At 42.0% G+C, this 288,358-nt stretch overlaps 2 protein-coding genes across 3 annotated transcripts; one reads left to right on the top strand and one right to left on the bottom strand.

The window, feature by feature from the left end:
* Window positions 1–112,308: 112,308 nt before the first annotated feature.
* On the top strand, window positions 112,309–252,405 carry LOC139696104 (beta-1,4-glucuronyltransferase 1). 2 transcript variants are annotated; one of them, XM_071594707.1, is made up of 5 exons: window positions 112,309–112,422; window positions 222,976–224,762; window positions 229,054–229,570; window positions 243,774–244,019; window positions 249,201–252,405. In XM_071594707.1, exons 2-4 carry the CDS (start codon window positions 223,927–223,929, stop codon window positions 243,969–243,971), a joined length of 1,551 nt encoding a protein of 516 aa, XP_071450808.1. In that variant the 5' UTR covers window positions 112,309–112,422; window positions 222,976–223,926; the 3' UTR covers window positions 243,972–244,019; window positions 249,201–252,405. The 2 variants fall into 2 exon arrangements, with proteins under 2 accessions (XP_071450808.1, XP_071450816.1); XM_071594715.1 differs by lacking the exon at window positions 112,309–112,422 and adding an exon at window positions 218,237–218,355.
* A 9,844-nt stretch (window positions 252,406–262,249) lies between these two features.
* On the bottom strand, window positions 262,250–282,530 carry LOC139696415 (tektin-3-like). The gene is made up of 9 exons (XM_071595207.1): window positions 282,425–282,530; window positions 279,294–279,501; window positions 278,932–279,183; window positions 274,500–274,732; window positions 271,978–272,087; window positions 267,880–268,028; window positions 266,696–266,918; window positions 264,247–264,401; window positions 262,250–262,466 (listed from the first exon to the last, which is right to left on the bottom strand). The coding sequence occupies exons 1-9, from the start codon at window positions 282,528–282,530 to the stop codon at window positions 262,250–262,252; spliced, it is 1,653 nt and encodes a 550-aa protein (XP_071451308.1).
* Window positions 282,531–288,358: the final 5,828 nt, after the last annotated feature.

Below are 288,358 nucleotides of genomic sequence, written 5' to 3'. Positions count from 1 at the left end.
GAAAAGCCGAACAACTTGTTCATTTACACTTGAATACCACGCATGTACCATGTTCGGCCCTCGTTCCTATTTTTTTGCCAAATTTATTCCGTCCTTATCACATCAAACGACGAAAGCGAATAATAAAACAGCTTTCGTATCGAACTGGAATCCTAAACAATAAGAAAATCCGTTTCAGTGCAACAATTTCAGAGTGTAAAAATCATTTGCCACTTAGACTCGGAAATTTGTTAACTTCACTGTCCAACCGACCAGAAGCTGTGGTAATTCTTCATTAGAACGTATTATGTGTGAAGATGAACGTTCTAAAAATGGCTTTTGATATGTTTTCCTCCACATATGTCTCACACTATTTTAGACCTCTCAGGTTTAAGTCAAATCCCATGGTTCCATCACAAAATTTAGGGCTAGGTAGGGATTGGAAAACCTCGGGAACGGGCGGGGAATCTGCGGGAGGGAACCCGACGATGACAAAGATGCGAGTCTCATGACGCTGGGAAGCTTTTGTTTTTGCGTCTGAGACTAACTTATTATAATCTGGACTAATAATAATTCTGGAGTAATTCTTTAAATTAAGACGATAATGCCACATCTGAGGTATCTCAAGACCAGGAACCAAGAGTCAAGAGTCAGACACAAGGAACATATTTTGTTTTACCACTGCCAGCCTGATGAGAATTGCCTGACACAGCACTGAAAATCAACGCAACGCAAAATTCTCCTCCTCCTACGCACTCTACATCGCAAAAGCCCCCTCAGCTCATATTTGTCCCTCTCTCTGGGACGACCAAGTTTCTCGACCATACGAAACCGCCCTCAATATCAGAGCCTTGATCGGTAATTTCTGAGCACCACCTTTCCTTAAGGTCCTCTTTATTACCTCCCTCTTCTTCGTACGAGATAAGATATCTCGTACGAAGATATTACCTGATTTAATTACTCCTTTGATATGCTTATCACTGTACTCAACTTTGTCTCAACACTTCCTAAATATGCCATATCTGTTTTAAGCCACGCCACCTGTGACAAATAAAAGTCAACTAGAAAGAGATCAGGTTGATAAGACTAAAAAAAGCGATCACAATTGCTGGCACAATCACAAATCCATCACAGCACACTTTAAGTTCCTCACTAGGCTTGCTTCTTGAAAGATGGCTAGTGAGAAAGACTTCATTGAGCAGCGAAGATTCTATAAAACATAAGCAGTTCTACTGTTTTACAACAGCAATTTCACTTCAGACACAGTCCTTGCATATGGTCTTGAGACAGCCTCAAAGAGCAAATTAAATTGTTTTTAAGAGCGACTATATTATGTGAGCAGGCCAGAGGTAGACGATCCTCTGGCTCAACACAACTCTATCCCTCGGGCAGCGAATGGGGCGGGAGACTGGGAGTCTGGGTCCTTGGCGTGCCTTCCCACCCCCACCCCATCTCTGGGAAAGCCATTCCTCCGGGCCGATGACGACCGTGGCCCCCCTCATTTGATCTGGGATCTCCCATCCGCCCTCATTACTCCCCCCTCCATACTCCACGCCTCCAATGAAATATCAAAATCAAAGCCTTTAAGCCTGAGCGGTAGCTATTGCGATCTATAGACTTTAATGCGCACGCGACAGCATCATTTTTCCTTGAACTTTTTGGTTGTTCATTTCGATAATCGGACCTTGATGATAAGAAAAATTAAAGGAGATAATATTCGTATAATCATGGGTGTCACAATCACTAATATCATATCTACGTGTACCCATAACGTTCTTTTGAAGGCGAGGGTTTGAGGGTTGTAAATATAAATAGACGATTGAACTATCGATCATCGCGGCGAACTATCCACGTTTAACGTTGCGTTAACCAAACAGAAACACACACTATATATATATATATACATATATATAATTATAAATTAATCTGCCAGTTATGACATAATTATAAACTAATCTGCCAGGTTTTGAATGGACAAAACTACCAAATAAATATTTTGTGACGCCTAACAAAACACAAAATCCAGCATTCTACTCTACATCAGGTGTCCTTTTCTCGTTTACCTAACGTTCTCCCCTCTATTACAGTCTCCAACATCCCACAGCCGATCAACACGCCCCTCTTCCATTATTCCTGCCTCCACAGGATTTCTCCCAACAAACCCCTCTCTTCGCCCACCATACCAAGTACTTCCTCATTTGTTTTCTTCTCTCTCCATTCAACCTTCTCCATTCTTCTCCACACCCACATTTCAAAAGCCTCCAATCTACGTCTATCCTCCTGCTTCAATGACCACGTTTCCGCGCCGTACATAGCTACGCTCCATATCAATGTTTTTACGAGTCATTTCTTAATATCCTTACTCAACGTCCCACTCATCAGCTCCCTCCTCCTTGTGAAAGCCTCTTTGCCAAGCGCAATTCTTCTCCTTACGTCCCGGCTACTTTGACCGAGTTGGTCAAAAACACTTCCGAGATACGTTCCCCACTCGCATCTGCGCAGTCTGACGCATGTACAGGTTGCGGATTAGCCTCCTTTCCCTCCAATCTATTCCTATGTTCTGCAATATACTTATTAGTTTTCCCCAATTGACTCTATCAAACGCTTTTTCGAAAATCTACAAAACAGGCAAATACCTCCTGGTTATGTTCTATATTCCTCTCGATTAATAATCTCATTACTGCAATGGCATCACGCTTACCTATCCCCTTCAGAAACCCAAACTAATCATCCTCTAAGTAATTATTTGCCCTACTCTCTATCCTTTTGTTTGTGATTCTGAGGATAACTTTAGCTGCGTGGGATATCAAACTTATTGTCCTGTAGTCTTCACATGATGTAGCCTTTACCTTTTTCGGAATATGGTCTAAAACTGATCTCACCAAGTTCCGGCCTGAGTCCTTCCTCATACAAAGCAGTCCATATAGCCTCATCTTCCCACATTTTGCTAAACCTTTCAGTGGTTCCGGAGGAATTTTGTTTATCCTTAGGGCCTTATTTGGTTTCATCTCCCTAAATGCTCTTTCTATCTCATCTTTGAGTATCTCTAGGCTTAAGCCATCTTCCTCTACGTCATGTTCCTTTTCTATGTCTAATCTTATTGGCCTAAGTTCTTTAACATATAGTTCTTCTATATTTGCTATATAATGCACCAATTTCATCCTTCCACGCTAACTTTTCATATCCTGGCACTTCCTTTTCCACCATGCTTCTTTTGTTTTATTTGTTGCCCATCTAAATTTTTGTTCAACTTTTTGCACTTCATTTTGCTTAACCCTGTGCTTACTTTGTTCTATTTTCTTCTCCCATACATCTTCATAACTCCTCGTCCATGAACCGTGGTATCCTAGTCCTTTTCGTGTTCACAGTTCCAATAGTGTCTTTTGCGGCTTTAGACAACCCTTCCTTGATACTTTCCCATTTTTTTCGATAGTACTTAGCTCTTTACCATCCTCCATGATATACTCTAACGCCTGTTTGTACTCCTTCCTTTTCAAACCATTTAATGCTTTTACATTCCATTTTCTAACTCGCCGCCCCTGCCTTATCTTTTTGAAACGTACGCTATATTTATTAAAAACTAAATAGTGGTCAGAGTCCGCACCCGCTCCCGGGAAGCTGTGCGAATTTTTCACACTGTTCAAACCTATGTCTAACCAGAATATAATCTAGCTGATACCTTTCTGAGTCACCTGGCATTTTCCATGTATACCTGCATCTTTTGTGGTGTCTAAACCAAGTGTTGGTGATGACTAACCCCTGTCTCCTGCAGAACTCAACTGCTTTCTCCCCGCGGTTATTCCTCGTGCATAATCCGTAGTCCCCCACCTCATCACCATCTCTTCCTTCGCCTACCGTTGCATTCCAATCCCCCATCACTATCAAATGTTTCCCTGCAGAAACCCACGCGATTATATCCTCTGACTGATCGTATATCCTATCGACCTCTTCCTCTGTATGGTTGCTCGGTGGCATGTATACCTGAATAATAACCAAGTTCGTCGGTTCTGCTTTTATCTCTATTAGTAATAATCTATCCGTTACCTGCTCTATGTCGACTACGCTTCTTCCTACCTCTTCATTTAATACTATGTCAACCCCTCGTTGGCTCTCGTCCCCGCCGCAGTATATTATTCTATACGTATCACTCCAGTAATCCCCGCTATCTTTCCATCTCACCTCGCATAGACCTAAAATATCTATATTTACCCTTTCCATCTCTCGCTTAACATTCTCCAATTTCCCTGTCCTCATCATTGTCCTAACATTCCACGTTCCTATTCTAACTAATTTGGTCTTCTTCTTTTGCGTCTTCTGTCCTGCTGCTGCTGGTTTTCCCTTGCAAGGGTTTCGTGGGATGACGACCGCGGAAGCCTTGCCTCCCCAGCTGCCGGGCACGACACACGGCCGATTGGGCCGAGCCCCGTAGTTGCCAGGACTCAAAATCTCTGTATAGTCCATCATGTTAATCTTGGGAATGATAATTGAGGTGGTTTCCCGTTGCCGTCCTCAATAGCGTTTTTAACGTGACACCATCACTTACTGGCCGCCCCACTTGGGTCAGACGGCATTGCAGCCGCCTCACTGAGGAACGGACGGTGCGTGGGCTACCTTTCGTCCGGCTCCTAACCTTCGACCTCTCTGGCATGGGTGACCCTACCAGGAGCAATAATTATTACTCCCGCCAGCACAGCTCTAGGGGTCATCGGAACGCATAAGCCCTTCCACCACGTCAAGGTTGTAGTCCGGGGAGGGATATATATATATATATATATATATATATATATATATATATATATATATATATATATATATATATATATATCCCTCCCCGGACGAGGGATATATATATGTATATATATATATATATATAAATATATATATATATATATATATATATCCCTCCCCGGAGGGAGGGTATATATATATGTATATATATGTATATATCCCTCCCCGGACCTGAGCTCCTGTGTAAGTTATACACAGGAGCTCACTTTGCAGTCGAGTGTTTGGTCTCTCAATGAAAGACGGAAAAGGTGCATGTCCCGACCTCCGGCACAAACTCCTTACGAACTATTTTCAAATTCATGGTTGCGCGAAAAATATATGGGATTAATGCATGAAATGCACGATATATATAGAAAGTAACTAGACTGTATTAATATTTTCAGTTCACCCGAATAGGAAATACTACCGTTCAAGAACAAAATAACGTGTTTATAAAACCTGTATCTTATCAGGTATGAAGAACAAATGCATACTGTATATTTACCCTTTCTTATATGTATTTTAAACTAAGCCTCAAAGACATAAATATTTTTCAAATGGGTATTAGAAAGTTTATTTTAAAAGGCAACCACTTAAAGATTGAACCCATGTCTTATCATCAACTTATACGTTTATTCTATATAGTTAATACATATTGAATTTTATTTTGACAAAATTTGATAAATATACCTTCATTTTAGTAACAGAATGGCAGGAAATGACTCATCAAAGAAGAAATGTAGCCATAATAATGCGGATTATCTTATGTACGGATTTATAGAGCCACCTATAAAAAAGCATATGCCTATGTGCTTACTATGTGAAAGGCTGTTTTCAAATGAGGAATTCCAGATTAATTGAACATTTTACGAGGGCCATCATCCTGGCCAAACAGAAAATGCCTTAATATTTTTTCAGTCCCTTCGTAACAGATTGCAAACGACGCCCAACACTTTCAAGTATGTTGTATAATGCTTCAAAATATATCACTGATGGTATGTGTCCATCATACAATATTTCACAATCAATTGCCAAATCTGGAAAACCACGTACAAATGGTAAAGAACTCATCTTACCAGCGGTAACTGAAGTCCTGAGTACTGTTCTTCATAAGCCACCGAATGATATAATAAAAATTATTCCCTTAAGCAGCACTTCAGTTCAACAGACGAATAGATGAAATTGCTGAAAATGTGGGAGACATATTGAGCAGCATCCTGAGAACAGCTGAATTTGCATTACAGTTGGGCGAGTCAACTTTGCCAGGTAATGAATCTGTACTTCTAGCTTAGGTAAAATTTAGTAAAGATGAAAATCCATCGGAATTTTTGCTGTTTGCAAGGTATTCAGGGGCTGAGACGAAAGGGGAGTCAATATTTTGTATCGTGGAGCACTTCTTCAGGGACAGAAAAATTCCACTTCCTAACAAACTTGATGTGGCGACAGACGAAGCTCCGTCAATGACTGGTCGTCACCATGGTTGTACTTGAGAAAATATGTATGTACCAAATGTTTTTTCTATTCATTTTCATTCAACGACTACATCTAGTGGCTGAAACACTGAGTAATCGCCTTTGCAAGTCCTAAACATTGTAATTACAGCGGTTAAAAGTATCTAAGCCAAAACTCTTAATGATCAACTCTTTCGAGAATTGTATGATGAGAACGACGAAGATTTCTAGCGTTCGCTCCTACACATGGAAGTTCATTGGCTATCAAAGGGCTATTGCATGAGGCCCTTCTGCAACCTTTTTGACACTGTCGTGCAGTTTTTTGAGGAGGAAGACTCTTCTCTCAGCGACAACCTTAGAGACTACGAGAGACAAGAGATTATGAGTGACGTTGCATATTTGTCTGAACTATTTGCAAAGTTCAATGAAATTAATTTACAATTGCAGGGAAATTATACTAACCTTTTACAGGCAAAATCTGTGGCGACTGTGTTTATTTTCAAGTTGTTTTTATTTAAGCGCAACTTAGGTCGCCGCGATCTTTATCAATTTCCTTTTCTGCTTAAGCTAGGAGAGCAAGCTGGTATGGGTGATGACGTGTTTGATAGTCTTTAGTGTTGACCATTTAGCCACCTCGCGTGAAAATATGACGCGGTGATTCGAGGATCTTCTTTTGCAGGAAATTCCAGACTGGATACTGGAATCCGTTTGTTGACATCGAGGAAGTTGGGGTATTAGAGGAAGAATTGATTGGACTGCAAAATGACGCTGAATTGAAACCAACGTTTAAGACAAATTATCGTAAATTATTTATTGCATTGGTTTCAAGAAGGAGTTTCCCGATCGTTATCCTGCATTATGGATGGCGGTAAAAGAACTTCTTCTTGCATTTCCGAATTCATATTTGGTGGAACGTGGTTTTAGTGCAGTCATTCAGCTTATTTCCAAGCAGAGGAACAGACAGACAGGTTTGTGAACGTGATGGTTTTAGACTCCTGCTAGGTGACATCAAACCGGACGCTGGAAAACTGGTGTCAGGTCATCATCAAGCCCATCTATCCCATTAAAATTGCATTTGATGGAAATATATTCAATGGCAATAGAATCTCCTAAAATGACTTCTAGACCATTAAAAAATATTATTAGCAGTCACTTAATTGTTTAAGTAATTTTAACAAAACTTGATTCTATTTTCATAAATTTAAAATGTTCATGTTATATAATTGCTTAATTTAAGTAAAAAAAATGACATGTAAACTTTTAAGAAAAAAACTTTCTTAAAATTATTTTTTTGATAATTTATTTTAATGTAAAAAGTATGTTCTCGCCTAAGTTCCTTTAATTGTGTATTAAGTCTTTTGCATGAATTTAATATGAAAACTATACATCTATTGTATTCTAAATAAACATTTGAATTCGATATAACAATTTCAGAGAATAAAAATCATTCACCTTGACCAGGATTCGAACCTGAAACCCTCGATGTCCAACCGAGTGCTTTAGCCGGTTAAGCTATGATATAATTATTTTATTTGGCTCAGAATGTTACGGAGTTTTTTTGCATCATGCATAATATCCCGTTTTTCCTTTATATAAGTATATCAATATATACATACGTACATTCATTGTTATATATATATATATATATATATATATATATATATATATATATATATATATATATACGCTTGCACATACATAGGTACACGCACACACACATTTAAGCATACTATGCATACAGACGCATATACGTACATTTGACCATTAACACTGTGAAAAGAGAAAGGGAGGCTAAGCCCGCAGGTATTAGGAGGAAGATTTTAACTAGCAATGGAAAATTATGAATTGTGCGATCGATTGGGGACATTGAGTATAGGTTTATGAATCCAAGTGGCTAGAAAAAGTTTGGAAAACACTGCTCTGAACCATTCACTGATAATCTTGCCTCCACCACAGTCACTGGAGGGTGTAAATGACCTAAGTTGTGTGTCGCTCCCCCTAATAACTGCTACTACTGAGAAACCCAATGCTCTGCCAAATTCAAAAAGAGGACAATATCATGCTCCTCTTTTTTGTCGTTAAGTCTGTTCTTTTTCGATGCGTTCCCCACCAAAACAAGGGCTGCGAGCCTTTCTCTAACTTGCTGTGAAAGTGCACTAATCAATCATTTTCGACTCAGCTGGAAAGGAAAACTAATTGCGATACCAATTATTAGTTCGGGAAATTTTTGACCAATTCCTTTTGAATCTCACGCAATTTAAGGAATCCATGAACCTCCTCGCGTTTCTTAAATTACCTCAAAAGAAATTGCAATACCTCAATGAAAAGGAAACCCTCTTGGCCAAAATGCAATTATCGTCTAACTGCACGTACTAGGACCTAAATTTAAACTTTTACTTTTCTTGGGTTTCCTCATTCCGTCACTTTTTCAGCAAAGTGCTTTCTTTCCAATTAAAAGGAATGTTAATTACACCGTAAAAACTGGAAGCTGTTTTGCTGTGGTTGGGCCGTCTCATGACAATGGCACTAGTTAAAGACCTTCTTCGGCAACCAAGTTGGTCTTTGGTCAATTTTGACCCTGATCCCAAAAATGCAGGACTTTAGGATAAATAAGTTTAATATCACATGCAAACATGGTAGTCCTAAGAATTGTCAACATACATGATTTGCATACAAAGTACGGGGAAAAGTTTGGGAAAAATAGATTTATTTCAGATATTGCTACAATGGCTCAAACTTCTTCAAAGTACATCCCTTTTTGAGCGTCAATGCACTTTTGCCAGAGCGGCTTTTTCACTCGACTCGAAGGCTCCCTGGTGGGCGGATTCCGGAAGGTCCTTAGGGGCACGCGACCAAGAGTCTTTGACGGCACTTCGAGGTGGTGTCATTTTAGGGCCAATTTCACTTTTGGGAATAGGAAATAGTGTGCTTGTGCCAAGTCAAGGGGGACTATAAAGGGGGGGTTGGGGAATCGTCGCGATGCCGTTGCTGAAGGTCTTTGCAAATAGACACACTCGACCCTGCTCTTGTTCGTCCATCCACACTCCTTCGGGGCTAGTTTAGTGTAGATATTTCGCATCAACAAAATTTCAGTATTAGCGGTGTGCATTGCCATCTCATCAATGTCAATATACGATCTGCGATCATGCGCTCACTTAAACCACGGTCTGAATTGAACTCTTCACGCACACGTCAGGAAAAAATTGTTACCGGTACTTTTTATACAAATCTGGTAAAATTCGGCATGTTTCACAACTTAAAAGGTTATCATAATTAGCTCATTTTTGCATTTTCTTCGTGCTAAGCCCATCTGTTGGATTTGCCGTGATTATATTCATGGCCCGAATTTCTTTAAATTATAAGTATTGGCCATACTTTCCAATGAATTTGGAAGATTGTAATTTTTTGCAAACCCGCCTTCGAACTTTGATCAAGTACTCCATTAAAGTTTTATTCAATGATCTTTGGGAGATAGTTTTAACAGCTGCAATACAAAATTCCCTTTTTGATTGTGGTGTTTCCTATTTTTTGCTCAACCTAAAATCCTCGGGAAACTCCCTTGTTTTTCTGTCCCTATTTCTATATTCCAATGATGGAACGACTCGAATGCAGGTTTCTTCATTAGATTAGGGAAGTCTTGCATGTTTCTATCAGGTTGTACAAAGGCCTACTTGCTAACGAGGAGAATCAATGTCATCACTTTCTTCATTAAATAATAGTTTGGATGGATCATCAGTTAAAGTCATAATTAATATATTCTTTTAATGAGTATTTAAAAAAGTGTAAAATCTATTGGATTTCGAGGTGAAATAATTCCCCCAACACTCGAAAGGAGATCTATTTAGCCCTTTGTCAACTCTATTGTGATGTTAACGACGTGGTTCATTCTATTAAATGATTTCTCTTGATATCAGTTCCAAATCTCGCTTCCCCCGGTCATGTTCATCATCAGATGGACGCCCCCCCCCTAATGGCCCATTGCGTGTTCCAGGCTGCGACGTGGGGTGAAAGTCGACGCGAGGGAGATGAGCCGTGCCTGTATCGCTCGGGAGACAAGGGGACCACACACTCACATTTATGCGAATGGCATTGAGAAATGCATTCAAAGAGTTTTTTTCCGGGATCCTTTCACTTCATGTTTTATACGTGCTAATTGGAGAATGAAACAATCCCTTGTGTCCATTTCTATCTGCTCGTGGCGTCATCAAGACGGATGTACGTTCAGGTATTTCACATAAACGTTCCTGAATTAGTTACACATTTGTCCTATGTAAAGTAGTCCTAAGCAAAAAATTGCCGTTTTCGGAATAATGCTTGATTAAAAAAAATGAAACATGGTTATTCTCAATTATTTTTGGAATTTATATTTTGTTTTGTCTGTGCGGCGAAAATAATTCCGAGTAATGGTATAATATGCACGTGTTTACATTATTTCAACATGAAGTTTTAAATATATTGGCTCGTATCATTTGTAGCTCCAAATGTCGCCGCAGACATTTTTGTGCTAATTGAGAGTTTCGGCAATATATGAGATTTGCTGTTTATATTTTGATCCTAATAATGAAAATACAGTAATTTAACCTTAAAAATGTCTTTATTATTTGCGAAGTATTCTCCTCGATAATCAATACGCTTTTGCTTGCACTCGAACCAATTTTCGTAACACTTTTTCCACTCCTATTGAGGTACCTCTAAAGCATGTTTTTTTGAATGCATCAACGCCTTCTTCACGGTTCTGAACGGTTTCCGAAAAACGATCGCCAAGTATTTTTTCTTGATAGACGGGAATAAAAAGAAGTCATTTGGTGCTAAATCAGGGCTGTATGGAGGATTACCCATCGATTCGACGTTTTGTCCAGCCAAATAGGTAGTTGTTTCGACCGATCTGTGAGAGCTTGCATTGTTATGATGAAGAATGATACTTTTTTGCCGCTTCTGTATTTCCGTATTTCACGAAACACTTCTAACAAACAAATGCCATTCGTGTACCTTTCAGAATTCACGGTTCTACGTTGCTCAAATGGTATGGTTACCACATGTCCAGTTAATTCCGAAGAAACAGGCGATAATTTGCTTCGAATTGCTTGATGCACGAATCACTTTTCTCAGATTTGGGTCTTCTTGGAAGAATCATAAAATTAAATGCGTTTTTTTCGGACTCAAAAGCTTAGATCCAAGATTCTACAGCTGTGCAGATGTTATACACAGCTTTTCATGCACCGCGATTGTATTTGTTGAGAACTTCTTTGTACCAATTAACACGAGCATCATTTTGAGGTTTTGTCAAATTGTTCGGGATCCAACGCCAACAAATTTTTTTCACAACTAAATGCCCATGCAATATCATATTTATGATCGACATACTAATCCTCAAGGCTGCCTCAATCTCACGATAAGTCAGATGACGAACTTCCTTTACTTGTTCTTGCACAGCATCAATGTGGCACAACAACTGATTTTGGACGACCTTCACGACCTTCGTCGCTGAGCGAACGGCGGCCATGATGAAATTCGTTATACTAGCGTTTCACATTGGGAAAGAATGGGTCTTCATCTCCAAAAGTGGAAGTAAGTTGATCGATGCACGTTTGTCTTGATAATCCACGTCGAAGGTCATAAAAATCATCGCGCGCAAGTGATCAAGAATCAACTCCATTTTCTCGCTGAGACAAAAGTTTCGAGACACTTTAAGCGACACAAGTTATGATCAAACGACAAAATGTTATTGAAGAAAGTTAGCATTAAAAGGGTCAAATATTCAGATTGAATGGTGAGATTGCGCCTAAAGCCCTTAGTGTTCTTGAGGCTCAATATATAAAAAGCAACCCTCGTATTTGATATTATGCTATTGAAAATGCTGCGAAAATCGCAAAATAGTGTTTTTCGCACGATTTTGTTTAAAGCACCGCGTGCCGCTTTGTAATTTAGGACTTAATGAGCCTATTACGGAAGGGTTTCCTCCAGGACCCCTTTCTGACCGAAAGAGGGGTGTTCACAAAATAAAGACAACTACTTTCACTTTAACAACTACTTTTACGTTTAACGCCGTTTCCGTAAGGAAACACGAAAAATAATATCCGTATTTGAGGCGAAACTATTCATGGGTTCTTCACCACCTCGATAACGCAACTGCTCACTCTGGTCACCACTTGCTCATGAAATTTCGTCCAAAAATATCACTGCAGTAACGATGTCCCAGCCTCCACATTTGCGAGACATGGCCTCTTGTCACTTTTTTTGTTCCCAAAAATAAAGCAAGCCTAAAAGGACCAGTGCCGATTTACATGCAGAGATAAGGTCTATTATACATCGCCACGAGAGCTGCTAAAAAGCAATTCCAGAGATCGAGTTCCGACGGTATTTTGAGGAGGAGAAAAAGCGCTGACGTTAGGTGTATAATATATAATGAGGGCTAAAATGTAACAAGTTCAGAGGGTAAAATCATCCACCTTGACCGGGATTCAAACCCAGATCCCTCAATATCCGGTCGAGTGATTTAGCCAGTTAAGCTATCGAGGCATCCTCTTAAACTCTGAAATTAGAGGAGGCTTTAGAGGAACAAGATGTTGTGACGAAATACCATACATAAAATTCCGCAGGCATCCTATTGGGGGCGTCGTGCGCGACGCCCCCAAAATTAAATATAACAAAAAAAAATTATATATTATATAAGCAATATATATATATATACAAAATATATGATATATATGTATATTATATTATTATTATTAGGTAATATAACGGCTAAGGTAGGTTTTTGGATGGACACAGCTACTAAATAAAACATTTTGTGACTCCTAACAAAATACTAAATCCATCATCCTACTCTATATTAGGTCCCTCTTCATCTCTGAGTACTTTCTTCCTCCCTTCATCCCGTCCAACATCCCTATCCTGTTCCTTCCCTTTCCTTGTTTTCTAAGTTCTTACAGTTCTTACAGCGTTCTTACACTCTTCAACATCCCACTGCCGGTCAATACACTCTTTATCCATTTTTCCTGCCTCCATAGGATTTCTACCAACAAACCCCTCTCTTCGCCCACCATACCAAGTACATCCTCATTTGTTTTCTTCTCTGTCCATTTCACCTTCTCCATTCTTCTCCACACCCAAATTTCAAAAGCCTCCAGTCTACGTCTATCCTCCTGCTTCAATGACCACGTTTCCGCGCCGTACATAGCTACGCTCCATACCAAAGTTTTTACGAGTCTTTTCTTAACATCCTTACTCAACGTCCCTGTCATCATCTCCCTCCTCCTTGTGAAAGCCTCTTTGCCTAGCGCTTCCGCTGCCTACTTCTTCTCCTTACGTCCCTACTACTTTGACCGTGTTGATCCAAAACACTACCGAGATACGTTAACTGTTCTACCTGCTCTAGTTTTTGCCCTCCTACTTAAATGTTAATTTTAGCCTTTTCCTTTCTAGAAAATCGCATACCCTTTGTTTTATTAATATTGATTCTCATCCCATACCTGTTGCACTGAATTTCCAATTCACTCAGCAATGCTTGTAACCCCTTGGATGACTGACAAACTAAAGCTTGGTCATCAGCAAACCTAATTGATTTTACGAATTCCCCGCCCACTTTTATTCCTACCTCCAGTTATTCCCATGCCTATTTAATCATTCCTTCCTCATTTACTTTGAACAGCAACAGTGATAATGGACAACCCTGCCTTACACGTCTTCCTAACACTGCCCAACCGAACTCCCCGTTCCCCATTCGCACCTGTGCAGTCTGAGACATATACAGGTTGCGGATTCGCCTCCTTTCCCTCCAATCTATTCCTGTTTTCTTCACTATACTCATTAGTTTTCCCCAATTCACTCTAACAAACGCTTTTTCGAAATCTACGAAACAGGCAAATACCTCTTGGTTGTATTCTATATTCCTCTCGATTAATAAACTCATTACTGCAATGGCATCACGCGTTATTTATCTTTTTCGGAATAGGGGCTAACACTGATCTCATAGTCTTCTGGCCAAATTCCTTCCTCATAGATACTATGAATCAACTCATATCGCCTCTTCTTCCCACATTTTCCTAAACATTTAACTAGCTCCGCAGGAATGTTATCCACCCCCACGGCCTTATTTAGTTTCATCTCCCTTAATGCCCTTTCTATCTCATCGTCTAGTATGCTTGGACCTAAGCTATCTTCATCTACGTCATGTTCCTTTTCCATGTGTAACTTTGTTGGTGTAAGTTCTTTACTATATAGTTCATCTATATATTCCTTCCATCTCTCTTGGAATAATCCTGTGTCAACTATTATTTTACCCGACGTATCTCTAGCTGTTAACATAGATATTCCCTCCGTACGTCTTGGTAGTGTTTCACCTTCTTTCATAGCGCACCGATTTCACCCTTCCTCAGCAAACTTTCTATATCCTCGCACTGTGTCTTCTACGACGCTTATTTTGCTTTTTCTGTTGCCCGCCTCAATTTATGATTTGAATACACCTAATATGGAATCCATCGCAGCTATTCTTCAGGGTAGGTGGGAATGGACTAAAAAAAGAGCTGCTGAAGATATTTTTGTAAAAAATGTTGAAAAACGAGAGCAGATTTATCGACATAATGATATTTTTAGGCGGAAGTGGCAAAAGGGGCTACCGGTCAATCCGTTCGTTTAAGTCTCGTTTTAAATGATATACCCATACAATATTGTTAGCACGAAATTGCTATAATTCGGGAATTTTCCATGAGAATCTATTTGAATGGAAATAATGGAAAAACGAATAGTAACACCTTGCTCTAAAGCCTATCGGAATTTGCTTTAAATATGCAGCTCAGAATTTAAATTCAAAGGAATTAGACGTGAGAAATGATATAGTAATATCTCAGGAAAGTCAATGAAGCAAAAGACTGATTCTACATTTTCAGGTTGCAATTATTTGCTTGCACACTTTGAGTGTGCCCTTGGGCGAAGGCACGCTGCGGTACCCATGACCCATGCGTTGCCACTCCAAACAATTATAACGAAAAACATCAATTCGTGAGTTTCCGCAATATTTTTCAATTGCTTCATGTCATATATGCCCTACCCTGCCAACCATTGTAAAAATTTCCTCGACGGCAATCAGAACTAAAAACTATATGGGGTAATACACCTCAAATTCTGTGTTTAAGTAATGTAAATTTAAAAAAACTAAAATGTAAATATCAGTATAATTTACATAAATAAACACAGGATATTATACGATAAATTATATCCGCCTATAGGCAACATTTCGTATTATGCCAATGATCGGGATTTTGCGGTGGCTAACGGTCTATAGTATCTTCCCATCCCGAGGGCCAAGGTTTAAATCCTTGAGACGGTAGAATTTTCAGTGGTATACCGATCCCTACTTGAGGTGCTTTGTGGAGAGCACTTAAGTGAGTACGCCGTCAGTCGGATGGGACGTTGAACTGCGGACCCCTTGGCGCCTTTCGATAAGGATAGACTGATGCCGACGCGGGGTTTCTCTCCACCCTTCCTCCATTTCCATCCATGCCTAATGGCGCAAATGACCTTAACAATCGGTCGCCTCCCATAAATAGTAATACTACCACTATGCCTATTCCTATCTTGTTCCCCACGTATTGTAGAGTAATAATATTTTAGGCTAGGTCAGTAAATGAAAAGAGGAACAATTTAATGCTAGGTAACTCATTTCAGTTCAATGTGGGGCCACTGTGCGGCGACCTGCGGGAGCCCCTTAAAAAATCCCTCTTCGTTTGAGGTCCATCCCATGGACTACCGGAATTTGGCGCCAACCCTGCAATTCGCCCCTTTCATAGGGTTTATTTCCTCGATTGCGGAAGTGTTTGCACAACAGAGGCATTAATTAAGGCATGAATACTTTAACTGTTCTTTTTTTTTTACTCTGAGTATATTATCTATAACCAACTGTTATACATGTGATACACGCATCTTTAATGGATTTATACAGATGCTTGTACAGAAAAAAATTATTGATTTTTGAGTACATAAAAAATTCAAACAAATTTCCGCACGTTTTTATGCGAATTAAACTTTTAGTTAATTTCCCTTCCTTCAAAGAGCTTTTTTAGAAGAGAGTTTTTAGAAGGGTATACATGTGCTGATGACGTTTTTCGGAACGAGGCAACCATATATTAACAGAAAAACCACAACAATGGTATTTGGAACGAGACAACGGCAAAAATGGACTCCTCCTAGAGCTACCCTGAACCCATGGGGAAAGGCAGCAGTTTCGCCATTAGGTACTGGTGGCGCAGACTGAGTGGGTCGGCCCGGCATCACACCTGCCACAGCTGCGAGCGAGAGCGAAGCTCACGGTATCGGGTGGTAGTAGTAGTATTTAGGGGAGGCGACCGACAGCTGAGGTCATTTGCGCCATAGGGGATGGACAGGAAATGATGAAGGGTGGAGAGAAACCCGGCGTTGGCATTAGCCCTCTCTTTACGAAAGGCGCCAGGGGGTCCGCAGTTTAACGCCCCAGCCGATGGACGGCGTACTCACTCAAAGTGCCCTCCACAAAGCACCTCAAGTAGGGATCGCAGGGATTTGAATCCGGGCCCTCTGGGTGGGAAGCCAGTAGGTTAGCCCCCGCACCATCTCGATCCCCCTACGGTATCGGCCGCAATACCGCAATATGGAAGGCAACGGGAAACCACCACATCAATATGCTCCTTTTAATATGCAGCCTTGTTTTGCCTTACATTCTAATGCAGCACAAAGGAAAGGTCTGTGAAGCAGTAAACCAAACCTAGGATTGAAATTTAAAAAAAAAATTGTGCTCATAAGGGGTTTCATATTTACGCTGCAATTAAATGTCACCATGCTGATAAGAATATACTTTTTACTTCCCTATTGATTTACAGAAAAGGAAATGTTTGCATTTATTAGGAATTCCCGAGCTTTTAGTTCACTTCCGTCACACACAAGGAGGAGATAGGAGTAAATGCATTCTTCAAACTTTGTTAATTCTAGTGGTAGCAACTTAGGCTAGGCGAGGTGACATTACAATAATCATTTGGGGTAACTAAAGTTTAAGTACGAGGGATGTGTATAAAGAAACTGAAGTTTTGAAATAAGATATGAACCTAGTGAAAATATAAAAATGGTGTGTAACAAGAGGGGGAAACGTCTCCCGTCAAATGTTTTGAATTCAAGCAAGAAAGGACCGCGATGGCTAATTTATGACTGATTTTAGTACTGCATGAAAAACATTTTATTGATACATATGTTTCCCTTTTAACAAAATGCCTACATTTGTTAAAAGTGCTAAATTTACGAGGGCTGTGCATAAGGAAACTCACGTTTTTAAATAAGATATGAACTTAGTAATAAGACATAGGTCTATGAAAAATATTTGAAAGGCACATCTTTGAACTATGTTTCTAGATGTTTGCAATTCAAATTGAAGCATAAATAATAACGATACACCAGCTTTTCAATTCCGTCTCTGAATAAATCTACCGCCTTCCATTGTAATCACTTACTCACGCAAGTATTCAATTCTGCGTCACTTACAAGGCGCTGTATTGAAATTCACGTCTACCGAGAGATCTATAATCGCAAATCGGCAATTTTCACGAATTTTTTCGTTGATTTACGCCGTCAGTTCATCTGCCGACCACTCGTGGTCCTCGTCGTGAAAATTGGTGCTGTTGCCATTTTTGAACTGAGAATGCACCAATGCCTCACTCCACCTTCACTTCTCATTATTCCGTCTCCGTACACAGTTCGCAGGGTTGCCGATGATTTATATTAGCTTAGGTTAGGTTTTTTCCTGTGACAATCTAATCACAGGTAGCACTTCACAATTAGCAGGGTTTTCTATGCGCAGCGCACATTTCAAGAGTTCGCAGAGTGAGCAAAGTATAGAAGAACCGAAGTGTGCTCACACTACCACAGCAGGATGCGTATTGAAAGTAGGGACATTTAGACACGAAGATGTGTCCCTTCGACTCGATGAGACTCAAGCCCTAACCATCAACAAGCTTGGCGGAAAAGTAAGTTACTTTCTGGATAGTTCTCGTACATCACAAATACTGCATTTGAGTGATTAGGATGAAAATAAGTAAAATTTTTCACAAAGTTTCTGCAAAAGTTCTGCATTAAAAAATGATATAAAATTCTGTATGATACAAAATTTATAAAAATATCTATGACATAAAATTCTGTACAGGGTCGCACCCAAAAGTGGTAGGACTGATTTTTTTTACAAGAATTTTACAGACGATATACTTACATGGACTTATTAATCTTCAAAGTATGCTCCTAGAGCTGCTACACACTTAGTATAACGTTGCTCCCATTCCCCGTACGCCCGCTGGAAATTTTCTTTGGGGATGCCGTTGATGACCCTCGTCGAAGCCTCTTGAACGGCCTTTATCGAGTCAAAACGTCGTCCCTTGCGCTGTCTTTTCATCAGGGGGAAGAAGAAGTCCGGTGGTGCCAGATCGGGAGAATAGGGCGGGTGCGGCAACGTGGCAACGCCGTATTTGGCCAGGAGCTGTCGGTCGACACTCAGAATTTTCGGCACCATCTTGGCGCACACCTTGCGCATGGCCAACTCCTGTGAAATAATGCGTTGGACGTTGGATGCTGATAGACCCAACTGGTCTGCAATTTCTACAATGGTTAAGCGTCGGTCTGTGTTCAGCTGTGTCCTCACTCTGTCCACATTCGTGTCGGTTCTTACCGTCGACGGCCGTCCGGAGCGATGGTCGTCTTCAACGAGCTCCCTACCCTCTTTAAACAACTTGTGCCACTCAAATACTGTGGAACGGCTTAAGGCAGTGTCCCCATAAGCCTGCTTGATCATATGGAGGGTCTCAGTTGCCGTCTTCCCGAGTTTCGCACAAAACTTCACGGAATAATGTTGCTCTAAATTCAGATTCATTTTGTTTTTCGGCGCGGATAAAAAACTTGCTTCACTAAAAACGGTGTCCTCACTCAACGACAACCCGCAGGCGAATGAGATTGGTGTCGGTCTGTTGTTAAGAGCCCCCTCCACCTTACCCTGCCAGGCAGACCTCCCTCCACCGCTCCGTTCGCGCCAGAGAAAATCAGTCCTACCACTTTTGGGTGCGACCCTGTATAAGCTCGCGATATAATAAGAAATAGTTTTTAAGTGCCACTTATAAAACATATCGATAAGCATAATTTTTACAATATTAGTAGACTAGAGTTAAGGCAAATCAACATGCATCTATTTTGAATTAGAACATTTCTTTAGAGTTTAAATTGTCGATTCCAGCAATCGATTGGAAGTTCGCCGTAAAGGCTTCGAAGGAGTGTAGCCATTTAAAATTTTCATTCCTTTGGAATTTCTTTCGCTTGGATCCATTTCCAACGGCATATCCTATAACATGGATCCACGCGGGAGATATTCCGGAAGATTTGAATCTTTAGTCGCTTCGCAGTTCGAGCAAGTGGTCACAATCTCCCGGAATCTACGCCACGGGCGCGTCTCCCAAAGACAGCACTTCAGGAACCGAAGATTTTGGTGCTGACACCCCTCCCACCCAAATCCTTCCCCGCCTCCATCATCTCCCGCCTCCTGCGTAGCAGCATCCCCTGTACCATTCGCCAACGGCCCATAAAACCGTTTCGCAAGAGCGTGGACTCTCCCCCTCCTCAACTCGTCTCAAGGCAAACGCTGGACGACGACGGGTCTTCTGACCTCCAAGTCTCTCTCCTGCGTTCACGTTTTCATCACACTCACATTGCGATCGCCACTGACAGGTGTAAATTGGACACTTCCGCAAAGCGAACCGATTTGCTTGCTCTCCAGGCTGTGTATGTGCGTAATTTACGCGTAAGAAGTATGACTCTTCGTGCCCAAATCACGTAAGCATGAATAACGCCACATTTCTCTCAAGAGATTTCGTGATTTTCATAACGATTTTCGTGACTTTGTAGGGTAAATTAAATGATTTCAATTTTTGCTTAGGGGCAATATTTTTTCTGAGGGAGAGATAATTGTCGGGACGTGTAAGTCATGCTCTCTGTAAACACCGTTTAGTGTTCATTGACCCTGTCAGGATGAATTGATGCACGTGTGACTGATTTACAAGTCCAAAACATTTGCTGCTGTAGAGGAGAATTGAACAATTTGCACTTGAACAATTTGAACTGTTGATTTTCCTAAATTCAGTTCATCAGTTTTCATTCGGGCAGTTTTTCGACGATCGATAAAGAAAAAGGACCTCCCACGATCAATGTTGTCGTCAACACAGGTGGTTGAAGGCCGTCCCGGTCTTGCATCATCCGTGGCGTCTCGTCGGCCATCATTGAAACGCTTAATGCACTTCAAAACAAATGTTTTCTTTAGATCATTATCACCGTGCCCAGCCGTCAACATTTCAGTAATTTCTTGATAGCTTTTACCACTGCACTTCACTATAAAACTTGATATTTGGATTCGTTGCTCCGTGATTTCGTGAATTTACATTTTCGACAAACAGTAAACACAAGGACAACAGAAACTAACATAACTGGCACCATACGCACAGCTCGACGATCCGCCAAACACAGACGACTCATTGGGTCTCAGGCAACTAGTGCTGCTAGTGGGAGGGGCTATAGTTTGCGTCGTGGCCGCCAGATTGCACCAGTTCGTGTATTTATTGCGCAGACCACGTGTGTACTTAAAATAGAATAATTGCTGAAAAATGGAGAAAGAGAGATGAGGCATTCAGAATGAAACAGTTATCCCGAATTTCGGTTTATATTTATATGTAGACGGAAATCTAGAATTCCATTGAATGACGTACGCTGGTGTTGCCAAGCAAAAAAGCAATGTATCAAAAGTTAAGCAACCGACACTGTGCAGGACACAAGCATCAGCAGCCTGAAAGTCACCGCTGTAAATCGCAATGGACTCGCTGTCATTGGAATTATGAGGGTATTACCGTTAGCTTCCATTCCATACAATTCACTCAGGGTCAGAGATCCTCGGCCCGAAAACAATGTCATAATATTCTGGGGCAAAATGTCCATTTATGTTGATAGTTGGCTATGAAAATGTTAATAAATGGTAATAAGATCACATTGAGTGGAATAAACCCGAAATATGGGTTATTGATGGCAAATTCCTCTGAAATTTAATTCACTACACATATACTGCCCAATATGTTATAATGATAGAGTATTCCAATTGTCATTAAGGAAAACGGAAAAAAAACTCTCGATTGATTGCAATTCCAAATTCCCTCAAATGCAGATGACCAGCAAAGACAATCTTTCCCCTCTTACCTGATGAGAATGTCGCCGGACAGAAATAATACACTTAATTAATAATTAAATTGAAATAATGCACTTTTCATAAACATGTGTTTATTCTTAAAGTGGATGTCTGCATAGGAAATGTTTTCCTTTAATTATTCAAAATCCAATCATCAACTGTTTTCAAAATTACATTCAAAACCAATATTTAAATAGAAATTCATATGAAAATTCAATTGAACTTATTCAGGTTCAGGTCGTCCTGTAATTGAATTGTTTTTCAAGGAAAAAAAAACGGTTTGGTGATGGATTTAGGCTCTGAGTCATTATGGATTCAACAGCGAAGATGGAGTGACTTCGGATATCTTTTTAGGTTATTTTACTCCGTCCAATGCTGTTTCAGTTTGTTGATCCCTTCAAAACAATGCGATCCCTCCAACACTGCAGAAGAAGCATTTGTTTCCGCCACCACTTCCTTGTTTGAATAAAATCTCCATTCCACCAGATATTTCTTCATATTTGGGGAATCGTTTTCCTTGATGGTTTAGCCGATTTCGCCGAGTAGACTTCGTTTAAAATGAACAGAAAATGGAGTGGCATACGTATTTCTTTTGCTTGTACGTTGCCTGCTTTGTAAAGTTGAGCAACATCCGTCCGGCGGGATGATCATGATTAATGACGCCTCGATTAAATCAGTGCTCGCGGATTCCAGTCTCTCCTCTGGCTGGTTGTTCTGGTTGCTCTCGCGGTTTAACACCTGAAAATCAATTATCGCTGCAAAATGCAAGCCTTAACAGTATCGTTGAGGAAATATGAACCTACAGCAGAAAAGAGTAATTATCCCTCGAATTGTGATCGCAAAGGTTGAGCAAAAATATCTGTTTGTGAATATTAAAAATCATATCATTAAAAAAATCATGTAGATCCAACCTTCTCTGTCCGCCATCGTCAATGTTAACGGACTGGTAAAACACTCCAAAGAGCAGTGACAGGCAGAGGAAATTGTCTAAACAGGAGATAAATTATGTCCGAGAGATTAATTTCACTCCATAGTCGATTAGTAATACCACGGTTTTATTGACAGCCACACGCCGGATGTACTTTCTTATCATTAGTGATTACGTAAACTCGTAGATTTTAATTTCAGATTAAGCTAAAGTTTGAAAATTTTATCATATTTTTTAAACCGCTCCATCTTTTTCCACCTCATCGCCTGATGATGAGTTCATAAGATGATACACATAAGTTGATACACTTCTTATGTATATGGAAAATTCGTGGAGGGCTTCCGCGCTTCAGAGAGTAATGCTGATCTCCCTTCCGGCTTGACTCTCTTAAATCTCCCGAGCAGTCTCGGGTGGCAAGGCGTGCGTTGCAGAAAGATCGGAGGTCTGTATCGCTTAATCCTTCCCTTTCTTGTTTTGCGGGATTCAACATGGCTTCCTGCAAGAGACTGGAAAGTTAGGAGCAACCCATCGGTTTTTATTATTCATGAAAAAAGGTTTGTAGCAGGTTCCTTTTGAAGCGATGAAAAACAATCGGAATGCTTAATTGGAACCACCAGCATTTGATACGAGCGTTTGAAATTCTTGGCGCCTCAAGCTGTGCTTAAATTTGTATCAAATCATTACTTTAACAGACCACAGGAAAACTCCCATAGCCGTAATAAGTAAGAACCACTCGTCCCAAAAAGGAAACTGAGTATGTTGTGATGGTTCGTGGGAAAATAAATTCTACCATAGTGACCAACCATAACCTCTCAACCAGAATGCCCCTCTGCAGTACTTTGGGGGGAGCGTTACTTCCTTGCCCGTGACCAACTACGGGCACAAACACTCAAACAAACACCCAATTGGGATTCTTCACGGGGTTCAAGGGACTCCGCTGAGGATAACTGGTGGCAACGGATGGATAGTGCTGTGAAAAGGGGACCAAATCGATGTAGACTTAAGTTTGCAAAATAAAGTTTCTATGGCCTCAGTTCGCGTGTTTATTGGACAAGGTAGTATTAATTGAGGGTCAATGAAAAAAATCACCCCTAAGGTGAAAATTGTGTTCACCCCTATGAAATTACCCCTATGTTGAAAATTACCGTAATATTTCCCTGCCTAATTGCAGATTGCTATATTCAGGTCACAAGTGAACTTTTGAAGTAAGATTAGCTATGAATGCTGAAAAGGATGGGATTTGGCAGATTTGGAACAAACTTAACAAACATGGTCTGTTCGGAAAGTAGGGAGAAATGTGTTGGCCTTAACGGCGTTGAAAAATAAATGTATGATTTTGAAACTTAAAAATTGTACTTTAATGTACTTTGTACCAGATCTTTCTGTTAGTTTTTGTTGGCGCTCTACAAAGCATGTGTTCATTACTTTTCAGCCTACCCACGTACGTGGTCTGTTCAAAAAGTATTACGACTTTTGTGTTTTTCAAAAATTATTTATTTATTCATGAATATCTACTTTGTCCCATTCAAAGTAATCCCCATTACACATTATACACTTGTGCAAACGTTTATTCCAATCCTCGAAGCACTTCAAAAAATCATTTTTTGTGATCTTATTCAGCTTCTCCTTCGATGCAGTCTTTATCTCGTCAATCGTAGCTTAGCGTCGTCCTTTCATGGGCCTCTTCAGTTTCGGGAGCAAGAATAGGTCACTGGGGGGCAGATCTGGGGAATACGGTGGCTGCTGCATCATTATTGTGTTGTTTTTGGCCAAACATTCGTGCACAAGTAACGTGCAATGGTGCAAAAGCCAATTTTTGTTCATTCTACCACAAATCTGGTTATTTGTGGTGGATTGCTTCGCGCAATTTGCGCATTACTTGCAGGTAATATTCCTTATTTACCGTTCTACCCTGTGACAAGAACTAATGATGCACCACCCCCCTGCAATCGAAGAAAACTGTAAGCAGAACTTATACATTCAACCAAACTTGGCGTGCTTTTTTCGGTCTTGGCTCGTGCTGCAGCTTCCATTGAGATGAATGAGCTTCAGTTTCCACGCCATTACCATAAGCCCATAATTCGTAACCAGCTATGAGCAAATTTGGGTCGTCGGGGACAGAGTCCAACACTTCATTAGCAATGTTAATGCGTTGCTGTTTTTGGTCGAAATTGAGAAATTTTGGTACGAATTTCGCGGCGACCCGTTTCATGCCCAAATCATTGGTTGAAATCGAATGGCACGAGCCAATCGATATGTTTAGGTCCTCAGCAACTTCTCTTACGGTGATTAGACGATTGGCCAATACTGTTTTCTTCACTTGGAGAAATAAGTGCCAACTTAACGCCATAAAAAAAATCACAAATCAAATATACGCAACCCGCGAAAAATTTTAAATTCGCGATACTTTTTGGACAGGCATACCATCATTGACATAGAATCGCTTTCAAGGGAGCATGATGGTTTAGTGGGCAGAACGTTTGACTGCTAACCGGGGGACCCGGGTTAGAATCCAGGTGATGCATCTGGGCACCTAGATTTACGCCAGCTTTGTGATTTTTCGGGTACCAGGACTTCCTGTGAAACCATTGTTGGCACAAAGTGAGGAATTATTGTCCCCCCACACCTCTCCCCTAACCTGCGAATTTCACACCCACCTTTGGGATTAGTTCAAGGTGAGCCTTACCCTCATACATGAAACCGACCTTCGAGTTTATAACTTTGGTTATGGTACAAAAACTAATTAATTTAATTAGCAGTCACATGTTAGTTTGAGGAATGGCTTTTTTTCGCAACATTGAAAATGTAATTTGAAATTGTAACTCACTGTCCATCGGGAATACTTTTCAGTTGATAAACATATTAGCGGATTTTCTACTTTAGGCTTTGGATTCAACCAACGTTTCCTTATCTTCTGCTGGAGAAATCGTCAGGCGACCACAAAGAAGTCTAACGCAGGAGAGAAGAAACGTTTGCGAAATCCTGAAATCGACCGATCAATACACGAAAAATGATTTTTCCAACGATGCACCGTGATATATCAACTGCCCAAAGTTGTTGAATGGATTTGAATTTAAGTTTTAAGTTGATTTTTCGATCAAATTACTGCATGGACCGTCCTTAAATAATGAAGCATGACTTTTTTAACCTTTGGACCTGATGAATCGTGTGCGTGTAACATAGCGGGGGGTGAGGAGGAATGGTCCATTCACACCTTCCTCACCTCGTCTTCCTTCTCTCCCCCTCCACCTCTAGACCTTCGGAAAATCTAACGTCCGTGCGATTTTTCACTTCGGAAAGAATTAAAATTCCTCGCCCCAATGTACGCAGAAGGGCATACACGAAATGGCGCGAAATGACCAAGGATCACGTCCCTCCCGTTAAGGAGGGGCGAAAGCTTAATGGCCAGCCCGATCGTGCAAATGCCAACGACCTTGGCCTCTCGTCGCGAGAAATCCCTCCCGCATACAAGCATGCTAGCACGCGGGGCTCACCCGAAAGGCCCCGGGGGCCCACTTTACGGAGAGGGCCATGTTACAAATCGTCTCGTCATCCGTCTTACTTATCCCATTCATGCGTGCACGAGATTAGGGGCAAGGCCTGGGGGCCGCGCGACTTACGATCTTTCCTCCGAGATACTGCCGCTCCCCCCCCCCCACCAACCCCGGAGGCGTCCTCGGCCGGCGAGAGGGAGGGAGTGTTTCGGTGCTTCAAGGAGACCGAAGGAGGAGTCGACGAGGAAGGGCAGGCATTTCAGGTCGAACCTGCCCATAAAAATGCCGAGGATTCACCGAGGGTCAACGAGAATTTCGCTCCGAGGGATGCCTGCTAGGCTTGGCCCGCCTTCCATAGGCCCATCGTGTTCGTCCGGAAGACTATGAAAGGTGGCTCTTGATTTGAGGAAATCTAATTAAAAATTTTAACGTGAAGGAGCCTTATTTTTGCAAAAAGTTAAGTAATATTAAATGTACAAACCTGGATTGCTTGAAGAGTGTGATTGGTCGATTGGAAAGTAGTGTTCAGATGATTAAGTTTTCGTAGGATAACTCCCATTAATTATGGTGGAGTTAATTCTTTTCAAAAGCTTTTTGTCTAATAAGACTCATTTCACGTCTGGCAAAAAATACACTATCGCAATAACAGTATTTGGATTAGTGGTACTAATGCTAAGAGGACTATTAGAAATCGCTTTAATTAGCAGAAAGTCTTTGCATGCATTTTAAATAGCTACTAATGAATATCGTTTTCACAACAAACCCTAGAAATTTACATGCCCTATCGGCCAAGCAGTTGGTTGACATATATATATGTATATATATATATATATATATATATATATATATATATATATATATATATATATATATATAATAAATTGGGCAGCAACAAACAACATATAAACACATAAAAAGAACACTCACACGTTATATCTTGATCATTTCGACGGAATGTTGCTCCGTCTTCATCGGAAGATAGAGAAGTATATATATATATATATAAGCGACACTCCGGAAATGACCAAATGTTATCGATGATGATGAATGTATTCGAAGATTGAGTGTCGGTATCATTCCAAAGAAACTGCGGGAGATACCGCAACAGTAACTTTTTAACGGAGTCATCCGCTAATGTGCATTTCAATGCAACAATTTCAGAGTGTAAAAATCAATCGCCTTGACTGGGATTCGAACCCAGATCCCTCAATATCCGGTCGAGTGCTTTAGCCACTTAAATTTTCAGAGTTTAAGAGGACGCCTCGGTAGCTTAAGTGGCTAAAGCACTCGGCCGGATATTGAGGGATCTGGGTTCGAATCCCAGTCAAGGCGATTGATTTTTACACTCTGAAATTATTGCGTCGGTATCATTGCCTACGGTTTTTAAAAACATTTGAATTATGCATAATAACGCACGACAGCAGACAATGTAAATAAATTAGCCAATGGCAAGCCTTGTTTCTAACTATTTATTCAGTGATGGCAGCGATAGAAGAAGATTAAATTGACGCATTGAACTTTTAGTCTCGGTGTGAGGATCAATGACATGGCCATCACCGTATTTCTATTCATGGACTATAGATCGTATAGATTTCCAGGTTTGTGTAATGAAGATATATACAGGGTGCGTTTCGAAACTAATGCAATTATTTTGTTTAGCAATTTATTGAACAGATTTGCATAAACACCTAAAATACTTCAAAATACTGCGCTTAGACCTCGACACATTTTTCCCTGCGACTCTGCCATGACCGGTACGAGCCCTGGAAGGCGTCTTCGGGGACCTCTCGCAGGGTCTTCATCTTTCCATGGACGAAAAACGGATTGCTTTCAGGGATGCCCTAATCCGAGAGAAAGAACAAAAAGAAGTCTGCTGGGGCGACGTTAGAACTACAAGGGGGGGTGGGGCAGCGTTGGCACCTGGGGTTTGGCCAGGAACTCTTAGTTCCTGGCCAATCATATACTTGCAGCATATTATAAATGTGGCCTAAACAGTGAAAAATAACATTTCTCTTCGACCTTTTTATCGCATATACCCATTTTTTGTCATTGCAACCATTTTCCTTTCACGGTTCGTCTTCATTGCAACATTTTCATCATTAAAAGTCTTTTTTTAGCTATTAATATCGACCTTATCCCATAGCATTATACTTTCGGCAAAACATGCCATGTATTTAAGATTTATATAAAATTCTTCACCAGTTTTATAGAAATTTAATCAAAAAAATTAATTCAATTAAAGCTTAGCAGGTGCCTCTCATACTTTTTATTTATGTAAAATATTTTTGTTGATAAGTTTTCAAAAGTGAAAGTATTTGGCTGCTACCGTGGCAAAAGTGAACAAAAGCACGTGAAAAACGGAGAAAATGGCGCAAAGATCGTTTTCTTCATCCCGAACGGTAAAAACTACCAGCTTTGTGTTTGTCATCATTTATTTACAAAGAGCAAAATTTGCAGGTAGCAAATAGTACCATTAATATTAAGCTTTGCAAGTTTATTTGTTTGTAAAATGCTCGGAAACAGATTTTAATATCGGGGTCAAAAAAAAAATTAGATATACTATGCGTAAATGAGAAATAACATAAAAATATTTGTCAAAAATTTTGATATTTTTCTTCAAACAAAATAAAATTTGAAAAAAAAGGAAAATCACCCCGATGGTCCATGCATACGTATTGGTATTCGCCGTTGGTGGTTCGTCACATACTATTAAGGTAATTGTTGGGTGCGCGATCCTCCCAGGTCCCTCTGTCGGATTCAAATCGAGGGAGCCGCGGTTGGGATGTAGAAATATGTTACTGCGGGAACTCTAGCTGCTAAATGCCGCTGAAATATGTAATCAAATTTTATTTTAGAAATTTCTCCTGATCTGGAGTAAAATTCATCGTGTTTTGTGATAATGGCTATACAGGGTTCGTCCGGAAAATAAGTGTACTGAGCTCAGGAAAAAAATTTTATTACACTTTTACATATCTTAAGCTAATATTCCTCAAAATAGGACCCTTGTGAGTCGATACACTTGTTCTAGCGGCGTTCCCATTCCTGGAACGCTCCCGCGAAGGCATCATCGGGAACCTCTCGAAGACACGTCGTCACGGCCTCTTTGACGGCGTCCAAAGTCCCGTATCGCGTTCCTTTCAAACTCCTCTTTATCTTCGGGAACAGAACAGTTCTCTAAAAAATGTGGATCATTTTTGCAGTGATCCGCAAGTTGTGTCGCGATTTCCAAACGATTGAGTCTTTGATCATCACTGAGCACTTTCGGCACCAACTTTGCACAAATTTTTCGCATCTGTAATTGGTGCCTCATAATCTCGTGCACTATTGTTTTTGGCACATTACACTGCTCTGCTATCATCCGAACACTAAGACGACGATCAGAGTTCAGTACATCGCGAACTTTTCGCACATTTTCATCGGTGAGTGTCGTTGATGGGCGTCCAGGCCGTGGTTCGTCGTCGACCTCTTCTCTGCCCTCCACGAACATCTTGTGCCACCGAAAGATCATGTTTCTGGACATGGCTGACTCCCCGTAAGCCTGGTTAATCATACCGACAGTTTCGGTAGACGATTTCCCAAGCTTTACCGCAAATTTGATGGAATAACGCTGCTCCAAAAACTTTGGCATCGCGTTCCGTGACGTGGGTCGAGCGTGGAGGTTCGCGTTAACAGAGCTCCTCACGACACCACAGCTCAGAGCCGACTGCCTTTTTCAGCGTCGCTTGCCAACATACCCCCCTCCAATCGCAGCCCGTCAGAGCGGTGCTGGGCGCGCCTGGAGCGGCTGTAAATAATCAATACACTTATTTTCCGGACGAACCCTGTAATTCCGAAACATCGCGCGAATGTCAATTTTCGTCGCCCACAGTGTTAGCCATTGCTTTGATGAGTGGCCTACAGTTGGCAGCACGATACCAGAACACAACAATAGACTAAACATGGCCTCTCCACTTTCAACGTGCTCCATAGGGAAACAGCGGTCTCTCATTCGTTCATTCAGTATTTAAGGAGGGGCGAAACATACGTATTTAAATTCAACGACGATTGAAAGTTCAGAATGGTGTCGCACATGCAATGGTGGTTAGCAATGACCTGCCCGGACTAGGAGTCCTTAAAAGAAGTATCATTTCCGTATCATCGGCTCCCCTCGACCAGGTCAGGCACTCACAGAAGCGTGCTGTGACGGCGGAGGCTTTCAGATCAGTTAAAGCTACATTTATGGTTTTTCTAGAGCTATCAGTGAACTTTTTAAGCGCTGAAATACGTCTACTGTACGCCAAGGGGACTACGTATGAAAATTTTAAGAGTGAGAACCTTTAGTATCCAATAAATTAAGAAATTAAAAAATATTTGACCTTAAAGGGTTTCATTTGACTCACCCTAGTAAGCTACATTTCCTTGGAATGAAAATGTGGCAGCAACCTCTTTTTTCGGGTGCACTAAATAATAACTTAACGACTCAATATTCATTCAAGGAGACATGAACAATTGAAGACATCATTGCAAGATTTATATGTGCACATGAAATTCTTAGCATTGAAAATTTTCAAATACACCTTCTCAATTAAAAGATACCTGTTTTTATTCAGTCAAAATAGATGCCATTTTAATTCCCAAGATCAGTTCAGTGCATAGGAATTTTTCTTAAAAATACAATCCGTTTGTCATAATTCATAAGTTAATTGAGTAAATGTGCTCATTTTTTATCTAAATTCTGATAAATGTATCTTATGTTAAAAAGCAGGAACACACAAACATTATTATACTAAAATTAAATATAAATCACTTCGTAACTTTGACTTCTTTGTCTGGGAATTATTCTTATGCTTAAACGTAATTATTATGTACACGAGAGTAAGTGGCAGGCCATTTTTGAAGCTCGATCAGTTAATTATGCAATTTAAGGTAAATCTCGTTAAAGGAATGGACATTATCTGCTAGAACTTAAGAACAACGTAGCTCTTGGCCTTGCCTAACCTTTGGAGTAGTGGGTTTCATGAATATGAATGAAAAGATATGTATGGGACAGGAAAGCTGGGAATGCCACTGCAAACCAATTTACGTCTCCCACCTGAATCCACCAATGAAGTGATCCTTATTATTACCGGCAGCCCAACACTTCCGGAAGCTAACCTGAGTGTCTTCCATTCAGACCATCACTCTCTCTGTGTGTGGACCGACCCGCAGCCTCCCCCCCCCCTCACACTCACTTTCTCCTCCCGCCAATCTCGGATTCCTCAGTCAACACTTCCTCCATTTGGTCTGGACACTTGCTGAATATTGAAAATTGAAATGAATTACGGAAAATAACACTCCGCCTCTATAATACTTTAGATGAACCAGCAATTCGTCAAATGAAACCGATTTTATTTGAGGCAAACCCTCATATTCTTCTGAATCCAGCGGCTCAAAACTTTGTGTGTAATAATGACTACAAAGTAGTTGGCACGTACCGAGACAATTAATCATATCTCGTCCCTTATTGGTGCGCTGACGTTTCACTGTTTCTCTTCCCCGAGAGTTTATAAAATATTTCCTCATTATTGCTAAAAGTCTAATTATCATTTGATTTGATTCTGGTCTTCATTCTTTAAACTAGCGCGAAACATCAATTGGAATATCCGAAAACAGTCATACTTTCAATAATTTTCGTGGTCAATTCGGAACCAACGCGTAATCTTTAGGCAGGTGTCTCAAGAAGTGACGCAACTATTCAAATCATTGTAAATCATGTGCGCATCTCTGGGATGGAGGGATAGGGACGAATTAAGCGGACGTATTTGGAAAAAGGGCTGTCAATTAATTACGCCAAAAGTTAGGTTCTTGTTCTTTTCCCACCGAGCCTCCCTGTCCCACATCATCACCGTCGTCATAAGTATTTCAGTCCGAGGATTGGTTAGATGCAGGCCTCCATTCTCCCTGCCTCCAATGTCAACTCCCTTGTACGCCCTCTCAACTCTTATACCTGACGTTCTCATGTCACATGGCATTCGTAATTGCCCCTTCGGTCTCCCCTTCAGTTATTATCCTAAACGGCTTCATTGCATTCATAGCCCTTTTATTTTCTCTCATTTTACGCTCTACTTCACAGTGGCATAATTCCCCCCCCCCCTCAAATAGTAGATCAAACGCATTTTCGACCTCTGTTGGTGACCTCTTTCTGAGGCTGGCTTCCCCCATCGGACCTCGAGGGCTAAGAATCTTCGTTTGTCCTTGTTACTAACTCTGCGTGGATTCGCGCAGTCCCGTGAATGCCTACATACAAGAACTGTCCTAAAAGTAGTAGGAATGAGTCGATTTAAAAAGAGTGTAACCAGAATTGTCATTAAATTCACTCAATAGCCTTCGAATTCGCACCCTTTTGCGTCCACACGCGGCTGCCAGCGGCTTTTCCACACCTCTTAAGCCTTCTGGAAGGCTATTTCCGGAATACTGCTAAGCTCCCTCGTCATGGCTTGTTGTAACGCTTCCACCGATCCGTGTTTACGTTCTTTCTGGACGGATTTGAGAAGAGAAAAGAAGATGAAGTCTGGTGGGACATTGTCTAAAAAATTCGGACCCTCACTCATATGGTTGAATAGGGTCGTTGCAGATCCGCGTGCGAGTTTCATTTTTTTCGTCCGAAAGGAATCGCGACACAAACTTTGCACTTTCCTTTCTCATGCGCAATTTTTCGGATACAAGTCGATGTACATCACATTTAGGGATGACAAGTTCATCAGAAATCATGCAAACACGTACTCTGCGATCCCCGACTGATTAAGACTCCTTTTTTGCAAGAATTTCGTCACTTTTTGAGGTCGAAGGGCGTCCTGAATGTTCGGTGCCTTCAACATCTTCTCAACCCTCCCGAAATAACTTGTGCTCCTCCAAAAAATCCAGTCTACCCACGGCGTTATCACAGTAAGCAGCCTCGAGAATATTGCGAGTCTCTTTCTTGGTTTTGTCCAGTTTCACGCAAAATGTTATGACGTAGCGCTGTTGCAATAACCGATTTATTATGATACGTGACGAGGTCACGTTAAAGAGGTTTCGCAAACGAACGATTTGCACTCCGCAATGCCTGGGAGCCAACTGCCACCGACCTCCAGCCTTTCCTTAGACTCCCTTCCCTCGAACCCAGCCAGAGAAACCGCTGCTCGTCCGCCCGGGAAAAAAAAGACTCATAATACTTTTGGGACACCTTGCATTTCAAAGTTAAATGGAAAAGACTAGGGCTAATGATGAAATCAAACACGCTATTGTTATTTATTTCCCATTATATTGTTATTAGGAAGATAATCGAGAATCAAGGAAACCCAAGCTGCCAATCCCAACCTATGAGAAAATGATGCTGTGAGCATTTTATCACGTAATGAAGTACGTCATTGGGTTAAACTTGGCCGGCATTGTTACTGCAATGTTTTCATTAGTTCTTCCGTTCTCAAAGGGGTCATTATATCTATATATCATATATAGCATGAGTATTGGATGGAGGGAGTTTTGCATGAGTGTGTGCGCTGCTGGGGTGTAATTTTCCGTGTTGTTTTTTGCATGTGGTATTTTTCGTTTTTACGGTTGGTGACCTAACACCCCCCGCCACACGCCCTTGCGGCGGCTTGCGGGGTATTATGTAGATGTAGATGTAGATATGTATAATGTTTCTATTTAATCACACAATTGACTCTATTCATAAGAAACACTTTCAGAAGCATTAGCAATATATATATATATATATATATATATATATATATATATATATATATATATATATATATATATAACCATAAACACACTAATTAACCCGAAGTTCGGTTTGGTAGGTGATGGTAGAGCTCACCCAGTACTAAGCCCGACGGCGTGTAAAATTCACACATCAGGGTAGGGGGGCCAGTTCCTTTCCCTGTGCCGGTTATGGTTTCCCAGGAAGATCTGGTACCCGAAAAATCATATAGGTTGGGTGGAACTGCAGGTGCTTCTTACGATAAAACGCAAAGCGCCACTGAAATGCTCCTGGAGTTGGGGTGGGAATCATTAGAAGAGAGACGATTCAATGCAAGATTGGAATTATTAAATACACTCAGACCCGCATGTTTCAGCACCGAGGTCTCGCATATTATTCGTACTCCTACATACATTGGTCGCTTGGATCATGCATATAAATTCGGGAAATAGATTCCAGAACTAGCCGCCTCAAGGACTCCTTCTTCCCACGGACAATACGGGATAGCAACTGCAGGGTTATAGATCGCAAAAATTCCACTTGCCACCCTCAGCGTCTAGGGAATAATTAGTTCTATTTAAATGCATGCTCTTCCACTAACCTTATGTGTTTTGTTACAATAACCCATTCTTTCCGAATGACCTCATTCGTGTTCTGTTCATCTGTTTTTAAGTTTCCCTTTCAATCCCTCGTCCCTCTCCGCGGGGGCAAATTCCTGCTACCTGCAACGTTGGATCGCATTTCCTGTCTTTTAGTGTCTCCTCGAGGGGGAGAGTGTTTAATGGTGCATTTTCATGCGGTAGTGGTATTTCACATTCTTGCTTGTTGTGTCCAGGCCTGCGTGTTGTAGGATGGCTTTCGTACTGCATCCTGGGGTGCAGTTTTTGTTGTTTTGCGGTATATGTGTTTGCATGAGTGTTGGATGAAGGGATTGTTGCATGAGTGTTCGCGCTGCTGTAGGTGTAATTTTCCACGTTGTTGTTTTGCATGCAGTATTATTCGTTTTTACGGTCGGTGACCTAACACCCCCCGCCACACGCCCTCGCGGCGGCTTGCGGGGTATTATGTAGATGTAGATATGCCCAGAGACTTGCACGAGAATCGAACCCGGGACCCTCCGGCCAGTAGTTCAACGCTCTACCCACTGGACTACCGCGACAGATATATATATATATATATATATATATATATATATATATGATTCGCCCCTCAGCTTCATTATATATATATATATATATATATATATATATATATATATATATATATATATATCCCTCCCCGGACTACAAACTTGACGTAGTGGAAGGGCTTGTGCGTTCCGATGACCCATAGAGATTTGCTGGCGGGAGTAATAATAATTGCTCCTGGTAGGGTCATCAAGCCATTGCAGATAGGTCGAAGGTTAGGAGCCAGACGAAAGGTAGTTAACGCAGTGTCTGTTCCTCAGTGAGGCGGCTGCAATGGCGTCTGACCCCTGTGGGGAGGCCAGTAAGTGGTGTCACGTTAAAAACACTATTGAGGAAGGCAACGGGAAACCACATCAATTATCACTCCCAAGATTTAAATGATGGACAAAACAGAGATTTTGAGTCCTGGCAACTACGGGGCTCGGCCCAATCGGCCGTGTGTCGTGCCCGGAAGCGGGGGAGGCAAGGCTTCCGCGGTCGTCATCCCAGGGGAAAACCAGCAGCAGCAGGACAGAAGACGCAGGAGAAGAAGACCAAATTAGTTAGAATAGGAATGTGGAATGTTAGGATATAACCGCGAGTGTTCCGTCAGGGAAACATTTGATAGTGATGGGGGATTGGAATGCGACGGTAGGCGAATGAAGAGATGGTGACGAGGTCGGGGACTACGGTTTAGGCACGAGGAATGACCGCGGGGAGAAAGCAGTTGAGTTCTGCAGGAGACAATGGCTAGTCATCACCAACACTTGGTTTAGACACTTCAAAAGACGCAGGTATACATGGAAAATGCCAGGTGACTCAGGAAGATATCAGCTAGATTATATCCTGGTTAGACACAGGCTTAGGAACAGTGTGATAAATTCGCATAGCTTCCCGGGAGCGGATGCGGACTCCGACCACAATTTAGTTGTTATGAAATGTAGCGTCCGTTTCAAAAAGATGTGGGCGAAGAGAGGGGTTTGTTGGGAGATATCCTATGGAGGCAGGAAAAGTGGATGAAGGGGGTATTGACCGGCAGTGGCATGTTGAAGACTGTAATTGAGGGGAGAATGTTAGGAAAACGAGGAAAGGGAAGGAATAGGATAGGGATGTTGGACGGGATGAAGGGAGGAAGAAAGTACTCTGAGCTGGAGAGGGACCTGATGTAAAGTAGGATATTGTGTTTTGCTAGGGGTCACAAATTATTTAATCAGTACTTATGCCCATCCAAAAACCTACCTTAACCGGTAGATTACCTAATTATATATATATATATATATATATATATATATATATATATATATACATATATGTGTGTATTATACGATCAAATGGTTATTAACCCAGAAAATAACAAGATAATATATCATGCAAAACAATGTTAGAAATCGCTAACGATTCTATATATTTGTATTGAGAATGAAAACTGACTATCTTCCCTGGGTATTCAAAATTTGACGACACCTTTGGCTTGTATGAATGGCCGTTGAATTTGTGATTTCCGTTGCTTTACTTCTTTGCGGCATTAATTCGAGCATTTGATAGACAAGCAGGAATCTATCTTCGGCAATGCCATGCAATGCCGAGGGTGGCGGCCTTAAGCACCACGAGACGGCGGTTGCGGAGACGCGACGAGGGCGACATTTCGTTCCTCCCAGTCACACGCCGATTCCCGGTCGTCGACATCGTCACGTCGAGGAGGATTCCGTGCGTATTTGTCGGTTCGTCGTGCACTGCTGCTCATACCCCAATTTACGCTCCCCCTCCCCCGCGGAGACCCTCTCTCTCTCTCTCTCTTCCATTCCCCCCTTCCGATGGTCACGAGTGGGCTTTCATTCCATGAAGACCCACTCACTTCACGTATCAATAACGAGGGATCTATTGTTTTCAAGAAAGATGAAAGTGATGGCAGAATCTTCTTCGTTCCGATTCACACGGAAACACCGCCCTTGGCAGCTCCACTTCAGCAAGATTGCTAGCATGATTCGTACGAGAATAACTAATTTCAGTTGAGCATTAATTGAAATGTAGAAGCGAGAGAGACCTTTTCCTCGAATATGGACGCCTATAGCCTTAGCGTACCCCAAACTAGGACGTGTCTTGGGGCTGCTTTCTCAGCTCCTATGCCCCTGTACTTTTTTATCAAATATAAAAGACAGGGACGGATGAATTCTAAAATACGGGACCCAAGTATAATTTTCTAATCCTCTTAAAGATTTATATTTATATATGAATTGAATTCCGAGTGATTAAAACAATGATGTTCATAATTACAAGCGCTTTTATTTCTTACTTCCGAATATTCGAGTTTACTACGCTTCATAAAATCACTCATCAGTAGTGGACATCGCGGCGTAAGAGGTCTTCACGCCTCCCGACGGTCGAGGTCACTTCACCCCACGGCTCATCCTCAAGTTTCGGAAAGCACAACCCACCCACGAGGAAACAGAGAAAGCATTCTGAGAGGCAATGTAGTATCAGCTAGAAGGATAAGAGGTTGGAGGCATAGAGGTTGGATTGTAGAACTCTGGGATGATGTCTAAAATACGAGATAAGGTGAAAAATTAAAAGAAACCTAACTGCAATTCACGAGAAAAATATCCTAGAAAGAACGGAGTTCAGGTGTGAAATTAATATTGAAAACGCGTAATGGCGGGCTCCGTTACCAATATTCCAACGTTTATGTTGTCATACTCCTCTCATTAACTTTAAGCAATGAACGAGGGCTGTTCGATGGGTAGTGCTATAAAAACTGCACTGAAATAGATGAGCAAAATTCATTATTTTCATTTCAAAACTACACATCACTATTGTTTTTTAGATATTCTCCAAGCATTTAAACATTAATCATATCTCTGAACCAGTTTTCTTAATTCCTTCAGTATTGAATTCTGCCGCCTGAGATCGCAGCCAATCGATGACGACATCTCTTGAAGTTCCTCGTCGAGGCGACCGAAAAGCATTCAAAAGTCTAACTTTTCAGTCGTGTTTCCATCATCAACACAGTCGTAGAAATCTATGTAAAATTTTCCCAAGATTTCAGATATAGTAAAACGTCGGTTTTCACGAACTTTTTCGTCAATTTTCCGGCGCAGTTCATCATTCACCACAGACGGGCGGTCACTTCTGTCGTCATCATCATATTGAACATTTGTGGTCACTCTTAAACGAACGACGACACTGCGGCGCAACTCTTTGCCACTCATCATATTTGGTCCATGGAGAGCACTATGATTCCCGATGATGAAAGTCAGAAGCTTTGATGTTTTTTTATCGGAAAAAACCTTATTACTTAACAGACTTCACATTGTACTGTAATTTCAATTGCATTGTTCATTTTGACTCGCTATTTTAAACAAACGACAACCGGCGCGACCTTCCAATCACTGCAGTTCGAGGCGTACTGACCTATACTGTGTGCGTCAATGCAGCGACCATTCATCCCTCTCTCCACTAATTCTCACGCTACTACGCGAAAACGGAGGTCGGAGGGCCTTTATTTTCGTTAAACCTTCATTCCTTACCTTTCCCAAACATATAGGTAGAATGATCGGGGGATAACTTCATTGCAGATCAGAGTAAAAATTACTAAAACTCTTAAGAACAGCAGCCTTTCGCATCAACACACCGATGTCAGCGCCTCTGCCACGCTTCTGATAAGCTTCCAGGAAGGCGTCGACGGGAATCTCGTTCAGGGACACGGCCTCTTTGACACAATCCAGTGGCCCAAAATGTTACCCGACGGGGTTGTACTTGGATCGTACACAAAGACCCATGTCCTATCCTAATATATTCGGGTCATTTTCACCATGGTCCAAGGCAAGATAGTCACACAAGCAGTCTTCTTTGCGCACCTTGGGGACCACCTAGGCACAACTTTCTCATTGGATAAACCTTCTGTGAGAATGAAATGCACCGTGCTCTTTGGGATATTGCACTGTTCTGCTAGCTCCTATGCTTCATCGCCAACCTCCGCGTTACCCTCCCCGTGCATCCCGCACAAGCAGATACCATCACTTGGGACAGTTCTCAATCTCCATAAGCATCCTTAACGGTGGTTATAGTTTCCGAATCCGATTTCCTGAGCTTAACACAAAATCTTATGGCATATCATTGCTCCAAGGAAAGTGACATCGTGAATTTGTGACGTGACGCTCGAATAGGAGTCCAGTCGAGCAGCGAATCGCAGACTGTAACGGCCCGCAGACAAATGACGCGGGTCGCGTTGCTTTCCCCAAGACCTCTCACCGCCACAAATCGTTCTACTTCAGTCGTCTGCTTTGCCAGGAAAAATTGTTTACATTACTTTTTGATACAGATCCTATTTGTATGATTCGCATTCCTGCATTTCATTTTGCATTTTTCCTGTCCATATAAGAGGTCTGTTTAAAAAGTATCGCGAATTTTGAATTTTTCGCGGGTTGCGTAAATTTTATTTGTGATTTTTTTATGGCGTTAAGTTGGCACTTATTTCTCGCCCCTATGCCGAGAAGCTCGGCCATTTTGAATATTCCGTTAATTTTTGACAACTGTTTTACTGGGACGTGTTTTGGCTTGCCTTCGATTTTTGCCTGTTCTAAAAAATGGATCAAAGAATCTGTATCGAATTTTGTTTGAAAAACGAAATTAAGTGCGCGGACGCATTCCGACCTTTGACTGTGGCATATGGAGAAGCTACCTTGGACCGAAGCGACGGTTATCGGTGGTACAAAATGTTCCCAGAGGGCGATGCGAGCGACGAAGAGCGTGCCGGACGCCCGAGCACGTCAACGACAGACGAAAACATTGATCAAGTGAAGAAAACAGTATTGGCCAATCGTCGAATCACCGTAAGAGAAGCTGCTGAGGACCCAAACATATCGATTGGCTCGTGCCATTCGATTTTTACCAATGATTTGGGAATGACATGGGTCGCCGCGAAATTCGTACCAAAATTTCTCAATTTCGACCAAAAACAGCAACGCATTAACATTGCTAATGAAGTGTTGGACTCTGTCCCCAACGACCCAAATTTGCTCATAGCTGGTTACGAATTATGGGCTTATGGTAATGGCGTGGAAACTGAAGCTCATTCATCTCAATGGAAGCTGCAGCACGAGCCAAGACCGAAAAAAGCACGCCAAGTTTGGTTGAATGTATAAGTTCTGCTTACAGTTTTCTTCGATTGCAGGGGGGTGGTGCATCATTAGTTCTTGTCACAGGGTAGAACGGTAAATAAGGAATATTACCTGCAAGTAATGCGCAATTTGCGCGAAGCAATCCACCACAAATAACCAGATTTGTGGTAGAATGAACAAAAATTGGCTTTTGCACCATTGCACGTTACTTGTGCACGAATGTTTGGCCAAAAACAACACAATAATGATGCAGCAGCCACCGTATTCCCCAGATCTGCCCCCCAGTGACCTATTCTTGCTCCCGAAACTGAAGAGGCCCATGAAAGGACGACGCTAAGCTACGATTGACGAGATAAAGACTGCATCGAAGGAGAAGCTGAATAAGATCACAAAAAATGATTTTTTGAAGTGCTTCGAGGATTGGAATAAACGTTTGCACAAGTGTATAATGTGTAATGGGGATTACTTTGAATGGGACAAAGTAGATATTCATGAATAAATAAATAATTTTTGAAAAACACAAAAGTCGTAATACTTTTTGAACAGACCACGTACGTGGGTAGGCTGAAAAGTAATGAACACATGCTTTGTAGAGCGCCAACAAAAACTAACAGAAAGATCTGGTACAAAGTACATGAAAGTACAATTCTTAAGTTTTAATATCATATGTTAATTTTTCAACATAGTCACCGTTAAGGGTAACACATTTCTCCGAACGTGCAACAGGTTTTTTCATTTCGTCACTGAAAAACTCTTCCGATTTTTCTCGAATCCAGGACTTTGACAGCTCCCTTCACTTCATCGTCCGAGGTGCAATGATTACCCTTGAGGTGTCTCTTGAGCTGAGGAAAAAAATTAAAATCGCAACTCACAAGGACGGAGGATGTGGAATCGGTTCAGATTTCAGGTTTCGCAGAGCCTCTCCAGTTGCGCGCGGGGTGTGTGGACGAGCGTAGTCATGTTGCAAGATTATTGGCGCCAGGCTGCCTTTAACACGACAAACTTCTTCCTTGGGTATTCGAATAAATATGGTTTGCGATACGCTTTTGAGTGATTCGCGGGTCATTTTGGATCAAATCTTAGACGAGTTTGCTATGTTTAACGGTCTGTAGCAGTAATCGGACGTCCGCCGCGTGTTTCATCAACAATTATGGCTTTTCCAGGCTCGCAACCACGGAATTTTACCACCCATCGATTTACAGTAGACCTATCAACAGCATCGTCTCCATAAACAACCTTTGAATCTCAGTAGGAGTCACTTTTTAAGTCACCCTGTTTAAATCGCGTTGACATAGCACTGGAACACGTCTCCATACTTCCACTTCTCGAAATACACTGGATGAATGAAACGACCACAAACTTGCGCATGCGTGCTGATGGGAAGTGTTACTTCCACATGCCACCAGGAGTTCTACTAAGTTCATTTTGTTTGTGGTCTCTAAGCAGGTGTGCGTTAGTTTTCAGCATACCCTCATGTACAAACAGTTTTATTAATGAATTGGTATTCCGTCAGCAGACTGCAGGTTAGGTTTTAGATCCTCCGTTTTATCCATTGATACTCTTTTTGGAAGCAACGGCTTTGACGTCTCCCATCTCATCTCATTCATGAAAGATTTCCCGTTTTCATTCCAAGTGCGCTCCTAACAAATCCATCATGCTTAAAGGCCCAATAAATCCTGTTCCCTTTCTTGCACATTATTACACTTCGTATGACCTCATTTTCTTCCGCTTATCTATGTAATTCTTTATTTCCTGTTACCTCCCTTGTTAAATTTATAATCCGCCGTCTGTACCTGGTTCAGATGGCTTTTAGTATAATACTCTCTTTCTAGTATTACCACATTCCAAACAATGTTTTTTTTTCCTGCATGCCTACATGAATGAATGGCTCTGCCTTCTTTGAGTATGCTGGATAGTTTGATGCCTCTTCATCATTAATGCTGGCAACGCGTTCAAGAATATTCAAGTTAATTCTTTATGATTCTCTGAATAAATTACGATATCATCTGCGAGACGGTTCGTGTTGATTCTCCAAAGATACATCCGCCCCCCAAGAGCTATAAGAATGTTTTTTTGTATTCACTTATATTGGCTTTTTGCTTTTCATTTTCAAAGCTCGACGTAGTTCTTTGAGTTCTCCATAATATTCCTTTTTCATGGTATCCTATCAAAAGTTATTCCAGTAGCCTTAATAATTTTTAAATATTTTCTACCATATATTTTCCCACAATTCATGAATGCCAATTTAAATGAGATTTTGATGCATCATATATTATTTAACTGAATTTTATAATCATGACAATTCTTACATAAACCTTTATTTTCGCGGTGAATTTAGACGAGGAGTCAGGGTGACAAATAAAATGCTTCAATATTAATGAAGTATACAGGATTTACTTTTTTAATTTACTGGATTTATTATTGTAAACTAACCAATCGCTAATCCTTAGGTTGATCACTGATGATGCCAAACACATAACATCCAGGGTGGGATTCGACCACGTATTCTGCTGGCTGTGCACCGCCTGGTCTCGTTTTATCGCCGTTACACGATCTTACTCTCCATGGAGTATCTGTTGCTGAGTTGGATCACTACGCTCCTCGTTTCACGTGGCCGAAATAAGTTAAGCTTTGCTTTATTCCTTTTTTAAACAATAATTAATATGATTTCCAAAATATCTTGTCTAGAAAGTCGCAATTTAAGCCTCAATTTACTGTCCATTTCAACCTCATGCAAGACTTTTTTTTATAAAGTATCGGGAAATGTTTAGGCTCGCCTGTCTGAGGGAAGGTCCTTGAGGGCACGTGTGCAAGCTGCTTCGACGGCACTTAGGATACCATAGTGGTGTCCTTTGAGGAAGTATTTCACTTTTGGGAATAAAAAGTGGTCAGCTGGTGCCAAGGCGGGACTATTAGAAGGTTGGGGAATCGTCGCGATGACATTATTCGTCAGGTTGTCGCTTACATTGAAGCAGGCCTTCGGGACGAGTTTAAAGCAGTTCTTTCACATCTTTCCAAATTCTCAGTGATAATGGTGTGGGCACTGTCATCTCATCAATGCCAATACGATGTATCTGCAACCATTCGCTCATTTAACTGACGATGGCCTGAATTCAGCACTTCACGCACACGTTCCCTTCGTCGGTTGCTGTCGTCGACGACCGTCCAGCGAGGGGCTTCTTGTCCTCCACACCCTCTCGGCCATCTTTGGAGAGCTTGTGTCACTTAGAAACTACAGTTTGTGACTTGCTTTCATCCTATAACATTTGGCGAATCATACCCAACGTCTCCGTACCCAAATTACTCAGTCCAACGAAAAATATGATGGCGTACCGCTGTTCAATCGTTCGCTGCGTTTTGCGCATCCACCGAGTCACTCGAGATGGATCCACGAAAAAAACATGATCTAGCCCGTACGAACTTTCGCAGGCGATTGGCGCTTGATGCGCGTTGAAGGTCAGACCCCCCAACACGGGGCCTGCGCGCTGTCACTTAGTACAGTCACACTAGGAAAAAACTGTTCCCGATACTTTTTATACAGACTCAAAGCATACATTTTTGTATGAACTTATGCTTTGAGTTTGAAGCATACATGCTGTTTCATTTATGTTCCAAGGTTCGTGGCGCCTGGCATAATAATATCATAAAATGGTGTGCAAAATCTGGTGTTTGGCAATAATAATCAACCGAACCATGTCAATACTCGTATTTCTAGTTTACACCTCTGCTAACACCTCAGTTCGCATGGCTGGCGGTGGGTGTCAATGCCAATATCATTGCACCCACATTGGCATTTCTTAATTTTTTAACATCCGCATATTTCATTCAATGGATAAGTATCAAGAAAGGGTTATCGAAAGCTGCAAAAGACACTATTGGAACCGTTAATGCGAAGAGGACCAGGAAACCATGGATCACGGATGAGATGATTACAAAGATGTATGAGCGGCGAAAATGGAAGAATGTAAATAAAGAATTAAGCAAAATGAAGTACAAATAATTTAACAATAAATTGAAGCGGGCAACAAATAAAGCAAAAGAAGCATGGTGGAAGACGCAGTGCGAGGATATGGAAAGTTTGCAGAGGAAGGGTGAAATCGGTGCGCTGTACAGCAAAGTTAAATCTTTATCGAGAAGTAAGAAAGGGAGATCTATGCTAAAAATTAGAGATAAGGCGGGTAAGGTAAAATAGAGGGGGGGGGGTTGAATTTGACACAGGAAAGATCCAAGAGAGATGGAAAGAGTATATAGAAGAACTGTATAGTAAAGAACTTAGACCAACAAAGTTAGACATAGAAAAGGAACATGACGTAGAGGAAGATAGCTTAGGTCCGGGCCTTAAGGCCGTGGGGGTGGATAACATTCCCGCGGAACTATTGAAATGTTTAGGAAAATGTGGGAGGAAGAGGCTATATGGGCTGATCCGTAGTATTTATGAGGACGGAATCTGGCCGGAAGTATTTGTGAGATCAGTTTTAATTTCTATTCCGAAAAAGGTAAAGGCTACGTCATGTGAAGACTACAAGACAATAAGTTTAATATCCCACGCAGCTAAAGTTGTTCTCAGGATCATAAACAAAAGTATAGAGAGTAGGGCAAATGATTACTTAGGGGATGATCAGTTTGGGTTCAGGAAGGGGAGAGGTGCCAACGCAGTAATGAGTTTATTAATCGAGAGGAATATAAAATACAACCAGGAGTTATTTGCCTGTTTCGTAGATTTCGGGAAAGCGTATGATAGAGTGAATTGGGAAGAACTAATGAGTATATTGCAGAAAATAGAAATAGATTGGAGGGAAAGGAGGCTAATCCGCAACCTGTACATGTCTCAGACTGCGCAGATGCGAGTGGGGAACGGGGAGTCAGGTTGGGCAGTGTTAGGAAGGGATGTAAGGCAGGGTTGCCCATTATAACCGTTGCTGTTCAACCTGTATGCAGAGGAAATGATTAAAGAGACATGGGAAGAACTGGAGGTAGGAATGGAAGTCGTAAAGGAATCCGTAAAATCAGTTAGGTTTGCTGATGACCAAGCTTTAGTTTGTCAGTCAGCCAAGGGGTTGCAAGCATTGCTGAGTGAATTGGAAATTCAGTGCGACAGGTATGGGATGAGAATCAATATTAATAAAAGAAAGGTCATGCGATTTTCTAGAAAGAAAAAGGCTAAGCTTAACATTAAAATAGGAGGGCAAAAACTAGAGCAGGTAGAACAGTTTACGTATCTCGGAAGTGTTTTAGACCAACATGGTCAAAGTAGTAGGGACGTAAGGAGAAGAATTGCGCTAGGCAAAGAGGCTTTCACAAGGAGGAGGGAGTTGATGACAGGGACTTTGAGTAAGGATGTTAAGAAAAGACTCGTAAAAACTTTGGTATGGAGCGTAGCTATGTACGGTGCGGAAACGTGGTCATTGAAGCAGGAGGATAGACGTAGGCTGGAGGCTTTTGAAATGTGGGTGTGGAGAAGAATGGAGAAGGTGAAATGGACAGAGAAGAAAACAAATGAGGAAGTACTTGGTATGGTGGGTGAAGAGAGGGGTTTGTTGGGAGAAATCCTATGGAGGCAGGAAAAGTGGATGAAGGGGGTGTTGACCGGCAGTGGCATGTTGAAGACTGTAATAGAGGGGAGAATGTTAGGCAAACGAGGAAAGGGAAGGAACAGGATAGGGATGTTGGACGGAATGAAGGGAGGAAGAAACTACTCAGAGATGAAGAGGTACCTGCTGTAGAGTATGATGCTTGATGTTGTGTTTTGCTAGGAGTCTCAAAATATTTATTTTGGAGCTGTGTCCATCCAAAAACTTACCTTAACCGGTAGATTACCTTAAAAAAATAATAATTATATTTCATTCTAGATCGCCATCTTTTCCTTTTTTCCTTCAATTCACCCCTCAATCAAATTGATATGGCAAACTTTATCAGGTGGCCTGCCTCTTCCATTCTGCATTACTTCCCTCATACTTTCCCTCGTTCTCTCCAGCAGATTTTAAGCCTTACTTTTGCCAACAAGAACACGTATTTTCAACGTGCAACACAAGCACCTTAACTATGTAGAATGTTTCCCCGTGTTTTTTTCGCGGAACCCAACAATCTCATCCGTACTTTGACAAATTCCGTGCATACGCATTTTTTTACGAAACTTTGTTTTACACCTGTACTGAATCCTTTGCGTGTTAGCATCTTGCTTTTCACATGAAACGTTCCTTTGACTTGAACCACTTCGGTCCTGAGCTCATACAAACCTATTTCACATCGTTAATTTTCCAAGGCCGCAAAACGTTGGAAAACCGAAATTAATTTTTCTTAATCCAGCCTGACATCATCCTTTCCGTAGACTTAGTTGGGCATGTCTATAACTTGCTAATTTATTCGAAAAGTAGGTTTTCATTTGTAGATCATTTTGTGATAATAGCGTTGAGAAACAGATGCCAGTGTAATTTGATTTCACAGTCCTCCTGAATAACATTGAGATGACTCACAAATACTTTTTCTTTTCATTTCATGATTCGATGCCTCTCTTATATTTCTACTAAAATAAGTGTTTTAAATATTCAAATTGACTACTCGAATACAGTGAAAAGCTTAGGAGTATATCTAAGCAGCACCTTAACCTGGCGCGAGCAAGTAAATGCCATTTCTAATAAAGTTCACAAAACTCTTTACACAATGAAACATTTCAGACACCTAAGTCCGATACCATTACGCCAGAAGCTTGTTCAAACGTTAGTATTACCACATCTCGACTATTGCTCACTTATCTATGCTGATGTGAACAAGGAGCTAAGTACAAAATCACAAAGGCTCCAAAATTCTTGTCTACGATTCATCTTTAATATGCGTTTTAATGAACGTGTAACGCCTTACTATAAAATGTTGAATTAGCTAAAACTCGAACAGAGGAGAATACTTCAAAAGGCCTCACAATTATTTAAAGTTCTGAATTCTAAAACCCCTTCATATTTATAAGAAAATTTTATATTCAATTCACTTACGACAAAGAGATCAACCCGCATTACAAAAACATTCCATCTTCCCAAATACCGCACGGCTATATATGAAAAGTCATTCAGTATTTCATCCTGTAAACTATGGAACTGTTTGCCTAATAAAGTAAAATTATACAGGAACACATCTCAATTCAACAGGAACATGTTTGAATATCTGTCTACCACACTACCAAAATTACCTTATTACTGTTCTATCAGGCTAAATATTTAACTATTGTTCTTTGTATTTGTATGTATGTATTGTACTATATGTTTCGTTCAACTGATGTTAAATTATGTCTTGTTTCACTAGTTTAGAACCAGTTTCACTCCATAGGTTTCAAAACCTAATGTAACCTGTATTCTGCTCCAAGGGACTTTGCTCCCAGAGCAATAAAAATTGTTTATATATATATATATATATATATATATATATATATATATATATATATATATATATATATATATATTTCAGAAAGTATAACTTTTGGCACTCAGGAAGAGTATTTTTTTCCATTAGTTTATTAATTTCAAATCAACGTCTTAGAAATTGGGACTTCTCGGCACGTTCTTGATGCACGACGGTATTGCCCCGTGAATTCGCAAAATTTCGCAATCTCTCATGAGACTTGAAGGTAAGGGTGGAAGGCAGGAAATCGTCTTTAGATTATCAATTCGACGGGAAAGAATTTCACGCCAGGATACGAGGTATGTCCAATAAATACGCAAACTTAGGCCATGAAAACTTTATTTTGCAAAATTTAGTCTACGTCGATTTTGTCCCCTGTTCAAAGTACTCTCCATTCGTATGGCTATGTCTTCTTATTCCATCTTCTTCTTTTCATGCACTGTTTAAGGCACCCTTGGAAGTCCTCTGCAAATAAGGCTTTTTAGTTTTCTCGTCGTTTCTTGCTTTATTGTGGCCAAACCTTTTTTTGATCACATTTTTGGATTTTGGGTATAGAAAATAAGTCTTAGGGGGCGAGATCTATAAGGATAAGGAGGATGATCAAGGATAAAGGGGATTGAATTTCTTGACAGGCACTGGTGAAAAATCAGAGAATGAATGAGAGATATGACTCCCAGTGTTTAACTTGGAGGAGGAAAGTCAGATATGCCCATAGACTATGTCGCATTCTTGGTTTCCGAGAAAACTTATGAGAATGTTCATGCGTTTGAATATAATTCTAAATAATGTAGCAAAAGAAAACAAAGTGCTCTGAAAAGTTTAAAAATTGATGCAGATTTTATATAGAGGGAGTAGGTGGCAGCGATCAGATACGATCAAAATATAAAGTTATCTAAAATAAGAACGGTTTGAGGCAGCTGGAGCCCTTAGTCTTACGTAAATGCGAGCAATAAATCAAGGGCGGAGATGCCGGAATAGATAAAAAGCGAAGGGATATACTATTGAGATGGAATCGACATGCAGCGGGTGAGAGATGCACAGCTGAGGGGAGGAGGCAGCCTGGCGAGGTCACGAGCCTATCTGGAGGATGGGATGGAAGGGTAAGATCAAACTAAAATGGGAAAAATTAGGTAAACGTCTTCATTCGAATTGAGAAATAAATTTGAATGAAAGGCGCTTTTGAACAACTCATAAAGAGTTTTATTATTTAGATGGAAAGATCGTCGACAATGGAAGATGAAAGGGGGAGGTTACATGCATAATAATATGTCATAAAGAACTACTGATAACGGCAATTACGAGGGTAATCCCAGAAGTACCCGACCCAACAAAGAAAACACAAAAATTTTGGAAAAAAAATGTTTTTATTTTTCAACATATTCTCCTTTCAGCTCTATAAACTTTTCCCAGCGGTTTTCAATTAGTTCGATACCCTTTGTACAATAAACTAAATACTAAAAAACGTAGCGTCTTCAAACTTAAAACATATGCTTTAGAGATTGCGTGCTTTCTAATTCAATGATATTTTTCAAACAACTACTGCCATCTCTAGGCCAGGCCGGGTACTTCTGGCACCACTCTCGGATTATTAACCTAAACAATACGAAGATATTCTTTCAAACTTTTTTTGCTATGAGTTTATTATACTACGGTTATGAGGCATGGAGGATAGAAGCAAATCTCTCTAGTTTCTCTAAGTATTGCTTTAGGACGATCCGTAACGGTTACTTACGTTCTACGTAATTATGGCGGAAACTTTCATTTGTTTCCCCGGCAGTCTTTTTTAAATTTCCTTCGTGGTAACTTCTGCCTGCGTTCATCCTGTCTCAGTATCCTATTCTCTCCCTTACTCTATTCAACTTTCAAAACATTCTACCTTCTATCGCGGACTCCAACATTCCACCGTCTTTCAGAATTTCCTTCGTCACCATTCTCTGTCTTTTTCAAAATTTCCCCGCCAACGTCTCCTCTTATCGCGCTCTATTTAAAACTTAAGCCTTTGTCTCATCCTGTTTATTTCTATGCCACACCCACATGGCAGAAGTCTCCAATCTGCCCTCACCCTCTTGCACTAATGCCCTGGCTTCATATCCACATCAATTATCTTCACTTATCTTTTCTCCACGTCTGAACTTGGTGTCCCCGTCCTCAATTCTCTTCCCCTTATAAACATACCTCTGTTTTTAACGTAAAATTCCTCTCCCAATGCCCCCTCCCACCACTTATAATGTCCCCTGTTCTTCTAAAATACTGCCCAAATGCATCGACCGCTCTAATCTATTCCTTCACACTATTCCCTACTTCTTGAAAATCTAATTGATTGTGTTTTCTTGTGGTCGATCCTAATCTCATATGGCTCGCATTTTCCATTTGCAGAACTCAATAATAACTACAATTCATTTGCTATCTTTTACCCACTACTGCTTGTTAATATACCAACTAAACTCAAGAATTGGTTATTTTGCATCCTGCTTTTCTTCTCGAATAAAGCCCTTCCCATGCCATGCTTAACATATTATATTAACGAAATAAATATGTTACAAAGATTTCTCGAAAACAGTTTGTTAAAGGAGTTATATATTCCTTATACTTATCTCGCATATAAAGCTATGAAGTAAATAAAATAATTGTTTAATGTCATAGAACTTTATCGTCTAATAGGTGAAATAGATGCATTAAAATATTTTTAAAATCAAGCTGCGATTAAAACAGTTTAGTAAATGAATTACGAATTCAATTGCAAAATAAGTGGAGTGATTCGATATACTTACGAGTATATATGTTGGCTCGTCTCTGTCGGAAAAGATATTATGGCCTTCCTAACTCAACAATCATTAATCATTTAGTGCGATCATTTTTTGCTCGCGGCCCGTCATTATTTAAAATCCATTGCTAATGCGGTTGCCCATTATTATTTCATCCCTATTTGGCAACAGTATTTGGTCCAAGGGATTCCTCTAGGGACGCACGCATAGATGCAATCACATTTTGTCAGCATCTCCTCGCGGTCTCAATTCTTTTCTAGAACTTCTATTTCCAACCAAACATTGTTCAACCATATCTGCGTAGTAGTTTGACGGCAATTACAGGGTAGGAGAACAATTGAATTAGCGTATTCATAAAGCAATTCACGCAGACGTGGCTTTATGAAATAGCATGTGCGCATAGGAAAAGGACTTTTCATGACTTCTCTGAATTATTATTTGGTATTCAACCGGTTGAGGTAGGTTGGGTGTATAGAGGCTACAGCATTCCATTTTCTTAATCATCTCAATGCCCATCAAAATGCTCTGCATCCATCTTTCCTGCCTTTGGATTTCTCCCAGAAATCTCCTCTCCTCTCACACTTTAACTAGCACTTCACTTTGTCCGTTTTCCTCTACATCCGTTTCGCCTTCTCCATCCTTCTCCACATTTCAAAACCCTCCAATCCAAGCCAATCATCTTGCCTCAATGACCTTGTTTCCTTCCCGTACAAAACGGCGCATCACATCAAAGATTTGACGAACCTTTTCTTGACGTCTTTACCCCAGGTCCCTTTCATCAATTCCTTCCTCCTTGTGAAAGATTCTTCTTTTTATGTCTCTGCAACTTTTACCATTTTGGTCTAGAACACTTCCGTGATGGGTAAACAGTTCCACTTGCTCTAGTATATGGATTACCATTTTATTATTTAACTTAACCTTCATCGTTCTCAAAAATTTCACAACCTTTACTTAGTTTACATACATATCTTCTCACCTCATAACTATCGCACCGGCTTTCCATTGTTATTAACAATGCTTGCAGCATCTCGGCTTACTGGCTACCTAGAGCTTGATCACCCGCAAACCTGACTTTCTGAACTTTCATTCTAATCTCCATATTCACTATTCACTGACTTTCATTCCTATCTCCATATTTTCCCATGCCTCTTTAACCATTCCTTCCACGTATACGTTGAAAAGCACAAGGGATGGTAGACACCTTTGTTTTACATCTCTTCCTTACACTGTCCATTCGGACTCTTCGTCCCCCACTCGCTCCTGAGCAGTCTGAGACATGTACAGATTGCGGATTAGCCTCCTGTCCCTCCAATTTATTCCTGTTTTTTGCAATAAATGCATTTATTTTACCCAATAAATACTGTATTATTGTATCGAACACCTTCTCGAAATCTCCGAAACAAGCAAATACATCCTCATCGTATTTCATGTTCCACTTTTTTGGTGATCTCATTACTGCTGTGATATCACTTGTGTCTATCCTTTTCCTGAACCCAAACTGATCGTCCCCTAAGTAAGCATTTGCCCTGACCTCCATCCTCAAATTAATGATACTGAGAATCACTACTGATGTATGTTAAATCAAACTTATTGTTCTGTACTCCTCAAATAAGGCTGACTTTCCCTTCATTGAGATGGAAACTAATGCGCACTTATCTGATGAAATCTTCACGCCGAATGCCTTCATTATAAATTTTACGAATTTTTTCATGAAGTAACCTTCCTCCCACGTTTTCCTAAAATATCATTATGAAATACGGTATATTTTCAGGAAATAGATGAAGAAAGTTCATGGTTATGATTTTCACCATCGAGATTTTCCACTTCAGTTACAGGAAATATTTTCAAATTTCATTCCAAATATGTGCAGCATTTTCGACTCTTCCTAGCCAGGATGAATATCAGATAGCATTTTGAACATTGATATGATCCATAATGAAAGCAGTATTATTAGGAATAAGGCTTGGGAGCTATTGGCTGTGAATGTGGAGTTTGATAAATTCCTATAGCCAACAATAAGAAAATTAGAATTTTAAAACTTCCTAATCATAGGGAAAATTTAATATAACAGAAATCCGCTGATGAGGTCTTTCAATTCAAAAATTCGTGGCTGCTGCATCTTACTGTTTGTCATCTCTATTCAATTTTCTAACTCACTCAGATCTTGAAAATTTCCCTCACTCACATCGTTTTCTATTTTTCGTACAAATTAACACGCTGACATTTCTCGTGGGACCAGCTCTTTCTCTCTCTTCAATGTCCCAGAGACATCCTGAGTCTCTAGAGACGCGTATTAAAGTAATAATAATAACATCTGAATAATATAATCGCAATCTCGTGGGTCTATATAGAATTTTCGCTATGCCTAATTGTTTTTTCAACCGCTAATTTATTGTTTGGTTTCTCACACGTTCCCTCCTATAGTACACCTATAGTATTAGCCGACCCCGGTGGCGGCGGGGTAACGTCCTCGTCTGCCATTCCAAGGTTCGCGGGTTCGATTCCCGCCTGGGTGAGTTTCCCTCCATCTAGGGCTTGGGTGTTTGTAAATGTGACCATTGTTATCGTTGTTAATAGTTCGATGTAAAGGCCAAAATGTGCTGTTTTCGGACTGATACTGAATAAATAAATAAATACATCTGCCTTTATTTCCCCTTTTTCCTGACCTAACCTTCTCCTATCACGTCCTTCAACAGGCCGCTACGACTCCCTACACCTTTCACATTGCTTTTCCACCATAAGGAATATCGCCATCAGTTTTCTTTCATTCCCTGGTCTATCAAACCATCACTCCCTCACTTTCCTTGTCAACGTACTGTATCCATCATTATCCGTTACCACATCTTAAAAACATATCACCTATTCTCGAACTCTTTCCCTAAAGACCAAGGAACCATGTATTCCCTGCGCTCCGTTCAACATTTGTGCTTATTTTCTTTTTCAATTCTTTCCCTAAGAGATATTTAAATTATTTACCCCATTTCCAAAACGCTTCTAGCCTTACTGGAAATCACACCTTTTATACACCTTTATTCAAACTATGGGCCTTACTTTTGCCCAAAATGCTTAAGTCAAGTCAAAATGCCAAGTCTTTTCGTGAGGCTATAGATGACTTCATTTTACCTTTGATATTAATCTCACTTACGCATTCATCTGGAAGTTTACACTTTGATGCATTCAATGAGCCACTTAATGTTTTTTATTGTAATTATAACCGTATTACACATCTGCCCGACCACTTTATTTCCTACCTCAACGCTCTTTCAATGCCCATTCTATCATTTTCCCAGCGTGCGCGCCATATATTCCAACTGGATGACTTGCATCACTCCACTTTGCCAAGCATCTAAAAATCTACATAGCAAAAAATACATCTACAATATGTTTTATCTTCCGTATTGAAAAATAGAGGCGTATGACAGGATTTCGGTGAATTTGAAGCTCGGAAAACCTTCTTGATTTTTTTATTCTTCAAAATAAAATACGAGATACTAAATCCATGATTTTAATGATATTCTTAAGTCCAATGAAATCTGGTATGCAATCAATATGCCTTCGCTAGACTGGGTCTTCGTCCGTGAATAAAGTAGGGTCTGGAAAAGTGTTTTTCAAGAAGCAATTCGCGTTAATTTATCCAGCCAGTGCAAACCACTCTTGAATTTGAGAGCCTAAAATTTACGGTTCATTCTTTCAGATTTAGCAACCCTCCTCAATGAATCACGGTTATTCTATTCGTAAAAAGAGCTCGATCCTGCTTTCTGGTGGTAGTATGGACTCGTCTCGAAAATACTTGCATGCTATGCGTCTATAGGCCTAATCCTTTAGGTACACCCATGCAAAATGAGAATACGAGGATGCGTAGACTTCTTTAAAGGCTAAGATTTAGTTCACGAATGAATCAAGAGCGCAAGTGTTAATCCATTTAATTATACGGGGATGCGTCATCGAAGTAGTGCAATTTAATTTCCCGCGCCGCTCCTATTGGTCGGAGTGGAATGGAACTACTTGGCGCATTGAATTCATATGAAAGTTTCTAACGTAAGATAACCGACCAATAAAAAGGCATGACGTAATAATAACTCCCTGTTCATCATATCCTAACAATGATTTAACTTATAATTAAACAAACCTTGCTATATTAGGCAGCCAAAGACTGTTTATTGACCTATTATATAATTGGTTGTAATAACATGGATCCTGGACACGATGGATGCTGCAAAGAAATAAACATAATAAGAGCCGGCACCTTCAGATGATATTGGTATGCACTTGCACTGATGAGCCTTAACCTTTTAAGCCTTAAACTTAAGCAGTTCAAGCATCAATCAATCTCATGGGAAAATATTTGAATGAGAAAAAACACGTCGGTTATATTACTTTCACCTTTTTCAATAAATTTCGAGTCAAATATGTATTGACTAATGTACTAAAACCATTTGAATCCCCGGAATACTCCTTTATAGAAATAGTTACATGAAACACCTTGCATCAAATGCTGTCTAACCATTTACTCAAGACCAACCTATAACTTTTTGTTGTTGGGAATTAGTTAGTTGAAATTACACTAAGCATTGCACAAGAGATATGCTGGTGGGAACTAGTTTCATTTGCCAAATGGTGGACAGCCAAATATTGAGCACTTGATTGACCAGCAAACACCAATCATGGAAGTTTAGATAAAGTAGTTAATGATTGCGAAAGCAGCCTAAATCTTTTAACTTCTAAAATCATGATTTTGATGAGTTTGAGGGCAAAACGATTGATTTGTCCATTTGCAATTATTCAACACAGACAACTTCAATTGCAATTAGTAGAAATTTGTGATTGAAGTGATTGCCTCACACCCCACTATTTATATCTTAGATTATTATTAATAAGGTAATCTACCAGTTCCCACACTGCCTATCAATACACTCTTTATCCATTTTTCCTGCCTCCTAAGGATTTCTCCCAACAATCCCCTCTCTTCGCCCACCATACCAGGTAATTCCTCATTTGTTTTCTCCTCTGTCCATTTCACCTTCTCCATTCTTCTCCACACCCGCATTTCAAAAGCCTCCAGTCTACGTTTATCCTCCTGCTTCAATGACCACGTCTCCGCGCCGTACATAGCTACGCCGCATATCAAAGTTTTTACAAGTCTTTTCTTAATATCCTTACTCAACGTCCCTGTCATCAACTCCCTCCTCCTTGTGAAAGCCTCTTTGCCTAGCGCAATTCTTCTCCTTACGTCCTTACTACAATGACTGTGTCAGTCCAAAACATTTCCGAGATACGTAAACTGTTCTACCTGCTCTAGTTTTTGCCCTCCTATTTTAATGTTTAGCTTAGCCTTTTTCTTTCTAGAAAATCGCATGACCTTTGTTTTATTAATATTGATTCTCATCCCATACCTGTTCCACTGAATTTCCAATGCACTCTGCAATGCTTGCAACCCCTAGGCTAACTGACAAACTAAAGCTTGGTCATCAGCAAACCTAACTGATTTTACGAATTCCCCTCCAACTTTCATTCCTACCTCCAGTTTTCCCATGCCTCTTTGATCATTTCCTCTGCATACAGGTTGAACAGCAACGGTGATAATGGGCAACCCTGCCTTACACCTCTTCCTAAAACTGCCCATCCCCGTTCCCCACTCACACCTGAGCAGTCTGAGACATGTACAGGTTGCGGATTAGCCTCCTGTCCAATCTATTCCTATTTTCTTCAATATACTGATTAGTTATTCCCAATGCACTCTATCGAATGCACTTCTGAAATCTACAAAAAAGGTAAATACATCCTGATTGTATTCTATGTTCCTCTCCATTGGTGACCTCATTGCTACAATAGCATCACGTGAACCTCTCCCCTTTCTAAACCCAAACTGATCATTCCCTAAGTAATCATTTGCCCTAATATCTTAGGTATGTTTTCTAATTTCAAGAGTAGGAAATGATGAATCTTAGTTTTAATTTGGCATTGCTTTATTTATGAAATAAAAATTTTCACCTTCTTAACATTTTTTAGTATATTTCACGATATTGCTTATGATGATTTGATTTCATTTTAACCAGTACTTCATACGAATCATCCTTAATTAACAAATTGCCAATTTCAACATTATTTTAGAGCTCTCCTCGCCTTTGGTAAGCATCCTTAAGAATCCACTCCTCCCCAGATCTAATATAATTTGTTAATACTATACATCAAGCAAGTCCCTTTTTCTAAAAAAGGAAAGAATTTTGTATAGATTTGTCATAATGGATGGATGGATATTAATGTTAGCAAATGCAAATCCATCACTTTTAGTAACAAGGTAAATGGAAACAATAGGGAATATAAATTCTCAGAAAATGTCATTCCTAGAAGTGATACTTGCAAATACTTAGGTGTATATTTAACTAAGGATTTAGGGTGGGGGCTTAATGCAGAGTACATTTTTAAGAAAGCTTTCAAAACTCTTCATTGGGTGATGAGAAACCTCAAAGGGAGCATTAGAGCAACTAAGGAGAAGGCGTATCAGACCCTAGTAAGACCAATTTTAGAGTACGCATCTTTAGTATGGGACCCTCATGAAGAAGGACAAATCAAAAAACTGGAAAGGTGCAAAGAAAGGCTGCCCGATATGTACTGGGGAAGCATAAGAGGATGGAGATTGTGTCTGACATTCTAGAAACGCTGGGCTGGGAACCTCTACAAACTAGAAGGAAAGTAAGCAGACTTTGTGGAATGTTCCGCATTCTGAAGGGAGAGACGCTTGAGCAGATCTTAGGAAAGAGGCGGGAAACCCAAATCTCATAGGGAGAAATGACCACAAATTCAAGGTAAAATGGCGGGCACAAAGAACGGATAAAAAAAATTTTCTTTTCTAAATAGAACAATCGTTGATTGGAACACCTTACCTGCAAAAATATTCGAGCCCTTTCCTAACAGAGTGTATACTTTTAAGAAAAGATTTAAGGCATATATGTAATAATTTGATTGATGTGTGGTGTATTGTATTATATGTAACAGCTTAATTTTTTAAAATTTAATCTTAATTTTTTTTTCTTGCTGATTGATTGATGTAAATGAGATGGGGAATTTCTTATTTTGTAAAAGAGATTTGTGTTTGGAAGTTTCCTTTAAGTGTACCTTTGTTTTAAAGACTGATTTTATCTATTATCTTTCGTGATTACTTGGGACTTGTGTGCCACCTGACACTGTCTATCAGCTCATATGTATTTTTAATAATAATAATAATAATAAGCATTTTTCATTGCCATTACCTGCAGTTCATCCAATTATCTGTTTTTATTGAATAAAGCACACCACTATGAATAATGAATTAGTTTTATTTATTTTAATGGTGCAAGATTTCTTTAGCACAGTGAAATTATACAAACTGTTCCTAACTATGAGCACAATTAGTTACTGTGTCTTGTAAATGGTATAAATAACTGTTAAGGCATTTTTGATGCTAACAAATAATCTGGAGCTAGTTTCAATAACGAGTACATGCACATTAGAAATTATTGGTGATAAAGAATTCAAAGTTTTCTGCGAAAACAGTGGTAAAATTAATACACTAATAAAGCTAAGATGGGATTCTTCTTAGATCTCCCCTCCCTTGCATAAGGAAACGTAATGAAATATCACCACCATTCTCACCCCACATAGCCTTGCGTGATTAAATGGCAACCCTATATTACCCTTTGTTGTATGCTGTTCATATGAATTTCTCCTGTTTTGAAAAATTATTTGATTTTATTAGTATTTAATTTTTATCATGTTTTCAAACCCATTGTACCAGCCAACAATTTGATAGTTATAGCTCAAAGGACGCAATTTCTAGAGGTTAATCACTTGAAATTTCTTTGTGAATAAATGTTAATTGAGAATGTAGATTACTTATATTATTTCTCGCCTTTTCAGATGATATGGCTAGTATTTGCATTAACAGTTCAGCCAATCACTGATTTCATTTGTATTTAGATATAAAGTTGCAAGCTTAGCTTACTCTCCTACCGCTAATTGTTATCATAAATAAAAATTCACGTGCAGATAGAGAGTGTCAGGTGGTACTACATTCCTAAACATCTCAAACTTGAAACAATAATATGAATATAAATCTAAAAAAAATATCAATAAAAAAATCAAAACTAAGCTGATAATAATGAAAGCAAATAGGAAGCCAATACTATCACTCACGGCCCAGCATCACACCAATACAAGCAATGCATTGTCCATCATCACACAGCATCCAAAATCATTCACCGCCAAGTATCAGAAACGCTCACAGTCCAACTTAGATCTGTTCACATCACTTTCAACTCATTATCTCTCACATTGATTGTAAAGTTTATTACCCAAACCTTTGTCTAGTGACTCTATTACTCATATTCTTCAGCCGCCTGAACTTTAATTCTTAATGATTTCATATCTGCCAGCCTTTTATTGCACTTTATCTAACTTCATACAGGTAGCATACTTTGGACAAGCATTCCAGGATATGTTGAACCAGGAGCTCTTTCATTTGTGGCTGCACTGCTTCCTATTAATTTACTAATTACCCAATGAAGTACTCTAAATGTCTTATGTGTCAAACTATTCGCTTAAACACCCCATACAAGTTCCCTGGTTAAGTAAATGCCTGAATGTTTGCAGTTACTGCCACTTGAAATTCTATCTCCAAAAGAATGTAAATATTCTGTTGTACATTTTTTTTTATTTGAAAAAATATACACATGCTCTTACTTACTTTAATGCCCATATTTAGTGTTCAAATTAAACTGAATTTAATTAGATCACTAAATATAAGGAACCATTTATTGGAGATTGAGATTTAATGTAACTTTTTAAAACTGGACTTTATACATGCTGTTGGTGTGTGTTTCGGGTGGGAGGCAAGGAGGAAGAGAATGAGGGGGGTTGTTGGGGATTAAAGGATTCCAGTTGACTGACTATGGCAAAAGTTTCATATTGTCACTCGAGTATCCAAATAGTTTCATGCAAGATCCCACTTTAAGGGATCATACATTGTTTCCCATAACTGTTGAAGAGGTCGCAAAACTGATATCTCGGTCTTAAATTTTGTTTTCCCTATATACATGTCATATGAATGAAACTCATGTATCAAATATTGGTGGTTTTAGGGAAACTTTGTCACTCACTTATTTTAGAAAAGGCATTTCATATGAGTGCATTGTTTTTCATTTTTATGAAAATCACTTTATCGTCATAGTATTGAATTGTCAATTTACATTTTGGATGAAAGAATCTTATCTTGATGGTCCTCTATGCCAATTGGTATACTAACTACTATTTTTTAGGTTTTCCTTCTCAACTTCTTCTAATTAGCCCTAATTCCGATGGCATCAGTTGACAAGCTATTATGTTGCATCTGCTGAATGGATTGCTTATATAGACTCCTCTGCTTTGACCTTACCATTTGCCATTTGACTCTTCTTATCTTCTCTATTTATTTTCATTTTAGCTCATAGATTTTATTCTTGTCATTCACTTCTTTTCACATAGCCATTTTTATTTTTACTGTAGAATGTGTTTGTGCTGGAATAGGCTGATCTAAACTATTACCAAACTGTTAATGCCTTCAAATACTCGCCTGTAATATGCGAGGGATATCTTAAGAATGACTTGAGTGGGTAATTCATTCTGTTCAGTCTGATGCACTTTTGGTTCAAATGAACTGAATCCCGTTCAGGAACCCTATCACAAAGGGAAACTGTTTTTAAAGATTCTCCACCAATTGTGCTCCAACTGGTATGAATGGATTGAAATTGTAATAGTTACATATTTGGAGATTAAAAAAATATTAATTAGCATATCAGTCATTGATTCCCTTTTTGTGAATACAAATTTCAAAAAAAGAATTGTTCTCCAAATGCTCTTAACTCTAAATACAGACACCTATTTTCCCACCAAATTCTGTATTAATACCAGAAAGGCTCTGATATATTCTTTCCTACCTCAATATGTATAAAATACTCTCCAACAAGCATTTCAGTTGAGATGTATCTATTAATGCCCTTTCCCTTCCCTCTTTTCTCTCAAATGCCCTGCTCCTGCCTCAAACTTTATTTTTCTCTTCTAATTAGGCAAAATTGTTTGTTATATGAGTTTCCGCTCCTAGCAATCCCTTCCAAATTTACATTCTCCTCATTCTATTCACATCAGTTGCAAGGGGTTCTCCCGGATACTGATATTCCTTCATCCATTCTCTCCTTTTTATCCCTTTCTCACCCTTCCTCTCCACTCCTCCCTTCTTTCCTTTTAATCCTTAGAATTCATTTAATGGATATAGTTCCCTCCATTTGTAGTCACTTGCCTTAATTAGCCATTTGGAATTGCTACTTCTACCCTAACCTTATCTCATCATTGAACTTTCTGGAAAGTCTCGGGGTAACTATTTGTTCCCACTTGGTGAGTTTAGTTCAAGTAGCTCTAGTTTGCTTTACATTATGACATTGTAAACACACGTAATTGGAAAATATATCAAGCATAGATTCATGTCTAAGAGATTAATGCAATGAATGACACCTAATCATACTGTGGTGGCACTCACTGGTGGTCAATGTATAAGCCTGTGTTTACGTGTAAAATTGTGACCGATCATAAATCACCGAAATAATAGATCAACATACAGCATCAAAGTTACTTCTAAAACATTAAAACTGCTAAAAATACTAAGACATTTCCTTGATTCCAAGGTGTTTTCTTGGTTATGAGTAGGCATAGGGTCCGGTCCAGGGCCTGACCCACCTTAAATTTGCCACCCTCCCTCTCCCTTGTACATGGCCAACCTTCCCCCTCTCCTCTGCCCAAAGAGTATATATTCAACAGTTGTAGGCGTGACTTAAACCTGATGATGCTGTTGGTGAAATGTGTTTTACCTTAAAATAAAAGTCTGTGGAATATTACAAACTCATTTAATGTGGACATGAAACAATTCCTCATTGTAAAGCCTGAAAGTTTAATGTATATCTAAGATGATATTTGATGTTATTAGTACAAAATTGTCGAATGTTGCCATTAATCCTATTGATTCTTATTATTTCTAATCTTTTTAATACTGCTCATAAGCATATAATTGCGCACATATGTTTCCATCATTGTTTTTAATGTTTTATCACATTGTTTTGCACATACTTATATATTGATTGTGTGTGTATACCGTGGCTTCAAAGACTATTAATCTTTATTCTCCAATGATGTGCATAAACCACACTAACTTATCTGGATGGAAAGAACATCTCATTCACCATTCACCAAACTGTCATTGTGGCACATGGCCCTGTTGTGCGTAGTTGCATTGAACCAAAATGACTTAAATCACTCTTTTCATTCAATCACTCTGGAATATTTTGTTATGCTGAATAGTAATGGATACCTATTTTTATGTTGGACATTGTATTGACCAAAAGAACACAGCTTTTAATAACATCTAATTACTCAACTTCCTAAAATTCTCCCCTCTATAACAGTCTTCAACATCCCACTGCCAGTCAGTACCCCCTTCATCCAATTTTCCTGCCTCCATAAGATTTCTCCCAACAAACCCCTCTCTTCGCCCACCATACTAAGTACATCCTCATTTATTTTCTTCTCTGTCCATTTCACCTTCATGATGATCTTTTATAGTGTTTCATGCAATCGTAGTTAGCATCTAGCAACGTTGATTTGTTCTTTCTTCTGGAAGTAGATCAACATTTGAAAATTTTCCATGCCTCGCTTTCTCTCAAATCTCAAACTACCATTTTTAAAATCTTTCTTATGGGTTCTCTATTAATTGATACCCATAACAGGGGCATGGCCGAAATGACTTCGAAATGTAAAGCTACTATCTAAATGGCATCATAATTTCTATCTAAATTCTACTCTCTTACCCTCTAAGTCACCACTGTTTTGTGAAACAAGAGATCTTTAGTCAGCAGCAGGTCAGGTGATTTACTCGTACATTTGGAAGGATCGTTTTCACACGTTATGTTTCTTACTGCTATGATCTCAAAGAGTGTGGGGGAACAAGGATTGTTCATAATGAATGGGTCTGCAGTCAATTTCTCATATTTCAAACAATTATATAGTTAGTTCTGCAATGCAGAACTAACTATATAATTGTTGCTCTGCAACTGCAGTTCTGCAAACAGCTACATAGATCAAAGCATGAAAGCATAAATTGTATGTATTTCAACGAGGAACAGCTAACATATTTAGTTATTTTAAAAAAAGGTGCTTTTCTGGATTGGAAAAAAGTTTTAACAATAGAGCCGTCATTTTCTCTTTCATTGTAAGGGACGTGGAGAGAAAAGGAATTTAGTGCCATAACAATATGGACCTATAGATATAAGAACACGTACCTAGTCTGTGCAATAAATGCGCGAACTGGCACAATCTGGCCATGACGCGGACTATAGCCACACCCATTAGCAGCGCTAGTTGCCTGACACCCAATGAGCCCTCTGTGCTTGGCGGATCGTCAAACTGTGCGTATGGTGTACACTATAATATTCAGGGTCTTTACGCAACCAAGTGCCCCAATTCTTTGGCCAAGTAATGGCATCAGCGGGCTGTTTCACCCACCAATTTTTGCGCTTGCGATCTGCTCTTCCCCAGCTCTCCTATGTTCTTCCTTTTTTCATGTTCCTATCCTTTTTCATCATATCTATTTCCATGTGAATGAATATATGTTCGCCATATGGCGAGTTTTTATGTTTGTCTATGAATTTGGCCAATGTGGCTCGTCTCTTCTTCTGGCTACGCGTGTCGCGAAAGATGCTCTTCTTATCCTCTATGATGTAGTATGACGGTTTGCCTATTGTCCTCTCCTCTTGCATGTTGTCTATTTCTCCCTTGGCATATGGGCCATTTTGAGGGCATGATTGTTAACTAGATACCTATGGATGCAGGGAACGTTGATCCCAAACTCCTGTGGAACTATGATATGGCGGGAAATTCAAATTGAAATTTGTCTGGATTTAAGTGTCCCTGTATACATATGTGTACATGAGTGTATGATGTATATATGTACATTTATATATATATATATATATATATATATATATATATATATATATATATATATATATATATATATATATATATATATATATATATATATATATATATATACAGAAACAGATATAAGGAAAAGGGATAGGAACACAAGACAGGTCCCGGTCAAGGAAATATTTTTACTCTTGTGATCCGTTCGATTCCGCCTTCCCCACCTCTATTGTGTTCGTCCTTTATGTGTGTTCCTATCCCTTTTCCTTATATCTGTTTCTGTATATATGAGTATTTATTTGCCGTTTGGCGGGATTTCGTGTTTGAATGTATATATATATATATATATATATATATATATATATATATATATATATATATATATATATATACACACATATATATATGTACATGTATATATATACATATTTATATATGTATGTATGTATATATTATATACATAGGATGTATTTGCCTGTATTGTAGATTTTGAAAGAGCGTTTGATGGAGTACATTGGGAAGAACTAATGAGTTTATTGAAGAATATAGGAATAGATTAGAGGGAAAGGAGGCTAGTCCACAACCTATACTTGTCTCAGACTGCTCAGGTGCAAGTGGAGAACGGGGAGTCAGGATGGGCAGTGGTAAGAAGAGGTGTAATGGCAGGGTTGCACCATATCACTGTTTTTGTTCAACATACATGTGGAGGAAATGATTAAAGAGGCATTATGGGAAGAACTGGAGGTAGGAATGAAAGAGGGTGGGGAATTCATAAAATCAGCTAGGTTTGCTGATGATCACGCTTTAGTTTGTTAGTCAGCCAAGGGGTTGCAAGCATTGCTGAGTAAATTGGAATTTCAATGCGACACATATGGGATGAGAATCAATATTAATAAAACAAAGGTCATGCGATTTTCTAGAAAGAAAAAGGCTAAGCTAAACATTAAAATAGGAGGGCAAAAACTAGAGCAGGTAGAACAGTTTACGTATCTGGGAAGTGTTTGGGACCAACACGGTCAAAGTAGTAGAGACGTAAGGAGAAGAATTGCGCAAGGCAAAGAGGCTTTCACAAGGAGGAGGGAGTTGGTGACAAGGACATTGAGTAAGGATATTAAGAAATGACTCGTAAAAACTTCGATATGGAGTGTAGCTATGTACGGCACGGAAACGTGGTCTTTGAAGCAGGAGGATAGATGTAGACTTGAGTCTTTTGAAATGTGGGTGAGGAGAAGAATGGAAAAGGTGAAATGGACAGAGAAGAAAACAAATGAGGAAGAACTTGGTATGGTGGGTGAAGAGAGGGGTTTGTTGGGAGAAATCCTATGGAGGCAGGAAAAGTGGTTGAAGGAGGTATTGAATGGTAGTGGGATGTTGAAGACTGTAATAGAGGGGAGAATGTTAGGCAAACGAGAAAAGGGAAGGAGCAGGATAGGGATGTTGGACAAGATGAAGGGAGGAAGAAAGTACTCAGAGATGAAGAGGGACCTGATGTAAAGTAGAATGCTGGATTTTGTGTTTTGTTAGGAGTCACAAAATATTTATTTAGTAGCTGTGTTAATCCAAAAACCTACCTTAACCGGTAGGTTACCTAATTATATATATATATATATATATATATATATATATATATATATATATATATATATATATGTATATATATATATACTTTTATATATATATATATATATATATATATATATATATATATATATATATATATATATATATATATATAAGTATATATATAATATAAATATATATATATATATATTTCATACTTAAAAAGACACTCACAATGTAAATTGTTTGAGCTATCGGCCTTCTTCTAGGCTTTCTTCAAGTAAGACCGAAAATTTGCTTGAGAGTGGTTAGGGGCTGGGCGGGGGAGGGGAGGTGTGGAGGGAATGCTGGGAGGGAAATTAAAGATGGCGGTTAAGGGTGGGAATTTTGGAAGATCGGGAAGCTAATATGTAGGCGGATTCACGAGTTCTCACCTCTATATTGGTGGCTGAATCGAGTAGGGATTCTAGGATACTAAGGGCAAAACGCTGGTCGAATGAAAGGTTGTGGGAATTGGCGTGTGAAGGGATAGGAAGAGAGAAGAGTGAGGCAGAATTGCAGGAGTACCGTTGATCGCTCATTCGAATGGATAAGGGTTTCTTCTGGATATGCCTAACTCAGTGTCTACATTCTTCCATCTTCACAATCATCTCATCCGTGATCCATGGTTTCCTAGTCCTTTTAGCGTCAACGGTTCCAACAGTGTCTTTTGCGGCTTTAGACATCCCTTTCTTTATACATTCCCATTTTTCTTCGATAGTAGTTTGCTCTTTACCATCCTCCATGATTTCCTCTACCGCCTGTTTGTATTCCTTTCTTTTCAAACCATTTAATGCTTCTACATTCCATTTTCTAACTCGCCTGCCTTATCTTTTTGAAACGGACGCTATAATTCATAACAACTAAATTGTGGTCATAGTCCGCATCCACTCCCGGGAAGCTGTGGGTATTAATTATACTGTTCTTAAACCTGTGTCCAACCGGAATATAATCTAGCTGATACCTTTTTGAGTCACCTGGCATTTTCCAAGTATACCTGCGTCTTTTGTGGCGTCTAAACCAAGTGTTGGTGATGATCGTATATCCTATCGACCTCTTCTTCCTTATGGTTGCTCGGTGGCATGTATACCTGAATAATAACTAAGTTCGTCGGTTCTGCTTTTATCTCCACTAGTAGTATTCTATCCGTTACCTGCTCTATGTTGACTACGCTTCTCCCTACCTCTTCATTTAATACTATGGCAACCCCTCGTTGGCTCTCGTCCCTACCGCTGTATATTATTCTATACTGATCATTCCAGTAATCCCCGCTATCCTTCCATCTCACCTCGCATATACCTAAAATATCTATATTTCCCCTTTCCATCTCTCGCTTAACATTCTCCAGTTTCCCTGTCCTCATCATTGTCATAATATTCAACATTCCTATTCTAACTAATGTGGTCTTCTTCTCCTGCGTCTTCTGTCCTGCTGCTTCCGGTTTTCCCTTCCAAGGGTTTTTTGGGATGACGACCGCGGAAACCTTGCCTCCCCCGCTGCCGGGCACGACACACGGCCGATTGGGCCGAGAACCGTAGTTGCCAGGACTCAAAATCTGTTTTGTCCATCATGTAAATCTTGGGAATGATAATTGAGGTGGTTTCCCATTGCCTTCCTCATTAGTGTTTTTAACGTGACACCATCACTTATTGGCCGCCCCTCTGGGGTCAGACGCCATTGCAGCCGCCTCACTGAGGAACAGACGCTGCGTGGACTGCCTTTCGTCTGGCTCCTCACCTTCGACCTATCTGGCATGGGTGACCCTACCGGGAGCAATTATTATTACTCCCGCCAGCACAGCTCTAGGGGTCATCGGAACGCACAAGCCCTTCCACTACGTCAAGGTTGTAGTCCGGGGAGGGATATAGTATGGTAACTGAAATAGGCCGGAGGTGATAAATACGAGGGTAGGCTGAAAACTTATTCAATCATGCTTGTAGACCACAAACAAAATGACTTTCATAAGCACTCCTGGTGGCATGTGTAGGTAGCATTCCCCCTCGACACGCATGCGCAGGTCGTTTGATTCTTCCAGTGTATTTCGAGAAGTGGAAGTATGGAGACGTGATTTAGTGCTGTATCAACGCGAGCTGAACAGCGTGATCTAAAAAGTGACCCACACTGAGATTCTTCGTCATTTGAAGGCTGATTATGGTGACGATGCTATTGATAGGTCCACTGTAAATCAATGGGTAGTAAAATTTCGTGGTTGCGAGCCTGGAAAAGTCATAATTGTTGATGAAATTGAGCAATTCACCGTGCGAATCGCTCAAAAGCTAATCGCAAACCATATTGGAATATCTAAGGAACATGTTGGCTTCATCATTGAACAATTGGGATACCGTGAAATCTGCGCACGATGGCCGTCTAACAAACGAGAACAAGCAGCGTCGATTGGAATGCCGCGAGCAACTTTTGCAGCCCTACCGGGAAGAAGGAGACGACTTTCTTTTGAATTTGGTGACGACGGACGAGACGTGGGTCCACCGATACGACCCGACAGCGAAAAGACATAGCGCTGAATATCGACAACCGTCTTCTTCTCAGGCGAAAAAGTTTACAACTATCCGAAAAAAAACTTCTTTTGACTGTGTTTTGGGATGCTCACCGAGTTTATGCGACCGACTTTCTGAGACAAGGGGCAAAGATAAATTCTTCCAGTACATACAGACTCTGAAACACCTCCAATGTCGAGCTTATCGTGTTAAAGGTAGCCTGGCGCCAATAATCTTGAAACGTGACTACGCTCGTCCACACACCTCGCGCGCAACTGGAGAGGCTCTGCGAAACCTGAAATTCGAACTGATTCCACACCTTCCTTATTCCCCCGATCCTGCGCCTTGCGATTTTTTTCCTCAACTCCTCAAGAGACACCTCAAGGGTAATCATTACACCTCGGACGATGAGGTGAAGGCAGCTGTCAAGTGCTGGATTCGAGAAAATGTCGGAAGAGTTTTTCAGTGACGGAATGAAAAAACTTGTTGCACGTTGGGAGAAATGTGTATTAGCCTTAACAACGGTAACCATGTTGAAAAATAAATACTATATGATTCTGAAATTCAAGTATTGTACTTTAATGTACTTTCTGCTATTCGATCATGCTATTAGTTTTTGTTCGCGCTCCGCAAGCATGGGTGCGCGTAACTTTTCAGCCTACTCTCGTATAAATTACATTGTTAAGCGTTTTGGTATTTCTTCGATCACGTTAGTATTTTGTTTTCGCCCAATTCTACGTGAAATACTCTGCTGAAAAAATTTTTAATATTTTTGTCCCTTGAAGTACACATTTTAATTTTGTCGTTCCCGATATTCGATGCGTAATTCATACCGGATCAAGAACTCGCTGAACCAGCGCTATCCTTAGCAATGGCTTGCTAATCTCCAGCGTCCGTGTTCCCTCCATTCCAGCACGCTATTAATAGATACAGTAGACGTAGAACTCCCGGAAAATGCGTACTTTCATTTCGCGAACCTCATGAGGAGGAGAGCGATCCAGGAAACGCCCATAAATTCCTCTCTTGCAAGCTTGGAGATGCGATCCTTCCTTCGGCCCGTCTTTGGAAAACGCCCCGACACGACCATTAGCATTCACCGCTTGGGCCATCTGGCGGATTTGGCTTGCACTACTAGTATGATTAATTTTGGCGAAGTCGTTCGAGCGAGTGCAATGCCTCGGGTTTAGCAAAAATCTATTATGCTTTCTCATATGAATAATGCGAGCGAATCGTATAATCTCACTTGGATCATTAATGTTTCACTTACCCACAAATAACTCCTGGGTGGAACACTTGCGGGGAATATGCGGACGAGCTAACAAAAAACAGAAGTTATTAGAGCAGCACTAGGTAAACGTGATGAAAAGGTCAAAGAGTGATGCTTATATTCGCTATTTAGGCGTAATTTAGAATAGGCTGCTAGTACACTCACGGAGCGAAGGTTAAATTACAGATCAAATCTCTCCCATGAAATTGAAAGGGCGTCTCTTTAGCACTGAAGTTGAAAATGTATCATTTCCTCCTTCGTACTACGGTAGGAGATATCATGTCAATAAAATTAGAGAATTTAAGCGCAGAGCAGATAGATTTAAGGTGTCATTTTTGCCAAGCACGATAGGGGATCAGAAAATTGTTGTCCTGCCGTGTTAGGGATACAAATATTGGGGTCAAAATTAGTCTGGTGTGTAATCGGCCCCTGCCACGCACCCCATCAGTGGCTTGCAGGGTACTATGTAATGTAGACCGACTCAACAAACTGGTTATATAGCAACGGAAGAGTAGAAGCAACGTATTGATGCGCCCTTAATATTAGTTGGTATTAACACTCCTTGCAATTCGATTTTTTCACCGAAACAGAAATCAGAGTTAAGTGTGATTCCGAAGCTTATTGGTTGATAAACTATTATTACTAAGAGTTAATTGTTTGTGTCACAAGGGCTAGTTTTATGACTCATTTTCAACGTCGTCGTTAAGCTCAACCGACATCAGCCCTCATATATCACGCTATTTCGCCATCAGCATTCATGAGGCAAAAAATGCACTTGTGTGATTGATTTTGAATTACGGCAGTACTTGACATGACTTTGTACGAGTCAAAAACTAGGTCGTGCATAATAAAAAATACGTGGAAGACAAAGTACGAGTCGTATTTTATTTTCCGATATGACGGTGATTTCGTGGGTACATAAGCGTCTTCAGGGTCTAAAAGCGAACACCAAGACAAAACACTTAATGATTAAAGTTAAGAGTTTACACACCAATTTAATATTTTTTGACTTTTATTAATGATCGATTCAACACGATGTAGAAGTATTAGAAGAAAATAAGATATATTTAGAAATGGACCTCGACCTTGTCGGGGGGGCGGAGTGGCTATTCCTGGATGTCCACAAACAGTGTCTCGGAACGCCAAAGCGGACGTCAATGAATTTTCACTAAGATTAAAAATTTATTTTTTTAAATCTTGGGGAGAAGTCTTGCGTGCGGAATATTATGTGTTTGGAAGGCGGTGACCGCGGGGTCAGCGGAGTCAATCGATAGTTTGATCGCGAAATCGTACCCCAGATGTCAAGTGGGCGGGACGGATTACTTTGGCGTCTGAAGCGAAGCTCAATGAAAAATATCGATCTCACGCGGGCCTCTTACGTTGAGTCTTAGTTGAACAAGAAGTGGCAAAGAAAGCCCTTGTCAGTTTGGTGCGAGTCAGCGCCGCCATTGCTCTCGAGTTTCCTCAGAAGAAGTGTCTGCGAGAGCTTCAGGGGCGGTAGTCTCGTACACGCAATCACGCAGACTCCGACGTGAAGTCTGCTCTAACCTGGCAGGAGGTTCACCGGGCAAAAAATCTACAGGAATGACTGGGGTAGGAACCGGGATTTCCGAATAGAGAACAGGTACTTTCTCTCGCGTTGTAACCGAGTTAGCGTCAACATAGACCAAGGGGCAAAATATGGAAGGGAGACTATGCTGCATCATGAAAATTAGGGTAATAGTAATGAGTGAAATCATAAAAGCTCACGGCAACCTTTCCTTACAATCGTTTGCCTCTATTTGACGACTAAATATAGGGTGCGTACCAAAAGTAATCCCGCCGCTCCTATTGATCAGAGTGGGATCAAACTACTCGGAATAGGTGGTAAATACGCTAAACTTTGCCACTAAACCAGTCTCAGTGCTCTCCAAGCTGTGAAAGTGGCAGGACGTCAGTTATTGTAAACCTCTGCGCGCCGACCGTGTCACGAAAAAAATGGAATCCACGATCGAGCAACGTTAAGCGATTACTAAGTTCCGTACTAAACTCAAAAATATCTCTTGAAGATGAAAATGATTCGTGTGGTTTATGGAGACTCTGCTTTGTCCTACTCATAAGTTTCAAGAAGGTTAACGGCCTTTAAGGAGTGCCGGGAAGAGGTTCACGACGAACAACGGTCTGGGCGGCCGTCAACCGGCAAAACCGACAACAATGTGGCTCGTGTTCGTCAATTGTTGGACTCTGATCGTCGATTGAGTATCAAAATGGTTGTCGAAGAACTCAACTTGGGGACTACTATTGTGTTTCGCATTGTTACTTAAGATTTTGCGATGAGGAAAGTGTGCGCCAAGCTCGTGCCCAAGTTATTTGCCTCAAAGCACTACGAGCCCGCGAGTTCCTGGCCAAACACCAGGTGCCAAAACTGCCCCACCCCCCTTATAGTTCTAACGTCGCCCCAGCAGACTTCTTTTGTTCCCTTGGATTAAGACAACCCTGAAAGGATTCCGTTATTCTTTCATAGAAGAGATCCAATCAGCCGTGACGAAGATCTTACGAGAGGTCCCCGAAGACGCCTTCCAGGGCCCGTATCGGAGAGTATCCCCCCGTATCGTATCGGTCATCGCAGAGTCGCTGGAAAAATGTGTAGAGGCCCAAGGAAAGAGTACTTTGAAGAATTTTAACTGTTTGTGCAAATCTGTTCAATAAATGACTAATGAAAAGTAATTGCATTACTTTTGGGACGTAACCTGTAGTTGCTACAAGATGGCAAGCTGTACCTTTCTTGCTTTAGAATGATCATTATGAAAGGTGAATGGTAGGTTTAGGACAGTTCCTGATCATTTTTACCAACAATTGAGATCTTCTGAGAACTAACTCTGAGACTACTCATGTTTCTCCAAAGTAAATTACTTCTCCTCCTCGGAGTTTCCTCCACCTGCCTCCATTCCATCCGACTTTTTTCCAACATTTCCCCCTCCCTCCCCCCCCCCTCTCACCGCTGGCTCAACATTCATTCCCCTCCTCCCCCTTCGCGTCCCCCTACAGCAGCCCCCCAACTATTTTCCCTCGTTCACCTTTTCTGTTTCCTTCCAATTTCAACTAGCGCTTTTCTCTCTCCCTACCTCTGACGCGTTTAAAACTTCGTTTGTCGTTTGTAATACCAATTTTCCAAAAGCTATAGCACCACGCTACATATTAAAAACCTGAATTAGCCTGCCTGTAATTAGTTTCTGTGTCTTAAGAAGCTTATTTTTATTGAGCTACAATGAGCTCTGTGAAATTTGTTCGAATTTTTTTTATCCCTACGGATTTGTCCGCTCTGCAATGCGGGAAATGAGGAACCTAATTATTTATCAAACGTGCGTTAGTTCGACTGAGCTTACATTTACTTTCCTTGGAATTTTATCAATAAGTTCCTTATATATTTTTTTATTATTTATGCTTGAATTGTTTTTAATTTTTTTAAGGTTTTTTTAGTCCGCGTTCGGTAAAGTAAAAAGGTTCATGAGCGAATAAACATTTTCAACTTTCCTCTTAAAGTTCTCAATATTATAAACCACATGCGTTCATACGTTTTTCCTTTTTTTATCACAACTTTAATGAAGAGAGATTTTGCAGAAGGCAGTCCGACAACGCGTGGGAAATGTAACAGCAGAGCTTTATTTTGATTAAGCACAGTTACGAGGTCTCACAAATTTGAGTTAAATGTCAAATAACCTTGATTTTGCAAAGTAGGTACACCCAATGGACGGATGAATTAAATTGTATTCATTTTTCATGCTCCTATGGTTAATTTTTTTGAAAAGATGAGCACTGTTTTCCATTCAAGTGATTGGTATATATTTATCGCAAGGTCATTTAACTTATGCGTGCAATTTCAATGAAATCTTATAGGTGCACTGCCCATGTTTAATGCTTAATATAGCTGCGAATATATTCCTATGAAGATTCCACCCTCAAAGACTATGTGTTATGTACCCATAGAAATATACAAAGTATTAGAAAATTGCATTAAACAATACAGTTCAATCACGTAATTTTAAAATTTGTTTAAAATCAATCATAATAATCAATTTTTATACTACATCTTCAGCAAAAAAATATAGGAATATAACAGGGCGGTATGTCCTAGAATAGATGTATTCGATTTCCAATCTTTTTTTCCCCAGCAAAATCTCGATTTAAATTCACGTTTTCTCATGTTTCAATTTAAATATTCAGTGACTGAATCAATAGGACCCTCACAAATCTAGACTGGCTTCGGAACCGATTACGTCCAAGAGAAAACTCCGACTTCGTCATTGCGACTGCCTCGGTGTCCCGAAAAAAACGATATTAAAAATTGCCGCAAGATGGAAACGTCATGGCGCTTGGGATGAGTATGGAGCGGACAGTGCATGGAGTACACGCATAAATGTATCTGGGCACGGAGTGATGTGTTCATGAAATGCGAGAGTAATTAATCCTTGGCTGTCCCTGAATTACCCCGAGTCGGGACGGGGAAAGGTCATCTGTTTCGCATAGAACTCGCAAATCGGAGTCCCAGTCGCATAAAAGACGAAATTTTCGGGTTCAAGCTTAACAGTTTTTTATTAGCTATTTCATTTTCTTTTTTATTTTTTAAATTGAGCGAATATCACTGCTACTATTTTGTAAAAATAAAATAGTTAATCATTCTAATTTTTTGTTTTCTCTCGTAATTGCATGATTATTGAAAATTTAAATAAGATTTTATGGAAGAAAACTAAAAGCCAAAATAAAAAAAGGAATAAGATAAAGATGCAACATCTAGCCAGATATATTCAATGTATACCTGGAATAGTCAATAAAAGAAGCACAAGAATTGGGTAACAAAGGAGTCAAGGTGAATGGAGAAGAAATCAACATGCTCCGGTTTGCAGATGGCATCGATGTCCGGAAAATAAGTGTACTGAGCTGAGGAAAAAAAAATTATTACACTTTTACATATCTTAAGCTAATATTCCTCAAAATAGGACCCTTGTGAGTCGATACACTTGTTCCAGCGGCGTTCCCATTCCTGGAACGCTCCCGCGAAGGCATCATCGGGAACCTCTCGAAGATTCGTCGTCGACCTCTTCTCTGCCCTCCACGAACATCTTGTGCCACCGAAAGATCATGTTTCTGGACATGGCTGACTCCCCGTAAGCCTGGTTAATCATACCGACAGTTTCGGTAGACGATTTCCCAAGCTTTACCGCAAATTTGATGGAATAACGCTGCTTCGGCATCGCGGTCCGTGACGTGGGTCGAGCGTGGAGGTTTGCGTTAACAGAGCTCCTCACTACACCACAGCTCAGAGCCGACTGCCTTTTTCAGCGTCGCTTGCCAACATACCCCCCTCCAATCGCAGCCCGCCAGAGCGGTGCTGGGCGCGCCTGGAGCGGCGCGCCCAGCCCAGGAGTCAGTACACTTATTTTCCGGACGCCAGTGTATTTGCGGGAACGCCAGAGGATCTGCAAGCAACTCTAAGTGCTATGGGTCAGGTACTGAAGGAATATTATATGAACATCAACAAGAACATTAAAATCCTTGTGAGTGCGGAAGAGAGAAGCTGACTGCAGATATCACAATTCGAGGAGTGAAACTAGAACAAGTGGAATCCTTCATCTATTTGGGCAGCGGCATAACATGGGATGGAAGAACTTGGACCGACATCAATAGCCCAAGCTAAGAACGCATTCATGAAGGAGAGGCAATTACAGTGTGTTCAAAGAACCTAAGGCTGGAAACAAGGAAGCAATTCGTCAAGACTTTCGTGTGGAGCATGGTGCTCTATGGCTCCGAGACTTGGAACATTGGAAAAGTGGAAAAACGAAGAATAGAAGCATTTGAAACATGGTGCTGATTAGGAGAATGGTGAAGATTAAATGGACAGACAAAGTAACGAACGAGGACGTATATAGAAGAACAGAAGAGGATAGGACCATATGGAGAACTCTACGGCAAAGGAGAAACAGATGGAATGGACCCACATTGAGAAGGATAAATGGAAGGGAAGATCCCACGAGGAAGACCATGAGATATGTGCATAGGACAAATTAAGAAGGACGTAAAACAGAGAAGGTATCAATGATTGAGAGAATTGATACAAAATAGAGTAGAATGGAGGGATGCAGTAAACCAATCCTAGGATTGAAATACTGATGGGGATGATTGAAAATTTATCAATTTTACACTGCGTATAGGGTGGTGACTGGCAAACTAAATTTTTCATCCTTAGCGTTGTCTTTGCGGGCTTTTTTAATAAGTGGGACAAGATCGCATGGGGCGCTCCCTCGTCTGGCATTGAGAAGTCGAAGGGCGCGCGTCATCACGTGCGTAATCACGAACGGACAAACCACAAAAACGTAATCGTTGACTCACGCGTGAACGATTTGGCTTGGTGTGATTTTCAATGGAGGTGACCCCATGGTAATTTCAATGGAGGAGGAAAGGTGAGGGGTGGTTGGGGGGGTGGGGGAGGAAGGGAAGAGGAGAGGCGTACAAAGAAAGGACGCCACTTTTGCGTACTTATTGAAGATGAAGTTGCTGGAAGTGGAGCATCTGGAATCTCTGCATGTTCACGATGAAATGGGTTTCCTTCGAGATAAGAGGGCACTGCGGCACGTTATGCGGGTCAAGGGGCGAGATCGAAAGGAGGAGAACGAGGGATGAAGCGCGTAAGGAGGAATGAACAAGAGAAGGAGAGGATTGGCGGGGCAGGAAACGGAAAAGGGTTTTCGGGAAAAGAAGAAGAATTGAAGCTCCAGTCATTTCGATGGCGATGGTTTCTTATTCTGGCGCGCGTTTTCTTGTGGCGGACATACGCGATCGAGAAATTAGAAGGGTGGGGGGGGGTGGTATGGGTGGGGGTGGGTGGGAGGAGGGAGGCGGGGAGAATAAGAAGTCATGTGGAGGGAGGAATGTGGGGTTGGGAATGGATTTAAAGAAAGAAAGGGGGGGTCTATTGCTTTATCGAGTGGGGTTTCGTGTGGTTAGATTAAAGAGGGAGGAATCAATATAACCTAAAACTTCACAATGAGATTTTTATATTTCTGTAGGTGGATTTTCTTATGAGGAAATACAGGGCACTTTCGGCACGAGCTCGCCGAGCACTTTCCTCATCGCTAAATCTTTAGTAACAATGCGAAACACAACAGTATACGACAATTTCAGTTCATTGTCAACCATATTGATACTCAATCGACGGTCAGAGTCCAACAATTGTCGAACACGAGCCACATTGTTGTCGGTTTTGCTTGTTGACGGCCGCCCAGAGCGTCGTTCGTCGTGAACCTCTTTCCGGCCCTCCTATGAAGGCATTTAAATACCTCGATTATTGAGAGTAGGGCAGAGCAGAGCCCCCGTAAGCCTCACGAATCATTTTGTTAGTCTCCTCAAGAGATTTTTTCAGTTTAGCACAAAACTTAGTAATCTCGTAACCTTGTCTGATCGTCGATTCCATTTCTTTCTTGACACGGTCGGCGCGCAGAAGTTTACAATAATTGAGTTCCTGCCACTTATACAGCTTAAAGAGCACTGGGACCGGTTTTGCGGCCAAGTTTAACGTCCTTACCACCTAATCCAAAATGTTTTCGCCCACTCTGATCAATAGGAGCGGCGCGGGAAATTGAATTGCATTACTTTCGGAACGCAAGAACACAAGTCAAACACAGTATACATATAACTCTGGAGGGAGGGGAAGAGGAGGGAGGGAGGAAAGCAAGGATTTGTTTTGGTAGGAAGAGGGGGCGGAGGAGGAGGAGGAATGGTAGCATTGATAAATAAGCAGGCTGGGAGAGGGATTTAATACAATGCTAAAAAACGTTTTGCTTGGCGTCGATTAGTTGGCAGAGGAGTGGGGGCATGAATAATGCCAACAGCACTGGGTAATTAGCCACGTGATTAAGTAGCAGGCTAGGATGAGGGGTTACTACATTGTGGAAAAAGTTTTGCTTGGTGTCAGTTTAGTCAGCGGATGGTCGAGGAAAATACAATAATGGGGAATGTGAAGGGTAAAGAAATTCGTTGGTCAAAACCTCTCCTCCGTAATCCATGTGGTGAAGTATTTCTAATTGCTCCAGTGCATCGAGGTGGTGACCTTTCTTCTCAATGTACAGGATTTCAGGGATGAAATCACAGTCTCTCAGGTGTTTGGCAGAGAGTGACGTGGAGATGTTGTTTCTAAAGCATGCTCGGTGCTCCTTTACTCTCGTCTCAAATCTCCTTCCCGTCTGGCCTATGTAGGTATCCAATTGCAGTCTTCGCAGAGGAGTTTGTACACCCCACTCTTGTGTATGGGTTTAACTTGGTCCTTCGTGTGGCATAACATGTTGATTAATTTTGTTTTATTGTCGAAAGCTGGTCGCACCTTTTCTTTAGGGAGGACTCTTTGTACTTTTAATGACGAGTGGCCAAGAAAAGGGAATCTCCACCACTGTGGCTTCTTTTCTGCAGATGTGGGAGAACTATACAAGGCTAACTTGGCTAAACGGGATAGTTTCTTGTTGTAAAGTTTATGAATTAACACTTCTCTCCGCCCCCTCTTCCTAACTCATCCAATCCTTGCTTTCCTCCCTCCCTCCTCTTCCCCTCCCTCCAGAGCTATATGTATACTGTGTTTGACTTGTATTTTTACCCGATGATGTTATACCATAACGAAACCTAGGTCGCAAATAAAAATTCTCTCTTTGTGGAAAAGCCAAGTGGTTTAATTTTAAGTTCAATATGAAGAATTTCCACCAAGTGACGCCGGAAACTTTTATTCATGTGTCATTTATTAGTGTTTACTTCTTACAAATTTCTCCGAGGTAAATTCAGCGTCGTGCATGGTGTGTCCCATAAAAATCGAGAATGATTTTTTTAACCGACGTTGACAGCTGAAGCGGGGTGATTTGTGGCGGGGCAGGTGGTGGAAGGTCTTGGGAAAGCAAGCCGACCCGCGCCAGTCAGTCTGTGGGCCGTGACAGATCGCTGATCACCACAAAACCGGGCCCCCGTTCGAGGGTCGCGTCACGAATTTACGACTCCACGTTCCATGGAGCAACGAAACGCGATAACATTTAGGGTTAATCTTGGAAAATCGGGTTCGTGAGAAGCACCAATATCCAAAGTGAGGTTTTTCCTGCTTCTGCACAGGATGTCCCGGGAGAGTGAGAGAGGAGGTTGACGATGAGAAATAATGCCCTGGACATCCATCAACAACACTGGTGAGTTGAAAATGTGCAAAACGTGAGATACGCGCTCAATTCTGATTGACCTCCAAGTATCAGGATATTGGCAGAAGAGTACAATATTCAGAAAACCATAGTGCATTGCATTCTAACAGAAGATTCAGCCATCAAAATAGTGTTCCAAGATGGTTCCCTAGGTGCTGTCGGAAGACTGCAGCTTGTGTGGTAATCTTGCCTTGGACCTCTTGGACCACGGTGAAAGTGACCCGAATTTTTTAGAATGGATGGGTACTGGTGTGGAGACATGGGTCTTTGAGTACAGCCCAAGTAGAACCCCTTTGAGTACCATTTTGGACCACGAGAACATGTCAAAGAGGCCATGACGAGGTGCCTGAGGGAGGGTCCTGTTGATACCACACCAGGAAGCGTACCACAACTGGCGGAGGCAATGGCATTGGTTGGTCCATACATAAGGGTGCTCTAAACGAAGAATTTTAGCAATTTGTACTTTGTTCTACAGTAATGTGTTCCCCCAGATTTATTCTAATTATTTTTGGGATGGACCTTGTAGGTTATTCACTCGTTACAAGTAGCGTTCGGACTGCCCATGCTACATATCACCTACATATTTTCGTGAATTTTCCCCATCCTAAACTTTGTCCTACATTATTATCTTCTCCAGGCCTTCCTACGTTCTACTTATCTACAGGGGGGGGGGAGCTCAAAAAGGCCCGTCCTCTTCCCCCTTTCTCCTTTCACGGCCTTCAGAATCCCGCTCTACCTCTCAATATTTCCTCCACCCACTTTTTCTGCCTTTTTCGGATTTCACCGCCGGCTACTTCGCTCCCCAGCGCCACGTCCCCAGATGAGGCCGACTCTCGTGGTTGTCTTCGCCCACTGCGAATGTCGACGCTAGTCTCCTTCTCCGATCGAATTATTCTCTCCATTCTCTTGTGAACACATTTCTAAAAAACCTCCATTCCTTATTTATCACCTCGGTTTGAAGACCAGGTTTCCGATCCATACAGGAATGCACTCGTGATATTATCGCGAATCGGTTGTATTCATCTTCATTCAAATGCAAATAACTGCGAGAGAGGCCGCGACATAACCTTTAAACGGATTCAACCGCTAAATCCGCATTTAAATGCAGAAATTTCAAATCATGAAAACCATCGCCATGGCAGGGATCCTTGACCATGATCTCGGTAATAATTAATTATTTTTACACTCTGAAATAGCAGCACTTTATCCAAATCTTGATTCGAAGTGGTCTGAAATGTATTCTGATATTCAATCAACAATTTTTGCACGTTTTTGCCATTATTTTTATCCAAACATCGAATTAAAACTGTTAAAATGAAATTTCCACGCTCGAAAATAATGTTTATTTCAACCCTCGAGTGGTAACCTCGATGGAACTGAAGGGAATACGAATACCCTCTGTTTCGATGCCTGCTTAAGGGATAATGTTGGTTGCTAGGTTACCGGCGCACTCTGCACACCCCTCTTTCCCTCCGTTCCCCGGTGGGGAGGAGGGGTGGACCCCAATTACCCCCTTCCCCCATTGTGCTCTGTTTCCGCCGAAGAAGAAAGAGAAGCCCGTTCGATTGCCCCCGCGTTGCCTTGGCAGCCATCCCTCCCACCGGCACCGGCACGCGTCCAGCAATTGTCCCCCTCGTCATTTGTATCGAAATTTCGCACCTGCGGCCCACTTTGGCTCCCCTCCCGCACACCTTTGCCCTTCCACCGAAGGAGGGGTGACCGGGTGTGGCGGGGGGGGGGAGGGGATGGGGTCGGGAGGCACCCGGCCTCCCCTTTCGATGTCTGCCGCGGAGCGCCCGGACTTCCCCCCGATTGACCCTCATCAGCGGTTCCCTCGACTGCGCTCGCATCGAAGGGAGACCACTTGCAGAGTCGCGTTGGTCCGGGCGAAGCATTCCCGGGGTTGGGCGTCCTGCGCATGGGAATGAATTAGTAAGATGGGTCAAGGGCAAAGGTGACCACTGGAAACTACTGTTCGATGTTTTCAGCATTAACTTAGTAGAAATCCACTATCGCTGGGGTTAAAAAAACAATGTTTTTGTCTGTTTTTGTAAAACTTTGTACCTGATGTTGACGCCGGTACGTTGAAACTAATCATACCCGATGAAAAATGTACTGGAAAGATACTTTTTTTAACTTCAGTGATTTGCAAACTAGTTCAAAATGTGGACAATGGTGCGATCATCATGGGAAGAATGAACTAGCCCCAGCCGTACTCTTACATGTAAGGGTACGGATGGGGTTGATTCTTCCCATTTTTATTCATAGGGCCGTTCCTACGATTATCCTAAAGAACGGAGACATTTTTAGGCAATGGTTCTTATCCAAATTACAAATCGCAAAATTAGTCATTCGACGATGTAACCATAGCGTTCTGTCAACAAAAGATAAATCAGAACGTTTTTTGTTTTGCACTTTTCCTTAGGAAGTTTTTCTAACTTAATTTCACCCCCTGCCACACACCCTAGCGGTGGCTTGCAGGGTAATAAAAAAAGCAAAAATGTCCCCATTTTTTATCTTAATCTAATTCCCCAATACGTCAGCATTGCTGGATTGAAGTACTTGTTAAAACTCAGCAGCGAACAACCTCCGAACCCCAAGAGAGGAAGTTTAGCAACTTTTTTTCTGGCCAAGCAGGTGTGGAAGTAGATAAAAACGTTCCCATGGACTGCATTCTCGAGGGACGAACCGTCTCCTGATATTTTGGAGGATGTACAATGGGTTTGAAATTCGGAAGCACTTTTGGTATGGATGCGATCGGCGTAGTTCTCACTCGGTTTGAAATGTCTGATTCGTAATCTCAGTGCGTATCGTAAAATCTACCCTTCGGAAACAAATTGCGACCGTCCGATAACAAATCTAATAATGACCGCAAAATGAAATATTTGATCAGTCTCGCTGTGGAAATTCAAATCCAAAGCTGATGGCACTTTAAGCATTTGACGTTTCTATTTCAAGGAATGAAGTTGTCGCATCCCTTCAGCAAAGAGAGAGAGATAGATGATAAAAAAACTCGAGTGAGACCCGAAGAGAGCATTCATCCCGAGTTTTACTGAACATCGGGCATATATGACCGAGGGAAGAGCGGCGTGGTTGCGGGTCGTTTTTCTTCCGTGCATCGCTTCCGTGGAGTCACGAGAAACCGGCGGTGGTCATCGCACACTCAGGTCGTGCCATAATCCGCACCACATTTGTGGTCACGAGGAATGCCCCGACCAGTAGCGGAAGGTAACGGGAAACGGAGGAGAGACGCGGGAATAAATGTTGCTGTGATTACGGCGCGGCGCTAGGATCATTGGCCGCAGCCGCAGCGTTGGGGAGGGGGGAGGGGGGAGGGGTGGTTGGTGGAGGGTGGCGGACTGAAGGCCGGTCGGTGGCTTGAGTCAAGGGAGGAGCCACCTGCACACTCCTAAATGGGAATCTGTGCCACGTGCCACGACTATCGACTACCTACCTCCAAGACATGTATTTCTGCTGACATCAAAATGTCTAATATTTTTAATTTTAAAAAAATACTTATTTCCAATAAAACAAATGGCCTTTCTATATTCACTTGCTACTTCGTATTTAAAATTTGAATACGTAATTTTAATGGAGTACTTCGAAGGAAGGTTTTCTTTCATAATTAGATTTGGATACAAAGAAGGGCACCTTGGTTTTTTAGTATTATGAAGCTGAGATGAAGTCGGTAACGTTGATAGTTTTTTCAAATGTGAATTGGATGGATATTGTTCACTGGGTGGTGGTTACAATTAGTTTAATCTCTTTTAGATCTTACATTTAAGGCAAATATCTTGTTCAGAGAGGGTTAACGCGAAGTATTATTAGTCCTATCGTATGGATAGGTTGGTTCATAAAATAAAAAAACTCAATTCATGGCACAAGGACGTGTTTAAAATGGCTCTTTTCCTAATAGCCAGTCGTATTTGAGGTCACCAAGGGTAATTTGTCAGGAAAGCTCAGTCTAATTATTTTTGCGTAAGGCTATATTTGTATTATAATAATTTATTGCATCTTGTCACACATGATTAATGCGTGTATGTAAAGTAATATGCCAATATTCGATGGAAGGCTAAAAACGTATACTCACATGATTGTAGAAGACAAAAACAATGACCTCCAGAAGCACTCCTGGTAGCATGTGGAAGTAACATTCCCATCAACAAGCATGCGCAGGTTTGAGGTCGTTACATTAATCCAGTGTATTTTGAAAAGCGGAAGTATGGAGACGTGTTCTAGTGCTGATGTTCTAGTGACGATGCTGTTGATAGGTCTACTTCAAATCGAGGGGTAGTATAATTTCGTGGTTGCGAGCTTGCAAAAGCCATAATTGTTGATGAAACACGCAGCGGACGTCCGATCACTGCCACGGTCAATGAACATCGCAAACTCGTCGAAGATATGATTTCAAATGACCGGCGAATCACGCAAAAGCGTATCATACACCGTATTGGAATATCCAAGGAAGACGTTTGTCGTTTTAAAGGCAGCCTGGCGCCAATAATCTTGCAACATGACAACGATCGTCCAAACATCTCGCGCGCAACTGGAGAGACTCGGCGAAACCTGAAATTCGAACCGATTCCACACCCTCCTTATTCTCCCGATCTTGTGCCTTGCGATTTTATTTTTTCCCTCAACTCAAGAGACACCTCAAGGGTAATCCTTACACCTCAGACAGTGAACCTCGTACAATATACTTGTAAAAGTGTATCAGTTACTTTCATCTTAGATATGATTCCCTGATAATCTGTAACGTACAGTTCTACGTAATGTAGGCCGTGCCTAGCAACTGGAGGTACTGAGGTAGTACGTATGTGTTCATAAGAACTAATTCACATCCTCCGTTCACGTCTAAAAACACTGCTGGAGGAGTATCAAGAATATGAGTGATGAGAGGCAATCAAGAGGAACGCTATGAGAGAGGTGTTCCCGGAAGTTAAGAATGGTTTCCACACAATTATGTGCTTGTAACAAAGAGAAGTCAACATTTGGTGCGTATGACGTGAATGAGTGCATATTTTGGTGCGCAGTGACCCCTCGACCTCTCCTACCTCCCGCGCCCTCTCAGCCCCTCCTGCCTGGTCAGTTTGCCCGCTTAGCGAGAGTTCCTCTGCGTGCCCGTTGGAATACTATCTTGTCGGAGGTGGTCGATGCCAGAGAGCGCTTTAAGTCTACAGAAACAGATATCCGAATTGTCAAGTTGGGTCCCGAAATTTGGCCAATGCGAATAATGTACATGTATGGGGACCGGGATGCTGCGGTGGCTAACGTAAAGGTTTCCCTCCGAGAGGTCCCAGGTTCAAATCCTGGACACATCAAATATTTTTCAGTGGTATCCCGATCCTTACTTGAGGTGCTTTGTTGAGGGTACTTTGAATGATAACGACGTCCGTCGGATGGCACGTTAAACTGTTTGACCCCTAGGCGCCCTTCGTTTATGGTTGGCAAATCCCGACGTCGGGTTTCTCTCCACCCTTCCTTTCCCATCCATCCCTATTGGCGTAAATGACCTTAGCAGTCGGTCCCCTCCAATAAAAACTACTACTTCTGTAGATGTATGCCTGCATCCGATGGGCCTCCGATTTACCATCTTCCTTCGGGTTAGCAAGGGGCGCTTGTCTTAGGGGTTGCATGCTTGACCTCAGCATTGCTTTCACTAAGCTTGGCTACACCTTCTGAGCCAGGGGCGGTCGTCGGCAAATACCAACTCTACTCCATTCAAGACTAGTCAAGTCACAAAATCATTAGCGGTCGCACAACGTTATTCTCTTCCCTTATTGTTCGTGGTTCCAAATGACAAATTATCTGTTCTACACTTTATCTCTCTAAGTTTTTTGACATGATCCTGCCTACCGTATCCTTCCAATTTATTCAAGAGATTTAATCTGAAATTGAACCTTCGCACTGTGAGTGATTCCCAGCCTAGCTGCTCTAATATTTTGGATACGCTACTAAGTTTATGATAACAACGTTTTACAAATATAGCTCCTATCTACTCTGCTGTACGCGTTCCTATTCGGCAATCAATCCAACTTAATGAGGATCCGATACACTTGCAGCACACATGGTCGCACCCAAAAGTGGTAGGACTGATTTTTTTACAAGAATTTTATTGACGATTTACTTACATCGACTTAATAATCTTCAAAGTATGCTCCTTGAGCCGTTACACACTTAGTATAACGTTGCTCCCATTCCCCGTACGCCCGCTGGAAATTTTCTTTGGGGATGCCGTTGATGACCCTCGTCGAAGCCTCTTGAGCGGCCTTTATTGAGTCAAAACGTCGTCCCTTGAGCTGTCAGGGGGAAGAAGAAGAAGTCCGGTGGTGCCAGATCGGGAGAATAGGGCGGGTGCGGCAACGTGGCAACGCCGTATTTGGCCGGGAGCTGTCTGACGACGAGTGCGTCATGGCACGATTTTCGGCACCATCTTGGCGCACACCTTGCGCATGGCCAAATCCTGTGAAATAATGCGTTGGACGTTGGATGAAGACAGACACAACTGGTCTGCAATTTCTTCACTGGTTAAGCGTCGGTCTGTGTTCAGCAGTGTCCTCACTCTGTCCACATTCGTGTCGGTCCTTGCCGTCGACGGCCGTCCGGAGCGATGGTCGTCTAACTTCACGGAATAATGTTGCTCTAAATTCAGATTCATTTTGTTTTTCGACGCGGGCAAAAAACTTGCTTCACTAAAAACGGTGTCCTCACTCAACGACAGCCCGCAGGCGACCGAGGTTGGTGTTGGCTGTTGTTAAGAGCCCCCTCCACCTTACCCTGCCAGGCAGACTCCCCTCCACCGCTCCGTTCGCGCGAGAGAAAATCAGTTCTACCACTTTTGGGTGCGACCCTGTATTCTGAATGAGGCCTAACTAGCGAAAGATAACATTTCTCTTTGACGATTCCATCACATTTACACCCAGTACTCTCAGTCTGATAAATCCTAATTTTTTGTGAGTTTGTCCTCATATTCCCCAAGATTGTGTTTCACCCAGGAAAGGTCGTGAGTGATGGTAACGCCCTCGTGTTTAATCGAGTCTAAACATTCCATTTCGGTGTATTTATGCGTCACCATGTCTTTGGGAATAACGGCATTACAGTATGGGCCGTCAATACTTTATTTTCACGAATTCTCGTCCCTTTGTTTTCTCAACAAGTTCAGCTTTTTCAAAAACCGGAAATAAATAAAAATGCTTGACAAATATATTCTTTAAAACCTTCTTGATACACTACATCCACTCGGAGTGAATTGCTGCCGACGTGTTCTCCATTTAATCAAAATATTTTAGAACAAAGAATAATGTACAGTGAATTCTGGTATCAATATTCTTTTGCTAGGTTATCATTCAGAGTAATAGACTAAGAGTTAAACTACGACTTTGTGCATCAATACTAAACAATATTAAACTACGACTTTGTGTATCATTACACAAAAAGAACGCATTCGCGTCAAACTATCCTCACCGGTTGAACTCCAGTCCCAAGACCTCTTGGCTGGCTTGGGTGAACTGGTCAGCTGTTAACCTAAATGCCAAAGACGCGGGAGGATTTCAATGCAGCCCAGAGCGGTCTTCTACGGAAGTCGGCGGCCGGGGAAGGCCTCTGTGGGCACTGGCTTATTTGGCTGGGTCTAACCCCCGCCCCCGGGGGGTGGGGGGGGAGACCCTCCCGCCGCTTCTCTGGTGGGGACGGCGCGTGCCCTCGGACGCGGCAAGGAGAAGGCTCCCCCGTAGAAGGCGCGAGCGGATGGACGCACGGGAGTACGTGGTACTCCCGCGGAGTGACGTCAGTCTGGAAATGAAATGTAAGGGGAGGGGAGATCGGAAGATGAGGCCGATTGCAATGATTTGACAACCCACGGACCCAGAAGTGAATATCCTGACCATCTACGGTGTGTCCGAAAACTATCCGACCTACGTTCATATCCCCGCATTAGTGCTATTCTATCATGGTCATCTAGGCCTCAGAATCCTTCGGAGTAGCCCCCATTTGATTGATCCACACGCTCCCGGCGTTGGTGCTTCCACATCTTAAAGCAGTCCTCGTACGCAGATTTCGGAATGGCCTTCAGCTCGCGCGTCGCATTACTCTACATATGTCGTCGAACCGCTTTTCTTTGAGAGCCTTTTTCAATTTTGGAAACATCCCCAAAAGTCGCAGGGAGCTATTGTCGGGACTGTACGGAGATTGGCGAAGCTGCTGTACAATCTCCTGTGTTTCGTCAAAAAATGCTGCAAAAGGTTCGATGAATGCGCTGGCGCGTTATCGTGATGAAGAAGCCAGTCACCGCTTGACCAGAGACGCGGTCGTTTTCTTCTCACGGCATCACGCAATATTTTCAGAACTTCAGCGTAATATTCTTTGTTGATCGTCTGACTTTTTTGAACAAATTGGTAGTGTAAAACACCCTCACGATATCAAAAAAATACCCAAGTCGGACACTTTTCGGGCACACCTCGTACGCACTCGCAGATGCTCAGGGCATGAAGGGATCACTTTTTTATGGCGATTGCCAACTCTTGTGTTCTGACATAAGAATCTGTTTTGTTCTCATATTATTTCTAATTGATATTAGCAATCCATGCGAGTCTGTTGCCAAAAATATTGTAAACGTTTTATTTTGCATCGTCTACTTTAGTCATGAAGACATGAGCAAGGAAGAGACGCAAAATAATAAGCATTTAGATAAAGATGCATTTCTGTGGTATAAACATGTGCAATGATACGTAAATTCATTTGAATTATTCTCATCCCAGGAGTGCCTCTGAGTTTCCTGCGATATTTAATTCTTACGGGTGTTGCAATAGAATGCGTGTAATGGGCGTTGCCCCTATTAGAATCGTGGCTGAATGTTGAACAGAATAAAACAATTACGAACGACTATCCGAATCAAATTACCTTAACAAGAGATGCATTAAGATATCTAATGATTATGTCGTATTGCTTTAATCTTGTTAGTTCACCGCGTACGTAAGGTAGGTTACGGATGGACACAGGCTGACCATCGCCACACTTTCCAGCTCCGCCCAAAAAGGCACCAACTGACTCCCCACGCAACATTAAACCTCCCTTAATCAATTCCGAATACTTTCTGTCGGTCCAAAATTTCCATCCTTTTCCTCTCCATATCTCGCTTTCCGTCAGAGATATGGGTTGATAATCAATATTAATAAAACAAAGGTGGTAGAACGGATAGATTTAAAATGTGGTTTTTTCCTCGAAAAATTAGAAATCAAAATAGATAAGACAGTAATGGCGTAGGAGGTAATCAGGATTTGCAGTGTATATATTTTGCCCCTATGGTTAAAGTTCTTTCCTGCGTATAATTTTTTTATGAAATAGACCCATTTCTCTCACAGTTCTACAGTATGGTTTAGAATATACGTACATATTATGTACGAACGTGTATTATGTACGAACATACGTATATAGGGTTCATCCGGAAAATAAGTGTACTGACTACTGATTTTTTCCCGCCGCTCCAGGCGCGCCCAGCACCGCTCTGGCGGGCTGCGATTGGAGGGGGGTATGTTGGCAAGCGACGCTGAAAAAGGCAGTCGGCTCTGAGCTGTGGTGTAGTGAGGAGCTCTGTTAACGCAAACCTCCACGCTCGACCCACGTCACGGACCGCGATGCCGAAGTTTTTGGAGCAGCGTTATTCCATCAAATTTGCGGTAAAGCTTGGGAAATCGTCTACCGAAACTGTCGGTATGATTAACCAGGCTTACGGGGAGTCAGCCATGTCCAGAAACATGATCTTTCGGTGGCACAAGATGTTCGTGGAGGGCAGAGAAGAGGTCGACGACGTGTCTTCGAGAGGTTCCCGATGATGCCTTCGCGGGAGCGTTCCAGGAATGGGAACGCCGCTGGAACAAGTGTATCGACTCACAAGGGTCCTATTTTGAGGAATATTAGCTTAAGATATGTAAAAGTGTAATAAATTTTTTTTCCGGACGAACCCTGTATCCTTTTATTGAATAGTGTTGCCTGAGGAGTACTTTCTTTCTTGTGGTAAACATTTTTCGAGTGCATGATCAAACTAATTGGGATAGTGCATGCATGGTTGATGACCAAACACCCCCCGCCACACGCCCTTGCGGCGGCTTGCGGAGTATTGAGTGGATGTAGATAAAGTCTAAGGGATCGTCAGGATGAGATGGAACTTGGTAATTAAGGAGGAGAGAAAAAGAGAGGAAAGCTGCATTGCGTGGAAAGCGTTAAAGCAAGAAGGAAGGCAAGGTAGGTGGGGCGTATCATGAGGAGGGAGAGGGTCACGTGGGAGAAAGGGAAGGGGGAAAGAAACTTGACATGTGCTGGCCGAGAGAAGTCGAGAGAGATGTTCGTCTTTCGAGAAATAAATAAATGGGCACGAGATTTAGGAGACAGATACATCGGTACCTGTCCGAAGACACATGCACCAATGGTCAAGAAAGATGAATGGAATATGTACCATCACATAAGCATCGCCAAGTGTGCGTCTTCGCTAATGATGCTTCCGTTTTCCTCTGCAGACTTGGTTAAGTCCCGCAACTTCTTTTTCCACCCCGCCGCTCCTTTAATCGTCTTCCAGAGGAACAGGCGTCACCGCATTCAAGGGTGGTAAAGACCAAAATTATTGTTTATCCATAGATTACTCCTTTGAGACATTATCTCCATTAAATAAGATGAAATGGCGTGAGTTATACTGAAAATAGTTGCATGAATTACGGCACAACTCCAGAAAGCAAACACAATGCCCTTTGATCGGAATGGCACTGTCCGCTCTTAATTTAACACACAGGGTGTTACCTCTCAATTTTCGTGGACAATGTTCACCATTTTTCAGTGATAATGCCCGTGAGGAAGGAGTGAAGTGCAGATAAATATATAGTGAATGCTTTACAACGTTGATGTGACACTTGGCAATCAGAATTTAACTCAAACTAGTGCGTGGTGATGAATTTTTGGAATAAGAGCAATTCCCACCCGAACGCCTACTGCATTTGGAACACCGAAATGGAATGTGCAGACTCAATTAAATACTTAGGTGTTACCCTCACTCGCGATCTCTCATGGGGGGTGAAACATATACGGTGAACATGTGGACAAGCTAACAAAAAAAATTAGGATCCATTAAAAGAGTACTTGGTGAATGTGATGTAAAGATCAAAGAGACATGTTATCTTTCGTTGGTCAGGCCTCATTCAGAATATGCTGCCAGTATGAATGGGATCCTCATGAAGTTGGATTGATTGTAGAATTGGATCGCGTGCAGCGTAGAGGAGCCAGATTTGAAAAACATTGTTATGATAAACTTAATAGCGTATCCGAAGTCTTAAAGCAGCTAGGCTGGGAATCAATTAATGGAGCGAAGGTTAAAGTACAGATTACATCTCTTGCATTCGAATTGGAAGGATGTCTCTTTAGCAGTGATGTCGAAAATGTGTTATTACCCTCATCGTACTACCGTAGGTTGTAAATTAAATTAGAGAGATTGTTAAGTATAGAACATATTGATTTAAGATGTCATTTTTTACACGAACGATAAGGTATCAGAATAACATTGTCCGACCACAGTAGGTTCGGACATACACCCCCTGCTACGCACCCTGGAGCAATATGGCCGTTCGTTTAATGCGTCAGGTGATGTTGAAAATGTATTATTACCCTTATTACTATGGTAGGTAAGATCATTTCAATAAAATCATTGAGATTAACTGTAGAAGAAATAGATTTAAGATGTCATTTTTTCAACGCACGATAGGGGATCGTAATAGCATTGTCCGAGGGGTGAAAAGTATTTTGAGTCAAAATTACTCTGATGTGCAGAGATATTCTGCTAGATACCCTATCAGTGGCTTGCAAGGTATGATGTAGAATTAATAAAATAATAATAGATGCCGGCTGAGTTCCTTGGATGGGATTCCGAACGCCGTCACACCCGCCATCACCACGGAGGAATGGATATGTCCTCATCATCACTTACCCGTCCCTCCGAAGTGGCGGCGGAAAGTTCAGGACTTCTACTTTCCTTGTCTCGCGAAATCCATTGGGCGGACATCGTAAATAATTCGATTCGAGGTACTTCCTGGGATCGGGTCGACTTCCTTCATTAATGCACGCAGGCCCAGGGGAGATAGTGCCCGGCGCAGCGCCGGCGTAGCAGCCGAAGGAGGCCGGTGCTCCCAGTCGTTGACCTTGAGATGCCCGCGTGGTGCTCCCGAGGTGGGGCAACAGCGCGGCGGTGCACGGGCTCACCTCGCGGGAGGGCGTTCCCCTTGCCGTCAAAAGGCGGCGGCCAGAGGGCATCCCATGCGCCGAGGAAGGGCAGATGAGTTGAATCTCTCGAGCGAACGATGAGAAATGCACTCGCTCGCTGCGATGCATTGCCCATTCGGCGGGTGCACGAGGCGACCTTTACAATGCAAGCAGTGATGAGCTCCAATTCCAAGACATCTTCCTCGTATTGACGCACTCTGCAGAGGACACTTGGTTGGAACACCTCCCTAACGCGATCGAAATGTGATCACGTGTATCCTATTCTTGGCCAAGGATTAGGCAATTTCGCAAACGGTGGAGAAGTGACACGTCATGACTTGTCTATAATTCATTCACTCTTCTCAATTTGAAATAAATATTCGCTTGGATATGACAACGGTAGTTCGTCGGAATACGGTCCGTCGGGAACTTAGTGAGTTATGGAGGGGCTAATCCGATGGTTTGGCCTGGGGGCGATATAAAGTGCGGAGGGATGATGCTGTTTACAATAAGCCGCAGATTCTTTCTTCATGTTTCCGTGAGTATTATCCCTGCGTTCCCTGTCACAATTCGGTTCGCTGAGTGCTGTGCTTACGCCGGGGCTTAGATTTGTACACGAAAATTTAATTATAGGATGAAGTTAGTCTTAATTAAATTATGAGTGTGAATAATTTTTAAACTTTCCGTCTTATACGAGATGCGAAAACACTCCAAACATGGACTCGACTTCCCATACTGAAATTCAAGCGAATGGAATAATTTCATAATGGTCTTTCAAATTTCGGAATGTAAGAGGACTTCTCGGTAGCTAAATCAAATAAGTACTTGGCCGGACATAGAAGGATCCGGGTTCAAATACCGGTGAAGACGAATGATATCTACAATTTGAATAATATTTACAATATTTTTCATTTTGGCATGGCATAGCATTTGACGTCGCAACGACTTTCTAGCATCCGCTTTTTACGTATCACTTAGGTTCCGTGTTATAAATTTACCGGAAATGAACTCGTTGACTGCTGAGCACGTCATCTCAAGGACGCCTAATTTCACCCCAATCAAGTATCCACGGGAATATTAACCACAGAGTTACGGTCGCGGTAGTCCAGGGGTAGGGCGCTGGACTTCTTACAGGAGGGCGTGGGTTCGATTCTCGGGCCTCTCTGAGCACCCAAGCTATGTGATTTTTCGGGTACCAGATCTTCCTGGTAAACCATAACCGGCACAGGGAAAGGAACTTGCCCCCTACCCTGCTAATGCGTGAATTCCAAATACCGTCCTGTTTAGTACTGAGTGAACGCTACCATCGCATACCAAACCGACCTTCGGGTTGATTACTGTTTTTATGATTTATATTTACGGTAATTCTCAATGGGATCCTCACGAGGTAGGTTTAATCTTGGAACGAGATCGAGTGCAACGTAGAGCAGCTAGATTTGTGATAGTTGTTATGAACAACGTAGCAGTTTCACGAAACTATTAAATGAATTAGGAAGGGAGCCGCATATTACATGCCCCAACTTACTCTGGTAGTTCAGATCACGTACGTAAAACCATGTAGATAGTAGAATGGGGAGATTTAAAATGTATTTTTTCCTCTAACGATTGAAGATCAAAATAGATGTACTTATGATCGAAGGCGCGAAGAGAGTAATTAGTATTGGTAGTGTATATCTTTTGTTGTCGATATCCTGCGTGAATTTTGAACAGGCCCATCTTTATAACGATTGCTCCGCATGATATGAATCTATCCTGTTATTGAGTGTTCTTGCATTTAAATACCATCTTTCGAGCGATGAGCTTCGTTCGAGTGCATGATAGACTTGATATTTGTGTAGAGTTGTCATTATTGTGATTGCGCATGCATGACTGGTGACATAACACCCTCCGCCACACGCCCTTGCGGCGGCTCGCGGGGTATTATGTAGTTGTAGATGAAGTTGTAGATGAAGTGATTCCACGTATCCTCAATATTTCGGTGATTATTATCTTTCTTAAAACTAGCAAATTGATTCTATAGCACGCACTTCAAGTCATTGTAGTCCCCTTCGTTAAAAAAGTAAATTTTCCTTTCAGACATCTTATCCGATCAGGACAATATTGGATAGAGATATCAACAAAAAATGAAGTGGGAACGGAGGGAACGACGGAAAGAAAGGGCATGTAACTCATATATTGTAAATAATTACTGTAATGGGATTGGGGGGTTAATAATAAGGTACCCCAAAAGTTTGAACAATAAATTGCCCGATTCTAATCGAATCGGGCAAATCAATTAATTATTGATACGATAGGTGGTTATAATATCATGTAATCATTGCCACTTGTCAGTGATGCACCATACTGTAGGGAACCTATCAAAATTGGACTAAACCTGGTGCTAGCGTCTGTAGCAATATCCCAAACGAATTCATTGATGCGTGTCCTCGTGGGAGAGGTCCACAAGTCACATGTGCAAAATTAACAGATGAAATCCGTAAATGATTACTATATTTATAACATTACCGTGATTTTCATTTGTTCAAATTATTTCAATTTTTTCATTCAGGTCATTTCACACGAATTTTGAATAGGTAGAAATTGTGGAATCGGCATAGTGGGAAGATATTGGAAAAACTCTCTTTCATCTGCAAATCTTTCCCCTAGATCGGTGCTTCCCAAACTTTTTCGAGCCACCTTTTCCAAGTCTATACTCGATGCCCCTTAATCGGTAGCTTCAAAATAATAATCAATCTAATGAAACAAAATAACCAAATGAGGAACATTGAAATCATTAAATTGAAAACAATGACAAGTCAAATGTTTATTTAGAATCCAATAGATGCATAGTTTTCATATTACATTTATGCAAAAGGCTTAATACACAATAAAAGGAACTTAGGCGAGAACATACTTTTTACATTAAAATAAATTATCAAAAAAATATAATTTTAAGAAAGTTTTTTTCTTAAAAGTTTACATGTCATTTTTTTTACTTAAATTAAGCAATTATATAACATGAACATTTTAAATTTATGAAAATAGAATCAAGTTTTGTTAAAATTACTTAAACAATTAAGTGACTGGTAATAATATTTTTTAATGGTCTAGGAGTCATTTTGGGAGATTCTATTGCCATTGAACATATTTCCATCAAATGCAATTTTAATGGGATATATGGGCTTGATGATGACCTGACACCAGTTTTCCAGCGTCCGGTTTGATGTCACCTAGCAGGAGTCTAAAACCATCACGTTCACAAACCTGTCTGTCTGTTCCTCTGCTTGGAAATAAGCTGAATGACTGCACTAAAACCACGTTCCACCAAATATGAATTCGGAAATGCAAGAAGAAGTTCTTTTACCGCCATCCATAATGCAGGATAACGATCGGGAAACTCCTTCTTGAAACCAATGCAATAAATAATTTACGATAATTTGTCTTAAACGTTGGTTTCAATTCAGCGTCATTTTGCAGTCCAATCAATTCTTCCTCTAATACCCCAACTTCCTCGATGTCAACAAACGGATTCCAGTATCCAGTCTGGAATTTCCTGCAAAAGAAGATCCTCGAATCACCGCGTCATATTTTCACGCGAGGTGGCTAAATGGTCAACACTAAAGACTATCAAACACGTCATCACCCATACCAGCTTGCTCTCCTAGCTTAAGCAGAAAAGGAAATTGATAAAGATCGCGGCGACCTAAGTTGCGCTTAAATAAAAACAACTTGAAAATAAACACAGTCGCCACAGATTTTGCCTGTAAAAGGTTAGTATAATTTCCCTGCAATTGTAAATTAATTTCATTGAACTTTGCAAATAGTTCAGACAAATATGCAACGTCACTCATAATCTCTTGTCTCTCGTAGTCTCTAAGGTTGTCGCTGAGAGAAGAGTCTTCCTCCTCAAAAAACTGCACGACAGTGTCAAAAAGGTTGCAGAAGGGCCTTATGCAATAGCCCTTTGATAGCCAATGAACTTCCGTGTGTAGGAGCGAACGCTAGAAATCTTCGTCGTTCTCATCATACAACTCTCGAAAGAGTTGACCATTAAGAGCATGGGCTTTGATTTTGTTAACCGCTGTTCGAGGGACGAATTCACTGTGCCACGTGCAACTCTACGCGATGGTATTTTTTGTTGAGCTCGGGAAATCGGGTTTGGAGACGCGTGCTCTCGTAGAGAATGTCCCAAGGAATAGTTTTCCGCTGGCTTTAGATGTTTCTGATGGGTATAGAGGAGTTTGACGACGAGGAACACCCTGGGCGTCCATCGGCGACACAGTGCTACGGAATATTGCAAAAGGTGAAAGACATGCTTAATTCCGATCGATTTCGAAGCATCGAGAAGCTAGCAAAAGAGTGCAATATTCCGAAAACTGCGGTGCATTGAATTTGCAAAGAAGATTTGGCCACGAGCAACATGTGTGCAGCTAAGATGGTCTCCAAGGTGCAGAATGAAGTTCAGAAGATTGCTCGGGTGACATTCTCGCGTGTTCTCATGGATCGATGTGAAAGTGACCAGAATATTTTTGATAACGTCGCCGAAATTTTTTAGCTCCAAAGAAAATGAAAAGAAAGCATTTTGGAACGCTAGATGATGTCAAGAATTGTAGTAATTTGTACTTTCATTTGCAAAAACTCTTTTTTGAGATAAACCCTGTATCCCAGGCCCACATATTAGTGAGGCCCGAAAATAAGAATTTGTCTACAGAATAATTTCTTGGATATAGGTATCAATGAAAACATCAATCAATTCTTGCGGAATTATTTGATTCTCATCCCTTTCCACGCTCATCAGCGTATGTTTACAAATGTTTTTTTCTAACCAGAGGGGTTGCACAGAATGAGCATATCCATCAAGTTAAAAATGCTAAGTTTCTTTGGTTATGGATGACGAAACGGCTGATTTGTCTAATAATGTGCACCTTATAATTGTCTTTCGGTAACTCAATTTTATATATTGGACGTCATATTTTTTTGCATGTCTAATCAAGATACCATCTTCCCCTCTGAAGCCTCCACATGCTCAATATAAATATCTCGAAGTATTTGGAAATGTTTTCGTGAGATGACCGCAAACGCCTTTCATATTCCTCTCCCGGGCACGCCCCAGTGGGCCGAGTCCCCTAGTTACCAGGACTCCTTATAATAATTTTGTCCATTATATTTTTTGCAGATGTCATTATCTGTTTTGCGTTTTCGCAGATATAAGAATGCAATGTTTTGTCATTCCCACGGCAGCAGCACATGCTGTCTGAGCCCCGGTACCTGATATATTTCAATAGGCGGGATCAGAGTGCATATCCCTCATCCTATGAATATTGCCATTTATATCAGAGCGAACAAAGTTTAACTCTCACATTTTCCTGTACTTCTAATAAAAGAGTATTGACATGTTTCCATCGCTATATTGAAATTATCGAGACAAATAAATGGGAAAGCATGAAGTGACTTATAAGATATCTAGGGCGAATGCCTAGAATGAATTTTGGGAAGCGTTAAGTGAATTCAAAAGGAAAATATTAGCAGAAAATTTGAAAGAGAATCCAAAAGCGTTTAGGCCATACGTCAGAGAGGTTCAGGGAAATAAGTCAACTGTTAATTCGATCAAAAATGATAAAGGCGAAAGAGTAACCAGCAGTTTGGAAATGGCTAACTCATTAAATTCCTTCTTTCAAAGCGTCTTCACCAATGCCCCACGGAATACCCCCGATAGCTTACCAAATCATGCCGGTCAACCGATGCCCAACATTGAAATCTCATATAATGGAATATGAAAAACGTTTGCCGAATAATATTAAGCCTAATAAGTCCTCCGGGCTCGATGAAATACCCGCGCGCATATTTAATGATATAGCTTCGGCATTAGCGCCGTATCGAGATATAATATTTTAGAAGCATCTGGTTGATTACAAGGTTCCCAGAGATTGGAAAACGGTTAACGTAACACCAATATTTAAAAACGGAGACAAGTAGGAACCAGGTAATTAGAGACCTATTTCCTATCACCACATCTATTTCGTGCAAGGTTATGGGACATATAGTCGCCAGTTTGATCGTGGGAAATCTGGATAATCAGAAGTTATTAATGAAAATTCAGCACGGTTTCCGAAAAGAGAGATCTTGCGAGAATCAACTTGCGCTTTTTGTTAATTATATTCTTATTTCGGGAGAGAGCAATGTTCTAGTGGACGCGGTTCTCCTTGGTTTTAAGAAAGTCTTCGACAAAGTACCTCACAGTAAACTACTCGCAAGGCTAGAAGCATATTGCATAGATAAAAATATCCTGGGGTGGATTTAAGACTTGTTGAATGTTCGGGTACAAAAGGTAGCGATAGATGGAGTTAGCGCAAATGCAGTAAAAGTCACTTCAGGTGTTCCCCAGGGAAGAGTTATCGGAACTCTTATATTTTACGTTAAGGAACTTGACTCCGTCGACACTAGTAACATACGTTTATTTGCCGGCGATGTATTGTTTTACCGTGATATCCGTGATCCTGAGGACATAGAAGATTAATCAAACGATCTTAATGCTATAAAACGCTGCTGCGGCAATTGGCTATCACAATTAAACTTTAAAAAGTGCATAGTGATTAATTTTTGGAAAAAGACCAATTCCCTTCAGAATGCTTACTGAAATGGGAACACCAAAATGGAATGTATAGACTCGATTAAATACCAAGGCGTTACTCTTACTCACGACCTCTCAAGGTTGAAACACACGCGGGGAATATGTGGACAAGCTAACAAAAAATTAGGATTAATTAGAAGAGTACTTGGTAAATGTGATGAAAAGGTCAAAGAGAAATGTTATCTGTCGTTGTTTAGGCCACATTTATAATATGCTGCAAGTACATATATGGGATCCTCACGGAGTTGAATTGATTACCGAAATGAATCGCGTGCAGCGTGGAGGAGCCAGATTTGTGGAATGTTGTTATGATAAACTTAGTAGCGTGTCCGAGATATTAGAGAAGCTAGGCTGGGAATCACTCAATAGAACGAAGGTTAAATTACAGATTGCAGATCTCTTGCATATGAATTGGAAGGGTGTCTCTTTGGCAGTGATGTTGAAAATGCATTACTACCCCCCATCGTACTACGGTAGGAGAGATCATGTTAGAAAAATTAGAGAGATTAAGTGTAGAACAGGTAGATTCAAGTTGTCTTTTTTTCCAAGGACGATAGGGGATCAGAACAACCTTGTCCGACCAGAGCAGGGATATATTTGGGTAAAAATTATTCTGGTGTGTCCCCTACAGTATACTTATTATGCAGTGTACCCCCTGCCACACGCCCTAGAGGTGGCTTCCATGGTATATATAAATAAATTAAAATAAAACGTGGGAATAGGAATCTTGAGAGGCCTCTCTCGTGAGAATACAAGCTCTGTTCCAAAAATAAGTTGAATACGTCTGGAGGAAAAATTATTTCCAAGTACAAATTGCTAAAATTCTTCAAAACAGCACCATTTTGCAACAGCACACAACTCGCCTCGCAAGCGCATCTCCACTGGAGCACAAAGCGTAAGTTGTCTCTCGCAAATTCTCCCTTTTCGAAAACCGTGCTGATTTTTCATTATTGACTTTTGATTATTGAGGTGTCTCACGATTAGGACCCTCGTTCAGGCACCTCGTCACGGCCTATTTGGCATAATCCAGTGGTCTAAAATAGTCTTCAAAGGGGTTGTACCTGGGTCGTACTCAAAGGCCCATGTCTCGTCACCAGTAACCACCTGTTCTAAACAATTCGGGTCACTTTCACCGTGGTCCAATACGTCCAAGTCTTCCGACAGCACCTTGGGGACCATCTTGGCACGCCTTTCCCATTGGCTCAATCCATCTGTAAGATTGCAATGCACTGTGGCTTTCTGACAAACTATGTCCGCGTCTAGATTTCGGAATATGTGATCATCTTCGGCTCTTCTGTTTTTTATGCTACGACAGTTTAGTAATAGAACGTTGATCCGTTTGTCGACATGTACTTCATTTATTTTTGGTTTAATTCGTTCACCAAGTGTGTTATATGTCGTTTTATGGAAATTATTTATTTGTTCTGTTATTTTTGGAATCTGAGAATCATAGCCTGATCTGAAGTGACAAAAAGCCATGGATCTTTCTTTAGTTTTTCCAATACATGACGTGTGCTCCTGTCGACAATCTATACCAAGCCCTCTCAACGTGTTCGTGTATCCTACGCACTACAAACTCCGATGCCTCAGCAGTATAATAAACCCCGAAGCAATTAAGGGGTACCCGACACGATGAGAAGGTCGACAAAGTCCGCTCCAATTTCTCGACAACATCCCAACAATCTTTGATTGACCCCGTCAACTCGAACCTTCCGCGGTAAATGCGCGGCACAGTGCTACAAACTAAATGAATAATAAAAGAATTGCGGTAGTGTAGATGCTTCGCACCCATTCTTAAGATGTCCCAAGTGTCTTGGCTTTCCCACTTACCGTCACTCGCCTAATATCGCCCAACGCGATATCGTGCACTTCTTCGATGGTTTCCAGTTACGATTAAAATCAGATAAATTTTCAGAAGTTCAGTTCCTTTTTATTCGAATTAACTATTTGTAATTAATATTATTAAAATTTATACATTTAAAGAGATACGGCACATAGAAATTATTAAATCATGCATGTTTCAAAGAATATTTTTATCAACGGTGGGTTTTTCAAAAAAATCATTATTACAATTTATTGTAAATTTTACTTTTTGAACATTAAAACTGATACTATAGTAATGGATATACAAATTATAAAAAAACAATTTTGGATACCAAAAAGACGGCTCCAAGCAGATTCTTTTCCTTTGGGTAAAAATTAACTAACTAGCTTTGATTTTAAATGTTCATGAAGATCCATTTTATATTGCACTTTGCATCAAGGACTCCACTCGCTTTAAGGTACTTTGAGTCGATTCAGGAAATTCAAGATGCCATGAGTTCCAGCAACAGTTTGAATCCATCGCTACAGGAACCATATTTCCTAACTTGACGTCAATGTTCTCCCACGTGAATGTTGTTTAGTCACTGATCTCTTTCGCTGCAATTCCTCAGCAGTATCTCCACGAAACACCAACTACCTGACATTCACGCGGTCTCGATGTTCTTGTTCTCCTGCGCTATACATAAATTTCCACAATACACAGGTTTGTGGAGGAATGTCCCTGGGTATCCTTAAACGACCACCGGATTCCTATCTTCCCAATGTGAAGAATATGAATGGCCAATTTTCCTCCCCCCCCCCCACCGAGGAGGAGTCTTCTGGTTTGGGGTGGGTATCGTTATTGTATACCGCACGATTTCGCCCCCGCTTCGGGGCCGTAAACATCGCTCTAAAAGGTCGGACCTCAAGCGAAGAGAAGAGCGGACCTGAAGCGAAGGTCTTCCATGGCCGATCGAATTGCATTCCCCGGCTTACTTTAAAGGGAACGCCCAAATTTCCCCGTCACGGTGTTTTAACGGGTAGGGGAGGTTTGTCCACTCCGGACGGATATTTAATTGAACCCGTAAACCTCCCCCCCCCCTCCTTTACCCACGCTGGATTTTTCTGACCTCTTTAGCCCCTAAACTGGGTAGTGCTGAAGCCTCCACACATCACTGAGGGTTGCTCCATTTTTCGGATGCTGCGGAGATTCCGCCGAGGGTCTTCACCCCCCCCCCCGCAGAAGGAGGAGGCTTTTCATTCCAGAGTTTCCCTCCGCTCCCAACTCGCTCCTCGGGAAGCAGGTGATATCCAGTGGGCAGAATGGGTGTCCAAAGATGGCATCGGAGATGATACACGCCGGAAAACTTAATTATTGAGCTGATTATTTATTTATTGGGATCAACTAACGTGTTCTTCTGTTTCTTCTCGGTTCTATAGTTCGAATATTAATTTTCAGTTGCACCGAATCCAGATGCCTGTTGTATCTTCGGCCTCGCCTATTCGTATGAGCTATAAAGAAGATATTATATTATTTGCTGTGCATTTGTCAGTTCATGCCAAGATATTTGGGGGAATAAATTATATATAATTATGCACATTCACATAGACCAATATATACGCACGTATGTGTGAATGTACACAACCCTGTATAAATTTTATTTATGTATGCATATATGTATACAGGTACACATATATACATATTTACATGCATATGTGTACATATATATATACATATATATATATATATATATATATATATATATATATATATATATACATATATTTTTTATACACACACACACACACATATATATATATATATATATATATATATATATATATATATATATATATATATAATACACAGTAACACACAATATAGAAACACAAAAAAAGAGGACACTCACACGTATTTTCTTGATATTTCGACGGAACAATCCGTCTTCCTCTGAAGATATAGAAGTAATGATTACTTCTATATCTTCAGAGGAAGACGGATTGTTTCCGTCGAAATATCAAGAAAATACGTGTGAGTGTTCTCTTTTTTTGTGTTTCTATATTGTGTGTTACTGTGTATTGTACTATTCGGCACTTCCGTGTTACATCTACGAAAGCATATATATATATATATATATATATATATATATATATATATATATATATATATATATATATATATATATATATATATAATGGGCTGACACAATATAACACAAATAGAATAGAATAGCAACATTTAAAAGGACACTCACACGGATAATTGTTCGAGCTTTCGGCCCTCTCAGAGGCCTTCTTCAAGAGAGACTGAAAATATAGTATGCTATTGCTGAGGAGAGGGGAAAGAGCTATGGGCGTGGAGGGGAGGTGTGGAGGGAAATTAAATATGGCGGTTTAGGGTGGGAATTTTAAAGGAACGGAAGGATAGTATGTAGGCGGATTCACGAGTTCTCACCTCTATGTTGGTGGCTGAATCAGGTAGGGATTCTAGGATGCTTAGAGCAAAACACTGGTCGAATGAAAGGTTGTGGGAATTGGCGTGTGAAGGCATAGGAAGAGAAGAGAGTGAGGCAGAATTGCAGGAGTACCGGTGGTTATTCATTCGAATGGATAAGGGGGTAATGCATTCACCTATGTAAAAGGAGAGTGCAATGTTTGCATGATAAAAGATAAATAATATTTTTTTTGAGAGGCAATTAGCGTGGGAACGAGGTGAGGGGGCAATGAGGGGATGTAGGGAGAGGGGAGTAGGCATAATAAGAGAACAGGTTTTACATCGGGGGTGGTTGCAAGTTGGGGAAATATTGGGAAATTTGTCACGGGGGGCGCCAAAGGGTTGGTGGATCTCAGAAGGTTTTTGAGATTGGCGGGTCGTCTGTATGCGATAGACGGGCATTGGGGTAGTAAGGATGAGGTCGCGTCATTGTCATGTAAAATTGGAAACAGTTCTTTAAGGAGGGTTTTCAGTCTGTGTGATCCGGGGAAATAGGTGGTGCAAAGGTTGAGTCCTGCGTCAGATGTGGGCTTGTTATTGTGTGGTGTGTGTGGTCGGGTGGAACGGTGGATTTTATTATGTAGTAACTTTTCTGGGTAACCGCGTTTGAGAAGTGCAAGGTGTAGATTGTCAAGGTATTTGTTGAGAGTGGCTGTGGTGTTGCAAATTCGGTGTCCGCGGATAGAGAGAGAGTTAGGAATCGAGTGTTTCGTGTGTTGAGGATGACAGCTAGTGTGGTGTAGGTATTGCTGATGGTTAGTGGCTTTGATGTGTACTGAAATAGTGAATTTGTTGTTTTGAAGTGAGATGTCTGTGTCAAGAAAGGTGATGGTGGAGTCTGAAATGGAAGAGGTGAATTTAACACTGAAAGATGAATTTAAGGCGGATAAGAAATTGTTGAGAGAATCATAGCCATGTGTCCAGAGAATAAAAATATCGTCTATGTAGCGGACCCAGAAAAGAGGGTGAAGGGGTTGCTGTGACAGGAAAGTATCTTCGAGATGGCCCATGAAGAGATTGGCGTATGATGGTGCCATCCTCGTTCCCATCGCTGTGCCTTTTGTCTGTAGGTAAAAACAATTTTGGAAAGCGAATGCATTTTTAGTTAGGACGAAAGTGGCAAGATTGAGGAGAAATTCCGTCGAGGGGCGCTGGGGTAGGGGGCGTAGAGAAAGATAATGCCGGAGGGAGGATAAACCTTCTGCATGGGGAATAGAAGTGTAGAGTGAGGTAACGTCGATGGTGGCCATAAGTAGGTTGGGTGTGGAGGGAATAGAGACGGAATTTAGACGGTTGAGGAAGTGGTATGTGTCTTTCGTGAAGGAGGGCAAGGAGAGTACAAGTGGTTGTAGGTGGTGGTCAAGGAATGCGGAGATTCTTTCGGTGGGAGAATTGTAACTGGAAACTATAGGACGACAGGGGATGTTGGGTTTGTGTATTTTTGGGAGGAGATAAAACTGGGGTGTTCTGGGGTTTGGGGGTGAAAGTAGGGATATGTCTTGGGAGGTGAGGCCTTCTTCTGGTCCGGAGTGGAGGAGAAAAGACTGAATTTCGGTTTGGAAAGTTTGTGTTGGGTTTTTGGTTAGAGTGGTATAGGTGGATGTATCGTTCAGGTGAGCGAGGGCTTTGGAAACATAATCATTGGTGTTTAGAATTACAACAGAGGAGCCTTTATCGGCGGAGGTAACAACGATGTTGGGATTGGACTGTAGGGTTTTTAGGGCATGACGTTCGTTCATGGAGAGGTTATTTTTCGGTCTGAGATGTTTTCTGAAGGATTGATTGGAAACTTTTTCGATAAGGAGACGTATAAAAATTTCGACAGGATGGCTACTAGGAAGGGGTTTTGGCTCATGAGTTGAAGCCGGGCAGAATTTATCAAGTGCGGGATTGGTTTTTAAGTTACTGAAAGGTTTACTTTGTGATTTCCAGAAGGCGCGCCATCGAAGGTTTCGGCAGAAATTGAGGGTATCAGTGAGTATGTTTATGTGGTTTATTTTTGGTGTAGGGGAGAAGGATAGGCCTTTACCAAGAACGGATATTTCATTGTCTGAAAGGCTGGTGTTTGAAAGGTTTACAATGTCATGGGCATTGTCGGAGGAAGGGGGGGTGTAGGGATTGTTCGGTGGTGGCTGGCGTTTTGGAAAAACCGGAGGGCCTTTGGGAGGAGGGGGAAGGTTGTAAATGCTGCGGAGGTCGGGCTTATATTGAAAGAGTTGGGGGTGGTTGAGGAGGAGGTGGCGGGAAAGGGTGAGAGTGTGGAATTTTAAGACCAACTCGGAAGTAGGAAATACACAAGTTGGACAGCTTTTTAAGGAGCGTTTGACGTTTTTGTTGGAGGGAACGTAGGGCAGACGAAATTATGGCGTTGAGTTGTGGAATTAGTTGAGCAGAAGCCAAAAAGATTATTTTAAAGAGGGAAAAAAGGTTTGATTTGTGTTGTTCGCGGATACATTGGTATTGCATAAGGATAAGGTGAGTGTATTCTAAAGATATTTGGTAAGAAAATGCATTAAGTTTGGGGTGGATATCGGGAAGAGTCGCAGATAGTGGTAGGTAATCAGCAGATAGTAGTAATCATCAAAGGTTTTGTTCTTTTGGGACAGAAATGAACTGTAAGGTTTGCGCGGAAGTCCTCGAAAGGATGCGGAAAAGAGAAAAACACGTAGAGAATGAGATCTTGGTAAACTGGAAGCTGCAATAATAATGGAACTCTCGGTCCTGCAACGACTTCCTTGTGACCAAGTATCTGGCCGAGCAAGTTAGTCGCAGTAGAGCCACCGTGAGCCACCGCCTGAATTATTTTTGTTCCCAAAGAAATAGAAACTTGACAGACAAAACATTTTGGAGCCCTGGAATGGGTCCAGGAGGCCACCATCATTTCCACGGCAGTAAGGTTTCAATTCCCATATGCAAACAATATAAATACCAAATGCAAAGTGATGCAAACATAAGCTGTTTAGGTAAATATTAGGCAATATATCAGGCAGGGGACAGAGTATCTATAGGACGTAAAGGGGCAGATATTTTGCCGGCTTTCTCTTCTCCACCAGAGGGGACATGTATGTTTAGATCCGCCAGATTGTGTTTTAAATTCAGCCTGCCTTGGGTGGAACAAGCATTTATAAAAAAAATGATGAAAATGTTATATTTGCCTAGATATATTAACTTTTAGACGATTAATAATTAATTTCCCGGTGTAAGTATGATGCGTATATTTAAAATTGTGAAACTGCTATCATTTTTTCATGTGATTAATTTAACAACATTTTTTTACTTCAGAAGGGGGGTTTTCATAAAAGGGAGCAAGATTGGTGCTTGTGAAATACTCTGGTGATAGGAAAATGAGAATGTGAGAATGTAAGCTTTCTAGGAACTCATATTAATATACTTCCCAAGTAAAAGAGTAATTCGTCAATTGAAAACCGTGGACCCCTTCTAATAGAGTCAGTATCACTCCATTATTACAAATTATCTATCTAGGAAAGGAATGTATACAGATAGATGCATGTTTTATGTCTCAATCTGATGATTGATCAAGGAAGTCTATGAGGAGTAAAAAGAGACGTTTCAGGCGTGATATGGTGGAATATCATGATTAATTAAAAATAGATGGATTTCCACAAAGAAAAATTTTTGTGGAAAATTGCTATTTTTAATTAGTCTATGAGGAGATTCAATGATTGCTCAATGGTGGCTCAAAGGGCAACCATATTTTGAACTTGGTGATTTTATAAATATATATTTTCATTGACGTCAGATGTTCATTTAAGAAAAGAGGAAGATTTTATATGAGAGGGCTCACCTTAATTAAATCGTATCACGTCTTCTATGAGGGGACCTTCCGCGGTCCTTCGACCTCTGGGAAACGCCCTCCCAAAACTCACGGAAGAAATCATCAGGGTCTTCAAAACCGTCCCCGCCACTATTAACTGTGGTCATTGACCAGAAAAACTCTTCACTCGATTCATCCTTCGAATCTTGTTGAAATCCTTCGGCAATAATTGGTCCATCACCAATGGCATTATCCCACATCAGTACGCTGTCTCCGTCACTAATGCTACCTTCTTGTCCAACGTTGACAATTTCCTCCGCAACGGTCTCTCCACCCTCCTGTAAAACCTGGCCATCCATATCAACTCCACCCTTCTTTAACGTTTCACCACCTCTATCGATGTCAACATCACTCCCCTCCTCCTCTTTAGATTTGCAATAGCCTGCGAATTGAGGATTCCATTAATGAAATTGCTACTGCTATTTAATTTCTGCTGTTTGCCAGAAATTTCATTATACTTCTTGCGTTAAAAATCGCTTGATCAAATGCGATTTCCATTTCTCACTGTTTACAATTCATTTTCGACGTTCTTAAATGGCACGGCTTCTCGTCGTCATCTTGACTGCCGTATCACTACAGTTAAAGGCTTATGTTACATTTAAATGATTTACGCTTATTTCTTTTAGCGCTGCAAACTATAATAGCTCTCGAGTATGCTGCAAGTATATTATGGGATCCTTACGAAGTTGGATCGATTGCCGAATCGGATCGCGTAGAGGAGCCAGATTTGTTGAAAGTTGTCATGACAAACTGAGTAGCGCGTCCAAAATATTAGAGGAACTAGGCTGGGAATCACTCACGGAGGAGCGAAGGTTAAATTACAGATAGACGTAAGGAAATGTGGCATGTAGTGGCCATTTGCTTTTTAATTTACCGTTTGCGTAGAGCATCGAGACACATGGGAAAACATAAAAATCACCAAAGCTATTTATTTCCAAATGATTCCACAAATTATTTGTGAATGATAATATTAATTAATTAAAATAAGACTTGATTGTATCATTCATTATAAAATATTACTAAATAAGATATGAAGCATTACTCACACAGACATGCACCCATTTTTGAAGTGATCAAATCAATGTCAACATGTCTCCATAACAACGGTGTCGTCGGATACGACTAACAGGAATGTCTCTTTGACCATTGTTGTTGCGCATTGCGTTAGCATACACTAATATTAATCACCTAAGGACCCGTACACAGGTGCTCATACAGGGTTCGTCCGGAAAATAAGTGTACTGAGCTCAGGAAAAAAAATTAATTACACTTTTACATATCTTAAGCTAATATTCCTCAAAATAGGACCCTTGTGAGTCGATACACTTGTTCCAGCGGCGTTCCCATTCCTGGAACGCTCCCGCGAAGGCATCATCGGGAACCTCTCGAAGACTCGTCGTCGACCTCTTCTCTGCCCTCCACGAACATCTTGTGCCACCGAAAGATCATGTTTCTGGACATGGCTGACTCCCCGTAAGCCTGGTTAATCATACCGACAGTTTCGGTAGACGATTTCCCAAGCTTTACCGCAAATTTGATGGAATAACGCTGCTTCGGCATCGCGTTCCGTGACGTGGGTCGAGCGTGGAGGTTCGCGTTAACAGAGCTCCTCACTACACCACAGCTCAGAGCCGACAGCCTTTTTCAGCGTCGCTTGCCAACATACCCCCCTCCAATCGCAGCCCGTCAGAGCGGTGCTGGTCGCGCCTGGAGCGGCGCGCCCAGCCCGGGAGTCAGTACAGTTATTTTCCGGACGAACCCTGTATGAGTATCGAGTAATTCCATTCCATTCTTTTATCCATTTTTTCCTCAATGCCTTCATTCCATTTTTTCATAAATCATTTTAAACCGCGGAAAAGAATAAATTCGCTTGTTTGGTATTCTGAAAATTGAATTATAATCCTTCGCCACTTAAATATACACTGCGACCGTTTTCATTAGACGAATAATTATTATCTTCTTCGCTACATTTGAGACGTTAGGTTGAGGAATAAACCTAAAAAAGCACCTTACAAATAAGATTTTATTATTACACAAGCGCTGCATTTGCGTGTCCAAAATAATAGATGTGATATGCTATCACGGAGCGAAGGGTAATTTATATATTGACAATCTTGTATTCGAATTGGAAGGTCTCTTTAGTAATTATAATGCTGAAAATGTATTATTATCCCCATCGTACTACGGTCATTGAAATCAAATAAAATTAGAGAGATTAAGTGTAGACTTCATTGAGTTACCGTGTCAATTTTCTCACGAGCTACGAGCTCGTATAAAGATTCAATATAAAATTGTCCGACCGCGATAGGGTCATGTTGTCCTAAAAATTAGTATAGTTTGCATTCATCCCATGCCACAAACCCTCGCGGTGGCTGGCAGGATACTTAAATAAATGAGTAAAAAGTACCTTGTTGGTTAGGCCTCATTTAGAATACTGTATGCTCCAAGTATATTGGATCCTCACGAAGTTAGGTTTATTGCCGAATCGGATGGCGTGCAGCGTAGAGGAGCTATATTTTTAAAACTCTGTTATGATAAACTTAGTAGCGTGTCCGAGATATTAGAGAAGCTAGGCTGGGAATCACTCAATAGAACGAAGGTTAAATTACAGATTGCTGATCTCTTGCATATGAATTGGAAGGACGTCCCTTCAGCAGTGATGATGTTGAAATTTGTATTATTACCCCCATCGTAGTACGGTAGGCGAGATCATACTAAGTCATTTAGAGAAATTATTTGTAGAACAGACAGATTGAAGATGTCATTTTTACAACCAACGATAGGGGATCATAATGAAATTGCTCGACTGCGACAGGGTAATTTTCGAGTATAAATTAGTCTGGGGTGTATTCACCCCCTGCCACCTACCCAAGCTCACCAAATATCTCACTATTGCACTCTTCTGCTAACATTCTGACACTCTAGGAGTCAATCGGAATTGAGCCTCACTTTTTGCACGTTTTCATTACACTTTGATGGATGGGGCATTATTCCTCATCGTCAACCTCCTCTCTACCCTCCCGGGACATCCTGTGCAGAAGCAGAAAACCATCACTTGGGACATTTCTCCATCTCCATAAGCATCCTTAACCATGGTTCTAGTCTCCTAACCCGATTTCCTGAGCTTAACGCAAAATTTTATCGCATATCATTGCTCCATGGAAAATGGTGTCGTGAATTATATTGTCCTTGAACTGAGAAAGACGACCTCATTTTTAGACTCGCGAATGTCGAGTGAAGTGAATCGAATGGGACATCGTGGATGGGCCTTCATCTCCCTGAATGACGTTTCTTGAAAAAATAATACGGAACGATCATTGAGCAAGGTGCCTCTCAACCAGTGTAAGGGTCTGCATCAAGGCCTTCCTCATCACGATCTTCGTGTCGGTGTTGTATTCATTTGTCAATGAGAAATATTCATTAGTCATTTTTGTCTAGTGTTTCATTTTGCATTGGCTATGCTGAAGTTCTTTGGAACGAATCACTCCTCACCGGCGTGGACGTTGCGTTACCAAGCAGTGCATCCGAACTAGTGATGCGATATCCAGTCCAGATCCAATTTCTGCCACAGTTGCATCTACATCTACATCAATACCCTGCAAGCCACCAAAAAGGTGTGTGGCAGGGGGTTACTTTTGTTTTTAAAATAGATTGGTTTGAGGCGTCACTTTGTGGAAGCGATTCATTTCGGAAAAGAAATACTTTGATCTTCCACACATATATTGTATCATGCACGACCTTGGTTTCGACTTACAAAATCATCATCACCTGACGATGAATTTTCTGATATGTTTTTCAGATGTTGAAATAACGCCATAATATTGTACCTGTAATTTATTTATCTGTAAATTATTATGTATTCTTTTTACTATGAAACTATTATGTAATTTAACCATAATGCAATGATTTATATCATTCATAGTTATCATGGTTATTTTTAATTTGATTTTCTTGGAACAGGACATGTCTTCAGTCATGACACTTCTCACCTGCATCTACATGATACCCCGCAAGGGCGTGTGGCGGGGGGTGTTAGGTCACACTCCCGTAAAAAGGAACAAGACCACATGTAAAATCAACACATGCATGCAAAACTACATTTACCCACAGTGGCGTATATATTCATGCAGAAATACTTTCATTCAACACGCATGCAAATACATATACTATCATCTAACATATAATTGCACCTCAGGACGCAGTAAGAAATTTATCCAATAACACGCAAGCTAGAATTTGATTAGTAAGAAGGCGAAATACTGCTACGACATGGACATGCAACATACGCACAGCGGTCTCCACCCCAAACTTGCATTGCGTACAACATTGAATATCGACTCACGATTATAATTAATTCTTTATATTATTTAAGTTGGAGTCTTTGCAATCATTCGTCACGCCTCTCGAAAACGATCGGGTCTTTTAGTCCTTCGACGACCTCGAATCGAGAAATTTCAAATCTTTTCGTGCTGCGTTCAAAAAAGAAATAAGTGATGCAAGCTCCACAGAGTAAGCGTACTGCCGATTCATGCAGAAGTAATTAGCACGCTCTCTATTGCAACTGGTGTCGAGTGACCCTAGCAGTGAGTGGGCACCAGTCTCGTCAAGTGTACCATAAATATTTGATGAGAAAATCGTTTATTTACTTTTGAGGACGAAAGTTGACTGACGGTTGCGCACGAATATTAATGTCCACGGGTGTAAGCCGAAGGGGTCCATCCCTTGCCTTCCACTCACCCCCCTTCACCCCTTCCAAACACCCAGCTGAAACCGCCATCGCAAGTTTTCGAAAGTCCGATATGCTATCCATCCTTTTTCCTCGCATTTTTTGTCTGACCTGCCTCTTTATTTTAACAGCTCCAACTATGGACTGCTTGTCTCCATTTAAGCCAAGCATACATGAAGCACGATAAATTGCTCGAGGGTCGAACTAAAACCTTTTGAAGTCATTCTGGAGCAGCAAATTTATACTAGCATGACACCCGGAGTAAACTTGAAAAGAGGGGTCTTGAGGGAAGCAGTTTTTAATTTGTTTAAAATTCTGTATGATTTAAATGGCCTTAGCTTCGACCCCGTGAGTCCCAGGAGAGCCAAGAGGTTGGTCTCCGTGTCAAAGTATGCATACTATATGCCTCATGATGGTAAGCAGTGATTTGCTTTCGAAAAAGAAACTTATTATTTCTTGTCAGCCTTAGAATGGGATGATTCGTATTCATCCAAATTCGCAACCGCATGTGCTCCAGTGTCTTCCAGGCGAGTGTCTCCGATAACAATGTGTCACTATCTGCACGGTCATATTATAAGGAGAAATTCTCATTATATATATATATATATATATATATATATATATATATATATATATATATATATATATGAAAGTAAGTTACAAAAGGAAAGGAAGGTTTTTTTAATTTTCTCTTCATCTACTCTCTTGCTCAGTCTACGGACCCGCGATACGAGATGTACTAAAACAATAATGGGAATTTTTAAATTCCGCAGGTTTGGAGAGAGTGTTGGTCAACATTTTTTGATTTATTTTGGTATAAATGCTCCTTAAGTACGATTAAATTTTCATTGTTTATACTTTGTCTGTGGCGGCAGCCGCCGCTAAGGGAAGACGTGATCTTATGAGCTCGTGGATTTTCGTTCTTTAAAAAAAATTGATTAAAGAAATTGTAACAAATTTTGCGTAAAAAATGAAATACAGGGTAACAAAGTGTGTGAACTGCGAACACAGTCCTACTGAGGTGAGTCTGCTGTGAGTAAAACAACAGTTTATGAGTGGTTTAAGGGTTTCCAAGATGTCCGAGAAGACGCTGGAGATGACGAACGCCCCGGCCAACGCCAACAACCGATTGGAACGTGGAAAAATTGGGAGAAATAGTTGTGAATGATCGCCGAATCAAAATCAGACAAGGCGATTTTGAAGAAGAAGATGATTTTGTTGCATACATTGGCTCATGCTATATGAAATATTTTCGAATGTTTTGGGTATGAAACGCGTGAAACAGCAAAATTTGCTCCAAAATTGTTGAATTTTGAACAAAAAGAGCGTCGAACGAAAGTTAATTAGGAGTCAGTAAATGAATTCAACGAAAATCTAGAACTACTGAAACGTGTACTACGAAAGTCGCCGATCTCATAAAAACACGTCTACCCTTAGCGGCGGCTGCCGTCACAGACAAAGTAAACAATGAATACTGCTGAAAATGTCATAATACTTCAGAGGAATTTATATCAAAATAATTTTAAAAAATTTTGACAATCGGACTCTCCAAACCCGGGAAATTTAAATATTCCCGTTATTTTGTGAATACACCTCGTATGTGTGTGTCAGTTAACCTTCTGTGCTTAAAAGACATTAATAAATAGTACCAAAAAAGTGGTAAGAATCACTTGTTCCTCGATTTCACACAAAGTATAAAAGAGCCGAACAAATTCCTTCACTTCTCTTTGTCTGGTGAAAGGAAAATGTGACAGGAGTTGCCTTGCCTAGTGTAAACTGGAAGTGTCTGATCGAAATATCGGTCAACCGATCAAAATTAACGATGAAAATGTATTGGTTTTGAATATGATAATGAAGCAGTGTCATTTACTCGTTATATAACCTTGTGTATCCCTATTTAAAGAGATATAGGCACCTTTTCCTTCACGAAGCAAAGTAACCGAGATAAGAAAAACGCGTAAAAACCGTGCAATTAAACTCTGATTTGAGATTAATTATCTCTGTGCAGGAATCATTTTTTTTTTAATTCTTCTCCGAATATTTTCCAAATATTACATACGCAATTAGTAGGCACACAGGCGATCACTTGGCGTAAACTGTTCAGGGTCGGATAGGGAAATAATTACAACCCTAATAATTCTACTGAGCAGATGGATGATCGCTATTTTGTTTTCAATTCTTTAGTATGCAGGTGCTCAAAGCTACGTCGTGAGAATGAAAATCTTCAGTGAAATTACAAATATTCCCCTCCTCTGCCTATCCAAAGGTATTGTGATAGAATATGCAGGGCCCTTCTTAATCTACATTGCAACGGAAGAACACTATGAACAAATAAGAATGAATGATTAATTAATAGCATTTAATGCACAAATGCTAGATTTTCCTGTAAATATTACCATTTCATTTGACATGACATATTTGAACCCTGGACCTTCGGGAATGGATGCATTTTCCTGGCTTTGTTTGCCGGGTAATCCACCAAGTGTGGCTTCTTCTAGCTGCTAGTCAGTTCCGATAGGCTAAGTAAACTCCACGTGGTTACTGGGTAATCCGTTTCAAATCCGCTGTCAAGTTAAATAATTTTTTCATGACTAATAATTGTAAGCTACGTCGCGGATACAAAGCACGACACCTTTCAGCTAAATGTTTTAGTTAAAAATAAAATATACCCCAATTAATTTTAATAATAATGATTGGAACACTGAAATCGATAAAATGCGTAGATTATTTCCTTCCGTGTTCTTCTTGAAATGACCGCGTGGCTAATCTCAAGACGGCCAACGAAAGAGCACACTTCCAGGGGCTTTTCCTCGCGGGTTTCCCGGCACTCGCAATCAGTGTGCTCGGAGGCCTCTTATTCCAACGCCTTACGTCCCATCCCTGTGTGCGTGTTGTCGGTTATGACCCGTGGAGGCGCTGTTGTGAGCGACCGCAGCGAGTGGCCTACTAGGGAGGAGGAGGGGACCGCCGGCAGAGGGCTCGCTTGACGGAGGGGAGGCAGCCGGGGCGGGGGGGCGGCGTGGAGGGGGCGACAGCGTGCTCGCCAGCGCTCTGGTCGGCAGTTGCTCCGTGTCTGCGCGAGGAAGAAGTGGCGGTTGCCTCTGGTGGTTTGTGCGCGGAGATTGCGACGTTGTGACTTCTACGAATGTGCCTCCCTGGCTCGCCATGATCACTGGATGAAACTTCCGGTGAGTTTTATTTTCGCACGGATTACTCGGAAATAATCCGGTGTAATTTCCCTCCGTACCTACTTGTGTCCACTTGTCTGGAATTGTGTCTCGCCAAACACTTGTCCTTTGCTGTCTGACCGTCCATGAGATTGTGGGTTTAGGAATTCCTTTCCTTGTTATGGTTGTCTGTGCTCTCCCAAGCATTAATGGTGTTCGGCGAAGTGTTGTTCCAAGTACTCCCTCCCTCGCTGAGCATCTAATTAGCATGCCAGCCCTCTCTTCCCTTCTTCCCCTGCCAGTATACATGTGTGTGTTTCGTGTGGGGGGATGAAGTGAGACTTTCGCTGGGGTTTTTCTTGTGTCATTCTGGCCTTAAAGAGTTCTGTTCCCTTAAATCATTCCATTCACAGAGCTCCCACTATTTCCCCATAGGTCGATATCTTGGTTGACTGGATAGGTGTCGTCGGGTGGCTACCTCATCAAACTCTTGTACTTGCCGTATGTGGCTCACCGCCTTCACACTAAACCCTCATTTCGTGCCAAATATATTCTCGTATTCTCTATCTAAAGTTATGTTTCACTTCTCTCATTTGAGTACGAATTGTGTTAACCTTTCGTATCTGTCATATTATGGTATTCTTCCGCAATTACGATACAGCACATATTTGGTTCAAATGTATATTTGCTTGAATAGTGAACTGCATGTCATGTCGACCCTTGTAAATAATAAGCCTTGCTCGCATGTTCTTGCGTTAGTGTTGATTTCTTTCGCGATGGCGACGCATTTGTTTTCAGCGCATGCGGCCTTTGTCGTTCGGCGTTTTAAGCTTGCGCAGCGGGAAAGCTTCGCTGGTATGAAATTTGCGAGCTTGGTATTTACATTTTTGCCTGTTACATGATTTTAGTGATTATTGGGTCTGGTATGGATGCGCAATTGATCGCCCTAAACGTCCATGTTTGATTCACTTTATTATGTTCAAACAAAGTAATGAATGTTACTTGTTAGTAAATTACTGATGTTGTTAAGACGACTATCGACATGCCGCCGAGGATAGGTTTTTGAGAATACGAGTTTTATAAACTCTGACTGTATGTATTTGCATTTTAAATCGCAATTGAGTAATCATCAGCGGATATCAAGTGCTGTTTATGCAGATAACCTTGCTCTTACCTTTTGATGACGAGAAAGTGATGGTTTGCCCGAGTAATGTAGTCGAAAATGAAAGTAATTTTTGCTTTAAAAGTTCATTTTTTATAAATATATTTAGTATGTTATGAGGGACTTTATTTTAATTGAATCTTGATTATATGTTTCATTTCTTCTATTAAATGACGCACAACATATGTAGGTACGTGGGGAGATGTTTAAAGTTTCGCAAGGTCCGGTGCGTTGATACGCATTTGGCAGGGTAATGTGTGTTTTGTGTAAAATAAGAAAATTTCAATATATATTTCAGTAAGTTTAATTTAGAGTATACTTTTCCTCTAAGTAACATTCCGTTTAATTCCGCTAATTAAATCACGTTATTTTAAATTCTCATATTTTCACGAACTAAACCGTATTAAAAATGAGTATCATTTCACTAAATTATGAATGGTGTCTGAAGGGTTTCTCTCATTTTAAATATTAGCTTGTAAATGAGTTGATGACATGTTTGCCCATGGTTTACAAGTGCGGGAAATTTGCATGGGATCGCAAGGATGACTCTTTCGCTCCAGGCCTCTTGCCTGCTTGATAGCAGTCGTCTCGATCGGCGGTCCAGAAACCAACTTTCACATTATTCCCTCGTAATTTACGTAAAGACGCGTCTTGTTCGGCAATATTCAGCAGGTGTAAAATGTTTTGTTGAACGTTTGTTGAGAGAGGTTTGCTATTCCCTTTATATTTGGGAAATTATTTTCGTATACCCATCGCTAATATAGCGTGTGTGACGGATACTTTAAGATGCCATTTCGTGTTTTTTAGTGCTTGATGACAAGAGTGACGAAGCGTGATAATATGCGTTGTGAAAGAATCGAAGTGGTCCTTTTTACCACCCGAGGACAGGTGGCTAATCGGGGCTCTGGAAATTGGTGGTAGAGATCTTAAGGGCCAGATTCGCCACCGGCCTATTGTCGTTGTTGACGCCTGGGTTGGCAGTGGAAACAAGAAAGTTTGAAAGAGGATAGTAAAAGGTCGATAGTGATGGTCATCGATGGTGAGGAATTCGATATTGTAGCATAAATATTGGCTATAGTTCATGAATCGTTTTTCCCACACAATCCTTTCTATCGCCCATTTAAAATTCAACGGTTAAAGTGAAACTTAGGAAAAATATTATGATTTTATAATTTTTGCATTTTTGTTATACATTTAGTTGGGTCCAAATGAAATTCTCGCTTAGTTTTCCAGTGATCTTTTATCCCTTGTAAGCCTGTGATAGAGATGAGAATGATGAGTTAGCGACGTGTGGGAAGGGAAATATTGGGCACATTGGACCGAACAAAGATTAGCGAAAGTGGACAGAGTTAAAAAATGGCTTATGTGGTTTTTAATGGTGTGCATTTAGTGTCTTATTGGAGTGATTTGTGTCTCTTGAGTTCACAAAAAGCCCGCATTGCCCGGTGTTAAGATGATGCCCTTCTCGGTTGCTATGGTGAGCTACTGCTACCTTTCTATGATTGCTCATTGGTATGTTTTCGACTTATCCAAAATAGAAAAATCTGGGAAACTTACCTAAAAAGGTTGTTATGGTGAGCAGTAGGTTATCGTAACGACCATGTAAGAAAAGCATGGCTATCTTTGGACTCTAATGTTCCGCTGCTAAAATTGTAACTGTCGCCAGAAATCTAACCACGGTGTGGGAGGTCCGCACCAGTTCCCAGTAATAATTTACTGACGCACGAAACGGCCAATTGAATCGCGGCAGTGCACTGATATTAAGTCCTCGAGGAGAAAAAATGACCGCCGAAATCGTTTCTGCTAAACAACTGCTCAGCATAGCGCGAAAGCCACTGAAGTGCGTCTCCCGTGCCCTTCGGTCCTTTCGACCTTTGAAAGACGAAATCCTCAATATTGGGCGAGGCTTGGGTCGGACATGCAGCCGACTTGTGACCAAAACTTCGGGCGAAACGTTCCTTCACTCCAAGATTCGTCTCGGAATGAGATTCACGGGGTAGCTCCTGAATGAATATCGCAATCGTCGTGGGTGAAGGGTAAGGATTAGTTATTGCGATTCGGGCACATTTTTGCAGAAACATTTCAAGCCAGTCCGGGGGGGGGATAGGGATGGTGCATGCTGGAATGAATGAGGTGCGGGTGGGGGGGGGAGGATATCAATCGTCCACCCCCGCAGATTCCCCCGATCCGCGCGTTGGCAGGCACAGGGGGGAGGGGGTCTTTCGTCCTCGCACGCAGCGGTGTGATTGCCGCAGATCCCCTTGCCAGTCATTTCCTTTGAAGACAGCTTCCCGTGTCCCCGTGTGCACCTCGGGTCGTTTCCATTTGTTCATTAATTCGACACCCGTCACCTTGAGGTGCCCTGCTCTCTTGCGCTGCCTTCATTTAGGCGTGCGCAAGCCGATGCTCTGCTTTTCGGCCAGTGGATCTGTACACGTTTCTCGGAGGTGCTGTTGTCGGCCCCGTTCCCTTCATTCCTGTGGCCGCGGCCAGGGTCCAGGAAAAACGCGAGAACAGAAGATCTCTGTAAATATAAAAAAGAAATGGTCGTGAAGCAACGAAAGCGAGATGGCCGAGACCGTAAACTTGATTGGCACCAGGTTTGTTTGAAGGGGGGGGGGGAGGAAAATCAAAGTCACAAGATCGGGGAAGAATAGGGAGCACACACACCAGATCACTTGGGTGTGTTTGGTCATCAATCGTGACTCACGCACATCTCAATTACACGCGAAAAGGCTAAATTAATAATAATAACAATTAAAACAAACTCACAACCTTTCGACCACAAGGGTATTTTAAGGAATAGCAGTCACTCTCGCGAGTCGCATTCTCACACACACACATATTCAGGGTTTGCAAGGATATCTCCCATGCCGGAGACCCGTTGTACTCACACAGGAATAAAAAACAATAAAAATTACAAAAAATGAGTAAATAATGAAAACTTCGTTGCAATTTTCCACAGTTAAAACTTTATTGCCGACCATGGTTTCGATACACTGTATCATCATCAGGTGAGGAAAAGTACAAGGAGAAGGGATATATGTACCAAGCTACAAGAAGGGGTGGCAGGGGAGGAAAGAGCGGGGGGAAGGGGGGTTTGTCATGAAGAGAAAGGCAGAAACCTCACCTGATGATGATACAGTGTATCGAAACCATGGTCGGCAATAAAGTTTTAACTGTGGAAAATTGCAACGAAGTTTTCATTATGTCTCGATTCCACAACATCACGCCTGACTCTTCACTTTTCGTAAGAAAAATGAGGCCCAAGTTCCCGTTTGCAATCACTTGAGTGTGTTCGACCTTCGTGAATCGCACTCGCTCAGGGTTTACAAGGATTCCTCCCGTGCCAGGGACCCGTCGATCAACAGATGAATGCAAAATAATAAAACGGATGTAAGGAAACAGAGAGAACTTACGTAAACACGAAATAACTCACCTGACACCAGGTGTTTCGCCTCACTTCTCAAGAGATAACTTCTCACCTACGCTGAGTGAATCGTACAACCAGCGCGATGAGCACCTCCCGGTTGTGGGCAGAGTGGTGGACCTCTTTAAGGGTTGAAACTCACACCCGGATATTGTAACGAAGGCTGTGTTCTTCTTCGTCTAAACGTTGCAAACCCTCCAACGTCGCAAACACTACTTGTACGGTGGATTTGGAATTGGTAAGGGAATCGAAGGTGTGGTGTACTCTAATTCGCGTTATATGCCCATGAAAAAATCAAACAAGGGCCTGTAATTGAGAGTTGTTTTAATGCAACTGACTCAAAGTGGTGAGTGCAGCAAAAAGTGTAAACTGTACTGCGGCATGCGGACACTCGGTGCTTGTTTCCTGCATGTACGAGTATTTCTTATCAAGCACTAAGATCATGTACAAAAATGGCAAGAAATTGGGTTGCCCATGTGAACAAATTATCTTCCAGGACGCATCAATGTCAGCGAAACAACGGATCTCTCTCTCTCTCCAGACGTGCCTTGCGACGCGACAGCGCTTTGACCGGCGCACAGAATTGCATGCTGATTCAAACAAGTGGTCGAAAGGTTGCTAGGCGACAGAATTATTCGGAGGCGAAATTGAAAACCATTTGTATCGTTATGATAAATGCCTCGATTTGAATGGCGACTATGTAGAAAAATAGTTTGATAATGTGCCTTTCAAATGCATATAATGAAACTTGGTCTTGTCAATAGGTTCACATTTCATTTGAAAACAGAAAGCTCCTTTCTGGACAGTACTCGTGTATTTGTACAAATACAACTGCCGGAGGCTGAACCCAAACTCCTCATTTGAAGGTTTGAAGACTATTGCGTTCAAATGTCATGCTAAAATACGTTTGAAACGACCCGGTTTCGTGCTGAGGTTTGTGGAATGTTCCCTTTGCAAGATTCATGCCATATATGTACATACATGTAAGGGGAACGCCCGTAGCTATGTACATATATAGTGTAATTCAACGAATTAAGGTTTCATATTTGGACGTCAGCGCCCCGGAGACCCCCCCCCCCCCACTACCCCGCGGGCACTTCTCCAGGATGGCCCCTGAAGGCGGAGACCAACGTGACGCGATCTATGGAGCAACCGCTACGAGGGTTGCTATTTATATTTTGTGCATAATAATGAAAAGTTTTTTATTGTAGAAAATGGTTTTGTTGTTTTTCGAAGTATTCTCCTCGATAATCAATACACTTTTGCTCGCGCTCGAACTAATTTTCGTAACACTTTTTCCACTCCGATTGAGGTTCCTCCAAAGTATGGTTTTGGAATGCATCGGCGGCTTCTTTTTGGCGCCGAAAAACGTTGGCCACGCAATTTTTTCTTGATAAAAACGGGAATAAAAAGAAGTCATCATTTGGTGCTAAGTCAGGGCTGAACGGAGGGAGGATGACCCATCAATTCGGCGTTTTGGCCAGTCAGATAGGTATGAGTTGTTTCAGCCGATCTGTGAGAGCTTGCCCGTTGTCATGATGAAGAATGATGATCCTTCGTTGCCTCGTATTTATTGGCGATTGGTCAAAAGGCCAACGATCTCCAACTATTTGTGAGGTAAAAACCGCGTTGTATTTGCGACGACGAACTATCAAGCGTCCGTCCATCCCCTTGTCCGTCGCGGTCCACCCGAGGCCCTCCTCATTCGACCCCCCCCCCCCCCGGGACCCACTCTCCGAGGTGTTATCAACAATTTCCCGCAAATGTAATGTGCAGCTCGAGAATTAATTCACGTTTAAAATTAATTCTTCCTGCATAATCCTCAAATATATAAGGAGAACTACTGTGCTTTTACTGCGGTCTCATCACTAATGACCCGTTTTGACGTCGTTATGAAATCATAAAACTCTCTCGAACGCTCCAAGCGTTTTAGTCGTCAATCGACCTGGTCGATTGTCGATCACATCGAGTAGAATATTAGTGTCGACTCAGTTTCAAGTTTCGCCTGGATTACGGACACGGGAACTAATATCGCAGCGTGGAATAGTTTTATTCAAGACGGTCGGAATACAAAAAGTTCATTCATAACTCCTTAACGGCTTAGAATTGGATTTTTATAGCTTTAAAACTTCAATTAAAGGTCCATCCATGCCTTGCGAGAGTGGCTTCAAATTGTAAATCCGTGATAGTAAATAAATATTTTGGTGCGCGTGAAGAAGGTTTTCTTCGTAGTCCGTTAGGGGGGACTTGGAAGGATTAATTACTTACGAGGATGTTTTGAGTTGTCCAAGTGCAAAAGGGGAATATGCATAAAGGGGTCTTGAAGAAATATGTACTTGCCTAATATGCTTGAGGATGGTCGAGGCGGTTCTTCAGCCGTCGCCGCTTCTCAACTCCCAGCTTTTGTCGATCTTGCCTCTCCGCTCTTATTTTAGTCCTCTTTCTCAGTGACCTCCTCAATTCCTTACTTCCAACTTTTCCTCCTCAAGGGAAGTCCTCTCCTGACACAGAGAGGACTTCACTTCTAAACCTTCGTCGACCACATCCGAGCGTCCATTCTCCTCCAATGGCGGTGCTCGGCGATTTCCGTGATTGCATCCTTTTTGGGCTATTCGAATTAGTTTAATTTTCAAAGTTATCCCGGGCATTTAAATGTCCAGTTAGTTTCAGAGAAAGAGTTCTTGCACTAGCGCAAACCTCTCATCGCGCAAAATGCCAACATTAATTGGAGAAACTCTTTTAATCAGTTCCAAAGAAACTGCGGGAGATGCCGCAACAGTAACTTTTAACGGAGTCATCCGCTAATGTGCATTTCAATGCAACAATTTCAGAGTGTAAAAATCATTCGCCTTGACTGGGATTCGAACCCAGATCCCTCAATATCCGGTCGAGTGCTTTAGCCACTTAAGCTACCGAGGCGTCCTCTTAAACTCTGAAATTTTGGGGCTTTTAAAGGAACTAGATGTTGTGTCGAAATACCGTATATACAATGTCACATGCATTCGTAGTCTTGCGCGACGCGCCATAGTCCACGAGGATAAAGCCAACTTTAAACACTTATGGTGTTTATACTTTGACAAATTCCAAAGAAACTGCGGGAGATGCCGCAACAGTAACTTTTAACGGAGTCATCCGCTAAAATGCATTTCAATGCAACAATTTCAGAGTGTAAAAATCACATTTCGTCACAACATCTAGTTCCTTTAAAAGCCCCAAAATTTCAGAGTTTAAGAGGACGCCGTGCTAACTTAAGTGGCTAAAGCACTCGACCGGATATTGAGGGATCTGGGTTCGAATCCCAGTCAAGGCGAATGATTTTTACACTCTGAAATAGTTGCATCTTTTAATCAGTGTTAAAAACGTCGACACACATTGCTAAATTAAAGTGCCCACATCGAAATGTTGGCAGCCCCTCTTTAATAATCACTCCCCTTTTCCTTGCATAAAATTTCCTACTTATAGGCATATCCTTTTAAACTAATTGCGGTCACCATTCCGACGCATTAGGTTTTAATTCAAAATTTTCACATTACCTGCTCCATGTGGAACGTAGAATATCTGGTTTCGTGTTCGCCCAGGGATTAGTACTCTTCGTGATGTATTTTTATTTCTTAATGTACAAGCAGTTCATCTGACTATTTCTTTCTTTTTAGTCTAAGAAGCTTTCACGAGGAGGAGGGAGTTGATGAGAGGGACGTTGAGTAAGGATATTAAGAAAAGACTCGTAAACACTTTGATATGGAGCGTAGCTATGTACGGTGCGGAAACGTGGTCATTAAAGCAGGAGGATAGACGTAGACTAAAGGCTTTTGAAATGTGGGTTTGGAGAAGAACTGAGAAGGTGAAATGGACAGAGAAGAAAACAAATGAGGAAGTACTTGGTATGGTGGGCGAAGAGAGGGGTTTGTTAGGAGAAATCCTATGGAGGCAGGAAAAATGGATGAAGGGCGTGTTGATCGGCGTGGGAGACTCGTAAACACTTTGATATGGAGCGTAGCTATGTACGGTGCGGAAACGTGGTCATTAAAGCAGGAGGATAGACGTAGACTAAAGGCTTTTGAAATGTGGGTTTGGAGAAGAACTGAGAAGGTGAAATGGACAGAGAAGAAAACAAATGAGGAAGTACTTGGTATGGTGGGCGAAGAGAGGGGTTTGTTAGGAGAAATCCTATGGAGGCAGGAAAAATGGATGAAGGGCGTGTTGATCGGCGTGGGATGTTGAAGACTGTAATTAAGGGGAGAATGTTAGGCAAACGGGGAAAGGGAAGGAACAGGATAGGGATGTTGGACGGGATGAAGGGAGGAAGAAAGTACTCAGAGATGAAGAGGGACCTGATGTAGAGTAGGATGCTGGATTTTGTGTTTTGTTAGGAGTCAAAAAATATTTATTTGGCAGTTGTACCCATCCAAAATCTTAACTGGTAGATTACCTATAATAATCCTTGAAACATTTGCTATAGTGTTTCCACGTCTTATGGGAGGGGTTTTGAGCCACGGTGGCGATTCGGCGATGCATATATTAAGCGATCCTCGGCACTCGCCGCGTGCTCGTTGTCCCACCCCCCTGGTCTGACCCCCTCCCCCCATTTCCTCCCCTCCCCGTGTGCCCACGAGCGACAGTTGGGGCGTGGAGGAGTGAAGCCCGCCGCTGGGCCAAGTGCCTCCGATTTCGTTTTCATTCTGTAGTGTCATCTTAGGATTCGTAGTATGTAGATAGCGTTTCGAATCATCCCCTCCTCTGCCGCTCTTCCACTGCGCCCACATCGGCCCGTGATTCTTCCTTCGCCTTACATGGTGCCATCCGCAATGGTCTCCGGCCAAATTTCGCCACTCCAGTTTCTCACCCGTCGGCTTGTTCAATAGCTAGTTTGCAAGAAATCTCTCTTGATGCGAAATCTCTCGCTCTCTCTAGGGTTTTGACATTCTCCATTGGTTTCCCGTCCAAATTTGACCGGACCACAGTTGTATTTCTTCCGTCCGGGGTTGAAGAGGGTCAGGGGCGGTGTGTCCCCCGGCGCGCCCCTGATTTGCGAGGATGCCACGCCGCGGGTTGGCCGAGTATCAATCCGGGCCACGTGCTCAGCCTCGCTTCGACCGCCCACTCTCTCCGGAAGGGCGCCGATCTCGAAGGCGGCCGTCGCCTAGGGCAGACTGGGTTCCCCTTCCTCGCCCCTTCGGAAAGTCGTTGTCCGCTCCTTACTTTCGGGAACGTGTACGCTCGTGTAAAAAGAGGTCCGGGAGGATCAAGTATTATGGCTCCACAGCTGCTAGTGTACTGAATTGAAAACTTGATGTAATTGGATTGGTGGCGTGTATCAATTAGCCTGTTGGACAATACGTCCGGCTCATGAGAACTGCAGATACATGCACTTCGGTTTCTAAAAAGGTTACATCTCTCTACATGTACGAAATGAGCTGTGGGTAATGAGGAGGAAAATAACTAAATCTAGATTAGGTAAATACATCAGGATAATATGAATGAAAAAATGGAAATACTTTTCCCCATCCTAAGCCTTACATCTTCAATCAATCGGTTCTTCACTCAATCCGTCAAAATTTACTTACATGATATCTCCTACTCTAATTGTAATGACATTAAAATACGTATGATAAAAATGAGATATGACCACGTTTAATGCTAGCATTATTAAGATTGAGGAACTTAGAAATTGAACGAGGAAATTTGTGAATTTTCGATTTAACATGGAAGTTATAAAGGCAGACTTATAAATACTTTACTATCCAAGAATATTGATTACCACCATATTCAGCGTATTTTTATTCTTCGCCCGTGATATAACTGCTCACGTTATGGGATCGTGGATTTTCGCGGCGTTCAGATGAAAGACTCTCCATTCTCGGGATGTCACCGCGTAGGTTGTTTCTCTGACAACGGTTTCGCCCGTGTTTCAACGAGCGTCTTCAGGTCTAAGTGCTCACGTATAGTATCACATCTTGGTTTGTTCATGGAAAAGCAAGAAAGGCTGAGAGCTTTTCGTATCTGCGGTGGGACGGTTGCGATGCGAACGGGAGCGTATCTGCAAGGCCATATTTAACAACTATTACCATAAAACCATCGTGGAGACTGTTTATCAACCATGTGTACTCTCGCTTCTCTGTTTGAATTAGTGTTAACATAAGATAACGTCGGACTTCTGGAACTGTGGGTGTTCATGTTCCCAGGTTTATGGAGAACTAGGGCGGACGGAATGATTTTGAGAAGACGGTGGGTGAGACGAATTTAAAGTAAAAATGTTAATTCCTCGTCTTCATGTTGCATTTGAACGTCAAAACTCTGTGATAATATGTTTACTCAATTAAGTTTACGAAAAAATCTTCGTCATTTAAATGTTATATTGTGACTTTCTGGCAATATGAACGTAAAATTAGCATATACTTGTGTGTTTCTGTGCATAATATATAATGAGATGGTATATGAATACATACACACACACACATAAGGTAAGACCTGCGACTGAAACCTTTCCACAAATTGATTATTATTTTTTCAATCATTGTGGAATGTTTATTTTGTGTAAAAAACTGGTGAACCGTTTAACCGCTGCTATAAACTATGTTTATAGACGTCTTTTTACTGCTGTCAACTATATTTCTCGCTCAATCAATAAGTCTTAGGCTCTCTTTCTTTTATCCAATACGAAAAGGTTAAGGTCGTTTGAAGTATTTGAGCGTCGTAGACAGTCGAGGTTGAAGTTCTGATGGCTGAAGCTGAAGTTCCTGGGCAATTTCCTTCAGGAGAAGTGAAGTGATCGGCGGGAGATGGTCCTCGAGCAGCCGAACGTCATTTGGTTGACCTTCGGTGTCTCTTCTATTTTCCACATTTTGGATGCACTCTGTGCGATAGTTGGTCGGGGGATGACGTGGCTAAGAGATGGTGGTCATTGGCATGTACGTCTGGTCAGATGCTAAGGAACGAGAAGCGAATGAAAGTGGAAACTTGCCACCCGTGTACCGAGAGGATATTAGGTCACACCCAACCGGTTGACAAACCGGTCGCGTATGATGTAATTCTCGCTGTTTAATTCTCATAAAGTCCACTACATATTGAATATGTCCATTTGCACAAAAAAACGTGAACTTTTTTCGCACTGTTCACACGTGCCTTTGTATTTGATATTTAAGTATCCTGCAAGCCACCGCTAGAGTGTGTGGCAGGGGGTGAATACACGCCAGACTTATTTTGCCCCTAATATGACTACCGCGGAGGGACATTGTTATTCCGATCCCTTACATTCCTGGAGAAAATGAAATCATACATCTATCTCATCCTCATCTCGTGGATTAGGATGGACCTCATCTCGTCTGCCGTAGTACGATAGGGGTGATCATTAATTTTCAACATCACTGCTTAAGAGATGTCCTTCCAATTTATGCAATATTATTTTGCTATAACTCTATTACTACAGTACTATATTGCGGTAACTTCCTGCGTATGATTTAGGTACACCAAACTTGGGTAAATTTAATTCTAGAATGTAATATTTTATCCCAAATGCTATAGTTTCAATGTCCAAATCGCAGGATTTTTTTCCCTTCCGGCGTGTGCGAATACCTTTCGTCAATAAGTCCCCGCGGTGTTTCACTCTTCTTCACTCGACCTTCGAAGGTGGGCATGACATGATTTTTTCAAACTTTTTTACGGCATTTCTTATCTATCATTTCCATTTATCGCTTTCTCACTCCCAGAGAATGGAACCAAAATACCTTTGATAAATCGAATGGCGTAAACATTGATTTATTGCTACGAATAAGTTTCATTAGTGTCGGATGAATTCGACGGATGCTTTTATCGTCTGGCCCACTGATACTCTCTGCTTGTTGATTGTTATTACGTATTCCGTTGCGCAGTTCGCATCTTTCGCAATAATTATTAAACGTCATGATATTCATTATAATTACATAGCTGCCCTGCAAGCCACCGCTGGGTGATTACTTAATTTGGCATTTCAAAATAGATCACTATTGGCCGAAAAACTGGCACTGATCCTTACAAGTATTCGTTTGTTCAAAATGCCATTGCAATGCTAATTTTCATTGAATATATCAGCGGATGTGAAGTCGAGAGGGTCATTTGAGGTCACCGGGTAATCTCAAATGCGTGATGTGAACCGCGTAAGCTGTGCTCAGGATGTCACACACTTTATGAAATCATGTGTCAAAGGAATTGTTTTTTCTAGGTTTTCCGGTTTCACTTGCCTCGGTCGGGATTTGCAATTTTCCACATTATACCCTCACTTGCTCTCAGGGGGGGGGGGGAATTGGAGCCCGCGGTTCGCTGGATGGCCGGCGCAACACCTCGACTAACGGGGTCGCCTCTTTGCGCTGGTTCTCTTCTGAAATTGGTGCACGCCGCAGAGATAGCGAGAGGGAATGCGGGCGGCCAGCACACACACGACCCAATCAGCAGTCGGTCGCGTATGAAGCCATCTCAACTCGGGGTCTTATTTCTGCTTTCCATGTCCTTGGAATTCACAATTTATGAAGTCGTATCGAGGTAGCGGTTGGTTTACGGCGAAAGTTTTCGGTCGTATGAATTACCAGCTGCTTTACGGGTTACCTCCGCATCCTGGCGTTGTAAATGGTGAAGTTTCGACTGTCTAACACTGCTGAAAACGTCCCGTCGGGTCAGGCTGAAAGCGCCACGTCAGCCTGACCCGACAGGTCATCTTCAGCAGTGTAGGCAAGTGAAACGTGTCACCATTTACAACATCAGAATGCCAACGCGGAGGTAATTTCGTGTTCAGTATTTTCTTAGTACTTTGCATTCCCCCGCTAGGATGAGTGGCAGGGGTTGAATACAAACCAGACTAATTTTGACCCGAATATTTTTACCCCAACCGCGGTCGGACAATGTTGTTCTGGTCCCTTAACGTTCGTGGAAAAAATGACATCTTGAATCAATCTGATCTACTCTTAATAATTTCTTTAGTTTTATTAAAATGATCTCGCCCACTGCAGTACGATGGTTAACCACCATTGACCAAATAATGTGTTTTCGAAATAATCGCTAGAGAGAAATCCCTTAAACTTATAGTATGCAGGAGATTTAATCTTAAATTTACTTTCCTTCTCTCCTCGGTGAGTGATTCCCAGCTTAGTTGCCCTAATATTTCGCTTGCGCTGCTAGGTTTATCATAACAGCATTTTAAAACTCTGTGTTGTAATGGACCCATTATGGTGACCCGTAACCCATCCTAGTCGCTGATTAATTCCATTGCACGACGCTGCATGACACTTTTTTGAGAGATATTGTGACATCTCTTAAGACGTTTCAGGCGCGCGAAAATATTGTTCACGCCTGCCAATGAGCATTTAAATAAATCGTTTGGAGATACAGACTAGTTGTTGACTTCGGATCAAACTTAGCAGTAGTAGTATTTAGGGGAGGCGACCGACAGCTGAGGTCATCTGCGCCATTAGGAATGGATGGGAAAGGATGAAGGGTGGAGGGAAACCCGGCGTCAGCATTAGCCTAATCTTGATAACGAAAGCTGCCAAGGGGTCCGAAGTTTAACGTCCCATCCGACGGACGTCGTACTCACTCAAAGTGCTCTCCACAAAGCACCAACTCAAGGAGGGATCGGGGTACCGCTCTGAAAAATATTTGTTGTCTCCAGGATTTGAACCCGGGGCCTCTCGGTGGGAAGCCTGTACGCTGGCCACCGCACCATCCCTATTCCCCCGAATCAACCTTAGAACTGGCGTCGGTTGAATGTGAGTGGGTTCTCCGTGGTGTGGTTGCGAGGGCAATCGTTATTTTATCTCTTACGTTAATGTATTGGGTGGAATGGATGGATACTCGAAAGGGGACTGACTGGTTGAAGGAGAGAGTTTAGAAAGCGAGCGATTGATTCTGCTGTGCCGTGGGGGTGTCGGAGGAGAGTTCATGGGGTGGGCGCTGATCTTATGACCGTGGCGAGGAGACAAGCTAGTTCTTTTAAAGAAATATCCAATCATAGTTTCTTGAAATAAAATGTTCATATGGAGTTGTATCATGCATTGTCGTGATTTTGCATGGAACTTTTTTTTATTTTTCAATGCATGTTGAGATTGCTTAGAAATTTCTTTTTATGATTTTATTTTTTTCCACATTTTGTCCCTCTCAATTGCCTAAACCAAATCGTGTGCAATAAAGTGGAGAGATTAAGTGTAGAACTGATAGATTTGACTTTTCACGTTTTCCACGGACGAAGAAGTGATTAGAATAATATTGTCCGACCGCGGTAGGGGTAAATATATTCGGGTCAAACTTAGTCTAGTGTGAATTCACCCCCTGCCACACACCCTAGTGGTGTGCCTTGTAGAGTACTAAAAATATCAAAAATATCCCCCCTCGCCCCCACCTCCCGCCACGGACGGAATCTCCTTGGGGAATGGGAGGGGAGGAACACGTCACCTTAAGTCACCATCATCTCTCAATAGGTATAATCTCAAAGTGCGTCCGGAAGTGTCGATCTCTTACTCTGCCCTCAAACATATGTGCTTCCATCATTCTCCATTACAGTTGGTGTTATCTTGGGAATATTTTGGTGAATTCTCACTTTATTTCATGTTTCATTCAACGTGATTTCAAAATGTCCATCGATCCTTTGTTATGTATAAAAAAAATCACTTTCGATTAAAGAAATTAATATGAACATTCCCATTTGTCTCTATTTTTTTATCACGGAATGCCTTGGAGAACGCGAAAGGAATTCGCCTCTTTACGGGTGACTCCGCAGCAAAAGAGAATACACATGAATGATGTTTGTGGAATTCAGTGAAAATCAGAAAAGGCAACATGGAGACCTTCGCCCCCGCATTTTATTCTTCGGAAACCCCATGAGAATTGTTCTCATCGCTCCATAAAAAATTCTCACCATTGTTCTCCTGTATCTTCTCCAGTTCCAAGAAGTTCCTTTTCCTTTCCAGAAGCTTTCACTGTTGGCGTTTGGTTTTTCTGGAGATACACGCAAAAACTATGTTATTTGAGACGAGTCCACGTTGAGTTGAACTGACTGCGAAATCGAACTCAGGAAACTTGGAGTAGTTGCGGCTGAGGAAATATTTCCGTTCTTTTCGCTCCGTTGTTCGGCGAAGGGAAGATGGGAAGTTTCTTAGGCTCGCTGCAATTGGCGCGTGTGTGTGTTAAATGAAAACTACCCGCTAAGTATCCACTCGCTTTAAGTACTCCTGTACGCGCAATAATTGAAATAAAGGGATCAGAATAACATTGTCCGACCACGTTAGGGGTCATATTCGGATCGAAATTAGTCTGGTTTGTATTCACCCCCTGCCACACACCCTAATGGTGGCTTACATATTCCTAAAATATCAACATATAAAAAAATACGGAATTCGTCCTCTCAGATCTACCAAAATTCAAATGCAAGTACGTGTAGATGTATAGATGCAGTGGTGTGTATGAAAATGCTTCCGATCCCTTGCATACATTGGAAGGACGTCTCTTTAGCGATGATGATGTTGCAGATGTGTTATTTTACCCATAATGTTCTACGATAGGAGAGGTCATGGGAATAACATCAGAGAGATTACGTGTACAGCAGATAGATTTTAAATGTTATTTTTCCACGAACGATAGAATGACATTGTCCGACCACGGTAGTGGTCATATTCGGGTCTCAATTAGTCTGATGTGTATTCACCCCCTGCCACACGCCCTAGCGGTGGCTTTGCAGGGTACTAAAATATCTAAATATCTTTTATATATTTTCTTTTAGGTGTAAAATATCTTAAAGTTTTATTTTTAGATATCCAGCGATCCTTCCCTTGACATAGAACATGTCGTGAGAAATGTTGCCCGCCAAAACATCATTTTTTGCATCAAACTAGGAGCTCAGTAATCCTTTTCTACGATAAAATTGTTTCCGGCTCTATTATCAAATAGATCCAAAAAAACAGTCCATCTCCTTCTTTGATTAAGAGTGGGGTTTGTATATAATGTGTTCAAATACGCAACGTGTAGGTAAATTGTTGATTGCATTCTCGATCAGCAAGGTTTATTTTATATTTTTTTAATTGCGCCAGAATTAAGTCGTTCGTGTCCTTCCCTGAATTTCAACATTATATTAATAATTGCCGACTATTAGACGACTCTAACCCGTGATCTTAGAATTACGCGGCTGTGTAAGAGGTGCCCCCCCCCCCCCCCGCCCACACTATGTACATATATAATACGCGGGGGAAAATGTAGTGCGAAGGGAATTAAGCAGATGTCAAGATGAATTCCAGTCACACAAACCATTCTGACTCGACTAGCAAGCGGAGGAAGAATCATATCTGAGGAAATTATGTGATATGAACGAGGGAATTCCTCCGCACGCGGCGGGCATACGTTGCTGCACGCCGTCAGGCCGGAGAGGAGTTCACCTGAGGCTAAGGGTTGCCTGCGGTTCGACAGATCCGTAAAATACGTCCCTTCGAGGTCCTGCCTGAAGAGGGCAGGGCAGCTTTGTTTTGGTGTGCAGTTTAGCTGATCTCGGAGAAGTAAGAGGGCCGGCTGAAAAGTAATGCACACATGCTTGCAGACCGCAAACAAAAGCAAATAGCATGATCGGGTGAAAAGTGCATTAAAGTACAATTTTTAAGTTTCGAAATCATGTATTTATTTTTCAGCATAGTTACCGTTAAGGCTGACACATTTCTCCCTACGTGTGACCTGTTATTTCATTCCGTCACTGAAACACTCTTCCCACTTTTCTCGAATCCAGGACTTGACAGCTGCCTTTACCTCATCGTTCGAGTTGTAATGATTACCCTTGAGGTTTCTCTTGAGTTGAGGAAAAAAATAAAAATCGCAAGGCGCAAGAGCGGGGGAATAAGGAGGGTGTGGAATCGGTTTAAATTTCAGGTTTCGCAGAGCCTCTCCAGTTGCGCGCGAGGTTTGCGGACGAGCATTGTCATGTTGCAAGATTATTGGCGCCAGGCTGCCTTTAACACGACAAACGTCTTCCTTGGATATTCCAATATGGTTTTCGATACGCTTTTGAGTGATTCGCGGGTGATTTTGGATCAAATCTTAGACGAGTCTGTGATGTTAATCGTCTGTGGCAGTGATCGGACGTCCGCCGCGTGTTTCATCAACAATCATGGCTTTTCAATGCTCGCAACCACGAAATTTTACTACCCATCGATTTACAGTAGACCTATCAAAAGCATCGTCACCATAAACAGCCTTTGAACGACGATGAATCTCAGCAGGAGTCACTTTTTCAGCAGTTAAAAATTCGATGACAGCACGCTGTTTAACTCGCGTTGACATAGCACTAGAACACGTCTCCATACTTGCGCATCTCGAAATACTCTGAATGAATGAAACGACCTCAAACCTGCGCATGGATATTGAGGGGGAATGTTACTTCCACGTGTCATCAAGATTGCTTCTGAAGGTTCTGTTGTTAGTAGTCTACAGGCATGGGTGCATTAGTTTTCAGCCTACTCTCGTACCTGGCATCTCATTCGGATGACGACTGAAGTTGGACGTATTTGAAACTGAACAGCTGAGTGCTCCCGATGACACACGCCAACAATAAGAATCTTGTGTTACGTAAATAGATGGAGGTCCAGTGGACTCTGCTTAACAGGTGCTGGATTATCCAGATCGGGATCTGGCGTCAGGTGCTCCTTGGAGCACCACGAGGCAATGCATCGGACACATCCGTCGTGCTGCCCCTCTGGTCTGGAGGCAAGTGTCACGCCAATTTGGTGTTTCCGACACACTCGGCCGCCCTCCCGCCGGCGACCAAGTGCTTCCCTCGCCGCCACCCGCCCGCCTCGGCCCCTGCCCGGAGGGGGCACTTGTCTCCGGACGAGCCCGTCCTGTTGATGAATGCGCGCGCGTCCCGGAGGGTCTGTCCGTTGGGCTGTGGAAATTGCGGCGGTTGTGTTTCGTGATTCGGGTTGCGCCGTCTCTTTGGCTCCTCGTGATTGCCTCAGTCGACCGATCGGGTGTCGAAATCTTTCGCCCGACTCGTGTCCCCCGCCTCACAGTAGTAAATTCCCCGAGTCACACTTGGTGTTCCGGCAGGGGAGAGTGTCGGCCCCTCCTGGTCTCAAGGCCGTGGCGGACACAGTCTGACGCCGTGGGTAGGAAAGGACGGTTGCATTGCGCCGTCTCCATCCCCCCATCATCAACCCCCCCATTATCAACACCCCCATCCACCCGAAAACAACGCCGCGTGAGGTGGGTGGGTACTGAACCAGAAAAAGGCCGGTTTGTTTTGAATGTAACAGCGTAGGGGTTCAGAAGCGTAACTGAATTTGGTGCTTTGGGTATAGCGTGGGAACAGGACTGCTCATATCACACCTCGAGTACTTAGCATAATGCGAAAGATAAGAGACCTATAGACATGTTTCAAGTGGTCGAGTTGTCCGAGTGACGAGCGGGAAGGCTCTCTCCAGTTCTTCGATAGCTCGTGGTTCGCACTCCAGTGCCGATAGTGACCTCGCAATCAATGTTAACCGAAGAGAACCGACGACAGGAGAGACGGGCATTCATTAAACACTCGAATGCCATTTTGAGAGGACGGAGAGTGGCATCATTTCACATGTCCACGTGGGGTACGCAAGAAAACTTCGAGCAGTGCACGGGAGTGCACGGGGTGTTCCTATTGGTCAGCGTAACGACCGAAGAGCTCTCACTGATTGGTTGTACTTGGCTGATAAAAGTCATTGTGAACTATAAGATAATTGGCCAGATAAAGATTCTTTTACTCTTGCATTGAATTTGAACCGGTCTGAGCCGCCTCTTTGGATTCGTTTCTGAAAACGATTTATTTATGTTAAAACTGAACCACATACAGCAGTATCTTGCCAATTTAGAGTGGGGCATGTAACGACATACGAACGAGGACGCATGAGCGCAACAAAATCAACAAATATAAACAATTAGTAGCAATCGCGCATTAATTAGTGGGCGGGCACGAGCGCCGTCGTGAGCGTGTTCAATTCTAAGTCCGTGCCCCGAAATAAAAGTATAATATGGTGTTTTGAAATCCATTCATTGCCAAGTTGACCCTAAGGCACTCATTCCCTCTCATCTTGTGGCGCCGTGGAATGCATTGTTGCGATAGCGGGGCGTTTTTTGGATCTCCCAGAAGATCTCGCCTCTGCGAAGAAAACGCGAGACGACAGGAGTTTTCCATTTCATTCTCTCGCGAATCACGTAACACGCAATAACAAGACTCGCAATCCTTCCCCCCTCCCGCCCACCCGTGCGCCTTCCTTGGGCGTCGAGAGGACGTATGGGAGGGGGTGGGGGGCGAAGGGACGGGAGTCGTCTGCGGCGTTTTACTTCCGTTCACCTTGCGACGCGCGGCAATTACCTTTCGGGGAGGGGTGGGGGAAGCAATTGGGCTTAATAAATAGATAAAGAACGTACTACGGCCGAGTGCATGGAAAGAAAGTAAAACCCAAAGCCGTACACTTAAGGGCACTTATAGGTGGAATATAGAAGGGGGTGGGAAAGTTATTGTTTGGCGGGAAGCCAGAGGCCAGTGACCCGTCACTCAAACAAATGAAATTTAAAATAAATAGTTCTACCAATTACTCCCTTGATCAGGTATTTGCACACCAAATTGACCTTCACAAGTCGCAACCACACACACACGCAGGGTTTACGGGGCGGGAAGCCCGACGCCAGTGACCCGTCACTCAAACAAATGTAAAATAAAATAAAATAAATAGTTCAAACAATTACTCCCTTGATCAGGTATTTGCACACCAAATTGACCTTCACAAGTCGTCACACAAATTGGGCTTATTTGGAGTACCTATTTATGTGACGTCAGTGACATTACTATGTACATTTCGGCTATTGCCAACGCAATGGCCGAATATTCCATCACCCACGACCTCTCCTGGGTGAAACATTCGGAGAATATGTGTACAAGCTGACAAAACATTAGGATTTACTAGAAGAGCACTTGGTAAATGTGATGGAAAGGTAAAAGTTGGTTAGGTCTCATTTTGAGTATGCTACTAGCATATGGGATCCTCACGGAGTTGAATGGATTGCTGTATTGGATCGCGTGCAGCTTAGAGCAATATTAGATTTGTAAAACGTTGCTGTTATGATAAACTTAGTAGCATATCCAAAATATTAGGGAAGCTAGGCTGGGAATCACTCACGGAGCGAAGGTTAAATTACAGTCTCTTTAGCAGTGATGTTGAAAATGTATTATTATCCCCATCGTACTACGGTAGGCGAGGTCATGTCAATAAGGTTAGAAATATTAAGTGTAAAAGATATTTATTAAAGATGTCATTTTCCCAACGAACGATAAGGGATGAGATTAACATTGCCCGACCGCGGTAGGGTCATATTAGGGTCTGAATGGCTCTGCTGTGTAATCACCCCATCCCACACACCCTAGCGGTGGCTTGCAAGGTACTAAAATATCTGCATTTTACGTATAGGTATGGTGAAAAAAACCACTCGCCCGAGTCGCATTGTCCGATTCGGATGCGTGCGTGAATGCAGAAGCGGTGTGGGGGAATGGAGGTGGCAGTCGCGGGCGCTGGGGTGCGTGTGACTGCTGTCCTCGTGCACGTGGTGGGTTGGGATTGGGGTCACTGTTAGGTTTTCGCGGCCATCTCCTGCCCACTCCGCCCCCTCGGCCTCTCGCAATTGGGTGCGGGGGGAGGATGCGACGCGCAATATCCAAGAAGAGCGCCCGCTCCCCCACCACGAACCCATCCCCCCTTACCACTTCCATCAACATTACCCCCACGGGAATGCCTCCGAAGGCTCGACACATGCGTACTCTCCCCACCAATATTCCTACCTTTAACGACATTCACTCCCTAGTCACCAGTAAGATACGTTTATTTGCCGACGATGCGGTGGTTTACCGTGATATGCGTGAACCTGAGAACACAGAAATTTTTTCAGGTCATCTAAACTCTACAGGGTTCGTCCGGAAAATAAGTGTACTGAGCTCAGGAAAAAAAATTTATTACACATTTACATATCTTAAGCTAATATTCCTCAAAATAGGACCCTTGTGAGTCGATACACTTGTTCCAGCGGCGTTCCCATTCCTGGAACGCTCCCGCGAAGGCATCATCGGGAACCTCTCGAAGACACGTCGTCACGGCCTCTTTGACGGCGTCCAAAGTCCCGTATCGCGTTCCTTTCAAACTCCTCTTTATCTTCGGGAACAGAAAGAAGTCCGGTGGTGCCAAGTCCGGGCTGTAGGGCGGGTGCGGCAGCGTTGCCACGCCGTGCTTGGCCAAGAAGTCCGACACGACAAGCGCCTGTATATAACGCTAGTGCGACACTTGACAATTAGAATTTAACTTAAGAAAGTGCGCAGTCATATTTTTTTTGGAAAAGCAGCAATTCCCTCCTTAACGGTTACTGCATCGGTGAGACCGAAATGGAATGCGTTGACTGAATTAAATACCTAAGCATTACCCTCCATCACGACCTCTCCTGGGTGAAACGCATATGGGGAATATGTGGAAAGGTTAACAAAAGATTCAGTTTTATTAGGAGAGTATTGGGTAAGTTTCATAAAAAGGTCGAAGAGAAATGTTGTCCATCGTTGGTTAGGCCTCATCTAGAATATGCTTTAGAATGTATGGGATCCTCACGAAGTTGGATTGATTGCCGAATCGTATCGCGTGCAGCGCAGAGGAGCAAGATTTGTAAAACGTTAATATTACGTTAAACTTAAAGTACCGTATCCAAAATATTAGAGCAGCTAGCCTGGGAATCAATTAATGGAGCGAAGGATAAATTATAGATGGAAGCTCTTTGGTACATTGGAAGGAGGTTTCTATAGCAGTGATGTTGAAAATGTGTTATTACCCCCATCATGCCAAGGTACGCGAAACCATGTCTATAAAATTAGAGAGATTAAGTGTAAAATAAAATAGATTTAAGATGCAATTTGATCCACCAACGACAAAGGATCAATAAAGCGTTGTCCGACAGCGGAATGGGGTAAAAATATTCGGGTCACAATTAGTCCGGTGTGTATTAACCCTCTGCCACACACCCTAACGGTGGAGTTCAGGATTCTAAAAAAAATACTAAATTTAAAATCGCATGCAATATCCAAAATTTGGCTCCAAAAAAAGGGACACTATTATCTTATCACTTTTCCCTTTTCAATGAATTCTAATTTCCTGATGGCTTTCTCTCATATGTGCCGTATTTTGCTCCAGCCCGGTGTACGTAATGAGTTAGGGTTTACACCTTGATGAATGTAGAGTGCTGTCCAAGTTTGAAGTCAGATTGATTTGTTTTTCAAACGAATGGGGGGGGGGGATCATCCCACGTGCAACCGAGGAAGACGGGAGAGGTCCGAGGATCGCCATCGCTGGCGTTATCGATGCAAAAGTGGCGCCGATGTCCGCTCACCCTTCTCCACCCCCCCCCCCCTAGCGACGGGCGGGGATTGATCCGAGCCGGCCATCGGGCACACCAACGAAAGAGTGACCGCCGCGCGGAGAGGATTAATGCACTCTGTGCCGACACCAAGGGTCACGGTGGTTCGTCCGCCGGCGATCGCGCTGTGCCACGGCAGAGCGCCACTAGGTGTGCCGGTTGCTTGACGAAGAGTTAGGGCGCCTCCTCCGGCATAAAAGGCCAGTTTCTCAATTTGACAAGGGAAGTCGCCCTTTGTCTTTCCTCTTCGTGTTGTAGAGAGCTGGCAACTGTGATGCTGCATTCGTAAATAAAGATCTCGTATTTACACATAGGTTCTTTGGGCGTTTCTGTGCGTGTACTTGGCCTGGTTCCCGTTGAGGTCGCGGATTGTGCGATGGGAGAAAGGGCAGAATATTGGAATAATGAGCCCCTTCATTTGTACGTATTTTGATAATCGTGATGATTTTATTTTATCGGTGTGATGTGGGAAAACAAAATTATACGAAAAAATTGTTAGACGCACGCTGGTTCGTGAGAAATGATAACATTAGGAAATACCACAAAATGAAACCAATTCTTCAGATCCTCGCCGAAGTGACACACAAAATGGGCCGAAAATTTACCAAAAACACAAAAACAACGCACTCTGCATTGAAATCCACACGTTTAACATACCAAAGATAATTACCAACAACCACCTCAGTACGAAATCAGTCGTAGGAAACCGTTGGGTTTGGAACGACTCATACAAACCTCCCCGAGATAAATTGTCGGTCGGTCCTAATAATGCCTTGTTCTCTGACACCTCAAGTAAACTCAAAAGTTTTCTGTTTTTATTCAAATCTCTATCCTCGCTGGCTTCCGGTTTTTGCCTTACCAATTTAGGAGTTGTTAATCATGTTGGAGTTGTGTTTGAACTCCGTATCCGTGAAACAAGACTTCTGTTTAGGCGATTAAGAAATCCCAAATTGTTACTTTCGACACTGTTCTCCGTGCCATACAACTTGGCACATATTTATCGACGCCTTCAGCGGACTTGGCAATTAAGGATTGTGAGCCGTAAAAAATATCAGTAAGCGTATTTTTAGCCCGATAAATGGCCATTAATGGTCACATTTTATTCTCCCTTTTTCCTCAACTTCGCCGGGGAAATGAGGCTTACTTTGAATGCAGCGGAGACCTCAGTTGCTACAAATGCACTTGATGATCCCTGACGTAGAATTGCCTTTCCATTTATAATGCGAGTGAATAGTTTGTGCAGCTAAAGAATAGAAGTGGCGTGATGGGTGAATAAAAACAACAACATGGTCTGAATCAATATTCACGGAATATATATTCGTGTATTACTTGTTCTAAAAACATGTCGTGGTCGTATTAAAGTGTTCTTTGAGTCTTATGAAGAAATGTTTGTCGTACAATCTATTTTCCTATCTTTATGGGTGTGACATTACGTGTACTGAGACGCAGATTGCAGGTGTAACTTTATTGCGGAAATGGAAGGTATTAACTATTCGAATGCGCCGTCAATGGTGGCGTGTTCAAAGAACAGGAAAAACATTAAGAAAGTCGGAAACCGAGCGTTCTAAATTATTGAGTGACTAGTTTATTCCGTCGTACGGTCCGCCACAAGAATAGAAATAGGATCATGCAACCTATTTTTATCGCTAGGGTTTTCAAACATTCAAACTGTTTTGAATACCAACTTGAAACCATAGGTTACTCTTTGATACATGTTACCCTCCTCTCTAATCAATCGTTGAACGCCTGTGTCAGATTTCAGGGAATTTGAGGTCGGGAACAGCTCTCTAAACGGTTTGCCACTGTAAAAAAATCGCAATGTGGGCACCACACACAACGACTCCCGATTGAGCACACACTGCGACGACGACCTCTTTGATCCTCGCCGGCTGGCTCACCAGTGGTCAGTGTCCATTGAAATTCAGGAAGTGCCTTAACGAAATATACGAGGGTAGGCTGGAAGCTAATGCACGCATGCTTTTGCTTATAGACCACAACAAAAAAACAAATAGCAAGATCTAAGTATATCAAAGGACAATTATTAAGTTTCAAAATCTTATATTTATTTTTCAACATACCTGTAGCCATTGTTAAGGCTAACACATTTCTCCCCACGTGTGACTAGTTATCTCATTCCGTCGCTGAAAAACTCTTCCGACTTTTCTCGACACAGTCAAAAGAAGTTTCATCAACAATCATGGCTTTTCAATGCTCGCAACCACGAAATTTTACTACCCATTGATTTACAGTAGACCATTCAACAGCATCGTCACCATAAACAGCCTTTAAACGACGATGAATCTCAGTAGGAGGCACTTTTTCAGCAGTTAAAAATTCGATAACAGCATAGTGTTTGACTCGTGTTGATATAGCACTAGAACACGTCTCCATACTTGCGCTTCTCGAAATACTCTGAATGAATGAAACGAGCGTGCATGTTGAGGGGGAATGTTGCTTCCACATGCCACCAGGAGTTCTACTAAAGGTCATTTTGTTTGTGGTCTACAGGCATGTGTGCATTAGTTTTCAGCCTATCCTCGTAAAAAATACCCGATAGTGCGCCTGTATTATCCTCCAGCAAAATTTTTAACTGAATCAGAAAAGTAAATGACGCCCTGAAACTTTTTTTTTATATTTACGTCCCTGATTGCCTCAGCGCCACATACGTCATCATGTTGCACATTCGTCGCCCTCACGTCAGTGAGCATCCGAGAGTAATCTTTGCCTTTTCTTTCATCTTAAGCTGTGAATTGATTTCGCCGAGTGGCGCTGGAGACAACGGATTTCTCGCGAGGTAGTGGACGATGGCCTTCATCTGTCGCTCCACCACTGCTAGTCCCCCCGTTGGTGTTCCAAGTGACCCAAGGCACTTCCGGTCTCAATATCCGGCCACTCCTTATCGAGCCTTCTCCCTCCGCCCCCCATCATCCCCCCCCTCCTCCCATCCATTCAAATCCTCGCCGGCGAATCCAACCCCTTCTGCAGAGGTTGGATTCGCCGGCGGCGGCCCTCCCCCTCCTCCGACTCGGGGTCAGGAGTGAGACTCCTTCTCGACGGATACCACCGTTTGCAAGACGAACCTGTGTGCTTTCACAACATTTTCTGAAAATACTATAATCTATTGTAGGCTTAGATATCACCGTGATCTTAAAAGGGTTGAAATTTGGGTGAAAGATAACGCAGACCTTTCAGTGAGAATTATCCAAACGTTAAACATGTAAGTTTGAGCATACTATAATTTAGCAAATTAATTCCGTCTCTTCCTTCGTGAAAGGCAAAAAAAAACCCTTCGATAGACCCCTCGAAGGGAAGGAAGACGATGGGAGGGAAGAGCGATGCCCCCACGCTTGGATCCGCATGAGGATACGACGCCGGAATAATTGCTGTGTGGATTGAGGATCCAAGAGACCGCTTAAAACGCCCTCGGGCGAACGATAAGCGAACTGAAATAATCCCAGGAAATCTGGAAACAATTAAAAGTCTTAAATATTATTCCTGACTCACCGGAATGTCAAGAAAATTATTAAAAAGCCGCAAAAATGTAGATACTTTTAAATCAAATTGTGCAAAATCAATTATTCTATTCTTTAAACAAGTAATAATCGCATGTATGTCCATATTTTCGTAATCTAAAAGTATTACGGAGACGTAATCACCGCCGCATAGTTCTCTAAAATCTACGCTTTTTTCGCGTTACTACAAGTATAGTTCGTGCTTGATTTTAAATTAAGGTAATTAAGGAGTCGGTTTCTAACCCAATGAAGTTGTCCACTTTGGAATTTCGGTCCCGAAAAATTTTAAAATTAAAAGTGTGGCAGCCATCTTAAGTTTCATGGGTATTATAAACCAAACATGTGTCGCAACACCATTGGGTCAGTTGACAACTTCATGTCGGCGAGAGCGGTCGTATTCTTCGCTACCCGAGGTCTTCTCATCGTCTGGAGAGAATTACCCCGACAGTGTAATGAGGACACGTAAAAAGAAGGGGGTACTTGCCGTTGAGTTTTCGTGATAGTCCGCTTATTTCGGACGCAGGGAAAGTTTTGAGAGTGTTTACTTTTTATGAATTTTGAGAGTCGTCTCCTTGCGAGATTCGGGGGATGGTGTTGGCGAAGGGAGCCCTCCACCAGCACCAGTCACCACCCTCTCCCTCCGGCCTTGCCCGATCTCTCAACCTCCAAACCGCAGACGAGATGAGTAGGCGTATCTTCTTCGCAATCGGCGGGCCGCGTCCTTTGGATCCACCGCTCCCAACGCGAAGAAAACCACCCCCTCCCCCCGCCTCTCCCTCTCTGTGGGTGGATTTCTCGGATCCCGACCCGGTACCGGGTTCAAATCCGGGTGGCGTCTCTGAGCAACCCTAAAATGACCCAACTTAGTCCGGGCAGAACAGAAGTCATCTCCGCCCGGCGCCGTGTTTAATGAATGGACTTCACTCGAGTCGTTGAAGTTGATTTGCGGGGGTCGAGCCCAGACCTATCAAACCTCGAGTTCGTGAATTGGAACTCTGGGAAGAGCCCCGTGAATATTTATTGCTGGTGACTTGAAGGATAATTGCAAATCGATTTTGACCCCGCCAATGGAAGAATTTTAGATTTAAAATGCTTGATAGGCATTATTTCATTTCCGTTGCTGAATGTTAAAGGCTTATGAAATGTAGCGTCCGTTTCAAAAAGATAAGGCAGGGACGGCAGGTTAGAAAATGGAACGTAGAAGCATTAAATGGTTTGAATGGGAAGGAGTACCTACAGGCTGTAGAGGAGATTATGGAGGATGGTAAAGGGCTAAGTACTATTGAAGAAAAATGGGAAATTATCAAGAAAGGGCTATCTAAAGCCACAAAAGATACTATTGCAACCGTTAACGCCAAAAGGACTAGGAAACCATGGATCACGGATGAGATGATTACAAAGATGGATGAGAGGAGAAAATGGAAGAATGTAAACCCAGAGGTAGGCAAAATGAAGTACAAAAAGTTAAACAATAAATTGAGGCGGGCAACAAATAGGGCAAGGGAAGCATGGTAGAAGACGCAGTGCGAGGATATGGAAAGTTTGCAGAGGAAGGGAGAAATCGGTGCACTGTACAGCAAAGTTAAACCTTAATCGGGAAGTAAGAATGGAAGATATATGCTAACAGCTAGAGATAAGGCGGGCGAAGATAATAGTTGACACAGGAAAGATCCAGGAGAGATGGAAGGAATATATAGGAGTATATATAGGAGAATAACTATATAGTAAAGAACTAAGACCAACAAATTTAGACATAAAAAAGGAACATGATGTAGAGAAAGATAGCTTAGGTCCAGGCATACTCGACGATGAGATAGAAAGGGCATTAAGGGAGATAGAGCTAAATAAAAACGTGGGGGTGGATAAAAATCTTGCGGAACTACTTAAATGTGTAGGCAAATATGGGAGGAAGAGGCTATATGGGCTGCTTCGTAGTATTTATGAGGAAGGAATCTGGCCGGAAGACTTTGTGATATCAGTTTTAGTTCCTATTCCGAAAAAAGGTAAAGGCTACATCATGTGAGGACTACAGGACGATAAGTTCGATATCCCACGCAGCTAAAGTGGTTCACAGGATCATAAACAAAAGGATAGATAGTAGGGCAAATGATTACTTAGGGAATGATCAGTTTGGGATTAGGAAGGGGAGAGGTACGCGTGATGCCATTGCAGTAATGAGATTATTAATCGAGAGGAATATGAAGTACAACCAGGAGGTATTTGCTTGTTTCGTAGATTTCGAAAAAGCGTTTGATAGAGTGAATTGGGAACAACTAATGAGTATATTGCAGGAAATAGGAATAGGTTGGAGGGATAGGAGACTAATCCGCAATCTGTACATGTCTCAGACTGCTCAGGTGCGAGTGGGGAACGGGGAGTCCGGATGGAGGGGCTGTGCTAGGAAGAGGTGTAAGGCAGGGTTGCCCATTATCACCGTTGTTGTTCAACCTGTACGCAGAGGAAATGATTAAAGAGTCATGGGAAGAACTGGAGGTAGGAATGAAGGTGGGCGGGGAATTCGTAAAATCATTTATGTATGCCGACGACCAAGCTTTAGTTTGTCAGTCAGCCTAGGGGTTGCAAGCATTGCTGAGTGAATTGAAAATTCATTGTGACAGGTATGGGATGAGAATCAATATTAATAAAGCAAAGGTTATGCAATTTTCTAGAAAGAAACAGGCTAAGCTAAACATTAAAATAGGAGGTAAAAAACTAGAGCAGGTAGAACAGTTTACGTATCTCGGAAGTATTTTGGACCAACACGGTCAAAGTAGTAAGGACGTAAGGAGAAGAATTGCGTTAGGTAAAGAGGCTTTCACAAGGAGGAGGGAGTTGATGAGAGGGACGTTGAGTAAGGATATTAAGAAATGACTCGTAAAAACTTTGATATGGAGCGTAGCTATGTACGGTGCGGAAACGTGGTCATTGAAGCAGGAGGATAGACGTAGACTGGAGGCTTTTGAAATGTGGGTGTGGAGAAGACTGGAGAAGGTGGAATGGACAGGGAAGAAAACAAATGAGGAAGTATTAGGTATGGTGGGCGAAGAGAGGGGTTTGTTGGGAGCAATCCTATGGAGGCAGGAAAAGTGGATGAAGGGGGGATTGACCGGCAGTGGGATGTTGAAGACTGTAATTGAGGGGAGGATGTTAGGCAAACGAGGAAAGGGAAGGAACAGGATAGGGATGTTGGACGGGATGAAGGGAGGAAGAAAGTACTCAGAGCTGAAGAGGGACCCGATGTAGAGTAGGATGCTGAATTTTGTGTTTTTTTAGAAGTCACAAAATGTTTTTTAGTGGCTGTGTCCATCCAAAACCTACCTTTACCGGTAGATTACCTAATAATAATTAAATTCTCCGATTGTTATGATACTATTATAATATTATTGCCTCCCTCCCGCCAACAGCCACACCAATGAATTAAGGACTCGAAGAGTTCGCTTGTATCTATCTTTTTAAATCCTCCATTCCTTAATGCCACACCTTCGAAATAAATTGTAACCATTAGCTGACATATTCCTCTCAACAACCAATCTCTGATTACATACTATATACCCTTATATTTAACCCGCCCGCCCGCGTTGTTTCTTCGCATCCTTACTCTTTCCCGTCGGTGACTTCTCAAATCCTTTTGAAGGTGGGATGGGCCACCGAAATATGGAAGTGAGTTATGTTTACGTTTGTGTTATCCTAATTTTGTTTACTGTTATTAACTACTAATATGCATCAATTATAAATAAACGTCGTTAAGGTGCTGTCTATACTGAATATATATATATATATATATATATATATATATATATATATATATATATATATATATATATATATATATATATATATATATATATATATATATATATATACGTATGTATGTATATATATATGTATATATGTCCGTGAGACTCTCAAAAAAGGGTTATTTAATATATATATATATATATATATATATATATATATTCACTATTTTGAAAGTTTCACGGACGTGAATAATAATATTTCAAATTTAGCACTAGTGGATACAGATAAAAATACAGAAACACCCAAAAAAGAAAAGAGACTCACAAATTTCGAATTTCCGGTGGTCGCAGCCACCTTACTCAAGAAAGAGCGGGATGGAACTGCAGGGAATACCAGGGCTGGAACGATGGATGGAAGGGGAAGGTGGGGGAGGAAAGGGTTTGGAGGGGCAGCGGTAGAAGGGTGGGGAAAAAGTAGATGGTGATGGGGGTGGAGGGGTGTTGGAAATATATTTGGAGCAGGGTAATTAATGCCTAATATTGATTCCTGGCCAATTTCAGGACTCCAAGAGCCAGATGAAGGATTGCTCTAATGTTTTGAGTTTCTGTGGAGGATCAGAGGTTGGGAGGGATGCTAAGATGGATACACCATAGCATTTATCAAAGGGAGTGTTATGTTCGGAGGTGAGTTTGGGGATTGGGAGCATACCAATCAGGCAAGAATTCTTGCATGAGGCCCGGTGGTTATTGGTTCTAATGTACAGAGGAGGGGTACACTGTCCAATATAAAAGGCTGGGCAAAGTTCGCACTTCAGCAGGTAAACTACATTGCTAGATGCGCAAGTAGAATAGGGAAAGGTGGGAGAGAGTGAAAAAGCGAGTGGGAGACGGATGGGATTTTGGTTTTGAAAATAGGGCATGTTTCGCATCTAGGTTTATTGCATGGTGTGGGAGTGGTTTTGGGACGGGGCGGGGATTTAAGGAGTGGATTGGTTGATTTGAGGAGACCGGATAGTTTGGCAGGGCGTTTGAAAGTAACAGAGGGATATTTGGGGAAAATGTTGGCGGTGGCATTATGATTTTTGAGGATTGGGTAGAGATCTTTTAGGATTAATCGCAGAGACTCTAAGCCCGGGAATTATGTGGTGCAAATTGAGAGAGAGTGGGTTTCCGCGGCGGAGGAAGGTTTGGGAGTGTAGGCATTTCTTCGGATCCTTTTGTTCGGGAGAGAATCGGGATAACCTCATTTGAGGAGGGAACAATGTAGATTTGAAAGGAAATATCAAGGGAATCGGGATTATGGACAGGGAATAAGGAATGGAGCGTTTGGTGTGATATGGGTGGCAACTATCATGGTGTAAGTATTGTTGTTTATTGGTGGGTTTTATATGTACAGAATTGTGAAGTTTTTGGTCTATTAATGTCACGTTGCGGCGTTTAAAATATAGATTAAACGTATTAAAAACATTTAAAGATGGGTCCTTTTCCGTTGACATCAATAACATAATACGAAGCCCAACGTATTATGGGCGGAGGGATCACGAATATAAGATGAGAGAGATTGACTGCAAGACTGACAGGTTTAAATGGTCATTTTTTCCAAGAACAATAAGACACCAGATTGCTTGTAATCGAAATCGAAACTAGTCGGCTCGACATAATAAGTATTAACCTACAAGGTAGCGACTGCGCATGGTTATACTAGTATATATTTGTATATATTTTTTGCAGGTTCCCCTCACCTTTGCCCATCCATTTGTAAAACCCTAACCCCATCATCCCTTACCCTTTCCTCCTGGTGCTGCACCCCCTGCCACACACCTTTTTGGTGGCTCGCAGGGTATTGATGTAGATGTACGTTTACATCCAGGAAGGTGATTTGGGAGGAGGAAACCGTAGAATTGAAGGAGTAGTCAGGGCCATTGTGCGTCTGTGCACGGTGCTTAGTGTGAATTCTCTCTATAGAAAGCAATTTATCAGTCGGCAGTGGTGTGGTTTGGTGTTGAGAGTGTGAGCGACCTCTCGCTCGCCGCGGGTGTTCTGGTCGAGAGCAATGGGCGTTCGATGGCGATTCGTCGACCGTCGGCTGGGGGTCCTTCCAGGGTGGTCATCATCACTGGAAGTGGTCCCCCTTCCCCCCTTTGCTTTTCCCAGTGTTTGTCCTCCCCTTTGCCGCCCACTGGGCCACGGCCGGTCGCCGGGATCCCCCGCTCCCCCTTGCACCACCGCATCTCCCATTGTCCGCGCAAGGCCACGGCCCGCTCGTGACCTGTTGCTATCGCCGTCGGCGTCATCTGCTGATGGCATCTCCCTCCCCCCCCCCCTTCCGACCGCACCGGACCTTGGGGAGGGCGCCCGTCATCTCGTCTTCTCCTCGAGTGAGTTCGGCGCTGCGCCGGTCGAAGGGAGCCTTCGGAGTGTTTGCTTGCTCACCGGGTTGAGTCAACGGGAGGGCGGCGTGAGGTGTGTGCGCCCGCGAATTCCACGAGTAAAGATGCGAGCTTTCTCTTTTATCCTCGTTCATTTCGAGAGGCAAGGTCGGGAATCGTCCACGTGGTCACTGCGGTGCTCTATCGTGGCGCGATGAAACCGGTCATCCGCGTCTGACGTCATGCCCGGCGAACTTGCGGAGGATTTTGGTGAGTAATGGCGAAAGGAATGGCAATTACTAATGTCCTTCAATCAGATTAATTGGGGAATGACGTAGGCTTTGTAGCTCCCGTGAGTGGCGGAGGTACGGACGAACCGAACGAAACCATTCGGTATTCGCGCACTTTACTTGGCAATTACTCCCGTCTTTTCGATGCGATAGTTTTCCAGTTCTGCGTGCCGTTGTCGTGTTGGCGATAAGATGACTTTTTCCTTCTTTGTAATCTGTGAGTTGAGGAGGTAATGAAATATTGCCGACCTCGGATACGAGCACACTTGCGCGGTTTACGAGTCGCTCGTAAATGAAGTCGATTATTGAATTTCTTCCTAAATTTAAATATATCGGGGATCGAGAAGGTGCGGGGGCTAACGTACTGGCTTCCCACCCAGAGGGCCCGGGTTCAAATCCCGGCGGTGTTGAATATTTTCAGTGGTATCTCGATCCCTACTTGAGGAGCTTTGTGGAGGGCACTTTGAGTGAGTACGCTGTCCGTCGGATGGGACGTTAAGCTGCGGACCCCTTGGCGCCTTTCGTAAAGAGTAGGCAAATGCCGACGCCAGGTTCTCTCCACCCATCATCCTTTCCTGTCCTTCCCCAATGGCGCAAATGACCTCAGATGTCGGTCGCCTCCCCTAAATACTCCTACTACTTAAATTTATCACTTCGGTTAAGTAATTGAAGTAAAATAATGCCAAATTCCGAAGAAACTGCGGGAGATTCCGCAACAGTAACTTTTAACGGAGTCATCCGCTAATGTGCATTTCAATGCAACAATATCAGAGTGTAAAAATCATTCGCCTTGACTGGGATTCGAACCCAGATCCCTCAATATCCGGTCGGGTGCTTTAGCCAGTTAAGCTACCGAGGCGTCCTCTTAAACTCTGAAATTTTGGGGCTTTTAAAGGAACTAGATGTTGTGACGAAATGCCGTACATAAAATGTCACAGGCATTCGTATTCGTGCGCGACGCGCCATAGTCCACGAGGTTAAAGCCAACTTAGAACGCTTATGGTGTTTATACTTTGACAAATTCCAAAGAAACTGCGGGAGATGCCGCAACAGTAACTTTTAACGGAGTCGGAACTTTTCAAGGGTAGCTTAAGTGGCTAAAGCACTCGACGGGATAATAATGCCTTTGGCAGAAGTAAAAAACAGTCGAAAGAGCAAGGAAATACATTTCATTGCAACAATTTCAGAGTGTAAAAATCATTGCGGAACCGCTGTTGCAGCATCTGCCGCAGTTTCTTTGGAATTTCTCAAGATATAAACAGCCTAAGTGTTTAAAAGTTGGCTTTAACCTCGTGGACTGTGGCGTGTCGCGCACGACTACGAATGCCTGTGACATTCATTGCATGTACAGTATTTCGTCACAACATTTTGTTCCTTTAAAAGCCCTCAAATTTCAGAGTTGAAGAGGAGGTAGCTTAACTGGCTAAATCACTCGGCCGGACATCGAGGGATCCGGGTTCGAATCCTGGTCAAGACAAATATTTTTTATACTCTGAAGTTGCATTGAAATGCATAGTAGCGAATGACTCCGTTAAGAGTTACTGATGCGGCATCTCTCGCAGTTTCTTGGAACTTGGAAATAACTGAGAGATTTTAAATCATCTCTGAAAAGGGTCAATATTTAGAAATGTATCGTTTGTTAAAATACTATTATCTCCCCTATTCTTTCCTCATGCTTTCTGTCGTTTCGCCGGTGAATATTTGCTAACATTTTCGTCGAAGTCCTGCGACTTGACTTGTTCGTGAATCTACCGTCGGAATCGCCCGACTTCGCTCTTTTAGCTTTCTTTCGCTTTTTCCGCCTTCTCTCTTTTCTACCTCCCAATAGAACTAATCGGCTTTGGGAGACCAATCCCAGGCTAGGTGAATAATGTGGCCGCGACTAAAAAACTCATCCTGACGATGCTGTTTCTGAAGGTGGCCCAGAAATATCGCGATGCGTTGGCAAACGGTCTTTTCGGCCGTGTTTGCCGACGTACTGATGTCGCCGCGGCTTCCGTCGGCTCCAGCCAACCGATCTCTCTCTTTGTTTGAGAACAGGGATTTCCAGGGACACGAATTTCCAGGCGCTCATGCTTCCTTCCAGGAGTACATCTATCCATTCACAGGCATTTTCACATTTAACAACAATCAAAATATGGCACCGCGTGATTCCCGCAAAACTGTTTATTTTCCTGGGGAGATAATCAGTGCATGCAATATCTCTCTCCTCTAGCACTCTTTTTAACTCCTGGTCAAAAATGTGAAATTTATTGAAATAGTCAATTTTAATATTTTACAATCTGATAATTCTGATGCCGATTAGAAATCATTTCCCATTTTTGTCCGTATGCATATAACCATATGACACTACCATCTGGCCTAAGTCAAACAGAAATTCTCCCTGTGAATACTTAATTATTTTATTTACCTGTACTCTCTCGTTTGGTTTCAATGTTTTCCCTCGGTCGGTGTGTCGTTTGTTTAATTTAGTTTCTCCGTTGTCGTGGAAATATATTTTTTCCCAGGGGAACCAACAACATCCGTGCTTTTAGTTCATGTCATTTGCTGTCATAGTAACTGTTAGTCGCCAAATCGGTAATTTTTTTCAATCTGTAAAAAACGTTTTCGAGTTGACGATATAATTAAAATGCCTCGTAAAAAAATTGGCTGCCGTCTTTGAATGATCTACAGATTAATCGTCAGCATTAAATACTTAACGGTCCAAGCAGATGAACCCGTTTAGCGAGTATAATCCCGCTAACATGTAGCTTAATGTAATAGTTATCATCTGTTTAAAATAATATGGTGTGATGCAATATGCAATCTTTTGTGCTGTACAAGAATTAAATAATTCCAGTCATGTTGTGTTGAAGACTGGTGGTGCTGGGGTTTTTCTTTTATTGCAGTCTTGTCCATCGAGTTTTGCGACAGCCGTCCTGGAAAAGTCATATTTTTTTGTATCCCTTGTTTTACTCCTTTGAAGCCTCTGTGTCCTTCACTTTGGGAATGAAACGGACGGGGACGCGGGCGAAACGTTTTTTTTTTTTTGGCGGAGCATTCCAAGGTAAATGTTTCGCGAGTGCGTCCTTGTCGCCGCGAGATGCGTGCATTATTTCGAGGGATCAGGGAATCCATTCCCGCGATTACCTTCCCTTGCTTAGCGGTCGCTATCGATACATCCGCCTTTCATTTCCTCCCTTCGACTTCAAAAAGGGGCGTACATCTTGCAAGAGAGAAGGCTTCGTTGGACAGGGATCGTAGATTAAGCATTCGCATGGTTTCTGATGAACTTGGCATTCCGGTGATAAATGATGTCCATCGACTCAGTCCTGTTGCTTTTTGTGCACGTGTCATTTCAATGAAATGTCCTCTTTCTACGCGACTCTAGTCCACTCTTATCAAGTATCGATGATACGTTTTTTTAAATATTCTCATGGCAGGAGAGTACTATCACCAGGAGAATTAAGGATTGATGATGCAGAGATGCGTTTCGTTCTCTTGAATGCATTGTCATCGTGTGTGCAATTATATTAGGTTGTCATGGTGTTACGATAAAGACACTTATCCAACTTTTTTTGGAACGATATGAATTGATTTTTGGGAGAAGACATCCAAAATCGCATAGTTTCGAAAATCGGTGCGTCAGATCTAGTCCGAATCGAGTTTTAAAAGTGAACGTACAAGAAATTGATACGAGCCTCTTAAGAATGCTTGAAATAAAAGACATTCGCATAATATCTGAGCAAGAAATACAGTTCGAACGGGTGAAACATTAATTACATCACGCGTCATTAATAATTAAACCAAGATGTGTCATCGACTCGTCGTCAGTCCCACCTATTTAATTGAAATTATTTGATGTACATAATAAATATAGGTCTTGACTATCCGCCCAACTAATCTTACCTCGATTTGGCCAGACACCGAGGTCACACATTTCCAATGCTGTGAATGGGTGTCCGGTTGTTATTTAACCCCAACTTGTAAGAATGGAATCAAAATGGGTAGTCGAGCCTTTGGATTTATCTGTGGCCCGCCTGTCTAAATGATAACTTACCACCCTTGTGTATGCGTATGTAATATATGTGTGTGGGCTCTTGTTATTTGGTGACTTATTTCTGTCGCCGTTTCTGAGTAATGATGCGTAGTACATACAAGTTGACCCCTTGGTTGATTTGAGGATCGATTGAGGATTTTCCAGTTTAATCGAAGCCGTCTGACACTATAACCCCATAACTCCCTCTCCCTCCGCCCGCCCTCCTGTCTGACGAGGTTGGGGTCCCCGATTCGCGGGGGAGGGGTTACCGGAACGCAGACCTTGAAAAATTATTTGAATCCTAGGAAAAAATAATCTTTGGCGGTCGCAGGCGTTTGGTCGTCGAGTCGCCCCCTTGATTTCCGTCGCGCGTCCCCCCCCCCACTTTCCGCTGGGCCAATCACGTCGCCGTTCGCGGGCTCCCTTCGCTTCTATTTCCGTGCGCATGTGGTAGGGCGAAGGCTCGAACCCTCCCGCCCCTTCGAACATTTTTCGAGACTCTTAATGCATCACTTCGATCGCTAAAATCGATGATGCAATGACGTCGCAAAAACTTTTATAGGTATCGTAATTCTGTGGTGTTAATGGCAGGGTGAATTGTTAAAAGAAATCTCTTGCGGTCGTGGGAGTGGCATGCACCGGACCGCGTCTGTGTCTATAATTTGCGGAATGTCCTGGAGTCACAGATATCCAATGGAAGCGATAGACGAGGCTGGAGGTCACAAATTCCTCCTCTCCTTCGAAGTACGAATTTAGACAAAAAATCTTTTCACCGCCAAGACCCTTGTTTTCTCTTGTAAAATTTCTTATAGCGCTCATTTGAATATTCATCGTCCATTTTTGACATCAACGTGAAGGTACATGTAGGAAAATAGCAGTCTAAAACTATCTGCAATAAAAAAATCAAATCAACACCATCCGAGGGTTTTAAAAAGTCTTTGATTCTGTCACCAATCCCCTCTGATGTCAAAAATGTGCTTTTCCTTGGACAACCCAACTTTTGTAGCGGTGGGTGCATTATTGCTCTGCTTCGATGGTTAAGTGGTTTGCATGCGTTGCACGCGGCGTCGAACAGGTTAAGACACGTACCGCTGCTGCTGCGTAACGAGTCGACGTAAACAAACGCAACACCTCTCGTTTTAGTCGTCAGATTATTGAATTTTGCTCCATCCGTCCGGTAAACGAATGCCCAGGAATTGAAATGAGTTTGCCTTTGGAGCAGAACTGCCAGATGGCAAGGCATGTTGCTATGGGTGCTAACCTAGCACGGTAAAATGCAACCTTGAGGTATCTGTAAACGAAGTGAAAATAGAAACAGGTGGTGCAATGCAATTGCAGTGACCTTCACATGTGTAGCTCATATGCCGTTGTGGCATATTGTTCCCTCTCGTTCATCGCGCCAAACGGCGTCCATCCCGCCTTCTCTTCTTCCGTCTGGGACTCGTCGGAACTTATTTTGTGAACAACACAAAAGTTTGTGACATTTAAAAACAATTGTTCATATCAGTGAGTTTCGGTTTAAAATGTTGGGAGAAAAATGCAGTAGGCGTTAAGGAGGGAATCACTCTTAAAGCAAGAAGATGGCATGAAAGACTCTGCGTTTCCAAAGGAAAGAATTTTTTATCGTCGGCTAGTTGCGCTACACGGTACGGAGTGGATTCATGGCTCAACCATCTCTCAAATGGATTTACTCTTAGTATTCCAAAAATTCATCCCTGCGCCCTTTTTACAATTTAATCCCTACTGAGAAGTGTCGCACCAACGTTTTATAGTATTAGGGTTTCCTGCCTAAGTTATTTTATCCGTAAATCACTGCATCGTCGGGAAATGAACGTATCTTACTATTGGCCGCAGAGATAATGTCGTTAACGGAAAGAAGGAATGAAGGAGGTCCGATAACTCTTCCCTGGTGGACACCTGGGGTGACGTCTCTTGCATTGGCGCCTACACCGCCCGTGACTTCCCTCGCCCCCTCCTCCCCAATGCTGCCCCTTCTCCTCACCCTCTTTCTCCCGGCCCTTGGTGGTGGTCTCTCACCCCACGGCTCCCCTTTCGATGATCCATTCCTGCCTCGCTCCATCCGCTCTATTTCTGTTTTCTCGGTGCATTCCAATGCTTCCGCCTCACGTGTCAATATGCTATCTGCGACTTGTAATGTGTGTTGTTTTTTCGTCTTCGTTGGGACCACACAGTTTTATTTCCGCTCACCTTCCCATATTCATTCCATGCATTATTTCCCTCTCCCTGTCTTCCTCCCTTCACATTAACATCCCCGGCTATTTAAAGTTCTCAAGGTATTTAATGAAGTCTCCATCGTATGTTTGGGTTCCTTCCAGTTTCTCCAGCGAACAAGATATTTTTTCACGCCAAAATTTATTTTCAGACCACACTTTCCGAAGGCCTTCATCAGTTTTTAGGTCATATATTTCATGTCGGTTCATTCGTTTTCAAATATTACCCGGTGTCAGCAAAAGCGTGCTGCCATAAGTTATATAATCATATTTTAATGAGTATTGGCGGCAAATGGCCACTCTCTTTTCATCTCGGGTTCACGTAATAGAGAGCACTTCATTTGTTTCCGATTTTTATTCTACTCATTGCTTTCTATACTACTCTGTGGAATAAATACGCGAACTGATGTCATAAAAACTTAAGTTTACAGGCTTGGCTATCTCGTTTTCTTTGATTAACGACCGTGGGTTCGTTCATTTTATATTTACATAAAAACTCATTTAAAAATTAGTCTACGTCGATTTTGTCCCCTTCTAAGTTCTCTCCATTCGTAGGCTATGCACTTATTCCATCCATCTTCTTTTCGTGCGCTGTTTAAAGCACCCTTTAGAAGACCTAGGCAGTTAGGCTTTTTAGTTTTCTCGTCGTTTCTTGCTGTATTGTGTGTTCCGCATCTTCCCAGTGATGTCCCCTTATCAAATTTTTGCAATTTGAGAATAGGAAAAAGTTGCAGAGGGCGAGATAAGGAGGGTGATCAAGGATGATAATTGAATCTTTTGCCAAAAAATGGCGAACAATCAATACTGAATGTGCAGGTGCATTGTCATGGTGAAGTCCATCCATCCTCTTGAGTTAAATTTGGTTAAAATAGTGAACATTGTTGATTTTCTTGAATTCAGTTAATCAGCTATCATTCGGACAGTTTTTCGACGATCGGCAAGGACAAGGGACCTCCCACGATCAATGCTGTCGTCAACACAGGTGGTTGAAGGTCGTCCCGGTCTTGCGTCATCCGTGGTGTCTCGTCGGCCATCTTTGAAACGCTTCATCCACTTGAAAATTGATGTTTTCTTCGGAGCATTATCACCGTAAATAGCTGTCAATATTTCAGTACTTTCTTGATAACTTTTACCGCACTTCACCATAAAACCTGATATGTTGATTCGTTGCTCCGTGATTTCGTCAACTTCCATTTTGGACAAACAGTAAAAACAAAGACAACAGAAACTAACATAACTGGCACCATACGCACAGCTCGACGATCCGCCAAGCACAGTCGGCTCATTGGGTCTCAGGCAACTATCGCCGCTAGTGGATGGGGCTATAGTCCGCGTCATGGCCGCCAGATTGCACTAGTTCGCGCATTAATTGCACATACCACGTGCTATTTGGCTATCTCTGAACGTGTCCCATATTTTTTTATGGATTGGGCTCTTTCATTCCACTTCAGAGAGCTTCTCAGTGGCCGCTGTATCGGAAGCGTTTCCCTGCTCTATGGTAATCATGCGTGTTTTTGTTTATATCCTTTCTTTTGCGTGTGTACGCTATGGATTTCGGAGTAACTGTATTATCTATGCACGAGTTCCCGCTTGTGAATCCACTTTTCTGCTTTCTCGTCTCCTCTCCTGTTCTTCTGCAATTTCTGGACTTTACACATTTCCCATTTCTTTACTGACGTTCTGTATATGGCTGTTCAATGGATTTATTTCGTTGGTTATGTCTGTCCCTGTGCATCCCCGCTCTCGGAGCAGTCGTCAAAGTTGAGGTAAAGTTGGTCAGTGTTATTCCTCAGCAAATACGCCAATTACATACTTCTTCTCTGGAGGAGGACATTGCCAAGGCATAGACTGACTGGCGCCAAAATAACACCCTTGGGTTTCGCGTTTCGTGCGAGAAAGGCGTCGTCATTATTGCTGAGACCAAGTGGCCTTCGAATCATCATCATCACCTCACGTGAGATTATGAAGGAGTAAATACGCCGACGCATCGATGTCCCGGTTGAAAATCAGCCGTGCTCAATTATGTCTCTTCGGGTCGGTGGCCACGAGTTTTCCCGATGCAGTCAGCGACAAATCCGGTGACTGCTCACTGCATCGGGGAAATAAATGCGCGAGGGAATGAATGTTTTTCTCCCTCTTCAAGCTGCATTCACGCGGTTATAATTATCGAACGGCATTCTCAAAATTAAGAAATTTCGAGGAGTGACGAGGCGTGCGCGTGAGAGACAAGTCTTATTAGATTGCCCAACACTATTGTGGAGCTACCGATGAACAAGATGGGCTGTTTCAGAAAATGTGTTTCCTATGCAATTATAATTTATTATCAAGTGCTGTGAAATTAAATTTGAAAAAACTTACCCAAAAATTCGGTTTCATTGTTTCCTTTACGATATGAGAGATGTTTTTCCATTGATACAATCTTTTCCATTGATTAAATTCTTCTTGGTTATAATTATTATTTTTATAGATAATCTACCGGTTAAGGTAGGTTTTGGATGGACAAAATCATCCAATAAATATCTTGTCTCTCTTCACCCAACATCCTACTCTGCGACTAAGGCCCTCTGCATCTCCCCATAATTCCTTCCTCCCTTCATCTCACCTCCAACACCCCCATCCTGTTCCTGCCCTTTCCTCGTTTGCCTAACATTCTCCCCTCTATCACAGTCTTCGGCCGCAAGGAGTGGTAGCCTCTGCCTCGAAGGCCCTTGTGTCCCTTTCGTTCCCCGGAGTCCCTCCCCTTCATCATCGGTGTTTAAATCCGAGGATCGGCTCCATCGTGTGCTCTCCCATCCGTCCCTCCCCACTCCCATCTGGCTCTTCCTTGAGTCACTCTGCCCCAAGGCATAGTCCGCTTGATCTTCGGCGTCCTCCTCCTGAATGAGGTTTAGAAAACTTCTATCTATCCTCATGATACCCTGCAAGCCACCGTTAGGATATGTGGCAGTGGGTGAGTACATACCAAACCAAACTTACAGAGAACAAAGAAATACTTTAAAGGCTGAAATATTGTGTATATTTATTTATTTATAGTTCACCTCTGTAATTATATCGAATATAATGCGAAAGCTATCATACACTTCAAGGTATTGCGTTGTTACGAGACTAGCGGAGATAATATCGTAAACTTAATGTCAAGTTGGCTTACCACATTTCTCCATTGATCCATTTCCCTGTTCCATTGTGTGCCTTTCTCTCCGTTCGTATGCTTACATGCAATATATATATATATATATATATATATATATATATATATATATATATATATATATATATATATATATATATATATATATATATATATATATATATATATATATATATATATATATATATATATATATATATATATATATATATATATATATATATATATATATATATATATATATATATATATATATATATATATATATATATATATATATATATATATATATATATATATATATATATATATATATATATATATATATATATATATATATATATATATATATATATATATATATATATATATATATATATATATATATATATATATTAAGGCGGAATAAAAAAATGCGTATATATTTATATATATATATATATATATATATATATATATATATATATATATATATATATATATATATATATATATATATATATGTATACTCATTCACATAGAAATAGAGACAATGAAAAGGGATAGGTCCCTTTTCCTCATATCTATTTCTATGTGAATGAGTATTTGTTCGCCGTTTGGTGGGATTTCGTGTTTGAATGTGTGTGTGTGTATATATATATATATAAATATATATATATATATATATGCATTTTTTTATTCCACCTCTAGCTTTGGTGTTTTTAATCGATCTCTCTGGTTGCGGCACCTGGGTACTTCGTGGCTTTTTCCTCAGTGCCAACCTGACCAGAATCGTAATGGCTTCGCTCAGTAATCTTGGCTTTTCTGGGTACACAATCCAAGCCACGTCCATTGAAGGAATGAGTGTCGCCTGCCTGCAATCGGGAAGTGTTCGCCCGTTTGCCGGGTGTGGGCTGCGGTGGTGAGGCCGGGACGTTTTCGGAGGCGGCAGACGTTAACGAGAAACCGGGCAATTAAGAGGCGCTGCTTCTGCCTTTGGGGGGGGGGGAATTCATTTATTCAGGAACGCAGGGGGTGCAAGATAAGGGACGGACGGAATATGGAACCAGGGTTCTCCGTATCATTGTCAGCCCTTGCGGGCGCACATTAAACCGTACCGGTGGGCGATACCCACCTTTACCGGTCATTTTACATAAATAAAACCCTTGGCATTGCAAAAACCTGACAATAGTATGCGTGTATGTTTGTGGGAAACGAGAAACGTAATACTAAGTGTAACAGGACTGTTAGAATTACGCCAAACTTTATATTCTGGGAAAAACATGGAATCGTGACCACACGTAAGACGTAGTACAGCATTCATTTAAAGTAATGGAGATGAAGGCACTCGTCAGTTCAAAAAGCGATGTAGAAGCTCAATTATGTTGGAAACTTACAAACATAAATGAAGAACGAAAGCCAGTTGCGTTATGCTCCAATGACAATGATTGCTTTGAAATGATTGTTAGTCGTACTACTCTGCTGCCCTGCATCTTTGAGCAGCAAGCCTTGGAAACCGAATACGATTGAAGCTTTGAATTAGAAGACTTGATTTGAACGGTGGAACCCAATCGATGACTGATGGAGCTTCGGAATTTGGGTAATATTTCCAGTGTAAAAAGTGAGTATAGATACACACACACACACAAACGAGTATGTGTGTGTAGTATATATACATATATATATATATATATATATATATCAGGGAAAGGAATTTCACACGCCGTCGGGCTTAGTACTGGGGGCACCATCACCTACTAAACCGACCTTCGGGTTGATTACTGTGTTTATGGTTATATATATATATATATATATATATATATATATATATATATATATATATATATATATATATATATATATATATATATATATATATATATATAAGCCGCTGCGAGTGTTCCGCAGGGCTTTATTTTAAGCCCGTTTTTATTCAATTTATTCGTAAAGATATGCCGTCCACGCCTTACACGTCCCTTTACACGTACGCAGACGACACCGCCATTGCATCGGGACGCACGACGAACATTCGGCGCATCAACACACTCCTACAAAAAATTCACAAGTGGACGTCAACATGGAAAATTAAAATAAACGCCGACAAAAGTACACACTTCCACTTCGCCCGACGACGCCCACGCACTCCGCACATCTCTATCACGCTTCATAAACATATAATTCCTAGAACTACCTCGCGCCGCTTCCTTGGCGTCATTCTTGACGACAAGTTAACTTTCCGATCTCACCTGGTCTTTTGCCGAACGACAGCGATTGTCGGAAGAAATCAGCTCCGCTGCCTCACTTCGACGACATCCTCACTTAGCCATCAGGACCGAATGCGCCTTTACGAGGCGATTATTCGGCCCAAATTCTTGTACGCACGCCCTGTTTTCGCCAATCGGAAAACAATATGGCGCCACCTAGAAAATATTCAGATTAACGCTATCCGGGGCTTATTGAACATAAGCCGCAGGACGCGAATGGCAGAGCCGCCCACGATCTCTCCCGTCTGTCGCGGATTTCATTCGCAAGCAAGCCGCTCAATTCCATTCGCGCCTGAAACCATCTGGAAATTCTCTCCTCGCGGATATCTAAGAATACGATCTAAACAGAAAACACATCTATACCCTGCCTAAAGATCTTACTCGCCTATGAGTCTTTCCTATGTCTTTTAATTATAAGTGTATCGGCACTCTCTTCGCTCCATTTTAATTTGTGTTCGAGGTCTCATTCGGCCGCTTCTGTTGCCCGTGTCCACCTGTATGGACTCATTTTGTACATAATAAGGGCCGCCATCGACATCGTTTTGCGGCAATCGCAATGACGCGTCAAGTGCTCTATCATCTGCTGCTTTTTACTCTTAAATCGCTCCTCATGTCCCCTATTATTATTCAAGTTCGTAGATTTACCTTCATTATTTCTGCGGACCTCCTACCTTGTAAATTATTTCCCCTAGTTTATAATAACCTAGTTATAGACGAGCAGTTACCTGTCGGCTCTTTTCCTCCTTCACAATTGTTAATCTAAGGGTGTAAATCTCTCAATTTTACTAGCTGCTAGATTCTTAGTATCTATTAATTCCTACGATTTTCATGTGTTTCCCGCCGTAAACCGTAATGTCTATTGAAATGCCAAGGGATTTAATTGTGTAAAAAGACTGGTAAAGGTGGGTTTCGCCCCCCGGGATGGCGTAATATGTGCCCGTGTAGGGCCGTCAATGACGTCGACCACACACACATACACACAAATACACACACACACACACACACACACACACACATACATATATATATATATATATATAATATATATATATATATATATATATATATAATATATATATATATATATATATATAATATATATATATAATATATATATATAATATATATATATATATAATATATATATATATATATATATATATATATATATATACCATAAACACAGTAATCAACCCGAAGGTCGGTTTGGTAGGTGATGGCAGAGTTCACCCAGTACTAAGCCCGACGGCGTGTGAAATTCACACATCAGGGTAGGGGGGCCAGTTCCTTTCCCTGTGCGGGTTATGGTTTCCCAGGAAGATCTGGTACCCGAAAAATCACATAGCTTGGGTGGAGCTGCAGGTGCCCAGAGACTTGCCCCGGAATCGAACCCGGGACCCTCCGGTCAGTAGTCCAACGCTCTACCCCATGGACTACCGCGACGCACATATATATTATTATTATGAGGTAATCTACCTGTTAAGGTAGGTATTTGGATGGCCGTAGCTACTGAATAAATGTTTTGTGACTCCTAACAAAACACAAAATCCAGCATCCTACTCTACATCAGGTCGCTCTTCATCTCTGAATAATTTCTTCCTCCCTTCATCCTGTCCAACATTCCTATCCTTATATATATATATATATATATATATATATATATATATATATATATATATATATATATATGGAGAATGTGTCCCTTTTGCCCGCTGTGCAAACCGGATTGTCTAGGGGGCGATATTTCTTGGGTTCTTTGTCAAGCGACGGTCGGACTTCTTTTAAATGTCCCGTCCAGGGGCGCCCATAACACCATCACTCGAAGAACGATGAATTTCGACGGGTGTCAGACCACACGAGGGAATAACAAGTGCTCATGTTATTCTTGTTCTCTAAATGACGCCATATTCAGTGTTGAAAACGCTTCTCTTCGTGGCTGCGAAACGTGCACACACTTTTGTGTACCATGAGACAGCCAGCGTCTTGTGAGTGCAACCGTAGCCCTCCTTCTCCCACTCTTAAGGACTTCGAAGACAATAATTGAGGGACCTTAGGTCTGACATGCTCCTCCTTAAGCATATATGAAGATATTTTCGTGTACATAGGTCAAGTATTATTAGTTTATATTGCTTTTTTATATTTTTCGAATCACTTAAAATCGTTTTTACTGATTTTTTTATCGTTGCCATTATCATTCCTGAGTATTATTTTTAAATATGACAATTTGCGTGTATGATACGTATTTCTTCAGCTCGAGTTACAGATGCAATATGAAATACGAGCCCCTCAGCATTTAATAACATTCGCGTTTGCAATTTCGTGTTGTGTTGGCATTTGCGATGGACATTTCGGTGCAATTTGTGCTGGATTCCCTTGACTCCGGCAAAGCTGTCTGAAAACGACGTGGTGAAATAGAAATTTCTGGCGTGGAAGGGCATTGAGTCGTCGCGGAATTTTTCCCGGATAATCGGAAAACGTCATCCAAAGGGGTGCAGTGGTGCCCGGATAAATGAAGGTAATTTATTCCTCCTTGTGGTCCGCTTCGCCCCGGAGTCATCATATCTTGCGCCGTCTAAGTCACGCCAGAGAAGTTCTCCGTCGACCTCCTTACGAAGTGTCGAGTTCGCCTCTCTGCTTCCGAGGAGAGCAGCCACTAATTAAGACGCGCTCCCGTGTCATTCTCTCCCACCCCCCGCCCCTCCCCTCTCTCTTCGTTCACATCTCTCTTCGAGGGTTGCGTAACTAGGAATCCTGAAAGTATCGCGGCTTCGCCCCATTCGGGAAAGCGTGCGTCCGATGCGGCTGAACTACATAGGATATGGCGACAAGTGTGCATTTGCCTCGCTCTCGACTTCCACCTGGTCTCTCATTTCCCACATCTCTCATCTCTTTGCATCGCTAGGTAAGCATTTTGTTTTGGTTTTTTTTCGTTTGCTTTGTGTTCGATCGAAAAGAAAAATTGCGGTTTCGCCAAAAGATTTACGCCGACCGCCGTCGAAAATTTTAAATTTGATCAATTTAAAGTAAAATGTAATTGTTTAAATTTTAAAGTGAGTTTTGGTGAAAAAATTACTGCATTTCAATAAGATATCTTCGAGGGCAGGTCTCGAAAGTAATTTAATATTTGTAAAACGGGAGTTGAAACATTTTAATGATTAATATCGTAGTCGGTCCGTTTATCGGTGGATGGCTTTCAGAAGGGCCGTGGGAATGTTACTGCAGGATGCTGACCTCAAAACGTAAGTACGGGATTAAAGCCTTTCTGCCGGGAAGTCTTTTCTTACCCTCCTCATCCCCTGAACTCCAAGGAATACGTGCCTTCATTCCTATCCTTTCTTTCCTTCATTATGTGACGTGGGACCCTCCTCTCAATACTTCCTCCAGCCGCTTGTCCCGCTTTCCTGGAATCCCCTCCATCGACTTCCTCTCTTCCAGGACCGCAACTAACTCAATTTAATATTTCCAATTTGAATCGTTCACCCCTCCTCCAAGCCTCAAAGAGCCTCCACTCTCATCCACTTTCCTCAAAGAATAAATCACACTGCTTGGAGTAGATGTAAGCATATCCGTAGAATGCCACCAAGTGAAAGCGATCGATGTTTTTTTCGTTTCGATGAATTATTTGGTCAAATTTAAACTCTTTAATTTATATTTCTGCTCTGTGGAACCCACTCGAGTCCCCATCAGTCTTCCACTCCCTCTCATATCATTCCTCGAGGCTTGTTCCTCACAAATCCATTCTTCTTAACTGCGAAAATTTTCTGTTTTTATTCCTTGTAGGAGAAAATGTATTCCATCTTAGTTATCAAGTCCTCGAAATCGTAAAAATCTCGCTTTAATATGCTAATTCCTCTCATGCAGTTGTTCGCTAAGCCATTTATAGCTAGCTGGTCATTATAATTGCATCATCCATGATGGTTAAATGTATTTTTATTTTCAGTGCAAAATAATATGGTTAAAAAATTATATCATTGCCCTTTTAAAATATATGTAGACATTCATAAAAGGGTATCCCAGTTCATGTGATTAAATATTGATTTTGAGCAATAATGTGTTCCAAAATGTTTTTAAATAAGCTACATATTAAATCACACCCTTTGAAAAACTTCCGGCGAAACTGAACATATTTCAAACTGCAAAGACTGCCGCTGACGCAGTACGAGTTAAATGAATGAAACTTATAACGCATAAAACTAATGATACAATAAAAATTAATATTTAGCACAATAAATAATGTGAATATCAGTTAGAGCCACGTGCCAAGTGATTTTTAAACGGGGAAGGCGACCGAGTATTTATTTTACGAGGGTAGGCTGAAATCTAATGCACACTTGCTTGTAGACCACAATCAAAACGACCTTCAGAATCACACCTGGTATCATGTGGAAGTAACATTCCCCCTCAACACGCATGCGCAGGTTTGAGGTCGTTACATCCATCCAGTGCATTTCGAGAAGTGGAAGTATGGCGACGTGTTCTAGTGCTATGTCAACGCGAGTCAAACAGCGTGCTGTTATCGAATTTTCAACAATTGAAATGGTTACTCCTACTGAGATTACCCTTGAGGTGCCTCTTTAGTTGAGGTAAAAAATAACAATCGCAAGGCGCGAGATCGGGGGAATAAGGAGGGTGTAGAATCGGTTCGAATTTCAGGTTTCGCAGAGCCTCTCCAGTTGCGCGCGAGGTGTGTGGGCGAGCGTTGTCATGTTGCAAGATTATTGGCGCCAGGTTGGTGCCTTGAACACGACAAATGTCTTCCTTGGATGTTCCAATATGGTTTACGATACGCTTTTGAGTGATTCGCGGGTCATTTTGGATCAAATCTTAGACGAGTCTGCGATGTTAATGGGAAATGCGTATTGTGCGGAATGTTACTTCCATATGCCACCAGGAGGGCCTCTGAAGGTCATTTTGTTTGTGGTCTAAAAGAATTTATGCATTAGTTTTCAGCCTACCGTCGTATATTATGTTTAGGGTTTGATTTGGGAGCGGATGGGTTTTATCGACTCCAGCCAGACTGCCCTTAACTCCTTACCTCTTATCTTAACCTCAATCGGAACGACTCCATTCTCTCGCCGACCCACACATCCCGAGATGTGAACTTGATGTCCCCATGGCCACAAGTTGAAATCGCTTGGACTGAAAATCCATGACAACCTGGTTTTGATCCCGCGACCTCGTCATGGAAAGCCAATACTATGACCGCTGCCGGGTCAATCGCGTATTCCCCCCTCAATAGCACCGCCTTTTATCCCCCTACCTGGAGTTCAGGGTTTTAGTTCACATTTTTTTTAAACCGATTTAGTATAAAATTAATTCACTTTTAATGTATAATTACTGAAATTTGTATAAAAAATATTGCGAGGCTCTCGGTTATGTAAAACGTATAACTTTGTACGGGTTTAAATAAACGTGGCGTCATTTACCATGGCTAAAGTTGGCGCCGTGGGGCATGTGACTATACATACTACCTTGATCAAAAATTTCCCGGAATTTATTCAGAAAATTAAAAATACAAGTTTATTCATCTAAATCTATATTGTCCCCTTCAAAGTAATCCCCATCGACTGCAACACACTTATGCCAGCGCTTGATCCAATCCTCGAAACATTTTTTATATTCGGTTTTCGGTATGTCCATCAGTGCTTCCTGCGATTTTTCCATTACTTCCTCTCGGCTGCTAAAACGCGTTCCCCGTAATGGTTTTTTAACTCGATTGAACAGAAAGAAGTCACAGGGAGCCAAATCAGGTGAATTCGGTGGCTGTTGGATGGTATTTGTTGCATTTTTCGTCAAAAAATTACGAATAATGATAGCACTGTGCGACGGTGCGTTATCATGGTGCAAAATCCACGAGTTTTCTGCCCACATTTCTGGTCTCTTTCGGCGAATTGCTTCACGCAAACGTCTCATAACGCCCAAATAATACTCTTTGTTTACTGTCTGGCCTTCTGGCAAAAATTCATGATGCACTACACCGTTGTAATCCATGAAAACCGTCAGCATTGCCTTCTTTTTTGACTGAAAACGACGTGGTTTTTTTGGTCTCGGCTCATTTGGTGAACGCCATTCACTTGCCTGATGTCTGGATTGCGTGTCGTACTCATAAACCCACGTCTCGTCTCCAGTAATGATCCTTTTGATGAATGTGGGATCGGATTCAGCCTCGCAAATCATGTCTTTTGCGACGTCAACACGGTCTCTTTTTTGCATGAAATTGAGGTCTTTTGGCACCAACTTTGCTGCTACACGACGGAAACCCAAATCATTAACCACAATGTCTTGGGCGGATCCATAGGCAATGTTCAAGTCCTCCGCTATTTCTCTGATGGTTAATTTGCGGTTATTGACCAACATTTCTTTTACTTTATCAATTTTTTCACCGACTTTCGATGTCGATGGTCTGCCACTGCGTTCATCATCTTCGATTGACTCACGACCACTTCTGAACCGCTCGTGCCACTGGTAAACAACCGTTTTTTTTAGAGAATCGTTGCCGAAACACTTTTCCAACATTTCCAACGTCCGTGCGCCACTAAATCCGTTTTTTACGCAAAATTTAATACAAGTTCGTTGTTGCAAATTTAAATCCATTTCTGCAATTGTAAAAAATCGCCAACACACACAGAGATAGATGTACTCTTGGCTACGTAACTTTTGCAAATGTCAAGTTATGACACTAAGATTTAAAGGGAATATCAACAACAGATGTACCAATTTAACAAAAAAACAGAACTCAAATCGGAACGATGGGAGCGGCACACGGTGGTTATTCCGGGAACTTTTTGATCAAGGTAGTATATGTAATTTCCCTCGGCCTTTTATCGTATCAGTCGCAGTAAGGTATTTAATTCCAAAGAAAGTTTCCCCCCTCTGCCTCAGAAATAGGAAAATCCACTGAGATTCAATGGGCATTCCCCAAAATTTAAGCCAAGTGCTCCCAATGTGACTTGGAGGTCGCGTGAAATATCAATCCATTGCTGATTGGATCGATCAGGTTTATTATTAGTAGCTAAGGAAACGTTTCATTTCCATGGGTACCTGGAGATTTAGGGGTTGAATCTTATCAGATTCACTTAGTGCTATTTCAACGCCAATGTTTGTGGGGCCTGGCTTAACTTCTATTCTTTCTAGATAGATCCTGAACTATGTCGGAAATTGTTTTTTTTTATTTTTTTTATTCCAGGAACACAAAAAAGTGTCTTATTTCGAAATTGGTGGGAAAATAACTTCTCCTATGATATCTTTGTCATTATGAAATGAAGAGTGCGTGCGGAAGAGACGCTTTTGTCTAAGGTCTGTAATAATACGTCACTCCGCCGTAATTTGCCGCCTAGTTTATCTATGCGGAGTCCCCAAGCGACGTGAGCAATTTTCCGGTGAGTATCCCGAAGAAGTGGGAAGAAGAGGTGCGGAAATGTGGCTTTCGCTCGCGGGCGAGGGACGCGTGGGTTGATCGGGGCGCGATCGGGGCGCCGAGGCCCTCCCCCACCACCCCCAACCCTCACCCCTTTCTCCCCCGTTTGTCCACCCTCTTTTCCCCTCCTCCCCTGGCGAGGCCCAACTGCGGTCGTCCCCCCTCCTTCCGCAGCCCTTTGTTTCTTTTTCGCGAGGGGTTTTGTGTTGGTGGGGGGAGGGAGGGAGGGGGGGGGTTTAAGAGCCCGCCACTCTTTCAATTCCTATCGCATTACTCGAATCCCTCGCGGCGAGGGAACGCCTCTCTCTCGAGGCGTAGTCGAGAGGGAGAGTCTCACATTTGGCAACATTGCACCTGTGGAAGATCGATTCTCCTCCCTCTCGCCCGCTATTTCTTCCCACACCCCCACATCCCTCTCCCCACCCCACCCCCGTCCTATGACGCCCGAATCGCCGCCGCCAGCGGAGAGGCGGACGAGTCGAGTGGAGCCCGATGCGATACGCCGGACAGTATCGGCTCCCGATGCGATACGCCGGCCGGCGGGATGCACCAGATGGGGGATGTGGTTGCCTTGGCGCCCTCCCCCCCCCGCTCCCGATCTCGTCCCAATGATCAAGAGCGCGATTGCGGTAGACTTGATCGATGGTCATTGTTTCGATGAAGAGTGGGGGCATGAGGGGAAACCATTCGAGTGAATCTTGACCCGGGCGCGAATTCCGACGTCTTTTGACAGGCCATCGTGTACGATAAACCATTATGCGCGATGCATCTGACATGATGACAGCTTAGCATAATTAGAAACAACCAGTAGCAGCGATTGAAATCACACTCTCTCTCTCAACGATTTGAAAATGCCAGCTAACCTGCATTTGTTGCATCAACGAAAGGCGTAATTATTTATCACTTTCAAAACCTTCTCTCTCGATCGGTGAGGACGTCCGATCAGATGGGATGAGATTACCGACGCGACTGTATTAATAATGAATGGTCCAATAAATATTGTGAATGTGAAATTTCCAGAAACAAACATCGCCGACCCGAATGATGCAAATGAATCCATAAGTCCCTTCGTTCGCTGTGCCGTAAACATTCGTACCATTATGATGATGCATGATGGGATGGATGTTTTATTTATTTCCCAGTTGTTGCGCTGGCGTGAATATCTTTCGGAGCGACCTTGGCCTAAAAATGATATTCCGTCACCTGTGGTCATGCATGACGAAGCCAAAGTCCTCTGGGGTACCTTCCCGCTCTCTACTTTGTTCCTTCTCCTTTCACTGGTTCCGGCAATTAACCAACCCGTGTTACTTTTAAAATACTCGCCTTCCAGCAAATGTCGGAATGTTCTGACTTCGTCGTTTTCCAGCGATTGCACGCATAGTGTACAAAGGGAGCATCCCGGCGGTGTTGAATATTTTTCAGAGGTATCTCGATCCCTACTTGAGGTGCTTTGTGGAGGGCACTTTGAGTGAGTTTGCCGTCCGTCGGATGGGACGTTAAGCTGCGGACCCCTTGGCGCCTTTCGTAAAGAGCAGGCTAATGCCGACGCCGGGTTTCTCTCCTCCCTTAATTCTTTCCTTTCCATCCCCTATGGCGCAAATGACCTTAGCTGTCGGTCGCCTCCCCTAAAAACTACTACTACTACAAAGGAAGCATTTCATTCCGATCTTAAAGTAAGACGGGGATCAAGATGGTGCGGTGGCCAACGTACAGGCTTCTCCCCGGGAGGGCCAGGGTTCGAATCCTGGAGACGGTGGATATTTTTAAGCGGTATCCCGATCCCTACTTGAGGTGCCTTATGGAGAACACTTTGATTGAGTACGACGTCCGTCGGATTATGACGTTACGACGCTCCTTGGCGCCTTTTGCTAAGGGTAAGCTAATGGGTTTCTCTCTCCACCCTTCATCCTTTCCCATCCATCCCTGATCGCGCTAAAAGACCTTAGCTGTCGGTCGCCTCACGTAAAAACTACTGCTACTGCTACTCAAAGTAAGACTTTTTTTCCCTGTCAATATTTGGATTTCACGTGGTGTCGTGTCAGCGGTAACTCGGATTATTTCGTTTCCACTGCAGCCCGTCGTTTAAATGCCGGTCTAAATGTGACGTGGTTCCGAGCGAGGTCCGATAGTGCCGGCGACATAGACAACTGGAAGCCTCGACGCACGTGGACAATGCGCTCTCGTCATGAAGAGTTGAGATCGCTGTTGTCGATTTCGAACGTCGTTTGTCATCTCGAGCGGTTGAAGAGTTGCATTTCGATGGGAGGTTATTTCCTCTTTTTCTTCAATACTTATTTCATCCATTCGTGTGTGTTAAGAAAAAAAACTGTTGCCATGAAAAAACCGAATGTTATATTTACGGAAATCGTATTTTGTCAGCAAACCATCGTTCTGTCCAAATTATGAGCGTGTGTCGCTGTGCCCGTGGCTAGGTTTTCCATTGGGTCGATATCTCAATGAGCTGCTCATCTGAGCCGTAGAAAAATGTTATCCTCAGCACCATTACTGAAAGTGAATGAAATGTCGCCTTTGGCTCAAATATTCCCCACCGGAAGTGAACGTTGCGGCCGTAAAAGACTATAAAAAGTGGTTAATTTGAGATCTGTATTAATAATATTGAGATCTGAGAAACTGATATGAGTTCCTGCGAGGCATCGTTTTATTTTTCTCCTTGAAATATATGACATAACTGAGTTATTACTGTGAGAGTTCAACCGTTATAATGATTAATAAATTGCATTGTCTTAATCTGCTTAACATTTATGGTTTATAGGGCGGAACATTTATTTAGTCATTCATAGGCAAGTGTTTATGTTTCGTGCCTTTGGAATGTGCTCGCCGTATACACCCCTGCTGTTTCGGCCCTGGCGTCGAAACAGCAGGGGTGTATACGGTGTAGTTTCGGCACAGGCAGACACTCGACTTTGCCCTTTTGGTCGTCCGTCCAAAGACCTTCGGGACCAGTTAAGTGCAGATTTTTCGCATTGCCAAATTTATAGTGATTATGGTGTGTGCACTTTCACACAATTATCAATGCTGACTCACGATCTCCAATCATGAGCACACTTAACCCACGGTCTGAATTGAACACTTCATTCACACGCCAGGAAAACATAGATACCTATACTTTTTGTACAATCATATATAGTCTCAATCTCGCCACAATAAAGTCGTTAAATAAATGAATAAATTGATGCCGTTTCTTTTCTCATTCACAGATGTCTTATAAACTAATAATTCAAGAATAAACTGTAGCAGGCAATCGCTTTGAGACTATTCCTTTATTTTGCCTTCCCAAGGCACGAATAAAAATTTTGGCTAGACCTCTATTGAATGCAGTATGTAACAGTCAGTTATTAGACGCTGTCAGTGTCTTTAGTTTCAAAAAGGAAAACCGTATGGAGGAAGTACTGGCCACAGCCGAGTGTTTGACTTTCAATTACGTCTGGGACTCGGCCCTTCGTCTTCAGTCGAGAGGGGGTGTTCCCGGTGTTCGGATGAAGGCCGCCTCGCCGAGTGTACCCTCGGGGTGCCGGGGGTGGAGCGGGGTGGGGTGGGTGGGATTGCCCGCGATGCAGGGCCCTCCTTGAGTGAGGGCACGCGAGGGAGGAAGAGAGCGAGCGTGGGACGAGATGGAATGAATCCGTTTCCCGATCGGAGGAGTTCAAGTGTATCTCCAAGGGGATCTCACTCGCCCGCTAGAGCTTATGGACACCGCAATGAAGATACTCCTCCTGATCGTCGATGGTATGGAAATGTCGTAGGCAAGCAGTCCATTTTCGATTGTGACATCATCGTCGCAAGAAAGAGCTCCAGCTCAGGAGTTGATTCATGTTGGAGTGTGAGTGTTCGCCGTTGATCGGGTTCGATATTTCGAGATGGAGCCGCTATCCCAGCTGACATCCTCCGAGTGAGGTCGAATATTTCGACCAAAGCGTTAGCATTTAAGTTCTATGTTGCTCAAAGAGCACACTTTTACTTTTACCGTTTGCTTTTAGGATTAAATAGGTATGTATTTGTTTATTAACAGTTAATTAAGTGACTAAAGATTATTTTTGTCATCTGTTATCATCACCTTTTGGCTTCTGATGCAGCTTTCTTTGCAAATATTAGGCCATAAGTGATAGTATTGATGAATAATTAATAATGTCTTGAGTGTTCGATTTCAAAGGCGATCTTTTTCGCCCTGTGATCGGGTTAATCTAATGGGTCATTGCTCTTCTCCTATGCCTGCGGGTTATCAACCTTCATATAGCATAGCGGAAATGATCTTATTAAAAAAAGCAGACATTTTTTATATGCACGAAAAAAATGCGTGCATTCGTGCGGCTATTGCATGAGTGCGGATTTGTGGTGAGTGAGAAAGGATATCAAAGTTTCACGAAAACATAAGTGGGTTCACTCGCAAATCATCATCGTCCTTTTTCAGATACCTGTGTAAATGGCAATGTTTTTAATTATTCGATGCCTATTTTGAAAACTATCGACGATTACGTCACGGGGGGGGGTCTTCGCATGTGCTTAAACGCCTGCCTTCCCCTTCGGAAGCCACTGCTGCATCCTGCAATTTCTCCTCTCTTTCACTCTCTCCCTCCCCCCTCAACCCCGTCCTCCCCACCCCTACCGCTGTTCTCCCCCTGTAGGGATATTAAGTGGGTTCTCCAGGAAGTTGGTGGGAGTGACGCCTGGGTAATGCGCCACTCCGTGGATCGCCCCCCTCCCCAACCAACCCCTCCAACCCCTCCTCCCTTCGCGGCCCCTAGCCACCCGACGCCCACTCAATTACTATATTGCCAATAAACCGAACTAATTTAATGAAAATTTGACTTTAAGTTTTCAAAATATTGTGAGAGTTATGTGGAATGTATCCATGCAACTCAATAAGAGCCGTATATTTTGACCCGCCCATCGCGAGGGCTTTGGCCAATGGGGAGGATGTCTCTGTGACGAGGAGGGCAGGCCTGTCTGACAAAACCGCGTGTGATTGCAATAGGTGTGTCTCAAATAAATAAACTATGTGCCAAGTTGCATTCATCATCTACTCTTGTTTAAGAATAAGGAATTATTTACTTCGTGTGCATTCTGACGTTATTCGCAATGCTTAGAGAAGAAGGCCTTGCCCCTTCCACAACTAATATCTTGTTCAGGGTTTCTTTCCTGCTCCGCCCTTTCACTTTCTAATTAAAAAGAGAATTAACGGATTATTATGAGCATTTTGGGTGCATGAGAAAGACAATTGACTTCAACGAGTGTGTGTATATACTACCTTGATCAAAAAGTTCCCGGAATAACCACCGTGTGCCGCTCCCATCGTTCCGATTTGAGTTCTGTTTTTTTGTTAAATTGGTACATCTGTTGTTGATATTCCCTTTAAATCTTAGTGTCATAACTTGACATTTACAAAAGTTACGTAGCCAAGAGTACATCTATCTCTGTGTGTGTTGGCGATTTTTTACAATTGCAGAAATGGATTTAAATTTGCAACAACGAACTTGTATTAAATTTTGCGTAAAAAACGGATTTAGTGGCGCACGGACGTTGGAAATGTTGGAAAAGTGTTTCGGCAACGATTCTCTAAAAAAAACGGTCGTTTACCAGTGGCACGAGCGGTTCAGAAGTGGTCGTGAGTCAATCGAAGATGATGAACGCAGTGGCAGACCATCGACATCGAAAGTCGGTGAAAAAATTGATAAAGTAAAAGAAATGTTGGTCAATAACCGCAAATTAACCATCAGAGAAATAGCGGAGGACTTGAACATTGCCTATGGATCCGCCCAAGACATTGTGGTTAATGATTTGGGTTTCCGTCGTGTAGCAGCAAAGTTGGTGCCAAAAGACCTCAATTTCATGCAAAAAAGAGACCGTGTTGACGTCGCAAAAGACATGATTTGCGAGGCTGAATCCGATCCCACATTCATCAAAAGGATCATTACTGGAGACGAGACGTGGGTTTATGAGTACGACACGCAATCCAGACATCAGGCAAGTGAATGGCGTTCACCAAATGAGCCGAGACCAAAAAAACCACGTCGTTTTCAGTCAAAAAAGAAGGCAATGCTGACGGTTTTCATGGATTACAACGGTGTAGTGCATCATGAATTTTTGCCAGAAGGCCAGACAGTAAACAAAGAGTATTATTTGGGCGTTATGAGACGTTTGCGTGAAGCAATTCGCCGAAAGAGACCAGAAATGTGGGCAGAAAACTCGTGGATTTTGCACCATGATAACGCACCGTCGCACAGTGCTATCATTATTCGTAATTTTTTGACGAAAAATGCAACAAATACCATCCAACAGCCACCGAATTCACCTGATTTGGCTCCCTGTGACTTCTTTCTGTTCAATCGAGTTAAAAAACCATTACGGGGAACGCGTTTTAGCAGCCGAGAGGAAGTAATGGAAAAATCGCAGGAAGCACTGATGGACATACCGAAAACCGAATATAAAAAATGTTTCGAGGATTGGATCAAGCGCTGGCATAAGTGTGTTGCAGTCGATGGGGATTACTTTGAAGGGGACAATATAGATTTAGATGAATAAACTTGTATTTTTAATTTTCTGAATAAATTCCGGGAAATTTTTGATCAAGGTAGTATGTAAAACTCTAAAACAGTAATCAACCCGAAGGTCAGTTTAGTAGGTGATGCCGTAGATAACCTAGTACTATGCTGCGAGTGAAATTCACACATTAGCAAGGAAAGGGGGGGCAGTAATTTTCCCTGCGCCGGTTATGGTTTCCCAGGAAGATCTGGTACCAGAAAAATCACAAAGCTTGCAATTAATTGATGACCATCGACTAAATCCTATCCAATCAATCTCATTCCATTTTGCTATATCTTCACTTGAGTTGTTAACCACTATTTGTGTCTTCGTGAAATATTCAATTCTGCTCTTTTTTTATCCGTACAGTTCGTTGCGCAATCAATTAACTCCAGTGGTACTCGTGTAAGGTATTTGACGGCCGCTTTCGGAGGGAGGGAGGGAGTGGCGGCATTGGTGCCGACGGCACACTCGAGAGAGCCCTGACTGCCACACAAGGGAGAGACCCCTCGCCCTTGACCCCCGCCCCCACGGGTGTGTCTCCCCACCGTCTGGTTCCATCCCTGGACCCCCCTCCCGTCAGCCCCGCTCCAGGTGGGAGAGTTTACACGAACCCCTCCGCTCTCCCTCCCACACATCATCGCACCCTCGATGGGAAATTCGCCGCAGGGGATCGAATGCCCACCGCCTCTGCACTGCGCGACCCACTGACGGGACCCGCATCTCCGCAGGGTCTTCTCCTAAATACCACCCTCCCCCCCTCCTTCCCTCCCCGGAGGCTCTATCCTCAATCGGAGATTTTTAATCAATGTCCACGTGTGGCTCCGGCCTTGGCGGTGCACCTCCCGACCCTAACGAACGCAATTCTCTTCGTCTCTCTGCGAATCCCGCCTCCTCCCAGTCCACCGGCGCACTCGTGTCTCACTCGTCCTCCCATCCGTTCGTCTGGTCTCTTGCACCGCCGAAAATTACAGGAGCCGGAAGAAACGGGAGAATGGCGACAATGCGTACTTTTAAAAAGAAACGTTTCTCCCAAGCCTATGTGTGTCAGCTTCGTTTTGGAATCGTGAAATCTGGAAATATTTTGGGATATTCATTGGAGCGAGGTCCTTCGAGAGTTTGCTAAGACTACCCACGAAATTAAAATAATAATGTTCATTAGATATTTAATTGCAATGCCGGATAATTCATTTGTAGACGATGGGAATCCAAGTTGTGGAAACGGTTGACGAAGACTGATATGGAAGTGTACAGCGATTTGCGGTTCCTTGACCAGGTCTTTTAGGCAGGAGCCTGGGCGTGTATCGGAGGTTTTTATTTGGCATAAGGAGGGGATAAAACGCAGAGTAAATGAGGAAGATTTAGACGCGGTAGGATTAGGAACGAAGATTACAGGAAGAGGTCCTATAAAGGTAGTAGTATTTAGGGGAGGCGACCGATAGCCGAAGTCATCGGCGCCATTGGGGATGGACAGGAAAGGATGAAGGGTGGAGAGAAACCCGGCGTCCGTACTAGCCTACTCTTTACGAAAGGCGCCAAGGGGTCTGCAGTTTGAATACCCATCCGAAGGACGACGTACTCACTCATCCGAAGGACGACGTACGCCCTACACAAAGCCCCTCAAGTAGGGATCGAGATGCCATTGAAAAATATTCGATATCGCCGGGATTCGACATGTTGTGATAATACTGGGCGAGTGCGGGAAAGGGTGGAAAGTAATTGGGAAGCAAGAGGTTTGGGAGAGTTATGAGGAGCTGAAGAGGGAATTTGTGTGATGCAAAATATATTCATGTGGTGTGCTGCTTTAGAAATGCCCAGCGGCTGTAACAGTCCACAGGAGGATGTACGTGCCGGGGGCAGCAGTCTGTGTTCTTCTTCGGGGTCAATGCTGTACCAACCTATGATCCAATGACTACCTATGGTGATAATGTTAATAGTTAAAGTCAGATGTTGCAGGAACTAAATTACTTTTTTTCCAAAACGTGACATTAAACGTTATTTGCAGTGCTGACTTGGCGGAGTCTACACGAAACAATGAGCCTTGCTAGAGAGAAGTTGCATCGCTTCAATCCTTCATAGCTTCGATTTATATCGATCTAGAGTTTCCCTATACTTTGTAGGACACTTATACTTTGGAAGAAACAATATTCCTTTCATTTTAATTTTGAATAGCATTCGTAATAGTGATGTGTCGACACCATTGACAGAGAGTCTCTTAATTTCTCATCTTAAGAGGACATATTTCTTGAGGAGTTTCCGAGGACCGCCCAAAAAATCCTTTCTCTCCCGGAACAATAAACCCCTTTCCTCCCTCCCCCTTGACCTGCTCCTCCGAGTAATTAGTGCGCCGGAGAAGCCACTCCTCCCCTCTTCCCCCGAGGGATGCTCCCAGATTGAGGATCTCCGTCGCCATCCAGCTCTGCCCCCGTGACCCCCCTGATCCCCCCAATCTCTCTCCCCCTCCCTCCCTCCCTCTCTCTCTCTGATTCGTCTCCCGCTTTCGGAAAAACGACGGGGACATTGGAGTTCGCTCAAGTTGTGCGGTAATCCATTTCCGATATCGGCACTCTCTATAAAGATCCCAAATGACAATATATTGGTGCGGTCATAAACATCGGATATCTCAAGGATTACATAGACGCTAAATTCACATCTGTCAGTGTTAATATCATAAATCGGTGGGTGCGCTTATCAGCTTATAAATCCTTCCTTATCTTCTTATTGGATTCCAAGTTAGGAGTGCGTTAAAGTTGTTGAACGTTTCTCAACCGAGGAATGTGACACGCAGTCATTTCATTCGACAGCTAGTGGGCGAAACGGCGACTCCAAGGACCGAATATAACTTTCGGACTTCGACATATCAGTTCCATTCATCAGTACGATATCGGTAAGTGTGTCTGTATTTATGGAGTGTGTGTGTATATATATATATATATATATATATATATATATATATATATTGTTTGAATGTATATATATATATATATATATATATATATATATATATATTGTTTTATATATATATATATATATATATATATATATATATATATATATAAACGCAGTAATCAACCCGAAGGTCGGTTTGGTAGGTGATGGTAGAGTACATCCAGTACTAAGCCCGACAGCATGTGAAATTCACACATCAGGGTAGGGGGGCCAGTTCCTTTCCCTGTGCCGGTTATGGTTTCCCAGGGAGATCTGGTACCCGAAAAATCACATAGCTTGGGTAGAGCTGCAGGTGCCCAGAGAGGATTGCCTGAGAATCGAACCCAGGACCTTCCGGTCAGTAGTCCAATGCTCTACCCCCTGCTACCGCGACCTACATATATAAAAGCACACACACACACATGTATATATATATATGTGTGTGTGTATACATACATTCAAACACGAAATCCCGCCATATGGCCAATAAATATTCATTCACATGGAAATAGATTTGACGAAAAGGGATAGGAACACATAGAACATATATATATATATATATGAGTATATAGATAATGTCCGTGTTCATGTATAAAGATACAGACATATAGACGTATGATAACGTTTAACTTTATTTGTTGCGAGTTTTGCCATGAATAGTTAGCTATTGTGTTTTTATGGCACAAAAAGAGTACCAATACTATTATATATCTGTCGTGTATTTTACGTGCATGACCTTTTTCCAGACAATACCCTTTTCAATGTATTAGGCATTGAAATAGACATTTAAATGTCAAAATACTATCCTTAATTGTATTTATTATTAACATTTGCTAGCTCATTTTGAATTGCTGTAATATTTAAATCAGATGGACGTGTCTTAATCATCATATTAATTCAGAGTTTGAAATACCATAAACATAGCATCGTATATGTTTAATAGTTGAAGGAAGGAATAATTGCCGTCAGTGTGTCAAATCGTCAAGATGAATTGCGGGAAAGAAGTGCACTCTTCACAAAGGAACTCACGTTCTGGAATATTTCGCAAACACGTAACGGTTCAAAAGCGATATAAGTCCTCTCCTGCAGCGCGTCTCGTCCTCAGTTTATCTCGGGCGGCCGTCTGATTACCCTGCCGCGCCCCCCCCCCTCCATCCCACATTCGTGCTCCTCTGCTCCCTCGCCCTGCCCTCAATGCTCTCTCGTCAATCGCGTGTTCCATTGCGTTTGGCTCATCGTACGCTCGCGTGCCCTTCACGCCCTTCCTCCGACTCGGGAGTTCCGGAAAAAGTCTTTAGGATTTGGCGATGGAATTACTCAATCCCTTTTCATAATTCCTTCCACCTTTTACTCCACATTTGCATACTTCTTGTGCCTCCACCTCGTTCGTAAATCGTTTTCTCCAGTGACATATAATGTTCCTTTGACTTGAGAGGCTTTTTTCGATGTTACCTTTTAGGCATGTCCTCGTCCGTCGAAGTCTTCCTCTGCGGGTGAGGCGTCTCCCATCTCCGAGCACCGCCCCTTAATCTCTTCTCCTCTTTGTCAATCCTCTCTGCCGGTTTCACGATTCGACATTCCCTACAGCCGACCGAGTGCCACCACGTACCTTCTCCGTACTTTTCGTCGGTGCATCCAATCCGCAACCCTTCGTGAGCCACTCATCCATCGCCACATCTCACCTTATATTTTCACTGCAAATACTCTTCAAGTACCCCATGCCAACCTCATGTATCCTACATTCATACTCATATGGGACCCTCTAAATTTCACTCCGCCGGCATATTGAGGCTGCTAGCATGAATGGGATCCTCACGAAGTTGGATTGATTACCGAATTGGATCGCGTGCAGCGTAGAGGAGCTTGATTCGTTCAACGTTGCTATGATACACTTAGTGGCGTATTCAAAATATTGGAGGAACTAGGCTAGGAATCACTCAATGGAGCAAAGGGTAAAGCACATAAATTAAATCTCTTGCATGTCTTGGAAGGATGTCTCTTTAGCAGTGATGTTGAGAATGTATTATTACCCCCATCGTACTACGGTAGGAGAGATCATGTCGATCAAATTCGAAAGATTAAGTGTAGAACAGTTAGATTTAAGATGTTATATTTCCCATGAAAGTTGAGGGAAGAGAATACTCGTAACATGGTCCAACTGCGGTAGGGTCATGTTCCGGTAAAATTATTCTAATGTGTATTTTTACCCCCTGCCACACACCCTGGAGGTGGCTGGGAGGGTACTAAATAATACTAAATAGAATACCACAATTATCCTGTCTTACCCAAGTCTCGAAACCCTTCCAAAATAATTTTGGAAGGGTTTCGTGCACTTCAGCCTGTCTACTACTACCCTGCCATTCTTGCTTCCTTCGACGAGGCCGTGCCTTAAACCCGTTGCGGTGGGCGTTGAGCGAGGGGCGAATGTGCATTACTCCGAGTCCACCAACACGTCACTTCCGCGGTTGCGTTCACGCACGTTTGGTCACATCGGAGGTCTATCGCCCGCAGAGACGCAGCGGGGTGGCTGCTGCTGCTCACGTTTCCTGCTGTGAAAACATACGTGTATTTGTGTATGTAGTATTGGGGGACTTACGCGTAAGCAGGAACCCCCGCACCATATATGGTAACACCAATTTGTTTATGTATATGTTGTTGTAATGGTGGAGGTAAGGAGTGTCTGGGGTAACCCATTCATCTCATTTACTGATCGTCATCATTATTATTATATATTCGAGAATAGTCTCGTCGGTTTCATCGTTTGAATGAACCGGTCATCGTCCGGAGGTCGCCATGGACCCACGGCTCGCGCCCTCGTAGTCCACCCCAGGGTGCCGACACTCACCCCCCTCCAAAATCCTCCTCTCCTTCCCATTTCCTCCCCCACGGCCATTCCAACCACAATCCCGCGGCGCGTGTCTCTGGGGGCGCCGCGGGATTGTAGCTGACGTCGTCCGCGCTCACAGGTGCGCGTGGATGGGCGGGGGAAAGGGGAATATTGAGAGCAGCTGCACCCAATTGGCTTGTCTCCGACCCCGCGATGGGTTTTCCTCCTCCTAGGGGGGGGGGGGAGGCGACAGGTGTGCGAGACGAGACGCCCTGCCAGGGGGGGGACCCCTCCCTCCCCACAATGCTTTGGTCCCGCGCCATTCGTCGCGAGAGAGAGCACGGCGGAGGGCGCAGTGGAGACAGAGAGACTATCCCCACGTGTTGGCAGGAAGGGAATAGGGTGGGCGGGGAATTGGGGCAATTGGTGCATCGATCACAGTGTAAGGCGAAGCGTCCGAGTGAAATTAAACAAGATAGGAGAGCAATGAGATAAGAAGATGGAGAAACGTTGTGAGAAAATAGAGAAATGAGATTAAAAAATCGATTGAAAAATATGTTTCTGAGCAAATATTCTTTCCTCTCTCCATCCTTCTCCCTCTAGCCTCGGATTCCTGAGGAGCGGGTGCTATTTACTTAAGAGTGAATTTATTTTCTCGCGAGGAAAAGTCTTATTAATATTAAATAGTATAATTTTCATGAAATTACTCGTGTATGTATAAGAATCTAAAAAAATAATTTTCCCCGTAGCTGTTAATCTTGCATTTATGTTGGATCGTATGTGATCTTAAGTACAGCGGAGAAACGATAAAGCGCTTGTGGCAAAACACAGATAAACCACGTACAAATGAAACTCAGACGTGTTCAGAATTTTTGGTGGCCAAACCTCCTTACTCTAGGGAGGGAAGGGGATTTCGTTCCTGACAGAACAGACATAACAGAGCCAAATTTATTTTCCGAGGGGAAGGTGGTTTGGCCACCGAAAATTCTAAATGCGTTTGAGTTTCATTTTTGTGTCCTCTTGTGTTTTTATCGCCAGCTCTATTTCGCTTCTCCGTTTAAATTATTATTCACATCTGTGAGACTTTCCTTCAAAATATAAACATATAACAGTTAAAACATATTAACCCGTCGTCCACGAAAATAGTGAAGCTATATCGGAGATTATGCTAATATAATAGATGTATGAAATGTGCTCTTTATTTCCTAGATGAAATAAATTTACCTACAAGAAACATTCGCAAGTACTGGCCAATTGCGGACCTCAAAATATCGTGTCGTAAGCCCTTTTCAATATCGATATTGGAGTGGATTCAACGCGTAGATGCTTTCGCTCAACGAGTCAAGTATCGTATCGTATAATATGTCTTCATTTGCATCGCGTTAAGTTGAAGTTGTATTTGGTGCGTTGTATTATCGATTGCCCCGACGATAATCAAGACTCGCATGTACGTCGTATGAAGTTTGTTTGCGGTAGTAGGGAATATGTTTTCGTATCGACGACTTGGATAAGTATTTTGTGAGATGTTAAATTCGTCCATTTTAACACGATCATTCGAGGTATAATTCCGTCCGCACGCAACGCGTTCCTTTGGAAGCGCGGAATTCCTCGGCTCCCTCCAGAGTATGTTCCTCGTGTGAGCAGGTGACCAGGTGACCAAGGGACGCCGGAATGCAGATAAGCTCCCTTTTTAAGTGTGGGCGGCGGCGGGGTCAAGTCAGCCCAAAGTTAAACTCGATTACAAGTCGTATTTCCTTGATGCCGAGATTTCGTTCCATCGTTACGCTAATGTTCCTTATTAGGAACTGGAATAGGGCAAGGCGTTCGATTCTCGCGATATTTTGCATTCTGGTTGACAAGATTTGATCGCATGCACAGATGAGGATGCACGTAGCATGTGCTTTGCTCACGTTTCTCGCGTGAATATTTCATCGCGTGTTTCATATTCATATGTTTGCTAGCCAAAGAGAGCAGTTTCGTTTTTAATTAACCTTAGTGCTTCCGACTGAAGCATCGGACCATGCGTCCCCTGTCCGCATTCTAAAGTGGGCTAGGGATCGTCCAGGGGGACGGGCTTTGGGGTTTGAGGGTGGAAATGGGGGGGGGGGGCGTTTTCCTTTGCTTTTTATGCCAATGTCACGAATAATGCCAATAGTCCCCATGCCCTTTAGAGGACGTAGCCTTTCGGATTCAGTTCGTCACTCGTAAAAAGTTCAGGGTTGGGAAATCTTTGAAAAGTGTCAATCCCTTATCGCATTATAGGAATGCCGTTTGGAAGCCTACAAATATCACAAAAAATCAATAATTTAGGGTTTTGTGAGCCAAGTCCCTGGTGGATATTGGCCACGTGAGAGGGTGAGACAAGCAACAGTCGTATGAGAATGTTACGTGTCTGCAGAGGTGGACGGGGGGTGGGAATGCGCTGAGGGGATGGATTGCGGGCATTAGCGTTCCGTGGGGGAGAAGACAAAGCTCGGAAAAAGAGGGAAGGCGTAGTTCCAGCTTCCGTAAGGGGACGGTGACGCAACTGAAGGAGAGGTTTTGGGGCCCGCGAAAAAAGGTGACCCGTTTTGGAATCGATCCAGGAGTACCCGCGAGGAATGAAGAAGGGAGTCGGTTCCCTGCCGCATATCGTTTGCGGGTTGAATAAGCATATGGTTTAATTCCTCATACAATCTCCATAAACGTAGATAATTAGTCTAGTAATCTGTGTTTGTCCTTGATACTCAGATCAGACTCAGCGAAATAAAAAGGATACAGTCGATGTTTTTAGGCTTAAAATTTGTGGAAATCCATTATCACTGTAGTAAATAAAACAGTGTATCATTCCAACAAATGTTTAATTAGACACGTTTAGTTTCAACGCATCGGCTTCATCCTCAGGTGAAATAAAAGAAATCCAATATAACTTTGCGGTGAAATTTTGTGAAATATAAAAAAATGCGTATTGTTGTCCTATTTTTCTAATCGTAGGCGAATCTGTGTGTTTATTCTTCTTTTCCCTCATCCTTTTTCGCATCTTTACAGCAAGGAAGCGATCTCTTCGCTGATGACCTTTCAAAAGCTATTTCCATAGGGAAATATCTTGAATTCTTCTCTCCATTATTTTCGAACCTTGCAGAATAATTCCACGGAAGAATGCCACAAAGGTCAGTCATGTTTATGTGAGAAAACTAATGTAATTCATCACATACGTCACGTATATTACAGTCCAGTGCCCGGTGGAATTGTGGACCTAAGCAAATACATATGTTAGTAATTTGGGCAAATAAATTACCTTTCTACGCAACAACATTATATACCAAGCTTAAAGGTCCCGAGGACTTTTGGAAAGGTGTGTGCGGCTTCCTAAACCCATAATGGTATGAATGCGCTATCCTGTTTTTAAAGAATATTTTCCTTCGTCTTTAATCCCTAACGTCTCGCCGTTGATATTTTTGTGTGCTGACAAGATGAGACGAATACTTTCGAGCAACATTCGCGTTGCGCGCGGCAGAGGTGGATTACGAGAAATGTATTTATTATCAATGGTCATTCATTTTGATGGCTTACAAACATTTCTAAGTGTAATAGAAAATCAGTATATTAGGTATGAGATGTCGGTCAATTTTAACGAAACAAAGGTTTCAAGCTTAACGAGGAGGAGGGAGCGTTAAGCTAACCATTAAAATAGGGGGGCAAAAACTAGAGGTGGTGGAACTGTTTACGTATCTCGGAAGTGTATTCGACCAAAATGGTCAAAATAGTAGTGACGTAAGGAGAAGAATTGCGCTAGGCCAAGAGGCTTTCACAAGGAGGAGCGAGTTAATGATGGGGACGTTGAGTAAGGATGTTAAGAAAAGACTCGTAAAAACTTTGATATGGAACGTAGTTATGTGCGGCGCGGAAACGTGGTCATTGAAGCTGGAGGATAGACGTAGACTGGAGGCTTTTGAAATGTGGGTCTGGAGAAGAATGGAGAAGGTGAAATGGACCGAGAAGGAAACAAATGAGGAAGTACTGGGTATGGTGGGAGGGGAGAGGGTTTTGTTGGTAGAAATCATGGAGGAGGCAGAAAAAATGGATGAAAAGCATATTGATTGGAAATGGGATGTTGAAGACCGTAATAGAGGGGAGAATATTGGGAAAACGAGGAAAGAGTAGGAGTAGAATAGGTATGTTGGGCGGAATGAAGGGAGGAAGGAAATATGCGGTGATGGAGAACAGTTTAATGTAGTTTGGAGTCAAGTCATGGGCCAGGTTAGTTACTTAAAGGCCAAGTTGGAAAATTAGGTGTGTTAAGTTAGTGTCCATCCAAAACCTACCGTAAACGCACGGGTGTCAAATACTAGTAATTAATTGTTAAAGTTCTTTTCGCGTGACACTGTTCTAACTATTTTTTCAAAATTAATCCGCGATGTTAGTCTAAATATTTATGGAATTAATTATATGCCGACAGACGTCAGGCGACCTGAAGCATAAATGCGGATGAGGCCAGATGAGTGCTGTCCGCTCGCATTCCTTGCCCGCTGCCCTTCAATCCGGTCGAATGCGGACGAGTCGTATCGCTGCGGAATCGATGCTCGTGCGATTCCGTCGCACGCTCAGTTGGCGATATTCAAATCGGGCGCCTCGATGCTCTCGTCGCCCGGGGGTTATGAAACAAAAGTCGATCGGCTGCGACTGTTGAGGGGGGAAGGGGAAAGGATGGGGAGGAGGGATATGGTCGAATTTTGTAAAAGTATTGATTTCGATGAAATGTGGCCAATATTCCCTTTGTGATGGAAAAGTGAGCATAATTACTTATTCACATTTTACTTAGACAGTAAACAGTTTTCACTGTTGTTCACTTAATTTTTCATTATTACGAGATTCCTTTAAAACTCAATAAGTGTAATCGTATATCCCATATTCTAACGTGACGCTTTTTCTTTGCATAAATTCTTTGTGTTTAGATTTATATTGATAGTTTAATTAGATACTTCATGTTAATTAGATACTACATTATACGATTATTTTGTTGATGTGCACTGATATGATTGATTACATTTAATTTGATTCCCTTAATCGATTGATCGGAAACGCGACCGTATTTATCTTTTGATAATGTTCTATTCGCTTCGTTCTAGGTTTGATGCTATACGTCATTAGTCAATTAAAATGAAAAACAAAGTGTTTACTTAAAAATAAAATGATACTTTGAAACTATTGGCTATGAAAATTAAGCGAATAGCTGCAAGCGTGTTCCTTTTCATGGAAGAATAGTGCCACCACAGAATTCACAGAGTTCACAAGTATCTGTTCCGACACTCCCCCTTCCACTCGGGCGGTTTCCTCCACCTGAGGACTCTGAATTACATTACTATTCGTGTAAGTGTTTCAGGAGAAAAATGTCTGCGATCCACGAAAGTAATGGAAGAGTGAGTGTTCGTTACCAAAATATCGATTGCTTATTTTTTAATTGAACTACGAAGGAATTACCTACTCAGACATCCAGGCATCCATGTTCATAGCGGCGCGTCTTGGGCCTAGATTCGACTGTGAAGCGATCAAGTTTACGTTTGTGTTACCCTTCACAAATAAAAGTCGCACGGAGCCAAGACGTGACTGTGAGGGAAGTAAGCTGCTCCGCGCCAAAAAGTCGGTAACGATGAAGGACGTGTGGCTGAACATCTATCGCGCCCTGTTACAAAGTCGAAAAACACCCTTCACGCGGAGGCATTAATTTCCGCTCAGACTGCTGGCGACAGGCTTCGTTGGAAGGGCAGACCCCCCACCACATTTCCCGACTGCTTTTACCGCGCGTTCGTGCCCTCTGTCGGTAGATCGCCTTCGGTTAACCAGTTACCGACATCTCCTCATCTCCACAGACACCCCGTACCAAGTCGCTCCTCTTCCACCAGTATTAACACCTTTCTAGTTTTCCTCCGATGCTCGAACCTTGTTTACGTGTTAGTTATATTTTTAGCACATGTAAAACAGCACGCCTGTAGTACTCGTCAGGCGTTTAATATTTATGTTCGCGAAGGAAAGGCAATTCGTCAGAAACAGTTATTTAAACTATTTCTCCAGAGAACCGTATATTTTTAAACATTAATTTATAGACATGGAAATTATAAATTGAGCGTCTTACGGCCTATTTTTTGGACTTACTATATTAAATAATAATTCCTTAAGTTGTAAAGGGTTTTTCACACCACCGTAAAAGTAAAAAAGGGAGGGTAATATAATATTCCCTTTAAGACTTAAGAAATATTATTTAATATAGTCAATCTATTACTGTATAGGAGGAATAATAAAAAAACTACTTCCGTATCTAATCTTGAGTCTTCCTAATTAATTCTAGTTATTCGATTCCAAAATGGATTTCACTTTCTGAAATTTTCTCTGATCCTTGGTCTGCGTTTCTATAAATGTCTGTTTAATCTAATATTAGTCTCGGAAAGTGATTTTGCATCAAAATTCAGCTTTAGCCTCAGCTTTACCCGAGCAATGTGATATTTCGGGTACCAGATCTTCGTGGGAAACCATGGCCGGCACGGGAAGAGAAAATGGGCCCCCTTAATTCCTTGATGTGCGAATTTCACTCGGGCGTAACACTGCGTGAATTCTACCATTTCATACCAAACCGACATTTGGGTTAATTAATGTGTTTATGGTTTTTTATGGCATAATGTATGGATGGATACACGCACGTTATTTAGATAAATAAATGTCCGCCGACTTGGGTTTTCCATTCTTCCGGAGAACTCGGGAAATCTGGCGGAGGTTCTGGAAAAATCGGTCCTTTGCGCATTTCACGTGCGAAAGTTTTCCACCTGTCATCTTGAGATGAGTTCGAGAGAGACTTCATCTCAATCACGGAGGGAGGGGGATGGAGGGAGAGGCGACGTATTGAGATCGAAAGAATCGAGGCAGTGATTCGCGATGCACATGAAAAATAAATTCCAATTTATTCCGTCCGTGTCGCATGTTCATTTACACTGCGACATCCGTATATTTGCGAATGCTTTTGCAAATGGAGGAAATTTTGCCTTTTATTTTCGCCAAAGTAGTCGTGAAGAATTGATTTTTCAGGCTTCCTGACGATCGATAAAATTATTAATTTTCGATGCGTCGGAAATCCTACTGGCCTCGTCACTATTGGCGCTTCTTGTTTAAGTGTACCGTTGTAGTGAAACAATCAAAATGTGGACATTGGAGTCGTTTCTTCCTTTTTTTTCAATTAAAAAAACAAGTATGTGTTCCAGGGAATCGGTCCAAACGCCGTTGAATCTGCGGCGAATCACTAAATTTTCAGATCGTTGGTTTTGTTTTCGCGGAAATACATGCTCGCCCGAGGGAGATTCTACTGTCAATGATCATCATCAGTTACCAATGGATACTTGAGCAGGATGGTTTATTTGGTACCCTTTTAGCGGATTCAGTAGTACTTTCGACGTACGGGAGGTTATTAAGCCACCCGCGCGTTCCTACAAAGAGACTGATAATAGGAAAGGGCGTAAGGCATTGGATAATTGACCTGAACGTCCATGTTTCGATTCCCTTTAAAATAATTGTTTTATTTTGTTTTTTAGTGTATACCTTATAATTCCCGAAACCTGCAGTCAATAATTATCACCACGTGGCCAATAGATACCTACTAGGCTATTAATGCACCTGTTATTTGGACGTGGAAACGCCCTTGGTCCAATAAAATGCTCGACAGTTGTTTGGCGGGCACCATTGCGGTCCCATCGGCACGATTGTTGAAATTCGTGAGGAGGAAGCAGGACATCCGGCGGCTCCCGCCCGCGCTATCTTGCGGCCGATAAAGGCCTCTCTCTCTCCCTCCCCCGGGCGGCCGAGAGCCTCCGATGAACCCCGCCGACCTACTCCCCTCGTCTCGACTTGATTCGCTGGCGCAGCTGCGCATGTCCGGCGTTAGCGATGGTAATTAGTTTGACGACAGCCTCCCTCCATCCAACCCTTTGCATCGTCAATTACGTGCGCTACAACTACAATGATAAAATTCTGAAAGGGCCAAATGCGAGATCACGTTGGCTCCGAGGTCTTATGGGAGCCACAGATTAGCCTTCATTGGAACTGACTTGAACGAAGTCCGAAGGGGTTGTCTCAACGTGAGGAGGAAGCTTTGTCGTCAAGGTATGGGGCGCCGGGGGTTTTCGCAGTCGCAATTAAGATGCGGATGCCATCAAACTTTTCCATTTTGCGGCATGCGGTTCAAACGTCGTAAGTCTCACTCGAATTCAAAATACATGAAGAGTCAAATCGAAAATCAAAATACCCTCGGTCGGTGTGTACTTTAACGCTTGATCCCAGAAAACTTGATACATCTTTATTCTATAATATAATTGGAAGTAAAGCATCTTAACGTCACCGAAATTTTTTTGCCCTTTCTGTCTCTGTCGACTTGATTAATTCATTTCAGTCGAAAGCAAACCTTGGAGAATTTCTACTAGAGTCCTTATATATCACTATAAGTTGTATATATGCTTGTTTGTGTATGTATGTGACATGTAAGTGAATATATATTATTTAAGGTAGCCTACCGGTTAAGGTAGGTTTTGGATAGATGCAACTACCAAATAAATGTCTTGTCTCTCTTCATCTTACACAATCCAGCGCACTACTTTACATCAAGTCCCTCTTCATCACTGTGTAATTCCTTCCTCCCTTTATCCCGTCCAACATCCCCATCCTGTTCCTTCCCCTTCCTCGTTTGCCTAACATTCTCCCCTCTATTACAGTCTTCAACATCCCACTGCCGGTCAATACCCCCTTCATCCACGTTTCCTGCCTCCATAGGATTTCTCCCAACAAACCCCTCTCTTCGCCCACCATACCAAGTACTTCCTCATTTGTTTTCTTCCCTTTCCATTTCACCTTCTCCATTCTTCTCCACGCCCGCATTTCAAAAGCCTCCAGTCTACGTCTATCCTCCTGCTTCAATGACCACGTTTCCGCGCCGTACATAGCTACGCTCCATATCCAAGTTATTACTAGTCTTTTCTTAACATCCTTACTCAAAGTCCCTGTCTTCAACTCCCTCCTCCTTGTAAAAGCCTCTTTGCCTAGCGCAATTCTTCTCCTTGTGTCCCTAATACTTTGACCGTGCTGGTCCAAAACACTTCCGAGATACGTGAACTGTTCTAGTTTTTTCCCTCCTATTTTAATGTTAAGCTTAGCCTTTTTCTTTCTAGAAAATCGCATAACCTTTGTTTCATTAGTATTGATTCTCATCCCATATCTGTCGCACTGAATTTCCAATTCACTCAGCAATGCTTGCAACCCAATGGCTGACTGATAAACTAAAGCTTGGTCATCAGCAAACCTACAGGTTGAACAGCAGCGATGATAATGGGCAACCCTGCCTTACACCTCTTCCTAACACTGCCCAACCGGACTCCCCGTTTCCCACCCGCACCTGAGCATCTTAGACATGTACAGGTTGCGGATTAGCCTCCTTTCCCTCCAATCTATTCCTATTTTCTGCAATATACTCATTAATTTTTCCCAATTCACTCTATCAAACGCTTTCCCGAAATCTACGAAACAGGCAAATAACTCCTGGTTGTATTCTGTGGCAAGGACATGGGTCCGACGTGCAACATCCTGCCTGCGGGGACCACGAGACCCTGACCCTCATTTCACCCCAGCAGGGCAATGGTTAATGCTTGGCCCGCCTCGTCGTCACTCCTTAAGGATGACTAACGGGTCCCGTACCATGCTTAAGGGGAGGCCAGTGTTGTGTCTTGCCTCGTTGGTTAGGGCATGCTACCAGTGCGACCAGCCGATGACTGTGAAGGGGTTCGTTAGCTAGGGCGTGCTACCAGTGCGACCAGCCGGCGACCGTCAAGACCGCGCACGGGTTACCGATCGGCTGCGCCCCCGATTTATCCCGTGAGTGTCCGCTGGGTTGTTATACGTCATGCAAGGGGTTACTGTTCTTGTTGTATGTCGTGTGGGTCTCTAAACAATGATGTATTTAAAGTAAGGTGGCCTTCATGTACTATCGACCCGAACTTCCCCACCTATGCCCCTCACGACAATTCTTTATTCCTCTCGATTAATAATCTCATTACTGCAATGGCATCACGCGTACCTCTCCCCTTCCTAAACCCAAACTGATCATTCCCTAAGTAATCATTTGCCCTACTCTCTATCCTTTTGTTTATGATCCTGAGAACAACTTTAGCTGCGTGGGATATCAAACTTATCGTCCTGTAGTCCTCACATGATGTAGCCTTTACCTTTTTCGGAATAGGAACTAAAACTGATCTCACAAAGTCTTCCGGCCAGATTCCTTCCTCATAAATACTACGGATCAGCCCATATAGCCTCTTCCTCCCATATTTTCCTAAACATTTCAATAGTTCCGCGGGAATGTTATCCACCCCCACGGGCTTATTTAGCTTCATCTCCCTCAAAGCCCTTTGTATCTCATTGTCGCGTATCTACATCTACATCTACTGATGCCCCCCGCCGCCGCAAGGGCGTGTGGCGGGGGGTGTTAGGACACCACCCGTAATTTAGAAAAGAAAAAGAAAAAAAACCGCATGCAATAACCACAAAATCATATATCCACAAAAAAAACATGGCATACATTCATGCATGAACACTTACACCCCACACACATGCAAACAATCAATCTACATCTTGCATACACATGCACCTGAAAGTATACCTAACAGCTTTGCAGTGTTTAACTTTGCTCCGACTTGTAAATTCAATGTTTTCAATATTTCTAAAGTGACTTCGGTTTCTTACTATTATGATTTCTGATTGTTCGGGGAAAGAATGAGTATTTGTACCTATCTGTCCTGGAATCTATCTCCCTTAGTTTATCTTTGTGGTCTGATCTACCTAAGTAGTGTGGGGCCATTATAATTCCTTCAGTGTCATAGTTAAACTCGTTTGTTCTGAACCTTTCTAAAAGTCTAAGCCTCGCTTGTTCTCTCCGCACTTCAAGTGGTTCCCAGCCTAAATCCCCTAAGAGACCTGTCACACTTGTGCTCTTATCATAACAATTTTTAACGAATCTAGCGGATTTTCTCTGGACTTTATCTAATTCTTTTTGCCAAATTTTCTCCCACGGATCCCAAATACTTGCGGCATATTCCAAATGAGGTCTAACTAGAGCAAAATAACACCTCTCTTTAACTTTTTCATTACATTTCCCCACCACCCGTTTAATGAAGCCAAGTTTCTTTAAAGCTGATCCGCATATTGTCCTGATATGTGCTCCCCAGGAAAGGTGTGGTGTTAGAACAACCCCCAAATATTTAACTTGATTTGCCGTAGTCAATACTGAACCCTCTAATTTGTAGTTTATATCCTGTTCCTCGCTTCCTTTATTCCAAAATTTCAAAACCGCGCATTTATCTATATTAAGTGTTAATCCCCATTTATTGCACCATTCCGAGATATTGTCTAAGTCTCTAGAGAGTAGCTCGCGATCTAGTTGGCTCCTTATATCCCTGTACACCACCAAGTCGTCAGCAAATAACCTCAGATTGCTACCAACGTGTGTGCTTAAGTCACTAATGTATATTAAGAACAGAAGAGGCTCTAATACACTTCCTTGGGGGACGCCCGAAGTTACATCTCTCTCCGTTGAGCACAACCCATCTATGACTACTACTCGTATTTGTTTGCGGTTTGACAAGAAGTCTCTAATCCAATTAATTATTTTCTCATTGATCCCATAGTATTTACGTTTATGTATCAATTTATTGTGTGGGACTTTGTCGAAGGCTTTTTTGAAATCCAGGAATACTGCATCGACTTGTGTGTTGTTTTCTCCCGATCTAAGTATATCGTGAATGAAGAGACCAAGTTGTGTTTCGCAAGATCTGCTTTTCCTAAATCCGTGCTGGTTATGGATTAGTATTTTCCTACTATCAAGAAATCTCAGAATGTTAGTGACAATAATGTGTTCCAATATTTTACAAGATATCGATGTTAAAGAAATGGGTCGGTAATTGGTTTGTTTATCCCTTTCGCCGCCTTTATAGATGGGAGTTATATGGGCTAGCTTCCAGTCGCGAGGCACTGAGCCTTCTTCTATCGATTTTAGAAAAACAGTATGTAAAAATGGGGCAATGTCTTCAGCTAATTCCTTTAATATTCTAGCAGGTATTTCTTCCGGACCAGGTGCCTTGTGTGCTTTGATACTACGGAGCAGATGTACTATTCCCTGCTTGGTCAGTGTAAGATCGCTCATGTGTTCCCCGGGTGGGTGTGGAGGATCGTTTGGTGCGTTTGTGTTTTTATTGTAGACGCTCTGGAAAAATGGTTTAACATATTTTCCTTTTTCACGCTATCTGTAATGATTTCTCCATTTTCCGTCTTCAAAGAATGAACAGTTGGACGTTTACCCTGTATTTACCTAACATAGGACTTGAATGACTTTGGATTTTCCACAAGATATTCGCTTAGCATTTTAGATTTAAAAGAGTGTAGTGCTGTGCGCATAATACTTTTCGTCTTACTACGACATTCTTTTAGTTGCTGTTTGGATGCATTCATATAAACTATATCGTCACTTTTTAAACTTTTTAAAATTTGACTGTAGCTTTCTTTGCCTTCTTAATGCCGATCTGACTTCCCCGTTGTACCATCTAGGTTCCTTACTGTCGCATTTGAGTTTGGACGGGATGTACGTCTTCATTCCTTCGCGTAAAATATTTAAGAAATAATTCCGAGTGTTCTCTGTATTGGTTGTCAGTGTTTTTGTCTTGTATTCTGGTAATTTTATCTTTAAATATTCTCTTATTTCATTTTGCCTATCTCTGTATTTACGAAAAGTGAAGAGTCAGGCGTGATGTTTTGGAATCGAGACATAATAAAAACTTTGTTGCAATTTTCCACAATTTAAACCTTATTTCGACCATGGTTTCGATACACTGTAACATCATCACCTGATCGAAACCATGGTCGAAATAAAGTTTTAATTGTGGAAAATTGTAACAAAGATTTTACTCTGTATTTACATTCTTCCATTTTCTCCTCTTATCCATCGTTGTAATCATCTCATTCGTGATCCCTAGTTTCCTAGTCCTTTTCGCATTAACGGTTCCAATAGTGTCTTTTGCGGCTTTCGATTACCCTTTCTTGATACTTTCCCATTTTTCTTCGAAAATACTGACCTCTTTTCCATTGTCCATGATTTCCTCTACCGCCTGTTTGTATTCCTTAGTTTTCAAACCATTTAATGCTTCTAAAATTCCATTTTCCTGCCAGCCGCCTCTGCCTTATCTTTTTGAAACGGACGCTACATTTCATAACAACTAAATTGTGGTCAGAGTCCGCATCCGCTCCCGGGAAGCTGTGCGACTTTATCACACTGTTCCTAAACCTGTGTCTAACCAGGATATAATCTAGCTGATACCTTTCTGAGTCACCTGGCATTTTCCATGTATACCTGCGTCTTTTCTGGTATTTAAACCAAGTGTTGGTGATGACTAACCCCTGTCTCCTGCAGAACTCAACTGCTTTCTCCCCGCGGTTATTCCTCGTGCCTAAACCGTAGTCCCCGGCCTCGTCACCATTTCTTCCTTCGGGTACCGTCGCATTCCAATCCCCCATCACTATCAAATATTTCCCTGCAGGAACACCCGCGATTATGTCCTCTAACTGATCGTATATCCTATCGACCTCCTCCTCCGTACGGTTGCTCGGTGGTATGTATACCTGAATAATAGCCAAGTATGTCTAAACGTTTTTTTCTAACTAATGTGGTCTTCTTCTTCTGCGTCTTCTGTCCTGCTGCTGCCGGTTTTCCCTTGCAAGGGTTTCGTGGGATGACGACCGCGGAAGCCTTGCCTCCCCCGCTGCCGGGCACGACACACGGCCGATTGGGCCGAGCCCCGTGGTTGCCAGGACTCAAAATATCTCTATCGTCCATCATATTTTTCTTGGGAGTAATAATTGAGGTGGTTTCCCGTTGCCTTCCTCAATAGTGTTTTTAACGTGACACCATCACTTTTTGGCCGCCCCACTGGGGTCAGACGCCATTGCAGCCGCCTCACTGAGTGAGGAACAGACGGTGCGTGGACTACCTTTCGTCTGGCTCCTAACCTTCGACCTATCTGGCATGGGTGACCCTATCAGGAGCAAAAATTATTACTCCCGCCAGCACAGCTCAAGGGGTCATCGGAACGCACAAGCCCTTCCACCACGTCAAGGTTGTAGTCCGGGGAGGGGATATCTATATATCTATATATCTATATGCATATGGATGATTTCGTCGGAGTAACACGGAAGTGTTGAATAACACACTTGGAGAGCAGCAAACAATATAAGAACACACCAAAAGGTCACTCACACGTCATTTCTTGATAATTTCGACGGAATTCAGCTCCGTCTTCATCGGAGGAAAAGATGGAGCTGAATTTCGTCGAAATAATTATGAAATAACGTGTGAGTGATCTTTATATGTGTTCTTATAGTGTTTGTTGCGGTCCATGTTATATATATATATATATATATATATATATATATATATATATAAACACAGTAATCAACCCGAAGGTCGGTTTGGTAGGTGATGGTAGAGTTCACCTACTACTAAGCCCGACGGCGTGTGAAATTCGCATATCAGGGTAGGGGGGGCAGCAATTCCTTTCCCTTTGCCAGTTATTTTTTCGAATGTTGATCTGGTACCCGAAAAATTGGATAGTAGCTTGGGTGGAGGTGCAGGTGCCTAGAGAGGCTTGCCTGGGAATCGAACCTGGGACCTCCTATCCCACTACACTGGTTGTACACAAATGTAGGGAGGCGTAAATAAGCTCAGATAGAGCACCTTTTTGTATTAGACGCAAGTAATCAAAATAATAAGAGCAATGTATAGCGGTGTGTCGTATCTTGATTGAGTGATTGTATCACTGTCCCAAAACGATTACCCCCCTCGTAATGGATGGTTCTTTCAGTGAATCATTTCGTTTTAGGCTTACGATAGCAGGAATTTTTTCCCACAGCAAACACTTAATTTCTCTATCAGATTTTAGTCGCTACTGAAAATGCATAGAAATGTTCAAAATGAAACTGGGAGCAAGAGGGAAGCAAAACATGGGCAAAACTGGCTGAATTGAATGAAAGAAAAAATCATTCAGACTTCAAAATCCTAGTATTGTTTTATTTACCTCATTTAGTGCAAAACGTTGACGTGAAATTTATTCTTCAGCACAGTTTCGACATTTATTGTGCCCTCGAGATTTAATGTATCGAAGTGCAAGGGGACAGTATGAGGAGGAAGCATACAGGGTTCGTCCGGAAAATAAGTGTACTGATTTTTTCCCGCCGCTCCAGGCGCGCCCAGCACCGCTCTGACGGGCTGCGATTGGAGGGGGGTATGTTGGCAAGCGACGCTCAAAAACGCAGTCGGCTCTGAGCTGTGGTGTAGTGAGGAGCTCTGTTAACGCGAACCTCCACGCTCGACCCACGTCACGGAACGCGATGCCGAAGTTTTTGGAGCAGCGTTATTCCATCAAATTTGCGGTAAAGCTTGGGAAATCGTCTACCGAACTGTCGGTATGATTAACCAGGCTTACGGGGAGTCAGCATGGCCAGAAACATGATCTTTCGGTGGCACAAGATGTTCGTGGAGGGCAGAGAAGAGGTCGACGACGAACCACGGCCTGGACGCCCATCAACGACACTCACCGACGAAAATGTGCGAAAAGTTCGCGATGTACTGAACTCTGATCGTCGTCTTAGTGTTCGGATCATAGCAGAGCAGTGTAATGTGCCAAAAACAATAGTGCACGAGATTATTAGGCACCAATTACAGATGCGAAAAATTTGTGCAAAGTTGGTGCCGAAAGTGCTCAGTGATGATCAAAGACTCAATCGTTTGGAAATCGCCACACAACTTGCGGATCACTGCAAAAATGATCCGCATTTTTTAGAGAACGTTGTTTCGGGTGACGAGACGTGGATCTTTGAGTACGACCCGGAGTCGAAGAGACAAAGTGCGGAGTGGCACACCCCATCATCACCCCGTCAAAAGAAAGCTCGCATGAGCAAATCTCGGATCAAGGCGATGCTCATTGTCTTTTTTGACAAAAGGGGAGTCGTCCACTACGAATTTGTACCTGAAAGACAAACTGTAAATGCTGCATTTTACGTCCAAGTGCTCGACAGGCTTCGAAAACGAGTCGCCCGCGTCCGGCCAGCGATCAAAAACATCTGGCGGCTGCATCACGACAATGCGCCGTCTCACACCGCGCTTGTCGTGTCGGACTTCTTGGCCAAGCACGGCGTGGCAACGCTGCCGCACCCGCCCTACAGCCCGGACTTGGCACCACCGGACTTCTTTCTGTTCCCGAAGATAAAGAGGAGTTTGAAAGGAACGCGATACGGGACTTTGGACGCCGTCAAAGAGGCCGTGACGACGTGTCTTCGAGAGGTTCCCGATGATGCCTTCGCGGGAGCGTTCCAGGAATGGGAACGCCGCTGGAACAAGTGTATCGACTCACAAGGGTCCTATTTTGAGGAATATTAGCTTAAGATATGTAAAAGTGTAATAAATTTTTTTTCCTGAGCTCAGTACACTTATTTTCCGGACGAACCCTGTATGCTCGTTTTTTCCAATGCCACATTGTCAAGTATTTCTTATATTTTTTAAAATTATATTTGGTGCAATTGAAAATGATTGTCAAGATTAATGAGATGATCTCCTAATTCATTCTTATTGTTGTCAATCTATTTTTTTAATTTTCCCGAAATAACAGTTTTTGGAAAACGCCTCTTAAAGTAATATGAGTGGCCAGTGATACAATAACTTCTGGCGATTACTGAGGACACTCCATGATCCTTCACCTCTTCCTCCCCGTTGCCCACGCTGCGATGGCGGTCTGCGCGATAGTCCGCCCATAAGTTCACGTTCAGAGGGGAAGGGGAGGAATTCCAGTGAAGGGGATCTCTCACATAGTCTGGGGAAGGAAATTTTCCTCCTGGCTGCCAGAAAAAGATCCTCCATTCTCGATTACGAATGAACACACGCTACCTTGCAACTAAAACCTCCGGAGTAATATCGCACACGAGTTAGTTTGCCAAACCAAGACACTGATACCACTCTTCTCTTGGTGCCGAGTTTCTTTACTTGTCCTAGATAAGCGCGGGACAATCGCTGTCGTAGACGTACACACATGCCGTCCTTCCAATTGGCCGGGTGAGCATATACATAGTACATGGGGGGTGTCGCACGGAAGGGGTTTATCTATATCCCGGGCATTTCTCGGTGAGAGGGGACCTTCTCTCTGGATGTCGCCGGTTTGGTTTCCCCGCCTGGCATTGCAAACTGACTCATCTATCTTCAACTAGTTCTCAGCCCTCCGCTAAGTATAAGTTACGATCGTCCCCTGGTGGATTTATTCGGGAACAATTCCCACTCTCCTCTCCACGACTGAGTGACTTCCTCTTTAAGCACGTGGATGTTGTTGACTTAAAGATTCCTATGGGAAAGATAAAGAGTAACTTAGTTTTTCCTTATAAAATGTATTTAACGGGGTAGACCAGAGGTAGCTTGTCTGCCAGCGGAATCGAGAAGGTCGTTGGTTCAATCCTCAATCCAATTAAAGTAGAGTTGCAGTAAACCAATCCTAGGATTGAAACACTAATGATTATGAAAATGATTGTATTTAACCCAGTGCTACTTAGTTTTAATAGAAGATCTGCATCATTCGGTGCCTGATGATGAAAATCTTCTACTAAATCTAGATCGTGTTGTATTGAGTAGAATTTGCCACAAATGTTCAACGAATACAGTTAAGCTTAGTAAAAGTGCCTGCGATTACGTGTTACAATTCCAGTCCCATAAAACATTCCCTTCCTCCTCCAGCTCCAGTTCTCGAAGTCTTCCTTCCTTCTTTTTCAAATGTTCCATGTCTCGGATTCATTGAGTTCCTCACCTCACGCAAATGTTTTCACGTAATGATTCCTTGTCTGCAAACGTGTTTTCTTGGAACCTCAAAGATGGTGAACTTAGCGATCAGTGTCTATTTTTTAAATTAAGTGCTACTAAAAACATTCATGAGACGAATTTGTGGCCAGTGTCAAAACATTCCCCTGGCAGTTTTACGTAATCTTTGAAGGGACGATCTCGAATCGCGACCCCATCCAACAGGTTTTGTGTTTGTGGATACGCACCTCCCGTGTGTGTACCATTCACGCTTACTCTGGAGAGTTTCTGCCGCCGACGTCAGCTGGCTGGCCCCGCGTCTCCCCCCGTCCCGACACCGGCGCCCCATCCGGGGGTTGGGTGGGGGGGGGAGGAAGGGTCGCGCTGGAGACCGATGGAAATAATTACCGACGGCGCAACCAAAGGAGAGAGAGGGAACAATTGCGAGCGGATGGAGACCTCGTTGGGCGTCCGACGCGGACCTTACCCCTACCTACGCCCTGACGTCGTTCCCCTCTCAGCCAATGGGAATCGTTTCCATCGGATTTGAACGCGACACCCCTCCCCTCCGCCCGCTTCGGCCGTTGACGCTTGGCGCCCTGGACGGCGGCTATAGGTGGGGGGAAGATATGTCCCTCGGTTTCCGCCGTTTCGCATAATGCCGCGTTCCCGCGCGCATTCCCTCCCTTGGCTCGTCTTATCCGCTCGCCGCGACTCCTGGCGTCCCGAAGGGGCGGTCCGCCGGGCGTGGGATGCGAGAGATCATCTCGCGCGCAATCGTCCGTCTTGCTCTCTATAAATAGCCCGATGAGAAACAGCCGAGGACGAGGGGGCACTCGGCATGGGCGATGGAGGGGTGCGCACGAGGGAGGGTTCCGTCTCGACCTTTTGCCCCCCCTGCCAATTGCTGGGGATTCCGGGAGACTTCTTGGCAGTTTGAGCGCGTGGACGAAGCAGTTGACGCCAAGAGGAGACGGGGGTCGGGGAAGTTCGCGTTCGAATCAGACGGAAATAATTCGCTAAATATGGTGGTAAACTTAGTTTATATTTTCACGGTAAACTTTTTTTTGAGAAATATTATTGAGTAAATTTAAGTTAAAAAAAATACAAAGTTTACTTATTCAGTGATCATGAATTTTCAACAAAGTAGAATCTGAAACCATTGAATTCATAAATAATTCGTATTTGTTAGAGAGTTTAGGCTTTTTCTGTTTTGCTGATTTCTTTTATGATGATCATTCCGTCGATTTTTTTTCTTTTTTTAAACATAGTTGTGACAAAAACACGAAGTTGGATATTTTGACGTGTTTTAAAGTTATGGCGCGTGCAAATTATTTTCATACAATGTTGCAGATGGCATCTCTGCCGTGAGACACACCACTCCCTTTTATACCGTCCCCGGCCCTCATCCCTGCCCTCACTTCCGGCCCCCTTCGGTCCTCTCAACCGCCATGCGTGAACCCTAAGTTTGATCTGTACCCCAACCCCGGTCGGTCAAGGTACTCTGATCCCTTTAACGTTCGTGAGAATAATGACATCTTAAATATATCTATTCTACACTGAATCTCTCTAATTTAACTGACATGATCTCGCTTACCGTAGTACATACGATGACCCCAGGTAGTCTTAATTTATGACAAAAATAGTAACTGTTACAGAATCCAAGATAAACGAGATGGCGCGTTGCAGAAAAGGCATTTTGTGTATGTGCGTACATAAATTATCGAGGGATATGATATTAAGCGTATGAACACTTCCGAAAAATTCTGTTTTTTTTTGTTACTTTTATGGAATAAAAGCTGTTTATCCATCCATAAAATCTTCTGCTTTACTTGTTTGTTATTGCTCCCAGTTATATGTCCATGGCAACAGCGTCAATAAATATTTTTTAATCGACTCAGTCCTACTTATTTTGGGACATACCTTGTGGTGAGGAAAAACTTGTATTAAATCAAGGCAACAGTTTAAAAGAGTGAAAATCATTCTCCGTGACTTGAATGATTTTTACTCATTGAAAATCGCTGAATTGTAACGCGCATTAGCAAGCGGTTGACTCCCCTAAAAGTAACAGTCAATCTGTTATTTCCCACAGTCTCTATGAATCGGTAAAAAATCAATTTTCCTGTGCCATTGTATTCCATTTGTATCCCAACCTCTGGGGAATTCGGCTGTTGCGGATTTCATCGCGAGCGATTCCTCAGTATTTTCTTTTGGCCACATTTCTTTTTCGTATACACATTACCTGGCCTTGCAGCATTCGCCGTTTGTTTTTTTTAACAAATTTGGCCTATAATTGCGGGAGGAATTACATAAATATTCCGTTTCCGCTGATTAAAATCAGAGCGGCGTATCAGATGCCACCATGACTGGTTAAATGAATGAAACTCTGGTGACCTTGGGCGCGAATTCCGAATGGTTGACCGTGCTTAACAACCCACGAGTGTTTTCGACTCCCTCCGCTCTTTCGGTAGGGAGCCATCCGCCTCGGAAGTCGGATGAGATGACCCATTTCGATGCACGAAGTTTGTGATACTTATCTTTAGTGTTTCAATTAATGTTTCTAATTGAATCGCGTTTGTCGTGACTGTTAGCGTGACTCCGCAGATTTCCAAAAATGCAGAACTGTTGATCATCAACTATGACGATCAAAAATTGTAAATTAATAAGAATAATCGTCTGTTTTGTAACGAAAAATAAGTATTAAAAAAACCTTTAGCATCGCTGTAATTCGGTAGTGACCACAATTACGTCTAGTGAGGTATCACTTGAAAGATAAGCACATCCCATAAGCGCGCCTATATACGTATATAAATTAAATAGTTATTATTATGGGTAATCTAGGGTCGCGGTAGTCCAGGGGTAGAGCGTTTGACTACGGAGGGTCTGGTTTCGATTCCCGGGCAAGCCTCTCTCCCGGGCACTCTCCGTTCCACCCAGGCTAAGTGATTTTTCGGGTACCAGATCTTCCTTGGAACCCATAACCGGCAAAGGGAAAGGAACTGACCCCCATTATTACCCTGAGATGTGAATTTCACACGCCGTGGGGCTTAGTACTGGGTGAATTCTACCATCAACTAACAAACCGACCTTCGGGTTGATTACTGTGTTTTTTCGATAGGTAGATAAGGTAGGTTTTTGATGGACACAAGTTATCAGCGGTAAAGTGACAATTACCTAGTCTCTCGTTAAAAAAAACTCGACATTCTACTCTACATCAAGTCCCTTTTCATCTCTATATACTTCCTTCCCGCCTTCATCCCGTCCAACATCACTATCCTATTCCTGCCCTTTACTCGTTCGCATAACATTCATCCGTCTATATAACAGTCTTAAACATCCCCCTTCCGATCAATAGTATGCTTATCATCCATTTGTCCTGCCTCCTTATGATTTCTCCTAACAATCCCCTCTCATGCCCCACCATCCCCAGCACTTCCTCATTTGTTTTCCTTTCGGTCCATCGCACCTTCTCCATCCTCCACAACCCCATTCCAAAAGCCTCCAACCTTCGCCTATCATCCTGCTTCACTGACCATTTTTTCTCAAATCAAATGGTAAAGCACTCAATAGATATCATGCGTTATATTGGCTTTCAAATGAACAAATGGTAGTTTCAACATCCCCAGCAATAACTTACAAAAATACTGTGCGCCTTGTCCGTGTTAACAGTAAGTGCGCGGATTGGCTGATGGCTAACGACGGTGTCCGAAAGCCTAAAAACGTCATCCGGTGGATCCGAAGCGGTTTTGAAACTCGGATTGAGGCATTGCACTCTCCCATGGCCCAACACCCAGCCCCCGTCTGCGGGTCTTCCTACCTCTCGCCCTTTGAGTAATGTACAGACATCCGCTCTCATTGGCTCTCTTTATCTTCATCGGCTATTCAACATTTTTATGATTAGATAGCGGATGATTTTGCTTGGGATTAGGGTGTGATTCCTTCCCTATTTTCCACGATCAGTACTACGTTCTTGGCAAGAAGGTTTTAATTCATTCATCGAGGCACCGGCGGCAAACAGTCTTCACCATTCGCTCTGCGGCGAGCCCAGTGGAAGAGGCGACCGCGTTGGTTCCTTCCCTGGTCACGACGAATCCCTCGTGCCGCGCTCTGGTTGGTGCAAGCGCCGCCCTTTGTGGTTCTCGAAGGGGTCCACTGACGTGAATGTTAACTACGCGCGCGTCCTTTACTTTTCGAGGGCGTCGCCAACTCTTACCGTTTCTCTTTCTTCGATCGAGATAGCGTATTTGGTTCCTTGGGCCGCTTTCAGAACAAGTTGTGAAACGTGAATAGCGTGTGGTATTCCCTTTTTTCAGTGCCAGCAATTCCCGATTATTTAAGCGCAGAGCGTACGAAAAATATCCCTATGCGTTCAAAAATTGTGCTTGGGAAGCGAAGGCCATTTCGTATGGATGTGTAAGTGTATATGCGTATCCTTGCGTAATCCCGTTACGCCCGTCCGACAAATGGTATGCCAGCGACATCTATAAGTTAAGAACATGGCAAAGGACGTTTAGAGGGCTTTCTTGATTATGTTTTTGGGCTTAAAAAAATTGCGATATAATTTTGCCAAATCGACCATTTTTACGTGGCATTTCATTTTTTTACTATCACTTATTTCCCGAGCCAATCTTAGGATTGAAATACTGATGATTATTAACGAGAAGAAAACGAAAATCCTTGTTAGTGTGGAAGAGAGAAGCTGACTGCAGATATCACAATTCAAGGAGTGAAACTAGAGCAAGTGGAATCCTTCATCTACCTTGGCAGCAGCATAACCTGGGATGAAATAACTTCGACCGACATCAATAGCCCTAGCTAAGAACGCATTCATGAAGGAGAGGCAATTACAGGGTGTTCAAAGAACATAGGATTGCAAACAAGGAAGCATTTCGTCAAAACTTTCATCTGGAGCATGGCACTCTACGGATCGGAGACATGGAATATTGGAAAAGTGAACCAAGGAATAATTGTAGCCTTCGAAACATAGTGCCGGAGGAGAATGCTGAAGATTAAATGTCCAGACAAAGTAATGAACGAGGAAGCACATAGAAGAACAGGAGAGAAAAGGACCACATGGAGAGCTCTACGAAAAAGAATAACTAGATGAATTGGAAATTCCTTGGGGCACAATGGGAAGTTACAAACATAATAAAAGGAAAAATTGAAGGAAAGATCCCGCGAGGAAAGCCAAGAGACAAGTACGTAGAGGGCAAATTAAGAAGGACGTAAAACAGGGAATCTATCAGAGGGTGAGGGAATTGACACTAAATAGGGAAGAATGGAGGGTTGCAGTAAACTAATCTCAGGATTAAATACTGATGATGAAGATTATTTTCCGAGATAAAAATCTCTCCCTTTCTCAATTATTTTCCCGTTCCTTTCAGTAATTTAGCGATCTCGATCCAAACGGAAGAAATATTTTGCACCACAAAGATAATTGATTCTACTTCAGATTTGAGTCAACCCAGTGTAAATAAACATTGCAAATGATTCCAACATGATTATTTAATATTTTTTGCAGGGAAAATTCTTAGCCTTGACCTACGTGAATTGCGGTTGAGGTTTACTCTTTTGCAGCTTGACAAGTTTTCAGCGAATCGTGCTGCCCTACATCGAGTATTCTTTGATGTCACAAATGACATTTTGGTTTACCAGATCGTGGCGCGCATTCTAAGGGGGCAGAGGGCGCTGGCAAGGAAATTATTCCCATTTATTCCCTCCTCTTTACTATACGTGTCTCAAAATCCATCGTTCCGATAGCTTGCCTGCATGCATCACGAATGTGCGAGTCTCAAGATACGACATATATGAACGGAAATCAACATGAGAAACTTGCGTTTTTTTCAATGGAAAAAGAAAGGCCCAGTGAAATCAAATTATTAGGATATCATTTTAAATTAAATTTATTGATTTTTATCTTTCCGATGAGAAACTTACAACCGCAAACGACTCCTGGAGTTGTTATGCCTAGCGATTCCGTGAACGTGGGTCATGGACGTGGGTTTTGGCCACGTAGGTCATCAACTGCTGGCGATGTCAGTTTCGTGGCGTTTTACGATCGTCGCCTGAATTCATAATTCATTGTTACGAGTAAGTTAACGGCACTTGGCGTTAATATTCCAATATTGGCCCTGTTGGCCAGGTTGAGACCTTCTTCCCTTCCTCCCCAATCCCTTTTGCCCCGAATGGTTTCCATAACCCTTTGAGTCGTGGAACTTCATGGATTCCTCTGCGATATCCAGCCTCGACTCTTAAACATCTGATCATTTTATCTTATTTGCCGATTTCAAAGAAAAAAATCGTCTTTTAGGGAAGAGAAATCTAATCCGAGCGATAGTTATACTTAATTTGGATTTATCAGCGTTTTAAGTAACTCGGTATGCTTTTCGTTATGCCCTTCTGAAGCAGTACAGTTAGCAATCTTTCATTAATTGAAGTGAGCGTATTATCTTGTGAAAAATGCCTATCGAAACAGCTATTAATGCTTCTTTCGTAGCATCCGTGCAAAAAGAAATATTATCCTCTCCTTCAACTGGCGAATCGCCTTCCTAATTCCTTCCGCAATGTTTTCTTATATTTTGCTTTGGTCTCTAGGAAGGAATACCCATTTTTGTATTTCTTGAAAAGTTTTGGAGAAGGTCTTCCACCATCATCGATCGCGTTTTAAAGTGAATTATTAAATTACATCCAATCGTGAGTTTTTATTTTTAATCTTTCTCTTTCTTCATCGCCCATTTGAAGGTATTTGTTTAAAATCCCACCACGCTGAAATTAAACGTCTTCAATATATTTCGTGTGCGTCGTTTTTTATGAGGCACACATTCTTAACCTTAAATGTTTAAAAGGTGTATATCATTAAAAAAATTTTATTGCATCGTAAAATTCGTAGTTTAATCATTTGATTCATCAAATGAGAACAGTAAGTAAGGTGGAGAATGATTTTGTCAAGTCCAAATGAGTTTTGCTTTTAAATGGAAACAAGTAATGCAACAAACTCAGAGTGTAAAAATTATTCTCCTCGTCCGGGATTCAAACCCGGATTTCTCGGTGTCCGGCAGAGTGCTTTAGCCAGTTAAGCTATCGAGGCTAATCCTCTTTCATTCCGACATTTTGGAGGCTTTGAAGGAAGAAGATGTTGTGACGAAATACCGTACATCCTTATGTCACGGGCATTCGTAGTCGTGCGCGACGCGCCACAGTCCACGAGGCTCAAGCCAACACTTCGGGTGTTTTACCTTTGACAGATACCAAGAAACTGCGGGAGATGCCGTGACAGTAACTTTTTGACGGGGTCATCACCGGTGATGGCGAATGATTTTTACACTCTGAAATTGTTGCATTGCAATGCACATTAGCGGATGACTCCGTCAAAAGGTTACAGTCGCGGCATCTCCCGCAGTTACTGTGGAATTTGGTTGTAGTAAATGAAATATCTCGTAACGCTCAAGTTATTGGGTATTGAACTCCCGTGTCAACATTTACCAATCGCGTGGGTAATCCCACCGAAATCTCCGCGCAAGCCGTGAATGGACGTGCGTGTTCATCTCTGTCGAGTTTCTACAAGTAGAGAGTATGGATAGTGAAATCCGAGACAACGTAGATCCGGGAAGAACTTCAAAAGGCCCACTTCGCACGACGAAATGGGAATTCGGCGTGGATCTTTAGACGTCTCGGATGTAGTTTGGTTATCACGAGGGATCCAAATTTAAGAGAGAATCGATGAGGACGCATTTGAATCGATATATTCGCACGGAGAAAGAATCTTCGAAATGAGCGCTTATCTTTTCGAACGCCGCGTTTTGTTTATTGCTGAGGTCTAGGAACACGATCGAGACGAAGACGACTCGCATCGATGGGCATTCGACAAAATCGGAGAACATATTCCTATCCCGGCACTTTGTTTCCGCTCTCTAGCCGAAAGGCAAGCTTGCGTCGCCGTGCATATTGCAGACAATTGCTGTTGCATCGGTGAATCCAGCTCTGGAGCCAAATTGTAGACGGAAAAAAGGCAGAGAAAGTAGATAAGGGACATATTTGGGTGCGGACGGGGTCTGAAGGAAGCAGTTTCCATAGAATGGAAAACGTCGCGGACACAATATAACACATCATTCAATAAATCCCGAGACTTATTGAACGGAATATTATTTTGGTATGTGCAAGGTATAATTCACAGCGACTACATGGAAAAGGAAGAAATTTATGAATCGCGACTATTGCATTGAGTTATTGTTGCTTTTGAAGGGCGAAATCGCAAAAGAAAACGACCGTACATGAAGGAGACAAAAAATCATCTTTTATCAGGACAATAATGCACCACAGTGCCACAAGTCAATGGGAACAATGTCGAAAATTGAACGAGTTATGGCTTCAATCTGCTTCCCTTCAATATGTACTCTCTAGATATAGCCCTCAACGACTACTACTGGCAGTTTGCTGAACTTATAAAAGATTATCCAGGGAAAAAGGTTTCGCTCGAATGAGGAAGTCATAATCGCTGCGACTGGAGCTTATTCTGAGAGGACAGGTATACAGATCGTTTTACAAGCATGGAATCGAAAAGTTAGAAAAGCGTCGGAATGATTGTATCATAGCTCTTGAAGGTAATTATGTTGATGAATAAAAATGAATTTTACAAAAGAAATGTTGTTTTCTTAGTTAGTCCCGGGACTTATTGAACGATGAGCTAGTAGACATGGGTCGAAGGTAGCTACGAAGTGGAAAGAAATGACGGAGGGAATAAGAATGGGCAAGTGATTATGGGAAGCTCCCTCGAAGCGTGGTATAGTATTACGATGTTTGCTGGAGACTATCTAAGAGAGAGATACCTTCTGAAAAGATCTTCTTGGGCGGTCCTGCAGAATCAGCCTTTGATGATGATGATGGGGCAATTTTCGAACTGAATTCATAACTGATGGTAGCATAACCGAATACCATGTCTTGGACGCTAAAAGTTTTTTGTGAAAAATTTTCCGGACGAAGTTCTGCGAGACCTCTGACGGTACCGGAAGGGACTTGAGGCTTAATGGAAGCGACAGGAGTTCCGTGAAGGGGGGAAGGTCCTCCGGGGAGTCGGGGACCTTCCGACTTCACGTCCCGTGGGGGGGGGGACCGGAGGAGGATGAGAATGTGTTGTCGCCGGGGGGGGTGGGACTCAGGGAAGGACACCCTCACCACTTCTAGAGGTGTGCGTGGGGGGGAGGTAATGGAAGCTCGCGCGCTTGCTCGACAGTCGTCGTGCGATCTGTCCTCTTTCGCGGCCTCCCCCGCCCTCTCCGCAGAGGGAGGAGAGCCCCCAACCCCTTCACCCCTCCCCTCAATAGGAGAGGAAAGGTTTAAGGAAGTTATGCAGGGCAAACGGAGAGAGGGCGAGGGAAATACGTGCGATCGACGTCGAACCAAAGGCCGGTCGGGATGACGTCTTCGGGAAGTCGGTGCCCGCGGCTCTGCTGATGAATCTGTTGACGGAAGCCTCCCTTGCCAATCTCCCCGCTCCCCGCCTGCCCCCCTCCCCCTCCCTCGCGGCGGTTACTCTCCTTAAAGCCTTGCCGCTGGGGGCAACGCTTGCTCGGCCCAAACTCTTTACGGAGCGAAGGTTAAATCACAGATTGCGGATCTGTTGCGAATGAATTGGAAGGACACCTCTTTAGCAGAGATGTTGAAAATGTATTATTACCCCCATCGTACTACGATAGGGCAGATCATGTCAATAATATTAGAGAGATGAAGTGTACAACAGATAGATTTACTTAGCACTTTCCCTTGGAAATTATAATTAAACTTAAAAAAGTGCGTAGTGATGAATTTTTGGAATAACAGCAATTTCCCCTCGAACGCCTACTGCATCGTGAACACCGAAATGGAATGTGTAGGCTCGATTAAATACCTGGGCATCACCCTCACTCACGACCACTCCTGGGTGAAACACACACGGGGAATATGTGGACAAGCTAACAAAAAATTAGGATTTATTGTAAGGGTACTGGGTAAATGTGATGAAAAGGTCAAAGCGAAATGTTATCTGCCATTGGTTAGACCTCATTTAGAATATGGTGCTAGCATATGGGATCCTCACGAAGTTAGATTTATTACCGAATTGGATCTCGTGCAGCGTAGAAGAGCTAGGTTTGTAGAACGTTTTTATGATAACATTAGTAGCGTATCCAAAACATTAGAGCAGCTAAGAAAGTAATCACCTGCGGAGCGAAGGTTAAATTACAGATTGAAGCTCTTGCATGAATTGGAAGGACGTCTCTGTAGCAGTAATGTTAAAAATGTACAATTACCTCGATCGTACTAGTCTCGGTAGGAGAAATCATGCCAATAAAATAAGTGAGATTAAGTGTAGAATAGATAGATATAAGATGTCATTTTTTCCACGAACGATAAGGGTTCAGAATAGCATTGTCCGACCGTGATAGGGTCAAATTTGGGTAGAAATTAGTCTAGTATGTATTCACCCCCTGCCACGCACCCTAGCGACAGCTTGCAGGGCACTAAAAATTATCAAAAAACTCTAACGAAGCACAGGCTCCGTACCAGCCACAGGGTCAACCCTATCTCTGCCCTCGTGGTCCGACACTGTCTGAACCCTGCTGAAATAGAACAGGCGGAATCAGGGGTGACTCCGTGGAAATTATGTCTATTAATAATTAAAATCAGGCCCAAAGAAAGATCAAAAAGATTTTTGCGTCTCAACGGTGAGGAATTTATTACTGTTGCCTAGTTTCCCTGCACTGTAGCATCGTGTGTTGATGTGATGCCATAGTGTAGCGAAACTAGTCAACATTAATAAATTAAAATAGTTGTTATAACTCTCGGGTGCGTGGATGGCCTCAAAATGACCTCCTTAGGCGGGGATGGGAGTATTGCAGTCCCCTGATGCTGACGGCACACTCGACGATGAACGTGCAGCGCCATTCAAAGTACCGCGGGAGACAGGAGACCTAAACGGAGTCGTCATCCTCTGATGAGCATCGAGGAATGCAGAAATTTCATATTGTAAAAATCCTGGTCAAGGTGAATGAGTTATGTAGGTGATGTGACCTTCCTGCATTTCGAAACGTCTCATTCGTCTCACGCCGATACGTGGCTGATGCAGATAAAAATCAACCCTCGAGAGCTCAAAATCATTGTTGAAATTTGAAAATGTAAGCGGTGAGGTGTTAGGACGAGGTTGCACGTACGGGTAAAGCCAGGCGCGACGTGATGTTTATGCTTTCATTTTGAAAATCTGAAAGAAATAATGGAATTAGGTGCGATAAGTGGCTCATGACGCAACGGGGAGGCATGACGTAATGTGAGGATGGACAGCCAGGGGTATGAGCAGAATGAACGCTTCGATTTTATGAAGAAGCAATTTTATTTTTAACATTTTGTGAATTTGTTGTGCTGTAGAGGAGTGACTAAAACTTGCTATTCAGGGGAGTCAGAATTACGAAAAGAGAAGTTAAGCGATTTTGCTGGTCGTACTCTCTTTTAAGTAGGAATGTACGAAATATAAAATCCCAGCATTGATCGTTAATTTGAAAGAATTAAGCGGTGGGGATATATATCGAAATAGCGACTATTATCTGATGCATCGAGTCTATCGAGCAGCATCGCCCATACTTCTATTCAGTACCGCCCATATCTCGTATCGACTGTGTTGTCCTAACCGTCTGTCGACTTCTATATGTATCCGCGAATCATATTCAAAAAGGATGAACCGATTCCTTATTTTTATTTAATGGCCGGTCAAAACAAATTTGTACGCATGAAGCGCCATCTGTTGAGTGTTTTAGTAACCACTGAAGTTAATATTTTGATTCAGTAGTTCTTTGTCCGTCGGTGAGTGCATATAACATTGTCCTCGAAAATAGTTACTTCCGCCATTTGGGAAATGCGTGTACTGCGATTGTTGTGTATGCAAAAGGAACATCAATTGCCCAGATTCATCTCGGGAGTTCTGCCCAGTTTATGGACCTACAGTAATGAGTGAAGGAAAGTTTAGGAAATGGCGTCGAGACTTAAGCAATGTGCTCGATGAAGAGCAGAGTGTCAGCCCCTGTCTCCAGACCGATGAAGTCGGTCAACTATTAGACCGATATCTGCTTTCTGATCGACAATTGACAATTTTTTCTCTGGCTGTCTTAATATCTTTTTGTTGGACGCGCCATTATACAGGGTTCGTCCGGAAAATAAGTGTACTGAGCTCAGGAAAAAAAATTTATTACACTTTTACATATCTTAAGCTAATATTCCTCAAAATAGGACCCTTGTGAGTCGATACACTTGTTCCAGCGGCGTTCCCATTCCTGGAACGCTCCCGCGAAGGCATTATGGGAACCTTTCGAAGACTCGTCGTCACGACCTCTTCTCTGCCCTCCACGAACATCTTGTGCCACCGAAAGATCATGTTTCTGGACATGGCTGACTCCCCGTAAGCCTGGTTAATCATACCGACAGTTTCGGTAGACGATTTCCCAAGATTTACCGCAAATTTGATGGAATAACGCTGCTCCAAAAACTTCGGCATCGCGTTCCGTGACGTGGGTCGAGCGTGGAGGTTCGCGTTAACAGAGCTCCTCACTACACCACAGCTCAGAGCCGACTGCCTTTTTCAGCGTCGCTTGCCAACATACCCCCCTCCAATCGCAGCCCGTCAGAGCGGTGCTGGGCGCGCCTGGAGCGGCGGGAAAAAATCAGTAGTCAGTACACTTATTTTCCGGTTTGTACACGCGATTGTTACGGAAAGGCTCGGATATATATCAACCTGTTCGTACTAGGTAGGTACAGAATATGCTTACCGATTAACACAACCAAGAGTAAAGAATGTTGGGAGGACGAGCGTTTTTGGACCGCTATCGACAAGGCGGAGATGACTTGACCTTGCACCTAGCGACTGTTTCTTCTTCTTGCAATTGAACCGGTGACTTGGTGGACAAGGGTTGGAAGACGACGAGGACCACAAGGCTGACTGCTGCCGTCACCAGCCGTTTTAACTCCCAGTCGGCGAACTTCTCTGCTGTTATGGGTTGAAGAAGGTGTGGCAGCGTTACGAAAAGTGTCCAGGAGCGAACGGCGACTATGTAGAAAACTGAAGTGCGCTTGTAGGGAACTAAACCCGTCGATAAATACTTTTTCTGACGGATAGATTTCTATCGACCAAACAGTCCTTACTTTTCGAATATGCCTCGTATATGTATCTACGAGTGCATGCATAATATCACCGACTTGTCTAAGTAATTCACATCGATATTCTCACTGTTACCAGTGATTTTCCTCGCCAACGTCCTTATGCCTACGATTATCGAACCTTGATGTATCACTTCCTTAAAATTACCCGTTACGAACTGTTCAAACGTTGTGTATTCACCCCGTGCCACACACCCTAGCGGTGGCTTTCATGGTACTAAAATATCGATAAAAATACCAAATATCTATGCCGTCCTATGCCAAAACTCTGAGCGGCGTATTCTAAAGGTGGCACGTTATCCATTTGGCTCCTGCGCCGATGTCGCCCGAAGAATTCTCCTTTATGACCGCTATGCCATCTCCAAAACTGAAATTATCAGTCGCTAGCCTCCTTATTATCGGATAACACAAACAAAGGACTGTGCTGTGTTTGACGACCTCATCCTATTCGAGGATTATAATCCTATGTAAAGGCTTGAAGCATACGTTAAAGGGACAAAAATGAGTCCAAGAACTTAATCCAGGGGTTTGGAACTTATTGAATTAAAGGCTAGGAAGTTAAATAATACAACTGAATGGCGTTTGTGGGAATTTATTCCATTTCTGTGAAATACCTGTAACAGAATGAGGGAAAAGTATTAATGTAATGAATCCTTAAGCAGTAATTACTTATATCTGCCTGAAAGACTGAAATGGCATAAGCATCAAAACACAAGTCTTAATTTTCCTGATTAATTGCAAGTCTAATCTGAAAAGATACCTGTATTGTGCAACTAATAATTTGGCCCGGGAGTGCAAATTCTCACTTAAATAAGCCATCCTCACTTTTAGTTCTTATCTAGAAGAATTGAATTTTTCGTAAATTTGTGTTAAACATATATTGAGATCCATATCTTGCGTGATCCTCTCTCCCCCCCCCCCTCCCCAGTGTAAAAATACCCTTCATGCCGCTCTCCTCTCGGGGGTAAGCAGTGTCACGAATGCTTACTTTTTGTTAAGGTCAAATGTCACTCGTCTCGCGAGTGTCTTCCTCTTTTTTTCTCCATTTTTGGCGGAATGTGAAAACCATCCACAATCTTCTCGCTTTTGGGGGATATTGTTTCACTCGAAGTCAAAGAGATCTGCTTCTGTTTGTATTTGCGATACGATTTCTTGTTTTCTCGGGCGAAAAGACGTCAGGCTTGCTCTCGATGAAGCCGCCAGCGTGCCAGGCGGCGACCGACCCGAGCAACCTTTGATCCTTCAAATCATTAAGCCCTACCCATTTGTCCGATATGGTGAATTTATGCATTTCATTGCAGGGCATGCTGAATTGTACCAATAATGGATTACCTTAACACGGAATTCCACATATCAACCGAAAACCTAGTATTTCTAGAAACGGAGCTAGCGAGTTATGCTTAGAATAATACAATACGCGAACTGGTGCAATCTGGCGGCCATGGCGTGAACTATAGCCCCGCCCACTAGCGGCGTTAGTTGTCCTTGGGGCCCAAAGAGCCAGCCGTCTGTGCTTGGCGGATCGTCGAGCTGTGCGTATGGTTCCAGTTATGTTAGTTTCTGTTGTCCTTGTTTTTGCTCTTTTTCGAAAGTGGAAATTGGCGAAATCGCGGCGCAAAGAATCAACATCACGTTTTTAGGTGAAGTACGGTAAAAGTTATCAAGAAGTTACTGATGTGTTGACAGCTGTTTACGGTGATAATGCTCGGAAGAAAACATCCGTTTTCAAGTGGATCAAGCGTTTTAAAGATGTGTGACAAGACGCCACGGGTGATGGAAGGCCGGGATGTCATTCAACCCCCTGTGTTGACGACAAAATTGATCGTGTGAGGTCCCATGTCATTACCGATCTTTGAAAAACTGTCCGAATGATAGCTGATGAACTGAATTTAGGAAAATCAACGGTGCACACTATTTTAACCGAACGTGATGGATGGTTCGTTCACCATGACAATGCACCTGCACATTCAACATTGATTGTTCGCAATTTTCTGTTAAATAATTCAATCACCACCCCTGATCATCCTCTTTATTCGCCAGATCTCGCCCCCTGCCCCCCTCTTTCTATTCTCAAAATGCACAAATGTGATGAGGGGGCATATCACTAGAAAGATGTGGAAGACACAATAAAGCAAGAAACGACGAGAAAACTAAAAAGCCTAACTGCTTTGAAGACTTCCATGGGTGCTTGAAACAGTGCATGAAAAGAAGACGTAATAAGTGCTTAGCCAACGAATTGAGAGTATTTTGAAGGGGACAAAATCGATGCTGACTAAATTTTGCAAAATAAAGTTTTTCATGATCTCAGTTTGCGTATATATTGGACATGTTAGAATGTATTTTCATCGTCACAGTAGAGTGCATGGAATTTAACAGTAGAGTGCGTGGAAGAAATCAGCTTTTAATGTTTAATTTTCACGGGGGAGTCAGGAGGGCGTTGCTAATTCTTGGAGAGACGTCCGTGTTGCGTGATTCGACCGAGGGAGGGCCCCAAAGGGCGGACGACCCACCACCCAACATGGCATCCGCTTTGGGTCGAGCGAAAAATGTTGATGGCCTTCAAATCTGTTTGCTCTCAGTGTTGCGAGTTTATCTAATATCTAATTTAAACAGTAAATTCTTTAAGAAACGGGAACTGACAGGTATTTTGAAAAGGGTTCCTGGTCAATATCTGAACATACCCCAGCCCCGCCCTCCGTTCGGGTGAATGTTATCCTCCTATTTGCCAGTGCGACCATTCCACTCCATCCTTGGAAAGTTCATGGGGTCACCCACCCCTGCACATGAGTCGAAATTGCTGGCATTTCGACGTACTTACCTTAACGGTACGCATACATGCAGGATACGGACGGTCACAGGATGTGTCTCGCCCGCCAGGGAAATAGTCCATGAATCGACATCGCACTAGCATAAGGAATTTTTAATGAAGGTCGAATTGGTACAATTGTGGGGGTAGTTTAAGGTATTTGTCAATCCTATATTGGCCAATGTTGATTTTTAAGAACTCTATGTATACCTATATATCGGTCAACTTACTTCGGTGACCACCAACGGGGATGACGATAGTAACGAAGTAACTGAATTTGTTCATTCCGGTCATCTAGGTGACCATCGGGTGAAATATTTGTGTAGAGTTCCTAAAAATAAACATTGGCTTTTGGATTGACTCCTTGCAAACTCACAGTCAATAATTCACACCTTCTTCGTTTCAATTGGAGGTAGGTTTTACGTAGTAGTCCCTAGAAATCATCGCTTATCATACGTAAGCACTTGTGCACCTCACGTAAGATTTTGCAGCACCGTGTTTCCTTCTCCAGATCCTCTCACTCCCATTCTGCCTTCTCGCCACGTGCACCTTCTTAATTCCTCTCTTCGTTGCTCCGCAACATTCATCCTTTCTCCCCGATCACAGATTGCCAGAGATCCCGCCACACTCCGTCCACTTCAATTGCCCGCCAGTTTGCCCTTTCTAATAGTATATTTCCACATCCACTCACAGAAAAATTAACTCGACACTGCCTTTAACTTACATCTCAATATCTAAAGTCTAAGTTCCCATCCTCGCCCATTTTTCTCAAAGCAATGTGGAATGAAATTATAAACAGTGAATGTAAAAAGGAATAAATTTACATTTCGATCACTGTGGTAATGATGACGACGACGACGGTGTTCTCTCCGTTCATTCACGGCGCTTGCGCCCTTCCAACTACTTCTCCTTCGACTCTCCTTACTTTCAATCCTAATTCCCACCACCCCGTCCTAACTCCGGATTCATTTCCTTCCTCTTCCCCATTTACCCGAAAACATTCCTCAAACCTTATCATTTTCTTTACTTCTTCACTCATTCCCTTCCCGTTTTTTAAAATCCTCTTTTTTTAGCTATTTCATTTCTTTTTTCTGCCGTTCCTGTCCAATTACGTCCAAAATTACTCAAACGAACCGATTGTTCTTCCTACCCTAAATTACATCCATCTTTGGGTTGGCCGCAGCCTCCACCAACGCGATGAAGACCAGTTGGGGGTCGGGTGGACAAGAAAAGCATAGAAGAGAGCGAGGATAAGAATGAGCCATATTTAAAAAAAACGTATTTCTAGAATCATTAACAGAATCTCCCGAATAAAAAAATGTTTTCATTTGATTGCCGACAGTCCGCGTGATATCACAGAAAAACTAAAAAAAAACAATGAGCTTAAGGAACAACCCAGAACTTGAAGTGTGAAACGATTATTTATTTTTATTTGTACGAACAAAACAGAATTTCGTGTGCAAAGCCATGATTTCCTTTTAAAAATGAGAATGTGGTTTTGGAAAAACTTTTGCAAGTCCCTGAAAGATTTCTATTAATTTTTAACACAAGTACGTCCTAGGACTTCGTGTTCGAGAGACAGAATATTCAGGATGCAACAAACTCGTGCCCTGCGGGGAAAACTGGGTCAGTTAACCCGAGTGATTTCTTATTAATTCGTCGTCGATCCGGGAACAGCAGTTATTTGGCCTCTTACGATTTTTCACGTTTGAAAATAGCAATGAGGACGATTTCAATACCCCAGTCAGCCTTAGATAAAGAAAAGTCCTACCAGGCGGGAATCTAACTATCGACTCTGGGTTGGCAGGTGAAGAAGGTGCCTTCAATGTTTGTTTGTTATGTATATATATATATATATATATATATATATATATATATATATATATATATATATATATATATAATATGGGATCGTAGATTTTCGCGGCGTTCAGATGAAAGACTCCATTCTCGGGATGTCACCGCGTAGGTTGTTTTTCTGACAACAGTTTCGCCCGTGTTTCAACGAGCGTCTTCAGGTCGAAGTGCGTCCACTTCGACCTGAAGACGCTCGAGACCTGAGTCTTTCACAAATATATATATATATATATATATATATATATATATATATATATATATATATATATATATATATATATATATATATTGGGCTGCACTGATTCTTTTTAGTTCACCATCTTATGTCCTAGAAACCGCCTCCCCACACTAGCAAATTCATGCATGATGTTCCGTCGTCATCAAAGCCCTTCCAAGTGGACCCGCGTACTGGAAATTCGGGACAAGTATATATACTTTGGGGGTTGAGGACGTACTTTCGCAAACGATGCTAGCCCATTTTTAAGTACAGTGAAGCGAATTCTGGTAAAAAGGTTGAATATGAGCACCTTAGACTATGAAATAATTTTTTAAAAATAGTTTTGGCATGGTAAGTCATTTCTCCCCCTTCCCCAAGTGTGTAAGGAAAACCTAGGGAGACTATTTTTTCAGGATGTTTGCTTGCTATGTTCGATCCAATCCAGTCGCTTGCGCTATTTTCAAGGTCCGTAGTTAAATAATTCTTTCTCCAATAGAAAGAATTGAAGAATCGCCATTCTCCTTGGAATCAATAAGACTGGTATTTTTCGCGATTAATGTTTTCATGTTCGTTCTTATCTCTTTTTAGAGACCGACGACATTGAAACTTAGCATGGATGCCTGCATAGAGTCTTTTTTGCAATGAATCAAGATGGAATCTAGCTTCGCTTACGACACTCGTGAGTGACACAAATGCTGGTTACGCCGCGCAAGTCCCAGCGCGATCCATCTCGCGCCATCCATCGCCGGCCGACGGTGTGCTTCGACGGCGTCTCTTTCTAGGCCACGGACGGGCCTCCGTTTTTCTCCTCACCCGCATTTTCTGCTTGGTTATTCGGGCGAATGTTTGGGTCGCGATAGAGTTGAGCTCTAAATTCTAAGAAACCGCGGGAGATACCGCAACAGTAACTTTTAACGGAGTTATGACAATGCAAGAAATTTCAAAATGTAAAAATCGGTGTGTAAGAGGACGCCGCGGTAGCTCAACTGGCTAAAGCACTCGGCCGGACATGTAGGGATCCGGGTTAGAATCCCGGTCAAGGCGAATGATTTGAAATTGTGGCATTATAGAGTTGAGGGTGGAGATGGCAAACTACTTTTCATTTGAAGTAAATTTGCAGGGTTATGTACACCGGGTGGGCGTCGAAAATCACCGTAATTCAATGTTCAAAAATAATTTATTTTGAGTTTTAAATGAACGAGGGGGTATCGTAAAATTGTAATCGTTACAAAAAAATAACCAAGATAGAAACTTAATTTTTACCTGATATTCTTAAGACTTCTCCATGTAGTTACCATCCAAAGATATATACATTTCTCCCGGCGTTTCTTGACCTTTCGAAGGTCGTCATTGTAGAACTCAGTAGTTTGCATCGGAAACCATTGCACCACTCCTTGAATGACGTCATTTGGGTTGTCAAATCTCTCATCCCGTAATGGTTTTTTGAGTTTTGGGAATTAGAAAAAGGTCTCTTTGGGCGAGATCGAGAGAATAGGACGAATGTGGCACAATTTCAAAGTCACATCGTTTCGATTGCCGGTCGCGCCGTGTTTGCTTCTTAAAAGGAATGAGTAGTCGTGGAACCCAGCATGCTGACACCTTTAATATGTTCAGTTCTACGTGCATTGTAACTTTCCACACACTGCCTTAAGTAAGATCATCATTTTCATGCATGATCATTTGGATGGTTGATGTTCGGTCTAATGAGTAGGGTAAAGTCCTCCTCCACTTTCTTCTTCGCTGTGAGGTAGCATCGTCCGTGGGTGATGGCCTTCCACTTCTTGGATCGCCTGTGAGGGACATGTGATCAGTTTCCTTTTCCACCTCACAATCGTGTCATATAACGGGCTATAATTTCCATTAAATCAGCCATCATTTCATTGTGGATTTGCCAGTCACTGTAACCTTTCAAATGAAGGAACTTAATCACACTGCGAAACTCTTTATCTTCTCCATACAGCGAGTTACTTTAATCTATGCAAATCATGTTTAGCAAATCATCATTATTAGCTGAAATTGATGAAATTGTATAAGCAAGGATCAGTTTGTATGCAGATTAAATTTTTACCAGATATCACGGTTATTTCTTAGTGATAATTACTTAAAAACTATACCTACACGCATATATCACCAGGAATAATTATTTTTCCTGTTTATGTTCCTCAATGGTTCATGTGAGACAATTCACAAAAGTTGGAAAAAAGTAAAGAGATGACTGGGTACTACGGCTTAGTTCCGCCACCCTTATCCCGTAGCATGAGACATTTTGGACCAAATGATGACGCAAGTTGACATCGGGAAGTGGTTCTTCCCGCATTTGATTGCGTGAAGTACGGTTATATACTGGACAGCCCTACTCCGATAAACCTCAGAGCGATGTGGTATTCGTAGTGGGTAAAGTGCCTGGTGACTTCCTGGAAGGTCCGGGTTCAAATCCCAAGTGAGGATTCAAGACACCCTCCTCTTACACGTGCTTTACGCGGTTACGTTGAGTGACGGGTCGTCGTGGAGAATCGCTGCCGTTACGGGGAAGGGAACGTCCTCCCTGCCCAGTTAAATGCCTAGATTCCATGTGCACATGGGACTTTCTTTATCGGCGAGCTCAAACCGACCTTCGAGGTGATTGCTCTTGTCCGTAATGGTTGTCAATCGCTTCCTTTTCCAGATATATAAGACATCATTCCGTTAAAATAACTCTTTCTTTTAAACGTTTCAGTGGAAATGGTTACCGAATTATATTCACCCAATATTCATTTAATCCAATAATTGGCGGTCTTGTCTGTTGACCTAATTGATTGGATAACTATTTCAACGAGGAGCATTTTATGTCTTGTGAAAAATTAGTTTTATATCTTAACGTTAACATTCGCTTAAACCTCTTTAGAGCGTGATATTGTTGACCGAGGAGGGATGAAAAACTTATCATAAAAAGAAATATCGACTTTTTTTTCTTCTTGAGGTTTTTCACGTTATTCTTAAATGTGGCAGCCGTTAAATTGAATTTGGAGTACGCAGACAAAACTATGAGACTCCTTTAGCGCCGTTTACTACTCCTCTCTTTCTCAGGAATGGCATTCCATTTTATTCCATTGCTGCCAAACCTTTCCAGTGTTTCAGCTTCTTCGTCGCTTCTTAATCTGAGGATGTGACATTTTCAGTGTCTACGACGGCCTTTGACAGACCCGCGAGTGATATATCGCCACTACGTGGCGAGTCGAGAAGAGTCGTCTCCTGGAAAATCTCGAAAGCATTTGAAGTGAACCGCTCCCCAACCCTCGCATCATTTACACGTTCCATAAGTGACAATTGCTCTTACTTAGTTTCGTTAGTTAATCACCTCCACGTTTAAAACTTTTAAAGTGGCAACGTGAATGAACTCGCCACGTGTCGTCAATCCGCCCTGCCCGGTGGCGCCAAGTCAGCAGCTTCGTGAAGGGGCGTGCATAACTCATCGCTATTTTGGCGCCTCTCCGATTCCCACCGTACTCCAGATTTTCCTCGGCGTGCTTCCCTTGAGCTCTCCGGTATATATTTGAGGAATTCCACGGTGGAATGACCCCTCTTTCTCTCTCTCTCCCCCACCCCGCCCACCCTCAAGTCCCTGTGGCATTCGCCGTGGTATATCCGAACTTGGATTCGGGCTCCGGAGGGCTTCGGCGAACTTTCGTGCGGTAACTTGTGCCAGAATCATGGCACAATCTCACACCGAACTCCAATAATCTCTAAGGGCAGTGTGCATCCATCAAAAAAATGCAAAGATTTGTTTTTCCTTCATTAATTCTGGCCTAGTAACCTTTGCAGGAAAAAACGGATGCAGCGTTATGTCTGTTTGATAAAGAAGGTTAGAGATGGTGCTCTTCCGTCACGAAAGGGCCTGGAAGGGTAAATATTTCCTCTCTAGAATAGGGTACATACTACCTTGATCAAAAATTTCCCGGAATTTATTCAGAAAATTAAAAATACAAGTTTATTCATCTAAATCTATATTGTCCCCTTCAAAGTAATCCCCATCGACTGCAACACACTTATGCCAGCGCTTGATCCAATCCTCGAAACATTTTTTATATTCGGTTTTCGGTATGTCCATCAGTGCTTCCTGCGATTTTTCCATTACTTCCTCTCGGCTGCTAAAACGCGTTCCCCGTAATGGTTTTTTAACTCGATTGAACAGAAAGAAGTCACAGGGAGCCAAATCAGGTGAATTCGGTGGCTGTTGGATGGTATTTGTTGCATTTTTCGTCAAAAAATTACGAATAATGATAGCACTGTGCGACGGTGCGTTATCATGGTGCAAAATCCACGAGTTTTCTGCCCACATTTCTGGTCTCTTTCGGCGAATTGCTTCACGCAAACGTCTCATAACGCCCAAATAATACTCTTTGTTTACTGTCTGGCCTTCTGGCAAAAATTCATGATGCACTACACCGTTGTAATCCATGAAAACCGTCAGCATTGCCTTCTTTTTTGACTGAAAACGACGTGGTTTTTTTGGTCTCGGCTCATTTGGTGAACGCCATTCACTTGCCTGATGTCTGGATTGCGTGTCGTACTCATAAACCCACGTCTCGTCTCCAGTAATGATCCTTTTGATGAATGTGGGATCGGATTCAGCCTCGCAAATCATGTCTTTTGCGACGTCAACACGGTCTCTTTTTTGCATGAAATTGAGGTCTTTTGGCGCACCAACTTTGCTGCTACACGACGGAAACCCAAATCATTAACCACAATGTCTTGGGCGGATCCATAGGCAATGTTCAAGTCCTCCGCTATTTCTCTGATGGTTAATTTGCGGTTATTGACCAACATTTCTTTTACTTTATCAATTTTTTCACCGACTTTCGATGTCGATGGTCTGCCACTGCGTTCATCATCTTCGATTGACTCACGACCACTTCTGAACCGCTCGTGCCACTGGTAAACGACCGTTTTTTTTTAGAGAATCGTTGCCGAAACACTTTTCCAACATTTCCAACGTCCGTGCGCCACTAAATCCGTTTTTTACGCAAAATTTAATACAAGTTCGTTGTTGCAAATTTAAATCCATTTCTGAAATTGTAAAAAATCGCCAACACACACAGAGATAGATGTACTCTTGGCTACGTAACTTTTGCAAATGTCAAGTTATGACACTAAGATTTAAAGGGAATATCAACAACAGATGTACCAATTTAACAAAAAAAACAGAACTCAAATCGGAACGATGGGAGCGCCACACGGTGGTTATTCCGGGAACTTTTTGATCAAGGTAGTATTCTCTCATTTACCTTTCCTCTATAGGGAAAAACCAATTTGGTGATAGCCAAGTGAAACTCTGCATTATTGAGAGCAATACCTAATAAAATTTTGGTCGGTAAATTATCGTGCCTGCACATAAAATATGTAGAGAAGAGATTTCCCAGTAAGTGATGGGGCTATTATAATTGATTTATTCAATAGGTTATCATAATTTGTTGGCCTAATGGTTTGTTGATTTTGAAAAATGATTTTTATTACGCGTGGAAAGGAATTCCAAGCATTTGTAGTGGCAACAATCTGTGAATAGCTAATATATTTAATAATTATTGATATTTAATTGATATTTCAGTACCCTGCAAGCATCCACTAGGGTGTGTGGCGGGGGCTGAATACACACCAGACTAATTTTGACCCGATTGTGACCTTACTGCGGTCGGACAATGTTATACTGATCCCATATCCACAGCAGATACATGGACTAATTAGAGGAATTGAAGACCTTGGGGCTTAAACATGGTAAACCATTACAGTAGCAACTAAGACAAAAGTAAACATTTATAAAATTTTACCGATGAATAAAGTATGTATTAGTCGCAATATAGTATGTAGAAGTAGCCGCAAAAGGCACTATTGGAACCGTTAATGCGAAAAGGACTAGGAAACCATGGATCACGGATAAGATGATTGCAAAGATGGATGAGCGTATAAAATGGAAGAATGTACACACTGAGTTAGACAAAATAATGTACAAAGAGTTAAACAATAAATTAAGGTGGGAAACAAATATAGCAAAAGAAGCATGGTGGAAGACGCAGTGTAAGGATGTGGAACGTTTGCAGAGGAAGGTGAAATTGGTGCGCTGTACAGGAAAGTTAGATCTTAATCGGGAAGTAAGAAAGGGAGATCTATGCTAACCGTTAGAGATAAGGCGGGTAAGGTAATAGTTGACGCAGGAAAGATCCAAGAGAGATGGAAGGAATATATAGAAGAACTATATAGTAAAGAACTTAGACCAACAAAGTTAGACATTGAAAAAGAATATGACGTAGAGGAAGATAGCTTAGGTCCAGGCATACTAGACGATGAGATAGAACGGGCATTAAGGGAGATGAAAATAAATAAGGCCGTGGGGGTGGATAACATTCCCGCGGAACTATTGAAATGTGTAGGAAAATATGGGAGGAAGAGGCTATATGGGCTCATTCGTAGTATTTATGAGGAATCTGGCCGGAAGACTTTGTGAGATCAGTTTTAGTTCCTATTCTGAAAAAGGTAAAAGGCTACATCATGTGAGCACTATAAGACAAGAAGTTTGATATCCCACGCAGCTAAGGTGGTTCACAGGATTATAAACAAAAGGATAGAGAGTAGGGCAAATGATTACTTGGGGGATGATCAGTTTGGGTTTAGGAAGGGGAAAGTTACGCGTGATGCCATTGCAGTAATGAGATTATTAATCGAGAGGAATATAGAACACAACCAGGAGGTATTTGCCTGTTTCGTAGATTTCGAAAAAGCGTTTGTAGAGTAAATTGGGAAAAACTGATGAGTGTATTGAAGAAAATAGGAATAAATTGAAAGGAAAGGGGGCTAATCCGCAACCTGTACATGTCTCAGACTGTACAGGCGCGAGTGGGGAACTGAGAGTCCGGTTGGGCAGTGTTAGGAAGAGGTGTAAGGCAGGGTGCTTTGCTGTTCAACCAAATGATTAAAGAAGCATGGGAAGAACTGGAGGTAGGAATGAAAGTGGGCGGGGAATTCGTAAAATCAGTTGGGTATGCCGATGACCAAGCTTTAGTTTGTCAGTCAGCCAAGTGGTTGCAAGCATTGCTGAGTGAATCGATAATTCAGTGCGACAGGTATGGGATGAGAATCAATATTAATAAAACAAAGGTTATACGATTCTCCAGAAAGAAAAAGGCCAAGCTAAACATTAAAATAGCAGGGCAAAAACTAGAACAGTTATAACAGTTTACCTATCTCGGAAGTGTTCTGAACCAACAGGGTCAAAGTAGTAGGGACGTAAGGAGAAGAATTGCGCTAGGCGAAGAGGCTTTCACAAGGAGGAGGGAGTTGATGAGAGGGACGTTGAGTAAGGATATTAAGAAAAGACTTGTAAAAACTTTGATATGGAACGTAGTTATGTGCGGCGCGGAAACGCGGCCATTGAAGCAGGAGGATAGACGTAGACTGGAGGCTTTTGAAATGTGGGTGTGGAGAAGAATGGAGAAGGTGAAATGGACCGAGAAGGAAACAAACGAGGAAGTACTGGGTATGGTGGGTGAGGACAGGGGTTTATTGGGAGAAATCCTATGAAGGCAGGAAAAGTCGATGAAGGGGGTATGGATCGGCAGTGGGATGTTGAAGACTGTAATAGAGGGGATAATGTTAGGCAAACGAGGAAAGGGAAGGAACAGGATAGGGATGTTGGACGGGATGAAGGGAGGTAGAGAGTACTCAGTGATGAAGAGGGACCTGATGTAGAGTAGGAAACTGGATTTTTTGTTTTGTTAGGAGTTACAAAATATTTATTTTATAGTTGTGTCCATCCAAATGCCTACCGTAACCGCTAGATTACCTAATAATAATAATATAAGGAGTTTATATGAACGGAAATCACTGTTCAACTCATCCGTCAGCGCATTCTAAGTTTTACGGAGGCAAAGGAAAGAGGCGTCGATCATTAAATTTTCTTAACACGTTCGCATAAAGACTGTCAGGAGCGTTTCGTAATTTCCCTATAAGATCATCAACTCATGAATCCATCTTAACGGGCGTTGGCCGCTGCTCTGACGTTGTCCGACCACGCTGGGGGAAGGAGTATTTTCAGTGAAAAGTAGTCTCGTGTGTGTGATCACTTCCTGCCACACCCTAGTGGTGGCATGCAGAGTGATATGTTATGTTATGTAAAATTTCATAATTCTAACTCAAGGGCAGACTTCTCTTTAGCAGTGTATTCCTAGGTCGTGAGTTAGCTCGTCCCAAATGACACCCCCTGCCACACGTCCCTGCGGTGACAAGCGGGGTGTCGGTTGGACGTAGATGTGTTTGGCGCACTCCTCCTTTGTAAGAAAAAAATTCATTTGCGGCGAAGAGTGCGCGGCTGCTTAACTTTCTTGTCTCTCTCCAGCTGAAAATCGCGTTCATTTCTTTCGCGAACTTTCATTTTTAATACTCACACCCTTTTTATTTCACAATAAAAAATCACCAAATTGCCATGATCGTGCCTGTGCGAGAGGATCTGCGCGTCCAAGCCATTACCGTCACACGTTTTGCGCGGTACGTAGAAACGAGATTGGCATGCTCGTATTTCTTCACGTACGGAGTCCTGGGTTGCGACCTTTCGAGAGTAATCTTGAAACGACTGAATTCATGTCGTCCGTTTGAAGAATTACGTCATCGGTTAGGGATCTTATCTTAAGAGTAAGTTGGTTAGCGCCTAGAGAAAGGAATACGGAATATTATTCAATTTGGTACAATCTTCAACTAGAATAATAAGCACATGGAATTCGTTGGTTAACAATAACTTGTGGGATTGTGATACGTAGCTTTGAAGCGGACAACATTGGTAATTCCTCGTGATACGTATGTACTCATTTATTCATGAAAGTGTGTTTTTTAGTCGCTATTCAGTCTTTTCCTTTGCATTACCCAAATAGGCATTGTGGACCATGGTTTGCTTTTTTCCATGGTTCCTGCCTTGAAGCAATAACGAATGATCCGTTTAGGGTCAAACCTTTGACTATGTAATTCACGAACAAAGAAAATTATTAGCATTGCACTGTTTCTGGGGAAATGTCCAGGTGTATATGCGTGTACGATAATTTAATATTTTCGCATTGAAATAAGTTAAGGGCTGGATGGCACGTGTTGGGGTTTCATCCTAAGCGTTTCTCACTCATTCTCACGCTTCGTCATACCAGGGGTTATCAGAAAAGACACCCCACCTGAAGTTTCGCAAATGTTTCCCTCGGATTTGACGTAAAAACTACCACTCTTCCAATTGTAAACTTCCTGAGCCTTCTCTAAGTAGGCAAAAAGCATGTTTGGATATATAAGCGAACAATTGAACATGGTGAAAGGCTGCAGTTTCACCATTAGGCACTGGTGGCGCAGACTGATTGGGTTGGCCCGGCATCACACCTGCCACAGCTGCGGGCGAGAGTGAAGTTCACGCCGCTGTACTGCGATGTGGAAGACAACGGGAAACATTATTATGCTCCCTAGGATATGCAGCCTCGTCTTGCAGGTCGTATTTCATTCAAGTTCGTGCGCTAAATAACTAAGTTATTTATTTCATTTATATATTTCGTTCTTATAAGGGTGTCGGGAAAAGTTTCTTATAACTAGATTTAATTCGCTAGATATTGCTGCAGTGCCTCAAAGTTCTTCAAAGCACATCCCTTCTTGAACGTCGACACCCTTTTTCCTACGGCTTTTGCACTCGACTTGGAGGCTCCCTGGAAGGTGGATTCCGGAAGTCCCTTAAGGGTACCCGTGCAAGCTTCTTTGACGGCTTGACTTAGGGTTCCATGACGGTGTCCTCTGAGGGAGGATTTCATTTTAATAGGGAACAAAAATATAAGTCTGCTGATGCCAATTCGGGACTGTTATGGGGTTGGGGAATCGTCGCGATGTCGTTACAGATGGTCTTCGCAAGCCGACACACGCCTCTGCTCTTGATCGTCTGTCCAACACATTCTGGACGAGTTCAGCGCAGATCTTTCGCATCGACATATTTTCACTGATAATGGGGTGTGCAATGCATCTTATCAATGCCAATGATAAGATCTGCGATCATGCGTATTCTTATGACTGACGGTCTGAATACAGAACTTTACGCGCAAATGTCAGGAAAAAATTGTTACCGATAATTTTTATACAAACGATGCATGTTGTATAAATTCCATAAAGTTACGCCGGTGACAACACATTTGTATTTATTGAGGGAAGATGCACAAGGATAACCACCCTGTTTGTGAACGTGTGTGTGTGTGTGTGTGTGTGTCTTAAGAGAGAGTGTATTGGGGTGGTGGCTGATGTAATTGCTGAATTTAAACGGATATGACGTGCAATGGTTATTGTGTGGCGTTCGGCATCTCATCTCATACCTTCCCCCTTGCTCCTCTTCCTCAGGTCCAGTCGGGTGCAGCGCGGTTTTGCAGCAGGGATGGCCCGCTCTGGAGTGCGCCCGGCGTCGTCGCCCGCGGCGGGCCCTAGGTGACACGGGGGGCGCGGGCGGATGGAGGAAGGGGATGACTCGCCGCTGCTGCGGTCCACCGAGGCGCGGATCCAATCCGAGGACGGAAGACCCCCCAAACCACACACTCCCCCTCCCTCACCCCCACCACTCCCCACGACTCCATCGCATTCAGCGAACCGAGGTCGCCGGAGGAACCGGAAGATACTATTTTTGATGGAGGGTGGTCCGAGGGGGACCCTTAGCACCCTTAATTTCCACTCATACCCTGGAGGTTATCCATCAGTTTGCTGGAACACAATGTCCGACTCGTTTTTACCGCAAATTATTTCATAGAAGGGAAAGTAAGATTAAGATCAAGGCCACTCGGATGCAATACACTCGAGAGACTCGACCCAATTTTCCATAAAATGAACTGGTGAATTTATTTTAGAGTCGCCAGTTCAGTTACTTGCTGTGATAAATACGAGCTACGTAACGTGCCTCTCCCGAAGTCGAAGTAAAAAATGAATCTTGTGTTTTTTTTCTCGCTCGAATGAATCCGTTCGAAGTCTCCGTCGCGAGGGCAACGCACCGTTCCTGACCATCCGTCTTTTGCCCGGCGACGTCAGTCGTTCCACGCAACAGATTATTTTTTAAACACTCGATCCTTTTGTACCAATCCGATCGATATATTTTCTTCTTTCTTAGTCGACGTGTTTCGCGAACTCGGCCGAAAGCGGGCGGAGTGTCGCATCCAGAAGATAAACGAGAGAGAATATTGCGAACGGAAGAGAGAGATAAGATCGATGTCCACCCGAGGTGCGGTCAGCGCGGCGGAGATTAAGCGGCAGTGGACGGCGGTGTGAGTCTCTTTCCCCCTTCGCAGTCCGCGGAACGGAGCGAGAATGATTTCCAGGCGCAACCTGATCCTCCGGCTGAGCATCGCCTTCAACGTGGCCGTCCTGGTGTACGTGGCGACGGGCATGACCGGCCACGACCGGCCCGCCGCCGTCCCCTCGCCGGAAGCCGGCCGCCCCGCAGACGAGGAGGCTAGCGGCGGGGGCGGTGGGGTGGCGGCCCCGGCGCAGTCCTCTTCGGGCCGCAACCTCGCCTCCATCGAGTCGGCGGGCGTGGCGGAAGCGGCGGAGCCCCCGCCTCCGCCCGTTGAAGTCCCCACCTCGTCGTCCCAGAGCCCCTCCCGCGCCCCGCCGGGCCCGTCGTCGCCCGAGGCGTGCCGGCCAGACGAGGCGGCGGGCCCTTCGCCGCCGGGTCCCTCCCCGCTGGCCTCCGCCCTCGGCTGCCGGGACCACCGCCAGCGCCCTCCCCCCAAGTACCTGCAGCGGGGTGACCACTGGGTGCTGCTCAACTACGTGAGGGCCGAGAGGACCTTCGGGTGCGCCGAGAGCGTCACGTACACTACGCACGGTGACTTCAGCTTTCTGGACAACCTGCCGTCGCTGCTGGAGCGGTGGGGCGGGCCCGTATCCCTGGCGCTCTTCGCCCCGGGCGACGACTTCGGGCGGACCCTGGACGCCGTGTCTTTCGCCCGTTCGTGCCTGAGCCCCTTGGTGCGGGAGTTGGTCACCTTCCACCTGTACTTCGGGGTCAAGGACGTGCCCATCAAGGTGCCGAGGCCGGATGAGGCGGACTTCCCACCCGAGTACGACTGCGAGGGCCGGCCGCCGCCCCTACCGTGGGGCAACGGAACGGGCAACGGGACCACCCCTTACACGAGTTACAAGTGAGTGGAAAGTGTCAGGAGGTGGGCAGGGGTCCTCGGCGGGCATCTTTCGAAGTACTTTTAAGGGTTCATCCGTAATTCATGTGCGTCTTCGGATTGGTCCGCAAGGGTCAGAGGCACTGTGATAGGGCACTGCCACTCAATGAATAATCTCATCAATGTGGTCAGAACATTCCTTCCTCGTGAGAGTTTCCTTTTATGACCAAAGATAAGGATAGCATTTAATTACTGGCGGTATCATGTCGCATTACTTCTAGGGCTCTTAAAAATTTGCTCCCGGAAGGCCAAGTGAAATAGCAGTCCCAAATTCATTTCGAAGTCTCTTCTTCCGGGGTTCAAAGTATTCTGCATTCGCCATTCTAAGGAGAATGAAGAGGAGGTAACACATCGGTCGTCGGTGGCAATCACATTCATAGAGCTAAAACAGCACTGAACGTATCTGAACATTAGAAAAATTTTAGTGGGTGATATTTAAGCATGAGAGGTTCTAAATACTTAAGCACCCCTGATTTTTTATTTATTTACATGGTACCCTGCAAGCCACCGCTAGGGTGTGTGGCAGAGGGTGATTACATGACAGACTAATATTGACCAGAAGATGAGCCTATCACGGTCGAAAGAATGTTATTCTGATCCCTTATCGTTCGTGGAGTAGTAGTAATAGTATTTAAGGGAGGCGACCGACTGCTGAGGTCATTTGCGCCATAGGGGATGGACAGGAAAGGATGAAGGGTGGAGAGAAACCCGGCGTCGGCATTAGCCTACTCTTAACGAAAGGCGCCAAGGGGTCCGCAGCTTAACGTCCCATCCGACGGACGGCGTACTCACTCAAAGTACCCTCCACATAGCACCTCAAGTAGGGATCGAGATTCCACTGAAATTAAATTATTCGACGGCGCTGGGATTCGAACCCGGGCCCTGTGGGTGGATAGCCAGTATGATAGCCTCCGCACCATCTCGATCCCCATGTTCGTGGAAATATTGCAATTTAACTCTATCTGCTGTACACTAAATCTCTCATATTTTATTGGCAAGATCTCTTCTACTCTAGTGCGATAGGGCTAATAATACATTTTCAACATCCCTGCTAAAAATATATCTTTTCCATTAATGCAAGAGATTTAATCTGTAATTTAACCTTCGCTCCGTGAATGATTCCCACCCTAGTTCCTCTAATATTTTGGATACGCCACACACTTTATCATAGCAACTTCTACAAATCTAGTTCTCTACGCTGCACAAGAGATGGGTGTGGAGAACAATAAATTGGATTAATGGGAAAGAAGACAAGTCCCAGGCTTGGTAGGGGAAGGGCTAAACTTGAAGGAAAAAAGGAATTGTTTTCAGGTAATTTGGTGTTGAAGACTGCGATGGGGGCTGTTATGTCGGGCGGGCGAGTTGGAGGGAGGCAAGGAATCAGCCTTTCCGATGGAATGAGAGGAGATAAAAAGTGCGCGGAGCTAGAAATTATATGTTTTGTAGCGTAGGGTTCTTTGGCGTTTAAGTGTGTGAGGTGAAGTATGATATGGAATCCTCTGAGCTCATGTTTCCCTTGTGAATTAAGTCAGCATGTGTGGCTGCTTTGCTGTTCCCTTCTTAAAGATGCATCTTAACTGTTTGCGGTGAAACCGCCCTTAACAACTACCTCTTGAATGCGACCGACCACCTCCCAATGAAGGGCAATTTAAGGCTTCTCCGGCTGCGTTGTAGAATGCGGAAAACTGCGAGGTCCCCGGGTCCATGACGATTTATATAAATACTTCTCAAGGGACAGTATTTACAATTGTGCTTAATGAAGTTTTCTCGACTCTTTCACCGGATCATGTTGACCGACGTTTCGAAGCTCAACCGAAGTATCATCCTCAGGGCAGATGAGTGCTAGCTCTGCATTTTGGCCGTCTTATCACGGGTCAGGTGATTCATTCGTGATTGATCCGTGGTGGAGGAAAATATTTTGGAGCCTTCCGATTGGCGCCTTGTTCTTTTCCTTTCTTCTTCAGCCTTCATCAGCACCGGTTTACTCGCGTTGCCGAGGGAATAGCCGGAATCTCTATTGAAATTACGTCTCTCTTCTTATTTCAATAGCTTCTAATAACTCGGTCCCAGTAACCAACGGAGCGGCCAAGTAACTTCGTTCCACCCAATTTGATGGAGTGGTCCATTCCGATGCTGTATTTAACGATGGCAGATTTCTCCGTCTGCCCCAGCCGTAGGTGTCGTTGGTGTTACTTTAATCTTGTCTCGATGGTCTCTCCAATGTAGACGTCCGCGCATACACTCGGGATCTGGTAAACGCCTAGGGTCTTTATTTCAATTGCGTCTTTGGCTCTGACGAGGAAGTTTCTGATTTTTCCTGATGGTTTTGTGAACGGTCTCAATTTCGTGCCTCGCCAATATCCTGGATATGTTTCCGGATACCAAGGATGCATGTGGAAGGCAGCCCCGCGGGTTGAAGGACCTTTTAAGGGTCAATGAAATATCACCCTTCGGTCTACACTTTATATAAAAACTTATCTTTCCTCTTTATTCAAAACCAGATAATCTTTGTTTTGTTTCCATTTATTCTCATCCCATAACTATTGGCACTGAATTTCCGAAGTGCGAACTAAAGTTTGATCATCAGTAAACCTGATTTTACGAATTCCGCGTCGGATTTCATTCCTATCTCCAGTACTTCCAATGCCTCTTTAATCATTTCCTCCTCATTCATATATGTTGAAAAGTGCTGGTGAATAATGGGCTCACCTCTCTCATTCCTCTTCCTAACACTGCCCATCTAGACTCTCCATTCGCCCCTGAGAGGTCTAAGAGTTGTAAAGTTTACAAATAAGTCTCCTCTCCCATCCCTAAACCCAACCTAATCATCCCCCAAGACATAAGCCTCTATCCTTTTATAAATGATTACATGTGCCGCTTCTTCTACCTGTGAAATATGACTTATTGTCCTCTAGGCTTCACTCATAGTTTCATTTCCCTTTTTTGGGCTGGCGACTAACACTGATCTGACGAAATCTTCCGGCCAAATACCTTAGTCATAAATGTTGCGAATCAGCCAATAAAAATTCTTCCTTCCACGTTTTCCTGAACCCATAAGTAGGTGTTCAGGGATTTTATCAATCCCCACGACTTTATTTGTTTTAAATTCCGTTAATACCTTTTCTACCTTACAATTTATTGAATCTGGGCCCTGAGTTATCCTCATCTGCTCGTAAATCATATTTTCTTTGATGTCTAAACCTTGCTGGCCTCATACTTTTACTATGCATGCAATACAATACCTCAATATGTATATTCCTACCATTTCTCCTGGATCTTATCTGATTAAATTAATAATGTTTGTTGTAAGTTTTTAAGTTAGGTAATATTTATAACAGCGCTTTTCCCTTCCTGTACAGCGTACCAATTTCACTCTACCTTTCTAAACTTTCCATAACTTCCCGCTGCATCTTGCATGTTTCTATCGCTCTTTTAATTTCTTGCCTTTGTTCATATTTCAACTCTTTGTAATTTTTCTATCGCGCTCTTTGTTTGCCTTGTTTCAGTTTCTTCTCTCGTCTGTAATCCATGTTTTCCTTGCCCATTTCCTTTTTTCTCTTCCTTTAAATGTCGCTTCAAGCTTTTTATTACCTTTTTTTATCTGTTCCCGTTTTTATTGTATAGTACTTAGCTCCCTCTCCTCACTCATAATTTTCTCTCTCTACCTTTCTCTATTATCGTTTTTAATACTTCGATATTCTAAAAATATATATCCATCTAAAAAGAATCGGAGTTAGCTATAAAAAATTATTAATCAAATTAAATTGATAGTAAAATCGTTCGGCGTAATTCTTAAGGGAATATAGTATAGTTGAAGAACCAATGTCGCCACTTTTCTTCATAGTCTGTTTTTACTCAATGGTTCTGGCCAAATTGTATGCAAAATAATAGCGTTTAACAAACTCTTACCTTCTAATTTAATTACTTAATACGCCAGCCGAAGACCACCGATGTAATAAAATTTCCGCCATGTTGAAAATATAGCCGTGTGGAGCTTCAAAGGCAAGGTAGCTATCTGGCCGTGGTGTGAATTCGACCCTTTGGTTATATTCCGCCCGGATCCCGTCCACTTTGCGCGGTGAGACACTGCCCGGAGGAGGAACTACGCTGGCAGTGGGCGGTTCGCAATCGCCTTCACAGTGGACTAACTATAAACTAACCCGTCTGCATGACATGTCATTCCTTTCATTCGTGCGGTTCGTCTCGGATTATCGTGACGACACGTTCTAATCAGCTCTCTTGTTCGCCCTCGCAGGTCGCGGAAGAACATCCTGTACCCGGTCAACGTTGGCCGCAACATCGCCCGGGGGGCCGCCACCACGCACTTCGTACTGCCCTCGGACATCGAGCTGTACCCCAGTCCCGGCCTCATCGGCGCCTTCCTCGACTTGGTGGCGCGGGAGTCGGAGGAGGAGCGGCGGGTGGAGGCCCCACGGCGCCCCGTCCACAGGGTCTACGTCCTGTCCATCTTCGAGATCGCTAGCAACATGAGCCAGCCGGATACGAAGCCGGAGCTGGTGCGGATGCTGAGGAACGGCTCGGCGATCCCATTCCACAAGAAGCTGTGCGCCGGGTGCCACGCCGTGCCGCGTGCCAAGGAGTGGCAGGAGGCGCCAGGAGAGGACCGGCCGGGCGCCACCCTGGGGGTGTTCCACGTGGGCAAGCGGACGGGCAGTTACCACCACTGGGAGCCCATCTTCATCGGCACGGACGACGACCCCCCGTATGACGAGAGGCTGAGCTGGGAGGGCAAGAGCGACAAGATGACTCAGGTGAGGAAGCACTACTCCACTACTCTAATCTAATGTGAGCCGCGGCGGCAAGTACACAGCAGAGGAGGATACGAGGGATTGCATGGAAGACGGGAATTTTAATGCGAGTGTATTTTGAAACCTGGTTTTCTAAGTGAATAATTTCGCTATCGATTACAGTAATTGAGAATTCAGCTTCATTATGTCTCCCACCTTCCCTTCCCCTGTCCATTACCCCCTCCCCCTTTCCCGTACATCGCTGCTTCCTCTTCTCCTTTCCCCATCTCCTTGGACCACTCTCCAGCTTCCCTCTTGGTAAACTGCCACCACCAATTAACCCAAGACTCGTTAAAATGTATTTTGCAGAATGGACAAATGTGGATATGAAACGAAATAGTCGAAACATTTGCACTTATTTACGTTGCTTAGGCAGCTGACGAAAGAAAAATTATGAAACCGACGCATGTTAACATTTCAATAATACTTATCTAATTATAAAATAATCTTTTTTTCAGTTTTGTCAAGCATCATTCCTGTTATAATGAAAACTTCGTTGCAATTTTCCACAGTTAAAACTTTATTGCCGACCATGGTTTCGATACACTGTATCATCTTCAGGTGGTGAAGATGATACAGTGTATCGAAACCATGGTCGGCAATAAAGTTTTAACTGTGGAAAATTGCAACGAAGTTTTCATTATGTATCGATTCCACTATATCACGCCTGACTCTTCACTTTTCGTATCATTCCTGTTGTTATTCTTAGCGCGGGAGCATAAGCGTATTCCAGTTTACATCACGAAAGAAGTAACTAAGACAGTTGTCAGCATCGTGAAAGTATTCTTATCCCTCCCATATAATTCACCACTGTAGACTGAAAGTACTGATGAAATAAAAAGGGAACAAGTAAGCAAATCAAATGATAGGACTAGTTTACTCCTCCTTCGTAACCTACTGTTAGTTATGCACCCTAAAAAGAATGTAATTTTCAACAGATTGTTATCCTAGGGTACAACGCATTTCACCGACTTGCGGCATCATCGGGAACAAATTTCCTTGACAAACAGTGCAAGAATATATAAGGTCAGGATGGAGTGGGGGGGGGGGAGGAGGTAGAAAGGCCTGAGAGGGGTGGAGGCGATCAGGTGCGTTGAAGGGTTGGTTTTTACTCTGTCCTGAGCGTATATTGTACGAGTATATTCTATTATATTATATATTATAGCGTATATTCTTGCACTGTCTATACCTGACGATGCCACAAGTCGGTGAAACGCTTTTCACCTACTACGAGGGTCATCCGGAAAGTAGTACCCGTTCGTGCCGCATGAGGTGCTGACGACGCGAGTAGCCGCTGGACGAGGTCAGATAGCTTCAGTGGCTTGTCTGCCTTCTCTGAGCCAAGTTGCGTGACGCTAGCATTGCCTGTGTTGTTTCTGTGATTGTTTACAATGTTTAAAAAAATTGAGAACGCCGCCAGTTGTGAAGTGAGGGCAGTGATTAAATTCCTCAATGCAAGAAACGTTCGCCCATGTGATATTCATCGCCAATTAAAGGAGGTGTATGGAGACAATGTAATGGACGAGTCGTCTGTTCGGCGGTGGTGTCGCAACTTCAACATGGGGAGGGGGAACACACACGACGATGAGCGTTCGGAGAGACCGTCTGTCATTACAGACCAACTGGTGAGCTCAGTTGACGAATTCGTGAGGAACGATCGGCGCGTCACAATTGATGACATCTGTGAGCATTTTCCCAATGTTTCTCGAACAATTGTTCATGAAATTGTTAAACACCATCTGCATTATGCAAAAATTTGTGCAAGATGGGTCCCTCGCGTATCTCAATGAGCTGGCGGCGAAGGACTATGCAGCAGGAATACAGAAACTTGTCACACGTTATGACAAATGCCTTAATTTGCTTGGAGATTATGTTGAGAAGTAGTTTAAAGTATCCTCTTTCAAATAAAATTTTTTATGTTTGTTAATATTTACTTTTGTGTCTTTATTTCACGAACGGGTACTACTTTCCGGATGACCCTCGTATATATAATTGAAGTCTGTGAAAAGTACGAAGTCTTTTAGTATGGATAATAAATACTTCCACGAAGTGAATCCTCAAACAGCAGAATATACGGTTGATTATATTACTTAATACTCGCTCTAAACAATATATTTTTACATTGACCGTATTAAATAAAAATATTTGAAGTATTTTTACACCAATATTATCAGAAAATAGCATAAATATTTTCGTTATCCCTATTCCCTTTCCTCGGCCCGCCTCTTTTTTGACCTATCCGCTGTCATTCGTAATCTCTGAAGTTCCGCCCTCTGACTGTGGGCCGCGGGTTTTTTCTCAGGTACCTCTGATATCGAACACCTCGTGGTTTTTCAGCGATGGCTCGTCAAGGGCATCATCGAAATCTTCAATTTCCTCACTGCCGGAGATTTGTTTGTCCTCGGCTCTCCAGTCCACTTCCAGGCCCGTGCCATCTTTTCATTGTCCCACAGTCTCGATCACCTGCTTTTCCTAATTAATTCTTGGCCTTCCTCCATGAGTCATCCCCTCATTTGTGGTCATCAGTAAACTGCCGTTGATCTGGAGGTGTCTATTAGAGCAGTAATTAAATGACGAAGTGCGTGTATAAAAAGGACGAAGGCGCTTGGTGAAAACAGGAGCCTACCAGGCATAATAGTTTTGACGTAATTTATACTCTTTTTAAATTATTCAAATTACTTTCTACGTCATTTGTTTAGTTTTCCCACTTTTTGATTACAAAAATACATCATTCCATTTTAATATCCCATGAATTCATACAAAGTCAACAGATCGGCATATACCCTTTGATATCACATTAAACAGCTGTGCGTGACCATCGCGAATTTCCTGAGCGGGGCCTTTCCCTGTTCTTCCCGCTCACTTGCCATCCGACAACTCTTCATTAGGCGATCGTTATGGTTTTATTTAGAAAATTCCAACCGCGAGTTGACAATTAAAAAAATATTTCTTGAATTAATAGGGATGCGAACATGAATTCCTAATTATCATTTTTTATGCAGCGGTTGATATCGTTTCGCACCTTAGAGGCATGTCTGCTGAAGAATTAAATGCATGCGAGGCTCGTCTTTCTTACCGGTGCCGGGATTCGAACGTGTGACCTCCGGCCAAGCCGACGCCCGAGTAAGTTAAGGATTGTGCCATTCAAGTCTCCAGTGGGTGTCGGTTCCCCTGGGGGGGGGGGGCGCTAAGACCCCAAGAAGCGATGTTAGCTGCTCATTCCTCCCTGCGCACTTACGTGGAACCACGAGAAGCATTAGGCGTCTGTTGTGGGTATATCTGTCGATTAACAAGACATTTTAATTTCTGTCGATTTTTTTTAGCATTTTAGTATTTTTAGTACCCTGCAAGCCACCGCTAGGTCGTGTGGCAGGGGTGAATACACACCAGACTATTTTGACCCGAACATGACCCTACCGTATTCAAACAATGCTATTGTGATCCATTATCGACCGTGGAAAAATTAAACCTTAAATCTATCTGTTCTACACTAACTATCTCTATTCATATTAGAATGATCTCTCCTATCGTAGTACGATGGGGTTGATAATGCATTTTCAACATCACTGCTAAAGGTACGCCCTTCCAATTTATGCAAGAGATTCAATCTGTAACTTTGCTTAATTATATGCAAGAGCCCCCCACCTTCTCTCCGTCAGTGAGTGATTCCCAGCCTAGCTGCTGTAATACTTTGGATATGCTACTAAGTTTATCATAATAACAACATTCTACAAATCTAGCTCCTCTACGCTCCACGCGATCCAGTTCGGGAATTAATCCAACTTCGTGAGGATCCCATATAAGTATACTAGTAGCATATTCTAAATGAGGCCTAACCAGCGACAGATAACATTTCTCTTTGGCCTTTTCATCACATTTACCCTTTACTCTTCTAAAAAAATCCAAATATTTGATTAGCTGGTCCGCATATTCCCCGTATGTGTTTCTCCCAGGAGTGGTCGTGAGTGAGGGTAACGCCTATGTCTGTATTTAATCGAGTCTACACTCTCCGTGTCGGTATTCCCGTTGTAGTAGGCGTTCGGGTGGGAATTGCTCTTTTACCAAAAATGTATGATTACGCACTTTCTTAAGTTAAATTCCGATTGCCTAGTGTCGCTTCGGCACTGTATAGCATGAAGGTCATCTGATAAAGCTGCTGTGTCCTCAGGATTGCCGATGTCTCTGTTTTATCTGTGTTTACCCAACACTTAGGTTCTTCTTACGCTTCTGCCAGTTTCCCGAGTTGGGGTCGAGCATTCGTTTAATTCTGAGGTCCTTCATGCGTCGGTCATCAGCTGATTGGGCGGTGGCCTCCGAGGATACCCCCGCGAAAGGCACCAGACTGGCCCGCGGTGTTTGGCGTAATATGAGAGTGTTCAGTGCGTATCCTTCGGGCGAGTCAATAGAGTCCCCTCCGTCCCTCAAATGTGCGCGTGATCAATCACTTATTAGTGAAGTTTCATGACATGTGCGACCAACAGAGATGCGAAACACTTAATGCAGAATATATGAGTCAAGGAAACTGATAATGGTCATTGGCAAATTTTAAAAATTGCTGCAATACAACACCAAGTTTCCTGACCGCAGATTGGACCCGCGCTGCAAGAATTTCACACGTTCATTATCCTAAAAGGCTTGCTATGGGTTCGAAGCGGTTTTTTGCGTTAATGAGTTTTCTTTTGAACTTAATGCATGTAAGTGATGATGGATTAGGTTGAAGAGGGAACATCTAGTCTCCATCTCGCCCCAATTAAAACGGTTTATCATTATTTATATTATTATTATTATGAAAATTAATTTTATTATTATGAAGTTCTTAAAAAGTACCTGAATAAGATCATTATTGAGGACTATTCAATTATAATATGTGCTGCCATAAGACCCTAAAAGATCGAAGCTAAGGGTAATAAGGGAGATGATGATGTTTTATTAGCAAGTCCCTTCCCACTTGACGGCATACGAATGACATGTAAAATGCGGTGCATATTACAACTCTCCAAACCCTTCTTTGTTGTATTTTCTAACTCCCGCTTCCATTCCTCGTGCCTCTCCGAGGGGTTGATGCCTCACGCCGTCCGCTACCGAGAGCGGAGTGTCATATTCTCCACCGGTGACTTGAGGGGTGTGGTCCTTGAGTTGCATGAGGCCATGGGTTAATAAGAAACTATTCTCCCTCCTTACTTTCCAGTTCAGCATGACATGTCGTGGTATGTTTGAGGTCTATCCTACAAGTGGTTGTGGTTCATTTTTATTCCCACTTTTTTCGTATTCCAGAGAACACGTCGTTGTAATCAATACTTGTTCGGTACTGAGTTTTCCGCCAGTATTTGCACCTCTTTTCGGTTTTTTTTAGTGTCTTTTCTCCCTTTTCCTAACTATTTAAACACCCTTCCTCCCTCATTCCTTACCCATCCCACATGGCGCTTGCACCCCCTGCCACACCCCTTTTTATTGGATCGCGGGGTATTTATGTAGAAGTAGATGACAGAATAGCATGGAGTATGTGGCGACAAGTGGACGTGCGCTGAAGTATCCTGATGTGTTGGTTAAGTCTAAATGTAGTACGACTGAGACGAGATTTTAAAAAGTATTGTTTTGCTTCGGATATTTTTCGTCGACTGCGGCAGAGGTGAAAAAGACTCAAAAATACAACTCCCAGGATTTATATGCACTCGTTCGGAAATAATTATTTTTCTCCCCTAGTTGCCTCCCCTCCGCCCGTGTTCCCGCCACCGAGGGGGAGGGGTTGGTGGCTCCTTCTACCACTCTTCATCACCCCCACTCGCCTGTTTACAAAACAAACCACGCACAGAATATGTTTTATGCGATGGTGTTGTCCGTGCTATACGAAGCGGGCGATCGTTTGGAAAATAAAATTCGTGATGTCCATCGGGAGGGTAAACATGCGAAGGGGGAAGGCCCCTTCCGCCTCGGACTATGGCAGGCTTCGAACTGTACCAGGCCATGTGAGGTAGTCTTAAAGGCACTACAAATAAACTGATGCATTCGATCGAAGAGTGAAGGAGTTGTGCTGTCATGTTAACATTCGCTGTTACATTATTTGAGGCGATTTACCATATCAGTAACCTCTGCCTCCTGATAACTTCGTGTGCAAGTCATGTAGCACGTATCAATTTCCACTTAATGAACTTTATTTCGTTTCGCTCGGTCTATTTTTTTCGTTTTCGTCGATAATTTTCTTCCATGTGAGTCTGACATCGAGAGTTAATTCAGGGAAAGGATGCAAGTGGTGGGAGTGGGAGCGAGACATGGGAGCCAGAGTTAAATTTAAAAAAAAAATAAGTTTTGATGAATTTTTGGAGGAAGGGTATTTCACTCGGAAACACTCACACCGTAAGGTAAACCAGCATGACAAACAAAGAGTCGGTAAACTATATGGGTGCTACGGTAAGTATGGATAGGTCATGGCGAAAACACATACGTGCTATTTGCGGAATAGCAAATAGAAATCTAGGATTCGTATGAGGGATACTTGGGAAATGTAATGAGAGTGTTAAAGAGCTTTATTATTTTACGTCAGTTAGAGTATGCTGTGTGTATGCAAGTACTACTCTGTCCAATAAAACCGCGAACTGAGGCCATACAAACTTAATTTTGCAAAATTTATTCTCAATCGATTTAGTCTCCTTCAAAGTAGGTACTCTCCATTCGTTGCTATTCCCTCTTATTCCATCTTCTTATTTTCATGCACTGTTTAGAGTGCATTTACCCTTGGAAGTCCTCCTCGGCAGTCGGGCTTACAGCGTATGCGTCCCTTAGAGTATGCTGTGGGTATATGGGATCCTCGTGAAGTATGCTTAGTTTTGGAACTAGATTGAGTGCAACGTAGAACAGTTAGGTTTGTGAAAAGTTGATATGAACAAGGTAGCACTGTCACGACACTATTTGATTAATTGTAATTGGATCCCCTAGTTGACCGTAGGTTTAAATAGAGAGTAAATTTACTGCGCGCATTTGTAGCAGGTCACTTATCTGAAGATTTTAAAAGGTATATTACAGGTCCCGATTTACTGTTGTAGATGAGATAACTTAAGGGAAAACAGGGAGATGGATAGTGGAACGGATATAGGTATAAAATGGCGTTTTTCCTCGAACGATTTGATATTAAAATAAGACATGATTGCTGGCGCGAAGGGGATTATTGACATTGGTAGTGCTGATATTTCCTCTTTACCGCGTATGAATTTTAAATAGACCCATCTCTATAAATCTTTCCTGCATGTTTTGAACATATCCTGTTATTGAATGTCCTTACATGCTAGTACCTTATTTCGTCTGATTAATTTTGTTCGAGTGCATAATCGAACCGATATATAACACAGTTTTCGGGCGTAACGCGGTGGAAATACTTCATGATGATAGAAGACACTTGGCTTTTACACATATAAAAGTTTTAACACGAAATAGGTTTAGTTTCAAAGGAACATCTTCAGGTGTTACGCTGTAAAGAAACCTAGGTCGTAATTTTTATGATTTTCGTGTGCAAAGTTTATCAATATTTTGTGCGTAATTTTAAAATTGACCCCAAATAAAAATCCATAAGAAGAAAGCAATGAGAGAATAAAAGAACAGTAGAAATGAAAGATAAAAAGCATTGAAAACCGGGGACAAGGGTGTGAGCATGGCTGATCCAGAGCGCAGATCAACAATCGGTCAACATCAAAGATTGGCCTTTTTCTACAAGATTTAAGGAGATAGATGCTTCAAATAGAGTGACAAGAGTATCTGCGCACGAGTATCTAGTATTATCAACGATGCTGAAGAGTTTCTTCTAATATGCATGAACGAAAAGCAATTGCAGTGCGACACCATTAGCGAGAATATAAATTGTGAGAAGGGGAAAGAGTAATTGGCCGACCTCGTTAATAAGACGTCCGCAACATCAAAGGCCGAATGAGTATACAAGAGGAGCCGTGCGTGGTTCGAGAAGTTAACGAGAAGAACTATCACCCACGGCGTTGTGAGACATGGTGAATCAGCAAACTCTGAATCAAAGGCAGCCGAGAATTTCACCGGTGAATTCAAAAAGCGCTTCCATTCTGAGGGTTACTGGCCATAAAATGTTTTTAATTGTGATGAGACGGTTCTCTTAGGGAATAAGATGCCGAAGCAAACCTTGTATGCTTGCGCACATGGCAGTAGAAGAGCCCGACCTCAAGGCAACGAAAGACCGTCAACCACGGCCATTTTGCACAAATGCAAAGGACGATTTGCAAATCGAACCCCAGCTTGTTTGCTATTCACAAACTCCACGAGCCTTCAAGAAGTGTAAAAAGTCCAAAACAGCAGCCTAAATGAGATGTAGAGGTCACGGGAAACTTTCACATCGTACCATTGTGTGAATGAGGCATCGCCCTAATTAAGGCAGTGCCGATGCACGCCATAAATTTATTTAAAGATCATTCTGAGTCACATTTTTACCAAATTTTGAAGCGTCGGCGGAAACAAATGTCTCCAGAAAGCTTTCTATTAAAAATAAATTAGATACATATCATAAATAATTAAAAATTTATTTCGATTCCTTTTTGTTTTCTACAAATCGATTTCGTATTCCCGGTTGCTTCATTCACAACAGATGGAACAAAATGTGAACGTAATCCACGATGCTAAACAATGTTGTGCATGATTTTCTATGAATAAACATAATGCGTAATTATTTTTTTCGGCATGGCAAAAGTTGTTTTACTAAACGAGTGTATCTCTTTACGAGAAAGATCGCGGAACGGATTATGCTCGTATTATGAGGTTCCCCTGTATTTCGGACCGTTTTTGGTAGACTCGTAATGTGGTATGTAGATTAGAGGCGCCAAGGAAACCTCGCTCAGGACTCCCGGTGGGAATTTCACTCGGCTGAAAGTCACCGAAGGCACGGGCTCCGCCTCTCTTTCGGATGCTTCCGGAGGACTGCGTGGTGACGGAGATGACGTGGGTCGCGTTTGCGACCGCCCTCGAGGACTCCCGGGCCTCGCGGAATGAATTAAGCCATCTTGGTCTTTTCAGCCAACGGAAATGTGAAAGAGGGATCTTTGGGGCCTTCTCCTCTTTCCCATCCAGGGGTTCACTTACCGAATGTCTCTTCGGAAGAGTCTCCCTGGGGGAGCGGGGTGGAGCGCGGGTTGACAATGGGACGAAACTCTACGAATTACACCCGCCGTGCCTATTCAGTCAGTGCGTTGCCTGACGTGCGAAAAATTGATCCAACCTTCGTTGAGTGCCGGGAAAGAATAGGTTGAATCGGCAGGGTGTGGACATTCATAGGAATTTGCGGACACGAGTGGGTTCCCGCCTTACCCACTTTACAATGCACTTAGCGTAATAAATTCAGAAGGTAATAAAATAGTAACTGTTCGGTTGGTAGTCGATTGTAGCGGGAGGAGTGGAAGGATTGTTGGTTCTTTGTTGCGCACCCCCCGTGGCGCAGAGGCCACTTCGGACGCGGCGGCAGTGCACGTGTCGCTTCGTAATGAGAGGAGTCGTGACACATTGATTCAGGTTCGCGTTTATCAATGCATTACGTAGGTGGTGTCATTCTGAAATCTCCTCTCGAATTAGTTTTCTGGGGAGTGGTTTTCAAAAGCGGCAAATTTTGTGTGCATTGTGGAAAATAATCTCTCCCAAGAAGGTTCGCTGTGCTTGAGGTGTGAGTTGAACTGCATCCGGGCCCTGAACTCTCTCGCCCTTTCGGGGTTCAGTGTGACTGAAGCAGTGCATCATCGGGATGCACTCGAGGCAGCACCAGCAGCACCACTGCTCCTTCGCCACGTTTTCATTATTCCGCGCTTTCTTCAAAGGCACCAATTTAACGCGCGATGCGAAAAACCGCTGGGTGCCAATTCCCTTTGTGAAACCGCTTACTCATCTTCAATTTCCGCCATTTCGACCTCTTCCAAAGTTAAAAAATAAAAACGTTACGCAAGAATATCGTCGATGTATAGCAAAACCGCTGGGTGCCAATTACCTTTGTGAAACCGCTTACAACTCTTCAATTTCCGCCATTTCGACCTCTTCCAAAGTTTAAAAATAAAAACGCTACGCATGATGAACGTCGATATATGTAGTGTCGTACATTTAAAAGACCTTTAAAGATAATGTTGGAACTGGCATGGGAGAACTGTTTTTAAGGAGATCGAAATACTTCCCATTAGGTGACTAAAGAGTTAGGTCAAGTTTACTGAGGAGTTACGTCAGACGCAATGAGAAAAGACATCGTTCGAAGGCACGCAGAAATCTTGCTCCGTTCGTAAATGTACCTTGCAACTCCTTGCTTACCTAATGGGAAGTTCGATCGGTTTCAATAATTTCCACATTGACTGCTCACAAGACTCGAGCCTTCCTTTCGAGTCTCCTCGTGTGGTCTGTGAGTCATGAATACGCAATACGGCCGCTGGCGGCCTTGCGTGGATCGTGTTTCACTTATTCACTCTCCTTCCGGCAGAGGCTCTGGTCTTCTTCACGCGAGTTTCGTTTTGCGGAGCTTAAGTAGCATCGTGTGTCGATTTAATTAGCCTGGATGAGGTGGGAGGGATGATTCAAATGCTTCCGAAGAGTATCACGCTAGGCAGCTTGAGGTGTTTACGTATTAGGAGCAGTTACTCGTTACTCTAAACTATTGTAATCTCACCTGGAGGTTCTCGGAATGTTTCCCTCGTATTGCGGCAGACAAGCTGGAAAAAACTCGAATGAAACTCGGTGCAAACATTTTGCATCCTGGCAGAAGGTCTTGTATCTTTGAGCAGGAAATTTTGTACCACGTGAAACAATTATTTGTTTCAGCCTATCAAACTCTCCCGCTATAGGATAACATCATGAACGAGCAAATGTAATATATTCGGAAGTGTAAGACAAAATATCATCAGGTTGTCTGGCTGTTTCCATGACAATTGTCAAATTGAAAGTTTAGAATTATCTGAATATTTTCATAAAATTATATATATATATATGTATATATATATACATATACATGGATACACTCCCATGAATATATATATATATATATATATATATATATATATATATATATATATATATATATAGTAAGTTTTGGCTTGAAAAAAGTGGAAGTTTACAAAATTATAAAATAAAATGAATGCGAAAATGATGAATAAAATTAAGTGTCACTTAAATTTACAGTACCACTGTGATTCACTCTTAAAATAATTGACCAAATTTTGGATGTAATGATTAAATTTCAATTAGATTGACTTTTGACCATGTATCTACTTATTAAAACCTCTCAGGTTTGCATCCGGGTCGATTTCTTCATTTTCCCCTCTGGCCTTTCATTTTGCAACTTGCCTCCACATAATCGTCGCGGATCCAGAGGTAATCCACCGTTGGATTGATTATTCCCGTATAAATGAGGATGCCGGGCAAGTTGTGAATTGAAATTTCCGAGCAGGAAGTGAAGAAATCGACCCGGTTACAAACCTGAGATGTTTCACCTTGAGGATTTGTCAAGAAAGCACCAGATGCATAGAAAATTATATGACATGGGGATATCAGAGTTTTACGTCACACCCGAAGGTAAATGGTAATATTTGCCTTTCTGCTTTAGCAACTCCCGAATTGAATCAAGCATTATTCCCTTTGACTGACCCATCTGGACGCTCTCCTTAGCTCTTCCCACAAACCTCAATCTTTGCTTAGGCTTTCCTTATTTTATTGTTCTCTTTACTCACTGCCATTTAATTTGAATATGTGTGTATGTATGGGGGTATCCTACACATATATATATATATATATATATATATATATATATATATATATATATATATATATATATATATATATATATGTATTCCTTTTCTTTTCAATGCGCAAATCTGTGCATAATGAATTTATATATGCCTATATGTATATACGAGGTCGGTTCAAAAAGTATCACGACTTTTGTGTTTATTCAAAAATTATTAATTTATTCATGAATATTTATTTTTTCCCCTTCAAAGTAATCCCCATTACACATTATACACTTGTGCCAACGTTTTTTCCAATCGTCGAAGCACTTCAAAAAATCATTTTTTGTGATCTTGTTCAACTCCTTCGATCTAGTCATTTGTAGTGTAGCGTTGTCCTTTCATTGACCTCTTCAGTTTCGGGAGCGGGGAGAAGTCACTGGGGGTCAGATCTGGGGAATACAAGTAACGATGTGTGAGCAGGGGCGTTGTCGTGGTGCAAAAGCCAATTTTTGTCCTTCCACAAATCCGGGCGTTTGCAGCGGATTGCTTCGCGCATAACTTGCAGGTTATATTCCTTATTTAGCGTTCTACCCTGTGGTAAGAACTCATGATGCACCACGACCCTGCAATTGAAGAAAACTGTAAGCAAAACTTTCACATTCGACCGAACTTGGCGTAGCGAACTTTTTCCCGTCTTGGCTCGTGCTGCAGCTTCCTTTGGGATGAATGAGCTTTGGTTTACACGCCATAACCTTAAACCCATGATTCGCACCAACTATGAGCAAATTTGGGTCGTCGCGGACAGTGTTCAACACCTCATTAGCAGTGTTAATGCGTTGCTGTTTCTGGTCGAAATTGAGAAATTTTGGTACGAATTTCGCAGCGACCCGTGTCATGCCCAAATCATTGGTTAAAATCGAATGGCACGAGCCAATCAATATGTTTGAGTCCTCAGAAACTTCTCTAACGGAGATTCGACGATTGGCCTATTTTCTTCACTTCATCAATGTTTTCGTCTGTTGTTGACGTGCTCGGGTATCCGCCACGCTCTTCGTCGTTCACATCTTCTCGGCTCTCTGAGAACATTTTGTGCCACCGATAAATGTCTCTTTGGTCCAAGGTAGCGTCTCCATATGCCACATTCAACATTCGAATTGCGTTCGCGCACTTAATTTCGTTTTTCATACAAAATTTGATATAGGTTCTTTTATCCATTTTTTGAAACAGCCAAAAATCGAAGACAAGCCAAATCACGTCCAAGAAAAATAGCTGTCAAAAATTAACTGAACATTCAAAATGGCCGAACTTTTCGGCATAAGGGAGAGACATAATTACCATAAATAACGCTCCAAAAATTCAAAAATCAAGGATACATAACCAGCGGAAATTCTAAATTCGCGATACTTTTTGAACAGACCTCGTATGTGTATATATGCATGTAATTTTAAATTTATGCCCTATATAATTTGTACACGACAATGAGTTAAATGGAAAAAGGGACCATTAGGTCTCAATTTCGCCTAAATAAAGACCTCTATCTAGCTTTTAACATGTGTCAGAAAGTATTAATTGTTCTACTTGATTGTCCAGGTGTGAACAACTGTGATTGCTTGCCCTCTGCGGCAATTGCCTAGTTATCTCAATTGTACGAGGGTCATCCGGAAAGTAGTACCCGTTCGTGCCGCATGAAGTGCTGACGACGCGAGTAGCCGCTGGACGAGGTCAGATAGCTTCAGTGGCTTGTCTGCCTTCTCTGAGCCAAGTTTCGTGACGCTAGCATTGCCTGTGTTGTTTCTGTGATTGTTTACAATGTTTAAAAAAATTGAGAACGCCGCCAGTTGTGAAGTGAGGGCAGTGATTAAATTCCTCAATGCAAGAAACGTTCGCCCATGTGATATTCATCGCCAATTAAAGGAGGTGTATGGAGACAATGTAATGGACGAGTCGTCTGTTCGGCGGTGGTGTCGCAACTTCAACATGGGGAGGGGGAACACACACGACGATGAGCGTTCGGGGAGACCGTCTGTCATTACAGACCAACTGGTGAGCTCAGTTGACGAATTCGTGAGGAACGATCGGCGCGTCACAATTGATGACATCTGTGAGCATTTTCCCAATGTTTCTCGAACAATTGTTCATGAAATTGTTAAACACCATCTGCATTATGCAAAAATTTGTGCAAGATGGGTCCCTCGCGTATCTCAATGAGCTGGCGGCGAAGGACTATGCAGCAGGAATACAGAAACTTGTCACACGTTATGACAAATGCCTTAATTTGCTTGGAGATTATGTTGAGAAGTAGTTTAAAGTATCCTCTTTCAAATAAAATTTTTTATGTTTGTTAATATTTACTTTTGTGTCTTTATTTCACGAACGGGTACTACTTTCCGGATGACCCTCGTACTTGTGTGGTATTGGTAAATTGCACTTAATTTAAAGTGTGTATAACTCTGGTCCTTCTCTTTCAGGGATACGCTTTGTGTGCCTTAGACTATGAATTTCGAATATTGGACAATGCCTTCTTAGTCCACCGCCCAGGGATCAAGACTTACAAGAAGGATCCCAAGAGGTTGGCCATGGCTTCAAAAACTAATTCATTGATTAAGAAAGTTATCGAGCCAGAGTTGAAGGTGCTCTATGGGACCAGAAAGGGCTGCATTGTTTGAGCTCTTGCCGTCCAGTGAAACTGATGTTCACTCGCTGTTGTCAGAATGGTAAGAGAATTGAATCTCTCGTAGATGCCAATCTTTCCAACTGTAAGTACAACCTTCCCAATCGTTATAGAGTTTCAGGCCATTGCCAAGCATAAGGAGTGACCAGTGCACCCTGTCATTGATGAGCAGTGTGTTTTCACAATTTGTATTGAGCTTCCTGGCCTCACCAGATGCAAAATGCAACATGCTATGTGCGTAAGGGCTATTCAATAAAAAAGTGATTATATTTCTTTTTGAAAGCATGCCTTCACTCATCCTCCAAAGTTTTCCCCATAGTAACCCTCATTGGATTCAATGTACAAGTCCCATGTTTTATTATAGTGTTTGCAAAGGTGCTGGATGTCTTTATTTGTTGATAGGTTCTTCAAAATCACTTTGGCTACCTTTAGCACTGCTTCTGATGATGAAAAGCATTTTCCATGAGTGTTTCTTTGCATTGAGGCACAGGAAAATGTCAAATGGGGCATGTAGGAGGATGGAGAACACAAATTACATTGATCTTTTTGAGATAATCGACAATAACACTTGTAATGTTTGGCTGTGCATTATTTTATTTCAGCATCCAGCCTGTTCTTTTGAAATGTGCTCTTTCATGATTGATATGGGCTTTGAGAATATGCATCACTTCCCTATAGTATCCTCCATTTAAGTTTATGAGCACTGATACAATATGCAGATACTTCATTCCATGAGTATCGAAAGGTGATGTGGCCATAAATTTCTCAATTGCAATCTCCATTTTGACTTCATTTAGGGCTGCTGATGCCGGAGACTTCACACAGACCTTTGCATTCTGCAACCAGGGTCAAAAGATGTAGCCGGGCTTCATTTAATGTGATATCCTTTGAAAGAAACTCCTCATCGTTTTGTGACACAAAAACATTGTCTTAAAGTAAAAACATTCTGTTGTTTTCGGCATGATCCATCTGGGTACGCTTCATTGGCATTTTTTTCTTTCATCAGCGCGAGGGTTGCACCCAATGAAATTTCCAATAGTTTTCACCACCTGATGTTATTCGACGATCTTTTCTCCCACAATTACAACATCAGCATACATGTTTTTCTTCCATAAGAGCAGGAAACAGGGTTTTCGGTTCATCTTCCTTTGACATTGATCTTTTGAACATTCCAAAAACTCTCCTAGTGGTGAAGGGAAGATCAGATTAGCCTCCCAAATATAGCATTGCTCAGGCATCGGCTGACGATTTGTTCAGGCGAAACAAAATTCCAGTATGGAGTATTTATCTCCACATGGTCACACATCTCCATTGATACCATAAGCACACTGGGCATGTTTCAATTAGCAAAGGCTGCCGCTGATGCAATTCTAAAATCAAAAATTAATTTTTCCATGATAAATTGGGTGACCACTTTTAATTGACTATGTGTCCAGCATGTGAAGTTTCGTTCCTGGGATGAATTAAGTGCCCAATAATGGTGTGGATCATAGGGAAAGTTGTGTGAGGCATGGGTTTGGGCAAACAGGCAAATTTGTGCAATGCCGTCATAAGCAAATTCTATGTTTTTAAGTTGTACATCCTCCTACATTACCTTTTGCCGTTCTTATCAATCCACAGCAGTATTTGGGTGCTTGTAAGAATAGACATTGGATATTGAATGTGAGAAGCCTGTTTAAAAGAGTTTTTGTGGCATTTTGTAATGAGATTACCCTGGCAAATCCTTTTTATGCGAGTCCTGTAGGCAGTGGTATTGTGTTGGGCTTTCCCAAATTGTGGATTCAAAGCTGTTGGGGTTTTAGCTGAAACGCTGCATGTCTGTGATGCAATATGAGAGAATTTAGATCCTAATGGGCTATTACATCTTCTTGAGTTAACTATGTTGACATAGATTTTGAATATACTCATAAGAATCAATGTTTATGGTTCTTTTCAAAATCATAATAATAATAGTTAGCTACAAAGTAGCTGGTAACAAAGCCATTTACTGAATGATGACTGATTTGGCTTCAGTCTTCTTCATGTAATATGATAAATGTATCATCAAATTAGATGAAGATGAATGTCATTGTGCTTTCTGTGTGATCCTTCAGTGGAGCTGTTAGCCTTTTTTGCTGAATATTCCTGCCATGCAGAAAGTAGCGATGGCTTTTTCTATGAATATCAAAATTGGCACTAAGTGAAAACAGTGATTGGCAAGTAGAAGATTAATTTTCGTTGGGCTTCGACTCTTTTCTGAATGGAACAGTCAGAGCTTGTGACATGGCAAATTTGAACATGAGGGGCTCAGTAGCCTTCTATGTCATCAAAAGGGTATGCATACATTTGCGATATACATTAGGTGCTTACATTAGGAGGGTGTTTTGATGAAAAACATCTAAACTTGGGCCATTTAATTTTATTGTTGCTTATATTTTATGTTATTATGTGGGTCGTGGTAGTCCAGGGGGTAGAGCATTGGGCTACTGACCGGAGGGGCCCGGGTTCAAATCCCTGGCAAGCCTCTGTGGGCACTTGCAGTTCCACCTAAGCTATGTGACTTTTCAGGTACCAGATCTTCTTGGGAAACCATAACCGGCACAGGGAAAGGAACTGGCCCCCCTATCCTGATGTGTGAATTTCACACGCCAAATAGGGCTTAGTACTGGGTGAACTCTACCATCACCTACCAAACCGACCTTCGGGTTCATTACTGTGTTTATGCTTTTTTTATATTTTATTGTGATGTTTGCCACCAATATTATATACACTTATTTAATTTTAGCTTGCCAAACAGGATATTCTTTCATTCTAGTAGAGATATTTTGGGTCTAAATATTATTTTGCCAAAAAATAATGCATATAGGAATTAATGTATTAAAGTATTCTCTTTGAATAAAATACATACTATATATAAAGGGTGCGGCCCTTAAATCAGGACAAATTTCAATTTGAATTACCCGCCATATCGTATTTCCTCTGGAGGTCATGATTGGCGGTCTTGAAAGCTATAGGCATCTAGTATACAGTCATAACCTGAAAATGGCCGAGATGTTATGTACAAGTGCGGAGAGCCGCTATTAACGAAAGTGTTCGCGCTGGGCGTTATATTTCGAGATAGTTCGATTCTTCTGGTACCCCAGATCAACTGTTTACGATATTGTGGCTAAGTACTATGCTTCGGAGAAGTCTGGGGAAGGTTTCGCTAACCCGGCGAGGAAATCTCATTGGAGGAAACGCGTGCCTGTCCGGATTTAAGCGCCGCACTCTGTATACATGCATGCATACATGTATTTACATGGCAATTTAGCTTTCATATCAATGAAGATTTGAGAATGCTGGAATTACATATCTACTCCTGAGTCTGTTAACAAATGTGGAAACCTCAGCCCATTGAAAACCCACCTGTGATTTGTAGAATATAACTAATAACAAGAGTTAATGGACCCTACAGCAGAATTGAATATTATTCATTGTTTCTCCTTCTTAGCCTCCCTCCAAATCAAATACTTTTTTAGGGTGGAGGAAGTACATGCATTATGTTATATGTAATAATTTTTAGGGATCATCAAAAGCCTATCTTTCATATTAATACTTAGCCATAGAATTTTTGCTCTGTAGTAAGTTGGTTATGTGATAATTTAAACCTCTCAAAAATATATTTTGAGACAAGACAAAAGGGTCATGTGTACATATCTACCTCAGAGTTATTGAAAAATGGTTCAACGACTTCATGGGCACTTAGAAATTTATACAGGGCATTAAGAGTTAGTTGAGATGTCATTCTGTAGCGAAACATTTGAAGTTTTTCACAAGATGTTTGCTTCAGAATATTCAGAGTAGCATCAGAAATTTGAAGGTGATTCATTTTTGAGTTTATTATTATTAGAAGGCAAATGTGGAAGAAACACATTTTCTGCAATGAAACATTTAGGGAAGAAATCAGCCTGCATCAAATTAAAAGAATGAAGTGCTTATACAATTAGGCATGTACTAAATTGAGTAACCTAAGGAGTGGTGTGGTGGAAGTCGAACATAATGAATAACTTACTGTAGCACTTTTACACTTGATAAAATTTTTATTTTACGACTGGGTTTTGATGTGTTACATCATCATCAGGTAATAAACTCATTCACTTGGAGTTAGTTATCGAAGCATGTACATACATCCAAATTTGGTCGTAAAATAAAAATTTTACCAAGTGGAAAAGTGCAACGATCGGTTATTTATTAGACTTGTTCTGCCAATCCACCCACCTGGGAAATGGACATAGGGCAAATCTTGGACTCATGTGTGCCAGTATTTCTAGCTGGAAGTGAAATAGTCTTTTTCTTGATATCATTTAACTCTGAAATGAGAAAAACGTTTCAGGAACTTGATACCATTTATGATATTCTCTGTTAAAAAGAAGGTACAATCCAATTTTAATTTGCCAACAGCACAAAAGACATGACCTTTGGGCTATCATGAGCATCCTCTAGGCAATCCCATGTGTTTTTCTGCCCCAGATTATGGAGTTGTGAGTACCTTACCTTGCATACCTAGCTTATCTGCCGTAATGCTGGCATGACATGTTAACTCAATGCTAAAGATTACATTTCCAGGAATCCCTCATTTTCCTCAATTGTATCAAACATTTATACACACACAAATTTATGAGGACTATGTAAATCAGAACCATAAACACAGTAATCAACCCAAAGGTCAGCTTGGTAGGTGATGGTAGTACTAGGACCCAGTGCTAAACCCACCGGCATGTGAAATTCACACATCAGGGTAAGGGGCCAGTTCCTTTCCTTGTGCCGGTTATGGACTCTTGGGAGGACTTGCTACCCAAAAAATCACATAGCTTGGGTAGAGCTAAGGGTACCTAGAGAGGCATGCCCTGGAATTGAACCCAGGCCCTCCTGTCAGTAGTCTAACACCTGGACTACCATGACCCATAAGGATTATGTATTATTAAAATTAGAAGGGATATTTTCTCAATAGTTTCAGCCTCAACTTTGTGGAAGTTCATTTTAATAAATGAAAAAGAAAAACTTTGGGATATTTTCTATTTACTGTTCAAAACTTGATATGTTTCGCTGCAAAATGACACTCATCCTGTGAGAATGCTAATTGCCACTTTTGATTTTTCCTTCATGGCCTTGAATTATAAGGAAATCTCATTAGTTTACTCTGTAATTGTTATTGGAAAGGATGTCACTCCTGTGGTCACTAAAAGAATAAATATATGTTTTTCAGATGCAGATTCCTATGATGAAACACCAGTCGGCTGTTTGTGAAATTGAACATATTAAAGAGACTGAAGAAAAATCTTAGGTGATGCCAGCATTTGTTTCTACATTAGCCTTACTCCTCAGGTGCATTGTTTTTTTAGTGGGTGATGTTTCATGAATCACAAAGAGAGTTGACAGTTGTGGAAAACAATGTTCATAACTGGTTATGATATAAATTTTGACCAGCTTTATTAAAGTTTTTATATCATGTAGTGGACAGTAAAGGATATGACGAATAATTTTTTATTCATCGTATTGCATGTTGTATGGTTATATATATTTTGCAGATGACAGAGTTCTACAAGCTAAGTGATGGTTTCTTTGGTGAACCTTATCTCCCATTTGCTCGTTCATTTCCACCAAGCCAAGTAAGGACAGATGAAGAAGAGCCTGGAGAGAAATTAAGAGAGTGAAGTGTTTGGGTCCCTTAGTGGTTTTTGAGTTGTGTTTAAGAAGAAGTATGGTGGTGAAAATCCCTAAATGAGTTATTGAGATTTCATTAAGCTATTGTGTATATTCCTCACATGCTGTGATACTATTTTGCCCTGATCTTTCCTCGTTGAGAGCGATCAGTTGAGTGCTGAGATAATGCCTTGTGTTTCACAATACTTCATTGATTCAAATACTTTTCATTTGATTAACATTCTAATGAGGTGAGATGTTGTGTACATATGTATTTTTATTTTTTCTATTTTCGTGCAAACATGAAAAATTTAGTTATTTTCGATTCCAAAAATAAATAATAATAGCTTTTTTTTTCATTTTTGTGCTAGCGTCAGATAAGTAGTCTGTGGGATACATTGGCGGATGGTGTGATAATTATTCAATGCTTTGTTTTTTTAATTAATTGTCTTTCCTTCAACTTCATTTTCCTGCATTACATCATCTCTCTCTAAAGCAATTAATCCATTCCTTTCTGAAATTTTAAGAATACTGCTACAAAAGCATGCTACTTCTGATTTTTCACCATATGCCAGTGGTCCGATCTCGTAAAAAACTTGAATGAAGAAGTACAGCAGGCAAATGAAGGCAAAGGATAGTGTTCAAATTCCGTGTGAGGAAAATAGAGATTGAATATTATTTTTTCACCGGTAGCTATGAGCTGGCTGTTATGCAGACGGAAGAATTTGGATGAAATATTTGCTGGAAGTTCATTTGTTTAAACACTTCCAACATACATTTCTGAAAACTGAAACTAATATCTCTGCAGTTCATTATACAGAAATAGAAAGCTATTTTTCATAAGTATGTATGTAATGAGTGTTACAAATAGTCTTGTACTTAGCTGTGCCATGAACAATCCTTTTTCCCGAACCAGGCATTGACCAAACTGATTTTAAATGGGTTTGGCAACAGTGCTTTGGTTGCTGATGCTCTATAAAGTCTGGATATAAGTGCTCTTAATACATTGATAAAGTTTTCCTTGATAGAGTTTGTGATTACAGATACATATTGCAGGAGAGTTAAACATATCAGTTTTTTTGTGGGAATGATACTTGATTTGCTGATAGAATAAATCAGTAGGTCATTTTGATTGGTCTTTGACCATTTCAATTTTATTATTTTATAAGATAGCCCTTTATTAGGCAAATCTATTTTACAATGTTGAATAAATGGTACATCATAAAGATGAGTTATAGGTTGAATGTAAAATATGGCTTATAATTAATATTTCATGATAGTAAAACCTGGGACATGCATAATTCTCTTGTATTAATTTATCTTTTATTCTATTTGCATCTTTCCTGTATTCTAGTGGACCTATCTAAAAAGATTGAGAATCCCCCATCTTTGAAATTTGCTGATGCATTTCTGAATGTGACATGTATCTCGGTTTCATGTAATCTTAACATATGTCTTTCTTATGTGATGTCTGATTTGGATGCATTTGAGAAAGATGAAGAACCTGTCTCTAAGCTTGTGAAAATTTCACTTCCACATCTCCCATTTTCTTGAGCCAATCCCATGAGCTGGCTACTCTATTTATATGAAATTTATGTAATAATTTTAATGTTTTTTACCAAGTCATATGACGTGGACATATCTAAGGAGGTTTTTGAGTAACGTACCAAGGGAGTTTCTGATCAGTCTAGTGCACTTGCAATCATGCATCTCTTTGCCCCATCTGAAATATATATATGATTTTATCTGTATTACTTTTTCCTGTCCCAAGAATTGTGCAGAACCCAGATTTCACTGTAGCTTATGATAACCAATGTGTGTTGAATAATTGAACTGACATGTAATTAGATTAAATGTAGTACATAAATTCGATGTAAACACTGTAAATAAGGGAACAATAGTACCAGACTGGATGAAAGGAGCCAACTAATTTGTGGTAACTGTGAGTGGAAGTGAGTGGCTTTAACATTCAATCACTTGGTGAGTGATACTCATTGTGTGACCAAATGGGAATAAGATAAGGTGGACTAGTTGTATGTTAATTGCTGCTATACAACCTGCCCACATATTCTTATTCCACTCACTTAATTCATGCTAAAATATAGCTGAATGGACCCTTTATCATTTTATTTTTTGCTCACTAGAAAAATGAGAAAAAATTAGGATTATTCATGATATCATCTACCACACATGTCAGTACAATGTTTCCTGCATGGTTCATATCATATTTCCTTGCCATATCTCTTTGGTTCAATAGTCGATTTTGTTGAAAAATGGTAAGTCTGACTTGTATGTGTGTGTATTTTCTTCAGTGTTTTTACCCTATCATTTTTAAGTTACATAATTTATTTTTCCATCAAAAGCCCCGGTGAATATGTCCTTACATGTATGTGTTATCTTCGCTGAGCATGTAAGGGTTTTTTTTTCCTTTCCTGAGACCATATATGTATATGGCATAAAATGATACGTAAATTATTGTTGGAATCCCAAAAAGTGATTGGAACATATATTTTGCATTAGATGGTTGCATTTAGGTTCTTTTGGATATTAAGAGGCAATTTTTAGTTAAATATGTCATTTCTAGAATTACAAAAAATGGGATCAAGTGAAACTTTTAAATGATGAGTGACATTTTCAGCCATGTGCTCTTTGCAATGTATGAGTTGTGCCATTTTATTCTTGATTGTATGACATTATTTTATCATGCTATGTAATTGCATGGGATATATTTGATTATAAATAAAGAACAATTAGTCTTTTATAATACATTTATATACTTTATCTGGTGATAAAATCTACGTTAATTGCTTTATTAGTCCCTCTCTCTGCAGCAAAGGTGTGGCCACCATCTCGTTGCCAATGTTTCTCTCATGTTAGCTTGCATCACTGTGATTGGCCGGGGGGAATATTTACTCTTCAATGGCCAAAGCAAACTTCCATCAACATTATAACGCAGGTGTCATTGGAAAACAAAGAACAATGATGCCAGATATGATATCTATTTCACAATTCTGTGCAGAAATTTCCTTTTGAATCAATTTCTGAAGAAATGGTCAATTAATTGGTAGTCTACCTTTTAAGGTAGGCTTTGAATGGATGCGGACTGAGCAAAAATAAATTTCTTTGCCTTCTAACAAAACAGAGTCTGACATCCAACATTACAATAAACCTTTCTTCAATGACCCCTAAATATTTCCTCCATTCTGTCAAACTATATCCTTATCCCTTCCTATCATGCTCAATGCTCTTCCCTCTATCCCTGTCCTCAATATCCCATTGCCATTTAAAATGCTCTGCATCCATCTTTCCTGCCTCTCTTTTTGATTTCTCCCAACATTCATCTCTCCTCCCCTTTCACCATATGACTAGCACTTCCCCCTTTGTTTTCATTGCCGTCCACTTCACCTTTTCCATTCTGCTCCACACCCACATAATCTCAAAAGCTTCCAATGTACACCTATAATCCTGTTTTGACCATGACCATGTTTCCACACTGTACATAACCATGTTCCATATTAAAGCTTTAACGAGCCTCTATTTTTATTCTTACTGAACATCCCTGCCCTCATCCCTGCTCCTCCTTACAAAAGCTTCTTTGCCTAAAACAATACTTCTCCTTATGTCCCTACTAATTTGACCATTTTGGTTGAAAACACTGACAAGAAAGGTAAGCTTCCGCCTGTTCTATTTCATGGACTCCTATTTTAATTACGCCGAATGCCCTGATCCGCTCCCTTGGTTTTGATTTTTTTTCTGCAGCTCCATCAAATTTTTTTAATGAATGTGGTTGCCCTAGGCCTCATAGATAATTAGTCTTGCTGATCTTTCTGTTTTGGCCACATGAAAAGGCACTCTATTAGGAAATTAAATCTATCAAGTCCCTCATTAAGATAAGCGAGTTCTTTGCATGACTGCTTTGTCCTCAGGTTCTGTTAGTCTTTATTGCTTGATATGATTTCTCTATCTGATTTCCCTGGAACCATTTGTGTATCATTCTTTCTGTCTGTTTTGTCATGACAGTTGCGAGGGCAAAAGGCCTCACCACCATCTATAGTCTCATTTGTTAGATTTCTTTCTTGAGAAAGAGAAGTAAAAAACCTTAAATATTAAACCCCATAATGGCTTCCAAGAGGGAGGGATAAGGTAAGAGGAGGGATACAGTGTACTGGTGCCCAGACTGCAATGCATGCCTATATTTAGAGGATTGTTTCAAATTATATCACACAATACTGAACGTTTACCGGAGGCAAATAAAAAAGTGAAAATATAAAATATACCGTGAGTAAAATTTTTACTAAATAGAATAAGCATTTTAACATTAGGTAAATTTTATTTTTAATTTTAGAATAAATGTCTAATAAGTTATAAATTATTTTTGCTGCATGAGGGAGATATTTTAGAAAAATTAAATACCGCGAGTGGGGCTCAAGCATTTAAATGCCTATACTGGCTTGAGGGGTTAAAATTTAAATTAGCCTTTCACTTTCTTGAAAACCCCATAGCCTTTGTTTTGTTTAAATTTTTTTTCATCCCATACGTATCAGCACTGCCTTTCCAATGTCCTCAGCAAGACTTATAACCCCTTGCCTGACTAAAGCTTGATCATACTGATTTTATGACGGCAGCAAGGATTTTAATTCCTATATCCAGTTCTTCCCACACCTCTATAATCGTTTCCTCGACATATATGTTGAAAAGCACCGGTGAGAATGGGCAATCCTGTCTTATCTCTCTTCCAAGCACTGTCCGTCCCAACTCTCACCTGAGCAGTCTGAGATATGTGCAGGGTGTGATAAGTCTCCTGTCCCTCCAATCTACTTTAATTTTCTGCAGTTTATTCATTAGTACCACCTGATACACTCTATGAAATGCTTTCACAATATCTGTGAAACAAAAAAAGACATCCCAATTGTACTCTTTGTTCCTCCCTGTTTGGGACCTTTTTACATTTATGGCAGCATCCGTGAGTCTCTTTTTCCTGAACTCAAACTTACATCTAGGACACTTTTTTCCCTCCACACACTCTCCTAAACTCTTAAATAGTTCCATGTAGATGTCATCCATCCCATAGAATTTATGGTATTTGTTTTCAATTCCCTTTGATGCTTTTTCTATCTCCCCATCAAGTATGCTTGAACATAAGTTGTATCCTATGTAACATCACATACTCTCTCAGTATCTTAGCTTGCTGGTCCATTATCTTTGCCTAATAGATATGTCTTGCTGTAATAACATCCTTTTTCACTTTATTTTCATCTCCCTTGAATCTTTCCCAATTCAGTTAGTAATTTTCCTTGCTTATCTTTGATAATGTGCACAGATTACACCTTCTTACTTCCTGATTGAGCCTTTGCATTCCAGTGAAGCTTACCAGTTTAACCTTTACTGTGTACGCTTTCCATATCATTCCAATCTCTTCCACCATATTTGTTTCTCACCTATTGTTTTCTTTTATTTGAAGCTATTTTTACAGTCTCCATTTACTTCTATCTTGTATCTTTCTAATCATCTCATTTGTAAACCATAGTTTCCTTGTTCTTTTCCAAATAGCTGTTTCTTTAAAAATCTTTCTTCTATTGTACTCATCCCTGGCCCTCATGGCTATTTTTCCTTCTGCATACTGGTACTCCTTTCTTTTTGCTATATTTAATCCTTCACCATTCCATTTCCTCATACGTCTTCCCTGATTTAGTCTCTTAAATCTGGCATTACACTTCATTAACGCTAAATTATGCTCTGAATCAATCACTATGCAAACGAACAGTTCTATTCCTTAATCTGTGCCTAACCATAATATAACTCATATGTCTCTAAATCCCTACGTGTATTAAACCTATACCAATGCCCAAAGTTGTGTTGAAATCAGGTTAAATTCCAAGAAACTGCTGGAGATGCTGTAGCAGTAACTTTTATCGAAGTCATCTGCTAAATGTGCATTATAATGCAACATTTTTAGGATGTAAAAATCATTTACCTTGACCAGGGTCACAGTCCTGTATTCCTAACATTCCAAGCCCCTGTTCTAACTGGTTCAGTTTTCTTCTTTAATTTCTTGTGTGCTGCTGCTGTTGATGGCAAGGGTTATGTTGTTGGAGGGCCAACCAAAGAACTCCCACTGCCAGGCCAAATGGTCAGCCCAATGGCCCGAGTCTGCTGAGGTTCAATTTAACTAATGTGGCCATCATATTTCCTTGGGATAAATAGTTGTGGTGGTTTACCATTAGCTTCCACGGTTGTATTTTTAGGGTCACTCAAATGGCCATCACCCTGGGATCTGATGCTTTTGCTGCCACTTCACTTAGGAATAGAATTCTGTGAGGACTACCTTTACCTTTCATCTGGCTTTTATGTACTCTTTGGCCATGGGTGACCATACCAGAGTGGGCACAATCACAGCACAGGTCTTGGGGTCATCAAAGTGCACTTTCGACACATCAAGGTCCATTGGGAAGGAAGTAAAATTGTAATGGGAGCAAAAGAGTTTCTGACTTAATGGTAAGAATATATTTGTCATGGAATTGACTGTATGGCGAGAATATTACTTCAGTAAGTTTGAATAGAAAAAAGGAATTTGATGTTCAAAGCTTAGGACCAGGAATATTTGCCAGTGCTATAGAAAAAGCATTAAAATTAATGAAAAGGAAGAAGGTTATTGTTCTTTCTTAGCGGAACCAAAATAGTTTTTGTTAATATGCGCATGGGCTGATATTTTTCATAATATCTTTTTTCTATTCCAGGTGATGTTGTTTCTCACTCATCTCATCTAGGGACCCATCATATTGTTTTTCTGAGGTCAAGTTTATTTATTTGGTGAATTTTGGAAGATTTTACATGTGAAATTACAGTTTATATGAATAAATTATTAGCTGCTTTCAGAATTTCTCATTTGTATAATAAAGAATTTTACGAGTATATACCTTGTTCATTCTCTTTCTTTATTGAACGAAAAATAAACTGGCATATTTGGAGTATAAGTTGTCTTCGTAAAAGAAGAATTTTCATGTTGATCCACTTCTTTACCTAGTTTTATGGATGTATTACGTACAACTATGTAAAAATATATTGATAGTAGTTTTGCATCGCTTTTTTGAAGAATGTCACCAATTCTAAACTTAATGGTTTGGAATTTTACAAAATAAATTTTTTCATAATATTTCTGTAACTATAAATTTGAAACTTTATCCACTATCCTATATTCCGGTTTAAAAATTTATAAAGCAGGGTAAAATACTGGCTACTATCATTTTTCTGCCGACATACAGTGTTGTATATAAATGCAATATACTACCTTGATCAAAAAGTTCCCGGAATAACCACCGTGTGGCGCTCCCATCGTTCCGATTTGAGTTCTGTTTTTTTTTGTTAAATTGGTACATCTGTTGTTGATATTCCCTTTAAATCTTAGTGTCATAACTTGACATTTGCAAAAGTTACGTAGCCAAGAGTACATCTATCTCTGTGTGTGTTGGCGATTTTTTACAATTGCAGAAATGGATTTAAATTTGCAACAACGAACTTGTATTAAATTTTGCGTAAAAAACGGATTTAGTGGCGCACGGACGTTGGAAATGTTGGAAAAGTGTTTCGGCAACGATTCTCTAAAAAAAAACGGTCGTTTACCAGTGGCACGAGCGGTTCAGAAGTGGTCGTGAGTCAATCGAAGATGATGAACGCAGTGGCAGACCATCGACATCGAAAGTCGGTGAAAAAATTGATAAAGTAAAAGAAATGTTGGTCAATAACCGCAAATTAACCATCAGAGAAATAGCGGAGGACTTGAACATTGCCTATGGATCCGCCCAAGACATTGTGGTTAATGATTTGGGTTTCCGTCGTGTAGCAGCAAAAAGACCTCAATTTCATGCAAAAAAGAGACCGTGTTGACGTCGCAAAAGACATGATTTGCGAGGCTGAATCCGATCCCACATTCATCAAAAGGATCATTACTGGAGACGAGACGTGGGTTTATGAGTACGACACGCAATCCAGACATCAGGCAAGTGAATGGCGTTCACCAAATGAGCCGAGACCAAAAAAACCACGTCGTTTTCAGTCAAAAAAGAAGGCAATGCTGACGGTTTTCATGGATTACAACGGTGTAGTGCATCATGAATTTTTGCCAGAAGGCCAGACAGTAAACAAAGAGTATTATTTGGGCGTTATGAGACGTTTGCGTGAAGCAATTCGCCGAAAGAGACCAGAAATGTGGGCAGAAAACTCGTGGATTTTGCACCATGATAACGCACCGTCGCACAGTGCTATCATTATTCGTAATTTTTTGACGAAAAATGCAACAAATACCATCCAACAGCCACCGAATTCACCTGATTTGGCTCCCTGTGACTTCTTTCTGTTCAATCGAGTTAAAAAACCATTACGGGGAACGCGTTTTAGCAGCCGAGAGGAAGTAATGGAAAAATCGCAGGAAGCACTGATGGACATACCGAAAACCGAATATAAAAAATGTTTCGAGGATTGGATCAAGCGCTGGCATAAGTGTGTTGCAGTCGATGGGGATTACTTTTAAGGGGACAATATAGATTTAGATGAATAAACTTGTATTTTTAATTTTCTGAATAAATTCCGGGAAATTTTTGATCAAGGTAGTAATAATAATAATAATAATAATAATATACAATAATGTGTTTATGTAAATTATAGTCTGCTGCCAATATTATCTAAAGACTAAATTGCACATCCAGATGAACATTTTGGAAAAATATCTTATGCCACTAATTTAATTCGCCTTGCAGAATTTATCTGTTACATAGAATCCTGAAAAAATCATGTGAATTCCAGCAAACTGAAAACCAGCTACTATTCAGCATCGAGTCATAAGGAAGTAAAATTTCCATAGTATCCTTGATAAAATATTTATTGATCCCTAAATGATGACCAGGTCTTGCTTAGATTTCACATTAATTTAAAATATCGCCACATTCAAATGTAGACATGTTTAGCCTCTTTGGCAAGTACTAGCACAAAAAATATACATTGAATGCTAATTTAATTTATTCAGTTGAGAGTGGATCTTGAAGTCATTCCTGGACCAGTAATTGACAAGGAATGTATTCCTTAATGATATGTTGCAGTTAAGTCTGTTCTGCCTCCAACCAACTTTCATTTTCTTCCAAACTCTTTAAGTTTTTGAATGAAAATACAGTTTTAGAGATATTGAGAGGAGGAGATAGAATTCTTTGGTTTTGATCGATCTCCCCCAGTGTCAAAATCCTCCCCTACCGCCCCAAGGAGGGGTAATCCACCTCCAGGCCCCGCTTCTTTGCTGCTCTGGAGTCGAGCCATGCCACTGCTTACAACGCCACTGATGGTGAACGGACGGCGTCATGGAAACGCACCAGAGGGCGTTGTCCACACGATCCACTGCACAGGCACCACTAGGGACGAGCGTGCGCCATTTCGGACAACACTGGGACGGTGGGAATTGTGCCGAATACGAACTAATCCTACTCTGTTAGGCTTAATTCCCTCATAAGCTGCAGAGTTTCGCCTTGGTCCATTGCGTGACCGCGGCCAGGAAAAAAAGAAGCTTAACTCCGCTACCTTTATGTGTGGGTTTCACTTGCCGTAGGGGTTAATATGAGCTGAGATATCTATCCGAATTACTACTTCTGATTACGGCGCCTCACACGCCCCAACAAAGTTGCTGAGTAATTTTTCCTGGACGGATTTCAGGATGCTTAGAGCAGAAGAATTTAATTTCTACAAAAAACATGGCTAAGTATGGAGTCAACTAGTAATAGTCATTATTGAACACGATTTCAATGCCTGAGACAAGTAGAAGACTTCCCTGGCCAGAAGATTCAGATTCCATTAATACTGTTGGAGTCTCTGCTACTGCAGGGATAGAAAAGAAAGAACTCCAGATCCAGGGATCGGAGAAGCGATGTTCACACCACGTTTTAGAAGTTAGATTAATGGCATTTTTAATCAAGACGTTTATTTGGGCCATGAGTGGAGAAATGATTGATCTTTTCCTTCAACAAGATGCGCATTGACTTTTCTACCGATCCGCGACCGGAGCGGGATCGAAAGAGAAAGTTGTTCCTTGCTTAAGTCTTCGCTCACGGGACGGGAGTAACCTCATTGCCATTAATAATGCCATTTCATAGCATTTAAAATAAGTAGCGACGGTAGCATTTTTTTGCAATTCACGAGCCATTTAACGACACTTAATAAAATAGCGACATCGCTCTTTTTAACTCAGTAAATACGTCCGGGCGATTATTGATCGGTCCGCAAACAATCAGGAACCGGGCAAAAGTTTTCCTGGCGAGCAAGAGAACGAAGCGACGCGTCTAGAAAATGTTGTACTGGCGGAATTCCTGCTAAAAACTGAAGCGCAGTGCATTTCTTTTCAGTAAAATCGATTGGCTCTGTTTGCGGGCCAATCGAAGCGGGCTAATTACCTTAAGACTTTCTAATAAATATTTTCATGGCAATTGATAAGGATTTTTCATATTTTATTTCACTTTATTTCTTCCGAAGCATCACTTTTCTGTCGGTAGTGAAGGTGCTGATAAACCGAGAAAAAAAACGAAGATTCGAGCAATATACTAGAATTATATTAATGTCATGGCCTAGTTTGTCTGTAACCTTTGAGTGATTTAAATGTGAGATTCAAATAATCTAAAGTTGTATTTGACCCCTCTCTTGATTGAATCAAGCACAATAGAGTATGTACCAAACATTTTTTACCGCTTGCATACAACACGGCATGACGAACATACTAGAGATGTACTCCATACTTATAATTCTTTATTACTTAAAAATCTGTATCTCGGTTAATGCATTGAACCACATCTACTTCATTTATACTCATCAGCCTGAGAAATATTTGCTTTTCAATTTATCACAATGAATTTAACCTCTTTCTCGGCATTTTATCAAAGTTTGCAGAGCTTACCTTTGGTATTAATGAGTATTAACAAATCCTTTGCCTTGCATTGAATGTATTCCTTTTTGCAGGTATCTTCATTCTGTAGGGATTCAAATTCATTCCGACACGAATGAAGAAATTGAAATGTATTACATTTTTATTTCTCCCTCATTATTAAAAAAATTAGAATCTTTACGCCAAATAATAGTTTCTTTATTATTTAATCATATGTGTTCGTCCGTTGGAGACATTGAGTAGGGTGGATTCTTTAATTTTCAACCTTGCCTCCATTACTCAGCGTCTTTATCTATAGAATCTAAATTAGATGTATATTTAGAAAGTGATGAAAAAAACAAAGAGTAAAAGTGAAGATATCATTTCAATCGAGAGTTGGATTTTCTCCCAACCTCTCCCTCTTCCTTTTTGACCCTCAAGAGGTGAACCTTTTAATTGCCACGCGCCTCTGGACAATCCCAGTGCCACAGACTGTGATGTGACTTGGGCACTGGTTTCCAGACCCGAAATGGGAAAATGACATTTCTGCATGAATGAATTTCACACGGGAAACTTTAGTGAGTACAGTGAGGGTTGGGATCTACCCTCATCTTTCACACCTGCCTCCAGGTCAATGAATGGCTGCTTGAATCATTTGAGTATGTCTTACACATAGCTCCATTCACCCCCAAAATTGTAGTAACGTATAATAATTTTAAATTCTACTGAGGATTCGATTTGAGGAAATTAATTTGCGCTAACAAAATGCCAACGAAAATGAAATCGCAAAACGTGGTGAATATATTGAGAGATTTATTAAACGTTTATTATCTTAAAGAGTTTACAGCAATATTTTGTTATAATTTTAACAAGCGTGCAACGTATTCGTAACGATACAATAACAGTCTAATGTTGCAACATTCGTATTGAGTAATAGCTTTTCCCCGACATCTCAAAACAACTACTTGGTGTTGTGTCAACACGTCTTAAAAGTTCAAAAGTAATAAATTAAAAATTACACTAAGCATTGATTTGCTACTTTAGCTAGAAATATCAATACTTGATGATATTAACAACCTAACACAATTACTGTTCACTGCAGTAATGATGACAAATAATTTTTACGAACTATTATTGCTTTCTCGAAACATCCATAACATAATGCTTTCTGTTTTTTCATAAAGATTATTTTCGCCAGCAACCACTCGAAGTTCATTTAGTGGGAGCTTCCTGAAATATTATATATATGTGTGTGTGTGTGTGTATATATATATATATATATATATATATATATATATATATATATATATATATATATATATAAACATATATATATATAGCAACAAACAATATAGACACACATAAAAAGATCACTCACACGTTATTTCTTGATCATTTCGACGGCATTCTGCTCCGTCTTCATCGGAAAATGAGCAGAATTCCGTCGAAATGATCAAGAAATAACGTGTGAGTGATCTTTTTATGTGTGTCTATATTGTTTGTTGCTATATATATATATTCACGTACATTTGGTCTGCAATGTAAAAATTCTCAAAAACATCGTGTAAAAAAGAGCCAATTAAAAAGGCGCACCATGTCGATTTCGAGACATAAAAACGTGTGAATTGTGACGACAGTTTCCTTACGAAAACGCTACAAAAATCATTCAGTATCAAAACCGACCAGTTGAGAGGAGGAATGCGAGGGGTGGGTGCCCCCACTTAGTAGACGTTGGTGGGCGTGGCTGTGATGGGAAAGGACCGCCGCAGGCCGAGGCACTTGTCCCGGTCGATTAGCAGCGAGTTGCACTTGATGGCCAGATCCGACTCGAGGTTGGAGCGGGTGCAGAGGAGTCGCTGGTGCTGCGCCTCCGCCTCCTCCAGTCGCCGGTGCAGCACGTCCACGCTCGCCTCGATCTCACCCACCTCCCGCACCAACCTGCAAGTAGCAACGCACACTCCCGCCGGTGAACCTCGCCGCGATACAAGGAATCGGGCGTCTCGATCGACACGGGATTTGCTCGTGCGACCGACGACATTCCCGCGACGAACAACGGATATCATTTTTTTTTCTTTTCTTGAATTGTTTATCATTAGTTTAACTCCCAACATATATAAGCACCTGTAGATGTTAAAATTTTAGAAAAACTTTCCTTATGTCTGATTATTTTTGTCTTTTTGTCTGTTTTGTTATGTATGTTGTTTCCTTATGTCTCATTATTGTTTGTAAAAAGGGGAAGTAAGATTCAAAGGAATCCCCAACTAACTGTGAAGTAAAATAAAAGTGGACCCAGGAAACCATTGGTCAAATGGGTCCAAAAAATTAAAAAATTAAAAATTAATTAATTCGTTAAAAAATTTGCGATGTGAAACCCGACTTGCAATGCGCACCCTGATGCTCCCTTGGATCGAGCTTGGAGGTGGACCTCAAGGTCAGCGGTCGAAAAGGGTGCCGTCGGGCACAATCACGTGATGAGCAAGGGCATAGACAACGCAAGAAAAAGATGCCCATCGGTTCCAATATGCCACGTTGGAATCTTCTTAACAACTCAAAAACATTTTGCAAAGGAACATTCTTGTTGCGATCTAGTTGATTTCGTAAATGTTAGAAGATTCGTAAAGGCAATAAACAATAGATTATAAATTAAGTACATAACTGCCCCGCCTGCTTTATTTTATACCCTCTTACTACGATGCTTGATTCAGTTTTCCTTCACTTCTTGTGTTCGACTTTCAAAAGTCAGCCCACACCTTTCATTGTATACGTAGAATCTGCAATGCTCTCTATTCCTCCCCGCCCACCGTTCAACTTTACCCCATCATCCGCAAATCCAAATTTATCTTTCCTGCACCGACTTACGTTCCTACCTCCGACTCTCCCTACGACAATCAATTTATTGGGCGTACTAATTTAACTTGAAATTGCCAAAGGAAATAAGAACCAGCATATTTTTACTCCCTTGCGTTATTATCGACCGATTCGTCACCTTTGCCCCTGGAGTTTAAATTCCTTCACGGGTTTCGAATGAGATTTCAAATGTCCACCCCTCTCTTCTCATCCTTTACCCTGATGGATGTTCGTTAAAGCGTCAAATCTTTTCAATAGAATATCTTCTCTAAATCCACGACGCAAAAATTTATATACATAAGTATTTCACTATCAAGGTGATATCTAAAGTGGGACTCTCTCATGATTGCGGGTTTAGAAGGAATTGAGAGAGAAGCGAAGGAAATATGGCGGTGTCGATCAAGTTACAATATTAAATTAGCGGCAAGGAAACGATAATTAGATGTAGCTCCAGTCAAAGAGAATTTCACAGCCAACGTAAAGGAAATTTAAATTAATAAATTTCAATTTTTACGGCACAAATGCCACCCCATACATGGGTTTAGTTGTTTCAAATGTTTTCCATTGAACTTATAGTTTTATGGACTGCTCAAGAATCACAGAAATTATATAATAATTTTGCCTGCTACAATATCGGTTGCCTTTGATGGTATTAATAAATATTGATTATTTTTCTCGACACATAATTTCATTGAGCATGCCAGAGGTTCCAAGATTGACGCACTTCCTCAGCAGTAATTACGAGACATTAAGGACAATACTTTCAGACAAATTTTATCCCGTTACCAAAACTTCTTGTTCCTAAGATTTCGCTTCGCACGCAAAAGGACAGGGAGACAAATGAGGACCGACTCCAACACCATCAACACACCTGTACTGCACGTTGTCTCGGCACAGCTCCACGTCCGGTCTGTGAGTGCGAGCTTCGAGTCTGCTTTGAGCCACCTTCATCGGGTTGTTCTTGTCGCGAATGGCCTTGCGGAGGAGGTCCATGTTCTTCTCGATGTCAAATATCTCTTGCTGCACCTGAAAGTGTGTTTCGACGGAAGAGAGAGATTAGGGTTCGAATCGGGGCAATACGTGTGATTTCAAACCAGCCATTTGCATTCCTCCCCGAAACTATGAAGTAGGATCACAAAAAAAGGCGAACAAAATGCAATCGTCCAAAAAATGGGTTCCTTACAATATATCTTTCATATTAGAATTGGATGTCATGATCACGGCGTTATTACTTCCTCCGCGGAGGAAACATTGTTTGGGCGAAAATTATAAAAGACTTAAAGATTTCAAAGGAAACACGTTTTCAGATTCGCTGAAACGTTTTGAACAGTTACTGAATGATGGGTTCGTGCGCCTGCATCTGATAGGTTTTTCGATAACTCATAAGCTATTGAGATGAGAAGCGTGAAAATGGTATTCAAAATTTTCTCAAAGTTCATCTAAAAATTATTACATTCTAGGAAAATACCCACCCACACAAATTGAGCACTTTGGCCTCTTTTTACAACCGTTTGTTAATGGCGCTAACACACAAACATTTCAACAGAACAAATTTAAGTCCCAGAACTAATTTCATGCATTTATTTCCTATCAGTTCATTTTGTTTCCTCGAACAAACATGAAATAATTGAGTTATGCCTTGGACTAGAATCATATTATACGGATAAAGGATTTTTTCTGTTCATAAATATGTTATCTCGTAAGAAGAATCCATACAACCCCTTTCATTTACATGCAGTTTTTAGTGTTCTTTTTTACCTATGAATGTGGTCACCATAAGAGGGTTGTTAAAAAATGAGTAATCATAATTATTTATTTGCATAATTTAATATGAAAAGATAAGTAAATATTTTACTTTAAACTGAATGTGTGGTGTGTATGTGGTACATGCATTATTGATTTTTGACTAGGGGATTGCATTAGCTGTTGCCGTTGCTAGTTGAGGCTAGCGTAGCTAGCCCTTTTGGTTTTCGCTTGTGGTATCAATGGGGGTACCATATGAAGAGCAATCTCCATTGAAATTTTGTATCCCCTGAACCAATTGCCAGCGTATGACTGAGCAATGCTATATTTGTGAGGCTAATGGAGATTCTGCTCTTCCCTTCACCACTAGAAGAGGGTTTTAAATGCTCAAAAGACCATTGTCAAAGGAAGATGAACCCGAAACCCTGGTTACTGCTCTTTTAGAAGAAAAACATGTATGCTGATGTTGTCATTGTGGGAGACAAGATCGTCGAACAACGTCAGGTGGTGAAAACTATTGGAAATTTCATTGGGTGCAACCCTCGCGCTGATGAAAGAAAAAAAATGCCAATGAGGCGTACGAGTTTGTGCGCGGTAAGATGCCACATTGCTCATCCCCAAACAACGGAATGTTTTCATTTGAAGACGATGATTTTGAGTTACTAATCAATGAGGAGTTTCTCTCAAAGGACATCACAGCAAATGAAATCTGGCTACATCATTTTGACCGTGGGTGCAAACGGCAAAGCTCTGCGTGGGAATCTCTGGCAACCCCAAATCCATCCGCAACCCCAAATAAAGTTAAAGTGGTGACTGCTGCTGGGAAATTTATGGCCACATCACCTTCCGATATTCAGGGAATGAAGTATCGGCATGTCGTATCAGCACACAATTTTAAATGGAGGATACTATAGGGAAGTGATGCATATTCTCAAAGCCCATATCAATCATGAAAGAGCACATTTCAAAGGAATATGCTGTATCTGCAAAAAAATAATGCACAGGCGCGCATTGTAAAAGTTATTGTCGATTATCTCAAAAAAAATCAATGTAATTTGGGTTCCTCGTCCTCCTACATGCCCCATTTGACATTTTCCTGTGCCGCAATGCGAAGCTTTCATTGCTTTTCATCATCAGGACCTGGCATAAGATAGTGAGTATTTAACATTTAATGGCCGCCACTGGTGCTACTATTAAGTCAAATCAATGAAAATTAAAAAAAAGCAGCCCTCGTAGAAACCCTTTGAATCGCGTCGGCTGACTCTTCTTCAAATGCCGGATCTGCATTGCTATTCCGGAGGAAATAGAGACTTATACAAAATAGACTGTTCGAAAGTCTGTATGACATCAAGAATATTCCTTCATTTTGCGTATCAGAGGCATAATTAATGAGGCATTAGACTTTATATTTGGAATACGTCAACATACATTATTTTGATGCTCTCCTTATCGTCGGCCGTAAGAAGGTAAATCGCATCGCGAGAAAGCAATGCGCTGCAGGCCAAACGAGTCTTATATCGAGGTTTGATCGTGGAAGAAGAAGGTGGGTGGTGTCTACCGCCCCCCCCTCTCCTCACCTTGTGCAGGTGGACTTGCAGCTGGTTCTTGGCCTCGAGGGTCTCGGAGGAACGGCGGCCGAGGGACCCGTTGGTCGAGGTCCAGCGGTCCCACGTCTCGGCGGCCACGGACGCCATCAGCGAGTCGGCGTCGGCGCGCGCCTGCGCAGACCGCCCGCGCTCCGCCTGCGACCGCTGCACATTCCGCCTCGAGAACTCCTCCCACGACTCCGGCACAGACACGCTGTCATCGGGGACGGTGGTTAAATTGGGGGACATGGGGGGGGGGGAGGAAGAGAGAGGAAAAGGTGGGTGAATGGATCTCACACCTCTTTAAAATGCCGCTCTTCGCTCCGGGAGAAAAACTCGATCCGAGATCACATGACGACAAACCTAGATCGCGGACACAAGGAGATTCGATGGTTCTTACGCCGGCCATATTTGACATATTTATCGTAACACCACTCATGAATAAATTCTTCTCGGATATTCCACTGGGAATACCCGAGAAAAAATATTTTGAAATAAACTGACCACAGTTGATAATATGGGAAAAAATGAAGGTAAATAACAATAAGAGTCATTTTTAAAATCACCGGTGATTTCCACAAGTCCTTTTGATACCATTCAGCTATCGTGTACCTCTTAAGGACGTTCAAATCTCCGTCCATCCAGGATGACAAGTGGTGTTTCAAAAGATAACATTCTCTGCAATCGCTGTCCCCGCCTACTTCCGTCGAATGATTTGCATTCAATTTGTGTTTGCATTACACTGCCAAAGATGCTTAACGTGAGCATCTATTTCAAAACCGAACTGTCGTCAAGTGAATGGAATAGGTCTACAGCCGGAGCTTTTCAACGCCTGTCCTTCCCTCCCTCGAAAGACGTGCATCTCAAGTGTTTCACTCATCATTCTTCAATTTTGTTAAATAGAGCAACGGCATCTTTTGATTGGATAACCTTTTACTATAATATCAGCACTGCTTAATCCTTCGGCAAATCTTACTAATTAGTATTTTTGTTTAATTAGTGAATTTACTTATTTATTGAGCGGTTTTTTCAATAGAAAAGTGGATATTTTTGCTGTTCTAAAAGAAGGACTGTCTGGTATATTGGCTTGAGTCATCGTTAAGTAATGGAATTCGAGAGAAAGAGTAGAAATCGTGCGTTGAAAGAGCAGAGAGGAGGGAGAATGTGCTTCTTACGTGGGGTCGTATTTATCGATGCCGGCGTAGAAGTTGATCCCGGCGGAGAAGTTGTTGAGGCGGTGGCAGGTGTGGTCGATCCCGAGGGCGCCCTCCTTGTGGCGGACGTCGCGCTCCAACTCGTGCTGCGCCGCGCGGTTGTCTCGCAGCTTCCGGCGGCGGCGAGAAGCAGGGCGGGGCGGGGGAGAGGAAGGCACGACTCGTCATAACTCAAAATGTACCTCAACCCAATTAGACATGATTAGGTTTCGCGAATGAACGACCTTTTCGAACGATATGTTTACGTGAACTCGAAGGAATCTGAAACTTACGTACAAATAGTCGAGTGTTTCAAAAGATTTTCGAGTCAAGTACTTCACAAAAAAAATCATGGCTTTCATTTTGTTTCATTGAGCCCTTTCTCCGGTGTTGTCACATTATGTACTCGAAGTTAATGTACGTCATTCACCAATGTAGTAATGTTGAATTAGTTGTTAAATGTGCGACACACCGATAGCCAGAATGAAGAGAGGATTACTAAAATAGCATCTGAAAGGACATTAACCACCACGGAGAACTTCACCATATTAGTACTCATTTTTGTTCGAATGATGTTCGCACATGAGCACCATTACTATTTATAAAAAGCATGTCGAAGTGCACTTAGGGCGTAACTGCAATGCAAGCGAAAAACAAAATTGACTGCTTCACTTTTCAAAACTAATGAAGAGCACTTAGACAAATTTCTGTTTGATCAACGCAAACATTTATCTACACATTACTGTTCTGGGGTTGCCAGAGTATTAAATGAAGAGGAAGGAAGAAGCATAGTCAACATAGGGCAGGTATGGGTAGATTATTACTAATAGACATAAAAGCAGAACCGACGAACTTGGTTATTATTCAGGTATACATGCCACTGAGCAACCATAAGGAAGAAGAGGTCGATAGGATATACGATCAGTTAGAGGATATTATCGCGTGTGTTCCTGCAGGGAAATATTTGATAGTGATGGGGGATTGGAATGTTACTGTAGGCGAAGGAAGAGATGGTGATGAGGTGGGGGACTACGGTTTAGGCGCGAGGAATGACCGCGGGGAGGAAGCAGTTGAGTACTGCAGGAGACAGGGGTTAGTCATCACCAACACTTGGTTTAGACACCACAAAAGACGCAGGTACACATGGAAAATGCCAGGTGACTCAGGAAGGTATCAGCTAGATTATATCCTGGTTAGACACAGGTTTAGGAAGAGTGTGATAAAGTCGCACAGCTTCCCGGGAGCGGATGCGGACTCTGACCACAATTTAGTTGTTATGAAATGTAGCGTCCGTTTCAAATAGATAAGGCTGGGGCGGCGGGTTATAAAATGGGATGTAGAAACATTGAATGGTTTGAAAAGGAAGGAATACAAACAGGCGGTAGAGGAAATCATGGAGGATAGTAAAGAGCTAAGTACTATCGAAGAAAAATGGAAAAGTATCAAGGAAGGGATGTCTAAAGCCGCAAAAGACACTATTGGAACCGTTAATGCGAAAAGGACTAGGAAACCATGGATCACGGATGAGATGATTACAAAGATGGATGAGAGGAGAAAATGAAAGAATGTACACACTGAGTTAGGCAAAATGAAGTACAAAGAGTTAAATAATAAATTGAGGCGGGAAAAAAATAAAGCAAAAGAAGCATGGTGAAAGACGCAGTGCAAGGATATGTAAAGTCTTCAGAGGAAGGTGAAATTGGTGCACTGTACAGCAAAGTTAAATCTTTATTGGGAAGTAAAAAAGGGAGATCTATACTAACCGTTAGAGATAAGGCGGGTAAGATAATAGTTGACACAGGAAAATCCAAGAGAGATGGAAGGAATATATAGAAAAACTGTATAGTAAAGAACTTCGACCAACAAAGTTAGACACTGAAAAAGAATATGACGTAGAGGAAGATAGCTTAGGTCCAGGCATACTAGATGATAAGATAGAAAGGGCACTAAGGGAGATGAGACTAAATAAGGCCGTGGGGGTGGATAACATTCCCGCGGAACTATTGAAATGTTTAGGAAAATGTGGGAGGAAGAGGCTCTATGGGCTGATTCGTAGTATTTATGAGGAAGGAATCTGGCCGGAAGACTTCGTGAGATCAATTTTAGTTCCTATTCCGAAAAAGGTAAAGGCTACATCATGTGAGGACTACAGGACAATAAGTTTGATATCCCACGCAGATTAAGTTCTTCTCAGGATCATAAACAAAAGGATAAAGAGTAGGGCAAACGTTTACTTAGGGGATGACCAGTTCGGGTTTAGGAAGGGGAGAAGTACGCGTGATGCCATTGCAGCAATGAGATTATTAATCGAGAGGAATATAGAACACAACCAGGAGGTTTTTGCCTGTTTCGTAGATTTCGAAAAAAGTGTTTGATAGAGTGAATTGGGGAAAACTAATGAGTATTCTGCAGAAAATAGGAATAGATTGGAGGGAAATGAGGCTAATCCGCAACCTGTACATATCTCAGACTGTACAGGCGCGAGTGAGGAACGGGGAGTCCGGTTGGGGAGTGTTAGGAAGAGGTGTAAGGCAGGGTTGCCCATTATCTCAGTTACTGTTCAACCTGTATGCAGAGGAAATGATTAAAGAAGCATGGGAAGAATTGGATGCAGGAATGAAGTGGGCGGGGAATTCGTAAAATCAGTTAGGTTCGCTGATGACCAAGCTTTAGTTTGTCAGTCAGCCAAGGGGATGCAAGCATTGCTGAGTGAATTGGAAATTCAGTGCGTCAGGTATGGGATGAGAATCAATATTAATAAAACAAAGGTAATGCGATTTTCTAGAAAGAAAAATGCTAAGCTAGACATTAAAATAGGAGGGAAAAAACTAGAGCAGGCAGAACAGTTTACGTATCTCGGTAGTGTTTTGGACCAACACGGTCAAAGTGGTAGGGACGTAAGGAGAAGAATTGCGCTAGGCAAAGAGGCCTTCACAAGGAGGAGGGAGTTGATGACAAGGACATTGAGTAATGATGTTAAGAAAAGACTCGTAAAAACTTAGATATGGAGCGTAGCTATGTACGGTGCGGAAACGTGGTCATTGAAGCAGGAGGATAGACGTAGATTGGAGGCTTTTTAAATGTGGGTGTGGAGAAGAATGGAGAAGGTGAAATGGACAGAGAAGAAAACAAATGAGGAAGTTCTTGGTATGGTGGGCGAAGAGAGGGGTATGTTGGGAGAAATCCTATGGAGGCAGGAAAAGTGGATGAAGGGGGTATTGACCGGCAATGGGATGTTAAAGACTGTGATAGAGGGTAGAATGTTAGGCAAACGAGGAAAGGGAAGGAATAGGATAGGGATGTTGGAAGGGATGAAGGGAGGAAGAAGGTACTCAGAGCGGAAGAGGGACCTGATGTAAAGTAGGATACTGGGGTTTATATTTTGTTAGGAATCACAAGATATTTATTTAGTAGCTGTGTCCATCCAAAAACCTACCTTAACCGGTAGATTACCCAAAAATAATAATTACTGTTCTATAAATTATTTCCATTAATTTTATGCAGCACAATGTGACATGAAAACTGAGAATATCTTTCGTAAACTTACGTGCCATCCGGAACGCTCAGGCATTAAATAATTCACCGTGCATGACTTTAATACTAAATATTTAAGATTCCTTTTTCTTTTGCCAACCACCCGTTTCTGGAGTATCCGAGCTTACGTTTGATAATAACGTGCGATACTAATTACATTTAGGATATCCAAAGCCACACTGGGATCTCCAAATGGCCCGACATCACATATTAAAAATATTATCTTTTTGACCAAAGATTGCGTTGACGAATGGGCTATCCGGTGATGCGGTCAGTATATAGCAACCGTCGAATTTAAAGATGATTCAAAGAGGTACAAATCACTCAATTTACGCAGGAACGCTCATGTACTAAAACATAAAAACCATGTATTTCAAAGAATTTTGTTTTACACCTGGAAATGCCATATTCATGGATTTAAGGGGGCTGATTCATGAATTGTATTACCCTCTTCCACCTGCCCAAAACATTCTTGGCAAAAATGGTGTCACGGAAATGTAAAGAGATCTTATAATTAAAATGTGATGATTCATGCCGTCAGCATACCTGTTGGGCCACTTTGTCTATGTGCCTCTTGAGACGGTCCTGGGAATTCCGCAGAGACTCGACCTCCTTCAAGAGCGACTGCTCCACCTGATCATGGACCAAGTCGATGCCTGGAAGAAGGTAGACGGTGATACGTTCAAGGCTAACGTGAGGGTGCTCCATATTAGACAAGTTAAGGGTACCAATGCATTGCAATTGTGGGTGACTGTTTTATTTATGAATGATAGAATGAGAAATAACTAAAAAACATTTGTGCGAAAATGCATATCATCGCATGCAAATAATATTAGATTTATTTGCGTTATAACATTTATGAGCACTAAATTTAATTTCACAATGTGATATTATCAGACGTACGAGTTATTTTTAGGGTTGAGGTGGCGAGGATGAGGAGGTTTAGTAGCAACATGAAACGAGAGGAACCTTATTGAATCGTGATATTGGCTATCGTATCCTGGGCTGAACTTAGGAAACACCTCCCGCGTCTCGAACGTATTCCCTTCCGAACAAAATAGTTCGCGAACCGTTCCGTCCTTCCTTCGGAAGCCACTTCTTAATACATTTAATTCACAAGTCTGAAAAATAACACTTCTTTTCATGTAACTCGTTTACGTGTCAAAATACCTCATTCAAAATTGCAGCTGAAAATTGAAAGTTGAAATTCATTTTCAGTTTAAAACTAATATAACTCGCTTAAAGAGCGCAAAGAACAATGCAGCAGATTTTTGAATGCTTGATTTTTGTTTGATTCATTTTTTTATTCATTGATCAATTTTTAAAATTAATTTTGAATGTTATTAAAGTCGAAAATATTCCCCATTATGACTCCGCCCCTGCCCTTCATAAAGAAAACTCTCTCGGCAACTGAGATCAGTACCTTAGGCCCAGTACCGATGCGATCCCTCGCAATGATTCCCCTGGAACAAAGAGAAGGCCTAGAGCAATGGATAGAATGACGCAAATGCTAGGGGAAGCAGCTGAATGCTTTCCTTGAATGAGTACTTCCGCAACGCATATACAATCAACCCACTGGACAGCTATAACTAGCTAATACTCAGAGGACCACTTATCGCTATTACGGATGACCTCATGACGACGCTCTCCGGGGTCGCTACTTTGATGAGTCCAAGAAAAAGTGGCCGAATTTCGCCTTGAATTATACTGCAAAATACGTACATCACAGAGGAAAATGAATACAGTCATGATGGTATGGCCACAAATTACACTCGGTACGGAAAATTGGAAGAGCGAGGTTGTCAAGTGGGTAGAGCCCCGGAATACTCACCGTAGGGCCCGGGTTTGATTCCGGATGATGCTTCTAGGCATCTTTTGCTCGTCCAAGCTGAGTGATTTTTCCCGAGCCAGATCTTCCGACAAAGGGAAAGGAACTGCTGCCCCCACCCCCTTCCTGATGTGGGGATTTTACACGCCATCCCAGGGCTTATTACGAGCTCTAACTATCAAACTAAACCTCAGGTTTAATACTGTGGTTAATCTTGCTTATTGTAAATTGACAATTCGAATAATTTTTAGGAACAGTACCATCAGTTGTGGGAAAAGCGATTACATTGTTATCCTAATGTTTATACGATCCGCGTAACTAAAATGCACATACCATTGCGTCATGCAAGGGGTAATGGAACCTGTTGCTCTGGGTATGATTGATTCGAGGCAAAAGGGTTGAAGATAGTTGCGGCAACATAAACGATACTTTAATTCCGTTGGAGGATATCGGATATCGGATTATCATATGGGTTCAGAACTCAAAATAGAATACTTTCCCGATTGACTCGTTAATCATGATTCATCTCCAAGTACCATAAACGCCATTCCAAAACGAATAGCACAAACATTTATCTCATGTTTAATTATAGGTTGTGCCTAGTTTTACCACATTTCTGAGAGATAATTCTCGAACTTCGCAATGAAAAAACATTCGATTTGATTGGGCTGCGTATCCGGATCCCCTGCTTTCCGCATTTGTATCCACACCTACGTGGGTGGGTGACGACGCTGAAGCTAGTGTTGCGGAATGAGCGATTTCTTTGAAATTGTTAGAACCATACGATTATTTGTTTGAGTCTGAATGATAACTCGTGGACTTTGGAGCAGTGCGCACAGCTTCTAAAACTTTGTCCTATTGTACGTATGTGGAGTACTTCGTCACCGCCTCTCCATTGAAAGTCCCTAGAAATGCAGTTCAAGAGGAGGTTACCTGGCGGATTGACTAAGGCACTTGCCCGGCGTAATTATTGAGCAATATCTGTAAATCTGATATAACCGGATGCATATCAACTTAAAGGAAAAACTTGTCACCAAAGAATAGTACGCATGCACGCATTATGAGGACAATAAATAAAAATATTTTAAATATTAACTCTCCCAGGGAAGTTCCAAAAGAAATTTTTAGCATAATAAGCATTTTTTTAAACAAATACGCGAGAATAAAAGTTTTCGAGCGTCCTGGGCAACCGTCTGGTGTGGGCCTTGCACGGTGAGGACGAGCTGGGTTTAGTCCTCACCTTTGCGGTTCTCTCGGTGGTAGAGGCACTCCTGTGCGATGTGCAGGGGGGCCTCGAGGTCTGCGAGGGCCTTCTCCAGGGCCCGCTTGGTGTCTCGCAGGAGGCCCGACTCGGAGGCCAGCCGCTCTGCCTCCTGCGCCACCTCGTCCCTCCAGAATGTGGTGTCGGAGATCCTCTCGCCGAGGCGCCGGCCCGACTCCCGCTGCGCCTTCACCGTCTCCTCCTCCGTCTGCCTGCGAAGCGACAACGCGTGGAAACGTGGACGATGGCCACGACGGCTCGATCCCCCCCTCATTCAAACGATCGGCCGATTCCAGGGACTCGCTTCACTCCTCGGACGAGGGCAATGAGGCCGTTACTTTCCCTCACCTTCGTATATGATTATTATCATCGGCAATCTACCGGATAAGGTAGCTTTGCATGGACACAAGCAGCCAAACGGTACAGCGACAATCCCCTAGTCTCTCTTAACAAAATACAACCAGACATCCACCATGGCAACAAGCCCCGCTTCAACTCCGTATACTTCCTTCCTCCCTTCATCCCGTCCAACATCCCTATCCTGTTCCTTCCCTTTCCTCGTTTGCCAAATATTCTCCCCTCTATCACAACATCCAACTGCCAATCAAAATACTCTACACCCATCTATCCTACCTTCTTATGATTTCTCCCAACAATTCTGTTTCCTTCCCCACCAAACCTAGCACCCCCTCATTTGTTTTCCTTTCTGTCCACTAAACCTTCTCCAAAGCCAGATTTCAAAATCCTTTCGCCTACGCCTATCTTCTTGCTTTACTGACCATGTGTCCGCGCCATACAAAACCGCGCTCCATATTAAAGTTTGGACGAACCGTTCCTTTACCTCCTTTCTTTACTTTCTATCATCAATTCTCTCCTCCTTGTGATAGCTTCTTTGCCTAAACGCGATTCTTCGCCTTATTTCCGAGCTACTTTGGCCATTTTGGTCCAGAACACTTTCGAGAAAGATTATCTGTTACGAGTACTCTAGATTTTGAACGCATTATATATATATATATATATATATATATATATATATATACATATATATATATACATATATATATATATATACATATATATATAAATATATATATATACATATATATATACACACACACACATATATAATATTATTAATATTTGCCTTAGTGGAAAACCGCATACCCTTCGTTTTGTTTAGATTTGTTCTCATCCCATATCTATTGCATTGAATTTCCAACTCACATAGCAATGCTTGCAACCCCTTGGCTGACTGACAAACTAAAGCTTGGTCATCAGCAAACCAAATTGATTTTGCAAATTCCCCGCCGAATTTCACTCCTACCTCCAGTTCTTCCCATGCCTCTTTTATCATTTCCTCCGCATACGTTGATCATCACCGTTGATAATGGGCAATCCTGCCTTAGGTGTAAACCTATTCCCAACACTGCCCATCTAGACTCTACGTTCCCCACTCGCACCTGCGCAGTCTGAGACATGTACAGGTTGCGGATTAGCCTCCTGTCCCTCCAATCTATTCCTATTTTCTGCAATACACTCGTTAGTTTTTCCCAATTCACTCTATCAAACACCTTTTCGAAATCTACGAAACAGGAAAATACGTCCTGATGGCGTTCTATATTCCTCTCGATTAGTGATCTCATTAATGAAATGGCATCACGCGTACCTCTCCCCTTCCTAAACCCAAACTGATCATCCTTTCAGCAATCATTTGCCCTAATCTCTATCTTTTGGTTGATGGCCCTAACTATGACCCTAAGAACCACTTTAATTATAATCGCTCAGATTAATTGGGGAACATCCTTAATAGCGCTTGTTCAAAAAATTGATTCAAATACAGAGAAATAGATGTATCTTTTGACATATCGAATGGAATGAAATACCCCAATTTTGAGGGTAGTAAACATTCGAATAAAATTTTTCTTGCGACTTTTTTGCAGGTTGTGTAATCCGAAGCCAGGGAGTTAGATTTTCCCTTCGATGTACATATGTATGCATTTTGTGTTCGCCATAACCAAGAGGGGAAAAAATACTCGTTTGTAGGTTACTGAAAAAGTATTCCCAAGTAAAAATTTTGTCGTTGAAATCGGTCGAAAAGTCGCTCATTGACAATAAAACTCCATTCTTTGGTATTGAGGAAAAGCTACGTACAACATTATTTTCGAGGTTAATGCTTTTTGATTCATTTCAAATCCAGATACAAATTATATTTGGTGTCGATATTTGGCCAACACGTGGGAAACACCAGATATGGATTCAAATGTTGGAGTGCGTGCGTCCTCCTTGTTATATAATCGAGCGGCATAAAGGATTCCAATGCTCTGCCAACTAATTCTCCGCCAGATTAGGTGTAATATTCATTTTTGAATTCAATGTGTGATTGTTTTAAAAGTGGACAGCCACAAATGTGTCCTGGGATGTCGGCGTTATCTTCTAGGAAAAATAAAGTAAAATATTTTAAAATATTCTTAACTGACTTTAGGATCCCTAATTAAGTAAAATTTGTTGTCTCAGGCGTAACTTTGTGGAATTTGCATAACATATTGAAATGTAATGAAATAATTGACTTTGTAATTCCAGACTTTATTTAAAAAAAAACACGACCCAGGTTTCGACGTTGAACGTCATCATCAGGTGGTCCTCTCGCTCGACTTGCCTTGCCGTTTTTAGGCGGCTGTGTTTATCAGAGGTCGCCTAGTTGGGCTTATGCTCTGTGTCTCAGTATATAATTCCTTTTTCTTTCTGGAGCACCACCAGCATCGTTGTTTTTGCCCTTTTTATATTTATTTAATTATTTTCCGTATTATTATTGGAGTGTGACATTATTAGGTCTCTTATATTTATCATAGGGGCCTATTTTATTTATTTTTGTGTATGTCATAGCCCCATTTGGGTTTTCTTTTAACTTATCATAGTATGTTTTACACCTTGTTAGTAGGAGATCTGAGAGTTTTTCTATGCCTGTTTTTTGGTATACATTCTCATTTTCTTCCCAGGGGGGGAGCCCAAAAGCCAGGTGGTCCTCATAGAAGCACGCTGGCTATATATACCTTCTGATCATAGGAGGGGGGGGGGGTTGGTCAGAGAGGGAGGTTGGAGGGGTAAACAGGTTACAATGTAGCTGGGAAGAAAAGAGAATTACATTTTTGATTTAGAAGAGTGGTAGGTCTGGGAGTGGGGAGTGGGAGGGATACAAAATTTCGTTGGCAAGATCATCTTTCCAACGGACACATTTCAAAATTTCTAACTGCTCCAAAGCATCGAGCCTTTGACCTCTTTCTTCAAAATGAATAATTTTTGTCACAAAGTCACTTTTGTGGTCACTTTCGATGAGGTGATTTGCAAAGAGGGATGTTATGTTCTTATTTTTTACACATGTTTGGTGTTCTTTAATCCTTTCTTTAAATTTCCGTCCTGTTTACCCAATATACTTTGTGCTACAATCTGAGCAGTTTAACTCATAAACTCCACTCCTCTCGTTTTTGGGGACTTTGTCTTTAGTGTGAGAGATCAGGTTCTTAAGGCATGAACCACTGTAAAAGGCACTTTTAATTTTTTCTTTAGGAAAACTTTTAATTACTTTTTGAGAAATAGTCCCATGATATAGTATTCTCCGCCATTTGCCAGTGGGATCTTTTAAATGTTCGGGGTTGTAAATGTGGCTTAAGGCTATATTTCTAAGTTTATTCCGGTAAAGTTTATTTATTAGATCTTCTGAATAACCATTGTTTACTGCTAACGTTTTAATTACATTAAGTTCCTTATTTACATTGACTTTTGACATAGGGATAGCGGTTAAACGGTGGATTATTGCATGAAATGCCGAAAGCTTTTGGGTGAAGCAATGCCGTGAAGAGGAATTAATTAATTGGTCTGTATACATTTCTTTCCTAAAAATGGAATACTGTAACCCGTCTCTGTCTCTAGAAATGGATAGGTCGAGGAAATTCAGGGAACCTTTTTCCTCTTTTTCACACGTGAATTGTACATTAGAATTGATAGAATTTAGATGTGCTAGAAACTGATCTAGTTGCCTATCAGAACCTGTCCACACACAGAAGACATCGTCTGGAGATCTAAGCCAACAAAATACATTATTAATGAGAGGGTGAGCTGAGGAGAACAAAACTTTTTCAAAATTGTCCATATAAATATCGGCCAGGAGTGGGGACAAGGGCGAGCCCATGGCTAAACCATTGTGTTGTTGGAAATAGGTACCATTAAAAATGAAATAATTTTGGGAAACACACGTCTTAAGTAATACACATAGTTCACTTATAACTGGCACTGGGATGGATTAATTAAGCTCCTGAATTCAGCTTCAAAATACATTGCGAGAGATGTGTGAGTATTCGCAGATTCTCTTCCATTAAGATTACTTAATCCAAAAATGACAGGAGTTATTTCTTACCTCATTGCTCTCGCTGCTTCTGACCTCAGCCTCTCAGATAAATTTCTGGAGGCGTCCGACTCGGAGTAATTGCAAAGATTGCTCTGGGCCCACTCATGAGGGGTAAATCGGGTATAAAGTGCGGCTCTGGCTGCATGCACCGGGTTTCTCTCGCAGCCGGTGACCAAAGAAGGAAACTTTATCGGTTCGGTTGCCATTCCTGCTGGAGCATAGCATGGGTCCATTTGTCTATTAGTCACCGGATAACTGGGCCTAGTAGATAACATGCAGAGTAACTCCTTATTAGGGGATTACAAATAACACCGTCTTAAAAGCAAGAATTGTTCACAAACTGGAGGCCAAAAATTCGGATGTGTTCTTACAGCGGCATCGGCACGAGGTTCTCGTATCCGAGAGTTGGCCTCCATGGGTGCGGGCGAGGTGTCTCATAATAATTTGCAATTCTATTTGGCACTGGTGGCCCCGCTGTTTGCTCCATACATGGCCCGCCTCCCACCGAGCTCCATGGGTGGAGTTGCTGGTGAAGATAACGTTTCAATGAGTGAATGTCAAAGGAAATGTATTGAGACGCTTTACAAAAACATAAAATTATGTCTCAGGAAAGTACTCACCATGTATGAGGGATTTTTACTAGTCATTTCTATCAGTTTAAATTAAATTCCTAGAATTTTATTGCTGAAAAGTACGATGAAAAGGATCGAAATGCACTCAATAACCATGATGTAGGGAATGCAAATATCACCATGGAAACGTAATAAATAATCAACTGCAATCACAAACATACTTAACTTACGTATAATGTAGGTATTAGGATTATTTTATCCGTACAAATAGCTCCTAAGGATGGTAGAGAGACCAAACTACATGGAGAAAGCTGAATATAAGCCTTCCCCACCTCTATTGTGTTCGTCCTTTATGTGTGTTCCTATCCCTTTTCCTTATATCTGTTTCTGTATATATGAGTATTTATTCGCCGTTTGGCGGGATTTCGTGTTTGAATGTATATATATATATATATATATATATATATATATATATATATATATATATATATATATATATATATATACATGTGTATATATGTATGTGTATATATATATATATATATATATATATATATACATATTATATATATACATATAACATATATATATATGCTCATCTCCCTTCCACTCCACCCCCAACGCATTAGTGGATGATATGTTGAGATGTTCCCCTACTTCGAAATCATGGCTGCGCCACGATTTCCCGAACTTGACGACATTAAGATTTGCCTTAAATATTTTTAAAACACCATGCTATTTTTTTCACGAAAAAATGCGCTTCATAAACTTCGATATCTTCAAGATACCATCAGCCAATTGCTGGTTTCATGACCTAAAACATACCAAAATCATCAAAACTGTATTTGTTCATTAATTCAAGGCATTCTACCAATGAATTATTGGTTTCGGAAGGCCGATAACAAATATTATTATTAAATCTTTGGACTCGACCCTCATATCCTCTATGCTTCTTGAGTAGGTACTTCCCCTTCTTTGTCCTACATTATTTTCCTCTTCATTTATAACTTACTCAGTCTATTCGTAACTTAAGCCATATCCCAATATCTTTTTTACTCTACAATTTCTTCGTAAAAAGCCTATTCTATTTCTTCCTCCCTTCACCCCAATTCTCTCCCTCCCATCTCGGCGTTCAACATCCCACAGCAATTAGTATATATGTAGTATTTATACAAACTTTTCTATCATTTCGTTATATCCTATATAGACTCATAAACTTTATTAAGATTAATATTTTCAATCGATTCAAGATTCTTCTACAAGATTCAAATTATTGGTATCATACGAGTGCCGAAAGTAATAATCGCAAAAGTTCTTGATTATATCTTATATTACTCCGATAACCTCAACGATTAAATCAATAGGAACCATTAGGGTAAAATTTTATCATTGATGTGAAAACTTTTCCAAAGTGGAGGAGATGTATCAAAACCGATTTATTACTGAACTGCGAACCGTAGCCTAGAGTATAAGATAGTATCACCCGAGAATCCATGTCTAGCAACTTCAACTCCTGAAAATGATGTAACATGTAGGATACTTATTCGTGCATAATCCATGAAACGAATAATTTGTCAAATAATGAAAATGAGCGAATGAACTTTTCCTGCAATGGAGGCATTAGCATCGTTTCGATTAATCAGTGAAGATCACACCTACCTTGGTCATGCTGGGTACTTCCAACTTCACCGAGTCCCCTTGTCCGGGCGGCGCCAATTCCCGGCGCCCCCTGGTCACGGGGCGGTGCAAGTGGCCTGGCAAGTAATCAGCCACTTTCCTCAGTTGCCCTCCGAGGTCACCTTACCTACCCCCATACCTGCAAACGACAGTCGGTGAAAATTTTCCCGCACGACCGTATTTCGACGTGTACAGACGCGATTCCGCAGTACAGCACATTGAAATAATTCAACCGTCCAACATAATGACACGTCTAATTAAGTCATTCGTCCCAGCAATGTGCCGTGCTGAGCGATTCCATGAACGCCTACTTACAAGAGATGTCGCGAGAAATCCTGGCTACTCCCTGTTTTTGAGACTATCAAGTAAAACGAAGCAGAGTCCGTGCAGTTGAAAAGAATGCCTGGAGAAGCACCGTACCGCGTGCCTAATGCATGGCGGTCGCGTATGAAAGGCACACATTTGAGGTGCCCATGAATGCGAGTCGCAGGACAAATGCCCTTATACGGAGGGTTAATCCTCCACCGGGGGCGATTTCAGAACCGGTGTCACCACGGCACACACCTATTTAGTTACGAGAGGACGTTTCACAACAGATATGAGCATCTCGAATATGCATGTGCTTGTACGAGGGCGGGGAGGAAGTATTGAAGGAGAGGCCGGAAACTCCGCCAGCGTCCTCATTCGAGAGAAGAGCGCCGTTCTCCTCGGAGCGGTTCCCCCGATGGGCGATTGGCCCGATCGCCCATCCGCCCTCCACCGAGAGTAGGCCGGGAAAGAGATTCGACCGTGGAAGGTCCACTGCGCTCCGCCTTATTGCACAAAGTGGATACCAATCACGCCGACCCTCACTGGATATCTTTCGGATGTATCACCATCGCTCTCTTTTTGGAGAATCAATGCCGTACTCATCAAGAGAGAATTTCCAAAATCAACGAACCCATAATTTGGTAAATTTGGCGAAAAATAATGCATTTTATGAGGGCTTCCGAAATGGATGACTAAAAAACTGCTACGAGAAAAGTAAGCCAAGAATGCGAAAGAAACCAAACATTTTAGATCGGAATATTGATCGCCAACTAAGAGGTCCCTTTATATTCTGATAGATTGTAGTATTTTGCTCTTAAAACTCTTCGTAATTTCGAATTAACTCGAAAATTTGAATGCTAAAAGTTAAACGTAAGAGCGGGTGTCAAACGCAATAGTTATGACTTGCTTAGGGATGAAGGGGATCCACAGAAAAGATTAAATACCTGGGAGATCGCGGACGACCTCTTCCGAGCAGTTCCCACCTCGAAATTCCTTCGGTCTCACGAACTCTATTGGCGTGGGAAGTTCTGAATTCAGGCACGGGGCCATGTGCCAGGCTGTAACAGCTGACTCGAAGAAAGTGAATCTCCATGGATACCTTTCGAGTCGGATCAATACGATTCCACGAAATACGCCTTGATTTCCTCCACATGCAAGGAATATAATCGAACTTGGGTATGTATGAAGTCCTTTGGCGAAATCCATCGCAAAAATATTTCTCCGGTGATCCAGCTGGGTTCCCTGCGCTCTCATATGCTTTAGCAAGTGATTCTAACCGACAGTCTTTCTAACGAAAGCAAATTCATAGTGAGTAGTGTAAAAAAAGCTCCCGAGATTCGAATAATACCAAAATAAACAAGGGCGAGGCATGCTGTAAGTTCCTTGTCTACTCTAAAAAGAGTTTCATAAAAGCAAAATGAATGTGCCACCTCCAGCAGTTGAAATTTGGCGAGGCGACCAATGGCCGAGGCAATTTTCGCCAGTAGGCGAAAATTGGTTAATTTATCGATAGGGGGGGGGGTTGATGAGCGGAGTATGGGTTAAGAGAAACCGTAAATCCCCTAGGGCCTACCACAACACAATGGTGCCACGGAACCCACGACTGAAAGTCACACACACCACGAGCAGAACTCTGCTTTGGTGAAATATGCCCAATATGGCACATTGGCAGGGATCTAATGATGACCGTAAATTATGCCGCGATTGGCATTCAAACTCCTGGCACTGAGCGTACGAAGGAAGCACATTAGTTGCCGCACCAATAATTTTATTAACAATGTCAAATTAATTTTAATGTCGTGCACTTTCTTCAAACACTCCAACTGACTACTGCAACACACAGTTATGAGTACAATCAACGCTCTCGTACACCTACTCCCCTTGCAATTTTAATGCAAGCTCTATGTGAACATCCACAGGAGTAAAAATTCATCCAACTGCCAAAGGTTGGTTGCCCCTTGGCCGCAAATATACAATTTATTAAATGGTAGTCTACTGTTTTCAGGTAGGCTTTGGATAAGACACAGACAGTACACTTTTACAGCTCTTAGCATCGCCTCTTGTCTTTCTCTAAAAACCTCATCACCTTTGCTTTGATTATACTTGTATTAACTTCCAATCCACATCCAGCATTGTTTGCAGCCCCTTGGCTGACAAGTAAATAAAAGATTGATCATCCACAAGTAAATTCTGATTTTATGGATTCTCCTCCAGCTTTCATCCATATCTACAGCTCTTCAAATGCCTCTTTAATCATTTCCCCCACCTATACGTTGAACAGCTCAGGTGAATGGACACACCCATCTTACTCCTCTTCCTAACACTGCCCATTCAGACTCTCCGTACACACCTGAAGTCTGAGAAATGTAAAATTTACAATTAAGTCACCTATCTCTCCAATCATACTCCTATCTTCTGTGATAGATTCCATAATTCTACTGATTCACTGCATAGCCCTTTCTATTAGCGATCTCATTACTGCTATGGAATCACACATTCCTCTCTCATCCCTAATCCTAAACTGATCATCCCCCAAATCATTAGCCTTCCTTTCCATCCTTTCATTGATGATCATAAGTATCACTCCTTCCACATGTCCAACCAAAGTTATAATTCACGAGGCCTCAAACAAAGCCTTTCCCTTTCTTGGGCTGGAAACTAACACTTATCTAACAAAATATTCCAGCCCTAATCCTCCCTCATAAAAGCTATGAATCCGTCCATAAAAACACTTCATCTCACATTCTCCTTAAACTTTAATTAGTTCCGAAGGAATTTTAGTATCTATCCCTAGAGCCTTATTTGATAGGAATTTCCGTAATGTCCTTTCTATCTAGCAATCAAGTATGCCAGGTCATAAGCTACCCATGTAATATTCTGTCTAGATTTTCTGGTCCGATATCTACGCCACATAGATCCTTCATGTATTCATTCCATTTCTCTTGAATCTTTCCTGTTCAATTAGTAATTTTTCTGTCATATCTTCAATAGTGTGTACAGATTTTCCCTTCTTACTTCTTGATAGTGCTTTTGCCATCCTGTGTAGTGCACCCATTTCACCTGTCCTCTTTAAATGTTTCTTTCATCACACTACAGCCTCCACCGTGCTTCTTTCACCATAATAATTTTCTGTCTCAGTTTAATATTTTTTCCTTGTAATTTCTTCTTCCTACTTTTATGTTTACATAATTCCATTTCTTTCTATCGTCTATCTTTTTAATCATCTCATCTGTAATCCATGGCTTCCACGTCCTTTTCCTAGAAGGCTGGGAGGAGGGATTTATACAATGTTGAAAAACGTTTTGCTTGGCGTCGTTTAGTTGGCAGAGGAGTGGGGGAATGAATAATGCCAATGGCACTGGGTAATTAGGTGATTAAGTAGCAGGCTAGGATGAGGGGTTACTAAGGGTTCCAACCCCCATGATTTTCAATTGTGCTCCTCCTTTAAAGTGTGTGTAGAACAAAACAGTTTTGTGTTTAACGGTAAAATTTACTAACAACAAGACAGCTTAGCTATAGGCTCTCCACTTTCCCCGCTACTAGCAGACATTTACCTGGACAACTTTGAGCAACTAATGTTATCCTCAGAGTCCCCAAATAAAAAATATCCTTTGCTGCTAGAGATATGTAGATGATGTTTTCGGCATCTGGATACGTTCTGACAGACAAGTAGAAAGTTTTTTGAATTTCCTTAATTCCAGAGATAAACATATAAAATTTACAAAGGAATTAGAAGCAGATGGATCCCTCAACTTTCTAAATATTAACATTAAAAACAATAGGTTTGATTTTTCCATTTTCAGGAAGAAAGTTAAACAGACGAAGTCATTCACCATAATTCTAGGCACTGCTTCTCTCAAAAATTATAAGCCTTCCACGTCATGGTACACAGAGCATGTTCTATCCCCATGTCTAAAGAGAACACTCTTAAAGAACTCAGCATCATAAAACAGATTGCTGTGAACAATGGGTATAGAGAAGTGTTAATTCATAAACTTAAAAACAAGAAACTATCCCGTTTAGCCAAGTTAGCCTTGTATAGTTCTCCCACATCTGCAGAAAATAAGCCACAGTGGTAGAGATTCCCTTTTCTTGGCCACTAGTCATTATAAGTACAAAGAGTCCTCCCTAAAGAAAAGGTGCGACCAGCTTTCGACAATAAAACAAAATTAATCAACATGTTATGCCACACGAAGGACCAAGTTAAACCCATACACAAGAGTGGGGTGTACAAACTCCTCTGCGAAGGCTGCTACCGGATTTACAGGTACATAGGCCAGACGGGAAGGAGATTTGAGACGAGAGTAAAGGAGCACCGAGCATACTTTAGAAACAACATCTCCACGTCACTCTCTGCCAAACACCTGAGAGACTGATTTCATCCCTGAAATCCTGTACTTTGAGAAGAAAGGTCACCACCTCGATGCACTGGAGCAATTAGAAATAATTCACCACATGGATTACGGAGGAGATGTTTTGACCAACGAATTTCTTTACCCTTCACATTCCCCATTATTGTATTTTCCTCGACCATCCACCAACTAAACTGACACCAAGCAAAACTTTTTCCACAATGTAGTAACCCCTCATCCTAGCCTGCTACTTAATCACGTGGCTAATTACCCAGTGCTGTTGGCATTATTCATGCCCCCACTCCTCTGCCAACTAATCGACGCCAAGCAAAACGTTTTTCAGCATTGTATTAAATCCCTCTCCCAGCCTGCTTATTTATCAATGCTACCATTCCTCCTACTCCTCTGCCCCCTCTTCCTACCAAAACCAATCCTTGCTTTTCTCCCTCCAGAGCTATATGTATACTGTGTTTGACTTGTATTTTTACCTAATGATGTTATACCATAATGAAACCTAGGTCATAAATAAAAAATTTTTCTATGTGGAAAAGCCAAATGGTTTAATTTTAAGTTCAATGTAATTTATAATTTAACTCTTCATTGGGTGATAACAAATCTCAAAGGGAGCATTAGAGCAACTATAGAGAAGGCGTATCAGACCCTGGTAAGGCCATTTTTGGAGTACACATTTCTTGTATTGGACCCTCATGAAGAAGGGGATATAAAAAAACTGGAAAAGGTGCAAAGAAAGGCTGCCCGACATGTACTGGGGAAGCATAGGAGGATGGAGAGTGTGTCTGACATGCTAGAAACGCTGGGCTGGGAACCTCTACAAAGTAGAAGAAAAATAAGCAGACTTTGTGGAATGTTCCGAATTCTGAAGGGGGAGAAAGCTTGGGCAGATCTTAGGAAAGAGGCGGGGAACCCAAATTTTATAGGGAGATATGACCACAAATTCAAGGTAAAATGGCGGGCACAAAGAACAAATAGAAAAAAATTTTCTTTTCTAAATAGAACAATTTGTCGATTGGAACACCTTACCCGCAAAAATATTCGAGCCCTTTCCTTAAAGTTTGCATACTTTTAAGAAAAGATGTAAGGAATATATGCAATAATTTGATTAATGTGCGGTGTAAAATTATATGAAGAAGAATTATACAAACTCATTTGAAGAGTGACTACTTCTTTGAAGAGTAACGTCTTCATACATTTTCACCTCATCTCACATACTTTTGTGCAAGCTGTACGTACGTATGTGAAGTTACATTGATGAGACCACAAACAAATCAACACTATTAATTTTTTTTTGACAAAGGAAGTGATAAGACATGATTATGATCCAAGTTCGTTACTTTGCACTAACCATAACAGAAATATATAGACACCGTTCTGTTCATGTAGAAGTTTGGCCAAAGAACTTTTAAGTATTGATTTAACCAGAAGTCTTGACTAATCCGGATCGCAATCAGTCTAAAGTTTTTCACAACTGAGTAATAAGCATTTTACACAGTAATGTACAACATGAATGGAAGTTCATTCTTTCTTTGATTACTTATCAGGATCATGTAATACAGGACAGGAACTTGCTGATTTCAAGAGTTGAACATGGTAAAGTTCACCAAGACAGATCATCGAGATGGTAGTAACTACAGAACAGTCAATGAAATGCCTTAGAATGTGTTCAACACAGGGCTGGTGTTATCTACGAACAATCGCAAGGCCTTTTGAAGTTGTTTGACAGTTACAACAATTAAATTAACCACCCACTAATAAGGATATTGAAATGTCAAGCTCAAATAAAGTTGCAGCTTTTTTATACCCGACTATACCTTCTAATTACTGATAAAATTTATTAAAAAATAACAAGTATTATAGAAAGATTTTATATCAATGCAAGTGAACATTTTTCTAGCAGTGAATATGCACATCAGTAAAGAGGAGATATCTAGCCTGGTAGAATACAGGAATGGATAGTTTCAAGGAGTAAGACACAGACAATAAATTAGAAGGAGCTAACTGAATGAAATATATATATTCTTTGTCCTTTGAGGTATACAACACTTTTACAAATAATTTTTCAAACATGTATAGTTAGAGAAACAAATGTGATGCTAACTTTTTTTAATTGTTCATATAAACTTGGCACTTTTTAACAATGATACATGTGTATAACTTCTTATTTCATAGATACATAAACTTTTAAAGTCATTAAGTTGCATGGCATGCTCATTTCTTTGTGAACAACTGTGGTTTCTTGCACTTGTTGTATACTAAAATAATAAACTTGCTAGTGCATATATAAGCGACTAAAATTACAATTTAAACACTACATGGAAATGCATGCATGTCATATATTTAGGCAAGAGGGAATGGCATGTGATATATATATACATATATATATATATATATATATATATATATATATATATATATGTATGTATATATACATATATATGTATACATGTATATATATATGTATGTATGTATATATATATATATATATATATACATATATATGTATATATA

Source organism: Hetaerina americana, unplaced genomic scaffold (genome assembly GCF_022747635.1).
Source record: "Hetaerina americana unplaced genomic scaffold, ioHetAmer1.1.p SCAF_1, whole genome shotgun sequence".
NCBI lineage: Eukaryota > Metazoa > Arthropoda > Insecta > Odonata > Calopterygidae > Hetaerina > Hetaerina americana.
The sequence above is the reverse complement of the archived record's forward strand: the minus strand, read 5'-3'. Positions and strand labels throughout refer to the sequence as shown.

Coding starts and splice junctions, on each gene's coding strand:
- LOC139696415 (XM_071595207.1), bottom strand. CDS start 282,530: ATGGCCCCGTGCCTGAATTCAGAACTTCCCACGCCAATAGAGTTCGTG. Junction 268,029..271,977: donor TAGACAAAGTGGCCCAACAG/GTATGCTGACGG, acceptor CGCCGCCGGAAG/CTGCGAGACAACCGCGCGGC. Junction 262,467..264,246: donor CGAGACAACGTGCAGTACAG/GTGTGTTGATGG, acceptor TGCTACTTGCAG/GTTGGTGCGGGAGGTGGGTG.
- LOC139696104 (XM_071594707.1), top strand. CDS start 223,927: ATGATTTCCAGGCGCAACCTGATCCTCCGGCTGAGCATCGCCTTCAAC. Junction 224,763..229,053: donor ACCCCTTACACGAGTTACAA/GTGAGTGGAAAG, acceptor TCGCCCTCGCAG/GTCGCGGAAGAACATCCTGT. Junction 229,571..243,773: donor AGAGCGACAAGATGACTCAG/GTGAGGAAGCAC, acceptor CTTCTCTTTCAG/GGATACGCTTTGTGTGCCTT.